Genomic DNA, 288,358 nt, shown 5'->3' on the forward strand with positions numbered 1-288,358 from the left:
CAGTCCTGCTGCTGCAGGTGAAACTTTTTACTCAAAAGAAGCCGACGAGGCGAGATAAAAGGTGCGAGATGAGAAGAAAAGGAGCGTAAAGCTGACTTATACTCCTCCAGAGTATAGGTGAAACAATTCTACAGTTTCTGCTAATTAAAGAGCTCTAAAACTAAAATAGTCTCAAACATTTACGGTTTATACAGTTTGTCACATTACAAACTAAAATGAGAAGAAGAAACCTGCAAAAACCTGTAAACTTAAGCTTTGAAAAGATGCTAAAAAGAAAATCCAAATTAGGCAGCAAGAATTTTTTAAAAAAGGAGGAAATTTCTCCAAATTCTGCTTCCATCAATCTTACCTTGTGGGACATTTCAAATGTTTCAGAAGAGCCTGAATGGATGCAGAAGCAGAGTTAAAAGGGAAAGCAGCCGGCTTTGCTTCACAGGTTTCACTTTATGGGACAAACGAACATTTTGCTGAAAGATTTCACAGATTATTTTGATGCCGTTGCTACGTATTCGGCCCCATCGTCGTTGGTACTAAACTAAGAAACTCGATCGGTTCCATGAACTTATGCACAGCCGACAGCGTTCAGCAGCATCTACAGTTCTTAAAATGTGCCGACACTGGTCTCTTCAGGACATTTCATTCGTCTTTAACTACACTTTATTCACCCTTTTCATTTCGGTCTCCTCAAAAGATGCTCGATTTATCCAACATTCTTCCTCTGGCATAAACCGAAAGCCTGCTTTCTGTGTAGTTACAGTGGATACTGGACACATCAGGCCCTTTAACCCTTATACAGTAGATTACACTCAAATCAAAGTGGGAACGTATGACTCGAGCTCACTCAGTCCAAACCTCTTGTTAGAGGTCCCAAACCGGTGCTTACACCCCACAAAATGTAGGTGTAAAAGACAAAAAGAGGTGATCAAAGCGTGTCTTCTTTAGCAGTGAAAAGGCTTTCTCAGAAGCTGAACTTTTCTTTCTTGTTTTCCGATGTGGGCGGCTGAGAGATGCATGCACCTCGAGCTCAAAGCTGAAGCGCATCCCCCCACCTGACTGCGGTTTTACTTTCCACTCACTTTGTCCTCTGCTACTGTCACACTTCATGGTGCTAAACAAACCAGCTATTTGCACTGAATCTGATCAAGTGGGAAAGCAAAACTACGGCCACCGAGTCACTGTTTTAAGTGCTCAAAGTTTCCTAAATTCCTTCAACGCTCCACGTTCACGTGTGAGAGACTGAACAGGCTCGGGTTAGAGAAAGCACGGCTCTGTACGGTAAATTATGTGGCACTCTGTCTAAATCTTATGCAACTCATTCAGCCTGGGTGACAGCTGAACTACTGTTATGCCTTAAGGAGGAAGATTACAGCAAACAGAGGGAGCAAGAGAGACACTGGAGAGTGCATCTGTCATAAAAGTTTACTGGCTGCTGGAGAGATGGAGGGCGTGTGTGTGCTCAAGAGGACACGCAGCAGGCAAGTCTTTGCACATGTTAGGAAAGGTAAGAGCCGGACCTGCAGGCGTGCATGAGTGCCCACGGTCACAGATGCATGTGTGTTCTTGCACACGTGTGTGTATCTGTCAGCATAATCAAGTCTTTCTCCCAGACAATGAAGCCCAACTGGAGGCCTAAGTCTAATAGCAGCACTTAACTTCAGTCCACCACAGGAAGTTGGCTCATCTGCACACGCACACACACATACACACACACACACACACACACTCACACACACACACACACACACACACACACACACACACTCACACACAGAGACACAGAGTCAGTCCGTTGCTGACAGCCAGTGGATATTTGTTGGCGACACTCTGGCTGCAAGGCTCTTTGCAGCTTAACGGCCAATTGTTGTTCACCCAGATCCACACACACACACACACACTAAGAGCTTAGAGCTTCAGTTGTTATCCTGAAAGGCAATCCTGATCCCTCTGCTACACAGTAGGACAGACACACATAAAAAGAGGAATTAGTGCGGTCTGACAGCTCACTATACCACATGGCATTTAGCGTGTGGATGTGTGCAATGGTGGTAATTATGTGTGTGTTTTGGGAAGCTGCACGCACATGTGGACGCATGTGTGTGCAATCAGGAACAGACTTTGAATTATATACAGACAGTTTACATACTGTGAGGAGAATAGCAGACATTTAGCACTTATAGCCTCAGACAAACACCGTTTGCACACATGTGAGGAGAGAAGTAGGCCGGTCCCATCAGCTGGAGACCACTTTATGTCTCTGAGATGCTCAGCTGGTTATTGTCGTAAAAAGGATCGTTTACAGGTTTTTTTTAATCATCTTAAAGTACCAAGATAGATAAATCATCCATCATTAGCATCAAGATAGCTTTTACTATCCGAATATTACTGAAACTGAAGGATAATCTATATTAAAACCATTTTAACTATTTATCTCAGCGGAATTAAATTATGCCATGAAATTAGAAAATCTTTGCTTCTTTCTCTGATGTTTACCAGTTTTCTTACGGGTAGATTTATGAGCCGGAGTTCATCAGAGTAGGATATAAAAGTGCAAAAAGAGGTTTATCACTGAGCCTCACTGATATAAACCAAAGTTCCCGTCCAGCACACAGAAGAAGCATTTTTAAAAGTTTTACTCATTCAGCTGAATTCCCAAACTTTTCTCTGTTCGTTTCTTTTATCAGACGGTGAAACGTGTCAGAAACTGTGGCTGCAAATCGGCCCATTAAGACGACGTGTCACTTCAAACACTTCCAGACGCTCTGCTCTAATAAAATCCTGATTTTTATTTGAAAAAAATCACCATTCAAGCAAATTAAAGAGAACATCTGTGCAGGGAGTAATCAAAGTGAACAGTCTGACGCCGTAAATACAAAGATAAGTTTAGCTCATACAGATTAAGACTGAAAGCAAAGCTCTGACTCTGTTAGAGTCAGAGTTGGATTGGAGTGCATTTTATACACAGTTTCTAATGGCTTTAGGAGGTTTTATTACAGGTAATAACGTTGGTCTCAGTCGATGCCAACCTTTGTTTATTTTCTCCCCACAATAGGATAACTGTCTGAAAACATGGATTCTGTACTGATACTGAACAGCTCCACATCCTTTTCCCCCGATACGAAGCAAACTGTGTCACAGCTCTATGTTTATGCATGTGGCAGACGCTCCAAAGCTGCTTACACTGGCAGGCAGGTAAGGTAAGGTAAGGGGGTCTTGCCTGAGGACCCCTGCTGGTGGTACCTTTCATGCAGGGGATCTGAACCCAATCTTCCCACACTATCACTACACCATCCTGCTCAGCTTTCTACAGAAGATAAAAGTCTGGGACATTTGCCTCCGGGTGATACATTTCCTTATCACAGTTTTTCAAAGCCAACTTCTCCTTTTCCAGGGGACACAGACATCATGTGACACTACCTGCTCAATGCTGTCACTGAGAGCCAGATAGAAACATTCAAATTAAAGGTGAAGTAAGGAAGGGGATCATTTGCAATTCAAATCTTCAAACATAACTGGCATTGTGCAAAAGACAAATATAATATATATATATAATAATATACAAATATACTGTGCTGTAAAACACGGAAATCCCCCCCCGGGGGGCAGAAAAGCTGCCGTCCTTCCTCCTAACTGGAGCTGACCATCATGTCAGTGAGGAGTTAAGAAGAAACCCACTGGGACATGACTATATATGTCTCCAATGTCTTCCGTGTGATGCAGGCTGGAGAGGTGAGGTGGGGGGGGGTGAGACCGTGTGGAACAAAGCTGTGCAAGGAAAAGATACGATCAGGCTGTGCACCTTTCAGCTCCATTAGAAACAGATTTCCTCCTGTCCTTGGCTCAAGCTCAGCGATGCGTTGGGTTTGTCATGGAGGCCAAATGACTGAAACATGTCAGGCGCATCCGATTGTGCTTGAATCTGTTCTTCCTAATAAATCCAAGACTTTGAGAGTCGGCAAATCTCTTTTCGAACGGATTTTCTCTTCTTTTGACAGTAAACCAGCCACTTTGGTCAGGATGTCACCTGCTACTTACACTCGGTAATCTTCACTGTGTTATAAGTTCTCTGCAGGCCGCAGTGTGCAATAAGCATCTGATTAACGCCGCTATGACATCATGTTTGAGGCACGCAGACTGTATGATGATACCTGAGGAACTGTAGCGAGTTTCCACTGCGACGGCCAACACAGATTCAAGGTTTTATCAGCTGATGGACTCAAACATGACTGCCCTGCTTACATATTACGTACTTCTGCACTTGTTAGTTTGCTACTCACTGCAATTCCTTCACGGTTCTTCATTAGTTTCTATGCTGTTTCTTCCCTGCTGGATCCTGCTTCCATAAATCAGCCAGATTTTGAATTCTAGCTTGAAGCTACCAGAGATTTTTAGCACAAATTATTTCGTAGCAAATAAAGCTCCGGAGCAACTGATGCCACGATCATTGAATGCAGATTTAGTCCATCTGTCCACAGCTAATCAAAGAGCTTCTATGTTTAAATAACCAACAGATTTAAGTTACCCATTTTCCCCCAAGTGCAAGCTAACCAGTGTTGTGCATTAATGTGTTAAAATGAACTGAAATGTTCATATTTTACGTGAATTTTGAACTGAGTGAATACAACTTTCTCTCGTGGTGCTGAGCGATGTTCTTGTTGACAGTGAATTTGTGCTAAATTGTGTAAATTCTTAATAAACTGCACAGCAACACTTATATCAAGGAGTTTGCCTGTTGGACGAATGTAAAAGATTTAAAGCAACAGGAGAGAAATTGGCTTTTTTTTCCCCCTGCGGCTGTGAAATTTAAATCCACCGTCATAGAAACAAACTTCTGTCTGAGCCCTGCACATGCGCAGCTAACCATACCGAGTGATGTAGCGGCACCTCACAAGATCATTTCATATACTACGACACACTTGAAAGATTCGAATGTGTAAAATCAATACATGTGCACATTGTGCACATCACAGTTCTGTGCTTTGAAAGACAGAGAACATTTAGAAAGGCTGCAAACTTCCAAGATGTTCAGTTAAACGTGTTAAATTTGCTAAAACTGATCGTAAGAATGGCCACAATCACAGCTTAAAGAATACCGAGGCAGGATTTTCACGTCTTTTATTGTCACATCAACCACACAAAAATGGCGTCCTATACATGGCGTCCATCCATTCACCGTTCCGACACGCCCACACTCCCCTGACAACCATTTCTCTTTTCCCTTTATCCACCTAATCTTACTGCTACGTACACATTTTAATACTAACAGACCATTACAATGATAAAATACCACTTGGGTGCCCCCGGAACTATAAAAACGGTGCCTGTTTCCTGGGGATGCATTTGGCCCGAACACCCTGGCGACAGAGAGACTGGTAAGTACCACTTCACACACTTTACGATCCCCAATGCACTGACACTTATTGCACAACATTTACATTAGATAGTCACATGTTAGCATTTCAGTTCCCACACAAATGCACATTAAATCTCGTGTCTTTCATGCAGGTGGAACCATGTGACCAGCACAGGCAACATTTGAACGAGGGACAAGAAATATATAAACCAATCAATAAATGATAACTATCAAGTGTGAAAACTGTCTTGAGCAAATCCAGCAAAGTGCTAATGCTTTACCAAAGTGCCTGTGCAACTATTACAGTGCATATATTACCGGTTAAGGTGCCATATTTGCTCCAACTCCAGGGAACAAAGTGCTCTTCGTGACACTGACCAAACATTTTTAAATAAGAACTACTTCCATGTTAGTCTGGAAAAGAGCTGAGGTGCTGACTGAGGCTCCATCTGAGCGGCATGAGCAGACCACACAGATATGAGGTCAGAAGAATAAAAACAACTGAAGACTCTGATCCAGGAGCGAGCAGCAAGAGCCTCAACTTAAGGGAAACAGTTTGAAATCATTCATACGACATGCAGCTGGAGTCGAATCATTTACTTCATCCTTATGTCGGAAAATGGAAAAAGCAGATGACAGATTAAACTGTAGTTTTTGCTCTAAATGACAGTAAGACTGACAGTATCAGAACTGATATGCAGTATCTGCAAAAATATCAGTGCTACAATCCTCCTTATACTGGAAATACAGCTTTTGTGATCCTATAACTTCTCCACTGAGCAGTACCTTTACTTTGCTGTGAGACTTAAATAAGGCGCCTCAGGTCCAGCCATCATTAAGCAGCAGCTTCAGCTCGCTCCTCACTTTGATTCATTCTCAGCTGTATTTATCAGCCAATGAAGGCTTTAAAGCCAAACTGCTCTGCTTATGGCTGCGGTCGGGTTTCTCTCAGGGAAGCAGGATGAATGAAAGCTTTCAGCCGGTATCAGCCAGCGGGCTCCAAAACCAAAATAGGTTTCATATCTGAAGATATGTCACGCATCCCTGGTTTAAGAACGTGGTAAAACACGTGTCAGGCATTTAGTATCATCACATGCTGACGGTAAGTCAGAGCAGGTAACAAATTCCCAGCCAGCGGCACAAGATTAACAGAGTAGATCGCCTGGAGGATGGCTGGAAACGTGCAGCAATCTGCTCAAATCTAAGCTTGGCCTGTGTTAAATAAGCCCTACAATTAAAGTGGTGGTGGACGCCATCCTCCGACTTCCTTAAAGGATGCTGTGGTCTCATACGTTTGCTTTAAAGAGCTCCAAATGACTCATTTAGAAGCGCAAACCACAACACGCTTGCATGCAGGAAATGGGCTGAGGTTGGAGGAGACCTCGGCACCGTCGGAGACACACTGGTCAGACACCATCAAATCAGTTGGTGTTTTGACGAAAACTAAAATCCGAGGCAACCCCCGTTCCCGATGGTCTCTCTCCTGGAGGAAATTGATCTCTTGAGCCTGTCAGGCAGCTATGAGAGCGCTGCGAGCCACAGGGTCTCGTTACCACTCACAGGTGCGGCATGCTGACAAGCCGATGATGACAGCCGAGCCGGGCCGGTGTCTGCCTGCGTGCGTGTGCACGTGCGCACCAGCGTGCGTTTTCCCGGCCCGAGGACAGAAATTTGTCAATGGCTGCAGAGATTGTCAACATACCTGAAATTCCTTTAGATTCCAAACAACCAGTGACAAGTTAGGAGGCTCATAACAAAGAGGGAGGCTCCCTGCCAAAGCTCCCCGCTCACAGGTGCAATATTTCACAGTATAAAGGCCCTTCTGTCTGTGAGAACACGCCGGTCTGCGGCCATGGTTTATGGAAAGGTTTGGAAGCAGCAGAGACGTAAAAACGGCAGAGACTCAGGCCTGGAAACGGCGTCTGAAATCTGAATTATGGCGTTAATTAAAGAACTATCGAAAGAAGCCTGAAGAATGACGAGATTCATTTCACCGCTCAAGCAGCAAGTGAGTCAGGATATTAGCCCAGGAAACAAAAGCACGAATAAAAAGACACAAAGACAGTCGTGGAAACGCTGCAATAAGAGGATTTCTCTCAGTTTTCCTCAAAGTTAGGGGCCATTTGCTAACTTTGGTCGATACGTTCCATGTCTACAGGCTGCTGGGAGCCACCAGACAGAGATTGCCTCATTGCTGCAACCCCAAAGTTAGAGAAAACAAGACGCACACTTAGCATGTCACTTCACAGCGAGACGTCTTAAGAAGCAGCGCTCCGGCTGGGCCGGCGCCAAAAGCAACAGAATTCCTCCTGCTTGGAATGCCTGCCTGATTAATACAGAAAACAGAGTCTCGCTTGAGCTCATTTAGTGCAGAAGTGTGGCACTTTGCTGCTAGTTAAGTTGCCTATCAAAATAACGAGGCCTGCCTACCATGAAGGGGGAAGGACCGAGCATTTTAAGATGGACCACTCAAATTCATGATGAGTACAATCAGCTTTTAATGTGGCAGCAAACCTGAGCTGCTTAACTAGTTGAAAAACTAGTCAAAGAACAACCATCGACTTGATGAATAACACACAGGCGTGTGTAAACAGGTGATGCATGTGTGTGTGTTTACCCAAAGAGGAAGTTCCTGTGGTGAGACAGTAAGCCTAACACACACACACACACCAGTGGAAAAGCCAGGCCAAACAATTTCCTGTGGTCACCTGTGCTCAATGACTCCAAAGAAAGACACCTTTCCAGAGCGAACCTCACTGTGTTTGAATCATTCACTCATTTATACGCTCACTTCACAGCATAAGTGGACTGAATAGTGGGCAGAGCTGCACAGCTGCTGCAGGATCCGGTACTCGCCTAATCTGAAGTAACAGACATCACAAAGTGTTGTTTTATGTTGAGAACATGTCCTCAACTCTCATCTCTATGTTTATTGTTCTGATGAAAGCTTAAAGTTAAAAAAAAAACTGCTCTTCAACATATTTTAGGTCCCAGGCAGAAAAGCAACTCAGCTATCCTTTTCTCAATGATAATACTCAGACACGAATGTTAGCGTCAGCAAGCGTTAGCTCGCTATGCTAGCAGTGTGCATGATGGTCCATTTCAACCCATGTCATGCCCAGCGCCATGGTCCTTGGTGGAACCGGGCACTTTACCGAGGCATTTACTGTCTTTAGGTCTCCCTGGTAGAGACGGACGACAGGGGGGTGGGCATTTAAATGCAAACACTGCTCTTTTTTGAACAGGGCAGGGACGATGCAGCCTCTAAATAAGGCATTATCTGTCTTTATTTCACCAATACTTTAAGAAGAATGAATGAATGAACGTGTGCTATAGCTCTGTTAGCTCATAGCTGCTGTTATGTGGCTACTTGCAGCTAAAGGAGAGCTAACGGAGGGATTTCTACACAGGCACTCTACTGGGACCACTTCATCCACACGCCCCCCTGCAGCACAGTTTATTCACTCCGGTAAGAACGTCCATCTTACTCAAAGTCGTCGTTCACGTTGTGAAAATCTGATAAATATCCTGCCATGTTGCACAAAACTATCAGCAGCAAACTCTGTGTGAAGTTAGCCGACTGTCACAGAGCACTAAGCTTATCATATTAAAAGGCAGAATGCAGAAGAGTCGGTTCCACGTAGGCAGAAGTGGTGAAGTACTTCCTGTTAAATGTTAGCCAGCGAGACCACTTCCACTGCTGTGGTTGCATGACTTTGGCTTGTAATAACGCCATGAAAAAGAGGTTTAAATTTCTAAATTTCAACAAACCAAGAGCACAACAGCAGAATATTGCTTGCTAGTTTTAATGCATTTCCCTCAGTTGCAAAAACTGAGTAAAAGTTGATAGTTTAGAGTTTATTTTCATCCCTTTAAATAATTCTTCTCCTTTTTTTATTTTAGTAGATCCTTATATCCAGTAATTTCTTCTAACTTTTGCTCTGAGACGACTAGTTTTGAATTTTAGCCAATTATATTTGAACATAAGACATCTGCTTCCTCCTTATTAACTTTATTTATCCATTTTTTCACCTTCAGTGTCCATCAGGGTCTGTTTCAGAACACATTTTCATCAGGAAACAGACACTTAAGTTACTGAATCTTCTAATTTACCTATAAAATCGCTCTTTAACAGGTTTTATAAGTGGACTCTTAAATTATTTCAGTGCAATTCTTCATATATTTTCGCAGTATTACACATTTAATCTTTCTTTTGTGGCACTCCTATCATTCCCTTTCCAAAGTATCACATCAAATATCGAGCCTGCAGTAAACCTGTAGCATTCAGCCTTAATATTTATCCGACTTGTTTGGGACTGAGACCGACAATGATGCGAAGACTGTGACAGAAGCGAACATAGACAGCTCTATCAAAGCACTAGCATCAGCTGACGTGGCGAACATCAATGTTTACCTTCATAACTGTGGATGGAGCTTCAGACAGAGGCAGGCTGGGTCCTACTTTTTCATCTCCCATATATGATGTTCTTCTGGGTTAACAATTTAACCGCGAGTCCTGAAGAGAGTCCTGAAGAGAGTCCTGAAGAGAGTCCTGAAGAGAGTCCTGAAGAGACTCCTGAAGCGAGTCCTGAAGCGAGTCCTGAAGAGAGTCCTGAAGAGACTCCTGAAGAGAGTCCTGAAGCGACTCCTGAAGCGAGTCCTGAAGAGAGTCCTGAAGAGACTCCTGAAGCGAGTCCTGAAGCGAGTCCTGAAGCGACTCCTGAAGCGAGTCCTGAAGAGACTCCTGAAGAGACTCCTGAAGCGACTCCTGAAGCTACTCCTGAAGCGACTCCTGAAGCGACTCCTGAAGCGACTCCTGAAGCGACTCCTGAAGAGAGTCCTGAAGAGAGTCCTGAAGAGAGTCCTGAAGCGACTCCTGAAGCGACTCCTGAAGAGAGTCCTGAAGAGAGTCCTGAAGAGAGTCCTGAAGAGAGTCCTGAAGCGACTCCTGAAGCGAGTCCTGAAGCGAGTCCTGAAGAGACTCCTGAAGCGAGTCCTGAAGCGAGTCCTGAAGAGACTCCTGAAGCGAGTCCTGAAGAGAGTCCTGAAGCGACTCCTGAAGCGACTCCTGAAGAGAGTCCTGAAGCGACTCCTGAAGAGAGTCCTGAAGAGAGTCCTGAAGCGACTCCTGAAGAGAGTCCTGAAGAGAGTCCTGAAGAGAGTCCTGAAGAGAGTCCTGAAGCGACTCCTGAAGAGAGTCCTGAAGAGAGTCCTGAAGAGAGTCCTGAAGCGAGTCCTGAAGAGAGTCCTGAAGCGACTCCTGAAGAGAGTCCTGATGAGAGTCCTGAAGCGACTCCTGAAGAGAGTCCTGAAGAGAGTCCTGAAGAGAGTCCTGAAGCGACTCCTGAAGAGAGTCCTGAAGAGAGTTCCCTACATAGACTAAAGTAGCTTTAAACAGTATTTACATGTCAAATTTCAGCAGGGTTGATGTAAAACGGTGGCCAGTCGGTGCATCTTAATGATCTTATAAGAAGGTTCCCGTCGGCTGCTTTTGGCTCACTGTTTGAACTGATCGGTTTGGCTGTGTTTGACGCTATAATTGCATCTACTTCACCTGAGGACTGCTGAACTGTGGGCTTGACAGTGGCCTCCCTCATGTTTGCTCCTACACTGCGAGCCGTTATTGTACCACCGTTATTTACTCGCTACAGTGTTAGATTTTGAGTGGTCTGAAGAGTAGAGAGTAATGATGAGGGCTGCTGAGTGGTTCTGGGGTACGCAGCCAGTACCTGTACAGAGTTGGATCTGAAGCACATCCAACAGGTGACGTGTGTGAAACTAAGAAGTTAAAAGAGAAGCCCAACAATGTCTGAGTTTGCTCTGTGAGAACAGGAGCAGCTTCTCTCTTTCCAGCCAGAAAGACGAGCAGAGACAACCTTTTGCTTCAAAAACAAAGACTTTAAAGAAACTTCATCAGAACTTTTTCCAAATATCGAGATTCAACCAATTAAACTCAAAAATGACTTTATCGGTCCTAAAATGTTGCATAAAGCAACAACAGTGACTGTTTGAGCACATTATCCTTCAAACAACCAGCTCCACTCTTCAGAAATCCTGCTTTACTCTGACATAAAAAAGTATCTCAGCTCGTAACAACCCAGATTTAGCCACCAATCTTGACAACGCCACCACATTTACTAAACATTTACTCAAATAACTGCTTGGCCAATAGAAACAAGCCATCCAGCTGGGTATGGAAAGAGAAAAGCAGGAAAAGCTGATGTTTCCCCTCAGAATTCCCCGAGTTATGCGACAGTCAGCATTCATATTAGAGGAGAGAAGTACTTTGCAATAGATATGCAACATTACCCATGAATACCGAGGGTATCCGCCCTCCACCACTGAAAGGCCCATTTCTGCACCACATAAACATTAAACCTCCTCCCCTCTCATCTTAAACCCATCAGTAAAGGTACATGAAACGTTGTTTTACACCAGACTACCATCTTTTTCTAACTGTAGCCAAACGTTTCCATAGGAACAAAGTTAGAAATAAACAGTCGAACTTGAAATTAAAAAGCAGTGGTCTTACACTGGAGCCTTGAAACGTGGCGTTAGTTGCTGGTTGGTCATGCATGCATCCACCTGGCAACACAATCCTTGGGTTGTTTGGTGGCTGGAACATAAAGGTTTGAATCAGGGAATTAATTACACTTATGTAAGAGTGATTTGGATAACTTCATATCCTACAGAAAGTTTGACAACACCGGAGAGTTTCAGTGTATTTGAGTTTCTCATCTCTCCTCATTACTGCACCTGTTCACCCTCTAATTTGGACACAGGAAGTGGCGAGCCTGACTCCGCCCCTTTGGACACCTTTCATGGTCAAGTTCCTGCAGGAATGTGCCAACTGTGGAGAATGGGCAGTTAAAGATCATATTAGCACGTTTTCCCACTGCTAACTTATCAAATGTGTGCACCGTGTAATGGATAACGTACTGCTGCATGTTAATTGATTAATTAACTGTTATTTTTGCCATTAGGAGGGAACGCTGACAATGTAAGCAGGACTTAGAGGTTCCCCTGGGGTGCTTCTGATCATATTAGGGAAGCAAACATTGTTTAGTGGAAAAGGCTCAACTTAAATGGGCTTAACTCTGTGAAGAGCTAATTCTTTTTCCCCTTAATTCTTGATTTTTCCTCAGTTTTGGCCAAGATGAGCTGCAAAAAACCACTGCTGCATGAAAATAGAGAAAAGAAAATGTACAAACGCCAAATATATTCTTAAACTGACGTCCATTAAAAACTACACCACTCTTTTTCCACACCGAGCATTGGAATTATCCAAATATTTTCACATTTTCAACTCTTTGAAAGTCCAGATTTGGACAAGCTGCACTCCAAATCTTGAACATGACGTGTAAATGATCATTTAGAGGTATCCTGGACGGCATCTGACCACCAGCAGTTCCATAGAGACATGTTTTAACCCACTGACAGCACTTACTGCTGCAGCCTTTCTCATCTCTGTGGCTCCTCAGATGTAGAAAACAGAAAAGAGAGAGACCGCATCGGGCCTCATGAGCAGCACATTCAACCACATATATGGAGAAACGATGAGTAATGTAATCTTGTTTTTGTTGGCCTCCTCATAATCGGCTCTGTGCTAAAGAGGAAGTAACTTATCAAGGATCTGGTGTACCTGTGCCAAGCTGCGCTTCATGTTACTGCCTCTTTAACCCACCCAATATCCTGCCTGTGTGTGCTTTTGTGTGTGGACGCACGTGTTTTCCGTACTTTCTTGGAAGGGGACGGCGTACGACTCCTTGGTGTTTGGAGTCGGTTGCTGTCATAGAAACACATTCACACAGGCTTCTGCTCTTTGGGGCAGCGCGGCGAGAGCAGCAAACGATCGCCATAAAGTTTGCTGTTGCCATCGACAAAGCAGCCTCTGTTCTTGGTTTTGTGCCCCCCGTCCCACCCTCCCCCATCCTCCTCCCACACATTTCATGGCTTCTCTCTCCTATATCCAGCTCGCGCCTCTCTGTTCCCCCTCTGCCTCTCTCTTTTCTGTCTATGTCAACCCCCTCTGCCCCCCCCCCCTCCACCCTCGTCCTCTCAATTCGGCTCACTTCTCTCTTCGCATTTCGGATGTAGGGCAGGAAAAAGGAAACAGCGCCGAGCTCTGTTTAACGGGGGGAGAGCAGGGGCTGCGGCACAGGGACCATTTTGAGTGTGTGTTGCTGCATGGTGAGCAGCACAAGCTGTCGAAGGAGGAGAGGAAGGAAGATGGGACAGAAATGAGGAAGAGATGCTGACCGGGTTGCAGTTCTGCTGTGACAACGTTGGCCGAGACGATACAAATCCTAAAAGCTGGGAGGTGAAATGTACATAAAAATAAACAAAAAACAGTGATTTACAAATGTTCCGTATCAACCTTTTATTCACAGCAGAACACAGAGAACATTTGAGATGTTAGAAGAGGAGAAATTTCCCCATTTAATGAATAATATGAGCTCATCTTGAGTCTGATGGCAGCAACACGTCTCAAAAAAGTTGGGACAGGAGCCACAAAAGGCTGGAAAAGTAAGTGGAACTAGAAAGAAACAGCTGGAGGAACAAGTCAGTGACATGACTGGATATAAAAAAAGAGCACCTTAGAGAGGCAGAGTCTCTCAGATGTTAAGATGAACAGAGCATTCTGCAAAAAACTGTGCCTACAAACTGTGGATCAATTTCAGAATAATGTTCCTCAGACTTTGAATATTCCATCATCTACAGAACATAATATCATCAAAGGATTCAGAGGATCTGGAGACATCTCTGAGACCTTCAGGCCCTCAGGCAGCTCTGCATTAGAAACAGACCTGATTCTGTCCTGGAAACCACTGCATGGACCCAGGAACACTCAGGAATCACTGTCTGTGAGCACAGCTCACTGTAACATCCACAGATGCAGGTTAAAGCTCCATCAGCCAGAGAAGAAGCCACATGAGAACCTGATCCAGAAACTCTGCCGTCTTCTCTGGACCGAAGCTCGTTTAAAATGGACCGAGACAAAGAGGAAAGGACAGGACTTTATTAGTAACACCCAGCATGACTGTCAAAGTAATGCGTTTCTTATTCGTCTGCATTGTTTTGCACCTTCAGCTCAGCGGATCTGTATGGGGTACATGTTTAAAAGGTGCCTTATTAAACCTCACCCACCCAGTTTTAATGCCAAAGCCTAACCACCCAGTTGTTTAAGGCCTAAACCTGACCACATAGCAGCTGAAAGAGGCAGTAAACAGCTACAAAAAAACTAAAGTTTAAAGTAAATGAAGTCTCTTATGATTTGAGCCGAAACGAAGACTAGTTTGCAATGGATTATACTCAACCACCACACCCAGCCTTCCAACAAAAGACTATTTTCACTCTCTGAAGCTAATAATCACTCACTGTGACAGTTCTATGAAAAGCTATCTGTTCATATTCATGCATGTCGTTGTTTTCCTGTCGCCATGCACAGGGTGTATGAATTTATTCCTCTTATCTGGAGACATAAATGATAAATGTGGACTTTGACATCCTGGAAAACTAACGAGCCAAAGCCTCTATGCTAACTTGTTATTTCCACACCAACATTATAGAAGACAAAGGAGGAGGTTGGTGGCACGTTTACCTCTAAAAAATAAGCAGAAGAGTCCAAACTTTGTCCTACAGATTGATAGAAATTGTGACTTTCTCTTGAGTCTGTTTTCTAAAATAACCCATTCCATAAACGTACACCAACTACGTACAATTAGATGCAAGAATGCAGTTCTCTGAGGGATTATACTGAAGGAGGAATTCACATATTAAAGCAGAGGACTGCGAGGAAAGTTTGTGGTTGGGGTGCTGAAAAGTGCTGAAGTGCTGCATATGAAAAGATGTCTGTGCAATGTGATGTGGGTCAATCAAACAGGCAAATATCACCCAATTCTCTGGTTCTGCTCAACGTTTTAGCCTCTTTTAGCTCATTGTTTTGGTTTTCGTGCATTTAATATTTAAATGTGACATCAAATTTATTTCTAACAACAGTTTCCAGAAGGTCCAAATGTGTCATTTGGCTGGAAACTGGGAGTTTTAGGACAATTACGGAGGGAAGTGAAGGAGATAAAGACGGCGGGTGAAGTCATCTGGTTCCGTGGATTAATTGATGGATCCAAGGGAAAGCAGGATGAGCAGGGGGAGATTGTAGGTCAGAATGTAAAGTTGGAATTAATTAGGGCCCATCGCAGGGCAAATGAATGGCTCATTGTTATCATGGACAGACAGCGAGGAGGAACAATCTGGGCTTTGTGCTCCGAGTTCACCTCTCTGTCTCCTTAGTTCTCTATAACTTTCTCCCTTCTGTATGCAACACAAACGAAGATAAAATCACGAAGATAAAATTATAGTAAGAAGGCTGCAACAGGTACATTTAAAAAGAAAAAAAGATGCTAAAAGAGTTAAATAAAATACTAGTATCTACACAAAGTGAATTGTTATGGAACAGTTTTATGTGCATATTAGTATGTTTTCTGCACAGCAAACACATCCGTCATGCTGGTGCTGTAAAGAGACTGGGGGCTCTGTTTGAACTCAGCAGAGGGAAGAATGGGACAAGCAGGTGGCTCTTATCTCAAAGACAACAGCATGGAGACACTCGCTGTATTGTATTCTCTTATTCCCGCTCTCTCCCTCCGTCTTACGCACACACTCCAGCACAGACTCGGCTGGCTCAGTACCAACCATCTGCTTCGGACAACAGGAGCCTTCCACTCTCCAGCGGTGATGTATGGTGTCTGGCTGCTACTTGCCACCTCACCCTGCAGTCACAAGTTCAGCACTTCATCATAGAGGCACAAGTGGGTCAGACTCCACTAATTGCTTTATGTTGCACAACAGACCTGGCCTGAAGGATTACATTTGAAAAGAAAACTAGTATTTTAAAGGACAAATCTGGCGTTGGTTTGTAAAAAGTGTGTGTGTTTGGGGGGGTGGGGGTGGGGGGGTAATACAATGATTTCATTAACTCTTTTAACTTGACACTGTTAGCATGGCTGCTAACTATATTTACACTCATTTCTGGCTTTTAATTCCCCTTATTTCATTGCTTTTATTTATTAATTTATCCTTTGTCCTAATATCAGTTGATCAATGATGCCTTAATTGTTTTCAGTTCTTTCGTTTACTGGCAGTTGCTTTTATACGTGTTTTGTGAATAAATAGACTTGAAAGTTTTCATTTTTTCCAGACATTCCTGATCACTGATGGATGAATCCGACTGACTTATTCTCCGTGGTCCTCATCACGTAAATTTCTTTGGCTAAATACTAATAACATGACATTTTAGAGCTACTTAGCTAATGCTAGCTGGCTAATTTGCTGAATTGAGAGCTCTTACACACCAAAGAACCAGCTGCAAAAAGAGGCCTGCTGGGTGTCCTCGCATCGCCGGCGTCTGAACAAACAAAATGCAAATGAAAACACTGTAGAGACTATTTTGAAATTGCTGGCCAGCATGTACAACCTACACCTGCGCAAGAACACATTGCTACCCAGTGCAGATAGGGGGTGGGAGGTATGTTATGCAGTTATCAGCATGGTGTACAAGATCTCTAAAGTATTGCACATAATAAACATTTGCCTATATCAGCATGCTAACATGCATCCATGCTAGCACTAGCATTTATAATAGTCTCAGAGATACACAATCACAGCTGAAGACAGAGATCACAATTATGTCTTAAAACAATGTGATTCAGAATATCCTGATGGCATTACAAAATCCTCCTTTTCAATAGGACCACGGCAAATATAAAATTCTTTAATCGCATGATTTCCTGTGATTAATCACGATTAATCGCATTGTTATACACAAAATCCAATAATGAATTCAAAAGTAGCATAAAAGCACTTTTATTGGAACTGTGCCGTCATATGATGGAAGTACTCTGGTGATAAGACAATTCAGCGTCACAGTGCTTACAAATAACTTTGGCTCTGTCGACTGTGCCGTCTGGAAGAACTTTTAAATGAAAATGGCCATTTAAAAGTGCCGTAACCTTCTGCATGTTTGTTTAGCCCGCTTCATCCGCCATTATTTTCTTTTCTGACTGTTTCCTGTGAGCCGCAGCAGTAAGCAACATATTCAGCTCGCTCACGATGGACTTTTTCAAAATAAAAGCCGGTGAGCAACAGACGTTTACAATGAAAATAATAAATAATAAAAACTGCGTTCATGGGAGACAAATGTCAGCGTTAATTAATTCATTAATCAATGCAAAAATAACGCCTTAATGTGCCCAGCCCTAAAAAGGACAGGAAAAGGAGTTTTTCCTATGCCTCTGTTGCTTTATACACCTTTATCAGTCATATAATTATCCACAAAGTAAGGGTTGTTATACCCCAGAACAGCAGACACTAATGAGTTTCCTCAGCCTCGTTCACATATCCGAAAAATCCTTGTTAAACTGCTGCTTTTCTTCCTTTTATTTCACACATGCTAAACAGAGGTGGATCAGCTCAGCATCACTGTGTGCTCACACACAGAAATTATATCAGCACTGATGGTTAGAGAGCAGCGTTCCATGATGTGTTTAAGCACATCAGTTATTATACGTCTCTATGTTTGCACTGAGACATATAATAACTTTTTGCCAGATAATCCCATTTTAGTGTGTCAGCGTCCCAATGTGAAGGCTCTATTCAAATGTGCTGTGTGCATTTAAACATGACCCGACTCAATCTGAACAGGCCTTTAATCGTACTCCACTTCAGCCACGTAAAGAGGAAACGCTCACTTTAGCCTCATCATCCTGTGAACGGCATGATAACTGCAATGGGTCCAATTTAACTTTGTCACGGCCTTAAAAGTCTTATTGACTTAAGTCACACATCCAATATCAACCATCTCAGGAATCAGGAATATTTGTTTATCTCCTCCACTTAATGGGAATCCATACATTAGAGAGAGTGTCAGACAGCCTCTCCTCCTCATTGACGTCTTGATAAGTGGAAAATTGAGCCTGGAAATGGAGCTGGCAAAGGTTTATGGAGTCTCTCCACCCTGCATAATTGCAGCCTCGAAGCTGGCTGTAATTAATCTTTGAGAAAACTTGTCAAATTATTAACAGGGCCTTTAAGTGATGGCCCTGAAAGGAGGCCACTGTTCAGACACGAGGTAGAGGGAGCAAGAGCCTTCGGAGGGGCTGTTTACTGTGAAAATACGAAGAGGTCGCTCTCCAGGAGTTCCACGACTCCACATGTCAAGGCTTTCTACACATGAAGGAGTTAAAGGCAATGCAGGCCTCTCCGGAAACCAGAGAGCTCACTCCGAAAACGTGAAATGTCATCAAGTATAAAGTGAGCTGCTCAGTAGACGCTGTATGGAAGATTGATTTTTGTCAACACACCAGGAGCCGTGTGGTTTTAGGAGATGTTCATATTCAGATATACATGGGAAATCTGCACAAGTATTCCAGCACATAGGCTACACTCTTTACCCTCTATGCCTCTCACCCCACCTCCTATTGCTGAACACAACAACCATTGTTCTCTCCAGCTGGTCACCGCACACCATCCCATTCTCACATTTGTATCCTTACAGGCCTTGTTTTCTATGTGAATGCATGCGGGCTGAACAAGTGTGTTCACACCTATCCCTCAGTATTTAAACGCACAACTTGGGTAATCTTCAAACATGGTGGTGAGAAATGCTTTTCTGCCTCACTGTAAATACAACTGAGAATGGTTAATGGGCTCAAATAAGCCATAAAATTCCATTTTTCCATGAGTGTGAAGCAAAAACGTGAGCTGTAAACACGACCGTCGACTAGAACAAGCTCGATATTTCTCAATTTTGTAAAAGCCTGTTTATCAACATGTTCACAGATACCAAACTAACTACCTAGTCATGCTTACTGGTGCTTTACTGTCTGATGCAAGACTCAAAACGGACGTAATTTTCAAAAAAAGGCCTTAACTCTGCTTCCTCATCCCCGTCTGTCATGCAACCCCTGCAGAGTAACCATCAGATGTGTTGTTCGTGCATAAACCCTCAGAGAGCAGACCAGGTGGCATCCACATTAGATTGTCAATATTTGCTGACGTTGAGCTCGTGCAGGTGCTCGCACGTGTGTTCGAATGCTGTTCCAGAAAAACAGAGCTGCATAGGAAGAAGGGGTAAATGATGTAGAAGTCAAACAAGGCTTAAAAAATACAAGCAAGGACGTGTGGGGGACAAAATTGGCAGGTATAGGATGTTTTGTTTGGTTAGCAATATTAGCAAGTTATTACTGGTTATTTTGGGTTAATTCCAAGCACTTTAACCTGCATAAAAAAAACATCTGGGGATTTTCACCAGCCTTGCATTGCAGGTTGCAGAAACTATCCTTTCAGGTGGAAAATCCATAGTTATCTCGACTTTTATGGAATTCCAGATGAGATGCAGAAGCCTGAATAAACCGTCCAGCTGCCTCTACGGTTTGTCACCATCAGTCGGCCGGGAAACACGTGCGTGAGAACGATGGTTAAACAGTGACAAAGCACTGAGACACAGTCTGACACGGAAAGGAACTGTTCATCAGGAGTTTGTTTTCTCATTGAATAGTTTGTCTTTCGTGTCTCCTTCCATCCACAAAGAGTCTGGCAGCTTTACTCTCTTCACATATATGCATTAAATATATATATATATATATATAAAACTAAGAACCGAACAGCAGAGCCTCGGGCATTAGGTCCTGTTTTGCATCCCGTTTAACACTCTGGTACAAATACTACTAATTATTGCCTTTTTGTCCTCTCTTTTGTGCTCGTGAAGTTTATATACATTCACCATAAGAACTCGAGAGGGTTCACAATTCACTTAAACTCATCTTAGCTCGAGGACCTCGGTATGGAAGTTTATTTAAGTTTATATATGTTCTACTGGCGCCTTGTGCATGTTCAGGACAACAAAATCAATTTTAGAGAAGTTCTGATGCAATCTGTTGGTTTTCTTAGCTCTGCAACTTTTGTTTAGTCTTAAATTTGACTAATTTGATTTGATTGGATTAGGTTTGTATTACAAAGAAGTTTAGTTTGTTAATGGTTTGAATTAGACTGCTTCTGATAGCATTTGGTACGATTTGGCGCTCCAAATCTATACAGATGTAGATAGTCATTTTTGTTTTACTTTTTCTAAAAATCAAGCTCAAAGAATCTGAAATAAACACACAAGTCCTCCCTCTCAAATATAGGTACGAACGTTCGAAGTTTCCCCACAAACGAATCTTTGAACTTCGAAGAAAAAAAAGCGACAGCCCTAAAAACTTTATGCTACATGTTCTGACCTGCTAGCTGCGCGAGCTGCATTTAAGTTAAATGATCAGTGATATATTCATATCTTACAGGAGTGTGAAACTTGTAGCTTCAGAATGAGATACAAAAACTTACTGAAACTTTTTACCAGTGGAAAAACATGTCAGATGCATCTTTAGTCACTTTCTGAATCCATTCTTCCTGTGAAATGCTCTACATAACGACTGGAAACGATTCCTGGAAAGAATTAACTCCTTTTCTCTCAGTTTACGCTCAAAGAACACTCCACACTTCGATAATACAACGTCTGATCAAAGAGTTCGGACAGACCCTCACATTCCACTGATAAATTCATCGTTAGTTTAAAGGATAACCTCTAAGTCACACGAAAGGGGTGTGAAAATGCCGAAAAAAATCGTAGAGTGTGCGAATGTATGTAAGTTTCACGGTGGTGCATCCATGTGAAATGTCACATTTCCTTGTTTGACATTTGACAGACAGTCATGTGTCCTGGAAGCCGTTCCAAAGCCTTTCTTCCTGTGAGCGCTAAAGACGCCTCAAGGCTTTGCTGTTTGTTGTGACTCCTGAATGAGGGAGGCGTGTGCGTACATGTTGATGTAGAAAGCGGAACTCGCAGCTATTCGGGTCTTCCGCAACATTGTGTTTTATGCCCACTTGAAAGCCGCACTGCCTTGTGCCAAAGGTATTACATATTTCCTCCCTGACACACTCGCACGGGGTGAGGAAGCTCTGGTCTTGTGTGGGTTACTGCTGTTCGGAGTCAACAAAGGGTTCAGTGCTGTAAATGCAGCATTCGCACAACTGTTTAAGCAGGAATATTCACCATAAAGCCTTTGGATCATAGAAACAAACGATTTTAAAAAAGCATTTAGTAACTGCTTCTTTTCTAGCTGTCAAACATATATAATTCACCATAAAGACACTTCTACATTGCAGATGATTTGGAGTTTTAGATCTATTCAGACTGGATAACTTGCCTTTTATGTCTGCATGTTAAAGCATTATATGTGGATTATACCTGCAAAATAAAATAAAAATGTCCTGAAATGGAATAATTCCATTTACTGCAAGTTGAACGCTCAGCACACAAAACCAAGTTTAACCTCTAAAACCTGTGGTTATAAAAAAAAGGTCGATAAACTTCACCAATCAGAGCACTTACTCAGCATTTGCCTCTATTTATATTTTGTTAGTTTCCCGTGTGACTTGATCAGTTAGCGATCAGACCACTAACATCTTTCCATTACCGCAGTGACCAAGAAATATTTCCACTCTGTAGCTTCTCTCCTAGATTTCAGTTTTTAATCTGATTATTTTAATCAACCAAAAGTTTTCCACTTGAAAAACAACGAAAATGAGTTACTGTGACCCAATTAAATTAATTTTGTGGCTCATCAGGGCACATTTTTGGCTATCAGAACACACCCACACACCGGAAAGCCGCTGGTTGAACTAGATACACACTTCACCGCACATCCTCACCCACGGTGTAGTAGCCAGGCAGCCGAGGCCCACGGATATGCTGCTGACAGAGATTGTCAGCAGAGTAATTTTCTCTGCATGTGTCAAGAGTTTACTTTGGGATCTGGCTGGGCCCTGACTGGGTCCCACCTGGTCGAAATGAGGGCGAGACACGCTTAGATAAGAGTACCGGAGAGCAAGAAAGGCTAAAGAGAATGAGGTCAGAGGGAGGAGAGAACCTAATAAAGGGAAACATTTGGAAACCGGAAGAGCGTTATGTAAATGAGCTGGTTATTAAGGCCCTTTAAAAGCGAGAGGCCAGATTGGGGCCGGGGGTAAGCTAGTAGCATAAATCTATGAGGTGAATAGGCTTCTCTGTTTGATGGAAGCTTTATCTTTCACTTTTTTTTTGTTGATTTAGCCAATTTAAACATTATCTTTTAAAAGTTTAGTCATTTTTTCATACAACCATAAAGTATTTACTCGACTTCCTCTCGTTCACTAGTTGTTATTCATAATTGAACTATTCACGGCTGTGGTCATGGGTAATGCGGCACTCGTCTGTTTCTGTGAATCTTTACCACAGAAAGTGTTTCTTCCTTTCTGGTAACGATCAGCAGGTTATTTGATTAACCACATGTGAACATCAGCCATCAAAGATTTTAAATGGTTTTAATGTGACAGAAATACAGGACGGAGCCACTCAGCTCGGTGACGTAGCATAAGAGAGTCAAGCTAGGACAAGTTTAATAATATGGCCATATAATTATAAGCCTGACAGTTGTTCGAGAGACCAGGAAAAAGCAAAGATTCTGAGAAATATTGTCCATCAGAGAGAAATTAACTTGTGGTGTGCTTAGCTGCGACATTAGCTAATTATTACCTACGATGTTTTCACAATACTGTAAATGTTGACATCAATTGTGAGAATTCAAAACTGCAGGTGGTGATTTACTCCTGGAGAATTCAATAGGAAACCAAACGGTTATAAGTCACATTATTAACTTTCCAAAGTAAAGCTACATTTCACCGTGCCTGCCACTGACAGAGCAGATTTATTTTTAGCTAAAAATAAATGCTAATCAGAACAGGGCCACCAAAGTAGTTCATTTTTCACCATCAAAAGCAACTCAGACCAAAAATAATTCATAGCGGTTTGAGCAGTTGCCATCTTGTGGATTTTTACACCACTTTGTCACCACCACAGCCCAGTTTGAACCGCACATTTATCAGCGCTGTTCGAAACTTTTAACTTAAAACTTTACCGTACCGTGCACAACAAACTCTTCACGTGGTATATTAGAAGTACTGCATAAACGTCATGGAACACGGTAGAAATAGACAAACTTGCACTGTACTCTGGTGGAGTATGCTAACGCTAGCTACTGCTAACTGGTGCTAACGTAAAAAATACTCCCGAGACGTCTTAAGTATGAAGACATTCGTGTTATTTTCCACCTGAGACACAGGATTAAAGAAATGATTAATCATATATGTACTGGAAGAATATTTGATGATTAAGTTATTCATTATGAACAGTAAACATGTTAGGGGTGAGTTATAATACAGTTCGTTTTAGAATATTTGGACGTTAGCTACGATTGATCAGCCGTGGCTCTGATAGTATTCTTCTCTTTCATTATTAGTATCTACAATAAAACAGTTTGAGTTGTTTTAGATGGTGAAAAAAAACGTTATAAATAGCCTGTTTAAGATTAACAGCAACATAAAATCAACAAACTCTGAAAATGCTCCGTGATATATCGTGTTTTGTACCTTTGTGGAGTAACACGTTGCTGTTACTTGCTCACATCACTGTTGTCAGCAACATGACAGGCACAGAGGAAGTGAGAAGCCGAAGGGGAACAACGTGCCGTGTCTAATGCGACACCTATCAAAACCTGGTGTATAATTTACACAGGAAGGGAAGAGCAACACCTGAACCTTGTCTGTCAGGAGGCAGGAGATGGCTTGTAGCTTCAAGGACTTCACAGCTCACAGGCGGATGTGGTCTGGCAGCCTCTTCTCACAGAAAGGATTGTGCTCTTGTCAAGCCTTGGCCTGGTGAAAAGCCATTCTTAAAATGTCTTCTTTTCCTTCCTGAATGATAAAAGAAATGTTTAGTGGGTAAAAGAGGTGCGCAGTTTGGCATTTTGTCAGTAAAACTGCAACAAGATTATGTCCATGTCTTCAAAGGAATGATGAGGGAATGGTGGAAATTGGACGCTTTTCCATGAATATTGTTTTCCATGGATACACAATTAAACAGTAGTCTTAATTCTTACTGCAGCACTCTTAACTTAAGTATTTCACTGAAGTCAAGCCTCATCACCAAGTCTGTGCTTGTACTGACAGAGGTGGTGAAAACGTGTGTAGACTGCGCTCCCTTGTGGTACAAAGAAGAAATAACATCCCCAGGTTTCAGAGAAAGTTGAAATATAGGTATTTATATATGTATTATATATCATTAATATGCCATTTAGGAGTCACAAGCCAGAACAGATGGGTTACTATTAAAATATCCAGAGGAACGGTCAGTGACAGTGAAGCCATTTCACATGATTTTGAGACATTTCATAACCTGGTTCAACCACTTTGAGCCAAATAAAAACATAACGTTTGAGTTGGTTTAGCCCTAAATGTTGCTTGTGTATCCAGATTCCTCAGTAGATGAGTCCTGATCCGTAAACTTTTAGTTGATATCGGTGGTCATCATCCTCACTGATATTTAAAAACAGTTGAAGTAGCTTTTAAAACGAGTAAAATGTTCTTTTTTTTAAAAAAAAATTGTGATTTATGATAAACATTTGAAATTGTTAAATGTTACCATGGTAACGTGCTAAAATCTTTTACGTCATAAAAACTATAGCTGCTTCACACGTTAGCACCCTAAAGGTTTTGTGCCTTGAAGCTGATGCAGCTTTTTACTGATGAACAGATTTTTCTGCCTCCTTACCAGTGGCCATCTTCACACAAACAACCAAGCTTTTAGATGTTTACAGGGCTGCTGTGTAGGGAGAGCCAGCCTTGTTAATAACCCGAGGCGCTGGGGCGTGAGGACATATTGAACTAACAGAGATCGAAAGCACTCCCAGAGCGGCCCTAAAGAACCACCAGCTTATATTTGCGAAGCGTATTTGACTAGGAAGGCTGAAGTGTGATCAGTGGTTAGGTCACACCACCATTTACACTTCAATGAAATTATAAGAGGAAAATGGGTCGCTAATCTCCACTGGACCATGGCTGACAAGCTATCAGGACATGAGTTAAACTATCATTCAGAAAAACGGAAAGTCAATGTTTTATAATACTTCCGTTGTTAGATTAGATCGTAAAGATGTCAACCATTAACCTTTGATAGTCCTGCATTGGCTTACTGAAGCAGTATTAATGACACCGTCCCCTTTGCCTGAAAACTCAATAGAGATTTATGATGAAAAGAGGCTATTTAGATTTTCTCTCATCTTAAATTGTGCCATTTCAAGCTATAGATGTTCTGAGTGCCTTTAAGTGATTTCACACATAAGAGACACGTTTCAATTGGAGGGAGGTTTTAGAAAGAGGAGTTAACTTTGACTCGAAATGACTAAAGCAGCAGATTAACATTAATCAAAGGCCATATTTAGCTCCATCTAGTGGTGAAGAAAATTTTTTAATTCGCCTAAAATATAAATATTGATGTGCCTGGAAAGAAATAAGTCGATTTTTAGTAGTCCAACATTAAAACTAGTGACATATTCAGATAAAGACATTGATTAACTATGTCAGGTGTTTTCAGTGTGCTCTGGTTAATACCTACCACAACCAGTGACCTGGCAACAGGGTCGTGGAAACGGAGTTCCTGTCCTTGTGGTACAAACTGCTGCAAAACCTTAAAATGTGCTCAAAGTGGCGTTATGTTGTCTTACCTGCAGGAGACGGCGGTTCAAAACCGTCAGCTTCGAGATTCAGGTGAAGCTAACTACTGTTGAAACATGGACAGAAGAGAACATCTGCACCAACAAAACTCAAACTTGAAGCAGTTCAACTGAATCTTTTCACCATTTAACTTTGCCATCAAACGGCTGCTTTCTTTGGCACCAATTGGGGCCGATGGAAATATCAATTACTTAAATTTTCCCTTTAATGCCGCAGAAACATCATGAAAACAGCTTTAATGTATGCTAGCTCATACGGCCTGCTGACTACAACTAGCCATCTACAGTCATAAGTTCAACACCAGCCGATAAAAACGTCGAGCCAATATATGTTCACGTCTCTGCAATATTTTCCTCAACTGCTATCAATGAAAACAGAGAAAACGTGAAGCCTTTTATCTCAAAATACAATTGTGAATGAATATTTCTCATTTGCTCTGAGAAACAAATAAAAACTTCCCACAGAGGTCAGATCTTCGAACACCCACTCCGTATTTTTTCGTACGAACTGCCAAAACCGGTTACAAACAGGAAGCCAACACAGGTAACCCCGTTGAAAATAGAAGAACCACAGAGACAGACACAACAATCAAATTAAACCCTATATCCTATAAGTTATTTCTCTTAAAGGTGCTCAATGCAGTGGAAACAAAGGAACCGGTTTGGCAGATTTCGTATTAGATGTTAACGTTATGTACGTATCGAAGGCGAGAGCCATCTCACAACTCTCAAAAATCAAAGAAAATATCAAGTTTTTCCACTTGAAAAAACAATTAAAATGAGTTACTGTGACCCAATTAAAACTTTAGACAAATGAATGTTTTGATCAAATGAAAAATGAAGGACAAACATGAACTCTGGCTTCAAAGGCCCACAGTCGGCTTATAGTGCCGACAGATGTGAGTTACGAACTTTAACGGCATCGGAAAATATCAGCCAGTAAACACTCTTTGTTTGAGGGCTTCATACACAATCCATCATAAAGTGTCAGTGGAAGGCTTTTGAACTTTATTGGCATATTTGCAAGATTTGTCATTTTAATTCCAGTTACAATAAATGCAAACCATCTGCTTCGTGTTATGAGAAGTTTCCTGGACCAGAAAAAAAAAGCTAAAACTTTGGCTGCTGCCTCATGTCCCCCCCACCCTGCTTGTTTATATACAAAGACAAAGATGTATTTGCAGTAGATTAATCCTAACATTAGCCCACTCGGGGTTAAATCGTGCAGCAGAGCTTTAATTCACTTGAAAGATATTGCTGAGATGAACTTTAGTGGGATATGACCAACAGATTAAAAAAAATAATCATTTCAAAAGACAGAAAATAGGGTTTGGCAATACTCAAACTGTCACAGTTTAGGTTAAAAGCAATTAAACAAGACACACACTAACAATATTATTATTTTGAGAAACAAAAGTGCAAAAGGCAGATCCATTTGGGATGATTAAGAATTCCAGTTAAAAAACTTGACTAAGATAACTTCTCTTTTTCTACCCCCACATCAAGTTTAGCAGATTCACAAATCTTACTGTACAGAAGTTCTTCAAAGTGCAAATATTATCAATTGGCATAAGCTTGTATATACATTTAATTTTCTAAAAGACATTTTCTTCTTTTTTCCCCCGTCCTTTCTCATCCAGTCAGACTGGAAACAAGATTTCTCAGGCTCCATTCAAACCAAACAGCATCCGGACTTCATCGCCTTCACGCTCACCAGAAAAAGCAACATCAAACCCGATTTTGTTGCTCTTCTTCTTCAAATAACAATAATAGTAATCAAAGGAGCCATTTCATATCACCACGAGGTTCTCACCCCCCCCTCAAAAAAAAAAAGGAACAAAGAAGAAGAAATATTTAAACCTAATAAAAGCTGAAACCCCAGAGAGAGATCCATGAGTTGAAGTCATGCAGAACATGCAGAACACGTCGTCTTTTACTTGGTGTTACAGTATTTTCCTCCACTTTACTGGGAGGTAAAATAAAGCTGGAAGGTGTGCACTTCATTCTGAACACAACAGGTCGTAACTTGGATCTCAGTCTGTGATGATTTAACTATTAAACTACGTCTATTTCATTACCACAGGACCTTTGATCCACTATAACTGTAGCTATAACAGATAAGTAAATTGCATAAGACTCTCGTTGTCCTCGTACGTTTCTGTATTGCATGTAAAATGCTTATAATCCCCCAGCACCGAAACAGGACGTGTCCGGTTTTAAGCCGCTTTCCACGGGCAAAAAACACCGTTTTTTTTCGTGTTAGCTCCACAGTAACTTTCAGGAAGTGAGTGTGAGAAAGCAGAAGCTTTACGGCTGAATGTGTCGAGATGAACTTGGCATGTGGGGTCGAATCTGTTCAGAATACAAACGGTTTTGGTTTAACACAATTAAACTATTGTTGGAAGCGTTCTTTTCATTTTTCTTTGATTCAAACAGGAGAAAATGAGGACCAGCACAGCTGTTAGCGTAGCCTTCAGAACCCGATGCTCAATAAACCTGTGCCCAAGCTAAGAGGGAGCAGCGGGTTTTAACGGGTCGAAAACTAGCACAATAATCTAAACCAGAGACGGAGAAAGCGGGAGCGTTTACCCGTCCTGGTTTGTCTTTGAAATGACCACAAAACTCCTGGTTTGAAACCAGTTTGTGTTAGCAAAGGTCATGTAGAGATGAACCCAGGTGTTTGGATGAAAAACAAATCATAGGGGTTCTCAGCAACAAAAGCCATCGACAGTCTCGCCTCGTACTGTTTCAGTTGCTGCTGTTTTTAGGGAGGAGGCTGAGATTTTTACCTGTGAACATTAAACATCACAGCCACGGAAATCGCACCTCAAACTGTTTGGGATAAGTTGTGTTGTGCCACAGTTCAGACAGAAATGTGAGAAACTTCGAAGCTAAAGAGGCCGACTGAACACTACAGGCTCAGAAAAAAGGCTCGCTGAACATTTAGGACTTAAAATAGCAAAGTTACTTGATAGTCACGGAGGTTTTACTGTTAACTCGGGAGAAGCAATTCATTCGTATGGATTTTCCACGCCGATTGAAGCCGTTTCGTTGTGCTTTGTGGGGAAATGCATTAGCTTTGAATCAAAGGAAAATGAAAAACAGAGAGAACCTGGGAAGAGATCTGCGGCTCGGCTCAGAAGAAGAAGCTTCAGAGCGAGTCGCGCTTTGCTATTTATGACACTGGTAACACTTTCTCCCCACTTCTTTCCGTCGTTCTTCCCCCGGTCTCCTCTCTTCGCTGTCGGGCTTCTCAGTCAGGTCATTCGAGGGGGAGGGAAGGAACTTCACATTGGAAAGGAACGCTGATGGCATGGAAACCTGGAGACAAACACATCCACCGATTAGGGCAAGGAGCAACCAACCAAAGTGTTTGTCTCTTTTTCTTTCTAGTTCACCTTTAGTAGAGGAAGAAGAGGCGTGTTCTGTGGGACGTGGCCATGTTCTCCGACATGTTGCGGACTTTAAGGTAGTTCACGAAACCCCTGAAGAACAGCAGGAGACCTGCAGAGGGACAATTATTCACTCACTTCACAACGAAAGGCCTTGGCTTTTATGGCAAGAGAAAACGATGCTGGTTCAGAGGCTGCAGTGCACTCACCGAGCAGCAGGAAGATCCACCACAGCCAGTACTGGCCGTTGAAGTATCCAGTGAAGTAGTCGGAAAACTGAACACAAAGCAAGAAACATGTCACCTAATGGAGGGAAAGTCTTTTGAGCTGATCTTTGAGGCATATTTTAAAAGAGAACATACCCTCACAATGAGAATCCACTTTATGAGGGAAAGGCCGAAGCCGCAGATGGCCCCGTAGCGCCCTGCGATGGTGTTGGTCAGACAGAAGGACAGACAGAACCCGATCCAGTTGAACAGGAAGGCCACTAAAGGGCAAACGCACGGACAAATTCATTTTAATGGGAACCGTGTCCGTTCATGGATAAGCTCAGAAGGTTTGAGACCTTAAAATGTGGAATCAGCTGAAGGAAAAACACTTGTACCGCTTTTAAAACCCGACATTTGCTGGAAAACTAGCTCGCCACTCGACCACAAATCATAAAATCTTTTTCTCTTAAGGGTTTAAATCAGGCCAAAAGAGGGCTTTGATTGAGAATGCTTAACCAGGGTTTAATAAATAGCTTTCTGAAATACCTGGACCACAGCCATCTTTCATCACAATATTTCATAGATAAAAACCACTGAAGATGAACAGCACACATCAGCTGTGGGATCAAAGAAAAGGAAACAAAGTCCTGCAGTTTAGTCACATCAGCAGCTCGGCTGGAGAGCATTTCATTTGAGGAAGAATAGAAAAATAAACCCCAGGGCTCCAGACCAACGTTTTGCACTGGTTGCAACAGCACAAAAGTTAGGTTTACAGGTTCAATCTTTTTTTTAAATAGCTGCCTGTATTTTAGGCAATATTGACTGGTAAATGATTAACTAACAATCTGGTCAACATAAAGTTCTTTATTTCGTTTTTTTTCTTGACTGAAAAGTGCTTCACTGAGCTGAAATTTAAACGTAAAACATCTCGAGATAAATTAAATTTAAAACATCTAAAAATCTCCAGCCAGTTACGACACTGCTCACCAAGAGCAGCAAATGCTTCATCTGAGGCAGCATAAACTCCTAAAACAAATAAAAAGATAATACCAGCCACTACAGATCAAGAGTTTATAATGCAATCTGCTTTTTAACCTGGTCGGCTCGCAGGAATGGGGCTCATTCATTAATATTATTATTGTTGTCATTAATAACTGCTCTGCTCAGACTCATGGGGGCCCTGCTTGTTTCCTGTCGTTTCCATAGCGATAGCTGCGTTACAAAAGACCGAAAAGCATGGCAGTCGCACTCAATGTGCGAGACTGGTAAGCCCTGGTTGTGACTTTCAGACGAATCAGGCCTTAATTTAACATTCTTCACGAAGAAGTTGTCAAACGTTCTTTTCATCTTATCATCCGCAGCCATTTCCACTCTAAAGCTGATGGGCCGAGGCCCCTCGCCTCCCCCCAGCTGACCGCAGCACGCGCATTTTCAAACGTACACATGTACAGGAATATCTGGACCACAGCCAATCAGAGGGGACTCCCGCCCTTCGCTATCTCTGATTGGTTTAGACCACAAATGGGCCTAATGTGGGTCTGTTGTTGAACCAAATGGAGGTTTTCAGACACTATTTTTCACCGGTGCGACCTTGGATTTCTTTTTAGTCACATCATTGAGAAATTAGGTCGCATGTGCAACCAAATTGGTCGCAATCTAGAGCCCAAACCCCCCAAAACAAGAAATAAACAGAAACCCAAGAAGAGGAACTACTAATAAGAGGTTTTACAGACAGGAAACCAGCTTCAGATGAAGAACCACTCACACGGTTTGCTTCTCATTTAATGTGCAGTTATTTTAATCATCCTCATGAGCTGCTTTTGTTTCAGAGAGAAAAGTCACCTGAAGTTTTCCGTGCAGTCGTTCCTGGATGTCTCAGGTGTTTATTTAATAAACTGACACCATATAAGTGCGTGTTTCTCTGTGAAAGGTGCCACAAACAGACAAAACGATGCCGACCGTCCTGTTTTAGTAACAGGAAATCGAAAACCATCAGATCACTACAGTGGTTCACTTCTGTAAACAAGGACTTTGTCTTTCTGGTGGCGATTGTCGATTTTCATCAACAAAGTCCAACTAATCCGCGTTTCTTCTTTAGGAAACTACAACAATCTCCGGTTAGGACTTATATCAGTTAATCCGGGGCTTAGTCTCAGAGTATTTTACACCATGACCGAGAAAAAGCAGATTTCCGTTAGTCTGCATTAAAAGGACATTTAAATCTGGGACAAGCTTTCATCTTTGTCCTGGAAACCACTCCTTGAAGCAGTACTTTGAAATAAATCCTCCTGAAATACATTCCTTTGAAGCAATTAAAGGGTTGTGGTGAAGTGGCGCTCTGAGTTAGGGGCACTGGTGGAAAAAGTTAGAGTGTCCTCCTGGCTGGCGGCTAACATTGTGTCACTCTTTGTTTAAACAGCCTCTGACCCGCTCTTCTGATTGCAAACAGAGATATTTGAGGGTGAATGAGACAGACTCACTGAAAAAGGCCAACATGAAGATTCCATCGTTTCCTACTCGAAGCTGATCGGCGTCGCTGAAATCGTCTCTGGGAGGGAACTCGTCATCCTTGGAAAAGGAGAAGCACATGAAAAATATATAAATAAGTTTAAAAAAGGACCAGAAGCACCAACTGTGCAAAGAAAAAAATCAATACTGGGGTTTGCAAAACACGTCTGACCTTCCTTATTCACTTCCAGCTTTTGTTTTGTTCAGACGTTTAAACCCAACCCAAGTGACTCACATTTCAAACAATACCGGCCACTTAGCTAACAAAAGCACAGGGCAGGAACACTGAAGAAGAGGCTCGTGAGTGGGCGTGTCTTCTTACCCGGGGCAGCACCTCCACTCTGGAGGCAGCCATGGCGGCAGCTTTGGCCTTCTCTGCTTCATCATATGTGGGTAGTGAGGTGGCGACGCTGTAGGGTGGAGGAACTGGAAAGTCGCCTTGGAAACTCGTCTCTGTGGAAACAACGTGGCGGAGAAGCCTTGGTTACAGAGAACACAGAGGGAACCGCACGCTGTTTCTGAGCAGAGCAAAGTCAGCTGCCAATAATGTGGTGATGTTGTCATGGAACTCAGCATGACTCATGGGTACAAACACAAAAATGAAGCCTTGCTGCTATTTCTGGGAGCTACAAACCGCACGCTGAGAACATCTCAAGGAGTTAGAATGCAAAGCAATACCAGGTGCTGCAGCCGCTGCACCCAGGTCAATGGAGGCGTAAGGAGGCGGCGGGGCCTCCGCCTCCCCTGGAGTCCTGGCGCCTGATGTCTCCCCTGCTGCCGGGGAAGGGGCCGGGCTGCCTTGGGCCTGGTTCGGCTCCTGTCGAGACGCTCTGGCCTGGGCTGTGGCAGAGGTGCACGGCTGCTGCTCGCTGTCGGCGGCGGCCTCCGAGGAGTCGTCCTCGTTGTGCAACTGAAAGAAGTGGAGACAGCGCCGTCAGCACAGCAGTTAGCCAAAACACGGGGCTGCTGGAGGGGGAAGGCGCACACTGTAACACTTATTATCACTCTCTGAGATTAGCTGCCACTGAAAACAACCAGCAAATAAAACAGTAATTAAGTTTCAGTTCACTTTTAACGAGGACATAATTAACAAGGTGAATCCCAAGGATATACTTTCAGATAAAGAAAGTAGGGGTGGTTTAGGACTTTTGAATGAACAGAACAGAACAATTCCTATATTATTAAGGAGCAAAAAGAGATTTTTAACATGAATGCCGGTTAATCCTGTCGATAAAAAGTATGTGTAGGAGGAGAATGACTGGCTGTGTTTGTCTGCTGTGAGCAGCACCGTTTGCCCTCAGCAGAATGTTTGGCCACGTGGGCAAGTCTCTGGAAAAAGGATCCGCAGGCACGTAATCAGTGAATGAGAGTCCCTGCCATATCCACGAGAGCCACCCACAGACTTAAGAAGATTAATTTTTGCCCGAGCTGAGCGCCAAACGCCTTCTGAAATTACAGAGGGGCGATGGAGACGTGATGCCCACAGAGGGGCTGGAAGGGCAAAGAAAAAGAGCAGCTCCTGCTGACCGTCCGAGGAGAGTTTATCATTTAATCAAGATTTATTAATACATTTATTTGATTAAGATTTAGGATCAGATGTATTGTCATGCTTTTAACCCATCCAGGTTGGCACCTGTTGAACACACACATGCACAGGGTCACACACTCAGAGACAGATGCCATACACTGGAGCAGCAGACAGCCATTCACAGCTCACGGGGAGCATGGGGGTACGGTGCCTTGCTCAAGGGCACCTTGTCCGTGACAAGGAGGTGGACTGACACCCCTCCAGCTGTCAGAGTGGGACTCGAACCCAGTAACCGGTTATTGAACGAACCACTGAGCCACGGTCGCTGCAGCTGCCTTTTATTCCAAAATAACAACACTGACACCAACTTTGTTCAAACAGGAAACTGAAGGAAAAAAATGCCCCGTTTTCTCAGACAAGACTGCGATTTCATGGTTGATTAACATGCATCTCACCCAAAGAACGAGCTGTTAAAAAACTACTGATAATCAAGCTCGATGCTGTTAATATAAACCAAAGATTTACTAGAAGGACACTCAGAGAGCAGAGTCCTCTGCGAAGGCTGATGAGGTTCTTCCTTCACCCCCCCTTAAGGTTTCATTGCACATGCTTGTGTGTTATCCTGCAGACACACACAGAGAAGTGAAAACACGCCACCTTCTTCTCGCGGTGGAGGAATGACAGAAATATCAAGGCGGTTGAACCAGTTCAGCTTGTTCTTAAAACAAATTTCTGAAGCGATGCTCTGCCTCTGACGCCTCCGCTGAGCTTGCACTTTGCACGATGTGGTCAGCTAATTATCAGAATTAAAAAATTATGTGTTTAAAAAGCTAACTGCAGACTTTTTCCTTGCTGTACCGGGAACTTTCTGGCTGTGGTTTAACACGACTGCAAACAGGGAAAACACCCATTATTAATTCATAACGTGTGAGTAATAAAGGGAGAAACTTTGTTTTTTTCTTTTTAAAAGACACAAGTTTGCTCTTCACCAAGTAGATAAACTTATCAGGGGAAGGGAGCGAGTAAATAAGTGGGTGACGACTGGCTCTGAATCAAGGACAAAGCAGAGGGGGTTACATAAGATATTAACAACATAGCCACAAGCGTCCTCATGTTTCCAAATATACTCGAAACCCATGCAGGCCTGCAAAGAACAGGAAATCTGAGTATTATGTGGAGACGAAGCAAAGTAATAGAAAGATGTGATGAGGAGACACAAACCACAGCTGTGCTGACCCTAGAAAAACCCTAAGAACACATATCAACTCCTACTGTGTTATTCTTGGTATCTGGAGTGTTATTGGCTCACACTGAATCCTGCGGGATTATTTGTCAAAACCACATCCACAGGAATCTGAGCACAAAGTGGGGATTTCTCTCGCCAGGATTAGGTGCGATTTCAAAACATCTCAGCCAGTTTTGTTACTGTATAAGCCCGTGAAGTTGTTAGGCGTGTCATGTGGAACATTTAACGGAATTATAGAAATAACAAAACACATGATCAGGTCAGAAAAGGCAAATCTTACTCACTTATTTAGGAATAACTGGCAAAAACCACTCGCTTGTTGTCTGCCTTCCCCGCCCTGTTAAAACTCGGCTAGCTTACTTTTTACAACAACAAAAAAAGACCACATAAATAACTGCTAATTAATAAATTCGCTTAAGGTTATTGGCGTCTGTGTTAACCTTCAAAAAGCTGTATCGTTTAACCTGCGAGGTGTAAACACAACTCGAACAACGTGCTTTAATGTCACAACTATTAGCAATCGAGTTAAACTTCAAAGGCCTACGAGCCTTAGCTTTGGCTAGGCTAGGCTAACGTTAGCTAGGCTAAGGGGGAAGTAGCTCGTGAGATGCTAATTGTCAAAACAAAGACTTTAAAGGAACATTAAAGACGAAATATAACGACGGTAAATGCCCAAAATGTGTTATATAATGCGTTTGTTATCGTCGCATTATAGTTAATAGAAAACAAATAGCGCTGGTTCGTTGTTTTGAACCGAGGCCCCGTTTCCTGTGACCGGCAGGCCGAGCTGTTAAACGGTGTTTTGAGCTCTGCTCGTCAGGCTGTACTCACCACTTGGTATCGGCTTGCTGGGTCCATCTCGACGAGATGCAGCTGGCTAAAAAAAAGCCAGCCGAGAGGGGAAAATAAAGAAAAAAGATGGAGGGAAATCTAACTTGCGTTTACTCCGAGGCTTCCGTCACGGACCAGACCCACTTCTGTCTCTGAAGGACCCTGACAAAAGGAGTGAAAGCAACTAAAGAAATGGCTGAAACGTCGGCGCACTCGCCTACAAAACACCGTTGTCGATGAAACAAACGTTAACCAAAAGAGTCACGTCTCTGTTTAATGTACGGACTTCCGGTTTAAAATTTCAAAATAAAACGGATAGCGCCAAAATAAGAACAAATGTCAGCTAAAGGCACTTCAATGATACAATCAAATTCAAGTAAATTAGAGTCCTACTCATTGTAATCACAATCCAATCAAATCCAATTAATTAAATTCAAAATTAGTCCATTTTCCAATTTCCTTGCTAAGGAAACCAACAGATTGCACTTCTCTTTGGTCCAGTTTCCCGTCCTGAGGGTGCACACGGCGACTGTGGAGAGAAACAAAGAGGAAGAAACCGCCATCAGAACCAGAACCAGGACGGGTGGCCATCCTCCTCGACCAGCTGGGGTGTGAGAAGACAGAAAAGAGGGGACAACAAACACCGTAACACCATTCAAAGGATACCTGCTGAGACAGAGAAACACAAGTTAATGATAACAATAATGCCAAAGTTACATGATGTCATTTGAGGAAATAAGAGGGGGAAAAAGAGAGTAAAGTGAGGAAAGGTGTGACAGATGAGGCCCCCCAGCAGTCTGGGCATATAGCAGCTTAACTATGGGATGTTTCAAGACCGTCTGAGCCATCCCTTAACAAAAAGGAAAGTTTAAAGCCTCATCTTAAATCTTATTTCTACATTTATTTATCCTTTCAGGCCCCAGCATTCAAACCAGAAGCCCACTTCCTGTGAGGCCGTATCATTTGAATTATTTGTGCCACCTCTATTAGTCCAAATCACCTCAAAAACCATGATCTAAGTACAGCACACGTAAATTAAGCTGCAATTAAGTATATTTACACTTAGTCTTACCCTGTTCAAAGTTCATGACTCCGTTGTATGTTCTTTTCAAATATAACAGGCATTACTGCTGTTATCCACCAATATTCATGTATCTCATGTTAATATGCACCTTGATACTCTATTTAGTCTTTGTCACTGATATGCACTCATATCTCAGTGCCAGTGTCGACTGTTTTTTAATTTATTTATCACCGCTTACTTTGTGTCCTATTTTTCGTGTACATTTTTCTTTTAATCGCACTACTCGTCTCAGAAAAGGTGTTTTACTTTAATTTAACCGTAAATGTTTTATTTTGAAGGCAGAAAACCCTGATTTCCGATTTAATTCTGACTCTAGCTACCTTGATCATGGTGGTTACTCACGGATTTCCACGGATTGAGAAATCGCGATGACGTCAAGACACGCTGAAAATTTCGATTTTTTCCACCACTAGAGGGAGCCAACGTCACGTAATTATCGCTGAACCAGCAGGACCATTTTTTTCTTTCTTTTCCATGATAAGTGGAAAGAAAGTCAAGAATCTTATATTCTTCAGTCTTTCAAAAGCATCCAAACGCATTCAAAATGATCCCAGAGTATTTCAGAATATTTAGAGTAACTTTTCTTTCATTGTTTAAAGCAGCAACAGAGCAGTCTGAGGTGAATATTTCCAGCTTGAGCAAGACTCCAGATCATAGTGTACTTATTCTGAAATAAATCATGGCCTTGAATGCACAGGATACATGAAAAGGAAAATTCTGACCCTGAAAGAAACCACTAATGAGTCACTCATAAACATTATGACTCTATTGGACCACTGGCTTTTAATCTTGAAGTTATGAGCCAACAGCTTCCCCTTTCATTTGATTAAAAAAGTCTCAGGAGGTAAATTCATCAGAGTCCAGTGAAAATGTTCTAATTTCTTAGCATTTCAGCTGACACCCACAGAAACAAGTAAGTCCTGGGCTCAGCTGGCCAAACACCTGCAGAGAATAACCTCTGAATCTGTAATATCTGGCCAGCATTAACGATTTCCAGCCTGTCCTATAGAGCAGCTCTGTCCTTTGGACAATCGGATTAAAATGCAAGAAATATCCTAAATGTGTGAGCATATGAGCGTGATTTGGAGGAAGTTTACCCAGCCATGTGTTCCTGGCTCTGGGATAATCCTGGATCAGCATTGCAGTGGATCAGTGCATAACGGGCCCTTATGAACACAAACGTTGGCATTTCAAGGATCGAGCACAAAGAGGTTCAGAACCATTACGGGTTGACTTTAAAGGGTGTTTGTACAAGCCTGTTTAACCAGGAAGCACTTGAAGAGTAACAGCAACTCAGTGCATGAAGGACGCGCTGAAGGCTCTTCAACACATCGAATTCATTTCTTAGATGCTGTTTTTCCCACACACACCTATCTTTTCTAACCCCAGTGAGTCACTCTGCTGCACTGCTGATAAATTCTCCCTCTAAAACAGACACTTTCTGAAAGAGCCCCACTCCTATCTGCCCTATCCATCGCATTAATGCACCTACCCTTCCTACAGTCTGTCAAACGCTGGCTAAAGCCACCCCAAACAGAGTGAACAATGATTGCACAGCGAGGTATTGATAAAAGGCTCTTCTTGAATTAAATATTAATCCCATTGGCTAAGAAGGGGATTACTGTAGTACATGTATCAGTTAAGCAGCTAATGCTGAGAGGGAAGGGCAAGGAGGAAGGGATGAATGTGGGAAAAGACACGAGGTGTGATGCCAAAAAAAAGGAAGAGAAAGAAAGAAAGCAGCAGCAATGTCGTGCATCATGAAGTGTTTTGACCTGCACACAGCGGCAGGGACAAGAAGCACCGAGGATTACAAGTTTCCATCTGAACCTGCAGCAGAACTGCAGCACAGTGGAAAAGACCTGAAGTCATTTGCCCAGATGCTGCTGGAACCTGATTTTTACAGCCAATAATGGCACCTCAGGACATCCATCAATGGCACCACATGCACACGCTTGCCTACACACACACACAATTGGGAAGCTGTTACTTGGCAACATCATTTCAAGGTAAATAGGTGCTATAAAAAGGTGTTATATAAAGAAACAGTGGGTGTCTCTGTCAGATGCTGCAGCGTTTCAGACTCATTCTTGTGCTGTTCAAGCTTGCTATTTGACTGGAGGTGACAGGTTTGTCGGAGGCTGATGGAGTCGGGTTTAACGAGAGACGACTTCTGTTGGTTTCACAAGGATGCAACAAGCAGGTTAATTTCATTAAACATTTAATGTGTGGGGGGAAATTGCAAAAGTGGAAGGCTTCAGTTTAATTCCAAAAAGACAATATATGATCTGACATCATTTGGTCTTCACCCCACACTGGATCTGTTTGGATATCAGTGATTAAAGCATGACCCCCATCCCCACAGCCTGTCCCACCTCAGGTAGAATGAAAATGCCTTATGCAAAGCTGCACAGCTGTTTGAGCGCCTGTACATTTTCCCCATTGAGTTTATTTGTCGACACACAGCTGGATTTCGTCCACTGGGAGAGTCTCAAATGTGGAAGCCTACAAACGTAGTATCACCTAAACTACAACACCCAGAATGCATTTCAGGAAGAAACATCCAGCCATCAAGCTCAAAGTCCACTTGTGCTCAGAAGTTTTGGTGCATGAGTTTTCAGGAGGAAAAAAAACAAAACAAACAATGAAAAGGTGGAAGGTGGAACAAAACTTCAAATCCAACATGGCTACTCCATGCATAAAAAATTAGAATTGCAGTATCAGCATGTCTGTCTCCTTAAAACCTCCATCAGCGAACACGTTGCTACTCTGACTCGACACATGGATATTGTGGAAAGACACGCCATGACAACAACGCCATTTTATAGTCTAAAAGCGCAAAAATGAGCAAATCTTACTGGTTTTCCAACAGGCATCCATGGCTACTAAATGAATAAATAAATAAATGTCCTGAAATAAAAACAAACTATTCATCAAGTTAATGACTCTGGAAGTGAAGGAAAATAGTCGACAATGTAATTTCATTTGTTTACGGCAGAGAGCGCGGTTTACATTTAGGTTGGGTTCAAAATCTAAAGTTTTTTGGTTAAGTTTTTAACCAAGAGACAAAATCTAAATATTCCATCAAAGGTGGTACAAAAGAGTACATACAGAGACATTCTGGATGCTAACTACACTGCAAAGGTGTCACTGATGGAAAAGAGAAAAAGCCTAAAACTGTCTTTTTTTTTCCAACAGTCCAAAAATTGGCGACAAGCTTCAGCTTCACATTATCAAACAAGCCGGCTTCATCGAGCCTGAAGTTCAGCTGACAAACTTCTGCTCACATTTCAGTTCATTTGTTCAATGAGTGGCCCTTTCATTAGTTTAACCAAGTCAGTATTTACTGAAATCTCAGGATCTTTGTGACCAAGACATTCATGTCAAAATAAATGCAAAGTGATTACAAATCATTGCTGTAAACCTAAACGACTGCTACATAAAAGGGATATTTTTGTAATTTGGGTTCCCTAAAGTAGGTGGGACAGATTCCAGCCTATAGGAGGAGTGCAACTGAGAGGAGAAACTGGTAATAGGCTTCAGTCTCTGGTGTTTTTAAGCCCATGTCGTGCTTTTTCTCCACTATAACGGAGTGGAAATGTGGGTTTCGGTGCCCAAAGACACAAGGACTGCGAAGCCAGACCCACTGAAAACTGAGAAATGACTTAGAAACTAAGCCAAAGGATGTTACTTATAGTATTATCTCTATCATGGCTTCATTATATCCAGTAATAAAGTTTAAATCTAGACGTCTATTTTGCGGATATTCCCTAAAATTGACTTGAATGACACAAAGAATGAAAGCGCCCTCCACCTCTCAAACTATAGCTGAATAAGAGGCACAAAGCTATAAGAGGAAAGTGCAAACAAGCAGAAACTCCTGTCCATGAAATTGGCCCCTGCACAGCACAAACTGCAAACATGGAGTAATTAAACGTATAATTACGCCGTCTATGGCTCTATCGACACGGGCTAAATGAAATGTCTTTTAAATAACCGTCACTGTGCGATACAGGCAGCCGCTAATTAGGAGGAATTGTGAAAAATCAGAGCAGTAATCGTGCACACGGTGCACACTCCTCGCTGTCTGCTGATGAGCAGGAAGGAGGGTGGGAGAGGGAAACCGTGCAAGTACTCAGCTTGTCCAGCAGAGTGCAGAAAAAGACAAGGCTGATCTTTTTCCCACATCATCCTGTGAAAACACACCATGCAGCACTTCTTTGTTAGAATTAATCTTAGAATAGAAATCAAAATGGAGTTTGATCAGATGACTGAAATGAAGTCTGAACAGATGGTTGAATGAGTAAGAAAAACACGAATATGTATCAAATCTGTACAAAAGAGCATCTTTTTTTGTGTGCTTTTGGCCGATATTTCACAAGCATGACGATAAAACAGACTTGTTAACCTTTTGGTGACATTTCTCTGGCAGTCGGAGCTCACTCTGTCCTGATGATTATGAATCTATGGCGCAGAAGTGCTCTTGTCATTTGGAGGGAGGTTTGAGGGCTGAGGCTCTCACATGAATGGACTGGCTGATGGTGCCAAAGCAGAATAATGAACAGCAGCATAACCCCAGCAGATTTCAATTCTTAAAGTCTTAAAATCTGGAAGAAATATTTCACGGAACATGTCAAATGATTCTGAGGGAGGAAACGCCACAAGAGACCGATGGATTGACTGCTTCAGCTGCAGCTGGAGTGGCGTTAGAGTTAAAGTGTGGATACTTGGAATAAATAAAGCTGTTTGTGTCGTAATAGATGTTTTCTCACTCAGATGAAGATCCAAACAGCTAAAGTCATGTGAAGAGGAAGGAACTCCTCTTTCAGCTTTATTCTGATGTTTATTATAATGTGTCATTTCTATCATCTGCATATATTTTGTGCCAAAACTGAACCAAAAATACAGAAAACATTCCCCTGGCCACAGGTGTTTCCTCATTTTAAAGAAAATGAGCAACAAATGACACATTATCCACATTAAGTGGAGTCATTGTCATGCAGAAGGTGCTCTGCAATAAGCAAACGTGCACGTCAGAGATCTGCGATATATGACCGCTTTTATGTTTTATCCGCCTGTTGTAGACCAAAACATTCAGTCTGTGGGCTGTAAATTCATCTTATTACTGTAATATCATCTTTTATTGGACTCTTTTTGTTGAGCTGCGTCCACCCAGGCTCGGTCTGATCGCCACAAAGGTTTCATCATTGCACTCAAAAGCCAAATGTTTGCTGGTTTTTGACCAGCATAAAAAGGACTTGAGCGGCCTCTTTTCCATATTCCCCAGAAAGCAGCGCGTCATACTGAAATGTTAACAGTAGAGGCTTCAAAGTAAATGTCACTTACTGTCTGTCAATTGTTTGAAACGTGAACCTGAATAAAAACAGCAGCAGCTATTTGGTCCCATGATAATGACAACATTCCAGTTTATCACATCTATTTAAACCATTCCTAAAAGGCAGCTGTTATAAAACTTGCATGTGTTGCTTTGCAAGTTATGTTTAATTCAATTAGTTCAACAACTACTGATGCAGCGATGCAGTCATGTTCAATTACACCTAACATTAATCAGGCTTGCACCGCCGCCACTAATGTGCTGCAAAACCTTCCTCCCTGTTTTGACAAAGCAAAACAGCATTATGATAATCACGACCAGAACAAGTCGGTATTCTCTTTAATCGGTCTCTAAAGAGCCTGTTTTTTTCTTAATAATTACTGCAGTGAGGAGATGCGACTCATGATACGAGCGAGTCGTTTCTGGGTCATATATAATAGGATGTGTTATTCTCTGCGGTATCGAACACTTGGGGAATAGCCCTTTAAATGTTTAATGACTTAGGGATAGACACTGGTCTCTTCAAGAAAAGTTTATCGTCGGGGGAGTTGCTGAAGCGTCGCTGCAGGACGGATGAGGCATCAAAATGTGGTCGTGCACAGTGCCTGGCAGGTAAAACGCAGGCTTGAGTTGAAATAATGAGCAACAGAGTGGATTAAGATGAGCGATACCGAGAAGTGGACTAATACACTGCTGCTGTTTATCATTGAGTTCATAAAACAGAAAGGCATCATCAAAAAGCACATAGAAGAGTCAATGTATTCCCCCAAGTCTCAGAGACAGCCTTTTGATGCTGAAACAGACTTTCTTTCTCTCTCCAACCATCCCTTCTCCTTCCTCCTCTCTCCCTCCATCTCTCGCCATGCTGCCGATGAATTAAAGAAAGTGTGTCAGTTTGCAGGCGGGGGTATAGGAAAAAAGACATCAGAAAGAATTCATTCAGCGAGTTGGTTTCTCAACAAGAAACACGGGGCTGGGGCTGCTCCGCCTCGTGAGTTTTCAGGGTTGAAGGCAGTTATTTGGGTCAGACGTTACAGCTGAGGGCCCACCTGCGCCTCAGTAAGCTGCCTCTTACTCATTTCACATCAACCTGCCTCGGCGGCCACGGGTGGCCTCGTCTTTAACAAGCAGAACACAACAGATCTGGCGCGTGTGCAGGAAGATGCTGTTGCCATGCAACCGGCGACGGCCCGTGCAGCGCAGCTTTTAGAAAAGTTGGAAAGTTTTGATAAGCGCGACAACACAGGAAGCTCTGAACACGTCCTGATGCTGGCAAGTGTTTTAAAGCAGCATTAAAAAGATGTGAAGCAGGTAAATGCACCCAGCACGACTGCTGCTTTGGAGCAGAGAACAGACTCGAGTTCCAAAGCACTTTATAAAGTCAAGTTATTCACACCCAGACAAGAAAAACGGCCCTGGAATCACAGCTTTTTAACAGGAAAGACGCTTCTATTCGGTTTAAAGTCACTCACACTTGTTTCATGGACACATGCGGGCTGTTTCAGAAGGTTAAAGTGGTCATGGTCCGTGAGTTTTTGTGTCTTTCTGCTTTATTTTACCTCATCACACCTGGTTTCCGTTGCAGATTGGTTCATCTTCTCCCTCAGTTTATAATCTCTTGGTTTTCCTTTGCCGGTTTATTGATGTTTGCTGCCTCTATTTCCACCTCGTCTGACAGCCCGTTTCATTATAAAGTTATTTTACTTTATGTCTTTGGTTTACATCATTTCTTTGCAGAGCCTTTAGTTTATTCAAATAAAACCTTCGTCTTCACCTCCTCCCTCAGAAAGTCCTGCATTTAACCTTTATCCTGATATAAAAGTCAAAACAATGTGAAAACAGCTTGTTAGCAGGTTAGCTTATCTTCACTCATTTATGGTCTAAAATCCACTGCTTCTCAGATCCTTTTAAAAAGGAAAAAGAACAGTTCTAAGTTTAATTAGCTTACATCAAAAGATCTACACTGAAAAAACTGAAATCTAGAAAAGATTAAATGCATTTAATCAAAGCCACATGTGCTGTTAAATAAAATCCTTCTGCTGCTCTTATGTGAGAAACACATTGCATTGATTGAATCATTGCACTGAGAAAAACACATACCCCATTTTTTTAAAAACGCAAAAAAAGGGGGATTTTTTACTCCCAACAGAACACAGATTTGACTTGCTAATAACTTTTATAATAAGTTAAATTTCTTGGTGCAAAGTGCAATGCTTTAACATAAATATGCTAGCTTGTTTTAGCTTGTGTCATAACAACGTAGTTTGTATAAAATTAGCTTATTTTTAAGTCAAGCTGATGCCGGAGAGCCCTCTGCTGAACCAAAAGGCCGACAACGTCTGACAGTCTGGATGCAAACATCCGTCCTGCACGTGGTCTGAAGCACAACAGATGACTCGAGTTTGAAGTTTCCTCCTGTTCCAAGAGGAAGTGGAGGCTCCAGTGAGGCACGAGCCATTAGCATGTGGTCAAAGGGACTTGCAATGCATCCACAGACTGGCTAAGTAACAGCTTTACTTTTAGAAGAGGCCAAATCAACAGTTTGGTACATTTAGAGAAAGAGACTCCTCCAGACGGCTCTCCTGTCAGCGTAGAGAACCAAGCCGTGGAGATAGTTTAACTATGAATACCTCGGCCCTAACAAGCTGCCCTTTGAGCTTCATGATGTGTAACACGGCTCATCAGCCTCTTAGTTTTAATGTTGACAGCACTTTCATGAAAATGTTTTACAGAATCCCTTTTATTTGTTGGTACGGTTCCCTTTCTCTTAAAAAGGAGACCAGATTGCAGGGGATTGTAAAGCAGTGTGGGGGAAAACTGCAGGGATGAATCCGGATGATCTCTCTACCCTGTATGGAACCGGAGGCCTTTGCAAGGCCCGTTGGATCCTGACGGATCAGAGCCGCCCTTTGGCTCTGGAGTTTCTGCTGCTTCTGAGGTACATCCTGCCAAAAAGCAGGACAAATAGATACAAACAGGCTCTCATCCCTGCTGCCATTGCTCTGCAAAATAAGAAGCTTTACTGTGTTTTCAGTCATTATTGTCCCCTGCTGCTATTTTATTTACTTTTTGTTGTTTTTGCAAGACTGAATGACTGCTTGCTGCAAAGCAAATTACCCCACGAGGATAATAAAGAACGATTAAACACACCGATCCGCTTCGGGAAACAAAAGATGTGGAAGATGTCACCGGTAGTATTTCCATGGTAGAGAGAGACCTCCTTTACAAGTAAAGCAAATCTGCCAAACAGAGAAGAGTGTGCGCTCAACCCCGGGAATAAGAGGTGGTCGGTTCAGCTTTATCTGGGATTCAAAGCTTCAGATTTGTGTCACTCTGCTGTCCTTCTCTGTCACAGGAAGGGTCCAAACTCTCAGATCAGCGCCCTGAGACAGTCACTGGAAGCTTTTAACCCAAACCAGACGCCACCTGGAGCGTTGTCTGTTTCGGACTGTGAACAGGGGGCTATCAGCTCGGATTCAGCCAAATGCTAAACGAGTAGTCCAATAAAAACAAGCATATAGGTTGTCTGTTCATACAGTTAAAGACGGCCCATAAAGGCATTCTGTGACATACAAGCTAAATCCATCAATCTACAAGTAGGAAGAGGGAAATATGACCAATATGAGCATTTCCACACAGGAGCAGACATTCTTTCCTTTAAATAAAGCTGCATAATCCTCACAAGGTGGAGAAGGTGGGTCAGATGGCACGTTATGCTTTTTAATCATTCACGGACAGCTTTTTGACAGCAGTGTGTTGGTTGCACTTAAACACAACATGTTACAACTACATGTGTCACAGCTTCAAAGGTAAAAAGGTTTATTGTTAGTGTGACGCTCAGCTGAAGATGAACCCAGACACCGGAGGATTCTGCAGAAGGAGGGAGAGGGTTGGAACGGTCCTCAGGGATGTGAGGAGAATAAGACAAAAGGGAGTAAATAGTCCTTACTTATGTGAGAGATGAAGTCTGTAATGGAGGGGAGGGCTTGGGATCCGAGTCGAAGGTGAGGCGAGCAGGTAGGTGTGGATATGGCTGGATGGGATGTCCAGGATACGGTGAAGCAGGATGTAGGAAGAGCAGGAGAGGCAGGTAGGTGCTCGATGTACAAGGAGCTGCCAAAGACAGTAGGAGCCCGATCTGGATAAACAGACAGTGAGCTGATCTGGTGAAGAAGTCTTAATGAGCACCGATGAGGAACAGGTGTGGCAGCAGGAGCAAACCAGGCTCCACCCAAGGCTCTTCAGGAACACCTGCTCAGACCAACGAAGACTCAGACCCAGGGTTTGGATGGATGGATGGATGGATGGATGGATGGATGGATGGATGGATGGATGGATAGATAGATAGATAGATAGATAGATAGATAGATAGATAGATAGATAGATAGATAGATAGATAGATAGATAGATAGATAGATAGATAGATAGATAGATAGATAGATGGATGGATGGATGGATGGATGGATGGATGGATGGATGGATGGATGGATGGATAGATGGATAGATAGATAGATAGATAGATAGATAGATAGATAGATAGATAGATGGATAGATGGATGGATGGATGGATGGATGGATGGATGGATGGATGGATGGATGGATAGATGGATAGATAGATAGATAGATAGATTGATAGATAGATAGATGGATGGATGGATGGATGGATGGATGGATGGATGGATGGATGGATGGATGGATGGATGGATGGATAGATGGATAGATAGATAGATAGATAGATAGATAGATAGATAGATAGATAGATAGATAGATAGATAGATAGATAGATAGATAGATAGATTCGCTGCTTTCATGAAAGCAAGAAGTAAATAAGCAGCTCTTGGAACTTTCACAGCTTTTTAAAGTCTTCATCATTTCAGTGACACAGGCCCAGAATATCTGAGCTCTGTCATAGTTTTTTAAGCAATTATACAGAAACGGATCCTTTGTGTTGTCAGCTGATGATGCTTTAAATCAGCTTGTTTCTCTTTAAAGCATCGAGATCCGGCCCGAGTAGATAAGATCAGAGGCAGTCGTGTCGGGGCAGAGACAGAGAGAGACGATGCTTGTGAAAATCATTTTTATTTTGTCTCTGTAACCTTTGCTTGACTTTTAGTTTATTGCCTTCACGAGTGCTTTTTATCATTGTCTTGGCATCTCGATTTCCAGAAGCCGTAAATCACAACATCACCATCAGCCTCTCACCAACCACCATGCTCCTGAGATCTATCAGCCAGCTCTGGGATGAGCTGGAACCCGTCATTTATCTGGAATGATGGTTGAAGATGTTAGGGGGAGCTGTCATGATGGCAGAGATGTTCTACTGTACAGCAGACAGCTTGACAGCCGGAGAAGATTCTTACACATCTGTACTTTGGTTTCTTTCGGTGAGAACTGCATGTGCTGTGAGTGTGACGTCAGGTGGGATAAACGAACAAATCCACTGGATTTTCTACATTTGAGGAGACCGGCGTAACTTTCATCACGATCTGACCCTCCAACCAGCCTGAATTTGCTGTCTTTGGCCTCTTGTTTCCCTTTGAATTGCTCCCAAGTCACCTCTCTGTAAAGCAGAACACTGAATATGCCTTTGCTATCAATAAAGGCTGCAATCACATGCCGCCCTCAAACTGCTGAACACTGAAATTTTCTTTTATGATTAGCTTAATAATAAACTGCGAGGTTAGAACCCTTATATACATTACAAAGGTTTAAAAGATTTAAAAATCTATCAGGCGTACCCCAGGGGGCTCGTATGCTGTTGAGATGCAGGAGGAAAGTGGAAGAAATTCAAGCTCAGCAGTTTCTCAAGTCATTATGCATAAATAGAGGGAAATAGCCAATGAACAGGAGAAGAGGTGATCGTGATGCCATCAAAACTTCTCATGCTCAGAGCGCATTGCACTGAATTACTTTCATGTAAACTGGCCCAATACTTCATGACTATATGAGTCTATATATATATATCAACATATTTCAGAGTCATGTTTCCCACTTTTTAATGCTTTTGGAACTGAGGAGTTGCAGTTTTTCAGAGGATTCCCAGGTTTCAGCTGCTCGACAGGCCCTGGTTGCTGTTGTCTGGTTCTCCTCTTCATGATGCTCCAACATCTGCAGCAGGAGACAGATGTGGACAGATGTGTGCAGGCAGGACAGTCCAGCACACACACTCTGAGTGTATGAAGCTGCTGGAGGTCCTGCAGAATGAGGCCCGACATCGACCTGCTGAAATAACCACGAACCTCCCGGGTAAAGACGCCACCTTCATGGCAGCATCTCTCTCCAAGCCTCCAACATCCAGCTCTGCATCAGTGCTACCTTCACACAGATGAAGCCATCCACACCATCACAGACGCTGGCTTTAAACCTTTCTCTGAGAACAGCCTGGATGCTCTTTCTCATCAGTTTTTCCCAGAAGCAGCTGAAACTTGGACTCATCTGACCTCAGAACACGAGTCCACCGTCTCTCTGTCCATCTGAGATGAGCTCAGGTGTTGAACCATGGCTTCCTCTTTGTGTGACACATTTTTCAAATAGGATTCAAACCGGGGCAAATTTAGAGGTAATGTGAAGCCATTGAGCTTAAATACATTAAGTCGTCTGATCTGTGCCTGAGCATCAAACTCTGCTTTCTGAAGCAAGGACAACAAAGAGGGGGAAGAACTGCACCCTAAGCTTACTGCAACAGTGAACCACTGTGTAATTTGATCTTGTCTGTTGGGAAAATTGGTGGCATGCCCCTTATCTTTAATGTACTTAGCCCTTAAATCTGGCCTATAGCGCACAGACACCCAGTGCACCAACACTCCTTAAATTATGCAGAAACAATTAGGAGGCCTTGAAACTGGAGCACCTTGAGGGAATGCAGTCTTTGCCCAGTGTCATTATTATTACCTGTGCTTTTCTTGCTGCAAAATTAATTTGGTTTGTTCTCAGTGACAATATTTACTGTTGGATTTTTATCTCGGAGCTCTCTATTCAGCAGAAAACTCACACGTTTGAGGAAAACTCAACACTTCTGCTTCCTGTTTGATCTTTTTGCAGCCACTCTCACACAGATAGAGATCTGCACAATATTAGACATGTGCATTCGTGATATTATGAAAGAAAATAATGTTATAATGTTCTCTGCTACCCGGACAAGACCTAGCACCCTAAACAATATGAAAACATGTTATTTTGATCCACATTAAACACAAGAGTGCAGTTGTGGAGTGACAAAATCAAAAATAAGCCCGACCTCCTTCTAATGGCCTAATTATAATCATTAGCTTTCCTTTGTAAACACACATTAACCTCTCCAGTCATCGCATGCTAGCTTAGCTCCTTTTATGCCTCCTGTTCGAGTCTGGGCCCGACTGGCTTTCTCTCTCAGCAGTGACACTGACTTGAACAACTTTAACCAGCATCATTCAGTAAAATAGCATCTTGTTTTCAGCTGGAATACACCTGCTGATCCACAACACATGATTTCACCCAGCTGAACCTGATATTAAAGCTTCAACATCCCGACAAAGTCACTATGCACTGTGGTCAGCACTGCGTTATATTTCGAATACACATGAGCAAATTAAACCTAGCTTATAGATTTACATAACCTTAATGTCTTTACCTTATTGTTTAAAGATAAGATATTTTCCATTATGCCATTTGCTAAATCTTTGTTTGATCTGCTAAAATCTGACTAGTTAAAGGGGAACTCTGGTATTTTTATACCTGGACCTTATTTCTGGCATGAAATACGTTCATCTACTCACAGAGAACAGTTTGGTGAAAGTCGGCGTCCTTCAGAAGATATTTAGATAACTGGAGATCCATATAACGGAGAGAACGGGGCTTAGAGGATGCAGCCTCTAAATAAGGCATTATCTGTCTTTATTTCACCAATACTTTAAGAAGAATGAATGAATGAACGTGTGCTATAGCTCTGTTAGCTCATAGCTGCTGTGTTGTTGTTATTGGCGGCTATCGGGGGGCTTATAGAGGCTTTCTACACACTCGTCTACTGGGATGACGTCATCGACGCCCGCCGCTGCAGCACAGCTCATTCACTCCGGTAAGAACGTCCATCTTACTCAAAGTCGGCGTTCAAGCTGTCAAAATCTGATAAATATCCTGCCATGTTGCACAAAACTATCAGCAGCAAACTCTGTGTGAAGTTAGCCGACTGTCACAGAGCACGGAGTGAATAAACTGTGCTGCAGCAATACCCTCTCAGGTATTGGGTGGGGCCTCTGCCGGAGGGTTTGGGGGCGCTCGGGCTCCTGGGGCCCGGTGCCATGTGGATTGCACACACACACATTCATTAGCCCTGTAGCATGTTCGCTAAGCAGTTGATGCGTTATGCTGTGGTTTCAGGTCATCTATTTCCACAGTTGTGTTGTCTGCGATTGCTGCTACTTGTGCTTGTTTGTTTGTGTTTGTTTGTGTTTGTTTGTTTTTTCTCTGCTTGTCTGCTTTCAGGAGCTCCTGGTGGCTCTCAGGCTGGATTCCCCTCAGAGGCTGAGGATTGTCTTCTGTTTTGTTTTTACAGGTGTAGCAGCAGCATTTCTGTTCTGTTTCTTCTTCTTTGCTCTTCCTCTTTCCTTGTCCGGTTCGGCACTATTACATGTGAAATATTGTAACAAAAATAAATAAATGAGCAGTTGGTGGGCAGCACCAAGGGGAGCTTTACATTCATCTGTTTCACATAAAAGGTATTCAGATTACAATTCTGCTGTCATAAAGCTGGACAGGACAAGGGGGAAGGAAAAAAAAAGAATTTAATGAGTATAATTTAAGTTGGACCAACATGTTTACATGCATTTTAAAAGTCCAGTTTTGGTTGGAATAACAGAATTTTTTCTTCTTAAATTGTTGGTCTGCTGGCAGTTTCTGACTCACCGCAGTGTCCCTGCTCTGATAGAGAGGCGGTTGCGTTGTATGAAGCGGTAACACCAATATTCATCTCCTCAGTAAGTACCAGGGCGTAGGTGCACCGTTCACAAGTACGTTGTTCAATCACCCACCTGTAGACTCGTTCCTCCAGCTGTGGCACAGCTTGCTTTCAGCTCACAGTTAGCTTTCTTTGTTAGCATAAAGTTATCACAAGCCTAGAGTGTGGATAGCAATGTTTACTCTTTGGTTCATGTCAGTCAGTGTGAATTTTACATTTAAAAACACATTAAATTATATATATATTTTGAAATATAAGTCGCAGGACTAGCCAAACTCTTAAAAAAGAGCGAATTATACTCTTCAGATATCTGGTTCTGCCGCACAGTCTGCAGATCGTTAATGGTGCGTCACACAAGCTCGCGATACCAAGTACACGGGTACAATGTATAGCATTTATTCGATGGTTTAACATGGTACTCTATTGAAAAAGGAAGAGAAACATACAGCGATATACAGTATAAATCTAAGCCTAAATACATTTTGTGGCAGCACAGAACATTTCACATTCCATTATGGGACCAAGGCCATACAACACCTGAAGTCTTTGATGACTGTTTTTTGTATTTTTTTGTTGCTTTTTTCTTTTTAACATAGGCTCACATGGCATAGATTCATCTCTAAAATGAGCAGTTGGCAGTTTTTTCGTAAATGAGTTTGCAAAAGGTCTTCATTAAATCCCTCCGAGTCAAGAACTGCTGCATGCATGATAAACAAGTATCTAGAGTTTGTAACGGTCGCCATCTCCACCTTCTCAGCTCCACTTTTTTTAAGTTGGTCATTTAAAAGAAAAAACACGCATACTTTACTTTTAAATCTCATCACATGACCCAAAAGTATTAGTTTAAATCAAAGCTGACCAGGAAGAGCTTTAAAACAGTTATATTTTTAGGTTCAGCCTTATTTACAACACACTGAAACCTCCTCAACATTTCATAGGTACAACTATTATCCTCCAAACTACACAAAGCAGCAGCTCGACATGTCTTTGGAGAGACCGGCTCCATGGCTTCAATAACCTTCAATGCAGCAGATCACCAAACGCTTTGTGCTGAAAAAACAATGTCAAAGCATCTCCTCTAACGTGTTCAGACGAAACTAATCGAATTTTAGACATAAACTGTTTTCCCACAAGTCAATGGAAAGATTTTACCCAAGGAAATGAGATTATACGGTATCCCCATGGCCACTCCAGCCACATATTTGTGTGTATCCCAGAGTTTGGATGAAGGTTTATTAGCAAAAATGGATCTTATCAAATTGGCTTGAAGAATAAAAAGCTCCTTCTGCTTTATGTTTAGATTATTCTATCGGTGCCTTATGCTTTCCTCTTTCTTGGACCCAGATCTCACTTGCATTCAGCCCCATCTACACAGTAGAAAACGACACTTTGGGCCACTCGAACATGGAATCTAACCAGAGTCCAGTCCAGGATGAGGTTATCCCCGCCTCCGGAAAGCAAACTGCGTTTGTGCTGCGACAATCCGAGTGCAATACATTCAGTTCTTTGTCAAATATCAGACTGTACACGTTAATCTGCTCCCAAACCCAGTGTCACCAAGCAGAAAATACTTGTCTCCATGTATTCTTGAACATGCACAAACAGCGGATGTGTTTCGCGTGTCAGTGACTGACCGAGAGTGCTGTGAACGACCGGGTTTTACCTCAGGTGGACTGTTCGCCAAAAGACTTGTACAGGAGAGTTATTCTTATCCACAAAACTATTACACGTTGACATTTGTCCATGGTTGAGCAAGCAGCACAGAAAATAAATGGTCTACCAACGCCCTTCAAATTTCAGTGACCTTATCCATTTCCCATCACACACATGCACATGCACACATTGGTAAAACACCATCACTTCCCCCTTTGTCTCTATTTCTACTCACTGCTTGCAACGTAATAGTGGGTGTGTTACATTCTAATGGAGAAATGATGACCATGGCTCATTATCCTCTCCCTGAAGAATGGATCTGATACATTCAATGCTAGTATGTGCTTATAATTACTCGACAGACTGGTTATCGTGCTCCATCTCCGGACTCTGTGAAATCCATTTGCATCACTTTGCTGCTGTACGGGGGGGGGGGGACACAGAGCTCAACATACGTCACCATGGTCGGCTGTTTGAGTAGGAATGTATTCAGAGTGCCCCAGAAATGCTCAAAAATGGATTTGATGCTTGAAATTGACCTGGTATTGTTTTCACTAAATATTCTGACAATTTATAGGCAGAATAACAATCACAAAATGATCATTTTCATGTTTGGGTTGTACACACAGTATATATATATATCTATAGATATTTTTATAGATATATATATTGTGTATACACACACACCTATGTTGTTATGTACAAAAAACATTGTAATTCCTTCATACTATCACCACAGAAGAATTGGTGTTGAGCAAAAACTAAATAAAATAGGTTAGGAAATCAAATTAATACCTGAAGACACAGAGTACAAAAATATCATAATATTTCATGGGTTAAGAAGGAATTGTGTCGCCCAAAAGGCCCTTGGCAGTTACTTTAAATCAAAGAAAATACAGTTTATAGAGAAAGTTTCAGAAATTTGAGTGCAATTCTGTCATGCAGTTAATGTGAATCTCTGCTGCTCGAAGGTAGAAGTGGAAAAAAGTGGCAGTTTAATTCGTAAGTTGTGCTTATTTTCTCGTAGTTTCTCCTCCACGTAAAACGTCCGGAAAGAATACGTCAGCATTTCTTTGAGTCAAAGATCACCCTGAACGGAAGGGGGATGATCCTCGGCTTTAAATGATTGTGTTTGGGACACGGTTCACCAGATCAATGCACGAAGGAGTGCAGCGAGTAGCAGGAATATCACTGATATTATCAACGAATGTTGTGCCGTAGCTCAAGGCGAAAAAGTTCCTCATTACATGCATTAACAGTGCATAGGGTACCAGTGTTAAATGGATTCTTATATATATATATATATATATATATATATATATTGCCTGCACTCATCTGATCTCCAGTGTTGTACAAGATTTTCTGGATTTTTTTATCTTTTTTGTGGTTAAAAAAATCTTTGCTTTGTCTGTTCTTTGTTGTTTTTCTGCAAATACTGTATCAATTTATAATTTGCTGGCTTTGTATCTCACTATTTACACATTACCGAGAGGGCAAATGTTGGGAAATGACTGTCACAAGTCCCAATTACAGTACATACTTTCAAAAAATAAAAACACCGCGGTGCTAAGGTTCAAAGACTGCAATATAAAAACAATTTAGATGAGAACTCGGTCCAGAACTCTTTAGTCTTTTTGAAGTTTCATTTGTCTCGCAGTGTTGCAGTCTTTGACTCGACAGATTTCATCACGTATAAAAGCAACAGAAAAAAGGAGGACAAACAAACAAAATGAAAACAAAAAAAAGTTGAACAACCAAACAAACAAACAACAAAACAGTCCAATCAGACGTAGTACAACCAGTAGACGAGGTTAAACAGCGAGAACACTGACGGGAAGATGATGCGTGACCAGCGGTCAATGGCATTCACATCCGTCAGGTCTGGGATTTTGATTTTGAGCTGAGAGGATCGTCTCCGCAGGCGGTTGCGTTTCATCTGGGCAGCTCGGTCCAAGGAGTGGCGGCTGGTGGAGCGGGGCCCAATCCCACCGCTCTGCTTGCGGTACTGGATGTGCGACGAGGCGGTGCTGTCCAACTGCACCATGGACTGAGAGTTCCTGATATCTGCCACACTGGTGGTGATCTCCCCTCCTCCTACCTCGTTATGGATCTCCAGGGTGGTCAGGAGGATGTTCCCGTGTCCATGCGGCTCCGCCTGAACGGATAAAGAAGCAAAAAACAATCATTTGTTCATAAATGGAACGGCTGCAGAGGAAAATACCCGAAGTCTTAAGACCCTTGTTCTGCGCTGATAGTGCATCAAAACAGATAACTAAAAGAATACATAAATAATGACAATTTACGCAGGCTATGTTCTGTATTTGTGAATGTTTTTGGCATGGTATGTACTCGGGGTGTGACGATATTTCGTGCCACGAGATCTCGCGAGATTTGTGAGCTATCCACACTTCTATTTGTGACCTGTGGGGGCAGTAATGCGCCTTTGCTACATCAAGCCTGCCAGAACCTAAAGAAGGAGAAGGAAAAGAAGAAGAAGAGGAGAAGGAGAGGAAGCAGCCAGAATGACTACGGAAAATACCGGTATAACCGTTGAAGATGCCCCCGCCACTTTCGAATCGTTTGTTTGGCAGCATTTTGGGGACCCGGCGGAAATGATGAATGGCAGCAGAGTGACTGATAAGTTGTCAGTGATATACTTGGTCAGGCTCTGTTTGCTCTGTATTGACAGAGTAGAATTTAATTTGGTTTTGCACATAATATTGTTTGCACTTGGAAAAAAAAGAAAGATTTTATTTAATTTATTTTAACTTTTATAAATTTTAGTTTTAGTTCAATTTGTGGAAGAAGAAGAAGTTTATTAAAAGCTCTGTTATTATAAAACCTTTCAAAACACATGTGCAACTCGGTTAAATAAAAGTCAGTTGGTCCAGTCATTTATTATGTACCTGTTTGTCATGCTGTAGCTAACCCAGCTGCACGACCTTTGCTGGATTATACCCAACAGAGGTATATTCACCAACTTTGTGTCTATTAAATGCGGTTATAAGTGCCACCAGTCACTCAATAAACCCCACCTAGTGTTAGAAAAGTGTTAATATCAATTAGCATCTGGTGTCGTTACACTTTTCTGACGACAGGTGGCGCTTGAGATCAGGCATAGTTGGTTTTTTACACTATTTTACACATGTGATTGATTAAGGTTATTTTAAAATGGAGGTTTCAGGCTGACAAGCTTGCAGTCACCCTTTTGAGAGGTTGTGAGGTCACGTGCGTGTCACCGGCCCACCTGTGGGTTGTTTGGGGCGTCGTTCAGCTTAAAGGTGTGAATGCACAGTAAGTGTTAGGTAGGTGATAGCTGTGGAAGTGGCCTCAGGTATCACCTACCTTACACTTACAGAGCAACAATGTCTCAGTTTCACACGAGTCTGGTGATAAAACGCCTCGTGTTGATCTGCTGAAAACAAACTGGATCAGAAAGGTGCCCTTGTTATGTGCTAATGGGTGAAAAACATTAAAATTCATCGGCTGAAGACGGAGATCATAATTATAAGCCACCCGGTGTTATACTGTTCTACTAATCATGAACCACGACCCCTCTGTGTGCCATATAAATATAACCGAACAGAAAATCTTTGAAATGTAAGATTTTCCCTGCTGAGTCTAAGCTCTAGTCTAATCGAGGTTAGTTTAGATGAAAACTGTTTATTTCCTGCTGCCGTCTCCCCTCCTTTGTGTTGGATGTGATGCATTTTTGTCAAAAGCTTTAATTCCAGGACCATCAGAATTTGTTCTTTTCTACGTTTTCAACACTAAACAGCAATAGTGTCCCAGCACAGGTTGCTTTGAAGTCTCTTAGTCTGAGTTTGGTCTCCGTTTGCTTGGCCTGTGCCAGTTGTGACATCTGTGAATGTGCCCATAAGGAGTATGAAATTGTCATTTAATCACTGCTCACGAAGCTGCCTCAGTGAAGAGCAACTCCTGTGCTTCTTTCAAACTAATTGCTATTTTATAGCTCATCCTATAAGCACGCTTCAGTGGCCAAAGCTGGGAGAAAATTAGTTTAACGTTCCCCAAACACTTCCGAGTTTCCAAATGTTTAAGTCAAAACAAAGGCAGCAGAGACGGACTTTCTTTCCTGCCCTAATGTGGACATCCTCTGTAACTGAGGGTAACATTTACCGATAACATAATCAGTGATAACATCTTGATAATGAGTAGCTGTTTCTTCTCTGACGTCATGTGTCACGCTCATAGTAGAGTTTATGTGTGCCGTGGTTAAACATTTTAGTAGGTTTTATGAGGATTTACCATGTTTATGTCAAATAATCACGTTATTCTTTCAAATATTGTAAATATTACTGAGTATTTCTGTCTCATTTACTGTTCTAGGACATGAGAACATACAAATGAGCTCCTCCTCTCGCAATATTAAGACAGACACTGCTAAAGCTCACCCAAATTATCCGTTTTCTCTGGCTAAACACACAAAATATCTTGTAAAAACTGAACCATGGGATGGGACAGCTGAGCACATGGTCCCATATCTGATTCTTATTGGCTCCACTGAGCGGAAGCTTCCCATGATTGGGCACCGAATTGGTCCAAAGTGGACGGTTCATTCAGTCAGAACAATTACAAATATTTGGGCTGTGCGAAGCCCTGACTTAGCATTTTAATTTGTCAGTGGTGCCCCAAAAAACCAACTGATCCATGGGGTCAAAATTAAAATCGAACGCATTTTATTTGATGAGCAAATACATTCAGCCGCAGCTAGAATTTGTGTTTAGTTCTTCTGAGTGATGTTTAGCATGCTTCCTGAGTGGGGATACATTGTAAAATGGCATCACTACTGTGTTATTTTCAAGAAATACTCTAAAAATACGTATAAAAGTGGGATTTCTATGGTCTAATGAGGATTTTTCTTCCTCTTCTGAAGCCTTCCACTTGTTCAGAGGGAAGTGATGCTACATCTCCAGTGAATGTTGGCTCAAGATCTGAGATTCAAGAATTATTGGACCTGACCAAACGGCTTTAAAAGAAGATTTATGGGCACATGCATGTGTGTAAGTGCTGTTGTATGTTAGCAGCTTTAATATTTAAAGCATAATCATTACCTCTTCAACCATAAAGAGAACAGGAAGCTGCCCGTCTCACCTTACAACACACCAAGCATCGTCAGTAAGAATGGGAAATGAAATTTTCCAACTGAGAAAATAGGAAAATATCAACATTTCAGCCTTCAGTAAACGCGAGTGTGGCGCAGCAGCTGGCAGCAGCGTGTCAGCTTTTAGCTTGTGTGACCAAAATACCTCGATGAAACAAGTTGAAAACTGTAATCCTGTTGAATTGTTTGACCATTACACGGCAAAACGTTTCCAATAATATCCCATGTATCCAAAAGGCAGAAAAGCCCTTTTGAGCTCTTTCAGGGATTATTTCAGTCATTTCATGATCATAATCATAACAGTTTAATCATACACAGGAGATACAAGAGATAATCCATGCTTATGATGAGTGCGTCACAAAACAGATCAACAGAAATGCCAAGTGCAAATTGATTTGTTCATGCAAATGGAGCAACTGGTGAAGTCCCACATTTAGCTCTTTAAAGGTGCAGATTTGAGCCTCCGTCCCAATAGGATGCGTTTAAATAATATATCACGTGCTTATAAGCTGTGTATGTGTAGCTGATGTAATGATGGACTCTGTTTTTATTCTGTTTTATGCAATTATGACGTATTGATAATCATTTAGTGTCACAAAAGTGAAGAAACATCTCTTAAAAAATGGCTTTTAAGGAACTGGCTCGTGGTGCTACCGTATTTGATGTAATGAATAAGCTTGAATTTACAACCTCAGTTACAAAAAAGTTGGGTCACTGTAAAAAAAATGTAAATTAAAAACAGAGGAAGTGAGACATTTTACTATTAAATGAATAATATGAGCTCATTTTGAATTTGATGCCAGCAACAAGTCTCAAAAAAGTTGGAACAGGAGCAACAAAAGGCTGGAAAAGTAGGTGGAACTAAACATGTAACTAATTAGGTTATTGAACAACAGGTCAGTAGCGTGATTGGGTATAAAAAGAGCACCTCAGAGAGGCAGAGTCTCTCAGAAGACAAGATTAACAGCGATCTGCAGGTAATATTTTGCAGATATAGCCTGAATCCTCCATCAGACAAGAACAGCATTCCTCTTCCAGAGGTGCAGCAGCTGGTCTCCTCAGTCCCCAGATGTTTATAGACGTGTTGCTGCCATCAGGTTCAGGATGACCTGATATTTTTCAGGAAATTTCTAAAATTTCAAAATGGCTGCACTTTATTTTCTTTTTTTCTTTATACACAGCGTCCCAAAAGTTTTGGAAGTGAGGTTAGAAGAAAACGTACGTCAGCTTTTACCTTAGAGGCAGCAATTGGTTTGTTTTTGCCTTGTATTCTTTGGATATACTGACAACTATCACTGATTTTCCATTTAACAATCAATAAGGAACCCGATTCTGAGGAATTCCAGTTCATTTATGCAATGAATTCCAATGTTCTTCATGATTAAATCAAATCGGAGACATAGATTGGCCCATAAAGCCGTCTCCTCAGGTGTCTCCTGTAGTGTCGCTTATTTAAACTGTAAAGACATCGCTTGGGGGGGGGGGACCTCTGCAGTGACTACCCTCTGGAAGTCGGACTGGTTCACCACATCCTGACATGCACCATGAAAAGAAATGACTTTATTGATGAGGCAACACAAACAGCATGCATTACAAGAATGAGCTCTGAGAAGAAGAAACGGCATCGTATCCGACACCAGTTCCCACAATGCATCACTTCCAAACAGGCGATGTCATGGAGATGTCTGTTGCTGCTTCAGTCGTTACATGGATGGAGGGATATTTCTCATCAAGGCAAAAAGAAAAATTAACCACATCCATGTTGGCTGATGGCGATGTCACTAAAAAACCAAACGAAACTCACCGAGCGTGAGTGGCGAAGGCCTTTAACTTGATTGGACCGTTTTAGGGATGCGGTCCTACTACCTGCCTCCTGAGGAGATGAAAATATTCAGCCACATGTGGGGAACAAACGTGTTTGCGTGTGTTTTCACCAACATATTAAACACAGTTAAAAGATTTGCAACAGCTCCTTTCGTTGCTGTCAGACACTTTTCTATGTGTGGAAATAAAATGGAGCAGCACCCCCCCCGAATACTTCGATCCGAGTCCGGTTCAAACCTACCCTCGCCGCGTCGTACTTGGCCGTCCTCTCGTTGTTGGCCTTCTCTGCCTTCTCCGCCAGCTTCTTCTGCATCTGAGGGCCCCTCCCGAAGAAGATGTAGTTGACGAAGGCGTACTCCAGCAGGGCGAGGAAGACCATGACGAAGCAGCCCATCAGGTACATGTCAATGGCCTTGACGTAGGGGATCTTGGGGAGCGTCTCTCTCAGGTGGGTGTTGATGGTGGTCATGGTCAGCACCGTGGTGATCCCTGTGGTTAAAGGGAAAAACTGCTTTATTCTTTAATCCCATTTTGGACCGTTAATTTAGCAGTACAGGAAATTCTACCCATTTTAGAACATTTAGCTGAATTATTTGATGATAAAATATGAAAATACCCAAGTAAATGCTTTTGGAAATCAGTCTAGGACAGTTTTCTTGATGATACATAATACAGCACTTTGTCTTTATGGACCACTGCATCGTTCCTAGCAGAAGACATAAGGTCACAATGAAGAAATCCCCAATAAACGTTGAAGGCGTCACAACAGAAACAGGAATATTCACAGAAATAACTATTTGTTCTGCAGCTGTCGGACCCGGTGCTCTGGGACCGCCTTCCTGAGATGCTTCAGAACAATGCAAAGCAAACGCTGCCTTTCTTTTACTCCCATAGAGCAATTTGTTTGGCTTGTTTTCGTGTTTGATCTTATTTGACCTGCATGAACACAACGGAGGTGGGCGCATAACCTCTGCTTCATTAAAATTCAAAGGTCTACCTCAAAACATCCAGCTTCCCCTTTAGTCATCAAGCAGAAATAACTCATTAGAATAGAGCTGCATGTGTATCTGTATCTGGCTCCCAGCTCTTGCTAACCTTATCCTCTCGGGAGTAACCAATGGCTCTCTCCCTGCACAAGGCACCTTGCATGGGACAAAGAGAAAGAGATGCTGAGACAGAAGAATTACAAACACTAACTTCATGTTGCCATGTGTGCTGAACTCAAGCTTTGTTGGCTTCCACCAAGGTAAATGTTTCCTGTAAAAACTCATTAGGAGCTAGAATTAAAACGGATCAATTTAGATATTTACACAGTGATCACCAGCAAATCTGAACCAGGAATTTGGGGAAAAATGTATGAACTTAACATTTCATATGAGAAATTGATGGTTTTTAAACGGGAGTTGGAGTCTCCTGGAGACACATTACTTTGAAAATTAAAAATAAAAGGTTTTGGTGCAGTTTCATATGAGAAATTGATGGTTTTTAAACGGGAGTTGGAGTCTACGGGAGACACAATGCTTTGAAAATAAATTAAAAAAGAGGTTTTGGTGCAGTTTTATATGAGAAATTGATGGTTTTTAAACGGGAGTTGGAGTCTACTGGAGACACATTGCTTTGAAAATAAATAAAAAAGAGGTTTTGGTGCAGTTTTATATGAGAAATTGATGGTTTTTAAACGGGAGTTGGAGTCTACTGGAGACACATTGCTTTGAAAATAAATTAAAAAAGAGGTTTTGGTGCAGTTTTATATGAGAAATTGATGGTTTTTAAACGGGAGTTGGAGTCTACGGGAGACACATTGCTTTGAAAATAAATTAAAAAAGAGGTTTTGGTGCAGTTTTATATGAGAAATTGATGGTTTTTAAACGGGAGTTGGAGTCTACGGGAGACACATTGCTTTGAAAATAAATTAAAAAAGAGGTTTTGGTGCAGTTTCATATGAGAAATTGATGGTTTTTAAACGGGAGTTGGAGTCTACGGGAGACACAATGCTTTGAAAATAAATTAAAAAAGAGGTTTTGGTGCAGTTTCATGTGAGAAATTGATGGTTTTTAAACGGGAGTTGGAGTCTCCTGGAGACACATTGCTTTGAAAATAAATTAAAAAAGAGGTTTTGGTGCAGTTTCATATGAGAAATTGATGGTTTTTAAACGGGAGTTGGAGTCTCCTGGAGACACATTGCTTTGAAAATAAATTAAAAAAGAGGTTTTGGTGCAGTTTCATATGAGAAATTGATGGTTTTTAAACGGGAGTTGGAGTCTACTGGAGACACATTGCTTTGAAAATTAAAAATAAAAGGTTTTGGTGCAGTTTCATATGAGAAATTGATGGTTTTTAAACGGGAGTTGGAGTCTACGGGAGACACAATGCTTTGAAAATAAATTAAAAAAGAGGTTTTGGTGCAGTTTCATATGAGAAATTGATGGTTTTTAAACGGGAGTTGGAGTCTACGGGAGACACAATGCTTTGAAAATAAATTAAAAAAGAGGTTTTGGTGCAGTTTCATATGAGAAATTGATGGTTTTTAAACGGGAGTTGGAGTCTACGGGAGACACAATGCTTTAAAAATAAATTAAAAAAGAGGTTTTGGTGCAGTTTCATATGAGAAATTGATGGTTTTTAAACGGAGTTGGAGTCTACTGGAGACACAATGCTTTGAAAATAAAAAATAAAAGGTTTTGGTGCAGTTTCATGTGAGAAATTGATGGTTTTTAAACGGAGTTGGAGTCTACGGGAGACACATTGCTTTGAAAACAAAAATAAAAAGTTTTGGTGCAGTTTCGTATGAGAAATTGATGGTTTTTAAATGGGAGTTGGAGTCTCCTGGAGACACATTGCTTTGAAAACAAAAATAAAAAGTTTTGGTGCAGTTTCGTATGAGAAATTGATGGTTTTTAAACGGGAGTTGGAGTCTCCTGGAGACACATTGCTTTGAAAATAAATTAAAAAAGAGGTTTTGGTGCAGTTTTATATGAGAAATTGATGGTTTTTAAACGAGAGTTGGAGTCTACGGGAGACACATTGCTTTGAAAATAAATTAAAAAAGAGGTTTTGGTGCAGTTTTATATGAGAAATTGATGGTTTTTAAACGGGAGTTGGAGTCTACGGGAGACACAATGCTTTGAAAATAAATTAAAAAAGAGGTTTTGGTGCAGTTTCATATGAGAAATTGATGGTTTTTAAACGGGAGTTGGAGTCTACGGGAGACACAATGCTTTGAAAATAAATTAAAAAAGAGGTTTTGGTGCAGTTTCATGTGAGAAATTGATGGTTTTTAAACGGGAGTTGGAGTCTACGGGAGACACAATGCTTTGAAAATAAAAAAAAAAAGTTTTGGTGCAGTTTCATATGAGAAATTGATGGTTTTTAAACGGGAGTTGGAGTCTCCTGGAGACACAATGCTTTGAAAATAAATTAAAAAAGAGGTTTTGGTGCAGTTTCATATGAGAAATTGATGGTTTTTAAACGGGAGTTGGAGTCTCCTGGAGACACATTGCTTTGAAAATAAATTAAAAAAGAGGTTTTGGTGCAGTTTCATATGAGAAATTGATGGTTTTTAAACGGGAGTTGGAGTCTCCTGGAGACACATTGCTTTGAAAATAAATTAAAAAAGAGGTTTTGGTGCAGTTTCATATGAGAAATTGATGGTTTTTAAACGGGAGTTGGAGTCTACTGGAGACACATTGCTTTGAAAATAAATTAAAAAAGAGGTTTTGGTGCAGTTTCATATGAGAAATTGATGGTTTTTAAACGGGAGTTGGAGTCTACTGGAGACACATTGCTTTGAAAATTAAAAATAAAAGGTTTTGGTGCAGTTTCATATGAGAAATTGATGGTTTCTAAACGGGAGTTGGAGTCTCCTGGAGACACATTGCTTTGAAAATAAATTAAAAAAGAGGTTTTGGTGCAGTTTTATATGAGAAATTGATGGTTTTTAAACGGGAGTTGGAGTCTCCTGGAGACACATTGCTTTGAAAATAAATTAAAAAAGAGGTTTTGGTGCAGTTTTATATGAGAAATTGATGGTTTTTAAACGGGAGTTGGAGTCTACGGGAGACACAATGCTTTGAAAATAAATAAAAAAGAGGTTTTGGTGCAGTACGTGGTTGTGTTACCACGCAGGTGCCATCAGTCTTTTCACATGCTGCACCACGTAAACACACATCTCACCCATATTCATGCCAAACCCTGACCTTCTGCAATGCAGTAACTGCGTCTTATTTCATTTCTCTGCTGCTGTATGTAGTTGCGTTGGAAATAAATGGAGCCCATCAGCAGCAAAGCTCTCGTGTAACACACACAGACATGGCATTTGGTGCACGTTCGTCATAAAGTACAGTGAAGAGACAAGAAACAGTCACGGGGTTGGGAGGAGGGAGCAGGATAGCTAAGGTCAGCCCGGCCCTCGGTGTGATTTATTGGCACATTACAAGGTTAGCACCACTCATGGATGTGTGTGCACATGCTCCATGTCTCGGCCACTATTGGGTGGTACTTTTTTTTTGTGCTTAACGTCAGCCATGTTCTTTATAGGTGTTCTTTTAGCCGTGCCATTACTCTCCGTCCTTCACTCCCTCCCCGTTAGGACAATTTAATCAACGGGCCAAGCGCCCACGGGCCTCCCTCCTTTTTCATCACGCTGCTGCGCTCTTCAGGGAGAAATAGTTTCACAGGGTTCCTCTTACGTCTTTTTCAGTCTTCCTCACCCACATTGTACAGTTGCTCCCTGCTCCTTCCTCTTATCCCTTTATCTGTCTCTCCCTCGTCATTTATCCACCGGATCTTGCAATCATTTAGTGGTGGCTGTTCACACTCTGGGTCTTTCTGTACCCTCCTTTTCCCTTGTTTTATGTCCCCAAGTCTCTTCTCCACCTTCACAGCTTGAACAAAGGCAAACAGCAATCAAATCTATTCCAATCAAAAGGCCATTATGCAGCAGGGCTCGAAATTATACGAAGAAAGTGTCATGTAGGAGCAATAAAACGAGATTAGACGAGAGTCGGTTACAGTCGAACACTTGCAGACATGAACTGTAAAAGCTTTGGCCATTTTGTGAATAAACAGCTGACAAAAATATGTTTTAAAAGGTCTAAAACCTGTCTGCCATTCCACTAAAAGTGCTCCTGTGCAAGCCCACACCTTGAATGTTCGTGTAATATGATTAAGAACGAGGTGCATGACTCTGGGAAATGGGCTGCAACCAGATTAGGGTTCGAGCGGGTAATTTGTAACTTTGCAATCCTTGGAAATTGCTCAGGAAAATGAGATTCTCCTTCAAACAATTCAATTGTTTGCCTTCTGCCTCCTTGAATTGATTTCCCCCTGATCATTACACTGCTCTTACTGGTAGGTTGGCACACACAAAAGAATAGCCCGCAGATACCTGCTGAAAGCTCACAATGGGCCATCAGAGAAGTGAATGGACCTCCGGTTGTCTCTCAGTTGCTGAGGTGCACACCGGATATTGGAGCTATCCATTTGCTCACAAACACACAAAATCAGACAAACACTCCAAGGCATACAATAATGACCGGATATTGCATGCATGCCTAAACGAAAGGGAGAGAGAACCGAGCAGCACGAAAGATAAAGGAATGCTCCTCGATAACAACCGAACAGGGAGATGGGAGCTGCAGCAAGGAAATGGGAAACAGTATGTTTTCCAAAAAGTTAAAGGAGAACTCTGGTATTTTTAAACCTCAACCTTATTTCTGGCATGAAATACGTTCATCTACTCACTGAGAACAGTTTGGTGAAAGTCGGCGTCCTTCTGAAGATATTTAGATAACTGGAGATCCATATAACGGAGTGAACAGGGCTTAGAGGATGCAGCCTCTAAATAAGGCATTATCTGTCTTTATTTCACCAATACTTTAAGAAGAATGAATGAATGAACGTGTGCTATAGCTCTGTTAGCTCATAGCTGCTGTTATGTGGCTACTTGCAGCTATAGGAGAGCTAACGGAGGGATTTCTACACAGGCACTCTACTGGGACCACTTCATCCACACGCCCCCCTGCAGCACAGTTTATTCACTCCGTGCTCTGTGACAGTCGGCTAACTTCACACAGAGTTTGCTGCTGATAGTTTTGTGCAACATGGCAGGATATTTATCAGATATTTAGCTATAGGAGAGCTAACGGAGGGATTTCTACACTCTACTCTGTTCTCCTTGACTCGCATTATTGTAAACTGGATATTTTTAGATCTTGGATAAGCAATCTCAAGAAGTAACCCTGGATTTTAGCAATTAATTGAGATCATTGGCAAGAGCCACATGTGGCAGCTTTGTTTTTTGTCATATAATATGACAATAGCCAAGTTTCCTTCAGAAACTTTCATCTTCCAGAAGATGTCATAAAGAAAAGATGAATGGCAAAAGTGGAAATAGCTTCCACAAACAGTGATAGTTTTGGCTGTTTGGAAGAAGAATTTGCACATTCGAGGGAATAGAAACAACTTTTCGGATCTCATCTGACCCATGAAATATTAAAATGACGTGACTCACCAGCTGTTTCCAGTCCAAGCTGGCAAGCAATGAACTCGTGACTAACGGGCATCTTCCCAGATATGATATCATATCCCAGATAATCTCTGACATGAAAGCACTTTCTGAAGAAGTTCCAACTCCATTTTCCTCTTGTAGATGTCCACCACAGTTGTTGTTTTTCTCCTTCATGTTTCAGGCTATGACAACTACTTCTTCTACTGAATTACAACCACTAGAAATGGAGTCTCTACCGCCACCTTCTGGCAACACCACGCAGCCCCTTTTATTCACTCAAAGCAACATTTCTAAAAACACCAGCTCCACTTCTGAGATCATGACGCTTTCCGCACTTTTGAGTAAAATATTCTGTTTTGTTCCCATTTCGGTGTCGTGTTTACTGAAATGTTGTTTTCCATTTTCCAGTGTTTTCCACTTTGTGTTTTGTCCAGTGTTACAAATATACCGAAGAAGGCCTGAAGCCATCAGATGAGACCATAAATGTGTTTTCAGACAATCGTCCCCCTGCTGGACATGTGAGGTAATGCAGGTTGACCGAACTTTCCTTTCCATCTTCAAATTATTATGACGATGGTAAAAAAATCAGAACAGCTTGATTTAAGGTTGACACAAATTGATCTCTCTCATCTTGGAGGAAGATTTCGCTTGTTAAAATGATAATTCTCTTGTAGCTAGCTTGCTAGATAATGAATATTAGCTCCATGCTTGAGTTTGGGAAGCTTGAGTTTGGATTTGTTTTAGTGTAAAATTCTCCAAGCCCAGAGATGAACAAAGTTGCAAACATTAACCAAAACATTAGCCAAAACTCTCACAAATTAATACTCGACTTAACACTGGAAGTAGTAAGCGTGTTCACCAGAAATATAAACAAATGCAGCTTACATTAATGCAATATCTAACATATATCATTGCTCAAATGTGTCTGGCTTTGCAGAGACTACAAAAAAGGCACCAGCCACTAACCAAGAGAAGGTGGTAAAATATCTTTTCACACTCCGTTTGGACCAGAACATTCAGCACTCTTTGTTCACAACTCCTGCCGGGAGTCTACTGTCTAAATTGCATTTTTAGATATTACCTTGACGGCTTTCATATTATGATAATTACTCCTGCTTCGTGTGTCATTGAGTGAACATTAAACACAGTCAAAACCATGCTGCAGCCTCCTGTGAGGAATTATAATGATGACAAACCAACTACCTGCTACTTCCATTTGTACTTTGTTAACTGCTCACAGTTCAGGGCCCTGTGGTGAGTGTTTCTTTACGCCTACACAAGCAGTCTTCAATAAGAGGGAAAATTATGCTCATTTGAAGTAGGGTATGACTGTGGACCAAAGCAACTACACAAAACGTGACCTAGTTTAGCCTGGCAAGGCATAGAAAAAAGAAAATATATTATTTTCTTTACAATAGACGCAAAGGTAGCACTTTGGGGAATCTGAGAGGGATGAAGGTGGCGTGTGGTTAGTGTTGGTCCCTGAACTCATCACGGAAAGTCAAATAGGAGCCACTGCTTCTTACCCAGAGCCACTCTGGCTGCCGACGCATCGTAGTTTATCCAGAAGGAGACCCAGGAGAGGATGGTAATCAGGATCGATGGCATGTACGTCTGCAAGATGAAGTAGCCGATGTTCCTCTTCAGCTTGAAGCTCAGCGACAGTCGAGGGTAGGCACCTAAGGAGGAAGGATACAGAAGGAGCTCTGAAATCTTTCAGCTTGAAAATAGAATATATGGGAAAGTCTAAAGGCCTCCGGTGCGCCAATAATTTACAGTAAAATTGACATCTAACTCTGCCTTTTTGAGGACCCTGCAGGAACACCTTGTGTTTTTGTTTCAGTCTCCATGACAACGCCGACAGCATGGGTAGGATTTATCGCCATGGTAACAAGTATCCCCTTCACAAGCATCAACTCTCCCTTACACACACACACACACACAAAATTACAACCCTATTTCGAGATGATGCGTCACGATATTCAGCAGGAAAATTTCACCACTTTTTTTTTTATTTGTCATTTTTCCACATTACTCACACGATGAGTCTGAGGGATTCAACGCTACTACAGAATATCAGCTCTGTAAATGCATATGAAGCAGTGCCTTTGATGCTGCATGAGACAGGAATTTACATTTAGAGCCTGTCATGATCTGCTGAGAGAGACTTCTGTCATTAATTCCTCCATGACCTGGAATATAAACAGTGTCTGTGTGTGCGTGCATCAGCATTAAACGCTGATATAAAAGACGGCGAGTGATTTCTCATTAGTCTCTCAGCGCTACGTCTCTCTGTAGACTGCATCTATGGCTCGTTACTCCCACTATTCTTAGCCATTTTTCCATTTTTGTTTCATATTGGCGGAGAAGTGGAGCCCATTATGGTGTAATTTCCACTCTGTGGCTTTCAGCCAAAGCTACTTATGGCAAGCGTGGGTCCAACCAACTACACACTTTCATGTACTGTTGGATGGAGACTCACTTTGGATTGGAGGACAGAAAGCATCCATTTCCATTAAGATTCACTCCCTGTTGTGCATTAAAGTGCAATAAAAATGGTTCCATGTTATTTCAGAAACACTGTCTACTCTTACGGCTACTGACTGACATGATATTCCAGGACAGGAATCCATCCATCCATTTTCTATACCGTCAATCCGTCGGTCGGGTAGCGGGGGGGCTGGAGCCTATCCCAGCAGTCATTGGGTGAAAGGCGGGGTTCACCCTGGACGGGTCGCCAGTCCATCACAGGGCCACACAGACACAAACGAGACAAACAACCACACACACTCACTGCTACGGACAATTTAGAGTCACCAATTAACCTGACATGCATGTTTTTGGATGGTGGAAGGAAGCCGGAGTACCCGGAGAGTACCGGGGAGAACATGCAAACTCCACACAGAAAGGCCCCAGGCAGGGATCGAACCTGGAACCCTCTCGCTGTGATCAGGGGCTTCCTTTTAATTGCTAATTACCACCATTTTTAACAAGTAAAATAAAGTAAAAAGTCTAGTACCTGATGTTATAACATGAGCACGTTCAGTCCAGTCCTGGTGGCATCTTATTGTGTTATTTTAGGACCCATCGCTTCACTCAGACACATATAAGGAAACCTTTCATGTTATAGGTTAATATAGACCAGGAATACGTTTGTTGGCAGCTTTGGTAAAAAACGCACCTTGTGCTTATCTCAAAGCAACACGGGACTTTGACGTTCAGTCCAGTCTCCCTCTGGTGGCATCTTATTGTGTTTTTTTAGGACCCATCGCTCCATCTGAGACACATAAAGGCAGGGATCGAACCTGGAACCCCCTTGCTGTGAGGTGACGGTGCTTCCATGACAGGAATCATTAAAATCAATTCATTGATTTTTGTATTTATCAGCCTCAATGGACTTGGACTCCAACAATAAGTTCTGACGTGAACATTAAAGCTTTTAGCCATCTTAGCTGGGTATTAAAGCAGTGTTGTCCTATCATTTCAACATCAAGGTTGGAATATCCGACCCAAAAAAAACCCCAAAAACTTACATCACTGTATATCACTTTGGATGATCCTCCTCTATTTGGCTCTTGAGTCACAGCTCTGGCACCACTGAACAAAGTCGACACATGCTTAACATATATTACAGTGTGAAAATGGGAACAGACTGTGGCACCTCTTTAAATAGCCCATTCACTCCCTCCAGACTAAATCAGAACAGAGTATCTCCACAGAAACAGATGTGGAGGTGGCTTAAGAAAGAGAAGACTGAGATACACCAGCATGTAGGTGTAGAAACTGTTACAACAAACATCATCTGCGAGTGGGAGGAAGACCGTGTGTGAGGCCATGAAGAAGGAGAAAGAAAGAAAAGACAAGATCAGTTGAGCTGATCATGACAGAAACACAATAGAGTCTGGGAGGATGGCTGGGGAGATAATAGGAGAACTACCGTCTCTTTTTAGGTCTCTTTTGTCACTCCAATGGCAGAGGTTTTGCAGTCAAGGTTTACATGCAACACAAGACCACTTAAAGCTTGGATATAACAATTAAATGTGTGATTAACAGGTTCATAGAGCCAATGCATGCCAGTTCGATACTAAAAGTTCAGTTAGTTTAGTTGAAGAGTAAAAGGAGGGGATTCTGTAGTCTTTGACAACAACAAAAGATGCTAATGCTAGTTCGTTAGCATTGTGAACGGAGTTTTCTCGTGTTGCTTGAAATAAAAATCGATCCGTCTACACAGCACAACGTGTTTTACTTGCACAGCGTGCCTGTAAATGGAAGTAAAGGCGTATCTTTACAACTTCAGATGATTGAGTTGTGACCTCCATGTGCAGCTCCCCCTGCTGAACTGCAGCAAACGCGGTACTTTCAGTGCACATGGTGCCATTCTTCAAGCTTATCGATCAAACAAACGCGATTCCAAGACCTCTTTCCCTTGTTTTGATTCGTCAACTTGAGCCACAAGAGGGTTACTGTTTCCACCAAGTGCAATTACTTGAATTAGCCGTTAGCTTTATTAGGCAGTTGGTCTTGTGGCCAGCAAAACTTGCTACGCTCGTGTACTGTGGCCCCCTGTGATTAGCAGGGGGAAGTTGAACCTTGACAAAAATCAAGTGGAATGCAGTCAGTTAATGTCTGAGGCCAGAAACGAGTTAATAAAGTTGAAGGTATGTGAAATATCAGGCAAGTGGAGCAGCTATTGATTAGCAGATTATCATCATGGGTGGGAAAAAATCACTGTTGTCAAGCTCCTTTAAAGCAAAGTCAAACTGTTTGCCACTGCGGGGAGAAGTTAAAGGGTTGTTTTCTGACTGCCCTCATATTAAAGGAGCAGTTCCTGTGCTTTGAATAATTTTTATGTGGCTCCACATCAGTCCTAAACCCAGGTACAACATACGTTACCAAGGCTACTCATCATTGTCGACTTGGATGGCTACAAAGCTCTCATAAAACAGCTGGCAGAGGGCTTTTCACTTCAGCATTTTTACATATTTCCCCCCAAAAAGTCCCATCTGCTTTGACTGATTCCATTTTGCTCCATATTAGCTCTGCTGACATCTTGAAATTTAAAAGAAAACAACTTCATCATCAACAGTTCCAACACTGCAAGACACCTTTTTTATTGTTGGTCCAAATGCTGGTGTCAAGGTGCCAAACACATGCAGACATTTAAACGTAAAGCTTGAGTTCACGGGGGGGTTAAAATCAGGCTCTACTGACTATTCAAAGAAATTTTGAACCATGACAAGAATGGAGAAGAATGAAGGCAATGTCTGAAGTTGTGTCGGATATCTGTTCGTGATCGAGGTCCATCGTTTCAAAAAGTAAGAACTAAGACTTCTCACTGGTCAGAATCATTTTAATCTGCCTATTCTGAAGTAGAAAGACACCTTCATATATGCAACACTTTCCTGAACTTCAAAATCGAGCTTCTTCATCACAATTCCTCTAATGTTGCTGCTTTCCAAATACGGGAGGGATTTCCTCCAGAAAACAAAGTATTTATCTTTGCGTGAAGAGGGAAAAAGACTGTGGAGGCGTATTAATAACACATTCATTAAAAATTCAGACTTTCGGGGCTAGTTTCTCAAAAGCTGTTAACGAAGCATTCCATGTTTCCTTAAACACAAACTTGAAGAACAACTCAAGGCCCCCGGTGTCACATTATGCAAAATAATCAAAGTTAGATGGTTTTGAATATTTAAAGCTGTTATTATTGCAGCTGACTTTACAAGGTGAAGATATAATGGCAGCGATAAAGCTGATGATGTTGATGTATAAACACACACTTAAATGTCAGTAAACACAGAGACGTGGGCCGCTCATGCATGTATGCACACCAACAGTCATGGTCGAGTAGTCGTGTGTTTACAGGAGAATAATTGATGTTGTCGGGCCTCTTTCCACATGGATACGTGATGCCCCGAATTCTGGTCTGTTTTTCTGTCAGAGAGCCGGAAAACTGGCATCCAAACACACCTTTTACAAGCACGGGGAAAGACAAACGGAGGAGAGTTGAAAAGGAAAAAAGGCAGAGATGAGACAGAAAAGAGGGATAGCTGGAGAGGGAAAGGGGGAGGGAACTAAAAGCCAACTTGTCGGACATGTAATGGAGGAAACCTGATCATTAGCCAGCCGTGCAGGCAGTCTTTGATGTGCTTCACACATCCTGCCAAGAGCAAGGGAGCAGCCCACTGGACACTGAACTTCAATAGTCTCCACCCGCAGGGGACACGCTGCTTCTCACAAACAAGCGCGCTCTGGTGCGTCCGGCTCGGCTCGTTCACATGTGATTCTCACACGAAGGCACAGACGCCCCGTAATGGTAAATGTTAAGCAGCACATGTGCTACTTTTATAGATAAAGGCAAACGTACTGTGAAAATGAGGGCAAGGGGAGAGGATTCAGCAGCTTGATCAGCAACTCAGAGAGACGTTTGTGGGAAGGCTGAGGGGAGGAAAAGAGAAATCACAGCCTGGCTGCCACAGAGATGCCGAAAATACCCAAAAAGCAAACAAAAGAGTGATTTACTGTCCCTTTCAGAGCAGATGTGGCTCGTCCTCTCGAGACTAGCTTCTGCGAGAAATTATTATTACTAAATGTCACACAGCTTTTACTTCAGCTCTGGGGAGCTGCATCACTCAGTGGTTAGCGAGCAACTGTCAATAAAGCTCTGCTGTACAGCTGAGTTAAAATGTACACATTAAACTCAGGCTAATTTAGGACCCGCTCCCTTGTATATTTCCCAAAACCCTCCCTGGGGATTGTTGAACAACTGCTCTTCCCTGCTCCGACACATTTTAATTACAACACGAGATGTTATTTGCTGAATTTTTCGCATGCAGTAACTTGACAAATTGCCTTAATGTGCCACCCTGTCTACTAATTACTTGCCCCAAGAGATGAAGAAAATTTTGATCTTACAAACAACACTTGATTGATGTGTTTTGCAGCAGCAGTAAATGAAAGATTCAAAAGATTTCAAGGGCACGTACTTCTAAAAAGTAAAAGGTAGAGAGCCAAATGGATGGATCCAGGCTCAGAGATGCAGATTTGATATTAAATCTTTAATTTATCATCTGTGCAACTGTAGTGTTTTCTGGTATTTACTGTGGATGAGGGTGAGACGTTAACTGGCCATGACAATATTCTGCAAACCAAAACTTCAAAGAAGGGGTCATTTTAAGTTAGTAGAGTTGAAGGTATGTCAAATATCGGGCAAATAGAGCAGCTATTGATCTGCAAATCGTCATCGTAGGTGGAAAAAAATCGCTGTTGTCAACCTCTTTTAAAGCAAAGTCAAACGTCTCTCCAGTGTTAGAAATCTAAGGGTGGTTAACTTCCATAAAAAAAGCTCATTAAAAGCAGAAAAAGAGGAAAAAGTGCGCCCTCGAAACATTTTAACTGTCTTACAAAGTTTGCTCGGATGTCAGCAGAGCAAAAACTTTGTTCAGCCAAAATATCCATTGGGGTCCTCGTCTCTTTAATTTCTCTGCTTTGATGTGTGACCAGGCTGCTTCTGTGCCTTCAGACCGTGTTTCGTGAACTTTCCTGAGGTGCATATAACTTTAATCTAAGGAGGTATTCATGTTTTGCTACTCGGCGGGTGTGTCTCGATCTAAAAGAGATGTTTTCTTCTTTTGATAGCAGCTTATCTAACAAGGACGGAGTATTACTTGAGCTTAAAGCCAAGGTTTCTAATTGGATTGGCTCACTGTACTGACTGGCAACTTCAGCTACGTTTTCCCCACCGTCAGCACAATAATCGAGCCATTCATTCCATCAAAAGTCGCCTCACAGGGTCAAGAACTACCTGATGTGGGCATCATTCGCTCCCTGATTTACGCCATGTTTTGGTAAAGTGCCACTCCAGCATGCTCGCATCAACTGGAGCTACTTGAGGGATACTTCAAAGGAAGCTTATTTCCTCATTTCAACCCAATTAGAAGCACTGACAAACACAACTGTGGCTCTGAGGATTTAAGATCAGCGATCAAGCTTTGGCACAGATACGTCTGCAACACAAACTGATTAAATAATCAGCTTTGAAGCAGGCCAACGCTTGATATGTACAATATCATCGAAAACACGGCGACCACGTGACCGCCGTGCAGAGGGAGTTCGGTTTGTGGATGCACCAGAGTCCAGAGTTACCTGTGGAAAACACCACGTTTCTGGACACCAGTTTGTAGTCGACAATGGAGAACTGCGGCAGCTCGATGCGCGTCACCCCCGTCACAGCCGTGTCGCCTCCTTTCCAGTAGAACTCGATGTCATCTGTGGTGTAGCCATCTGTAGAAGAAGGAGCACACACACACCAAGGTGTAACCATCTGTCAAAGCCTCACTGGAGACCGAGATATGCAGTGCTGCCGATCATCCAACTGGGCTGTCATTTGGGAAGAGGAGAAAGACGCGTTTGAAGTTGTTTCCAAGAGCCAGACATCATCTCACACCTTTACAGACCAATACAAAAACATCCAGAACACGCTCCATTCCTCCACTCTTTTATCTTTCTTTATGCATAAATAATTTAATTATTGGCCTTCTTCACTCCAAAGATATCTGTAGCAATCATAAACGTTCAAGTTGGAAACTAATAACACGAGTGCTGTAATGGAAAAATGGAAAATCTCAGACTTAAGATTCACAATCAATCAGACAATTACATGTCGTGGAATGAGGATTACTCATTAAAACAAACCCAACCTTGAAGTTCCTCTCACCTCCATTTATAGATTAATGTTTCTGGTATAGCCGCAGGTTTTAAGTGGAGCTCATTTAGATGCTTACAGTCAGGTTCAGAGGCCAGGGAGCAAACCACGAAGCCTCTGCCTCAGATTCCCACCCAGTCCACACAAGACTGGACGCTTAGGGTGCCTCCTGCGGTCCCACGTAGCTTTATGTGTCCGGTCAAACTCTACGGATCACCAGGTGTTTCCAGGCCTGGCTCCAGGATGAAGCCCCAGTCTTTGTAGGTTTTGTTCATGAGTAGCGGTAGAATAGAGCGGCAGAACAACAAGTGGACTGGGGCACTGATGTGGATGCTGTGTCGCTACGTTGTGGTTCAGAAAGAGCGAACCGGAAAGGTGAAGCTGTCAGTTTACCAGTCGATCTAAATTAACTTCCTCCAGCGGATGTTCGTCCACACGACAACGGTTGAGGTGGTTCGGGCATCTGGTCAGGCTGCTTGTCAGGAGGAGGCCTCAGGGCGAAGTCTTAAGCTACCCCTCATTTCTTAATTTATTGGACTGAAAATGAGTGAAAAAAGCAGCCAATGTCCTTGAAAGCCTGGAGAACTATTGTTTTAGGACCTTTAAAAGATTAGATTAAAGTCTGGCTGCTTGGAAGCAAAATTTAAAGAAATCAGGATTATTATTGGCTGGTTGGGACACGGAAATCCCAGGTAACCAAAGGAAAGTGGATGGATGGATTATTTCAGTTCGATGGCTCGGTGTATCTAAGAGGTTCTCATCTTAGTGAAATAACGGTGGAGTTTTCTGTGCTGCTTTCATCAACAGAAAATCTTTGGATAAAGGCCAACACTATTTTTACTCGACTCTTACGAGGGGCTGTTCTCCAGCAGCTGCTACATCGTAAACCTGCAGAACCAGAACCAGCGAGCAACCAGGGACACGTGAATGATGGACGGTGAATTTATGAGAGGGCAAACTCTCCGAGAGGGCATTTGTATGAAGTCTTTTGGTGCTACCAGGGGAGCTCTCAAAAGTCTGACAAAACCAATCTTTGAGTTCTCTCATACTGGGCTGTGAGTCAACAAATTAATATGAGAAAAAGCTTAAGTAATAAACTGAGAATCTCAGTATTTGGTCCTTATAAAAACTGCCTTTTTACATTTCTGGAACAAATCTGCACAACATAAAAGGAAAGAACAACCAGGTCTAATATTGCTTCATTCATTTCACACATGAGAAGGTAGTGAACAGCGGGCCCGGGAGGCGTTAGGCCCCCCCACTCACAGCTCTCGATCTCCAGAGTGCAGTTCTGTTCATCCAGGGGATACCTCCTGAGATCCATCATACATGCAGCTGTTGTAGTGATCCTGAAAAAGAAGACACAGATGGAGGAAGAGCATTCAGTACAGATAGATCAGGAGGGAGAAAGGGAGTTCGGCACGGCTCATTTTTAATGTTATGAAAGCAGCAATGCAGGTAAGCAGTTATCTAAATCTAATTGTATTCCCACATTCCTTTATGCTCTTAAAGCATTAGGGTGAAAGCCCCTGACGTCGTCCATCATCTTTAAAGGAAACTAAATGTCCATTTGTCTTCTCCCCCCAACTTCCACGGTTGGTTTCATATAACAAGAGACTATCGGCATTGTCATCTTATAATAAGATTACTGTGCTCCCTTCACATAAAAATGCTGACTGTGTAACTGGATACAAAAGTAAACTCAAGGTCCCTGACAGACGAGTAGTCCAAACTTCAGTTTTAAAATCAGTTCATGTCCCCTTTCCCCTCCACCCTGTTAGCAGATGAAAATGTGTGCAAATGAAATCACTGCAACACATATTGGCAGAAGTTAGTCTCAGCTGATCTCAGCTGGGTCACAAAGAAGAATCCCTTTATTTATCAGATGTGCGACCTCCAACGGCTGATAATCAGGCAGTTAAAATAAGCAGCAAGTGAAATGCAAATTCAAAATGATTTAGGCTAAGTCTGGCCTGATTAAAAGCCGGCTGCTTGGCAGTTAGCCACTGGATGTCTTCCTTCTGTTAAGACTCAGAGGAGGCTGTGGAAAGGCATTAGCTGATAATATTATACAGCTAAAATTACTGCAACATATGGGGTTTCAGAACACAAATGTATTGTAATTATTGTGACACACAGCATATTATGCAGGAGATTATACAGATAACTTTACCAAGCCAGAAAACTGAAAATAAGAAGTAGATGTAGACATGGAGACATGATCTGCTGCTTTGTGAAATAAAGTTTAGAAGCTCATAGTTTGGTATTTTGCCACAGCCACTTTGGAGCTATAAATGATCACATATTGGCTCGACGCATTGCAGGAGAGATGTAATTGAGACCTCAATTTGAGGACCTTCAGTTTAAGATTTAGGAGCTTGCATTTCATCACTAACACACTTCAAGGCTAATAACAGCTCCTCCCCTTCCTTCCATTAATTTACACCTCTATTCAAGAGATGACTCTTTTGAGATCTGCAGTACTAAATAAATCGTGGAGTAAGTCATGATGGTACGAGAAAGAATACAATAAATAGCCTCAGAGCTAACAAACTCTCTTTCTGTTTCTCTGTGATTTGTTTTTAGCAGCAATCATTGAGAGCTGTTGCTCATATGGTCAGTATTTCATCAATGTTTGTACTGAGCATGTAATGACAAATGAGAAACTGGAACTTCTGCCATTCTTTTTCAGAAAAGAACGGCAATTAGAAGTCAAATTTCCTTGTCGGGACATAAAACATTCAACAAAGTACATGTAGAGCATAGCAGGCTCATATATTTACGAAAGTAATTAAACCATATAGCTAATAATGAGATTTTATATTGATAGCAAAGCTAAAAATAATAGAGTAAGGACTCCAGCTTCCCACTTCTAAGGTAAAACAAATGCATAATGATCAGAAGATGAAGCTAGATGGGTATAATAAGAAAATGGGCTGGGCTAATCTTTAAAAGTGACTTAAGTTTACCCTGCAACTCACTGAATGACACATTTTCAAATATATGGGGCCCAAAACAAAATGCTAGTGTTGAGTTTTTGAGCTGGTGGTTTTCCATGTTTTTCCATGATATGTTCCCTTTGAGCAACCTTGTGCAACAATATCTACAAAAATAGCTAGTTAGCTCCTGTTAGCTGAAGCTACAACAATGCCAAAGTCATTCTCAATTAGCCAAAAACCAATAAATAGACTGACTATTGTATGTGACTATCAACTTAAAGCGATGTTCTCCAACTACAACAAATATAGGACAGAGAGACTCTAATAGTACCTAGCTTACTGAGGTTTAACATGCTCGCTAACTAGCTAGGCTGAAGTGTTAGCATTACTATTCTACATAAAAGGAAAGTAAATGGCAGCAGCTACCATTGCCAGCTAAATTCTGATTTAGGTCAGCTGTGTTCAGACTTGAAATATTGTTGAAAGAAACACTTAGGACTCAGCAAAAAGCTAGAAAATGTGTCTATACTGTCGCTAACTGAAGCTAGCTAGCAGTGAGCTAACTACATGCTGTTTTCTACACCTCTAACAAGGGTTAGAAAACTTGTTACAATTTCACAGTCATGAAAAGTATAATAAAAGAGACTTTTTAAAAGGGGCATTTTGCAATTTAGGGTACTGTGGTAAAATAAAACTCCTACTATACAAACAGCTTTGAGTGAATTCCTTATTTCCATGATAGCAATCTGTTTTCAGCCTAATTCTCAGCTTTACCTGAGATTAATTTATAAAACAGCTCATATCACAAACACCTCACAGTCACACGTTTGCCTCTCTCTTTGATCTACTCTGCGAGGTCTAAAAGTAGCCCACGAGGCTAAATGCTGTGAACTCCACTTGCATAATCATGCCTAGCTGTTTGACTTTCAGATATGAACACTGACAGATGCAAATGCACGTATGCAAGATCACATCCAAACAAAGACACACAAAACACACACTTTTTGGCTTACACTGAAATTCAAAGCTTGCATCCATATTTATAGGTCATGCAAACTCCTCTGAGCCTGCCTGTCGAAAAGATCAATGGAGCATTCAAAACAAGGCCTTCCTGAAACAAAGCTGAAGTTCGCATTGTGTATCATGTCTAACCCGTTCTTGCTTTTAATGCCAACATGCCCTTGAGCGTGATACATCGTCATCTAGCAGTTCAGTGGGCAGGAGCGGAGAACTGCCAGTTTCCCAGGTTGCCATAATAGGGTTTTAAACACACAGAATTACCTGAAACATCTGAGAACATTTTGACCCTGAGACCCACTTTGTTGCCTGTTGTGAGAGGCGTTGAGTATTTGCACAGCGCAGAAAGTACACATAATAACTCTAATAATGCACCACAAATGATTACATCTTGACGCAATTTTGAGGGTCTATTATTTAAAGAAAAAGGCCAGTGTCCCTATGTATTTTCAACAAATATAACCACTGAAGACCAAACAGGCATCAGTGTGCCTTTCATTACTTTTAGGCTGACTTAGTTGTGAAAGTTTGACCCGAATGTCTACTTTTGATCAAAGTATTTAACCTGAAAAAGTTGGGCACAATATATTACTTATTGGAGGCGGTTTCTGCAGCCAGATTGAGAGGTAATCTCAGTTTTTTTGGGTGTTTTCCCTTTCCATAAGTGCGTGATATAGCCTTTTGTGCTCATAAAATAGTTATTCTCCCCCTAGACTAGTTGAGAATCTTCATTTGTAATCCATACTTTACTTCCTTTACTTAATGAAAGCACCGATGTCTGTCCAGTGGATAGAGAACAAGCAGCTGTCTTGCATTCAGTCATTTCTGATCAATTAACTAAGCAATCAGAGTACAACTGGCTGAACTGGAAGGAGCTTTAAAGACACAGAAGCTCATTCTAATCTTTAATTAATTTATTTTCCTCTTTAAACAAAAAAAAAAAACAGCTACTGAACCACAAAATCTAATCATAAAGCTTTGAATTAACATAACTTTACCATTTCATAAAACATTTTGGCTCATCTTGAATTTGATGGCGATCTGATTTTACATTTTTTTACATTTCACACAGCATCCCAACCTTGGCTTTACTTTTTTAGAGTGATTTATGACTGAAATGTACTCGAGTGAATGGGATAAAAGCCAACTTTCCAATAGCTAAATATAAAGCTGTTCGATAACATGAAGTGTTGCACCGTTAAGTCTTAACTACCCTTAAAAGTAGCCTGTAAATAACTACTTAGAAGTACCACTAAACATTGTTATTGATTCAGGATGCTGACACAACATAATGAACAAGAAGGCAGAGAAGCCAAGAGAACAATCTGTTCGGTGCTGAAACATACCGGAGTCCGTAGAGAACGGTTCCGTCTGGATGGAGGCGGATCATGCGGTTTTTGACCGTGACTCCGTGGACGAAAGACTTCTTGTCATTGAGGAAGTAGGTGTCAGGGACCCAGAGCTGGTCAGCGACCCTGTTATCCAGGGTCAAGTTAAGCGGGATTCCTAGGTAGGCGAGACGCTTGTCCCTCCAGTACTGCTGGAAATACATGGTCAGTGTGTAGTCCTGTGGAGATAAATAGAGAAAAATATGTTACAAGGCATCCATCCTTCTTCTATACCCACTTAATCCAACTGTAGGGTCACATGGGGGGGGGCTGGAGCCTATCGCAGCCTTCATTAGGCAAGAGGGCCACACACTCACTCCTAGGGACAATTTAGTGCAGTGTTTCTCAATTCCGGTCCTCATGACCCACCGGCCTGCATGTTTTCAATGTTTCCCTCCTCCAACACACCTGATTCAAATGATCAGCTCACCATCAAGCTCTGCTGTGGCCTGATAAGGAGCCATTCATTTGAATCAGGTGTGGTGGAGGAGGGAAACATTGAAAACATGCAGGGCGGTGGGTCATGAGGACCGGAATTGAGAAACACTGATTTAGAGTCAATTAACCTAACATGCAGGCTTTTGGACGGTGGGAGGAAGCCAGAGTGTCTAATTTCATACGATTTCAGCGTGTTAACATGCATTTTAAGTCTGATTTAGGCTGGACTAACACAATAATTTGTCCTTTTCTAGTGTCATAAAATGATGATGCAAGACAAAAAGATGCAACAGGAAGCATTAAATCATTTAGAGATTAATTATAATCCAATCAAACCAAGAGGTCAACACATCTCCAGTTTGCAAATGTTTATGTGAGATTCAAATGTTTCTTGAATCTCTTTTTATGTAAAAGCCTCTTTCACAAATGTCTTTTCAAGCTGATCAGCTCACCATCAAGCTCTGCAGTGGCCTGATAAGGAGCCATTCATTTGAATCAGGTGTGGTGGAGGAGGGAAACATTGAAAACATGCAGGGCGGTGGGTCACGAGGACCGGAATTGAGAAACACTGATTTAGAGTCAATTAACCTAACATGCAGGCTTTTGGACGGTGGGAGGAAGCCAGAGTGTCTGGAGAGAACCGACGCAGACATGGGAACCAATGGGAAAAACATGCAAACTCCACACAGAAGGGCCCCAGCTGGGAATTGAACCCTCCTGCTATGAGGCAACTGCGGTAACCACCACACCACCGTGCAGCCCCATGTTACATTTATATCAAACAGAGAGATACTTGTGTTAATCCTACATTAAAAGTCAGACTTTAAAAAGCAACATTAAAGGCTGCCGTTAGTGCTCCTAATATTCATTTGATGTGACACAGCATCCTACAAGCTGGAGGGAGTGAGGGCCAACTGGTTCACACGCTGAAGCCAAACTCTCTGAAGGCCCGCTGCCCTCACTCTTGGAATACAGTAACCCGTGAAGTAATGCGGCACTGCATGTCAACATGTGGGAAGGCTGACTCATCCAGCCGCAGCTTCAGAGGAAAATGTTCACAGAAAGTTGCACCTGATACTCAATGAATTACTTTAGCTCTTTTAAGATTTCCAGTGATTCACAAAGTTTAACTGTAAGCTTTCTAAACCTTTCATTTGATTTAAAAGGGCTGAACGTGTCAGCTCTGCTCCAAAGTTTTAACGCCGTTTTACTGAATGCTGCTGTTGTTTCCTCTCCATTAGGGATAGAGGGAAAGTGTTTGCTTTAAATAACAATTCAAAGTACAATTCTCATAGATCAAATGTAATTTGTTAATCCAAAAAGGGGTTTTGGGCTTTCCACCCGAGACATTTTCCCCTCAGACTTTGATGCGTCAGCACATTTTAATTTTAAAGTAATTTTTCGGAACCTTAAAAAACGAGACTTGCACCTGCGTAATCTTTCAAATTAAATACTCAAAAGCATTTAAATGCAGCCATGTTCAAACAAATCCATCAGCCAGTCAAAGCTCTCGTCTTTAGACCCTGACCTGGCCTGATGAGACCTGGATCTGACGGCTGTTAGCTCTATAGTTGTTGTTTTTAGTTGTAGTGACACAGTATGGTATGTTTTGCTTGAGTATTCAACCTCTGGATAATCCCTTTATTTAGTATTATCTTTCATTTGTTTGGGGTTTGAATACTGCTGATGTTAGGCTTCATTTTTCAGTTAATGTTTGACATGTTTAGTCCAATTTCTGATTTGCAGGGAAAATCGAATGTGGGCTTTTGAGCCCAGAACATAAACAAATGGCACATTTGTCATTGATTTAGTATGCTAACATTAGTTCACATACTAATGCTTTTACATAACATCTGGAACCTCTGATTCCTGATTAATCAGCCAGGACTTAACAAGGTCCTGTCAGCTTTGCCCTCCAACGCTGGGAGAGAAGGAAAGACTCTCCAAATCTTTGGCAGCTTTGATAGCAAAGGATCTGTGGACTTATTAAGTCGTGGAGAACCACAGGTTTCACAAACTGTTAAAGCAGACGAATCTGATCTGTAACATAACAACAAAAACGGCTATAACTGTGCTCCACAGCCAAAGGTAAGTGACTCAGTGGGTAAAATTAGCTGAAAAGTGTGTGACTTCACTGATTCATATGTGAACTTGGCCATTTAAATGGATCACCATGGAACAGTATACATGCAAAGGAGCAGAATTATGTGAGAAAATGTCCAAAATATTCTGCTGCTTCCAGATTCCTCTGTGGGAGATCATGGTGCATGTAAGTACGGCTCAATTCACTGCACAGGCGTTGTCTTTAAGTTCCTTAACGGCGATTTTGTTGTGAAAAATCTGGATTTTTATTACAGCAGAGCGACAGTCTGGACTGTGACGGTGATGCATGATCTTAATGGGCTTTAATCTCCAACAACATTATCTGGGAGGCTTAATTTCATACGATTTCAGCATGTTAACATGCATTTTAAGTCTGATTTAGGCTGGACTAACACAATAATTTGTCCTTTTCTAGTGTCATAAAATGATGATGCAAGACAAAAAGATGCAACAGGAAGCATTAAATCATTTAGAGATTAATTATAATCCAATCAAACCAAGAGGTCAACACATCTCCAGTTTGCAAATGTTTATGTGAGATTCAAATGTTTCTTGAATCTCTTTTTATGTAAAAGCCTCTTTCACAAATGTCTTTTCAAGCTGGGACGGATGTGCCTTCGTGGTGCAGTCTGTTATGTGTGAAAGTACCACTGCCAGCTGAGAGCCGCATATGTGGCAAAGGAGGAAGTAACGGAGGCAAAATGGTCCCGCCTCTTGTGTGCTGACACGTCATGAGTGACGGATGTCTGTGAGGACACAACAATGCGGGGCTGAGCCGCCTCAGCTGGGCATGTGTGAATCACGGAGATGATTAGCAGCAGGTTAACGAGGACACCCATTTTTCTCTTAAAAAGCACAGCAGATGTGTGAAAGAGGCTTAACGAATCCTTGGCACCAGACTCCACCCAAGTCCAGCCATGAGGATACTGATAGTCTGGTTGTGGAAATAAATGTTTTTGTTTTACATCGATTCAAGTAATATTTGATAAGAGCAGAAGCAGCACCAGAGGACAAAGGCCCCCCCTCTTCCTTTCCACATCACATAATCCACTTACTCAAGCCATCCTCTATTTCTGCTTCTCTCGGTCTGCACCTCTCTCTCTCTCTCACTCTTTCTCTTTTTCTCTCGGGGCAATGCCATGATCTTTCCTCTGCCCGCTGTGGTGTTGAAATGAAACCAGCCTGCACCAAGCTGGTGCCGGTGAAGGCACACATGTCCCCGTGGTGCTGCAGTATTCAGGTGCGCACCCAAAGGAAACCAAAGAAAGAGATTAAAATGGCCACTGCGCTGCTTCCCAAAAATGTCCATGTGTGACAGAGCTGTTACATAACTGAAGTAGTTATTTGTCTCTTTGCACAGCCTGAAACACTAATGCTTACAGAACACAAGAGGTTTTGCATTTTTATGAGGAAAAAAACAACAAATAGACCAACATAAAATAATGCTAATTCATGCAACCTGCTGAATATTAAACCATTTCTCCCATACATCCCATTGAATTGATATTTTGTTGAGCACACAGAGCTCAGAAGTGGAAGATCTTAGTCAGCACAGGATACAGATTGGTCACACAGCATGCTCACTGGCACTAATCCATGAATGTATAGTGATGGAAGCATTGGCGTGTTTGGTAGCCTGCAGCCTCCATAACCTGCCCAACGGTGGTAATTATGAATCATATGAGAGGAAATGTTATCACTTCTGGATGCTTTAAACAAAGCTTTTCCTTTTAAAAAAATCCAACTGAGGGATTTGTTGGTAGTTCATACTTCATCCTTAAAGTTAGCTCAACGCAAAAAATGTAAATATGCCTGTACGTTACAGTCAAGTTAATTGAATTATACAGATTAATATATTATCAAATGTCCAATCTGTGTTTTATAAGCTGTACTGACAAGATATATATCATGTAAAATGGATCAGCAGCTGAATTACATGTTAGTTTTAGAGTAATGTCCCAAACCAATGGTGGATTAACCCTTTTAATAGATTAAAATGTTTTTTTTCAACATTGGGTCATCAGGTATGACGATATGATGACTGAAATGGCAACATTTAGCTGTCAACTTGATTTTATTGTCGTATTTAGCCATTTTTCCAAACAGCATCTCGTATGAAATAGCAGCTAACAACTGGGAACTTGGTTGTATGAATAAAAGAGTATAAGAAGGCATCATAAGGGCATCTGAAAGGCTAACAGATGTGGTGTAAATGCGATCCCTCCCTGAATTCGACAGAAAAACGTTGTTTCAGTGGTGACCCAAGTCATTTTTAAATGTGTTTTAATAGAAAAATACTTGCTGGGGGGAGTTGATCCTTCTCCAATTACTTTATGTGACAGAAGAATAAATCCTTATCAATTTCATTAAGAATTTGTGACAAAAAGGATAATTAATTTTAGCAGTCCTGACCCATTAAAGTAGTGTCTGTGGATTGATCTCAGCGTATGAATCAGTGCCGTAGCCTTGCCCATCCCTCTCTCCCCTCCATTACCACGGTAACTTCACCCTCCATCATTTCCTACCAATGACTAATGTCTTTCACGCTGCCTCGTTTTGACCCTGACTTCACATTCCCTCCCTCCTCCCTCCCCTGAAGCCCTGGCTCCTCACCGCCTCCCCTCAAGCGCTTTCACGCCCCAGGTTTCCATCTCCCATCAGCAGGTGGGCAGCTCGGCGAGCGCCTCATAATACATAAATGATTTAAATCAACTGTGTAGCCTGTGTAAACACACGGCCAAGGAACCCTCATCAATCTTGCATGCAGACAATCAAAATGAATTTCAGATGAAGACGAGTACAGCTTGGCGATACCTGCCCTGGAACTGTTTTTCTTTTTTTATCCGAGGAGTAAGCTGCGATTTCCTATGAACTAGGACTCTACATTATCAATTATTGACAACTCCCCCGATTCCCGCAACACTCGGCTTTACCGCTGTTGTTTGTTTATTAGCATATGTTATCAGCAATAATAATGACAGTGACCAGTGGAAATGATTTCCTATGAGCCTCAATTATTCAATTAACTGGAGGGGATAATCACTTCCACTCAGGGTATGTGAGAATTCAGATAAGCAGAGTTTTGGCTGTGAACTGACCCACATTCAATTTAATCTCTGACTCTCTGCAGTGCTAGCATAGCGACTGCTATGTCAGGACACCATTATCAGGAAAATATCCTGTTTGTCCAACAAGAGTACAGCACAAACTGTGTGAATACGGGGAAAAGGACCGGACTCGGTGTCATACAGAGGACTCGGTACCATGTCTGACCCGTATCAAAGTCGTTCTTCATGAAAAAATAAGTGGCTGCAGCTCTTCGAGCTCTTACCGCGGTTTAACTTTACATTTTGGTGCAGAAGAAGATATATAATCGCCGTGTACTCTGTATGAACCCCGGTTCAGTAAAGCAATTTGAGTCACTACAATATAATTTTGGAGCTCTCCCTCGGGATGGCCTTGAGGTGGTATATCACCGCAGTGCGGGGGAATCCCTCCGTGAGTTCCTATCCCCTCCTTCTGCTGCTATAGAACGGTAAAAATAGAAGTGTGCCTTCGTGAGAGCAAACACGGGAGGTGATTGAATTGGCCATTTTCCTCTAAACGACAGTGTTGTACGTAGGCTAATATCCTCACTGTCTAATATTGTATGTTGTATTGCTTCATAAAAAGGGAAGAGAGATGGGGAACAAATAATTTACAAACCTTTTTCTCTCCTTTGAACAGCCCTTATGGCTCTGCGGCACACATAACTGTGTCCAATCTGCTCCAGCTTTATTCATCGTATTAAATTCTTCCTCTTGATGAATTCTTAAAAAGAATCTGCGATGTCAGAGATTACTTGCACCGATTTTGGCTTGGCCAGTACATCCAAATATATGGGTGAAAAGCAAGATGCTTTTTTCTAATTAGGTCCCAGAAGTGTGTCATAAGCTTAAATAACAGATGCTGTTTGAAAAGGCAGCAAACAAGGGGCAAAAAAACGTGTTTTCAGCTGCCAAAGATTGGGTTTAGTGTAACCCAGACCTGAAAAGACAAGGCAGGAACTTGTGATTACCTGTTGGTTAAGACGACTCATAAAGAGAAGGGAAAAAACACCTTGTGTGGGTAAAACTACTGCCACGAACATACGTTAGCATGTTCTGTTAGCGTAAGTAGCACCAACTAGCTCTTTGAAGCCAGAAGTGGTGTTCAGGGAGCTTTATTTTTCGGAACATTCTCGCTCCAAAGATGGCTGGATCAGGACACTCGGGTCGGCCAGACTTATCTACCTTTTATAAATAAGAAGCATTAAGCACTGGTGGCCACAGTGTTTAATACATGGATGCATTTAGCCACACTCAGACAGCCTGGTTCTGCAAGATTTGTCTCTTAATTTTCTGGTGTTCCTTTATTTCATATCTGCAGGGGTTTTAACTCCCTGCTTTAAACCTAATGGTTGCTGTATCCATTACAGTAAGTACAATGAGACTGTTGACTGATGACCTTTACAATAAGCACCACCATAAACTCAGTTTGTAGTTTACCTGATTGTTTTCACTCGCTACATTAAGGCTGCCTGCACGGCACAGCCGAGGGAAATGAGGCCAGCTTATATCAGCTTTAGATTCCCCATGACAACACGTGTAGCCCCTTAAAGGTGGATGAAACCACCATCAAATCACGCCTTTTCAATGGACTGGCACTATAAACCAGGAAGTGCCCACTCTGCTCAGTCTAAATCTTCGTGATCATCACTTCATCCTACAGCGTGCTCCCTCCCGAGGCCAATTACATTCCATCAGGCAGGAAGCCGGATGTCGGATAAAAGACACGGGGCATATTAAGCCACACCATGAGCACACAGAAAAGATATGCTCTTTCTGCATAGCTGGAAGACCCATGCAAGATAATTAGGGTGGCACAGTTAGTGCTCCGGCAACATTGGATTCCAGGATGCATGGCTGTGATCACCGTAACATTCAGAGAACTCTTAAATCTAGATGAACACTTACATTAACTACTTTTATAGTTCAAATCTATGAACAGAAAGCAGGCTTTATTTCATTCTATCTTTTTGTGTGACTGGTGCAAAATCCTGAAAAGAATACCAGGCAGCAGGAACATTTGGAGATAGAGAGATGGAGATCTTTTCACCTCACCATAACGGCAGGTTTTTTTTCTCTTTTCGACACCCACACACAGCCGTGGGTGTATGGATGACTGGCTTGTTCAGCCTGTTACTGTGACTACACTCACCATGCAGATTGTGACCACTTCTGTGTGTGTCGCACGCTCTACCTTCATCGTGCTGTAACTTAACTCCCTGAAACTGCGATGACTTTCATAAAGCCCAGATAACGGTAAGGAAAAAAGGCCTCGTTAGCTCCCACAGCGACACAGACTCACATCTGGATGTCCACTGCTGCAAGAGAGGTGCGCTTTCAACTAATCTGCCTTAATAACAGTGTTTAAATGCAGGCAAGCGCTATACTTATTTCATTTCCACATCCAAACCTGCCATTAAACCATCTGTCCGGTGCCAAATTAAAAAGCAAACCCTCCTTTTACTGATTAAAACTGCAAAACTAGCACTGACGAGTGACACATTTTCAAATGATTCCTCCTTAAGTGCACAACTAGTTTCCGACCACGGCCTCAGCACAGACAGAATCTATTTTTTCGTCGCTCTGATCTTGTCCTACTATGTGTTTCTCATCAAGCGAGGCCCCCGGCACACCACAAACAAACCTCAGAGGTAATTAGTGCGCCTTTCTCAGGCTTTTCAGCATCTGCCAGTGCAGGAGCTCGCGCTCCGCCAAGGCGTCGGAAAGTTAGAGACTGACTTCCTCGACCTGCCCTGCCAGGTGGGGTTTTTTGGATGAGCCAGATGCCATTTTCACAGCCTGTGGGGTATTTCAATTTTGACTCCTTCCTCTTGTTTTGCTCGCATTTTCGATCCTTGGCTTTCTCTGCTTTTTTCTGCTTGGCTTCAATAAATCCTTTAACTGTTCCACTGTAACCCTCCTCTCTTTGCCTGACACGCCGATGGTCTGAGTGTTGTGCCCAGTGAAAATCGCCGGGGATGACAGCACTGCAAACACCGCCTTGGACTCTGGCTGCACACCAAATGAAACCAGAACAGTATTCAGTATTTAGCACTGAGTTGGAACAAAAAGTTCTGCCATCATTAAAAACTGACAGAGGCAAAGCAGTCAAAGTTGTTAAGGGTGTTATGTAAAAACATATCGAAGGGGAAATGATCTAACACTGCAGTCTGGTTAGAAGTGCAGCGAGTACGATGCACATTAAACGGATGGTAGAGGTAGAGGAGGTCATCCAATTAGTCAGAAAGTTGCTGGTTCAAGTGTCTCAGGGCAAAATACTGAACTTCACAATTGGCTGAGATGTGCCAATCAGTCAGTATGTTTACATACAGTTAAACTGAACTGAAGTTACAGCTCAAATCATTCAATCCACTGGACTAATCTTTGTTCCAGCGCACTTTCACAGGAGGCGAATCGAGGTTTTCTCTGATGCTGTGACACCGTAGACTGTGAGACTTTCTGCCGCTTCTTACTTTCTCTGTGGGAGATCATCAGGACCACTTAAGTACAGCTGAGTTCACTGCACAGACGTTGGCTTTAAATTTTTATCAGATGAGGCGGTTATAAAAATCAGGATTTTATTAGAGCAGAGCGACAGCCTGGAAATGCTTAAAGGTCTGATTTTCAGTCACAATTCTGTCAAATTCAGCCATCTTCGAAAAGAAAGAGACAACAGCAGCAATAGAGTCTGTTAGCTTAGGAAAAATCAAGGCTATTGTCAACTATTGCAGTCAAGATGCATTGTGGGTAATGTAGGCTCCATATTTGAACAAGAATAAAAAATTGAATGAAAACACAATTAATCACGACACAGTGCTCAATATTGCTGGAACGTTGCAATTAAACACAAACTATAAAGACGTTTATTACAGTTTATATCAGTATTTTTGTTTGTTTGTTCCCTGAAAAATTATATATTGGTGTCAAAGTCACAAGCTGGAGCTTTGTTTATAAGTGATGAAGGGGATGACTTACATTACAGCTTTGGCACCACAGAAATCTCTGTATTTGTTCTTCTTAGCTTAAGTAGTTATCTCAAGATGCTTTTATGTCTCTTTCCAGCCTTTTATTTAATACACATTCAATAGCCTGTAGCAACCGTGGATGCCTTACCCCCCCTGCTCCCTAAAACTCTCTGACCTCAACATGAAACCTCAGTTCAACCTGTGAAAACAACCTTTTCCACAGGCTTCAGCTGGGACATCTTAGATCTCACACGCCCACATTCAAGCTGCACCAAGAGGGCTCGCAATCTGCCAAAATCTTTGCATATTTGTGTTTGACGGCTCTTGGATTTATTGTTTCCTTTTTCATTTTTTAAATCCATCCTTCGCACAGAGCACTCCAATTAGTATCCACAGCAAGCAGTGTTTGAACTTTGAACACTAGATGGGTCACTCTGTTAGGCTGGTGGAGCTGAATTAGCTGCTGAAATGCTGCTGAAATGAATTCAGAGTGGAGTTTTGATGGTTTGGAAATGATCTCTTTCTTCCACAAAGCAAAACATTTATCTGGGCTGTGAAAAAAGCGCTCGTTATCCGTCTCCCTGTGATAAATGCATCCCCACAGACGGTCCCAGCACTGGACCAATCGCTGAAAACAACAAACATCTTCACCGCTCTTGTTTCAGCTTCAGCTCTATTACAGCCAGTATTTGTCCGTTTAGCAAGCACAGATGCACAGCTGCAGAAGTGCGGTCCCTCTTGGCGACAGTGAGACTCGGACCTAATTAATTATCAGTTTAAGTGTGATCTCAGCTCTCTGATTCCCTGGATGATCAGCTGCCTTCATCTGCTCTGTGGAGAATCGCCTGCTTGGCCAGAAAGCTCCCGTTAGCAGCTAAACTGTTAGCAATAAAGTCTTTTAGCGCTGATCAGGGAATGTATCAGACCATTTCTTGACTTCAAATCCCATAATAATAACAACGCACACTCCGAGAAATAATGTTTTTCATCGTCCTAATTTGCAGCAGGAAGTAGGGCAGGGACTGCTTCACCTCTTTCAACCTTTGAAACTCTTCTGGTGCCCCATCTTTAACAGCCCAGTCCAACAGAGCAGCTCAGATTAGACTCTGCTAATAATCAGCCCGACCCAAAGGTCTCATTTTAAGATAGTTTTAAAGAAAAATGAAGCTTTTAACTACCTCCTCAACTAAGGAGAAGCTGAAAAAAGCACTTCTAAATGACGTCCTGCTTAAAAGTAGGTCTGTGTTTAAAGTCTGACATCTCTTGGTCAAACTTGGACCAAATTAAACAAGTAGAATCCATTAAGTATTTAAAATGGAACCTTTGTTTTGCTTATAAAAACAGAAAAAAGGCTAATATGGCTGCCTCTCTCCCCATTAGGACATAATCTAGCTAAAAAAAAACAACCACTACAAGCAGCAGAGAGAAATCTGGGCTTTAAGAACAGAGTTCTGCTCAATGTGTTTGTGTTTTAGCCTGAAAACTACAACCGTGCCACTCTGACGTCATCTGGTCTCTGAGCCTTGTTTGCGCTGCCAGCTGTTGTTCAGATCCGTTTGCTCTCAGCGAAAGACGAGAATGTCAAAGTTATTTTCCAGGACAACTCGGAAGTTTTCAGGACATTTCGCTGTTTCGTGCTGTGAAATTAAGCTGTTCCAGTGATTAGGACTGCTACAGTTAATTAAATCAGATGGCCAGACAGCTGAAATGATCCAGACTTTCAGCTTTTCAAACTCCAAGATGAATCAGAAGTGAGGCTCACATCAAACTTAACGGGATCCAATCACCAAGTGTGGCTGGGAGGTGGTGCATTCAACATAAAACCAAAGATTGCTTAAGATGGAAAGCAGAAAATGAATCAAAAAGACCATCAAAAGTCGAATTTCCCGCTATGCTAAGACTTCTCTACCCCAGATTTCCATATTTGATGTAATTCCCAGCAGCAGCTGACAGCTCAGAAAACTAAAGCTTCCCTGCAAAAGTTAAAACAATCCATCAACGTTGCCTGAGAATGCATCAGTGTGTCCTCATTCCCTCAAAGCAGGCATTTGAATAAATAACACCTAAAAAAGCACTTAAAGTTGGATATTATAGCCTCTTTTTGCTAGCCTACGGAAGCCTGCAACTGTCTATTTTGATGCAATTATCTCAAGATCACACAGAGATTATTCAGTTTGTCTCGTTTTCTATGTTCAGATCAGCAGGAGCAGGTTGAGTAGATCCAGAGTATCTTCAGGTTATCTGGTTTAACGAACTGTTTAATTACTAAGCCGATGGGTTGCTCTGTCAGACTTTAACTCTTTGTCTAAAACACTTTAGACATCAACCGATGCGATCCGATACGCTGCATCTCATAGAAAGTTTGAGGAACTAGGCGAGGAAATCTGTTACATTTACAGTGAGCTCATTACATTAAAGTTATTCATGTTAGTTTCTAAATCTTTAAAAGTCAGCAGAAACACGCTTTAAAGTAATAAATCTCCATTTCAGGCTAAAGAAGCATGACAAACGTCCCTGATAAAGATGCGTCAGGCAGCAGAATCAATGTTTGATTCCAGAAGAAGTTTCTCTTTCCTGAGAGGAGTGATTGGTCAGGAGGCGGGGCTAAAACCTAACCTGCACCTGGACAGGTGGCCCTTAACACCTCATTTCATTCACTGTGTCTGTCGTTGCATTCGGAGAGGATCTATGACATTAAATCAAGGTATGCAGGTGAAATTCTGTCTGTTTGATGCGAGTTTGAAAGTGAAACTGCGGCGTTTGTGGGCGTAGATGAGAGTTTAAGCACCTCTGTGGGGCCGCCAGCTGTTCACCAGGTCGAACTAACAACCTGTAACCTGCAGAAAACAAGCCTCGTTATCTCATGATAACGACATAAATCCATCCGTCACCACAACAAAACAGTGCTCGTTATCTTGAGATATTACAGAAACATCTGAAGCCTGGCCTCCTCGCACACTTTGTGCACTGAATGCACAAACAAAGGCTCCAACTTCCCATCAATGGGAAGGATGGGGTGCTTTGCAGCCCGTTTGGAAGGCTCTGGGAATAAAAATCTGCTGCTTTTAAGACAAGCCTCGATCCAAATGTTCTTTCTCACCACAGGCCACGTGTCCAAAATGTTGGAAAAGGTTGTTTTTAATCAACTTCAGACAGTTTGTGAAGTCAAATGACTCGAGACGACACTTATAAGAGTTTTTAATGATCTTCCTTTAATTGCTGACTCAGTTTGCTCTGCTGTTTTAGTTCTTTTGGATTTAATTGCCGCCTTTACAGTCGATCACCACAATCTTGGTGACTTGAACATGTTGTTGGTCTTAAAAGCACAGTTTTATGATGGTTTAAATCTCATTTATAAGAGTTTTTTTCTGTATCCTTGGGGAAATACTCCTCCTTCTGTCACATTGAGAGTTTGTTTGGAGAAAGGCCAAACAAGCCCAGATCATCAGCCCTCCACCACCGTGCTTGACAGCTGGTATGAGGTGTTTGTGCTGATATGCTGTGTTTGGTTTCCTCCAAACGTGCTGCTGTGCATTAGGACCAAACATCTCCACTTTGCTCTGGTCTGTCCAAAGGACATTGTTCCAGAAGTCTTGAGCTTTGTTCAGATGCAGCTTTGCAAACCTAAGCTGTGCTGCCATGTTCTTTTTAGAGAGAAGAGGCTTTCTCCTGCAGCCCTTCCAAACAAGCCATCCTTCCAGTCTTTTTCTAATTGTGCTGTCATGACCTTTAACCTTTAACATGCTAACTGAGGCCTGTGGAGTCTGAGATGTAGATAGTTTGTAAATGGAATAATTTTGTCCTGATTTTTTTTAATACATCCAATGTTGTTGTTCCTCATTTTAAGACCTGGTCGGGACACGATTATGTGTGTTTTTTTTTAATAGATTCTGACACTTAAAACCTTTTAAATGAACCAGGGTGTTGTTTCTTTTTAGCATGATTGCATTTGCTGTACATGTGAAGAGTTTCTTGGATAAATAAGTACACAGAGAACCAGCACAGGCTGAAAAATCAATTGTCAAAGCCCGGAGTCACCTGGTGAAGTAATCATTGAGTCATTAGTATTGATCCACACCCTCCCACACACATAAACACAGCTCCCACAAGATAAAGGAGATGTTCTCATACTGTACAGTAGGAGTCAAATTCACAATAAAATCTAGCTGTCTCCTGCTTTAGTAGAACAACGATAAAAGCTGTCAGAAGACTTTGACTGCAGCTCATGTTCGTGTTGTTGCAAACACTCGTGTCCAGCAGCCATCGTCTCTAATGGAAGCCGTAACGACGGCACCTGGGCAGGTAGCAGCCTGTAGAAAGTGTGAGCAGGAGCTGATGTGAAACCAGTGACGGCTACTTTAAAAAGCCCATGTCTGCAATTTCAATCCAGTGCTGGAGTCTTAAAAATCTGCAAAGGGCAGGAAAACGTAGCCACTGGCGGGCGACGTGGCGCCACTCATTCCTCGCTGCAATTTGGGTCATCGTCAACTGATATTTTAAGATACAATAGCCTGAAGTTACCTTCCTGATAGCGGGTCCACGTGGCAACATTAAAAAAGAAGCGTTTAGCTCAGGAAACAGCTAATCCAATCAGGCCTCCCTGATATCTGTCTGCTCAGACGAGCCTCCGGGGAGGACACAGTTACTGTAACCGGCAACGGAGGCTAACAGGCAGATCAAAGGCAGTTCTGTACAGGAAAAAAGGTTTGAATGGGGAGCTCTCCGCTGCGTGTGGATTGTATTGACAGTAAAAGCATGGCTGCAGCTTTAATCTATCCTTTAATTGAGGCTGGTGTCTGAGGATGAGCGCTGTGGGAGACGGGAGCAGGAGGCTGGTTCTTCAGGCTTCTTCAGATGCAAGATGCTGGCAGTGTGTGAGATAAAGATACAGCAAACCCAGCCCAACCACATGACCAGCCAGGAAATTGCATTAAACACACGTAAATCCACTCACCATGTTGACTTCTGACACCATGTCTATGCTGGCAACGTCTATGCTCATGCCGACTGCAACAGGGGCGCCTGGAAGAGGTTAAAATCATTTGATTATGCATGCAGGCCCACTCCTCTACACCTGACCACAACACTGCGAATGGCGCCAAAAATAAAGCAGGGGATTAGAGATGGAGGCTGGGTTAGGGGGGTGCTGGTAGCGCGGCGCATACCTCCAAAGTCTGGTCTCAGTCGGATGTCGTATCCCTTCAGTAGTTTATCCACCGTCTCCTTCACGAAAGACATGTTGCCCGGTTCATTGACGCTGAAATAAGAGCGCAGAGATGAGAGAAAAAACATCACCCTGGCTCCTGTGCCATCCAGCCCGAGCTATAACCTTGACTCCTCATTAGGGAAACGCAAAAACACTCACCTTTTTGCGCAGCACACGATCGAACCGATGACCAGCGCGGACAAGACGCGAAACTGACGAACCCTCTCCAAAGCAAACATCCTCCTTTTCTCTAATTTGATTTGATTTATGATTAAATTCCCGCTGCTAACGGCCACAACAACAGCAAAGAGCCTCCCTCCAATCAACAGTCTCTCCTCAAATCCAGAGTAAATCCATTGATCGCCAAACCCCCTTCAATATTAAAAAAAAAAAAAAGTGGACTGAGGCGCGAGGAAAAAGTCAGCAGCTCGCAGTGAGAGGAGGCAAGTGTGAAATATGGGCTGACATCGCCTCCCTGGCAGAAACACCGTCACCGCGCGACTTGTGCGAGGGGCTCTTACATTCAGGAGCTGAAGCGCATATTGATGAGGAGGGGACGCACAGGGGATGCTGCTGCCGCTGCCGCTGCTGGTGATGAAGGCACGCGGCTCGTTCAAACGAAAGCCTAACACTCTGTAAAACAAAAAACCCACCTAAACCCACCAGTAACTGCAGTGAAGTACGATAACGCAAGTTACCAAGAGGCGAATAAACCGAGAAGCGTTCAAACGGTTTGATTTAAGGCAAATTGACTGCTTTGAAGACATTAAGTGCTACTCAGTCACCTTATTTCTGCTATTAGCCTCTTTGGATTGCTTCCACCACTATATATTAATAGAGTTGTGTTAAAAAATGCCATTCTGGTTGTTTTAGCATCAATTTTCAAATAAAATTACGAGTTAAACTGTAATATATCAGTAAGTGAACCAAAGCGCGTGGAGCCTACAATTCCCACAATGCAACTCAACAGCTTGGCCAACTAAGAGTCGTTGGTGTTCTTCCAAAAAAGGTAAATGCACCTCGGCATGGGTCAAATTCACAATAAAAGTAATCTCAGGGCACTTTAATCAAAAATTAGTTCATTTTAAGTCTAATTAATTACGGCCCAATTCAATCAGAATCCAAATCAATTAAAATCCAATTCAATACAGTTCGAATCATTCAAATTTGATTCAATACAGTTCAGTTTGTTTTTGTATTTATAAAATATTGGTTTGTAAAAAAGTCTCAAGCAAGGAAACTTAATTTCGATTAATTTCAATTCAAAACCCATCCTGAACGTGGCCAAAAACTGTGTAAAGAGTTCTTTTAATGTTTCATTTTCTCAGCTTCAGGACTGAATTACATCATATTTTTTATCATGTTTCTGTTTCTTACTTTCAAATGTATACTTCTCACCATTTAAAACAGCTAACTTTACGTTTTTCAAGTAATTTCTTAATATTTTCCTATTTTTTCAGATTGTGCAAACTTCAGCAGAAAACCATCACAATCTCCCTTGTTCAAACAGACATTTTTTACAGCACCCCCAACACCATCAGCGCCAATTCCCTTCCCCTCGTGTTTCCAATAAAAATGGCGGGACCGAAGCATTATCGATTGGAGCCAGGCTTCCATTTATCAACCTATTAATCGATGCTTCTGCTGATTAGCCCGTTAATCGTCCATTAATGGCCTCTTTTTGGTTCAGATTTTTAAGTGTTGAGTTGCACTATGAATTACTCAGCTTGAGCAAAGTGACGTGGATATTTCTTTTTGCAAAGGGGTGGCGTGCGTGTACGCGAGCGCGACCCGCGGATTCAGAGTGAGCGTGGAAGGAATTGGTGTTTTTGTGCCATTTTCCTACCTTGTGTCATAGATGGCGAACAACTTCTTGTTTCCCTCAACAGCATTCCTGAAAGAGAAAGGAGGGGTGACATCATTGATATTGATTAAAACTCGAGATAGCTGTCACCTCCATCTGCACGAGAGTTTGGTGATATGTTTTACTTTTAGATACCTTCAAGGCGTAATGATTTTGTCACTTTATATGTCATAACTTTATTATGCTTGCAGTTACGCACGAGCGTAACAGTGGAGTGCTGGCAGGGCAAATGCTGAAAGAAAGTCGATTTCCTTTAGGGGACACCCTCCACCCTGCACTGTAATCATCTTATCCACATGTGCGCGCGCGCGCGCCTCTGGCCCTTTTTGTTTCTTTCTCTCCTCCTCGGTTTTCCACGTGGTCATCACTCTGCGGGAGCTGTCCGCACCAGACGTGGTGCTGAAATCAGACTCCCGCGGGCGCAGACTGGTGCTGTTTCTTTATATCTCATGACCGCAGCTCCCGTCTACAGACTGCGCCTCCAGACGGATTAAAGGCAGCGGAAGGAGGTTAAACATCACAGACTAATTAGTGTCTCCGAAATATGGAACTCGGCTACCCTCTTATGGCAACCGTCAGGATAATAACCCTGTTTAATGACAACAGTCGGCTTGGTTTTCAGTATTTCAGGAAATGTTTCACTCCCTGTCTCAGTATATAAACTTTTAAACCCAACAAACACAATCTATTCCACCGCATTTGAATAGGAGGACCCAATTATCAAATTGTGCGCACAAATCACGTCCTCCTCCCGCAGGGGGTCTGGTGCTAAATTCTAACTCCTCCTGTGGAGTTCAAACCACTTACACAGAAAGTCTATACTTAATGGTTCGCTTTATTTTTCAGGTGATTGAGAGCCCAAGGTTTGGAATCGATGTGATACTTTAAATGCCCTGGCAAGGAGACTTTTAAAATACCAAATCTATTTAGGTTTATGGAATGCGTAGATTGAGCTTGAGTCCCATAGTAATGATTAACTGAGGTGTTAAATTTCAAGTTCTTCAGTCAGTTATATTAATATTCTCTTCTTTAGATGAACGCAACTTAATTAACAAAACAGGGATTTACGATTCATTATTTATCTTTTGTTAGGGGTTAGGGCTAGGACTCAGGTAGCCACCAGTTAATTGTAAAACACATAAAGCTAGCATGCTAGCAGAGAAGACGCTAACGATGCTAGTTAGCTAAGAGTTACAGTTACGCTAATTAACAGTTTAGCATAACAGCATACTGTGTTATTAAAAGAAACTTAATGAATGAACATTTGACATGTTTGCTAAAATTAATAAAGGTTAGACATAAATTAAATGTAACGTATATCAACTAACAGTTCAAATTTGATGTAACTGCTGACAAAGTACTTAGCTTTAATGCTAAGTCCTGTCGCTTGAAAGCTAAGCTACAGGACTTATTTGAACAGTCAGCTAAGCATTTACACTAGTTAAGTAACAGCTACTACAGTGTGATAAAGGTAACTTAATGTATGAACCTTTTAAATGTTCGCTAATAGTGATGAAGAGATTATATAATCAACTACTGCTGAAATAACAGTTTTAATAGCAACATAACTGTAAGCAAAGTAACTAGCTAGTGGCTATTTAGTGGCTCACCATTGGTTAACAATTAAAGATTGAAAGCTAACGGTACTTAGCATTAATGCTTAGTGTGTTGAAAGTAAACTTAGCATTAATGTACTTAATTAGCATTTATACTAAATGGAATGAAAGCTAAATAATGTAGTTAATGTACTGGATATACTTTTGTAAATGTTTACTATGAGCAGTGAACTAAAGATGAAACGGTTTTAAACCGTAAAACTGACACTTGAAAGACAATCTTTTTAACTAAATGTAAGAGATGGGCGGTTGAAATGTATCTCGGATTATTGATAAAATGGCAAAGCTACTAATTGTGCTGACGGGGAAATACGTGTTTAACAGGTTACATAGTGTAAGATGGTGTCTAAAAGAGTAGTTCAACAGGAATAGAAAAAGACTCGAGAGTCACGGTTGTTTTTCTAATTGAAAATGCTTGATATTGGATTGAACCGTAGGGTTAAAAAAAACCCGCACCCGATTTTGTTCTCATCAGCTGCGCTGCCAGGGCGCCTCCTTCCACTCACAACCCACCAATGGGGATGACTTATTTTAAAAATTATTAGCCGCTGCCGCAGCACTTGTGTATTTTCTTGCACCGGCTGGAGGCGGTACAGCAAAAAAGACGGAAAAATGTGGAGTGAATCCAGTCTCCTCCGAGGCAGGCGGACCTGACAGAGGAGGCAGCTCTTGTGATGCTGCTGCAACACCTCTGGAGGCGATGCGGGAGACGCGGTGCAGCAGTCGCTGAAGAAGCAAAGCGGTGAAGCCTATAGGAGGAGAGGAGCAGACAGACTACTACAACACCTCCTGATTGACAGAGAAAGAGACAGAGAGCAGAAATAGCCCATGGTGGAGAAGCTAAAGAGGAGGGGGAGGTGAGACGACCGACAAGCACGGGGATTAGGTGATTGTCCAGTTCAGTTTCAGCGCTGCAGACGGAAACCCCCCCCAGCCGCTGTTCCTCTGGGGGAAAAAATCTAAAGCTTGGCTGTGATGGATTTGCGTCCAGGTAGCCCCTTTTTATATTCTAGCCTTTTTTCATAATTATCAGCACAGGAATTAGATTCAGCTTCATGTTTCTGGTGATGGAGAGAATCAAAAAAGGTGATGCTGGAGGAGAGGAGAGGGGGTAGGGGGAAAGGAAGGGGGTAGCCCGTCTGAATTGTAATGCGCTGGTTTCAAACGCAGTGGAAGCTTCACACAAATAAAAAGCCTTTTTTCACCAGGCTTTCGCTTATTTCTTTGTAAACTCCCAGTCAGTGTACAGATTGTGAGGTTTTAGACGATGCCCAGACTGCCCTGCTGGTGATGCTTTTGCTGTCTTAATTGGATTTTCATAACTCTACAGTTTATTATCTGTTATTCGTCCATTTTTAATGCATTTCTGCGTGTGGATGTGTGTTACAGCTCCCAACAACAACGTGAACAGAATTCCAGCCATGGCAAGGCTCGTCCTGTCACTCCTGGTCCTGTGCGGAAGCCATAAAAGGTAAAACAAGAAATAAAACGCACACGAAACAATCGTTCCACTGCTCTGAATTTGATTTATCAACTTATTAAAGCTGCTTAAAGTGCACAGCCTTAAGCCTGCGAGAGCATACTGTCTCACAACTTCGATTTTCTGTTGCATATGCTCAGTTCTGACTGTGCTATTTGCTCTTTGGCAAATGCCGGTCCTGTAGTTTCTCACATCTCTTGCTGCAGATTCCTGCCAGCTCTGTCTCCCTTTCAAGGATTGATGGCATATCTGAGCTGCCCTCTGCTACAGCACTGCTTAAGCGGCTGTCTTGCACTCAAAGAAAGCAGAAAAGAAAGAGCTCTTGTCAGTATTAAGGCAAAGCCGGCAGTAGATCTAAATTCACTGGCATATTTCACCCTCATCTGAGTCGATCAGTGACTTGATGTGTTCAAATCCAGTTGTGAGTTACTTCATTGTCGCAGTTCCTTCTAATCTTCCTAATGCAGAAACTCACAAAGAAAATGCTGGTCTTTGACACAAAATGCCTTGTTTGTTGCCATATTTAGAGGGAGAGCTGGCTTTGTTTGCATTTGGATCACATATGTAACCGTTATTTATCTCTACTGGTAGTTATGTTTAATAGTGAATCACGTCCTTGATGCGGCAGGCTAATTAATCACAATAACCACGTCGCGTTTGACGTCCTGCACTTGAGCTAACGCCAGGATGTTTTCTCTCCTCACCCTTCCCAGCCTCGGCCAGTCTTCCTCAGAGGCTCAGAAGGAGACGGGCGCCAACGACAACAGCACCGTCTTCACCAGGATCCTGGACGGGCTGCTGGACGGTTACGACAACAGGCTCCGGCCGGGGCTCGGAGGTTCTGTTCTCCCCCAACATAACAGCATTCTTACGTTGTAGTTGTTGGGGTTCCAGCCTCGTAGCACGCTAACCCGATAAGACAAAGTCTGCAGTGGGAGGCTCTGACTCCTGCTGTGATAGCATGCTTTGATTGGTGGGGAACTGGCAGATACCGGGGTGGGGATGCTACCGCTCCAGCAGATGTGCAGCGGTGAGGAAGGCCCACACATGTTGGTGTCACGGGCTGCGTGTCATTCCCAACCGGGGGAGGTTCTTGAATGCATCTTTCCTCATAAGTAGGCAGAGCAAATCATCTGAGCCACCCTCGTAACAACCACAATGCAGCTCTCTGTGGGCTTTTATTCACGCTCCTCACCGTGGCAACAGGAGATAACCTTGAGAGCCAACAAACTCCCATTCAGATTTCTTTTTTCTTAAACAAAAGCTTTTCATTTTCTCCTCTAATATCTCAGCACTTACTGCGTTTTCCCTCTAAATGCCTGCAAGACGTTTACTTTGGCCTCGTGACACGGCTTTGTGTCCACCATCCCATAACAGGAAGAAACGAGGCCTGATGTGTCATGGCAGAAGCACGCTCTCGCATCTTGGTAACGGTTGCTACCCCTCGACTAGAGGGCCTATAAATACATACCAGAAAAACACGGAGCTGCTGTGAAACAGAACGAGCCAACCGTAGCTGCTCCAGGATGAAGATTTCCACTTATGATCGTACAGATTTCACGCAGAAATGGTGGATTCTATTTCATTGGCACGCTTATATCGATGTTGATCACAGACATTTGATTGATCAGGACCCTGAGCAACCGATGCTTCCTTTAGTACCTTCAGTACACCTTTAGTACACCTTCAGTACACCTTTAGTACACCTTTAGTACACCTTTAGTACACCTTTAGTACACCTTTAGTACACCTTTAGTACACCTTTAGTACCTCATATGATCGAGATCACAGGCTCAGACCGTCGGTGTTCCTAAGTTTGGGCTGTGGAAGACTCAAATGTGGGCAATTAAATCGCTAAATGTTGACACAAAATGTCATTTATTCAAGTTTTGTCGAAGGTGTAAAGCTGGCTTTCCATGTGAATGTGGTCTGGAGCGTTGAAGGCGTGCACAATGATCCACTCGCACAGTTTTTCCTTCAAACAGGACCTACTTTTCACCCAATGAGTGACTTTGCACGAGTAATCTAGATGAAAGTGTCCGCTTTTGTGTTCTTCCGCCCGTTTCGAGTTGGACGTAGTCCTCAGATCGGCTTCCTGAGGTGACGAAAACAGAAACCGTTTAATCTGGCTGGCTTTAACGTGTCTGTTTTCGAGTGACTTACTAACTTACTCCCTTTACACCTCCAACAGAGAACGTCACGGAGATCAAGACGAACATTTTCGTCACCAGCTTCGGCCCCGTGTCCGACACAGAGATGGTGAGTTTGTCCACAGCAAACACCGGACAAACACTCACACATCTGAAGCCCAGCCAGGCTGCTGCGGGTATTTTTAGACTGAAACATATATTTACATTTCATGAGACTGGTACCGCTGCTCATGTCCTAGTTTTGTCTTTGAAGATTGGCTTTTTTTTTTTTTTTTTTTTTCTTTGGCTGCTTGCAAATGAGCTGAAATTCATGTGGTTGAGTTAAACTTTTTAAATTTAATCCAATGTGGCCGGCCCATTCCAACTTTGTTCCAAATGATTCACTCCTTTATTAAGCCCGTCTCCCATGAACAATAAAGTTCTACCTGGGTAGCAAAATTCATTAAATCTGCTTTTTCATTAAATCTTCCATTACCTTCTGCCGTATCCTTGGCAAACTTTGCCATAATCGACTTGAAAAGGGTCCTGTCAGAGAAGCATGGCTGATTAATGGATTGTGGCAGGAGACCTGAACGTTTCTTCGGTCCAAAAGAGCCGATGTGTCAGTCAGCTAACGGTGTCATTATTCTGTTGGGTGGTGTTTGGAGTTTTTCAGAGCTTGAGGCGAGTCAATATTTCCCACTTGAGCAAATTTGTGATGGATTTATAGACCTCAGTGTCCTGTTTCTGTATTTCTACAACCTGAGATGACTTATGAAGACACCGGAGGCCCAACTGTGTTAAAGTAGAAAATAAAACTAATTTCAACACCGTTTAACTCTTCATCGGACAGATAAAAACCACAGATTGTGCTTTGGCATCCCTTCAGCTTCTTATTTGTTATGTTATGTTTGTTTTTATGCATTTAGCAGACGCTTTTATCCAAAGCGGGTAAGCATGTAGGGTAGGGGGTCTTGCCTAAGGAGCCCCACTGGAGGCAGTGCCTTTCATACAGGGGATTTGAACTCATCACACCACTACACTATCCAGTCCCAGTCCAGATTTGACACATTACACAGGTCCAAGCTCCAAAATGTTCACACCTCACAGCCATTTCCCACCACAAGCGCCCAATTAAACACACAGAAAGTGTCCAAACATCTTTCTTTCCATGACTGTGTGCCTCAGGAATACACCATAGACGTGTTCTTCCGTCAGAGCTGGAAGGATGAGCGCCTGTGCTTCAAAGGGCCCATGGAGATGCTGCCGTTAAACAACCTGCTGGCCAGCAACATCTGGACCCCCGACACCTTCTTCCTTAACGGGAAGAAGTCTATCGCTCACAACATGACCACGCCCAACAAACTGCTCAGGCTGCAGGACGACGGCACTTTGCTTTACACCATGAGGTAGGCCACAACAAACAGAATCGGGTGTATTTCCTGCATAATGTAACACGAACTGCAACCAAAGGTTGGCAGCATTTTTAATGCATTTGTGTACCAAATATTCACAGAGAAGCATCTAAATGTTCAAAATACAGATGAAGAATGCAGTCAGCAGGGCAGAGGAAAACAATCCAGCTCTGATTGTACAGAGAAAATACTGAAAGAAGCTTTAATGTGGCTCAGACTGCAGGAGAATGGCGACACCCAGTGGTCTGTTGGGTGTATTGCAGTCAACTTTGGAAAATCCGTGGAGGAGGAAGTGAATGTAGCGCAAATATAGAGTGAGCGCTTCTTTAAATTCATTTGATTTATGTTTCTAACTCAAATTAGGACACTTAGTCTGACACGAAGCAGAGTAAAGTGTGTCACAAAGAAAGGCAGCAGAGGGACATCATACATTATTAAAAGCAGCCTCGTTGTGAACTGTCATTTCTGGCAGTAATTTAGGGGTGAATTAGAGCAACCAGACAAAAAGAAGCTGAAACTTTAACGACTACACTAACCGTGATTCACCCGAACCCTGACCTGGATCCCGGGAAGCAAATTCAATTCAATTCAGTTCATTCATCAAGCACCAAATCACAACAAATTTAATCTCAAGGCGCTTTAAAGACGCAGTCCAATTCGAGATAATTATAATCCAATTCACTGTAATCCGGTTGTAATTGGGGCTGATGGTTTAAACGAGGTCAGTTTTCACACCGGAAAAGTGTTTCTATGGGGACACGATACATTTCCAAGCACAGCGAACACCAAACAGCGTCAGCTTGAAAAACCTGAGGGACAATTATCTGAAATCAGCCCTTTGGCTGACAGTTTAGTTTTTTATTTTCTGTTTCTCTGGCACAAAAACAGCCGGGCCGGTCACAAACCTGTTCCATTTATCTGGGTTTACTTTGTTTAAAACTGCAACACAGGACTCTGGCGTCAGTGGAGAGGAGCTTCCCCTGAGTCAGCTTGGAGCAAAGCCTCTGAGCGACCTTTGAACCACAGAATTGGAATAATTCTGGGCTTATCCTCGTGGCTCACGAGCTGCAGGAGCTGTGCTGCAGACGAGCAGAATAATACTGGATGTGGGGTAGATTATTTCCATGCAATAACCTTTACATATAAACATTCACAGCCAGGGAGGAGTGGATTTTATCGGCTGCACACTTTAACAAACACTCTGCAGATGTCCAGCAGTGTTTTCTGCTTTAATCAGTCGTCGTAACACTGACCTTTGACCTTAAGGCTTAACCAGTCAGGGACTGTGCAAGTGTGCACATTTTTACACGTGGAACCTTCTGGAAATGTACGTTTACGTGTATCTGGAAGTAAAACTGTGCGTCGGCTCAGAGTAAAAAAGGCATCAGACTCTTTGGCCGCAGCAGCAGTCGGCTGTTTTTAATCGTCTGATTGTCACACTACTGCGCTCGACATTACCAGCAGAGCTTAACCACGGGCGGCACGCCGTTTCCAGCACCAAACACGCACGCTGACACACACACACACGCTGACCATCTGGGTACTTTAAGGTTACAACAAGCAGTACCAGCACATGTCCACTGTGTACCGGAAACTCACATCAGATATGAGCAAAGTTCTCGTTTTCTGCTTCTATCTTTGTACAAAATGATCCTTTTTCTCTCTTTTCCTTAAAAAAATAAATAAACTGCTCCCACACAGCATCAAACCTGATGTGACAACAGGTCCAGACGGACTGAAACATGTCACCGTGTTCACAAGAAGTCTCCTAAAACTGGATATTACCGGCGAAGCCTGGACTGAATACTTTAAAGCCCCGGCTGTTGCTATGGTAACCCATGTCAAAAATCAATATTTCTGTGTGTTTGTGCTTTCTGGAGTTGGACTTTATGAGTTTCCAGTGGAAAGAGAATGACCCGAGCCTCAGAAAGTCAGAGAAAACCTCAGCAGATCCCACATGGGACGGTCCAGTCTCCATCAGGAAATGTGTGGCTCGGGTACAGCAGTGTAACGTGGTCACTTACGAAGAAAATGGACCTCATAATGGCCCATAAAAGAAGAACTGATGGTCCAACATTATTCATAGGTTAGCATCATGTCCCCTGAATGCTTTCTGATACAAAACAACAGGCGATGAAAGACGGAGACGCCCCGTTTCTAACTGGAATCAGATCAGATTTACAGTCTCTGTGATGAACCACGGAGCAGAGCTAGCTGTGTGGCGTCCACTGTATCCTTACCGCCCTGAAACACGTTAACCATAACCGCCGTCCGAGTCTCATTTATGCTTGTTGTGCGACCTCTGCAAGGTCGGACCTGTTGTTAAGTTAAGGTTTCTTATCAGTGCGAGAGCCCTTTGTGGGCTTTTTGCTCTCTGATGAATGTTCTTAGGGTCACCTACAGAGATTTAGAGCCTTTTTTGCCTCCAAACAGCCAGACTAATCCTTTTAAAGTGGTCTTTATCAATAGTTTTCCAGACTTTCTGGAGGTGTTTCAAAGTTTTGGCTGCTTTTTCACTCATTTTCAGTCAAATGCTTTTGGTGCTTTTGCTTGTTTAAGCCACTTAACACTGACCTATGACTCATAACATAACAGACAACTCAGCAAATAACCAATTTTAAATAGCAGCTTTTGACTATTTTCCCATTTCTTTAGTTGCATCTATGAAAAACAGCAAAGAAAACACAGTTTGACAGACAGAAAATAGGATTTCTGCAGCAACAAGGTGATTCCCAAAGAGCTATTAGCTGAAAACTTGGCATATCTCAGCATGGTGTGCAGTGTGTCCTTAAAACATTTGAGGAAACTGGACAAGTGGAGGACAAAAGAAGAAGTGTCAGGCCTAAAAAACTATCTACAGCAGATGAACAGGATCTGAAAGTGATGTCCTTAAGAAAGAGGAAAAAATCCAGCTGTGACCTGACAGGACCTGAGAGATGCATCTGGACCTTCAGCTGATCCATCTACTGTTGGCCCAAGCCTCATCAGAAATGGTCTCCATGGAAGGGTGGCTGTCAAGAAGCCGTTCTTAAGGAAGGGAAACAGGGAGAAAAGGCTGAGCTGTGCCAAATGACACAAGAAGTGGACTGAAAATCAGTGGCAACAGGTCTTATGGAGGGATGAATCCTCCCCAGAGCCCGGACCTCAACATTACTGAAGCAGTGTGGGATCATCTGACAGAGAACGGAACAAAAGGCAGCCCACATCCAAAGAAGAGCTTTGGGATGTCCTTCAAGAAGCCTGGAGAACTATTCCTGAAGACTCCTTAAAGAAAGGACAGAAAGCTTGTCTCAGAGGGTTCAGGCTGAGCTGGAGAATAAAGGAGCTCAGACCAGATATTCACTTTAAAGCTGCTGAGAACTGATAAAAAACTCTGTTTTAACCTCAAATAAAGTGTATTTACATTCATGTCCGTTTCAGTAAATCAGTCGTTTCCTGTTTCAATCACAAGATACAAAGAAATGAGGGCCAGCTCAACACATTTCTGCTCCCTTCACACTCATCCCGTTAATGGGGCAAGGCTACATGAATAATTAGAACGTGGAATGATTGCCGACGGCCCTGTTCTCATTTATTTATCCCAAAGACACCCGTTCCTCTCCTCGAGATGTGTCCACACAGTCCCTCAGTCTGGCTGATACTTCACTGATGTGAATCCTTGTCTCCATGGTAACCAGAAGTGGCTTATTGTCCCGCTTTGTTATGCTTCGTTCGCCTTATTGATTTAATTGGGGAAGCTCTTGCAGAATGTACATGCTGTACACCCAGGAGGTATCAGAGCAGAAAGAAACACGTCTCAGGTGGATTTTGTGTCAAACCTGGCAACACAGTCGTAATTAAAGCTATGTGTCGTTCAGTAAAAGGGAGAAAAAAAAGGTGTTACGCTGTAACTAATGTCGAGGTATGCCTTAATGGTGAAAGCAGCAAATAAAACCTTTAATATAATGAGTTTTCGTGCACCGGTTTCTATTCCAGCTAATTCTCTGCCACCCAGCCCATTAGCCTCAGTGAACCCACATCTATAACAGCGCATTACTATTCATCATCACGTAAAGAGCGGAAATACCCACAGGGATTTGATCCAATCTGGGACAGATAGCTGGGAAAAAAGCTGAAAGAATTATGAGGTGTGTATGGCTGATGTGTGCTCATGATTTATTAAATCTCGCTGTTCTTGCAGGACGCCGAGAGGCGTTTGAACGACTGTAAACAGGAAATGAAAAGTGAGAAGCTCAAGCTGTGTTTGGGGTGGGAAACACAACTTTCAAGCAATTAAAACACATTTCATTGTGAGACATAGGTTTTAATTTATGCTTAACATCCTAAACTGAAGCTTCTGTGTGTTTTCTGGGGAGGGAAAGTAGCAGAGACACCATCTGGCCACTAGATGGTGCTATTATCACTTCAGCTCTAAGAACCGGTTCATTTGTAAAGTGATGAAACGATCAAACTTTCCTTGAAATTCCTTCATGATCTAATTATTTTGTTTGGGAATCGCAGCTGTGCCTGTAATCGTGAGTTCGAGTCGCTGCTCCAAGGCTGAAAAGCTTGTCTAACCAAGACATTTCTGTATTTTGATGTGTTTCGTCGCAGATTGACCATCTCAGCAGAATGCCCCATGCAGCTGGAGGACTTCCCCATGGACGCTCACGCCTGCCCGCTCAAGTTCGGCAGCTGTGAGTACACCCCCTGCTGTGCACGTCTCACAGCAGCCACTCATCCCTGCTGCTGTTACACCATGGCATCACATAGGTTTAATCTAAATTTAGAGACCAACAGGACTATATTTGAGGCGAATAATGCGTCTCTTCTTTAGGTGACTTGGCTGAAAAGTCATTATCAAGACTGCTGAGTCTGCTTCCTTCACTTTAATGTTAATTACTTCCTGATTGTCGTTTGAAAGCAACGAGGAAACTTTTCCTGCTCTGCAGCCGCTGTGGCTACAGGTGAGAGTTAAGGTGCAAAGCGACACGCTGCAGCAGAACGTGTTGGAATGAAGCTACTCCGCTAATTTTAACTTTCTCCATCAGTGTTTGTGGTGCCTCCTCACAACAAGCAATGAAATCCCGATGAGAACGGATTACCGCAGCTCTTTTACACCTAATTAGGCTATCGGCGGGGCGGGTTGTCCCTGTGTGGTATTTAAAGACAGCTCTGGCCAAATGCCACGTCTCAAGAGCCTGTTGGGCAAAAAGGACGAGGCTCTTATCCTCAGATTTTAGTGAGATGTCGCCCCCCCCCACCCTCACGATGTCAGATTACACATTTGAGCACAATCCAATTACAGTGCAAGGAAGTGCGGGGCCTTCCCGTCGCCTACGGTAACCCAGTCATCCCAGCTGAACTCTGCAGCTTAAAGGTGGAAACGCACATGGAATAATACGTGAATGGAAACCCTGATCATGATTTGCAGGAGGGGATCTGGAGCATCTCATCTTTCATCTTTCATGTCTGCGCTCTCGTATCTCGGTGCAGATGAATGAAGGAGGTCAGGTCTGCGGTCAGCTCAGGTGAAGGGCCTCTAATCCCTGCTTCTTCCCTTCCTGCTTACACTCATGAGAAGGGGAATCAAACCCTCGTTCAGTTCTAAGACGTTACGTATCGAGACATAAATAACAGAAATAACCTGGTTTTCCTCAGGTCCTAAAATGAGGTGAATGAGTGTTTTAAGTTGCTTCAGCTCTCTGAAGGTCCCACCACAGCTTTTGTTGGAAACAAAAACCACAATTTTCCCAGAGAAGATCTCTTTCTTTTCCATGTGTCTGTAACAGTTGGCCTGGACGTCTCAAATCTACAAACTTACAGACTGAGTTTGTAACTTCTCTGAAACGGTGAGCAGCTCCATAAGAAGCCGTATTTTCAGGTTAAAAAGAAGCAGAAAGACATTAAAGTGCAGCCATTATTCCAAAGTTTGAAGGACGTTTGCAAAGCTGATGTTGGTGGTGCGGAAGGTGTTTTGGAAGAGCTTGCTTCCTGGAATCAGCACACAAAGATGCAGATGATGCTCTGAAGTGCAGCCAGCGCGGCCCCTCGAGCAATCGGGCTGCTGCAGAGCATCGCTTCTCCTTCTTGGATCTTTTTACGTTCTAAAGCAGGAAAATCTGACTCTAAATCCTTCGTTTCACTTCTTTAGCGACAGTCGAGCATCACTTCATGATTTCTAAGTTCAACGCGTGGAATGAAAGTGTTTGACAGACCAACTTTCTGCCAAATACGAATCCGTTCACACTGAATATTCATGACCACGACCCTTGCTCCATTTGAACTCTTAAATATCCCAGACAGCCGAACTTGATGAGTTTGGCATTGCAAGCAGGAGCGGCAAAGCAGCAAAGCATTAAGCGTGAAGAGTTGAGAAGTTGGCAAAGGTGCGCTGTCTGGCCTGCCAAAGTCTTTAGCTGTTCGTTAGCATAATGAAATCCACAGATAATCCCTTTTTGCAATCTAACCTCCAATTAAGGTCTGGCCTTCAGCCTGTCTGCGGCTAAATTTAAACACTGCAGCATCCAGCCGCCAAGTGAGCACCCAGAAAGGAAACAGCCAGGTTAATATGCGATCTACAGGCCAGAAATAAACAGCCCTGTCACATAAGGACAAGTCAACATGAAGCGTTTGGGACACCTTCCAGTTGCCCTGTGAAGATGACCCTGTGGGTCCCCCATATGAAGCATGTAGGAAACATCCCAAATCAGAAAAAAACACTTATTTTCCCCAAATATCCCTTCCCTCGTCTGCTCTAAATGTTTAACTAATACTCTTGGGATGTAAATCAAACTATTTCGTCCTGTTTTCATCCTTAAATTGCTTGTGCATGTGTTTGGAAACAGGTATTTGCAACCAGCAGCGGACAAATGACTCAAAGGAAATGATCCTCTTTTCTCATAAACGGTGGATTAAAATTGACCCGACAGGTCACAAACTTCCAATTTCAGATCAGAAACTAATTCAGAGATGAAAAACCTCCCTTTTCCCCGATTTCAGCGCGAGCGTCGGGGAAATATTCAGCACGAACACATGAAATACACAAAGAGGGCTCGAGGTGTGTGATGCAACACATTTTTGGTTAATCTGACACAGCCTGGCTCCTGCCGACAGGGGACTTCACCTCTGACGCAGAGCAGCGGTAGAAACACAAACAAACTCAACACATATCGACACATCCTGCTAAACTTCTGCTCCTGGCTTCAGCTTGGAATCGTAATGAGTGATTTCTGGGCCGAAGCTAACTCGAATGCAGCAGCTCATGTGGTAAAATAAAATGGTTTCTGCCTCTGTCTGCCTGTCTCTCAGATGCCTATCCGGTGTCAGAGGTGGTTTACACTTGGACTCAGGGCGCTGCCAAGTCTGTGGTGGTGGCAGAGGACGGCTCCAGGCTCAACCAGTACCACCTTATCGGGCAAACCGCCGGCAAGGAGGACATACACACAAGCAGAGGTGCGTGGTTGGTGATGCTTTAAAAGAACACATTTTTGCTTCGTGTGCTTGCTTCCCACCTGTTTTATGTCTGGCTGATCGAGTCAGTCTGGGAGCAGAGTTCCAGCTGGGATCCCTTGTGTTTTCCATGTAAACGTGTGATTTGGGAAACCAATGGGCAAATATCAATGATATTCAAGGACCTTACATGGACACAACGCAAGGAATCAAGGCACGAAAGCTGGTGGCAAAGGACACAGATCTGCAGAGATCTGGTGCTGATCAGTGGGGTTCAAGGCTGGACTCTGGGGCCACTCCAGCTGCTTTCACCACAGGTTTAAATGATCCCTAAGAACAGTGATTTAAGATGTCATTTCTACCTCAAACATGACGGTTTAGATCAGGGATGTCAAACTCCGGTCCTCGAGGGCCGCTGTGCTGCAGGTTTTAGTTGCTTCCCTGCTTCAACACACCTGATTCAGACTAAATGGATCTCTAAGAATGATTGTTAAGTTCTGCTAATGATGCATTGATCTGATTCAGGTGTGTTGAAGCAGGGAAGCATCTAAAACCTGCAGGACAGCGGCCCTCGAGGACCGGAGTTTGACATCCCTGTAGAGTTTAGATCATGCGCTGAACAGGTCTTAGTCCAGATTTTAGTCATTTTATTTATGCACGAATAATTTAACCCTCCTGAAACAGAGACAACAGACACGGTTGTTAAAGGAATGATCAGCGAGGGATTAATAACCCGCAGGCTCTTATCTGTGGGGACTTTTGTTGGCCAGAAGTGTATTTTTCTACAGTATAAAGCAGCAGGAATCAGCTTCAGGAGGGCAAAAATCACAATTTTAGGTCTGCTTGTACACAAGGACATCAATAAGGTCAGTAATATTCTAACACTGCTGACATAATGTTGTGTAATGACCTCGATTCATCAGTCAGGCTGATGCACTGCAGGTGCAAATTTTTGGGAATCATATTCCTTGAAAGACACTCTTTGACCAAATATCTTGTCAATCATTTCAACAAGCCTCACGAAGCCTTGTAGTGGCCTTCTTCACTGCAATCTGGGGCTTCAGAACGACCCACAAGCTCTTAATAGGATGGAAGTCATCCTGAGAAAGGGGTCAAACCAGAAAACAGTCGTCTTTCAGGCCTCTTTCAGGCCTTTTCTGTTTGGCCGAGGGCCGTCCTGCACGATGGCTTCATTGATCGCAGCTAACTACTAAACAGGCAGCAGGTAGCACCTTCAGTCTTAAAAGCTAACTAGCAATTAGCTTATAATTAAGGACAGCAGCCCATCCTCTAGTAATGATCCGCTCTAACCCCTAAAATTCACTTCATCTGTCCAGAAAACCTTTGAAAAGTCCACAAATATCTACTGCCTGAGCAAATTCACACAGGATGTTATTCTCGATAAGTGTAATAGCGCGTAATGCGATGTAACTAATTCTAGATCAGATAAGATGCATGCGAGATGGGCGCGATGGGCGGAGACTAAATGCAGGAAACATTACCAGGAGATCAGAGTCAATGAGTGGAAGCCAGTGGAGGAGAGTAGCCTATCCGTCACACAACCAGCTGTCTACAGGCCCAGGCAGCCCTGTCAAACAACACTTATCCCTGCATGAGCCCCACACACACAGCTCAGGAGTCCTGAGACTCAGGGTTAATCCACCCGCCCCATCCAACCACCCATCAGCTTTTGCATAAGCAGATGACATCACAGATCAGTGGAGGATTGGTTGGGTGGCTGTCTCTGAGTGGATCTGCACTGGTAAATTTGTCTTTGTGAACGCCGCATGTCCTCACAATGATGGCACAAAGGTTCAAAACAATAAGCACAATAAACCCGGAGTCAGTTCAGGGCCATCGTTAAGAAGGGGGAACATTTGTTGCTATTCATCCATAATTAGAGACATTTCATTCTCAAGGTTACGGTGAGGGAAATAGTTGGACTTAAATTTAGGTTAGGTCCTCACAAAGCTGGAAGGAGAGGTGTTTGTGTGTTTCTGTATGTTGGGATTGGACAGCCTCGCTCTGGCATGTGGACGCGGAGGTGGGGGAGCTGAAAGGCATCTGTTTAATACTCTTATGTAAAGCAGAACTGTAATACACTTCCCTTTAGTTCCTAGTAGAGTTGTTACTAAAAGTCTGGATTTCCCGTTGTTTTTCGGTTGTTTTGTTGAAACTTTGTGTTTTTAACTGAAGGATAGACGCTTAACTTGTGGAAAGACGGCAGTTTCCCACTTAGATGGCGTGCTGATGGCAATTTGAGTACAAGTGAAAAACAACAATGCCAAAACTCCAACTCAGAGATGAAAAAGAAGCAGATGGAATCAAATGTGCTGAAAAAATGGTTCTTTTGGAGGATAAATGTATTTTAGCCCAAAGTATGATCGTTTTCTAACCATAACCAGGTAGTTTTACTGGTGACACCCAACCAGCAGGTGACCAAAGTGTTTCAGTGAAGCCTTCTTAACTCAGAGGATGGTCTCATTGTCTTGTGAAGCGCAGTCCTTCCTCATGATAAAGATTTGATTTCTTCCTGAATTAAACACTTGACGCCTGCTCCGAAGCGGAAACATTACTTTGTTGGGGCGAAACAACAGAGGACGCTCTTATGAGTCGTATTCACTGGGATGAACACAGTTTTGCTTGCTTGTCTAAAGGGATAAAACACTTACAAAGATGCTAATCCTGTCATTAATTGTGTTAATCTCTTCATTTCTTTGTGTATCACCAACTCAAACGTTGCTTCATAGCTAAAATCACCACATGCTACCTTTAAATGTGCTCACAGTATTCCCGTGGCTATGCTTTAGCATACGTAGCATTAGCATCTTTACATCCTCCTTTTTCTGGACCAGATTTGACACTTTTTACCCAAGTGCTCAGACCCTTTTACTGTATTTACCCCCAACAGATTGGGTCAAACGACGTGACTCGTGGTTCTGGACCGTGTTCAGAGTCGTCGTATTTGTGTCTCGCCGCTAAGTCGACCCTGTTAGTCCTAATCATGGAACCACCATCTGGTGTCGTGACAACAAAACGCTGAAAATGATCTGAGAATGAGATACTTAGCAGGACTAAAAGACAGGAAATCATCATTTATGCAGCCCAAAGCCTCTGTCTGGAAATCATCCAAATCAGTGGTGGATGTTGCTGATGGGTTTGAGCTCTCGGGTCAAATTCAGTCCAGTAGGCTAATTCACTTTGTGCTTTTTTTGCCAATAACTTTTACAGACCAAATATGGCATTTTCAGATCTGCCAGTTCTTCCTGTCGCTGTGCCATAAATGGAATATTTCCACCTTGAGGGGTCGTTGGAGTCTGCTTCTGGAGGCCTGTTCAGGACCTCGGATCCAGTTCCTTCCTAATCGAGCATCTGGAGGAGGGAGAATCTCCACCAACAGCCTTTCGTCTCACTTTAACCTGAAGCGCGACATTTGAAAGTTTAGTGTGTGAAGACCAGACTCTGGAACCAGCTGCCTTCATCGAGCATTAATCGAAGCAATCAAGAATCTATATTCAGTGAAATGAAGGCACCCTGCAGTGGAGTCCAGTGGCTTCCCTCTGAAAAAAGGCAGACTTTTGACTTTTCAGCCGTTTCTCGGCTTAATTAAAAGAAGCTTGCTGTTTTAAACAGTTTTATTCGGTCTGGAAAGTAATGAAGCGCTCGCCTGCATGTGAGTCAGAGCAGCAGTGAACTGAGGATTGTCTTTCCTCTGCTCCTCCTGACTCTCGCTGCACAAACCGAGAACATACGTTATATCTGCCAAACTGGAAACTTTATCTCTCCTCCTCACACGCTTTGCTTTAGGATCTCCAAAGATTCAAACTCCTACGGTGCTGATCTCTGCTCTGGATTGACGCTGAACATGGATCTTGCGCCCTGGTTTGTTGAGGTTCTAAGCTCTGAAGCTCTGAAGCTGTGAAGGTGTTAGTCCTTATTTAGGACATCTAATTTTAGCCAAGACTCCTTTTCAGGGACACGAAAGAGAGGATAAGTCTGAGTTTTTCTTGAGCTACTTGACACGCCAAATGACAAGACCTCTGCCTGAAATAGCAATATCTTTCCTTAAATAGCCGTCTCACTCTAAAAGAAGATCAGAATCACTACACAGCAGTTACACCGTCTGCAGGGGCTAAGAAGAACAGCATGCCAGGGATACTTTAACTTTCAGAGGATAATTACTTGCTTGAACCTCTTTGTGAGCCTCCAAAGCCAACAGGTGTGACAAATAAAGCAAGAAGAGTTCCTCTGAGACTCACCAGTTGACCAGCATAGCAGCATCGTTCCCAGATATAAAAGGAAGTTCCCCTTGGACGATGTGAAATACAAATCCTTGAGAAAAAAGTAGAAAGATCCACCAGAGGAGCATGTTCCCCCTGTAGGGATCCATGCATCAAGGGTGAAGGAGTCCCAGGTCAGCAGCACCTGGATGGGTCCGAACGTCTCCCACAGCAGCAGCAATCGGCAGGGCGGTCGGGGGGGGGCAGGGGGCCTGCGGTCATGAGGGCGTCAGAGGGCCCAGGTGACGGCGCTGGGGATGTCCTGATGGAGTCATCGCAGAGCCAGAGACGCTGATAAATGATTAACTTCCCCTCGCATGCCAGCCAGTCCCATCAAGAACCTTTGACCATTATTCCACAAGCAGCTTCTGAATGAAAAGCAAAAGAAACAGAAAAAGACGGCCAGCCCCCCTCCATCCCACCAGTGATCAGCAGCAGCCACCGTCCTCCCGCTCCGTGTGCCGAGGTGTGTGTCAGCTGCTGGGAATCATGCTTCATGTGTGTTTCACTGCGAGTACGTGAGCCTCGGCCGGCGGGCTGGAGTGGGCGGGGCCTGAGTGAGGATCCCGGGACAGGAAGCCCCCCCCCCCTCCTCCCTCTCTTTCTCTCACTGATGGCATGATGCAGATTGTAACCAGGGATTAGGGAGGTTCAGAAATCGGATTTTGCTGAGAGAAAGCCTTGTGTGTTGCGCTGTGTGTGAGCGTGCACGTGTGTGTGTGCGTGCACGTGTGTGTGAGCGTGCACGTGTGTGTGAGTTAGTTTACCAGCGCCTGCAGCTGCAAACTGCTGCTGGCGAGAGGATTTTTTTAAAGCCTCAAATGCAATCTTTGGTAGTTTTACTGAATGCCGCGTCCTTTCTCTTCTTCCTGCTCTTTGTGCTTCTCTGGATTTATCTCAGACCGTCAAGGCCCAGATATAAACCGCATCGTGACGTACCGCCGCTTTCTCACAGCAGTTAGCGCCACTCATTTGTCTGATTTCACTGCCATGTTCCCCTGAATATAAACTGTCCTCTTTACCCCTGCTTCTTTCAGCGTTTTCACCTCACAGCTTTCTATCCGCAGTCTCCATCACTTCTCATTTCCCTCCTGGAAAACGAGGAATCGCCCTTTCCATCCAGTAACTGAGCACCATCAGAGCAGCATAGATACTCTTGGACATGTCTTTTTTTTGGTAAACAAACCACCGGTGCCTTTTGCACTTTAAGGAGGTCAAGCTGCACATGAGTACTTGCTCTATGATGAAATAACCCCGGTGCGACCCAAATGTCTGACTTTATCCCCTCTTTCCTGTCTCTCCTCCCTCTCAGGACAGTACACAGTGATGATGGCCCACTTCTACCTGAAGAGGAAGATCGGATACTTTGTCATTCAGACATACATGCCGTGTTTCATGACCGTAATCCTGTCCCAGGTGTCATTTTGGCTCAACAGAGAGTCGGTTCCTGCGAGGACCGTCTTTGGTGAGCATTACACAACAGCTCCTTCCTACTTTAGTAAAACTATTCAACATGCAGGTCACTCAGGAGATTTCTGCTGTAAGTTTAGGTGCTTCTGACTTTTATTGAGCCTTTTTTTTTTAGCTCTTCGGGCAGAAGCAGAGATTTTGCTGCACGGTTAATGAGTTCCACAGTAAGCACAATGTTTAGGGTTACTTATCCACATTCTACTTTCAATCTTTACACTAACTTCTTGCAGCTCTTTAAATATTTCTGCAAAGGTTTCATCATCTCAAGGTCTTTTGAACATTTTTCAGCAAATTAAAGGTAATTTATTCAGCAATCAGCGTTCACTCCTCTGTTTCGCAGGAACAGCATCTTCTAGGTACCGATTTTTCCTTGTGCTTTCTTTTATGCCTAATATCCCTGCACGTTCACACCTGTGAGAATAATAAAAGTCGCTCTCTGAGCAGCAGCACTGCAGTCGGTGCCAGTTCGGGGTTATTAAAGGGCTCACCTTTGGTGAGCAGGGGGGCGACTATTGCTTTTTTCCAGTCAGGCTGTAAAAAACTCAATTTAAAGTTGTCACGACTGCCTTTGTTTGCACCTAGGGGTGACCACAGTGCTGACTATGACCACCCTCAGCATCAGTGCCAGGAACTCACTCCCCAAAGTGGCCTATGCGACAGCCATGGACTGGTTCATTGCCGTCTGCTACGCCTTCGTCTTTTCGGCCCTCATCGAGTTTGCCACAGTGAACTACTTCACCAAGAGGAGCTGGGCCTGGGATGGAAAGAAAGCTCTGGAAGCACAGCACCCTAAGGTACAACTTGCTTGCTTTTATTTCCCTCGTTACGACCTGAACAGGATATTTTACTGATCGCTTCATCAGAATTTTTTGCACCTCCTGGCCTGACCACAGCAAGGACTCGGGAGCTTTCATTGGTACTAAAAGACATAAATTTGCTTTCCTTTTTAAAAATTGTACCATTTGTTAGTTTTTGCCATCCTGTGATGATTTTCTCTGATCATTCTCCATCCAATCAGTGGTCCGCTGAGTGGTGCTGAGTCACTGTCTAATAATGGCTCCATTTGCTTGAAACTTGAAACATCCCACCTTTATCGTACCGTAACACCATAACTTACAGATTTAGGAACAAAACATCTTCAGGTACGACACATGTAAGGTTTCCATAGTCATTTTAGGTCCACTTTAATAATGATAATGTAGACAATTTGGGGAATACAGCCTTCTGCTTGCTGATTTGAATAAGGCAGAGGCCAGAAAAACTGAGTGGCTGAACATCTGTAAGCTGTAAATCTACATACTACCATATTTGATAATGGTAAGTAAGCAAAGTGCAGGCAGCAGGGAAAATTGAAGACCTGACTGAGGAGCTTAAACAAACATTCAAGGTATAACAAAGAAATACAAAGCAGGGCAAGACAGAGAATGGAACTGGACTGAAAAGTGGAAAACAGCAATGATTATCTTGCTGTGAACAAAGGAAACCTGGTCGTATATATATATATATACTAAGAGGATGAGGTGGGAAGCAATTAGTATGTGAACTAAACCAGAAGAACAAAAGCTAACAGAAGAAAGCATAGACCATGACACATACATATTACCGTCATCATCTATTAAAACACCACCAGTGGAGATAATGCTCCTACCTGAGAAAACAGTGAGAATAGGCTGTAACCAGCCCTCTTTACACCCATTATCTGTTTCCAGACAGAATGAAACTAATCTAAAAGAGCACATCATGAACCCCGAAAACTAATCCAGTTCCTGATGTAATCTGTCCCGCTTTAGAAACGAGACCCCATGGTGCTGTCGAAGAAGCCCAACAACGTTTGCTCGGCAGGCGTCAACTACACCCCCAACCTCACCAAGGACGTGTCCATCTCCACCATCTCCAACACCACGTCGCTGCAGCTGCGAGCCTCCGAGAGCAAAATGGTCGACCCCAAGAAGACCTACAACAGCGTCAGCAAGATAGACAAGATGTCGCGGATAGTGTTCCCCGTCCTCTTCGGTACCTTCAACCTGGTCTACTGGGCGACTTACCTGAACAGAGAACCGGTTGTGAAAGGAGTTGTCACTTCGACATAATAACTCTTGCTTTGCTGAGGCGGGGAGTGGGTGGACTAAAAGGAAGAGGGGGTCGTTGGGAGCTCTCTGCTTTAGAAAAAAGATGTAAAAAACAAATATCTGCGCTTGAAGAACAAAAACTATATTCAGCTATCGAGTTCAAGCACTTTGACTGGACGCAAGGCTGCAACAGAATCCCTTTGTTGTTTTTCATGGCCTAATAAAACTGCTTGATGATGAGGAAACTGCTTCAGAGACTACTGTGATAGGGGAGCGCCTGCTTTGCTTCTTTCTCGTCTATCTCGCTGCAGTTTGCATGACGTTCTCCTTAACAGGAAACCACAGACTCCTGTTTGTCTTGAATACCGACCATGTATGTGTCAATCATTGTTTGAAGTGCAGGGCTAAACTTTGTTTGCATTTGAATCTGAAAAACTGATTTAAAAAGGTATCTAACTCCAGACGTGGAGGGAAAGTGTCGTGATTAATGCTGCAAGTGTATTAATAATTTGGTTTTATGTCTCTTGTTTAAAACATTTCCATTTTCCCTTTCATTTCCAGTTAATTATTGTTGTACAGCTTTATGATTCAAAGCCCTTTGCTGCAGGCCTGGTTTCCCAAAAGCACTGGAAGAGAGAATCTCAAAGAAAAATAATGGGAAAAAAAACAAGTGTTGATTTATCAGATTATTACTAAAGAAGGTTCAAGATAAACATCTTTAGCACAGGATGACTGCAGTGAATAATGTGTAAGCGTTCATTTTAATGAGGCAACAGGGGTTTAATTTGCCATTTAGGCAATCCACCATCCTGCTCATGTATTTTTGAGCAAAACACCAGCACTACCATTCCCAGGAGCTAGTTTTACAAAAAAAATCCTGACTGCAGTAGTGCAGACTGATGGCCAAACCTAATATATACATCTCTATCCATCCTTTGCTCAAAGTCTCTTCATTCTTTATCATAAGTAGGACAAATTTGCCTTAAATTCTCTGTAAACAGCCTTTCAAATTCAAAAGCCTGATGAGCTCCGAAAATGGTCAGGAAACTACAATCAGTGACTCAATGAAGGATAATAATTACATAGTTTCTGCCTTTAAGTTTTGTGTCAGTAAAAAGTAAGCTCAGCAAGCTTAGTGTAACAGCCAGGTCTTTGCTAAATATCCCTCGCTAACCACCTGAGAACATGCTAGCACTAGATGTTAGCACACAAAAATGTCTTGTTTCCTCTGTACACAGCTGTTGATTCTTTTTTGGCAATTTGTTCTTGGGGCTGTACATGACTAAATTCCATGAAAAGTTTTTTTTAAAGAGCTTGAAAATTAACAACAAAAAGTTTCCCGAAGAGCTTGCTAGCTGGCCAGCTAGCTAGCGCGTTAGCTCAGTTGCTAACAGGCCAACAAAAATCTTTTGAGAGGTTATTAATGCCTAACTTTTCAGAAACCTCTTATTATTTAGTACTTTATTCTCTGACAAATGTTAATATAAGTGAACAACACAGTTAATAAGGTTCTGATATATTGGGTTCTCTGGTTTTCCATTGCCCAGATCTCACTCCTCTTCAGACAGCTTGTTATTGGTTGCACATTTGTGGGGCACCAGAACTGAACTCCACACACATTGTTTGTATGGATTTCAATTCGTGCCCCAAGTGAACCCACTTTCACTGGAACTCATTGATTTTTCTGGGAACTCTTGAACGATGGTGAGATATAACCTTGAAACTGCATAGATTTTGGGAAATTAGGCCAAAGTGTCTTAAGGGAGTCGTGTAAATAGTCTTATTTTCAGCTCTTTTCTTTTACAGAAAATAAGAACATTTAGGTTCTCACATTTCCATTTTTAAGCCCTTTTGAAGAAGAAATTGCCAAAGTCTAACATTGACTTTCAGTTTATTAAGAGTGTGTCCATGTCTTGGATATCTTTTCCTGACTTTCTGTGTACTTGTGTGGAATTATTTTGCTGCCGTTGCTTGTAGAACAAAGAGATCACATCCAACCAATGTTGATCTTTGAGCTGAAGCTGATCTGTATTTTATTTCCACACTAACTTGATGAAACGAGAAGCTGTGAGCACATGCTGTGGCGTGACGGCTGGGGATCGCACAGCGTGCCTGACTTGTTGGTCTACGGTGAGACATACTCAGGAACAAAAGGATCCGTGTTCTCAGCAGAAGAAGAGTTTCAGCACTTCTTTAATATATCTGATGTCGGACACTGAAGTTGCCTCTCATCTGCTGCTGGGGGCGTTAACATAACAAATGTTGTTTTACTGTTCTAGCTTGGTGATGACGTCAGCTGCTCCTTTATGTGCTTTGCATTGCAAACTTAAAGTGGACCTAAAAGATTTACCTTCAGCATAGCTGTCTGAAATTCTTTCCAAAGCACTCTTATTTGGACTTTGTGTGACATGAGATGCTGCAGTGTTTTTGTGAAGCACCGACTGGTATCCAGGCAGCAGCTTTTGGAAAAAACAAGGTGCTGCCATATGTCAACTGAGGTGATGTTTGGGTGCTAGTTAGAGCACAGCAACAGTGTAAGAAATACAAGTAGAATCCAATTTGAAAGTCGATTATTCATCCGATTGTCCAGAAATGCCAGCCAAGTGCAGATTAGCAGACCAGATATCTTCCTGATAACAATCTCCAACTGTGTGCCTGTACATGCACTCCACTGTTCGCTGCCAATTCTGCTGCGTGTGCTCATTATTGAGTCCTTTTATGCATCTGAGATCATTTGCTGAGTTGAATTGTTCCAGCACCCCTTTATTCAATGAAATTGACGTATAATAAGCACTTTCTCTGTGGAAAGCAGTGCTTATCAGGCTGAAATATCTCCAAATCTTCCCGTTATTTTACTAAATGTGTGAATATAGCTCCCTTGAAAAGTAAAACTTCACATGATTAAATGCTGAAAAGACATGAAGCTGCCTTTTAAAAGCTGAGAGTTCATCCACAAAAGCTACAGCAGGTCAGAGGATCCCCACACAGTTAAAACTGGGAAAACCGCATCCAAGATCATCAAACATCTACCGATCCATCCAACCAAAAAATCTTTCTATTGCCAGCCAAGAAATGACTGCCTACACCTCCCCCTCCTTCAGCCACTGTGACAGACTCATCTGCCATACATCTGTCAGAAAGGGGATTTAGTTCCGCTTAAGTTGCTTTCACCCAGTCAGGGGGGCCCCTTACAGCAAAGCACTCCCCACCAGTTTAAGCCCCGCCTGGCCCGGCCCGATAACAAACACTTGTTTTTCTCAGTGTGGGGTCTGGCCAGCTGCGGCTGGGGAGTGTTACGGACAAATTTACGATTGATTGTGTGTGCTTTATCCAAAGCTAGCTCATGGGCAGCGAAGCAGATTTCAGTTTCGTGCTCTCGGCTGGGGAATGTAACGCACATCCAGCAGCCAGCTCAGAGACACCTGATGAGATAAGATGGCAACAGTTGCATGAAATTCTCGTTTTTAGTTCATCAAACAGGAACTTTATTTATTTCCTAAGAAGGAAACATTAAACTAAGACTTTTGCTTACCTTTTTGCAAAAATACAGCAACTCCATTGTAGCTGGTTTTGTGCCACTCATTAACTGTTTTGTGTACTATATTTGTATCGTGTATCACACTTAAAATGACCAAATAAAAAGGTTCAACAAAGATGCTGCGTATCACATCGCTTATATCACGCACTGCTGGTGCTCAAGTGTGGCTTATTTATGTCACAATCTGTACTTTCAAAGCTTTTTATTACGATAAAATCATTACATGCAACATGTTAGAGCTACTGCTACTTAATATTTCAGAGGAATCATGTATTTTCTTCTACATTAACCTCACTGCTTAACTTTTTAAATGAATATTTTACTAATACATCACATCACATGTTCTAATAGACCACTTGTTCCCAAATCCCCTTTACTACTCGTGTTTAGGACATTAAATTATACATTTACCGTACATTTTATACATAAAGTAGCCCACAGTATGTTGCAGCTGATGATACTTAACACTAATAAGGAGGCAGTTATTCCTCCAGGTCAGTGCAGGTAGTTCCCAAATCCTCTGAACTACTCGTTTTGAGGTTAAAAGGTGCACATTTACCATATGTTTTGCAGTAAAAGGACCCTATATATATACCCTACACCAACAGGATTTTTTTGTTCCTTATAGTTTTATGTTAAATAGCAACCTTGATAGTAACAGAGATACTGCAATAAACTGGTTGTTCCCAAAAGGTGCTCATTTACCAAACATTTTGCATCAAAAATATATTTGGCTCACGGTTCTCAATATCTGACTATATATATAAATATAAATGTATACATATTTATGAGGTAAATAGCAGCTCTGACTGTCATTCCTCCATATTAATGCTGCTATAGTACCGGTAGTACTGATACTGTAGCAAATTGATAGTTTCCGAATCCTCTAAACAAATAATTTTGTGGTCAGATGATCTAATTCTGCATATCTAAGACTGTATTACAGCATATAAAAGGAAATTCTGGTCTTAGGCCACAAGAACGTGAGCATTTCTTCTAAAGAAACAGTGCATTTGCCATATATTTTGTACTTGATGTACTGTATATAAGACTGATGGTAATCAATCAAATTGAAATACCAAGAAATTCATCTTTTTTTTTAGTTGAATCAGTGCAGATTAAAAAATAGGGTAAGTTAGGTTAAAAGTGTCCAGATTGATTGAACATAATCACAACTGCTCAGACTGGCCCTCTGACCCTTTCCACAGCTTTAACAATTGAAACGTAGAGCAGTAAAATCATGGTCACAGGCCACACTGTTGCATCTGTGATCAAGTTAAATATTCACCACTGAGAGGGAGCTTTCCCTCAGCTCACATTTACCGCACATTTTGTAAGACAAGTACTGCAAGCTATATTTGGCTGCTGATATTTAACAGCGAACAAAAAAAATAAATCATCGCTGTGTTCCTTTGTGTTAAATGTCAGCTAAATTATTCCAGCGGGTCAAGAAGTTAATCCTCTGGCTGCGGCACAACCGAGAGGAATCTGCTGCTCCTTGCTGTAAACGCTTGGCGCTCTCCGGCCGCCAGGGGGCAGCAGAGCGCCTCAGCCCTCACGCGGGGATGCTGCTGCTGAGGGGATCAGAAATCTGGCAGCTCTGTAGGCTGAACGCTGGGACTGCCCTACTGAGCCGTGCGCCTATTCACAAATGACTTATTTTGAGTGCGGAGGAGGGCTCGCTGCGACTCTGTGGCACATAAACGGCTGTGTAAAGTCTAAATATGACTTCCAGTTGAGATAATCATCAAGCAAACCTCAAACACCAACACTAAAAAATACCACACATCCAATTAGACTCCTCTCCGTGAGTTTCTTATATTTCATAGCCTACTTTTAAACGGGGGCACAGTGCAGCATTACTGTAAAACACAAAGCAGATCTAGTTTAAATGGGTTTCACTTGTTCTGTTTCACTGTCAGGCCAAACAGATGCAGACTGGGGGGCAATTTGAATAATTCCTTTGAGAATTTGAGTAATCCCTTGAATTTCCCTCGGGATTAATATAGTATCTATCTATCTATCTATCTATCTATCTATCTATCTATCTATCTATCTATCTATCTATCTATCTATCTATCTATCTATCTATCTATCTATCTATCTATTGAGGTGTTTCCATGTGCGGGAGGTGAAGCTGATCATGACGCAGCCTGCAAATAAAAAGGATGGCGTGTGCGCTTTTCAGTTTAACAATGTCACACAGTTATGATCCAGGTAGAGTGCACAGTGCATGAGTCACGCTCATCTTCTGAAGGTTCAGCACCTTCACCAGCAGCAGACAGCGGCAACCAACCAGTCTGTTGCCCACACAGGCGCTCTGGAGGAGGGAGGAGGGAGGCGCCGCTGGATCCCGTCGATTCAACTCCCACTCCTCCCTCTTCCCACCCCATCGGCTGGACTCATCACCCTGATTGATCGCCGGGTGCTCTCCCGGAGGAAGCCCTCCTGCGAGGAGCGAGTTGGACCGAGTCGGTGGAGTCGGTGGGGTGGGGGGGCGTAGAGACCGCTGTTGTGCGGCCGCACATGACGCGCAGAAGAAAGTGCGTGGGCGGATGAGGAAGTTCAGATCTGGGATTGATGGGTACACACCTACTGTACTGGTACTTGATCGCAGCAGCGGCAGCAGCACACGCCGGGGTCTCCGCGCACCAGTTTCTGTGATGAGAGGTGATCCGCGAGTGGGAAAATGACAATCAAGTTTGTGGTCATCCTCTTCACACTTCTGCTCGCCCAGTGTGCTCGGTGAGTCGGATCCGCACCTTTTATTACTAATTTGCATGCTCAACAGCTGGGAGGTGTTTCTTTGGAGCTTTCAAAGTTGGGAATATGACGACAAAGACTCTGATAATAAGGCATGCAGTGTGGGTTTTTTTTTTGTGGTTATCTTTAGGGATTTCCCCACACAAATACACCATCCTGTAGAAGGAAAAAAACAGACACAGCTGCGCCCAAATCAACAGTCTGGGCTCCAACACTGAGCATTTACAGTGGGGTTCAAGACAAATATGAGCCGCACGCACCACTGCTTGCCATGTTTAGCTGCTGCGACAAAGTTTTCATGACAAAGAAAAAGAGGAAAGCCTGAATAACGCGCCTCCACCTCTGTTGTTTTCCTTTCCAGCTCTGATTTACTGGAATATGGCGACGACGATGAAGATCTCCACGACACCACTGTCAATCAAATGCTGGTGCCCCGGTCGCACCAGGAGGATGCCACACTGATACTGAACAATTTGCTGAAGGAATACGACAAGACGCTGCGGCCCGACATCGGAGGTGAGGCTAAAAACGGGGACCTGAGCGCTCGCGGGTGACTTGGGAGCTTGTTTCTAATAGCAGGGAAACTTTAGAGGAGATCGGCGTCTGTGGCGCTGAAAACCTGAACCTAGTGACGCTGCTTTGGGAAGAAAGAAATGCCCGTCGCCCCCCCCTCCCCCAGCTTGGCTTTATCATCTTAACACTACCTTCGATTCAAACGCCTAGTTGTTTTTAATGGTTTTACGCACCGTTGATTTCTCGATTTTACGCACAACAAAAACACTATTACCGTTACTATTATCCAAGGTTAAAATCTATCATCTGCCACAAGTGCAGAAATGTTGGGAGTGTCGTTCATTAATGATGAAGAATGGCAGAAAATCCCCACAGTTGACGAGCTGACACCACAGACAGCAGACAGAAGCAGTTCCAGATTAATATTCTGCGAATTTACAGGCTGATTGGCCGTCAAGTTTCGGGAGGAGTCGTTTTTACGTCAGCTGTCCGCAGACAGCACAATGCAATCAGTGTTCCTTTTAAGGGAAAACTGCTCAAAAAAACAACCCAGAGTCCACCAAAAAGTACTGTAACGCTGCGGGGGAGCAGGACAGAACGCTGCCAGCTCAACTGAGCCCAGATTTATTCGTCTTGCCACAGTACAGCTAACGTGAGGTTGAGGTGTCCCCGGAAAACAACAACTGCCGCTAACTCTCTGAATAACTGACACTTTCCGCCCGGTCCCCCCCAAACTCTCTCCCTCTGGAAACGTTTTCATAACAACACACACTTCAACCCTCTCTGAACACTGAATAAGTCCCCTGCAGCCACGGTGGACACCTCCCTCTATAACCCACATCAGCCAGCCCCCCCCAGCCTTACAGCAGCTTAACACAGGGATGCACAGCTTATGGTGAACTTCCAAAACTGAAACTAGCATTCAGATGCAAGTCAGAACTGTTTGATTCTTCGCTGAGGTGTTCGTTTTGAATACTAACGCACAATCGCTTAGTCTCCACTGAAAAACCTGCTGAGGGGTTTGAAACCCTGCAGGTGTTCCTCTCAGGCAGCAGGTACAAGCACCAATCAGCAGAGGAGCAGTAGCTGCTACCTTTAGTCTTAAAGATGAAATCCAGCAGCAGAGAAAGGCAGTAAATCGCCTTCTTGGGAAGCTAAAATTGATGATGAAAGGCCCGTTTTGGCAGGTGAAACATGGCGATTCTTTCATTTCAAAGAGTAAATAGGCCTGAAACCTTTAAACGGAGAGTCTGATGCTTGTTTGGGAAAGGATGGAATTCAATTTGACTATTTTCTACGTCTGGAAAGAAGAACAGAGCACAGAAGGGCTTTCAGACCATTTTCAGCTCATAGATTAAAAGGCAAAATATTAGAAATGAATTGATTAAACAAGCAGGATGTGTTTCATAAATAAAACCTCAAACTTACCTCTTGGAAGCCTCAAGCTTAGTGGGTTTATCCATACAGCTGTGTGAGCACCACTGGATCTCCATGGTCCAGGATGGGTTGGCAGCTCGTTGCTTAGTTTGAGGTTCAGTCAAGCTGATAATTTGATGATTTGTATAATAGGCTCTTCTGGATGTTCTGGATCTGGAGATTTGAATGTGAAAAGCACTTTTTTTTTTTTTAAATGCTGCTTGTTCCTGTCAAATGGAGCAAATGGAGCATAGATGAGATGATATTTAAATGTACTTTTATTGCCTGAGAAAATGTACACTTCTTAAACGAATCCATTTAAAAACTGCTGAATAATCTGGAAAACGTGTCATGACAGAGCTGAAAACTGACACCTGACAGTGACCACATCTTCTATCCATTTTTGCCACCAACCACTGGGGGCCATCTTACCCCCAAAATAGAAAAGCCGAGTTGCGTTCAGGTGCCCTCGGTGAATCTGAAACACTCTCAACGGGTTTGTTCCGTGTGAGAGGGAGAGGTGCAGTGTGGGAGTTGGAGTTCAAATCCTTCCTCTGATTGCACCGACAGCTTTTCTGCAATCACAGCTTCTCGGAGGCTAAGATTTCTGCTCAAGGCCTCTAATCAACGCTCTGGTTTGACACCCGGGAGTGTTCTCCTTGGTGGGCTGCTGCCTGGAAAAGTCCCCTGTGATGAGCGGGTGTCCTGGTTCTTGTTGCTGAGTCATTTTGTTGAAATCAAAGCAGTTTGTCCTGGTGGATGACTGAGTGCTGAGTGCAGGGTGTGGTTATTCCTGAGATGATTGTGATAACTGAGGGTTATTTATGACTCTCGATCCTGATGCTTATTCTAAACATGGAGGCTGACGTGACCTCGATAGTTTCTGCTGCGGTCCTGCTTTTATATTTGTTATCTGGCTCTACACCTGTCCTGCTTTTATTCCTCCCTCATTATTTCATATTTGCTACCAGCAACACAATCTGATACGTGGAAACCATTTGGGAGCTGCTTATGCACATTGTTTTGGGTTGTTTTGCTTCCGTCAGTTTGCTGCGATGATGCTGAAGTTAAATAAACAGATTTCATGGCTATTACCCCTGAAAATACAGGGTTTTCCTTTATCTTTTCCCACAGGAGAGTAAAAGACATTGAGGACAAACAGTAAACAAAGCTATATTCAGAAAGCTTTCTGTATGTATTTAATATGTACTTAAAGTGTCCAAAGTACTTGTTCTACTTTTAATTGTATGCAGAGAGCATTTGTATTCAAACAGATCAGCAGTACTTTAGCATAACTAAATAAAGTGAGGTAAAAAGAGAACGTTTCCTTCTGAAATGCTGTGAAGCAGAAGTATAAAGTAGCATTAAATGGAAATACTTAAAGGGGAGGACAATAAAACCAAATCCCTTCTTCTGTGCTTGAGAGCGAACATTTAACTGGGTTTTAATCAAAAAGTAGAAACCTGCATCTTATTTAGTTAGCACCAAATTCTCACCAGCAGTTCTATAGTTTATATGAGAAAGAAATGATCTAATGAAGCTCAAAAGAAACGTGTAAAAGGGGGTTGATTCGGTTGCTCGCCTCTCACCCTTAAAACCAGCTGCTGTGAACAGAGCTGTAAAGACATGGCTGAAAATGGAGCTGTTGTACTGTTTCCCTGCGACATTTTGACCAAAGCATGTGACAAACCGCAGGCAATTTAGTCAACTTGTGATAAACGGACATGTTATCTGCAGGATGCTGCAAATGTTGATCCATGTAACTGTGGGGGGTGGAGGTAGTGCTGCTTTAAATATACTGTATGTATTCATATATATTAAACATTTAATCATTCCCTTTTTACATAATCCTGTTTCCAAGCTGCAAAGGCAACATACAACATGCTGGAACATGCTTATTTCTCAACATTTATATATGCATCAGCGTGGAGAAAGCCACGTTCACAGCTGTGTTGCATCACCTCTGTGTGTTTTCCAGCTGCTCAACTGGTCTTGATCTCCTTTGTTGTCTTTGAATACACCAATTGTTTGGGTGTCAGGTCTGTACTGCAGGGAGGACAGCTTAGCAACCAGTTTTTATCTACTTCTTTCTATTTTTTTATTTTTTTTTTACAATAGAGCCAAGCAGTTGTGGTATTTAAAAAAAATGGTTTGAGACTTTGTGCTAAAAGAAAGAAGAGCTTTCTAGAAAAGAACATCGTCTGGATGGTTGTATCTTGCTGTAAAACCTTCACATATCATTCAGCATTAATGGTGCCTTCAGGGATGAGCAAATTACTCATGCCACATGCACTGATGCACCTACATATCACCATGGATTCTTGTTTTTTGAACTATGTGCTGATAACATGTCAGACTGTCCTTCTCTTTTCAGCCTGGAGGACAGGATGCTAAACAATTTCAATGCTAGCATTTTAAAGGAGAAACGGTGGGAAAAGGGGAGAAATGTTTCTGGATCTTGCTTCAGCAGTAGCTATGTTTTTTTCCTCTAAATATTAGGAAATTCTCACATTTCTTGATGCAGCCCTGATGCATCTTCAACATCTTCACTTTTCAGAGGTGTTCCTGATTCTGTGAATTTATTCTAATCACAGGAACGCGTCAGTTTTAAATGTACGACTTTCCAGACTTGTTGATTTCTCAAATGTGCGACCGGATTATCTTTTTGTAAAAAGAAAACAGCATGTACCTTTTTTTTAGTCTTTTGTTGATGGGAAGTTTGTGTTCTAACGAGAACATTTATCTCCTTATGGTTGTTTGTGTGTCTTGGGATATTAAAATGAACAAGCAGCAGCTTTCACCCGATGAGAATCTCACTTTTCTTCTCGCCAATGCAGGCAGCCTTGCAGGGGGGGAATTTCCCTCCAGCTCTGCTTTTGTAATTAAGAGTAAAATTTTGATGAGATCCAGTTGACAAACCTTGGTGTCGCCCATGAAATGTTAATGTCTGTGCAGGATAATGCGCGGCGACGGAAACTCTTGTGTGTGTATGGGGAAAAAATAGATAAAAAAATGCACAGACGAACACAGTTGGAGATGACGCTGAGTCAAAGACAGATCTGGGACATTAAAGTCATTGTAAAAAAAAAAAAGAGTGGGTTTAGTTGAGAACAAATGCAGAGAAACACACACACAGAATAATAAGTACACTCACTTATACAGGCAGCTACTGAAGTCACAAAAGAATGGCTCACTTCCCTGATACACCTGGATTCGTTCTAAATTAATCATTCTCTACCAACACAGAAACACACATTGATTTAAGCTTAAATCAAACAATCCTTTTCTGTTGGCCTTTTTTTAAATGAATTTGAACAACTTCCTCTGCTTGTTTGTGAGCTGCTGGCTGTGGTAGCAGAGTACATGTTGTCTGGAGAACCTCTAATGTCTTTCTGTATCAACTGACCTTGTTTTTGTAGCTCACACTGAAGCTAACTGCCGGGCTAACTTCACATAGCTGAGGTGGGGGTGGGTGGGGGTGGGGGGTGGATGTACCATTGAGTTTAACAACTAATTCAACATTTCAATCAAATCCACTTCCACAAAATGTTCAGTAGATTGAGGAAATAGACATAGATGCTTCGGACATTATCAAGCTAATCATGGTTAGCTTAGCTTAACTTAGCATAATAGTTTGAGGAGCTTGCTTGTTTGGGAAAATTACATGTGCTATGTCTTAGCCGTGTGCTGTAACTTCAGCAGCTACAAAGCAAATAAGTACAGGGTTTTTCCACTTATTTCTTTACATACCAAGAAAATAACATCTTTACTCAGAGACAGGCTAGCTGTTTTCCCCTTCTTCCAGTCATTAAGCTAAGCTAAGTAAAGCCCCTGCTAGCTTGTGCAGTTCAGTTACAGACTTCATTCTTCCCATCTAATATCCACAAAAAAGCACATTTCTCGACAAATTCAAATGTTACCAACGTTTAAATATGTATTTTATTAGCATATACCGAAGGTGCACTGTTCTCTTACTGCAATGAAAATATATTAGATTGTCTTTTGGGAGCTAGAGAATGTTTTCTAGTGCAAAAGTATAAAAACTGAAGGTGAAGGGGATTATTAATTTAAAAACAATTTTAGCAGTAGCATATTCTCAATAATATTCTCAATAATATATATATATATTTAGTCTGACTGATAAGGAACTAATGAATAATTCAGTTATTAGTCAAATGTAAAACAAATTTTAGATGACAAAATTGACAGAAAGTGTGGTCCAATCCATGACTTTAAGTTTGATTTCTTCAGCAATAGTCTTATTATTTATTATTTTTATACCTTCTATGTAATCGTGGAGTTATTAGTACAAAATAGTGAAGCCTAGCAGCAGTGACGTGAAGCCTAGAAAGATGGGAATCCAAAATACTACAGCCTGACAGGGTTATTATCTTATTGCCCTGGTTTGTTTCCCTCTTGTCTCTTCCAGACTTATGAAGTCAGCTATGAGCCTAATCTTCATATTAAGTGGGTGACTGGTCCGTTTGATGAGAAAAAAAATAAAAATCAACCCACATGTCCCCCTGAGCAGAACAAGTGTTGAGCCTCACCTTAACCGATAAGAAGCAGTGCGTCTTAGAGGAAGATGAGATGCTTTTGTGTCCCTATTGTGTCACTTTCCTTTTGGGTTCAGAGTGTGATCACTGTGTGAGATCTGGGTGATCCTGGTGTACTCTGCTGAGATGTGCACGGGTGTATGTGTCAATGTTTGCATGTGCGCTCACTGCTTTATCGAGGACAAAGTGGGCTGGAGTGGAAAGCATTGTGCAGAAACACACATTCAGAGTTTGGAAGACAGAATGATTCAAAGAGTTTAATTAGTGTTTGGTCCGAGTGTGAATTAATTAGAATAAAAAAAATTTAAAGATACGTTTAAGGCAAATTTAAGCTTTTGTGTCCATGAAAACTGAGCCCATGGAAAAGCATCTACAGGAAGAAACCCTCAGCATATGCACAACCTCCTTTTGTTTGAGCAACATTTGCCAACAACGAGAGTTTGCAGCTGATTTAGAAAACTTATTTTTGAAAGTAATGTCTAATATTTTTGCCATTTTTTGTTAAATTATATATATATTGAGATACAAATCGCAGGACCAGCCAAACTATGAAAAAAAGTGTAACTTATACTCAGGAAAATACGGTAAATAGAAAAAAAAGAACTAACCAAATTAACATTGGTCCTTTTTTCACTTTTGGGAACTTGAAGACCAATGAAATGAACTGTGAGAGAGGGTTAGCTTTCCCCTCCACACCCCTGCAGGCATCAAGCTTTAATGATTCCCTTCTTTAGCTTGACCATGTGAGTAACTGGACCAAAATAAGGCGTTAAGTTACAATAATGGCCTTTTGTCCAATCAGAACTATGGCATCAGATGGAGAAATCCAAAGACTGCTTTAACTGTGTGATTGTGTAATAACTGGCCTGCAGTTTTCCCACTTCAACAAACATAAACATAATGGATGGTCCATTTGGCACAAGTGCACCAAGAAGTCAGGACTGATCTCAAGAGAAATTACCACCAAAACAGTATAATCGTAGTCCTGATTTCACATGGAGAGGTTTCTCCTGAAGGGACCGTCCCTTTTGCTGCTTTTCACTCTTGCATTAGGAATATTTTCCGCTAACCTGACAGCTGCTCAGTAGAGACCCAATCCAGTTGCTTCTTGTGTGTGATCGTAGGCAGCGACTGAAGGCTGTAATTGTCCGTGACTAACAAGCTATTGATCTCCACTGACTGACCGGGTCTCTGCAATCATATGTCATTATCGGCTTCAGAAATATGTCTGGCATTAACAATTAAGTCTGAGTGGAGAGAGAAAGATCCTATGTGCATATGAATAAGGGGGTTGATTTGTATGTTTGGGATTGGAACCAGTCTTTAATCGTGCTCTGCTTTTGTGCATCTATATCTATTAATTTGTGGTCACAGATGTGGGTTTTTACACACGTGCATGAGCTGGATGTGTGTGTGTGTCACTAAAAAGGAGGACTTCAGAAGGATTCAGATGAAAGCCAGGTGTGTGTCAGAAATAGAAACCAAATCTGCTCAGACATTGTTGGTTTGCAGCTGTTTCCTGTCTCCATCTGTTTCTCATTCAGTCACCTCCATCTTTTGCCCCATCCTTCTCTCCCTTCTTCCGTCCTTTAAACCTTCCCCTGCTTGCTATCAGTTTCTGCGTCATAATTTATGTACATATTATCACTTGCGAATTTCCAGTGTTTGGAATGGAGTGAAAGTTTGACCCACTTTTTGATCACATATTAAAATCTCATACATCCAGTTCAGAAGCCATGTTGGATTCAGTCACTCGGGCCTGGAGAACAAAAACAGAGGATGGATGTAGTCACTGTAACTTTTGGTGAATTCAGCTGATGTTGCTGTGCATTAAACAGTCTGTAAGCTGCCATTTGTGTTCATGGCTTCAGTTTATCCTCTGATCAACTAGCAGATCAGATTAGTGCAAACATTATCTATTTAGGATGATGATGCTGCTGTTCTGAGGTTAAAGAGTACTTTTAAACTCAGAAACATCAGCTACTGCAGGTGTTTAAATGTGTAAAAGAACTCTGCAAGTTAATTGGTCCACCGGTTTTTATTAAATCAAATCTCTCAGCAGCCGCGAGATATGGTTGACCTATGATATTTATCTGCACCATCAACATTAGTTGATGCGCAACACAGAAGCAGCCGGTGACTATTGACCAGAAACTCCTCATTTTTCGACCATTTTTGGATACAATCCGATGACATTTTGCAGGTTGGTGTCGACAGTGGAGATTTAAAAGGGACAAATGATAGAAAATCACTTTTTTACTCTGTTTGTGAACATAAATGTTGGTGTCTGACGTCACTACTAACTCAAAAATCTCATTATTAGTTATTTCGTTTACTTAACTGCAGCAATAGATTAGCTAATAATGCTAGCAGTTCTTTAATATTTTAAATCCCATCAAGGAAATCTGACTTTTTACTTTTTACAACACCATAGCAGCCATTTCAGAAACAATAATAAGTTACAAAATGCCAATATAAGCCACAGTCTTTCATTATAGCGGCTAAAAACTTAAACAAACCACAGGGGAATGGAGCGAGAATTTAGTCCAGAGATTATGAAGCCGATATGTGACGAAGTTGAGTTTTCAACGATGTTGTTAAGAAGCTAGCAGCCGTCATATTTCAGTATTTGTTGTGTGGTCTGAACTCTCAGGATCTTTACTCTGATCTTTTACACTGTGATAATGTGCTATAACAGTTATTAAGTACACCAGATCTAAACAGAGGCAGACTCTGAGGAAGAGAGTGGCGAAGTGGAGTTCATTGGGTCAATTTAGTCCATAAAATGATCCGTTTGAATCGAGGTTTAGATAATGGAAGAGAAAGGAGCTGCTGTGTCTGTGTCTTTTTGACCAAAGGAAATTGTGTTGGCTTCTGGGAAAGTACATCTCCTTTAATGTGAGCCTGCCCCATAGTCATCTGCCTTTGTCCATCCAGTTAATGGTCTATTATTCTCTCATTTCACCCAAACCTCTCAACTGACGGTTCATTTTTTAAAAAGAACGAGCGTTTAGACCTGAGGTGTGACTGTCCCGAATGAATAAAGAGGACGAGATGTGGAATCAGGAGGCATAGATCTCCTCCTCCCGACGTGAAATGGTCTGCTCGGGTTAAAAGGAGAGATGTAATTGATGTACTGCTTTGCCGTGGCCCAACATGGAGATAACTAGCTCGCTGACCCGGCCACAAACTTAAAACAGGAGACATTTGCCAAAGTAATGGCGTGATGCATCAACTCTGCAGGAGGAAGGGAGGAAAAAAGTTATGGGCGAAGTGAGCTGGTAGCTGTACCATAAGAAACCAGAGTCGTGAACTGCGGTATCTCAGCCACCAGGGCAGTTTCAGACCCCAGGATGTGCAAAACAAGTCAGAGGAACGTAGTTTTTAGGTTCAAGACGTCTCTACTGTTGCTTTAAAGTTGACTGAAGCGACAGCCTTCTTTTTTGTGCTGGTGTTCCTACTCTGTTAGAATCCCTAGTGCTGCTCAGGAAAAAGCTACAGTTTTCATGCTTTATAATGCTTAGAATATGTATGTTTTCATCATACTGCACAGTACCACATTACCTGAGAGGCTCAGTCTTCTCCGATTCATCAGAAATCAGAGAAGAAGAAAAGATCGGGTTCAATACAGCTGCTCAACCATTGAAAGAAAAATGACCTCCTGTTGTACTTTTGTAAGAATTTCCCTGAACCTTATTGAAAAAGGACATGAGATTGAGTGAAGACAGCAGGTGGAGTCTTTTATGAAAAGAATCCCACCAGATTTACACTGAACTGTGAAAAATAAATCAATAGTTTATCCACAAAAAGAGACTTTGCTTCACACAGCCTTTCCATGCAGTTTCATGGAGGTTTTATCTTGTAAATTAGTCTTATTTAGACTGCTGTGCAGTGGAGACACAGATGACTTGCACCACTGAGTTCTTATCATTTAACATTTAATCCGTGTAAACACACGTTTTATCTCAAGAGTGATCCTCAAGCAGCGTGCAGCAGTTCTAAGACGCACGTGTGCACGAGAAGGTTGAAAACCCAATCACAAACACAGATGGATGTTTGAATTGAGTTGGCCCGGACTCACCGGCGATATGATCAACAAATTGCAAAAGGCAGATTCAATTAGCCCCGAGAAGCAGCAGGAAACCTCATTATAGACGTAAACGCACACAACTGATTACCAATTTTACGATTGAAATACCTTTGTAGCTTCTTGCATTCAAATGATTACAGAGAGTTAACGAACTGGCTTCCTGTTTGTCTGACATGACGTCGTCTTCATCGTTGTGACAATCCAACCGGATCAAAAGCAGCTCGAATAAACTCGTAGTTATATTGATTAATAGTGAATGAAACTGGGAGGCTTTTGCCTGGAAGGACCTCATGTTTACGAACCTTAACCTAGACCTGATGATGGTTAAATTACCCACGATGCCCTCGCCCTGACTGTGATATTTACAGTCAAATTAAAACAGCACCTGCTTATTATGGAGAGTAAACGCACCTGAGGGTTTCCTTGAATAAAACATGGACTGGCTGCATTCAGCCATTACCTGCAGCCACCTGAAGCTTTGCAGACTGTCGTGTTCTCGTTTCTTCTCTGTTCTTCGCCATTACCCCCCCTCACCGACTCCCTGAGTCTGGCTCTGCTGGACGTTGGCTCCTCAGTTTTCCTGCAGACTGACCTGAATGAAAGATTTGATTAGATTAGATCTATTGGCGAGACAACTTTTTATGAATTGGCAATTTAGTAAGTATTACATTTGATTAAACTGGTCTGAATTGGATTATAATGATTTGGATTATAATAGATTGAGTTAAATTACAGCGTTTCATTAAATTGAACTGGACTAAATTGGATTGCATTGGTTTGTAATACATTCAAATTAATCGGATTGTAATGAACTAGATGAAAGTTGATAAAATGAATTGGAAACAATTACAAAGTTGATTATAATGAATTGGAAAAAAATACAAATTAAAGATTTAGATCAAATTGGATTAAAAAGAGTTATAAAAAGAGGTATGATTAGATTATAATGAATATGTTTAAACTATTTAACATTTGGTTGAACTTGATTGAATTAGATTATAATGATTAAGATTGAATTGTGGTATAAATATTTTGATTGAAATAGATCAATTAATTTGGATTAAATTGGATAATTCACTTGATCGATTGGGCAGATTTGGATTATAATTGGGTTAAATTACAGCGTTTCATTAAATTGAACTGGACTAAATTGGATTGCATTGGTTTGTAATACATTCAAATGAATCTGAATTTAATGAACTAGATGAAAGTTGATAAAATGAATTGGAAAAAATTACAAATTAAAGATTTAGATCAAATTGGATTAAAAAGAGTTAGCTATGATTAGATTATAATTAATTTGTTTAAACTATTTAACATTTGACTGAACTGGACTGAACTTGACTGAATTAGATTATAATGATTCAGATTGAATTGTGGTATAATTATTTTGATTGAAATAGATCAATGAATTTGATTGAATTGGATAATTCACTTGATTGAATTGGGCAGATTTGGATAATAATAGATTGGGTTAAATTACAGCGTTTCATTAAATTGAACTGGACTGAATTGGATTACATTTGTTGATAACGCATTAAATTAATATAGATTGTATTGAACGAGACAAAAGTTGATCATAATGAATTGGATTAAAATAGTTGGCTTTGATTAGATTATAATGAATTTGTTTAAACTTTTTAACATTTGACTGAACTGGACTGAACTTGATTGAATTAGATTATAATGATTAGGATTGAATTGTGGTATAATTATTTTGATTGAATTGGATAATTAACTTGATCAAATTGGATTATAATGGATTGGGTTAATTTACAGTTTTCATTAAATTGCATTGGTTTATAATCTGTTCCATTGAATTCGATTGTAATGAACTGGACCAAAGTTGACTGTAATTAACTGATTTTAATTATAAAAAGAGGATTTGGATTGAATTGGATTATAAATACTTGAATTTAATTCATTTTGATTAATTTGTTTAAACTAATGAATGTTGGATTGAATTGAATTTGATTTAAATTATTTGAATAGGACTATAAATATTATATTGATTTAGTTGAATAATAATGAATCGTTCTGAACTGGTTTGCAGTGAATTGGACTGAATTAAAAAATGAATTGGGTTTAGTTCGGTCCTAAATTGGACTGAATTGGATTATAAATACTTGAATTTAATTAATTTTAATTAATTTGTTTAAACTAGTGAACGTTGGATTGAATTGAATTTGATTTAAATTATTTGAATCGATCTATAAATATACTGATTTAGTTGAATAATAATGAATCGTTCTGAACTGGTTTGCAGTGAATTGGACTGAATTTTAAAAAATTAATTGGGTTTAGTTCGGTCCTAATTTGGACTGAATTGGATTATAAATACTTGAATTTAATTAATTTTAATTAATTTGTTTAAACTAATTTACATTGGATTGAATTGAATCTGATTTTAATTATTTGAATCGGACTATAAATATTATATTGATTTAGTTGAATAATAATGAATCGTTCTGAACTGGTTTGGACTGAATTAAAAAAATGAATTGGGTTTAGTTCGGTCCTAATTTGGACTGAATTGGGTTATAATTATCTAAATTGAATTGGATTGTGAGTATGTTTGTTATCGAGTTGAATCGTATTGAATTGGACTTCTTCGCTCTCTTTGTGAAGTACTCTGTGATGACTTTTGTTTGAATTGTCGTGACATGACTGAGCTGGATTTAATTGAATCGTATGTTGGTGTATATTCAATAACTGGATTATGGACTAACTGGCGTTGGAGTTAAATAGCTGTTGTTTTCACCTCCGGCTCAGGTCTTTAGTGGTTTTCAGACGACCCTGAACTTCCCGGAGCTGACATTTGGCACAGCTCTGACACCTCACCGGCCAAAAAAAACAATCCTCACACGAGCCTCCTCAACATTTCAAGTCCTGTGACATTTTATTAGACGAGGAGCAGTTTGGAGTCCTGGCAAATGCTTCTCCTCACATCTTAGGTGTCCAGGTTAGCCGAGCCGACAGTCACCCGCAGGCGGGAGCTTCACGCACAGCCACGTGCACACGAGGTGCACGTGCACAGCAAAAACATGAAGCGACACACACACAAGCTGGATAATGTAACCTTTTATGAGCTCTATGATGCAAATGTCTCCTCAGCAGTGTGTGTTTTTGTTGAGGGGCTTTAATTTGAATAAACCCTGAAAGAGTACTCCGCTTATTTAACATTCAGCCCTCCAACACTGTCAGCCGATGGTGGAAACACTAAAATCCTTGTTTCTTATCGAACCCTTAGTCCTGCGTTACCCACAATGCAACTCGATTGCTGACAGTTGGGTAAAGGAGATGATGGTAACAACTCTAAGTTTCACCTTGCAGACTAAAGGAAAAGGAGAACAGCAGCTGGTTTGTAACAAAGTGGACATTAGTAATTCAGGGCATGTGTTTGGGTGAAGTAGTGCAAGTATGGGGGGGGGGGGGGGGGGGGGGGGGATACCAAGGTCCTGATTCCTCTGATTGGCCTGGCTTAAGCAGTTAAGAAGATGGATTGTGACACATTGGAGTTTCAGACTCTATTCAAGACATTTAGAAGTGTCCGATTACAGAGGAAAAATGGCAAATTTTTTATAAAACTGAACTAACATAATTAAAGGGGAACTCCGGTATTTTTGAAACCTCGACCTTATTTCTGGCATGAAATACGTTCATCTACTCACCGAGAACAGTTTGGTGAAACATAGAAAATACAGCCTCTAAATATCTAAATAAGGCATTATCTGTCTTTATTTCACCAATACCAGGCACTCTACTGGGACCACTTCATCCACACGCCCCCCTGCAGCACAGCTTATTCACTCCGTGCTCTGTGACAGTCGGCTAACTTCACACAGAGTTTGCTGCTGATAGTTTTGTGCAACATGGCAGGATATTTATCAGATTTTGACAATGTGAACGACGACTTTGAGTAAGACGGACCTTCTTACCGGAGTGAATAAACTGTGCTGCAGGGGGGCGTGTGAATGAAGTGGTCCCAGTAGAGTGCCTGTGTAGAAATCCCTCCGTTAGCTCTCCTATAGCTGCAAGTAGCCACATAACAGCAGCTATGAGCTAACAGAGCTATAGCACACGTTCATTCATTCATTCTTCTTAAAGTATTGGTGAAATAAAGACAGATAATGCCTTATTTAGAGGCTGCATCGTCTAAGCCCCGTTCACTCCGTTATATGGATCTCCAGTTATCTAAATATCTTCTGAAGGACGCCGACTTTCACCAAACTGTTCTCGGTGAGTAGATGAACGTATTTCATGCCAGAAATGAGGTGCTTAAAGATACTGGAGTTCTCCTTTAACAGACTGGAAGTTATTATAAAAGAAAAATAATTTTCCCTTTTTTAGACGTAATGGAATCAAACTTTACCTGAATGTTAGTGTTTGATGAATCTTCTCCACCCAACGTCAGGGTTAAACTTGCCTGTAAAAGCAGATGGAATTAGACAACTTTTTCACTTGGAAAAGATAAACTTTCACTCAGAATTTGGTTACGTTTAGGCTTTAAAAGCACGTAGTTTGGCTTATGAAAATATAAATCTCCTTAAATGCTCATGTCATCAAAAGTTACAAATATCATTGGCTTTCTGGGTCACGAGTTTCACCCACAAACAGCCACAAACCAAGACCAAAACCACCGTTTGAATGAAATCTGTCACGCTTCGTGGCCAATTCAGTGAGCTTGAATACGGCTACCATGAGTCTGGGTTGAAAACGAGCACATTCGGGGTGATATGGGCTCTTACAGGGGAAGCTCCTGTTTAGAAAATGTTTATTTTAAGCGAAATGAACCCACCAGACGGCCGGGTTTCAGTTGCTTTGTTCCTTTTCACCACGTAAAAGTCGACCAGTGAAGGAACTCCTCTTTGGCGCTTTTGACGGCGCTGCAAATTGAGTGCAGGACACATTTTTCATGTTGCTACCCACATCGTGTTGTTCATTGTCACTGCATATGGGACATTATGTTGCCATGGTGATCTCTTCCGGTGTGTTGGCAGGCATTGTGATCATAATAACTCGTACTTACAGATAAGATGATCTCATTACATTGTGGAGCATCTAACTGCATAAATTACCAAAGTAATGAGAAGGTTTTTAAGAACTTCTGTGGCTCTTTAAAGAGTAAAAATGGATAACTACCTGCTAAATGACCACAAGCACGACGTCATAAATGGCTGCAAATGAATGCAGCTTCCTGTGCTGTTATTTTAATAAACACGCAGTGTGCGAGGAGGCAAGCAGCAGGCTTTGACCAAGAATTTAGCTTTAATTCATCTCCAAAGGAAGGTCGTCGCGCCTGGGAAACCCTCGCCTTTCATTCCTTCAGCGTATGCGTTAATGAGAAACCACAAAGGAATGGCCAGGCAATCATGTAGAGCTTTAAAGCAGCGCGCTGATACCAAAATGAAGTGCATTAGGTGGTAATAACACCAAGCTGGGCCTGGATCATGGCTGACACATTTCCCATCCTTGTGAGCTCTGACCATTAAATCGATTTCCATCTGTGGATCCCGTGTCCGCTCCACTCCGGCCAAAGTGCTGCTGGTTCGCCAGGGGTTTGGGAGGCGATGATGGACTCCAAAAAGACGATTTAAAGAAAGGAGGGACGGCTTTCACCTGTGTCGTTTGTATTTCTGATTCAGCCTGGTTAGCTGGTGGTGCTGCTGTGGGGAAGAAATAAAAAGGACAATTTTCTCTCTCATTTGTCTGGTTTCATATGTCTACAATAAATCTGAAATGGCTAATAAAGAGACATGGATTTATATTGCAGTCGTGCAGTTAAATTGGATACCTGTGACACATGTTTGTCTTACTTTATGAGCCAATAATAAACTTTATGTGAGAAAGCAACTTCAGAGCAAAGATTAAGAGATTAGAGCTGGCAGTATTTATTAATCCACCACAAAAAGCAATGAAAGTATCAGCTAAATACAGCTATGTGGAAAGGTCATGAGCAACAACGCATTTCTTCATAAACTGCCATAAAAACAGTACTTTATTGCAGTGATTTATGAAAAGATGTGCAAACATAAATGGAAATGCACTGAGCTTTAAAGTGAATATCTGGTCTGAGCTCCTTTATTCTCCAACTCAGCCTGAACCCTCTGAGACCAGCTTTCTGTCATTTCTTTAAGGAGTCTTCAGGAATAGTTCTCCAGGCTTCTTGAAGGACATCCCAAAGCTCTTCTTTGGATGTGGGCTGCCTTTTGTTCCGTTCTCTGTCAGATGATCCCACACTGCTTCAATAATGTTGAGGTCCGGGCTCTGGGGAGGATTCATCCCTCCATAAGACCTGTTGCCACTGATTTTCAGTCCACTTCTTGTGTCATTTGGCACAGCTCAGCCTTTTCTCCCTGTTTCCCTTCCTTAAGAACGGCTTCTTGACAGCCACCCTTCCATGGAGACCATTTCTGATGAGGCTTGGGCCAACAGTAGATGGATCAGCTGAAGGTCCAGATGCATCTCTCAGGTCCTGTCAGGTCACAGCTGGATTTTTTCCTCTTTCTTAAGGACATCACTTTCAGATCCTGTTCATCTGCTGGAGATAGTTTTTTAGGCCTGACACTTCTTCTTTTGTCCTCCACTTGTCCAGTTTCCTCAAATGTTTTAAGGACACACTGCACACCATGCTGAGATATGCCAAGTTTTCAGCTAATAGCTCTTTGGGAATCACCTTGTTGCTGCAGAAATCCTATTTTCTGTCTGTCAAACTGTGTTTTCTTTGCTGTTTTTCATAGATGCAGCTAAAGAAATGGGAACAAATGATGTGTCTTTGTGACAAAGTGCTTAAAGATCCAATTTGAAACAGGTTTTTTGCTAAGTTGTCTGTTATGTGTCGATACAACACTGGTTCATCCCTTGAGTTTCCTCAATGATTTACATATGACTAAACTAACTAACTGTTTATGTTTATATATTTAGCAGACGCTTTTATCCAAAGCGACTTACAGGTAGGCATGTAGGGTAAGGGGGTCTTGCATGAGGACCCCTAAATAGACTGAAAAGGAGTGAAAAAACAGCCAGTGTCCAAATAAAAAACTATAACTCATTAAGAGCTCACAGTCTGGCTGCTCAGAAGACAAATACAAATGAGGACTGGATCAAGACTTGTATAACACTCAACTAACTGAGCATAAACTGATTATAAATGGGGTTTTTTCACGGCTGTTCAAGTGGTTTCGCTTCACGCTGGATGTCTTTCAGCTCCCACCTCTTCTGTTACAATCATGTGACCTTACAGGGTCTACTTATCTAGTCTTTGGCTTTATTTGTGATTCACATTTCTCAACTTTTTAAACCGCAACTACGCTCCTGCTTTAGAGCTTAAAGCTACTTAAATCGCAGTAATTAAACAGGTAACACATGATGCGCCCTCACCAGCTCTTGAACGGACAGGAGCTTGAAATACGAGGCGAGAGCAGACAAATTCTGCACCAAAGCACAGGAAAGTGATGTAATGAGCTGTATTCTGAGTTGGATTTTTGAATCAGTTGCACAAAGACGGGTTAAAAGAAAGTAACCGATGATCTGAGCTGCATTACTGCTATAGTGTGGAAACAAATCAACCTGTGAAAGTCTGAAACGCTGTTTGGGATCAGCCAGTTTCCATTGTTGGAGCAAAAGAATGCATAATTCATTGTTTACCTGATGGACACAGAGTCTAATTAAGTCTGCACAGCATCTCCAGCTGTGACTGGAGTCTCAGGGTTCTGCTTCTTTGCATACAAGTGACAGAAATGTCTGTGGGAAAGTCACAATGCAGCTCACCCAATTCACCAAGTCTTAGGTCAGTTAATCAACATCCTATAATGATGTTTTCTGGACCAAATGTGATACTCTGCCTCTCCTCATTAGTTGGACTGTAGCATTAAGATCCAGTGTGGCTCATATTTAAGCACAACTGGCATAATTATGAGTCCTTTGTTTGGACTATTGTGGTTCTTTGCACAATATTGTGGGATGGAAATGGAGTCGAGCGATAATATCCTGATGTTGATTCATAAAGAGCTGGATCCTCTTTGCTTGGTTGTTATTAAACCTCTGAAGGAGGAGAAATACTTCCCTTTTCCCAGAACTGTTACACTGGTTCACAGCGGTGAACACAGTCTGGTACAGCATGTCCCTGCTTAGTCCCCCACACACACCTACGTGCACACACCTACGTGCACAGATACACGAGCACTTTTTACACCCCTACAAAGCCAGTCAATAACTGTCTGTCGGGGAAATCTCTTCAGTAGGATTTGCATCACTTTTTGTTTATTTCGGTGCTCATAAAGGGAATATATGAGTTCTTACCAACACCTGATGTCATCTTTTATCTGTGGAGAATCAAATGAGCAAGTGTTTCTGAAACAAATTTGCTTGCTCGGTCTCATAAAACCCAGCCTGCAGGGTCACGCTGCAAAGCTGGAAATTATTACTGGTTAGACATGAAAGACTGGTGACAATAATGCACCTCTCTAAAGTCATTCTTGTGTGTGCACAGCCCACGGTTTTGTTGGATCTCTTTGCTCAAAGGCAATAGGAAATGCTTTGTTTTTGCTTGAAATGTTCATTGGATTTATTTTATTTGAGCATATGAGCATAAAAAGCAGTTTAAAATTAAGCACAGGCAGAGATTCAGCTCATTTAGCCGGTTGCTGTTTGACTTCTCTGTTGATGTTACCTTTCATATCGTTCCTTTTTGAAGGGGAAAGCAGCTATTATTGCAACAGTTTCACACCATCCAGTAGCCGTAAAACAGCTGTTACAAGCTACAGCTGCAGAAATCTCTCCCAGGAACCAGTCTTTTACGGGGGTTTGATTGCAGGAACTAAACAGTTCCCGGGTAGAAATTTCAGCCCCAATTCAAACAATCTTAGCAGCATTTTGGGTGGAGTTTGCAGCACTGAATTGGTGCATTTCCAATGTTTTATCTTTGGTTTAATATCCTCAATAGCATGATAAACTGTATTAACTTCACATTGTAACACAGGAATAGTTGTTACTGGTTTAAAACTCAATGTGCAAACTTACAGATATGTTGGACATGGAGCTCAGATTGTGATAAGAAAGCCTGACACTGCAACATTTGCAGTGATTTTGTGCTAAGGCACAAATATCAACGCCTAAAACCCTGTAAAAATGTGCTATTGCTCTGACTGTGATAACGGTGAAATCGGAGCATTAAAGGTGTACGCTCAAAGTTAGAAATAAACACCTAAAACTTCAACTCGGAGGGTGACGTGAGCAAATTTTGAGTAAACACAACTGGTGCCGGTTTCCTTGTTTATAGGTCGGTCTGATCCGTGGGCAGAGCTCTGTGTCCCCAGAGGCAGGTGCAGTCATAAAATTAGAGTAATAAAAAGTTAATCTCTTACTGTTTCACTGCGGTTGTGCTCTCAGGCACAAATAAAGATGCCCAACACCCTGCAGAAGTGTGTAAAACAGGCAGATTTTGAGTTAATACAGCTAAAGCGAACTTTCTGGTTTGCAGACTGCTCGCTGGAGCAGGGAACCGTTTTCTCCATCTTAGACGGCCAAAACAGCAGCTGTTGTGGTATAATGTTGTCATTTAGAGCAAAAAAATACTAATCTTAGATTATTTCACAATATTTAAGGCGCCCCAAATAAACGTTTTTTCCATTTTAGACGACCAAAACAGCAGCAGTTGTGGTATAATGTTGTCATTTAGAGCAAAAAAACACTTATTTCACAATATTTAAGACGGCCCAAATACCACCGAAGTGTCAAACATGGACAGATTTGGAGACTTCTTTTGTTTTAATGTCTATCTGGGCTCAGCGTGGCAGCACAGATGGGGTGAAGCAACACACTTAATTCGCCTCATCTACCCTGACCTTCAGACCTCTGTGGCGATGCAGCTGACCCAAGGCTGAGATAATCTTTTATCCCTGGTGCTATTGGTCAAAATACAGCTCTGCTAGCAAATATTACAGCGCATTTAGATCAAGTGCAAGATATTTCTTCCATTAGTATTTGGAGTTAATCTGTCAGAGCGCTCAAATTTTAGCTGAGAATTGGTCAAAAGTTTGCCTCACGTGTAAATAAGCTAACGGGCTTCACGTCTCTCAGTGGGTCCACATGATGAGATTAACTGGATTATAGCTACAGTTGGGTTCTGCTCCTTATCTGAGGGTAATTATCCTTGGATATATGGCGGTGAATGAATGGAATCACTGGCACAAAGCATGTCAGACCCCGGTACGATAGGTGGCGCTGTCCCCATTTCAGCTATCGCTAATAGAGCCACTTCCTGTTGACGTCTTCACCGCCAACAACAACAAACTCAGGCATTCAGAAAGATGGCGAACGCAGAGCGAGATGAAGCTGCGTCCCTCTCCATCTGTGATGAGCTGGTTATGGCACAGACGATGCACAACGGCGCATTCTCCATCGCGTTGTTCGTTTCTTTCTGACAACAACAGGAATATCGTCTCCTTCGACTTCCGGGTGACGATCGAGGGAAAAAATCTGGAGCATTAGCAGAACGCTTGATCCGATCCACTGTCGTCTACGTGCACGTTCAGTGCACGTTTGGATTGAGTTATCTCGAGGTCTTAATCCGATCCCATCTTTTTGTCAGATTAAGGTGTCTACATGAACTGAATAACTCAATCTTATCGTAATTTGTTATGTTTATGTTATGTTTATGTATTTATCAGACGCTTTTATCCAAAGCGACTTACAAATGAAGATATAACAGCTCTATAAAAAGCTAACAATAAGCTCCATAGAAGGAACCCAGGAGTCCGACTCTGTCAGAGGGGACAGAGTAGAGATAGGGTGCAGGCATAGAAGGAAGAGCAGAAAGATAAAGAGCAGAGATAGAGGGGGGAGGGAAGTACAAGGTAAGTGCTGGGATAGGAGATGCTCTCTGAAGAGCTGGGTTTTCAGGAGCTTCTTGAAGATAGACAGGGACGCCCCTGTTCTGGTAGCGCTCGGTAGCTCATTCCACCATCGTGGGACGACACATGAACAGAGTTTGGATTGTCTTAGGCGTGGTGTAGGAGCTGCTGGACGACAATCCTGGGACCAACGGAGGGACCCAGTTGGGACAGAAGCCTTTGCAAGAGCATTCAAGTAGATGGAGCCGTTCCATTAAGCTCTTTGTAGCTAACATCAGGGACTTGGATCTGATGCTAAGGGCAGCCAGAGGAGCTCAATGAACAGAGGGGGGGCGTGTTCTTTTAGGCTGATCCAAGACCAGACGCACCGCAGCGTTCTGGACCATCTGCAGAGGTTTCACAGGCTGGAGACCAGTTAGGAAACCAGTTAGGAAACCAGTTAGGAGACCAGTTAGGAGACCAGTTAGGAGACCAGTTAGGAGACCAGTTAGGAAACCAGTTAGGAGACCAGTTAGGAGACCAGTTAGGAGAGCGTTGCAGGAGTCAAGGTGGGAGATGACCATGGCCTGCAGCAGGAGCTGGGGGGCATGTTGGGTCAGGTATGGTCTGATCTTTCTTATGTTTAACAATCCAAAGCGGCACGAACGAGCAACCGAGGATAGGAGATGCTCTCTGAAGAGCTGGGTTTTCAGGAGCTTCTTGAAGATAGACAGGGACGCCCCTGTTCTGGTAGCGCTCGGTAGGTCATTCCACCATCGTGGGACGACACATGAACAGAGTTTGGATTGTCTTAGGCGTGGTGTAGGAGCTGCTAGACGACAATCCTGGGACCAACGGAGGGACCCAGTTGGGACAGAAGCCTTTGAAGAGCATTCAAGTAGATGGAGCCGTTCCATTAAGCTCTTTGTAGCTAACAGCAGGGACTTGAATCTGATGCGGGCGGCTAAGGGCAGCCAGAGGAGCTCAATTTAGCCATTAATCCGATCCGATGGCCCTCAGGTTACCCCACTGACTCAGCCTGGTTGAATTGAGCTACAGTCACAGCCTGACTTGGGTCATTTAACTGGACCACCGTCCATGTCTCAGTATACATGTGCAGGAAATCAAGTTAGCAAGTTTGACGGCACAACGCTGTGATGTGTGAGAAAACAGTCAAGATATTCCACTGCTTCCAACTTTCTCAGTGGGAAACAGCTCAGGGAGAGCTGGATTCAACCCATGGTCCTGTTTGTGTCCTCAGAGAATTGGTTTGGGGTTATCCTGGAACGTCTTCCTGAAACTAAAAGCGAGCTTTACATGGCGTCGAATACTGGATGTTCTGAGGGCGCCTTTAACGGAGGGACCAGTGATGTTTTTTTGCATTTACTTGGGTTTAAATGACTTTGTAAATTACCATCTGAAGGCAGCAGTTGCTAAATTTATGATGTGTCTGATGACAGCTGGAAACCGGAATTGAAGTTCAGATTTTCAGAACAAACCGCCGTAAATCCAATTTTCTGCTTGTTAACTACTTGATTTCTCATCCCTGACTCTTTGGTCTTATAAGTAGTTGAAGGAAATGCACCTTTTGACCGTCTACATGTCTGCTGGTGGGTGTTTGTTGGAAAGGCACAAAGAAAACATGGAGATTTGTTCTCCCGCTTAGCAGATGGAAGTTGAAAATACTGACTTAAGTTCCAGCTCTCCATCAGTGAGGTCCAAAGACTGTCCTCAGCTTGAGTGGCTAATGCTAAGCTGAGGGAACCAGCTGTCTGCTCTTCTCCCTTCGATATCAGCCGGAAAGAAAAATATGTTTACTTTACCAAACGACAAAATATTCCTTTAAGCATTTCAAACCCTTTCAAGCCTAAATCTGAGTTTTCACTCCCAAGTTCTGCCACTTTACAGTAATTTTCCTTTTCACGCAGTGCAATGAAAATCAGCTGAAATAGCACATGTGGGAATACCTAAGCACTGATGTTTCATTTTAAATTGGATGCTGCAGTGATTTGTTGAGCTTTCCTCATCTATAAAAATAGCTCTAACTCAATACAAATTTTATGATGCTGAAACACAGCAGATAGAACTTCTCTGCGGAGCATCACATGCATCTCGCCTCCCTTTTTGTTTGTGAGAACATGAAACTGAGTCGTAACTGAGCAGTAGTTCCCCCGTAGTCGGGCGATTGCATCTAATGTCCCTCTCAGCAGTGCAGATGGCCGGTTGCTGCTTGTCCATCCAGTGAGGAGCTCCTGAAATGTTACAGATGTGGGTCAAATAGCATTTGGAAATGCCTCTGCTTCATCCTGCTTAGCACAACCAGATGGCTGCCGTCTTTTTCAGTGATTCAAACGTTTTCTTGGATGCAGAGGTGGCCTCACTGGTTGCGTCCCAGTGAAATTAACTAATTCCATCACATCCGAATCCATCCTCTGGAACTGGAACTGCGGACTTTGTGGTTGCAATTTAAATCCTTTTGGAAATAATAATAAAAAAAATATGTTAATTTAACTTTAGATCTCGCCTTATAATGTTCAAAGTCTTATTCGTTCCCTCAGTATCACAGTAACCCAGGTGGCTGCTGTCTGTTTCCATGGTTACACTGGGAGCAGGACAGCTACTGGAGGCAGCATCATGATGCAGATTTGCCAAAATGAGGATAGATTACTAGCTAAAACACGAAGGTGGAGTAACTTTTCATCGGTTTTCCTTTTGCTGTTAACTGTTGCTCAAACTTACTTTCACCTCACGATCAAATGTTCTTTTTCTTTATCCGAATTCAGCTGGAAAACTAAGCAACTGAAGTTTGAAACTGTCTTCAAAGTGTCTTTTCGATGGCTTTGTAGTCTCTTTCACACTGTAAGAAACAGCATTTTCACCACATTTAGACCCACGAGTCGTCTTTTGACGCAGCTTTTTTACACCAATTTAATTTTATTAATCTTAAATGATCACTCAAAAAAAGATACTGGATTACTCTCCTTGCTGCATCGTATTTCGCAATGAGCCAGTTATATTTACCTCCATTTACAGAGAAGGATATTAAACCAACATCAGTTGAGTCTCTGCAAACTGTGTGCTTGTGTTTTAAAGCATTACTCAATCTTTGATGCCAAAATGGACGCCAGAAAAAGGACTACACTCAAAAAAATGACATGTCATGGGACAGATTTTCACACAATTATAAGGTTTTCGATTCAATATATATAGATTAGAGGAACATAATTAGGTGTAAGTAAAGCCTACACTGGTTCATTCAGCATTTAATATGAAATTACATCAACTCTGCCAATTAAATTAGAGATCCAGCCCCTGTAAATAAATGTAATCAACCCTAACAGATTACGTTGACCTGACTTCATCATATTAATGTGACAGAACAGAATTACTTAATGCTGGAAGAAAACCATAAAAATGTGTTAAATTTAGTTCTTTTTCTTCTAAATGTTCGTTCAACAAGTTATTTTGTTCCTTTGCTTTAAAAAGTACACTTTCCTAAAGTCCTTTAAGGCTACCCTCCTTTAAGAATAATTGCCAGAGCTTGTGTCTGCCATGATCCAGTCAAACATAATTGGGATCATTGATTGGAAGCCAGTTAAGGATAAGGTCTGTACTGTAAGGACGACTGGTTTTTGTAGCTAATATTTGCTCCTATATTTCTCAGGCTAATATGATTTTCATTTTGTTGACAGGAAACTAAAGCATCATTTTGATTAGAAGTAAACATTATTTTAAAAATTGCTTATTTTCTATTTATGTCTACATGCAAGATCTGAAATTACTCATAAAACTGCAACTTTTTACCGGAAAGATCAGAGCTGACCTCCTCTTTTCCTCTGGTTCCATTCTTTTTAATGCTAAAGATGCTATCTTGTAGCTTTTAGTTTTTTTTTTACTGACAAATATGAGTGTAGCAGGATATATTTTCCCAAATTTGAACAAAAATGGTAGGAATACTCTTCATGACCTTGATGTGTACAATAACTCCACATGATTTAACTCTTTATTCCAAAGTCTGTGTTGCGAAGTCAGTCAAAGCTTCTTGGATTAAAAAGTACCTCCTTTAATATCACTGTTGTCTATGTTAATTTGATCTAGAAAAATTAATATAATTAGAGTTTGGGATGTAGTTAAATTGCAGGCATTCGTTCGAAAACTATTCAGAAGCCGGTAAGTCACTTGTAATTGTGGCAGAAACAGCTTCCCTATGCTAACTCACACTAAAGCCAGTGTAGCCCGTGAGGCGTCACACATACTAACAAGGGACCGGGGAGGTCATGCATGACATGATGTGTGAGCACTATATATGACATGGGCTGTCCCGGGGCAGCAGAGTATGGAGTGAGAGATTACAATGTGTACTGGCTACACTCTCGAGGATCTGTAAACGACTTGAACTGCCTGACCCACAACTGTGATGTGAAGATATAGATTAAGGGGCTGCAGACTTTACTTTCTCCACTTGAATAATCTTAATTAAGTATTGATTCGGAATACTGCAGGTTTCTGGAGTTTGTTTGGTTTGAATTTGCATGACTAAATGCTCCACAGAGCTAACTAACCAGATTTAGGGAAAGAGGAGAATTGAAATAGGCCATCGTATTTGTCATAATTACAATTTAAACTTAGAAATGAGGCTAAGTAGCAGTCATCACTTAAAGAATCTGACTTTTGGCTTGAAACAGACATGGTTAGGGTAGGGTTAGGGGTTACCTAACTTTGTCTTACCTTGAGAAGGGTGGGATGGGGTGAGGAACCTGGCCATCAGGGAGGGGCTTAAAGGGAAATCGCTGCTCCTCGGCATCGGAAGGTATCCGTTGAGGTGGGTTTGGCTTTGAGTAAAGATTTCCTTCCCCGATGTCTCCCAGGGAAGAGGCTTCGAAGACATATCGGGAGAATAGCGGGCTTAGGACAACCGAGGATCCTGATGGAGAGATTTTAATCTTTGTTTTCTTTTCCTTGGTGTCAATCCTGGATAAATGTCAGAAAATGGAGGGATAGGATGGATGGCCAATGTTTTCTTGACATTGTAGCTCTACTACAACTTGAGGTGCTTTCAGATTGCAGGAACTTCCCATAAATTTCTTACAACTATTGATGGAAGTGCCCCATATTTCTCTCTATATGTACCAGAGGAACTATGTAGAATTGTAGTTCATAGAAATCCATTTGTGTGGCAGTTCAGGGCTTTCGGACCAAACAGTTTTGAGGAGCTTGCTGAGGTTAACCAGGACTGGGAAGTTCCCAGAAGGACAGCCGACCGAGGGCTTTTCTTGGTATATTTTCAGAAGTTGTCATTGATTAATGGGAGGTTCCTTTGCTGTGTTCACCTGTTTCACATATTCTTCTACACTTATTACACTGTTGAGACCATCTGCTGTACTTTCACAACACAAATGGTTCTCTGAGGTCGACCTGGACCCCCCACACCTCCAAAAAATCCTAACTACACGTTAACGCAGACTGCAAAGGCTGTGATTGGTCCAGAGCGTAATTTCCGGAAGTTGCTTTTTCCGATCTTAATGTCTGAAGAAGTTCGTCAACTCGGCCCGTTGACATTCAAAAGTATCTCAAGTGTATTTGTTCATCCTGGTCCCTCAGTGGGTGAACCAGGGTTGTAAATTCACCCGTTCAGCCTCGGCCGGTCATACAGAAAACCTCCACAAACGTCTTCTCTGTCGCCTGCGCTTCAGCATTTGCAATATAAGCATTTGTTCTTCAATACTGATGAGCTCCAGCTGCAAATACAGCTGCTCCACCATCGTTTACTGTTGTTAACTGTGACCGGAAGAAAAAGCGAGGATTTGTCTATAACCCCTGAAAACCACACAAACACACAGCCACAGAGCTTCCCTCAACGCAGACCTTTGAATGCTCAATGACAGAAACATAAACTAGGCTTAAGACTTTAAACACAGAAGAATGGACCGCCATCACAGCCTCGTGTTTATCGAATCCCAACATCATTTTGACTCATATATCAAGCGCCATGTGTGGCTGTTGTGTCACTAGCAGAGAAAGAAACCTTGAAAGTACAGTCCTCAGCTCTGTTGTATAGTAATTGTTAGAGCCTCCAGAGGGCCCAGTTATAATAAAAAGTAAACATTCGTTGGCACAATTAAAGGTTTTTGTCAATTCAACATGTTCTGATGGACAGCAGCAAACAGCTCGAGGACACTGCACTGCAGATGACTCCTAGTTAAGGGAGCAGTAATTAATTGTTTTCCAGCACATTTATTTCGAAGGTGTGACTGAAGATATGAGGCTTCCCCTTAGAGGATCTGATAGCCTGCTGAGGCCTTCATATTCCCAGTGCAGTGCTCCTTGGAAATTGAACATATGGGAGTTGAGTGGTCAGCTGGGATATGTGCATCTGCATGTACACACGAGTGTTGGCTGGGGTTGACAATGCGTAATGCATTCGTCATGCCAACCAGGCCAAGCAGGCATAAAAGCCCTTTCTTCTTAATCGAGCCCCACTGGGTAATTCGATAATACAGATGGGAGCTGTCATGCTTTTCTGAAAAACAAGATGGGGAGGAGGAGGAGGAGGATGAGCAACACACGGAGGATGAAGAAGAAATCATCTGGCCTCCGTGGATCATCATTTCTCCATCAGGAGTGGAAAATTGAGGTTAATAGAAAGTCGGATAGGTGGCTGTTTCATTGTCTTTCCATATAGATTACAGGTTGATATCCTTTGAATTTTATTATTCCCTTTTAGAGGTAAAAAAAAAGAAACAAGGACTCAGAGTTAATGAAATATTTCCATGATTTTCCATGCTTTATATGAACAAACAAAGCCTGATATGTTGTCTGTAAAAAGACTCGTTTCAAGGGGATATAAAAGACTGAAGGGAGGCTGGAAACTGGACGGTGGTCCCTTACCACCTGATGGTGTTTGACACATTGTGGAGATTAGTGATGTCATCATCACCACTGATAAACCACTATGTTGTGAATCAGGGACAGTTCCCTTCAGGTTGTCCTGGTTTTGATGTGTCGCGGGCCTGTTCAGCCGTAACAGATGAGCTTTGCACCACATGGTTCCACTTCTGCACCATTTCAATTTTTCCTATTGTAAATGGGTCCCACGGGAGGCCCAGTCACAATCACCCAGGTTTTCTCCAGGTGTTTCTGCTCCACAGTACAAAAAAAAAAGCATGATAAAATAATGGGCCCTCAGCCTACTCTCCCCAAAATGTGTGAATTTTGTCTGACAGATAGGGACCGGCAGCATGTCCTGGGGTTTCCCAGCACAGGCTTAAATACGCTCGACTTATCCTAAAGGTACAATGAATGCATGCTGTGTATGTCTTCATAATTGGTACATTGTAATTATGCATTGTCCTGTACGCTTCCAATGCCAGGTTCCTCCAAATGGACAATAAAGATTTGATTCTGAGTCCAAACATGGGCTTGATGCCAAGAAATGGTGCCAGATCGGGCTCAGGACCAGGTTAGAGATGCAAACCGGCGGCCAGATGCTTCCCAACAGGAGACTGTAGGGACTTTAATACAGAAATCAGCTGAGCTGCTTCTCCTCCATGAACTAGTATCTGTTAGGTTAGACGTCATATCGTCTAACAAATGCATCAGGTTTGATTTCGAGGTAGCAAAGCTTCCTGTTTGGTCACACTTTTGATTTAAATCCACCAAGATGTGTTTGCTAATAGGAAGCCAGTGAGCCTTAGCGCCTTAGTGAACTTCAACCTCCATGGTGGCTCATCAGTGACCAAAAACTGGCCAAATACAAGAATAAAAGGCTAAAAATCAGCAGGTTCAGTGCTGCAGTAGTTCAGGTATATATCACATGAATGCTTGTCCCGTCTTTATTGGTATCTCCACTGATATTCTCCAGTTAAGCTGATAAATACCGCTAACGCTAAGCTGCTAACATTTGGTGCTAATTAGCGATGGCATTGGGGAGCTTATTAGTTTTTCAGGTACTTTGAGCATTTGTGATATTTCAGCATCATTTAACACACTTTTTGGAACAGGATACTGTAGTTCTGAGGAAATGGAGTTTAATGTAAAGATGCTGCTATCTTGTTATCCCTCATTGTTTAGTTAGTGGAGCAGAAGAACTCCTCCGGCAGGCCTTTATCGACCAAATCTGTCGGCATCGGTACAGCGGGACCCGCAGATGTTGCACATACGAACTCACCTGCAAGCATTTCAACTTTGCTACTTGTAACATAGCGAAGATTAAATGAGTAAAGATGCTGATGATTTAGCAATTCAGAAAGCCTGTAGCATCAGTCGCTCATACACGACAATTTAAATGAATGATTAAGGATTCATTAAGTAGCTCCTTCTGCGACGTGAGAATATTAGATAACATGCAGTTAAGTATTCTCTACTCTGCCCTCATTTTAATCATCTGAAGGGTTTTATCTTGGAATATTTGCTCTTTCTCAGCCTCGACCTTCTAAAGATACGTGGAGTATGGCTCGGATGTTCACACCTGGAGGCAGAGCGGTAAAACAGTGGGACAGTGAGCAGGATGTGAGTTCAAACACTGCTACACTGAGGATGGGACTTAAGATGTGGAAATATACTAAGATTAAAGCAATAAATTTAGCCGTAATGAGGCAAAAAGTGTCAGAATTAAAAGGGTTAGATGTTATGTGATAAGTGGTCATTTTATGAATGCCCACGAGCCACAAAATAAGTTGAAATATCTTCATATAAATGTATTATTGATGAACATCACACCATTTCAGGGGAGCCTTATCGAGCTGCTATATCCCAGTGCTGACAGCGCAATGTATTAAAAGTCCTATATTTAAAGTAAGATACAAGTGCTTTGCAGTAGATTACATCTTACTTTGGTGCTTCAAGTGGAGCTGCTACTTTATGTCCAGCTGGGTGAGTTTTACCCGACTTTCTCTGGCAGCTGGATTCTTTGAAGACGGTGGCTCTTAAAGAGGCTATAGGATGGCACATCAGAGGGTTTCTTCACTAAATGAAGGGCAAAGAAAGATGTTTATTAAGTAAAAACATGTTTCCCCTCTTCTCTCCCAGCTGGTTTTGCCAAGAGTTTGACTTTAGCGACTGGCTCGCCTCTGTTGATTTGGTTGAAGCTAACCTGTAATCGACATGATGGATGATTCATCCAGGTGCCAGCCAAGCAAACATTTTTCAAAGACACTTTTACAGATGGTGACTGTACAAAACCATCTGCTCATGAGATCAAGCTTTAACCTTTGCACCTCATAAGCTGTTCAAAAGAGGCTATTTAGAGGGTTTAGAAGGGAAATGTTTGTTTTTCATGGATTTTGGTCGATATCTCTCTGGTTCTGCGACAGAGCAGCAGCAGACCGGGACTTTGTTGTTCTTCTCAGTTAAATTAACATAATCCTGAAAGTCCCTCTCAATCTGCTTTGGGTTTAGCTTCTCTGCTCATTCGTTCGGTCCCTGCAGCCGGTTTGTCTCACCGTTCTTCTCAAAGCAGAATATCAGGCTGAGTAAGTGAGCTGTACTCACAAGATCACCAGTTAAAAGTCACAGCTGTAAGCGTTTAGCATCTAAACAGACCAAGCTCACCCCTGTTGACATTATATTTTTGATTTGGGCCACTTAGAGCGTTCATTAAATTATTAATTAATTAAAGTGGAACTCTATTTCTATTAAGCTGAGGCACTTGGAATCTCTTCCTTTGCCTCATACAGCCAAACAGATGATGTCCAGACCACATAAACTGCTATTTTATTCACAATTTAATATGTAAAACACATTAAAAGGTTGAAAGTGAGACATTTTACTGTTTAACTAAAAATATTTAACTCATTAATGGCAGCAATATGTCTCGAAATGTTGGGAAAAGGGACATAAAAGGCTGGAAATGTCAATAGCTTGAGGAACAAGTTGCAACTAATTAGGTTGATCAGCAGTGTTGGGAAAGTTCAATTTCAACATGAACTAGTTCAAAGTTCAGTTCACAAATTTTAAAATGAACCAGTTCAGTTCATAATTCAACATTTTGAACTTAGTTCACAGTTTAAAAAATGAACTAGTTCAGTTAAGTTCATAATTAAAAAATTTGAACTATGTTCACAGTTTAAAATTAACTAGTTCATAGTTTTTCTTTGTTTTTACCATCAGAATACTGGCATTTTCCCCCATTGTTGCCACCCATTCAGTCCCCACAGTATATTCTCAAAAACATGAGGAAAAACTTTTTTTAATGAGGAGTTATTAAACAATCTGAGGTAGGAAACAAAGGGTGCACCTCAAAGTGCAAAACATTTAAACATTATTCATCTCCGGAGTTGCTTCTTGAGACCCGGCGGGCAAAGTCCTCACAAAAAGGTACGATTTTTACCTCCTGGATCACATCACTGACCTTTTAAACATTATTTTAGGTGATCATAAGAAGATGTCGTGTTAATCATTGAAGCAGAGTCTGAGGTAGTGCTGCTGCCTTCATTTGATTTTGCCTCCATGCTTTGCAATTTGATGACGCATGCGCAGTGTGACTGTGGTGGCTAGTGTTGCCAGATTTGGTGTTTTCCCCCCATTAAGACCCCTTTACGGTGTCTTTCAGCTGGAATTTTGCCTGGTATGCTCCATGGAAATCTGGCACACTTGAACAAAGCTAAACTGTGAGAGAGCGCCGTTCACAAACACCAAAATGAGCGCTCTCAGTAATGTTCAACAGGCAGAAATACAGCACATTCAGCTCAAGTTCACTCAAAATATGAACGAGTTCATGAACGATCGTACAATGAACTCGTTCAGGAACAAAACTGTTGATCAGCAACCAGTTAGTAACATTATTGTGTTTAAAAAAAGCACCTTAGAGAGGTAGAGTCTCTCAAAGTCTGCAAATAACAGTATAAGCTAATTGTGGAGGAATTTCAGAATAAATACTTTGAATATTCCATCATCTACTAAACAAAATATCAAAAGAGTTGGAGAATCTGGAGACGATCTCTGTGCACAGCTGTAAATCTGTACTGGATATATACGATGCTGAATATTTACCAATATGAAGGTCCTTTAAACACATGCAAACCTTTTATGAACCATTTTTTTTACTTTAGTAGTGCAGATTCCAACGAATATGCAATTAAAACAAGATTTATCACATAAAAAAAGATACTCAAATATCACAAAATATGTGAATTTCAGACATTCTCAAACTGTACAAGTTAAAATAAAAGATATCTGGTGTAGTTACTCCACCAAGGATAAATAGAATTTGTTTTATAACCACTATAAGGGTAAAAGCTCTTATTTGGACGCACAAAAGAACATTGATTTTTCCATCCAGACCACAGGTTCCTGAGATATTAGATGTGCTGGTCACAGAGCTGTAAAATGATACAAACCAGCCATTACACCATCGCATAAGAGCTCTCTGTGCTTAACCTCATATGTGTTGTGACCAAAGCCGTCCCCACTGCATTTACACTGTTATATGAAAGATGATGTGCAGACGTTGCACTTCACAGCACTCAAAAAAGGAAAAAAAAATGTATGCATCCTGTCGATCTGCCATCACAGAAGTGAAAAAGCTGTAGTTGGGCTGAGAAAAATGGGAAAATGGAAATATTTTCAAGCCTTTGTCAGACAGCTGATTGGTCTTTTTGTGAGGTTGTTGTTTTGTGGACCCATTACAGGATCAGTTTTCTCTTTTTTTTCCTAAGGTCTGCCTTAAATAAAATGGATTTTACACTCAATAAGAAGCATAGATTTTGTTTCCCACCTTCAATATACTAGAAATAGAAAATGAGGTCTTTGCAGCCAGTAAGCACCATTTTGAGAGCTTTTCAAAGCATGAGGGCATGTGATTATGATATTAAATAAGGCTTAAGAAACAACTGTTGGACCATCTGCTACATATCCCTTTGACTCAAGGGTTCCCAAAGTGTGGTTGGTCCAGAAAAGAGATGATTTCAATTATATCAATAAATGGAAAAATAGGAAATTAGACAATTGACTCTATTCTGTCCATCAGTTGAACTCTTCTGCGTTCTGTGTTGTAATATCTGTCATGAGATGTTGTTACAGGTAAATTTCCACGTGTGAAAGTGGAAAAAGAGGAAAAAATGATGGTAAAGCAAGAAAAGAGGGCTTGATAATATGTCCGAAATGGTGTTTGTCAGAGTCGAGAAGGGATCCTAAGTGACTGCGTTCCAGGTGAGGACATTTTGAATGAATTGGTCTATAATTGGCTTGAATTGGGCTGTATCTTTTTAAGTGTCTTGAGCTGACATTTGTTGTGATTTGGTGCTTTATAAATTAAACCTGAAGTACTGAATAACTGTCGAAAGACTGCCATTTTGTGAAGTTTCTATGATTCTTCTGTCTATTCTCAGACAAAAGATGAACCAAAGTTGGTGCATTATTGATTTGAATTGGTCTGTTTTCTGTTTGTCGGCATTAAATAGTTTATGGAGGTAAGGTGGCAGCTGTTAAACAGCCAAATCAGCGTCTCGGGTGCTTTTGACGCAGGGATTGTTGTCGTGACCCCAGCCCACTTATGGGTTTCATTAAGTGTTTTCCAAATGCAATGAAAGGAGTCTTTCCTTTCCAAAGAAGGCAGCATCCTTGACTTTGAGAAGCACCTTGTTTTTATCTAATACTTGATTGGTGGAACACTGAGAAGGGAGAATGTTTAAGAAGCCCTGATTAAAGTTACAGAAATTGATATTTACATGTTCAATAGCACTTTGGCCACATTTGTGATCAGTATTTTCACCCAGGGTGAATGAATAGGGTCTAATGACATGCCAGCTAAATGCTAATGTTGCCTTGCTAGCATGCTAGGCTCCAGTGAGTTCAGTATATTAGCCGTTAGCGAGTTCACTGTGAAATGTTTTAATAAAAGCTATTCTTCTCTGGTAAAATCTGATGCCTGAAACATTCACAGGATTGCTTCGGACTGGCTAACGTAACCGCTAGCTTCTTTTTAAAACATGAAAACATTCCCTGTGAGCAGGCTGATGTGTGAAAATTGGTGACATTTTTCTTATTTAAACTACAAAGTCAGTGTTACAACAACAACGCCGGGATGATTTATCACATGGCAGAAAAAGTGTAATCTGTATATGTGAATACTAGCCTCGAGTGTGTGTGTTTGTGTCTGTTTGGGTGTGTTCCTTTGAGATTTCATGAGAAAGTGAGCACATATCCACCAGCTCACTGTGTGACAGAAACAGAGGAAATCTGATCATCTTGGCAGCTGACCTGGTCACACCAGACGAAGGACATTCAGTGAATCTGCACTGCCTGTAAAACGAGTCCTGAGAACACAGATGTGTTCACTGTGGGGAATTGTCCCCTAAAACATGAAACATGGCGTTAACTAGTTTTCCTGCAAGCATCCTCATATGCAGTCAGATTTAGTTCTGCTTCCTCTATATTTCTCAAGTTTTTACTTGATAGAAACGGCTCGAATGTTATTACCCAGGAAGCACCTCCGAGCTTTTCTGATTTCAGAAGTGTAAATCTTTCTTCTCCGCGTGGATTGATGGCTCTGCCTTCATCCAAAAGGAAACAAATCAATTTTATATTTGCCAAGGTGACACTTTGAATGATGAAAAGCATTCTTTTTAACTTGATTATTCACTTGATTTTTGGGGGTAGAGATGGAAACCCAAACTAAATCTCCGGTGTGCCACCTATATGTGCATCGAGTGCTCACCTTTCTTCTCTCTGGCTCTTGCAGAGAAACCGACCGTCATCGATGTGGGCATCTATGTCAACAGCATCGGGCCCGTGTCATCCATCGACATGGTGAGTAAGGGAATTATCCCTCTTCCTGTGATCTCCTCCATCCTCATGCTCTCACATTTGTCCCATTATCCGACATGAGTGTCATCAGACAGGAGCGGTGTCATTTCACATGCTGGATTTGGAGGTCATTTGGACCGCCGCAGCTGTTTTTGTGGCAGTGGAAGCCAAAAAAAGCAGGTGTGGACACTTTTTGTCGGCTGGGTGTAAGCCAGTGAGTGAGTATAATTTAAAAAATCAAAACAAAGCACAGAGAAGCACCGAATCTGTGCTTTAAAAGTTCCTGTCAGATTCGGAGGGGCCTCATTTTTGTTCACTTTTGTGTATTTATCAACTGGATATTTTGCAAGGAAGGAAACAAGGATGTGGCTTAAAGCATATTTCCTTAAAGAGAACCTGTCCATGATCAATAAAGCGTATGAACAGCTGAAACTTAGAGCTTGATAAGCAGCTATGTTTGCTTGAGGTAGATTAAATGCATGCAGCCTTATACAAAATGTCTGTTCAGCCGCTGTCAAAATAAGACTTATTTTCCTCCATGAAAATTTCCCCTCACAGCATAACAGACATTGGTTTGCCAACATTAGCTGAGCTAGACATGATAATAAAAGGATTTTTATCTCCGAAAAGACCAGACCACCAGATGTTGAGCTGTAGCTGTTGCTTGGCAGCATAAATAATTGCCAGACATTGAAGAAATGTGGCTTTTTTTTCTTATTTTGTTGTTTTTAATACTGGATAATAACTCCAGAGATTAGATATTCCCCTTCAGAAGTAAATTATCAAAATATTTACACATGTACAACCTCATCCAGCTCTAAGGTTTGACGTATTGGGACATATTTAGAAAAATCATCTTGTCATAATCAGGTCCTAAAATGAGGCAAATTCAACCTCAAATGAACAAAAGTTGCTATGTTTCACTATGTCATCATTAATTTAACAAGAAATAAGCCAAAAACGCAGAAGCAGTGTGTGTAAATCTAAGTAATTAGGATAATTAGCTTGTTCTGCAGCCACAGGACCTGGGCACCTTGCAGTCATTGAGTCCACCATGAACTCCTCTGGATACCAAAGTATTCTAGAGTCAAATGTGAGGCCATCTGTCCCACAGCTAAAGCTGGGCTGAAACTGGCTCATCAACAGGACAAAGATCCCAAACACAGCAGCAGATCTACAGCAGAACTGTTCATCTGAGATCTTATTTAACTCATTTTAAGACCTCATAACATACAGATGCTTTTTAAAAGATAAAAAACTCAATTAAATATCATTCTACTACATTATTTTAAGTATTGTTCCGATGTGATGTTCTCATTAATGTTTATCGCTGACTTTAATCAAATTAAGGATAAACATTTGGATATAGAGTTAGTTCAAAGGAGTTGTTCATGTTGATTATACGGAGCTCATGCTGTCGAGGGACATTTAGGCCCCCGACCAAAGTTAATTCAATTCAGGACACAAAGTGGTGCAGTGGAACTCACCGTTTGTTAACTTGAGCTTCTACTTTTGGCTCTCACTGGGTTTCCTTTGTGAGGTAGCAGTGCAGCTAAATAACAGTGACAATAATAATATTAATAAGACTGATAGTAAACCTTTGATATCACATATGAAGCTGCTGCAGTCTCATTTTACAGCATACCAACATACCCGACCCAACACCCAGCTCCTGGTGCAGGCCATGGTCGCCTTGACTACTAGAGCTTGACTTCAGAGCGTATTTTTGTTCAACCAGCTTCTCACTCTGTTCCACCCCCCTTGTCCAAATATGGTCACATTCTGGCATATATGGCAACAGTCAAGATAAAATACCTCTAAAGGAGAATTTGCAGAGCAGTCTGTGCTGCCTTGTTGCCAACAGCCACATCCTTTGTCTTTTTTAACGCCTGCCCCAGGTGGCCATTTGAGGAAATGCACTTTTTGGCACTTTCATTCACAGGCTTTGGTAAAGACAGAGAAAAATAAACACTTTCTTTAAATCTCGCATGCATTTGTAGCCAATTGGAAGCAGCCTAGCAACGTAGGAAGTAAAAAAGTCTTAAAGGGGAACTTCTGTATTTTTAAACCTTGACCTTATTTCTGGCATGAAATACGTTCATCTGCTCACTGAGAACAGTTTGGTGAAAGTCGGCGTCCTTCGGAAGATATTTAGATAACTGGAGATCCATATAACGGAGTGAACGGGGCTTAGAGGATGCAGCCTCTAAATAAGGCATTATCTGTCTTTATTTCACCAATACTTTAAGAAGAATGAATGAATGAACGTGTGCTATAGCTCTGTTAGCTCATAGCTCTGTTAGCTCATAGCTGCTGTTATGTGGCTACTTGCAGCTAAAGGAGAGCTAACAGAGGGATTTCTACACACACCTCTACTAGTACACATTCGTTCATTCATAAGGCTAAAAGTATTGGTGAAATAAAGACAGATAACACCTTATTTAGATATTTAGAGGCTGTATGACCGGTGTCAGAGTTTGGTCCACATTGCCGGCAGTAAGTCGGATACGTTTCCGGTGAGAGTTGGACTCCGTCAGGGCTGCCCTTTGTCACGATTCTGTTCATAACTTTTATGGACAGAATTTCTAGGTGCAGCCAGGTCGTTTAGGGTGTCCGATTTCGCGACCTCTGCTCGGCGGTCTCTGCTTTTTGCGGATGATGTGGTTCTGTTAGCGTCGTCAGACCTTCAGCTCTCACTGGAGAGATTCGCAGCCGAGTGTGAAGCAGCTGGGATGAGAATCAGCGCCTCCAAACCCGAGACTATGGTTCTCAGAGGAAAACGGTGGAATGCTCTCTCCGGGTTGGGAATGAGATCCTTCCCCAAGTGGAGGAGTTCAAGTATCTCGGGGTCTTGTTCACAGTGAGGGACGAATGGAGCGTGAGATTGACGGTGGATCGGTGCAGCGTCTGCAGTGTTGCTGCACCGACCCGTCGCTGTGAAGAAGGAGCTGAGCCAGAAGGCGAAGCTCTCTACTTACTGGTCAATCTACGTTCCCATCCTCACCTATGGTCACGAGCTGTGGGGAGAGACCGAAAGAACGAGATCGTGAATACAAGCGGCCGAAATGGGTGTCTGGGCCTCCCTTAGAGATAGGGTGAGAAGCTCAGTCATCCGGGAGGAGCTCGGAGTAGAACCGCTGCTCCTCCGCATTGAGAGGAGTCAGATGAGGTGGCATCTGGTTAGGATGCCCCCTGGGCGCCTCCCTGGGGAGGTGTTCTGGGCCCGTTCCACTGGGAGGAGACCCGGGGGAGACCCAGGACACGTTGGAGAGACTATGTCTCTCGGCTGGCCTGGGAACACCTCGGGGTCCCCCCGGAAGAGCTGGAGGAAGTGGCCGGGGACAGGGACATCTGGGTTTCTCTGTTTAAGCTGCTGCCCCCGCGACCCTCGGATAAGCGGCAGATAATGGATGGAGGCTGTGTTGTCTTTGTCCTGCTCTTTCCCCTGATATGGATATACACGATCTCCAGTTATCTAAATATCTTCCGAAGGACGCGGACATTCGCCAAACTGTTTTCGGTGAGTAGATGAAGGTATTTCATGCCAGAAATAAGGTTTAAAAATACCGGAGTTCCCCTTTAAAGGCTGAGCCTGTAAAACGAAGCTTCCTGTTTACATACCGAGCGAGAAGAAGCGTCGCCTTTCTAACAAGTCTTATCATCATATTAATGATGCTTTTAATGATCCATATAATGAACTCATCCAACAAGGACTAGTCAATGTAGAGGAGACATCAGAGACTGCACCCGCCTCCAGACTCTCAAATTTCTGCTGCAGAGCTCTTGTATTCGATTGTTCTACTCTGTCCACTCTGCCACAATGCTGTGATTTCCACAGTAAAAGGATAATGAACAGCAACCTGGTCATTACTCCAGCTGAAGCCCCTGTAGGGTGATACAGCAGTAAATCGGAAGCTCTTGACAACAATGAAGGGGCTTATTTTACCATGATGTCCTTTTTCCTGCAGGAACCTGCTTATTATCACATAGCTGTTAACAAAAGACATCAATCAACACTACGGACAAAAACCACTAAAATGCTTCGTGCTGTGGTGAGATGGATCAACTGCACATATAGCTCATGCATAAATGTGATGTTTGGAATATCTATAGCTGACCTTCATTTGTTTAGTTACTTATAGAGACTTATAACACTGCACTGGAGCAAAATCTGTTATATGTCACTGCATTTGGCATCTTGTCTCTGTAAAATTAAATTATAATACACAGATTATGCATAACTACGCCTCCTTTCTTGATATTTTGCTTCCAAGCAGCCAGAGTTACACGTAATTGTTGAAAGTGGTCTTCACTGAGAGTTCTCCAGACTTTTTTGAAGGTCTTTTAAACTTTTTGTTTGAACACTGGCTGCTTTTTCACTCATTTTCAGTCCAATATGAATCATTCAGGCATAAAAAGGCTCCTAACTCAAGGGATGAACCAGTGTTGTGTCGACACAGAACAGACAAGTTAGCAAAGAATCAGTTTTAAATTGGATCTTTAGGCACTTTGTTGCCAGCAGCCTGTCACAAAGACACATCATTTGTTCCCATTTCTTTAGTTGCATCTATGAAAAACAGCAAAGAAAACACAGTTTGACAGACAGAAAATAGGATTTCTGCAGCAACAAGGTGATTCCCAAAGAGCTATTAGCTGAAAACTTGGCATATCTCAGCATGGTGTGCAGTGTGTCCTTAAAACATTTGAGGAAACTGGACAAGTGGAGGACAAAAGAAGAAGTGTCAGGCCTAAAAAACTATCTCCAGCAGATGAACAGGATCTGAAAGTGATGTCCTTAAGAAAGAGGAAAAAATCCAGCTGTGACCTGACAGGACCTGAGAGATGCATCTGGACCTTCAGCTGATCCATCTACTGTTGGCCCAAGCCTCATCAGAAATGGTCTCCATGGAAGGGTGGCTGTCAAGAAGCCGTTCTTAAGGAAGGGAAACAGGGAGAAAAGGCTGAGCTGTGCCAAATGACACAAGAAGTGGACTGAAAATCAGTGGCAACAGGTCTTATGGAGGGATGAATCCTCCCCAGAGCCCGGACCTCAACATTATTGAAGCAGTGTGGGATCATCTGACAGAGAACGGAACAAAAGGCAGCCCACATCCAAAGAAGAGCTTTGGGATGTCCTTCAAGAAGCCTGGAGAACTATTCCTGAAGACTCCTTAAAGAAATGACAGAAAGCTGGTCTCAGAGGGTTCAGGCTGTGTTGGAGAATAAAGGAGCTCAGACCAGATATTCACTTCAAAGCTTGTTAGTTTTCCATTTCTGCTTTTCTCACAGTATGTAATACGTTTCTGCATTGTTGACATTTTAATGTGTGCAAAATAACATATTAAACTGCTGTACTTCCATCAAACCCACCCAGTGTCTCCAGCCGTTGTTGCAGAACCATATCATCAAAACATTGTAGTTTCTGGGTTTGCTTGCTGCAAGTCATCAAGGTCTTTTTTCCTATTTGATCTCATATAATATATATATATATTTAATATATGTTTTCTCATGATTACAAACTGACGAAGACGCTCCTGAGCCTCACGATGAAGAAATAGTTTGTGCCATTCATGAGTCGGAGCACTTAGAAGGGGACACGACTTACTGATGCGACATAACCTTGATATCTGGGAGATCCCATCAACATTTTTTCTCCTGGAAAAGATGATGTGGCTTTGTATGACTGCATTCTTTAGTGTGACTCGACAGAGCTGAAAACCACCACATTTTCCAGTGTTAAACAACTATGAGCCCGATTCCAGGGCTGACTGATTTGGTTTTGGCAGTTGGCACTATTACATTTAATTTCATATTTATTTACATAGAGACAGAAGCAATTTACATGGAGAATTAAAGCCCAATTAACCGGTGCATCGTGTCATTTTAGCTGCAGTTTGGACACCGCCTGTCCTCAGAACAGCTTTAAAACACAAAAACGCGTGAAGTTTTAATTCCCAGCTGTTGTTTTCAATTATCAGCCAAAACTTTGTGACAGTTTTTGGGTTAAACTTCAGCATGTTGGGCCCAAAGGAAGGAATTTAAGCAGGGATTACATTTGGATAATTTAATTCTGACTCATTTACATGCATTTTGATGATGTCCCCACTTTATTTTGGGGTGTGCACTTCTGTTTTTGCATTTTTTGACTCTTAACTGTCCATCTTTAGGCTCTTTGAATCTCATGTACCTTGTTTATAAGATGCAACACCTGCAGCCTGCAGCAGGTCCCTGCGTTCAGCTCACGGTGGGAGCCCAGACTTTCTGTTTCTGTGGGGAACGAGATACGACTGCGACATTCCAGTGACTTTCCTGAAGTCTGAACAGCTAAACCCTGTCATGGTCGACTGGACTCGTCCCTCTTTGTCTGCATGTTTATTTGCAGATAGGGTAAAGGTAGTACCTTTCATGCAGTGTGAAACCAGGTCTCCCACACTAAAGGTGGCAATCATACCACTACAGATAGATCCACTACACTATCCAGTCCTTGTTTAACATGTTCAATCACTCCTTTTGTCTGAATATGCGACTTCCACATGAAAAACCAGGTCAAAACTCTGGGGGGGGGTATTAGATTCATGATCTGAATTGATAAAACGCATGCAAACACACACCCGGCCACCTCCAGTGGTTCAGTCCTGGAGACGGCCTTGTATTCGACGTATTCAAACTCCTGGAAGCTTCTCATCTGCCTTTGAACAAAGCACATTATCTTTCCTCATTTGCTGCGATGATAATGGGCACTGGCTGGGACGATGCAACGCCAAATGAAGCAGATAGAAATTTAGGACATGCAGAGATGAATGCTTGAGTGATTAACCAGCATTAGCAGCTTTAAAGTCGTGCAAAAGTGCTGGGTTTTTCTCGCTGGTGCTGTGAGAGTCAGTGAATTACCCGACAGAGATGGACACACTTTGACATCAACGCTGTGTTCTTGTCCTCTGTGCTCGAGCCAGTGAGTGGGTGGCATTGGCACTCTGCAGCTGAGCGAAGCCAGTATGTCTCAGCCGAGCGTAGAAATTATTACGACTACATGTTCTGTGCATGAAACCGAGAGAGAGAGGTACAGTTTGATATATAACTCGAACCAAACTTCTTCTGCAGCTGTCCAATCAGATGTAAAAACAGCCCTGAAAACAGAACAAACGGGCCTCTAACTTTAACTTTACTGTTAATTCAGGGTTTACTTTAACTTATTATCAGTTATAGAGTCAGACTTATATCAAAGAAACAAAACAAGAACTGATTAACAACCTTAAAAACACAAAAATATGAAGTACAGCCGTTCACAAGTCAACGTTACTGTGCACATCCTCTGCTTTTTTCCTGCTGCAGTGCTAATGCTGGCCAGATTTAATGAAAACTCAAGTAAACTAAGGAGCAACTTGTCATTTAGCGACACAAGTGACCTGGAAATGTACCTCCTGAAAGTGTAGAAATGAGAGTATTTAGATGTGGAGGAGTTTAAACATGGATGCACATGACAGAAAGCAGCGTTTTACGGTGTCGGAGATGCTGAACTCACAGTTCTGGCACCTTTGTACAGAGTTGCTTTGGCACACCAACAGTGCTGTGACCAGAGGATCTGGTGGCTGCACAGATGATGGAAATCAAACGTATGAACAGGTCCATGATCAGCAGGTAGAAGCAGGCGAGTGAAGTCCATCTCTTCATCTACCTCAGTTTGATTTGTAAAGCTGTAAACAACCAAATAATGTTGCACACAGTGGTGAAACTGTGACGTAGAATGACACGGCGCAACAAAAAGACATTTTCAGGTCTTATTTTTGTCTCATAAATTCCATTAAATTGATCAGTAACACATTTCCTCACAAGTTGCTCTTTGATGTGAGTTTCCTTCCACTTTCTCATGCCAGACGCCATTAAAGTTGCAGTAAGAAGATGATTTAATAACCTCAGAAGCCTTAAGTGCTGGAGAACGTGATGGAAATATGACATCGGTTTGGTCTGCTGATCAGTAATACCTGCACTACAGTCTTTGGCCGTCAGCCAGAGAGGAGCTGCTTCTTTTAAACTCCGGTGAAAGCTCTGCGCCGCTCACATCTGAGTGAAATGTCAGAGACAATTTTCATCTCTTTGGAAGTGGAGGGCAGCTATTAAAACTGCCACATTAACAGCTGGGTCACAGTTTGGCTTTTTGCAACACTCAGTGGAAACAAACACATCTCTTCCGATGGATGCTAGAAATCACTCAAGATTGCTCAATGTTAAATTGGCCATGATTTTACCATTAAACTCAACCTGAAAACAGTGCTCCACTCAAGCGGCAAATGAAGGGTTTAATAATGTAAAACTGTGATGATGACCCCTCCATCTAAAGGGTGAAATGGATTGTAAGGCCACAGTTGTTGAGGTAAACTGAAAAGCTGAAAATATCAGACTGAGGAATGACACCATTTTCTATAGGCTGTGAAAGTTATTAGAGGACAGTTAAACAGATACAATGGAGAGGCTGATTTCATGTTCTAGATGTTTTTACCACACTCGCCTGTTCGTGCTGCAGGTCGTCAATCCCATCAGCTGTTTTCTGTAAATCTGAACAGATATTTAGTTTATGTGACTCTGGTATTTTTAAACCTTGACCTCATCTCTGGCATGAAATACGTTCATCTACTCACCGAGAACAGTTTGGTGAAAGTCGGCGTCCTTCAGAAGATATTTAGATAACTGGAGATCCATATAACGGAGTGAACGGGGCTTAGAGGATGCAGCCTCTAAATAAGGCATTATCTGTCTTTATTTCACCAATACTTTAAGAAGAATGAGTGAATGAACGTGTGCTATAGCTCTGTTAGCTCATAGCTGCTGTTATGTGGCTACTTGCAGCTATAGGAGAGCTAACGGAGGGATTTCTACACAGGCACTCTACTGGGACCACTTCATCCACACGCCCCCCTGCAGCACAGTTTATTCACTCCGGTAAGAACGTCCATCTTACTCAAAGACATCGTTCACGTCGTCAGAATCTGATAAATATCCTGCCATGTTGCACAAAACTATCAGCAGCAAACTCTGTGTGAAGTTAGCCGACTGTCACAGAGCACGGAGTGAATAAGCTGTGCTGCAGGGGGGCGTGTGGATGAAGTGGTCCCAGTAGAGTGCCTGTGTAGAAATCCCTCCGTTAGCTCTCCTATAGCCGCAAGTAGCCACATAACAGCAGCTATGAGCTAACAGAGCTATAGCACACGTTCATTCATTCGGCTTAATGTATTGGTGAAATAAAGACAGATAATGCCTTATTTAGATATTTAGAGGCTGTATTTTCTATGCCTTGCTCTTTCCCGTTATATGGATCTCAAGGGATCTAAATATCTTCTGAAGGACGCCGACTTTCACCAAACTGTTCTCGGTGAGTAGATGAACGTGTTTCATGCCAGAAATAAGGTTGAGGTTTAAAAATACCGGAGTTCCCCTTTAAGAGGCTGACAAAGACACCTCTCAAAGGCACCAAATGTGTAAAGAGGGTAATGTTACAGGACCTAACGAGAATAAGACTGAATATTTTTCTTATACTCTGATATATGTGATAATAAAGCATGGTTTCTAAAAGACAAAATGCAGAAATTAAATGTTCTGAGGTGCTAACTGAGGCTTCCTCAGAGGCAGAGATAATGTTCAGGTCATAATTACGTTTCAATTTCTGTTGGAAAACACAACACGCATTAACATGTTGATGTTGTAAGGTTGCTTGTTTCCTGTTCGTCATGATGCAGAGCGAATGTCAGGAGAGTATAAACATGTTTAATGAGTTTTATTACTGGAAGCTTCAACCTCCTCCGATTTACAGCCGACACAGAATTCAATTTAAATTCTTTTCATCAATTTAAAACCTGCACGCCGGCATCTTCACCGACAGAGCAAAGCAAAGGCAACACAACAAGAGAGCTGATCAGCTATTACTCATAGCAACAAAGAAGCTAACTCTGCATCCATCATCCTGCTGTTCTGAGCTCTCTCCAGCAGTAAAATCTAATCTGATGTTTATTCTTGTGCATACACTTCATCTTTGTCCTCACTCCTGCAGTGTTGCTGCACCTTTTTACTTTTCAATGTGTTCTTATCTAGTTGCTGGTGCGTTACTTGGTGCCATAAAGCAAAATAACGTCATGTGACAGGCTGGAAGCCAAAGGTGTGAACCGCGGTAGTTCAGCCTCCCGGCACTCCAGGGCAGTTTCAGACCCTGGAATGTGAATAATAAAGGTAGATGTGCAGCAAAACGAGTCCGAAGCTCATACTTTTCAGGTTTAAACTTCTCTAGTGCTGCTTTAATGTAGAAGTGCCTCAGTTTAAGATGCGCTAATGTTAGCGTTCAACTGCTGACCGAAGCAAGCAGTCGTGGAGGAAGAATTAAAGGCTTTACACTACAAAATTTTAAGCATTCTTCTTTCTATTAACTTCATGTCTTTTGCATCCAAAAACCTAATTTTTCAAGTAAATGAATAAAACATAAAATGAGATTAAAATAAAACACAAAAGAAAGTTAATGTGTGTTCATATGGTGCCAATTTACGACAAGTTATCCCAAAAGCACTTTAAAGAGGAAGTAAATAAACAAGTTTAACATAAGTCCAGTTAGATACACTCCAATCCAATTCAGTCCATTTATTATAATTGTATTCATATGATCCCAACTCCTAAAAAATTGACTAGTTAAACTCAAATGAATCTTATTTATGCCAACGTTTGTGTTCTGTTGAATTTAAATGGAAATTATACATCTCCTTTGATAACAGTTTTATTTGTTTTGCACTTTTCTTAATGATGTTTTGGCTGGAAATGAAATGAATGAACTGACAGAAATGCATAAAGATGTTTTCGTCAACCGTTGGTTTGACGTTTTCTGCAGAATGTCTGTTATTTTCCTCCAAAATCGTAACACGGTCCCCTTTTCCAAAGATTGCTTAAGATTGTTCACCACAATGTTGTCCAGGAAGTTCTAGTACCAACATTTCAACTCAATCAGACACGTCACAAGTCTTTTAATCATCAATTCTGTGGCCCGCTGAGACAAAAAAAGGTGTTTTTTGCTTGGTAAAAGAAAAGAGGAGGCTGCAGTAAAACCTGGCCTTCTGCAGCTCTGGACCCTTTAAAACAATTTAATTAAATAAAAAAAAGCCATTAAAGCAAAAGTGCTGAAGAAAAGAAAATAACCAGTTTGTGGTGGTGCAGTCCGAAGTGATGGAAACCTGGAAAACCAGAGGCCAGAAAGATGTGAGGGTTTCAAAGACAAATGTTAATAGGCGTTCTTGTGGCTAGATTTTATGGTTCTCTTTTATGTGTCTCAGTCTTGGTGAAGTGGGCACATTTCACTCCATTTTCAGCCTCCAATGGTTGCAGTCCCTCCCCTAATTGGTCATTTGCATATAAAAACAACACAAGTATGGGCTTAAATGAGAATAAATGAAGATCAAGGTTGTTTTGGTAAAAGAAAACTAAGAAATGACACAAAGAAACTAACTAAAGTGACTTTTTGAACATTTGTTAAAAGTATCTGATTTGAAAAGCTCAATTTTATTCGATTTCGGTCGGACTAACATGTTTGTTTACATTTTAAAAGTCCAGTTTTGGTTGAACTGACAATGATTAGTTGTTTCTTGTTCTATCTCATCTAAATGTGAATTTTGATCTAATTTACTCTCCTTTTAGCCCACATACAACTAAAAGGACAGTGAAAGCAACAAGGAAGAAGCACATGTCACAGACTCACCGGCCACTTTGATAGTATTCGGGTTGGACCTCCTTTTGCCTTCAGAACAGCCTTCATTCTTCGTGGCATAGATTCAACAAGGTGTTGGAAACATTTCTCAGAGATTTTGGTCCATATTGACATGATCGCTGCAGATTTGTCGGCTGCACATCTATGATGCGAATCCATCCATCCCAAAGCTGCTCTGTTGGATTGAGATCTGGTGACTGGAGGCCATTGCAGTGCAGGGAACTCATCGCCATGTTCAAGAAACCAGTTTGAGATGAGCTCTGTGCCATGGTGCATTATCCTGCTGGAAGTAGCCATCAGAAGATGGTGCACTGTGCTCATAAAGGGATGGACATGGTCAGCAGCAACACTCAGATGGGCTGTGGCGTATAAACGATGCTCAAAGATGAGCATTCACCACCAGCAGCCTGAACCGTTGCTGAAATCAAGACCAATCAGACCAGGCAACGTTTTTCCAGTCATCTTTTCTCCAGATCCTGAACGAACTGTAGCCTCAGTTTCCTGTTGTTTGCTGACAGGAGTGGCACCCGGTGTGGTCTTCTGCTGCTGTAGCTCATCTGTTGTGCGTTCAGAGATGGTGTCCTGCACAGCTTGGTTGTAACGAGTGGTGATTGGAGCTCTCTGACATCAAGAAGGCATTTTTGTCCACACAACTGGATATTTTCTCTTTTTTTTTGGACCAATCTGTTAACCTGAGAGATGGAAAAACCCAGTAGATCACCAGATCAGGCACCAACACCCACATCACGTTCAAAGTCACTTAAAGCAAAACTAGCGCCAGAATTAAACTTAATGTATTAAACCTTAAATATTCCTCTGAAAAGCAAAATTACGATGGAAGTGCCATTTGTGAGATCAAGCATATACGTTTTTGGGGTGCAATTGCCTTTTTAAAGGGACATTTTCGGTCAAACTCGCTACTTTTAAAACACTCGGAGGCTCAACACAACACCAAACTTTCCCCGTATGTAAAGACCTGGGTCTCTACACGTGAACCCAAAGGTGGGGAACATTTTTGTGTACAAGAAGTCTATTAAAATAAAGGTTTTAAACAACTCACTTCTTTCCGGTCTCCGCCATCTTTGTAGTCCAAAACAGTCGATCGCCGAATGAATGGACTCCAATGCAGGAAATCCCATTAAGTTGCTGTTGCAATTAAACAGATGACAGCTTAGCCTTTTGTGGCATTATCTATTCAAATAACTGTTTTGTGGTCAGTGAAAAACAATATTATCCTTGTATTTGAGCCTCATCAAACGATACTAAAATCAAAAGCCGGAAAATCGACTGTTTTGGACTACAAAGATGGCGGAGAGCGGAAACTCCCGACAGCGAGAAGTGAGTTGTTTAAAACCTTTAATTTAATAGACTTCTTGTACACAAAATAGTTCCCCACGTTTGGGTTCACGTGTAGAGACCCAGGTCTTTACATACGGGGAAAGTTTCGTCTGGGTGGAGCCTCCGAGTGTTTTAAAAGTAGCGAGTTTGACGCAACACTTGGGAGTGCCCTTCAATGTCCCATTAAAAAGGCAATTGCACCCCAAAAAACGTGCTCGGTTTGAATTTAATTAAGTCGTCTTCACCACCTCCAAATGTCTGAATGCATCGAGTTGCTGCCATGTGATTGGCTGATTAGCTGTTTCTGTTAACAGGCAATTGAACAGATGTGCCTAAAAAAAGTGGCGTGAGTGCACGTGTCCCATTTCTAGCAAGACGAAACCTATCGGTCACCTTAAAATTGAACATAAATTAAGTTAATTGGCTTCAATTTGAATCAACTATAAACAGAATTTAACAAGCTCTGGCTGTTACTCGATGGCAGTGTCGGATGTGCGTTTAAAGAAGCGTTCACACGCCTCTGCACGTATTGGATCGGGCCGAGTACAGGCGCGTGCCCAAGAGTAAAGGACTCGGACTGGGATCAGAGCCAGGACATAACTGGTAATTAATCCTCATCACTCGATGAACCGCACGTGTCCTCTTGCAGTGAAACAGGTGCAACTGCCAATGAGTGGATAAATTAGTCAATGTGTGAGTTTGCTTTAAGTTAGAAAACAAACATTTAAAAAGAAATCAATGTGAAGGTAGTTTTTTTTCTGAGGTTGTTTGTTTCCTGACCGACGGATCCATACGATTAACCCTCGATGAGCTGCTGTCTTACTCATCTAAATTGTCATCCACTCACATTGTCGAAGTTGTGACTCCATTTTCTTTGTCATTTCACAGACGAGTGGAGAGAGACTGGTTCGTCTAACACAGGCAGCTGTCTACATTAGTCCAGATAAATCTGTGTACATGAATAATCTGAAGAGCTGTCTCTGCCCCTGTTTGACAGATGCAGCATTTCAGAGTGTGTTTGCACTGTTGGAGACAAAAAGCAGCGTGCACGCTCCTCACGTGCGTGGCTGTGAACATCTTTAGGCTTCAGACTGATAAACCCACCGAAGGACAAGTCGTCTGCGGGTGATTCCAGACTTTTTCTGCCTCTTTTCCCCCCGCTTTGATCACATCTGCTCATCGAGATCCTTCCCTTTTTGTTCCACTTCCACTCGGTGCCGTCGGCCGAGGCTTCAGAGCTCATTTTCATCTCCCGCTTTTGCAAATCCTCGCCGGTCCAGGTTTGACATCAAGGTCGTCCTTTGCAAGGATGAACCAACCGACATTTTGAGTCCTTGACATTATCGACGATGAACACATCTATCATTTCGTAATTAAAAGAAAAAGAGAGACAAAGAAGAAGGGACAGTGACTCAGATGGAGAGGACAGATTATTATTCTCACTGGCACGCCATCAATCTCTCACAGCTCTCAGTCATCTTGGCACAGAGATCCTGCATCCATTAGTCAGCACGAGCGTACCCAAGATGTTATTACTGACCCAAAACAGAAAGCAGGTCACAGCGATTCAGAGCAGCCCGGTTTTAATTTATGATCGCTCACGTTCTTATTTTGTTTACAGATTTCTGGGAGCGGGCAATCAGCGCCGTAATCATTGTTTCAGTGGGACGTGCGGATTGGGTCGGCACGGAAACGGCCTGGTTTGGGTTTTTAATTCTGGGATGATGAAAAAGGTGCCGGGTCACCAATTCATCCACGAAGCCCATTTCCAGAACAGTTGGTGAAGGAGATCTGTCATTGGTTCCCGTTTGAAGCTTTGTGAGACAGATACATGTCCAAAGAACCGTTTTTTAATGAGGATACTGATCGCTGCAGTTTTTCAGAGGAATCCCAGGTTCCAGCTGCTCGACAGGCCCTGGTTGCTGTTGTCTGGTTCTCCTCTTCATGATGCTCCAAACATCTGCAGCAGGAGACAGATGTGGACAGATGTGTGCAGGCAGGACAGTCCAGCACACACACTCTGAGTGTATGAAGCTGCTGGAGGTCCTGCAGAATGAGGCCCGACATCGACCTGCTGAAATAACCACGAACCTCCCGGGTAAAGACGCTACCTTCATGGTAGCATCTGTCTCTCCAAACCTCCAACATCCAGCTCTGCATCAGTGCTACCTTCACACAGATGAAGCCCTCCACACCATCACAGACGCTGGCTTTACACCTTTCTCTGAGAACAGCCTGGATGCTCTTTCTCATCAGTTTTTCCCAGAAGCAGCTCAAACATGGACTCATCTGACCTCAGAACACGAGTCCACTGTCTTTCTGTCCATCTGAGATGAGCTCATGTGTTGAAACATGGCTTCCTCTTTGTCTGAAACAGCTTCAGGTCACATTAAAGGATGCAGAGGTGGACTGTGATGAGTTAAAATGGTTTTCCAAGTCCCTCCTGAGCCCGTGTGGCTGTATTGATCACGGTGGCGTCCAACAGTGGTTTCTCTCTTTGAACTTTACAGGCTGAGGTCTTTTTCCAATAATCTGCTCTGCAGACGATAAATTAACAAAGTTCTTTGTACTTATTGATGATTCTCCTTCTCCCCATGATGTCTTTTTAAATATATATTAATCTTAAGGCCTAAATGAATAATTGCTGCACAATCGGCCAATTATCAAAAAGAACATAATCGTGTGACAGGGACATGGAATTCATGGAAATGTGTCATTTAAAGACAATCATAAGAAGCTTTTGTGAAACTCAATCCACTGTGACAGTTAAACACTCGAATTAATCAACAATGGTTTCTTATCTTATCACGTTTCTTCTCTAAAAGGATACATTTCCTCCTGGATCTAATTTTGGCAGCTAGTTTGAGCTCCTTAAATCTCAATCAGAGGTGATGGGATGTTTTATATCCTGCAGCTCCACTTAGGTGATCAAGGCTGATAAAACAGGTGTGTTTTTGCATAAAAGCTCGCTTCGTGCATGCAAATGACGAATCAGCCAAGAAACCTCCATGTCCCTTTTGAATTATGGATGTAAAGTATGAATGGGCGAGGGAGGAAAAAGAGTAAGTGCACGCTGGACCTTGGACATTTTGATTCATCCCCCATAACTTCAGCTCCACAACAAACCTGCGTTTGCACTTAAATCTCGTTTCTGAATGAGAGAAATGAAGAGTGCATCCCGGACCCTCTGAATAATTGAGTCCATACATCTTGAAGGACTTCTTCACCCTCCAAAAACAGGGAAGCAGCTATTTTTGTGGCAGGGACTCTTTACTTACGACCAACGCAAACCGGCACAGGCCAACAGATTCACTCACATGCACATATTTGAATATAGCTATCCATCTGTCAATGATAAACACTCACATGCAGGGAATAAACATCAAAGGCTCGGTGCCTTTTAGGGGGAGACTCTTAAAGCTTAAAAAGAACATTGCGTTTCATTCCCTCGGCCCCGTTTCTGTTGATGTGTCCTGCTCATTTTATCCACCCCAACTATCTTAGAAAATGTATTTTTTGGGCCATTTTATTGAATTAAACTGTAATTTATCAAGAAAGTATTTTTTCCTCAAGTGAGGACAATGTTATAAATAGACGGTTGTAGTTGGCTGGATAATAAAACGTTGAACTGCCTTTGCTCCAACAATGCTTTGAAAAGGCAGTAAAATGAATTATAAACAGTTGAATTAGTATTTGCTGATGCTCCTACTTTTGTGTTCAAATGATTTAAATTCATAACTTTTTATTGGAGCTTACAGTGACTAATTGGTGCATAATTAAAGCAGTGTTTAAAAATGTCATGCATACTTAAACCATTCTCATATTCATTTGCCATATATAATGACTCTAAACGTTTCAGCCTGTTTGAATTAAATGTGCCAACAGCCTTAGAGCCTGTGACTGCATCATATCAGGGCAGTTATCTTTATGATATTAATTATGGGCATTAGCCAGAGGAATTTGAAGCCTTGAAATGCCTCCTGCATCTCGATGAGAAGGAGTATTTTATGATGTTTTGTTAATAAATCCCCATAATACTCTCATCCTTTGCTCTGGTTTTCTCAAGTTGACTGTAAATCAGCACAGGCCTTCTCCTGCCTGCACCTTGGTTGTAAATTGCTGTTGCATCAGTGCTGAGTAGAGCACCGTGGAAACGGGAAGGAGGGACCCGGTGGCAGACAGCAAGCGGGAAAGCATGTAGCAGCAGGTTGCAGGACTGGGACTGAGCAGGTTGATGGATGGCAAAAGCTCGCCACCACCAGGAGCAGGAATGATGAACGATGTGACAGATGGCTGGGAAAACATGAGTGCTGCATGTACAGAGCTGTGGCAGCACACAAGAAGTTGCTCAAACTCACAACCAGAAGGCAGGGTGGAGCTGTGCAGCACAAACAGGAGGGTGGAGGTGGTTTCTCACCACAAAACATGCAACACTTACATTTGTCTTCTTTTAAAACATGCTGTGGTGTTACAATCTATAGTTTTTAAGTTGTTAGACGCTGACAGAGGCCGAGACGGTTGTTTTCAGTCGGGTAGCATTAAGATGTCCGACTCTTAACCACATCCCCATGGGCCGTTTGACAAATGTGCGACCTCTAGTGGGTGTGAGAGTCACTGCATGTCGTAAAATGAATGTATTGCAGCTTTAACCATCGTTTTATAACCCTAACCAAGTCGACTAATCGATTAATCGGAAAGGAGCACAAAGTCGACTACTTTTTGTTTGGGGTCGTAGAGACGTGGAACTAATGTTGCAACGGTACAGGTAACCCACGGTCGTACCTCGGTTTTTAGGCCATGGTTTCGGTTCAGTTTCGGTACATGTTTTGTGCGTAAAGAGAACAATTTTTCTCCCAGAATTCTCTCTTTATTTTGCTTGTCAGCAAAAACTGTAAACATACCAGTTTTACGGGTCTACTGAACAATATAACATTTTTCTTTCAAGTTAACAGTTACTAAACACAACCTTCAAATGGTAAAATTAAAATTCTGACTCGGAGTTCAGAAATTCCGACATTCGTGTACAACTTGAACGCACCATTAGTCGCAGCACACAAACGCCGCCTTCTCAATGCGCTGCAATGTAAATTAGTCTAACAAACGCTGTTAGACTCTGTGAGCCCAGCCCTCCAGACCAGAGACCAGCCCCCACTAGGCGGCCCACCGACCATCGGCAATCAGGCCACCGGAAAATGTCCTGGTGCTCCCGATGGATAGTCCACCGCTGCTCTCAAGTGCTGGCCATAAACTCACATCTCGCGGGGAGGGCTTTTCACCTGCCTGCACACACGGTGGACTGATCAGCAATAAGCGCGAAATGAATCCGTAAACCCGCGGTCCATCATGGTGTATTGTCCCGTGCAGGGTGGACCGAACAGTTCAATATTTTACCGAGTACCGTTGCATCCCTAATGCTTACGGCGCCGTTTCTGCCACAGTTTGTGTAGCGTGGTACAAAGTGAAGTTGTCCTCGACTACACATTTGATTCGAAAAAGTCTCATATATATCGTCTTATATATTATTTATCAACGTTACGCCACACACATCTTCACACTCAGGTGTGTGTTGTCGTTCTCACAGCGTATTCTCGCGAGACTTCCCTTGTCGCTGTACACAAAGTAGCAAACGCGCCCTCTGCTGGTGAGATTTAGACACTGCATCACCACATCTGTCAAACAATAAACGAACCTTTCCCGATCAGACAACACACAGACAATTTAACACACTCATGACCTATACTTAATGCAAGTGATATTAAACCTATAAATAATAACAATGTGTGTATATCACTGATGGCTCTGTGTGCCACATTTGAGCCAACAGCGGAGCAACAAAAATGTAAGAATTGGATTACAACACGAATGCATCGGTAAAAGTCAGAATTCCTTGTTGCGTCAGTGGTGACGAGCTTTCCTGGCCCAGACCATGATGCCACCGCTGCCGTGTTTCATATGAAGTTCCGGCACTTAAATTCAGCGTTTTTATCCATCTCATTTAAGCCAAACAGCCCTGTTTTTGTCCATATTACAACATCTCATTAGAGAACGAGGACCAGGTGCTGTGGCTGTGGGATACGGGGAGAGACAGCTTAGGAGTCCAAGTCTGAACTAAACTAACTTTCACATTTCTTATGGTCAAATTTCAGCCCAAGCAATAAATCACAAAGCCCATTAATTTCAGGGCGTACATGTAGAAGTCAGAAGCATCGCCACCAGCTGTAAAAAAGAAGCACAGCCCACTCTGAACACTTTGTGAACCCGTCTGCCTCAAGAGTCCCGACATTGAGAATTAATTAGTTCAAGACGCACTGAAAAGGTGTTTTCAAGACGAGTGCGAGGCCCTGCATTTCTTTGATGATACTTTACATGCTCGGGGGTCTCTTGAGGAGCCCTTAATTCTTCTTTTTGTTTCCCTAAATCTATAAGGGCTTAATAATGCTGCTGTTTATGGAAAATTAAGTGAGTTGCCTACTCTGAAATGCTTTTGAATGCAGTCTGAGTGTGTATGTGAGTTTATTTAGTCTTTGTGTAGGTTTGTGGCTTTTCTGTTGCTTTTCCATGTTCGACCTTCAGTGATGTGACTCATTTAGGTAATGGTGGAGTGAGGCTGTACCCTCATGAGAAAAGGTCACCTGATTGCTGCAGAGAAGGTCACCATCCTGCTCTTTCTGGACCAAGAAAGCAGCAAGACTGTGGTCATAGGTTAATACAGAAAAGGGGATTGTGTTGAGTGTGATTAACAACATTCTCTTGAGTTGTTGGAGAAACTCCCGTGGCAACACTTACATTTGAATTAAATATCCTTTTTTTACCTCACATATGTGACCTTTTGAAAATAAGCCACTGAAGTTAAGGGGAGCCCGGGGGCACATATTTCCCCACTTGCTAAAGCTGTTTTCTGAGCTTGTCACTGAGCATTTTAATTAAATCTCCCTCTTAAATTGTTAGGTTGCAAACACTCAATGAAAGCTAAAGTGAAAACTCAAAATGCTCAAAGTGGTAAAGGTGGAAATTTATGAGGCTGCTGGTTAATGCTGAGAAATTACCTTATGATCCAGAAAGTAGCCTACTTTAACAATTTGCATGCATAATGAGTATATATTTGGTTTATTTCACACAATAAAAGGGCTTATTTGCCCTCTACAGCTTCTCTTCTACTAAACTATTCTTCTGTTTTCACTTCATCTGCATAATTAACCTTTTAGTTTTTTATAAACTGAGCGAAAAAAGACTAAATCTATCATATTGTCCTGAACTTTTACGCTTCAAACAGTGTTTCCACGTGTTTTCCACGAGCTCTAACAAAGGGAATCAGTGAAGAAGTTGGCTGAAGGTTTAAGTACCTTCATTTTCATCGAAGAGCAGGACCACCAGGCTGAGGAACAGCTTCTACCTGGAAGCTGTGAGACTGTTGAACTCTGGAGGACCCCTGTAGTCTTTGCTGCCCCCCCGCCGCCACTATGGGCTTTGATACCTGAACATAACGATACAGTGTTGTTTGGTGGGATTTGTAGAGCTCTCTGTTGACAGGGAATATCGCATTTTACAAGAAAGAAGAATGTATGTCGTAATAAAACCTGCCGTTGCTGCTAAAACTCTATTTTGAGCAAAACATGTCGACATAACTTTATGCAAAAAGTCACTTATCTGAGAGGCAGTTCATCTTGTAAATCTATTCTTCTGCGTCTAATATTGGAAACGTGTCAAAAGACCTAGAATAAAAACACCCAAGACGGTTATAGACATGCTTTGTCATTTTTTATTCTCTTCTTAAACTGTGTTGTTTGCAGTTGCCAAAAAGTGGTGGAAATACAGCTGTAAGACAGGCTCGGTACTCTTAAGGAGGAGAGATACTGAGTCTGCAGAACTCACCGGTCGTATGGTTTTATGCTGGAAGACGACATCATGTGAGCATGAAATTCTGAGGGTTAATGCGGTGTTTTGATTGTAGGGACTTGCTTAAACGTGACTCAGCAGATATTGATTCACTGACACAGCTACACAAAATAATTTTGCATTTGCAGTTTCTTCCTCCTGCTCGAGCTTACATCTTTCAAACCACACTAATGCCCCTCATTACTTTCCTGCACTGTATTTGATTTCACTGCCTCCTGCTGTGTCACCCCCCCACTCCTCTCTTTCTGTTTCTGTCTTTCACTCAAAATTAATACATCCAGGAATTTAGTATTTGATGCAAATTAATTAAGCTGTTTGTGAACGTGGGACTCTTTCTTAAGCCTGAAAAAAAATCCCCTCATTGCCGGATGTGGGTGACTCTGGTGAAGAAGATGCTATTATTTTGGCAAATTTATCTTATTGAGGCGTCTGTTGGATACAAAGGTATATATGCATGTCCTTGAATGAGACTAAATCTAATTAGTTATACTGCTGGCATCATCAGAAGCTGCACATTTTATTTATCTGTCTAAAATAACCAAAATGATCTTAAATAATCCGTGTATCATTCGTTCTTTCTTTTTCCAAATAAAACCAAAAATAAGTAAACTCTTTTTCTCAGTATTCGTTTCCAAAACTAAAATGAAAAAACGGATAACGACTCGTTTTTTCACTTCATTTTATGGTCAAACGACTAATGGAAAAAACAGATAACAACTGTTTCCTGTTTCATCCAATTTTGACTTTTCCATAAGCCCCTCCCACAAATGGCTTCTGTCCAATCCTACGTTAGCAACCGTAACTATGCAAAAGAGGCCAGTCAAGCTTTCCGCAGAAAGCAATATGCCGAAGCGGTGTGCATACAGGACTTGCAACTCCAACAGTCTATATCCAGTCTATATGCCTTCCCCAAGCCCAAGACGCAACAAGAAAGATACTAGGTGTGTATAAATCAGTGTGGAAGACCACACGAACAGCTGAATCCCTCCAAAATCACTAAAAGCACCTACGTTTCTTCTAACTTGAAGTGCTAGCTAACGTTAGCTAACCATAGCTTTGTGTGATAACGTTAACAAAGACGTCCCCGTTAAACCTTGAGCCAACTGTGTGACATTTAAGCAAAACAAATACTAACAGATAGAGACAAGTTCTGACTTACTGATATCTTTCAGCATTTGTGAAGGGACGCCCTGCTTCCTCTGGAGCAGCAATCTACGGGTCTCCCCTTGCGATCACGCTATATCGAACTCCATGTGTCTCGCTCCAGGAGGCAAAGCTTAACTGGCGTAGCAACAGTAACCAAGGGGGGCGGGGCTTAGCGAAGGGTCAGATCAAAATTGGATGAAACAGGAAACGGTCGTTGTCTGTTTTTAGGGGTCCAGCAGCGAAGCTGCAGAACCCTATTGTTTTAGTAGCTTTTCTTATTATTCTTCTACTTTCCGCTGCAATTGAAGTCTATGGCAGCCCCATTAACGCAATGGTAAAAAGTTGTGAAATTTGGCCCATATTTTTAGGACATTCCCATTAGCAAACTCAACAAATTTGGTGCCCAAAATCTAAACTCTCTAGCGCCACCAACATGTCAAAGTTTGAAGCACATTCAGCTAAATAACTTTTGACATCATTTTCCGTCTGACTAGATTTTCCGCCATCTTGGATTTTGTAGAAAACCTTCAAAAGGATTCTTCGTTCACACATTTTGACCGATTCTCATGAAAATTGGCACATAGTATCTTTGGACCAATCCGCACAAAAGGTAGGAAGCGGATTTTTCAATTTCGACTTTGTTCACCCACTATAACCAATCAAAGTTAGCGGCGACGACGCCAAAAAGGACGTGAGGCCATATCTCAGCAACCGGTTGGTCTTATGACATCAAACTTATAACACAGACTCATGACTGCTATTTTAAGAGGCCCAAGAATTTTGGTGACCTTTGACCTTTAGGTGGCGCTATATTTAGCAAAAATGCATTTTTGCTCATATCTTTGGACCCGTTTGTTCAAATTTCACAAATAAGGTACCGTTGTAATCCCTGGATATATCCGAGTTCAACGAACCCTATGACGTCATTCGCGCCATCTTGGATTTTCCGCCATTTTGAATTATGTCAAAAACCTTCAAAACGCATTACAGGTCACCCAGATTGTCTGATTTCCACGGGACTTGACACATAGAATCGTCAGACCAAGCCTCAGAAGAGCTATCATGTGGAATTTTTATATTCGCTTCCGTTTGCCCGTAGCAGCCAATCAAACTCAGCGATGACGCGCCAAACAGGACGTGAGGCCGTATCTCAGCAACCATTTAATCTTTTGACATCAAACTTATAACACAGACTCATGACCAAGTCTGTAAGAGGCCCAAGAAGTCTGGTGAACGTCCACCCAGTGGGGGCGCTATAAGTAGAAAACCTTTATTTTACTCATAGCTTTGGAGCCGTTGGTTCAAATTGGACAAATGAGGTACCGTTGGAATCCCTGGATGAAGACGATTTCATCTCAAACACCAAACTTGGTCTATGGACTCATGATGCCCTCCTGAGCAGCCGCAGGCTTACCTGCTGTTCTGCTAGACCCCGCAATCGCTGCTTGCAGCTATATTTTTCATTTTAGTTTTGGAAACGAATACTGAGAAAAATAGTTGTTTTGTTTTCTTATTTTTGTTTTTATTTGGAAAAACGAAGGAACGAATAATGCACGGATTATTTAAGAGCATATTGGATATTTTAGACGGATAAATAAAATGTGCAGCTTCTGATGATGCCAGCAGTATAACTAATTAGATTTAGTCCCATTCAATAACATGCATACATACTTTTGTGTCCAACAGTTGCCTCAATTAGATAAATTTGCCAAAATATTAGCATCTTCTTCACCAGAGTTACCCACAAGTCCTGCAGCTTTTAGACGTTTCCCTGCTTCAACACACCTGATGTGGGTATTCCTGCTATACGCTATGGTGTTGTAGCCAACCACGAATTAGAAAATTACAGAATAAATCTAGAATTAAGATAAATACATAAAATAGAACCTGGATTATTAAGATTCTGGAGGTGTGGGATGTATCCTCCTCTCAACTCATAACATACTAATGCAGAGTCATGACTCAGTTCTGCTGGCTTTGAATGCAGAGGGTACCCACAAAGCATCACTTTTGGATGCATAGGGTTTCCTGAGCTGGAAATGTGACCAACTCGAGATGCGTTGCCATAGTTACGTAGCTGCAGCAGTTCCCTGTGCATTGGAGAGTGACAGTAAAGGGGAAGTTTAAAACTGTCCTGACATGAGAGTCAAAACTTCCTGCTGCAGCGCCCATGATATCTGGTACTCCCTTCCTGTATTAAAAGGCCATACCCAAGTAAATAATTTGTCTGAGGAAAAGAAAGCCTCTTGATGACTGGACCCGAGGCAAGATGTTCAGTGAAGCACAGCCAGCCGTCTGCATCATTTTTTCATTTTGCTTCCTATCCTCTCAAACAGACTTTGAGCAAGAAGCCAGGTATGCAAATGACTGTCTTTTGTTTCTCTCAAAGGTCTTTCTGTTTGCTTCTTAGGAAGGAACAAGACAAAAGCATGTTGATGAAATAAGCTTCACACTCACACACAAGCAGACTTCAAAATACCACTCCTATCCGCCGGTGCTGCACAGTTTTGTTTGTTACACGTGTGACGGAAGTTCATCATCACCCTTAAGCAGTGGTTGAATGGCTTTGTTTACCTTTATTTCTGCCCGTCACACCGGAGGAGCATCACTGCGGAGTTTCTGGTGGGACGCAACTGCAGCAATGCATTCTGGGTGATGAAAACTGTGAGAGTTAAACTGTATATTCAGATATAATTCATGGTGATAATGTGGAGTCACAGCCGTGGAAGTAAACACATGACTTGGAGAAAATCAAAGGCTCCTCATGTTTATCTTTTCGCTTTTCTAGCGGGGTTTAAAATGTAGACCAGCGACTAATTTCCCAGGGTCTGGGAGATATAAATAATTCACTAATAAATATTCATACTTACTGTGCAGCATTGGTTTTGCCTAGAGAAATCCATTAGTCAGTGATCTGCGCTAAATTTGAAATTCCCCTCTACAAAGCATGATGTGATGAAGTGTGAGACGGTATTCTGGTTCTCACTGGATTCCACTTGAGTTCTTTAAGAAAAGTATTTACGGCTGCATGAACTGAATTTTTGGGAAGTTCCTGTGAAAATCAGCCGAAGAGAAGCGAGCTCAGAGCTACAAAAGCCAAGACCCTCTCCTGTGGTTGATATTCCACATTGTAAAAGTACTAATTAGAGGCAAAGATCTAACTAAAGATGTCTGAAGTGAAAGCAGTAATCAAGCAGTGAGTCATAATTATCAGATTTATTAAAGAGTTGACAACATGTAATCATATTACACTTACCATTCAGATAGCTTATCACGGAGTTTCAGCCAAACTATTGGAAGGTTTTTCCTTCAAGTTCATTATGTTGGAGGTGCAAACCCATGGGCTCCTCACAGAAATGTGCATTTGTAATGAAATGTATCACTTTAAAGGAGCAGTGTGTAAAAATTAAGGTGATTTATTAACAGAAATTGAATATAATACATTCGCTATGTAGTCACCCTATGAAACGAGTCGTTACGTTTGTATTACTTTAGATTTCACCTTTTTATTTACATTTACCGGTTCGCTCTACACAAAGGCTTAGCTTATATTGCGTCACCATATTGATTACAGTGGCCTAGAAGGGACAAACGGTGGCAAAAGCGCGATTTGCCGCCACTTTGCAGACGATCAGCTGATCTGATTAAACAAACGTAACGTTTTCTCCGTATCCCTGTTGAAAACTGTTGATTCACGTGAGTTTATGCACCAAAACTACTAAGAAGCTTTGTTAGCTGGACAGAAATTACTCGGCGTCATGTTACGGAGATCAGCTGATTTCAATCAAAGTGTAACGTGATAAAAGAGGCTTTGAAGATAACGTGTTGCCTGCTGATGCTATCCCTCCATCAGACTGAATACAAACAGCCTTTAGCCTTACGTAGCTAATATTAGCTTCTATTAGCACGCAGGTAGCTACCTGGGGTCCATAAAACACTAACATAATGCAGAAAAACTAAGTGACATTCACTGTAAGTTATCTTTTCATAGCATATCTAACCAAATGTAACATTTATAATTTATATCTCTAAAAGTTACCTCAGAACTTGAGAAGGTGGTTTCACTTGATGGAGAAGACATCGTGACACATTTGAGTGATGGATGTGTTGTTTAGTGTGTGCAGCCTTAGTTTCTCTGAAGCATGGAGTGTTGCGTTCAAGGCGCAATCGGAAATGACAGAATCTGACGAACAGCAGATTATTACACAATCCTATGACTCCATACTTTTGGTTTTTGCATTTCCAAACAATTCTTTCGCCCTCAGTTTTGTCTTTTTAAGCTGAGTACCGAAATCTTCCTACTGGAGGTTGGTACTCCATGTCTGAACTTGGCTTTAAAGGAGGAAATTTAGCATCCTCTCAGGTCAATTCCACATGTACAACTGAGCTTTTTCTTCCTCATAAACATGTTTAAAAAGAGCACACAAATCCCATTTTGGTGGGATTTAGTGCTGTGCCATAGTACGTAGTCATCTGTGATTAAAGGAATAAAGGAAGCTGTGCAAAGCCCCCTGACTGATGCCGGGTGGTACACACGAGAAAGAGGAAATTATATTGACCTGTTTCAACTGAACTTTCTTTGTGGAAATGACCCATCAAACGAAAATAATCAGTCATTTGAAGATACAAGTGTAATGATGGGCTAAAATACTGTTTCTCTGCAATACTTTTTTTGGTTTCACTGATATTAAAGCGAGAAAAAAATGGCAAAAACAATCAGCATTGATATCATCCCACAATTTAGTCACCAGTTATGAATATTTATGAATTTACTCGTGCCGTCACACCCAATCTGCGATCGAAATAACGAGGCACAGGGTGGTCGAGGTGGACCAAAATTTCAATATAGACACGTTTTGTCCACTTTTATTTCATGCTCTCTCCCTTCTAATTTCCATTCCCACCATGAACCAGTTAATGACTGAACAAACAAGTGATAAACAATGGCTGAGTCACTGTAATTACTCAGCTAAAAATGCTAATCATGAGAACCCTGTCACAGCCGATCTGGACACTTCTTTTTTCCCCCTGAAAGTTTCAATGAAAAAGCCTCTCTGGCTCAGGGAGCTTTCAATCACCATGAAACAGCCACAGAGGGTCTATGTTCCCTCTCGGGAAATGTGTTTTGGTGTGTGAACGTGAAGGATGTGGATGGAAGACATCTGTAATTGGTGAGGAGTGAGCCTCCTCGGTGCTAAATGATGAGGCAGGATAAGGAGGAAGCTATTTGTTCCGACGCCAACGTTAAAGTCAAACTAATTAATTTCAGTCTGTCGTGCTTTGTTGTGAACAGCCTCTGGCTTTAATAATGAATTTCACTTTATCAGATTCTGACTAGTATTTGCATTCTTGATGGGGCCAAATTTGTTGAGGTTTATTTGCTGATGTCCGAGATGGAAACGAGATCTTTTAGGGAGTGTTTCTTCCAAAAGTTTGGTGTCGTATGCAGAACATATTGCAGGGAAGATCGTTATTTACACCTTTTTTCACTGAACTCACACGAGAATCAGTTCATCTTTGGCACTTTTTGTACTGGCATCATAACTTATTATTTGTAAAATATTTGTACCCCAAATGATGAACTTGAGACTCATGGTCTATGAAACAGAGAATGAATATAGTTCAGTGCAAAAGAGCCACATTAAAATGTCTTAATTTATTACAAGGAAAAAGTGAATATCTGGTCTGAGCTCCTTTATCCTCCAACTCAGCCTGAACCCTCTCAGACAAGCTTTCTGTCATTTCTTTAAGGAGTCTTCAGGAATAGTCCTCCAGGCTTCTTGAAGGACATCCCAAAGCTCTTCTTTGGATGTTGGCTGCCTTTTGTTCCGTTCTCTGTCAGATGATCCCACACTGCTTCAATAATGTTGAGGTCCGGGCTCTGGGGAGGATTCATCCCTCCATCAGACCTGTTGCCACTGATTTTCAGTCCACTTCTTGTGTCATTTGGCACAGCTCAGCCTTTTCTCCCTGTTTCCCTTCCTTAAGAACGGCTTCTTGACAGCCACCCTTCCATGGAGACCATTTCTGATGAGGCTTGGGCCAACAGTAGATGGATCAGCTGAAGGTCCAGATGCATCTCTCAGGTCCTGTCAGGTCACAGCTGGATTTTTTCCTCTTTCTTAAGGACATCACTTTCAGATCCTGTTCATCTGCTGGAGATAGTTTTTTAGGCCTGACACTTCTTCTTTTGTCCTCCACTTGTCCAGTTTCCTCAAATGTTTTAAGGACACACTGCACACCATGCTGAGATATGCCAAGTTTTCAGCTAATAGCTCTTTAGGAATCACCTTGTTGCTGCAGAAATCCTATTTTATGTCTGTCAAACTGTGTTTTCTTTGCTGTTTTTCATAGGTGCAACTAAAGAAATGGGAACAAATGATGTGTCTTTGTGACAAAGTGCCTAAAGATCCTATTCAAAACTGATTCTTTGCTAAGTTGTCTGTTCTGTGTTGACACAACACTGGTTCATCCCTTGAGTTAGGAGCCTTTTTTTCTGCCTGAATGATTCATATGTGGCTAAACGAACCAAAGAACTGGACCCGGAAAGGAGTGAAAAAGCAGCCAATGTCCAAAGAAAGTTTGATAGACCTTCAGAAAGTCTGGAGAACTATCGATCAAGACCACTTTAAAAGATTACAATAAAGTCTGGCTGCTTGGACGGAAAGTACAAAGAATACTATTGAACTCTCTAGTCTTTGCTTCATCCATTTATCTGCCGTCAGTGATCATAAGTAATAAACCTCTTTAGCATCTTTGTTTTCTTTGAAATGGACCCCAGGGGTAGGAGTAATCGATGTCAACCTACCTGGTTAAATATCTTCGGATCCTCCTCTAATTATCTATAAATAATGGATATTATGCTAAAGTCTCTTTTCTTGTATCCCCCCCAAAGACTCAGTTGAAGCAGAAAACCTTATTTGGGGACTGCCGCGAGTTCATCCCCATCAAAGCATGACACTTGCAGGTTGGCGGTCAGCGTCTCCGGTGGTAAATTATGGGCGCGTCATCAACAGCGTGGCGTCTCCCTATCATTATCCCCCAAATGTCACCCAGGGCAACGGTAACAATAGGGATTCTGGCAGCAGATGTACTAATAAGGTCAGGTCACATCTTTCTGTTTTTGAAAAAGGTCAGAAAGTGAGTGATGCTGTGCAGGAAACTGTGACGTTTTGGGTGCTTTTGTGCAGGTTTTGTGCAGCCATTTAAACGTGCGTGTATCAGCCCGGCCTGTGTTGGGTCTCTGTAACTTTTGGTGAAGACGGAACTTTAATATTCAGAAAATCCATTAACTGTAATAACCCCTAAAGTCTCGATTGGCTTGTCACCAAATAGGGTGACTCAGACATTTCTATCGCAGTTCTTCGTCTCTGACCTTAACTCTGAGGTGTACGCCTTGTTTACGTTCTCTAACAGACTTCCAGCTGATGCTCTGACCTTCTGGTTGCCAGGTTGGAGACCCTCAGCTCCTGAACAACAGGAGGCTGCGAACAGCTGGTGGGGTGTCTTAGCTGTTTGACATCAGACTAATAAGATTGTTTCATCTTTGGGCAATTTCTGCCCGATCCAACTCTGTTCAGGCTTTTCAAGTCTATTTTGCTTTAGTTCATACTGAACTTTAATATAATGTGACTCCCACGTCCTATATTACAATTTTGTGGAAAGTGACAAGGTCAGAGCCCACAATTATGCCCCCGGTCTGTCAGCTCCTCTCCAAAATAAAGTGGGGAGTCATAATAAGTCTTCCCAGCAGGGACAAAAAGCCCTGTAGGCAGAGCCCATGGAGGAGGGGGGGGGGGGGGGTATGAACCATGCACTGGTACTGGGGCAGTACCAGTGCTGGAAAATGTTGTGCATGATGAGACTTGGACGAGCGATCTTTTGCAGTGTGGTCTGGTGACTTCACCCCCGCAGAGTTAGTGTGGGGACCGTGGGAGTTGGACCATCCAACCATGTGTTGTCTTTCAGTTAACTGCTCCACCTGTGGTCACCGATCTGGGTGGTAACCCAAAGAAGGAGGTCGTGGATGCAGGCGGCTGAAATGAGTTTCCTTCAGCCTCAGAGCTCAGGGTGGAGCTGCTGCTCCGCCACATAGAAAGGAGTCAGCTGCGGCGGTTCATCTGGTTTGGATGCCTCCTGGTCACCTCCCTTTGGAGGTTTTCTGGGCACCAACCGGCAGACCCCCTGGGTTTCCCTCCTGGACCTGTTTCCTCTGCTAAACGGAAGATAATGGATGGATGGATGGACTTAAACCCTCCACCAGCCCCTCCCTCCTCCCTGTATGCATGTATATTTATGGCCAAACGAGCACAAGTGAGACATGAAAAATGGACGTCATCACATCAGAAAAATCTAAACAAAATGGCGACTGTGTGCTTTCCTGACTCTGCTGTCCTCTACAAACACCAGAGGAGACGGTCCTCATCATGAGCCTCCCTGGGTTAATGTGCAGGAGGTCGTTGGTACGTCTCCGGTTGGTGGATATTATCTTCTAACATTTCTCTGCTCCATACAAACGAAGGCGTGTATTTATCGACTATGAGCTGAATGAGAAAGTTGACGTTCCACGTTCTCACAGTAAAACATTTCATAATTAGAGGAGGGGGGGGGGTCACATCTGAGGTTAAGAAAAAGTGCTGCAGTAAACAGTTTGAGAGATGCTCTTATTTCATTTCCATATCAAAAGCATCATGTGTATTTCCAGTGAGTGCCGCGCCGCTCCTGTATTTCCTTTCATGTGGACGTTGGGGCTCTAACAAACACATCAGCTCCTCCAGAAGGATTAAGCTGCTCAGCACAGACTTCCTCCTGTACATCTCTTTTTGTCTGTGTACATCTTTAAAAAGGCTTGTCGGATCAGTGTATTGACTCTGGTTTTCTCTTCCCAGGAGTACCAGATCGATATCATCTTCGCCCAGACTTGGGTGGACACCCGCCTGCGGTACAACAGCAGCAGCATGCGGATTCTAACCCTCAACAGGTACTTTGGATTGATCAGGATTTACTGCAGATATACAGAGAGCATGACGTGTAAACTCTGAAATGTGTCAGCTGCTGTGTCTTTGTCTTTCCACTGTAGCCACGATTATTTTTCAACCTTTCAATGCCAGGAAAATATCTCATTTCAGAGCAATATTCCTCTCTCTCTCTCTCAGGGATTGGCCTGTAATTAATGGAACAAATTGATTGATGTGCTTTGTTTTCTTCAAGTCACTCGGGTATTTTATTATCCTCTTATTGGAAGGAGAGAAGCCTCGTCAGGAAGTCAGAAGAAAGTCCACAGTGATGGCTTCTTACCTTCTGCTCTTTCTTTCCGTCTGCTTCTTTATAAACCAGCAATATGGTCGGCCTGATCTGGCTGCCCGACACCATCTTTCGCAATTCCAAGAACGCCGATTCGCACTGGATAACGACGCCCAATCAGCTGCTTCGCATCTGGAACAACGGAAAGATACTTTACACACTGAGGTAAAAAGCTCCCAGAACACACACGGTACAGTGAGCCGTCATGGAGGTGTTGGAAATAAATGCACGTGAGATTGTTGAAGGCCGTGACTTTGAGTTTCAGAGCTGAAACATACAGTCCAGTCAAGGTTTTAAATGAATCACATGAAGAAGAACACACGACATGTTACACTGTGTCATTATTTATTGAACTAAAACTGAGAGAAAACACAGCAGCAGTGTGTGGAAAACTAAGTGAACCCCTGATCCAGCAGCTTCAGCAGCAGTGAGCTGCAGTGATGGTTTCCTGTGGGACGTTATCAGTCTCTCTCCTGGTTCTGGAGGAATCTCGGCCCTCTTCTCTCCAGCGGTGCTTCAGCTCATTGAGGTTTGCAGCTTTGGTTTCTGCACAGCTCTCTTAAGGTCCCACCACAGCATTTCAGTCAGGCTGAGGTCTGGACTCTGACTGGACCATTGCAACACCTTGATTCTTTTCTTTTTCACACATTCTGCTGTAGATCTGCTGCTGTGTTTGGGATCTTTGTCCTGTTGATGAGCCAGTTTCAGCCCAGCTTTAGCTGTGGGACAGATGGCCTCACATTTGACTCTAGAATACTTTGGTATCCAGAGGAGTTCATGGTGGACTTAATGACTGCAAGGTGCCCAGGTCCTGTGGCTGCAGAACCAGCCCAGATCATCAGCCCTCCACCACCGTGCTTGACAGCTGGTATGAGGTGTTTGTGCTGATATGCTGTGTTTGGTTTCCTCCAAACGTGCTGCTGTGCATTAGGACCAAACATCTCCACTTTGCTCTGGTCTGTCCAAAGGACATTGTTCCAGAAGTCTTGTGCTTTGTTCAGATGCAGCTTTGCAAACCTAAGCTGTGCTGCCATGTTCTTTTTAGAGAGAAGAGGCTTTCTCCTGCAGTCCTTCCAAACAAGCCATCCTTGTTCAGTCTTTTTCTAGCTGTGCTGTCATGACCTTTAACCTTTAACATGCTAACTGAGGCCTGTAGAGTCTGAGATGTAGCTCTGGGCTTTTTCAACGTTTCTCTGAACATTGATGTTGTATTTACCTCATTTTATGACCCGGTAACATTCATTTTGGTTGTTTTACAGTCTGCTGTTTGCTCAGTAGATACTGAAAATATCAAACCGAGATTTAGGCAGCAAAGGGAAAGTTAAAGAGTTAAAGAGTTATTACATGTACATCAGCAACATTGCACCCCAACAGTGAGTATTCAAACACACTCACCGGATACATCTGGTTAAAACTAAAGCAGTTTAATCGTCTCCTTTACGGAAATGTAACATTAATGGCTTCATCAATCTGTGTCATTCTAACGAGCCAACAGGGATATTAATTATATATTCTTTTATTAATATTTACCATTTACATGGGCTTTCAAGTCAGAAAAATAAATGACCGTATTCAGTTAATAACCCAAATAAAACCTTTTCCCTCGGTCATACATAAATATTAAAAACACCTAAAACTTTAATAAAAACCATATTCAGCCTTTTAAGAAACTGAAGCTCCCTATAATCACAGATCATGAATGATCTCCTCATCTGTCGGCTTGTGTTTGTCGTTATAATTCCCTTTACAGACTTTATTTAAGGCGCTTTTCAGTGCAGCGGTCTAAAGAATTTGTTTTTAAGTTTTGGGTCAAATTTAAGCGACTTACAAAGGAGGAAATAACATTACAGCTAACGTCAAAGCTCTGGTGTGAGAGTTCAGGCATAGAGGGAAGCACACAGGGGGGGAAGCAGAAGGATTAAAAGAGGCCCACAGAGGCCCTAATAACATTATAATACTGACAAAAAAGTTATAAACCAACTTATAATAACAAATATATACAAACTATTTGTTTTGGAAACATATTTCTGATTAAAACTCTGGATTTTTACATTTCACTGCTGTTTTAGTTCAATAATTAATGCAGTCAAACGTTCAGCAAGCAGTTCATATCCAATCAGTTGACGTCGCCTCTGTCAAAATGAAACGACACATCAAGTCAGTCACCCCCCCGACTCCACCTGCCCCTGAAACAGCCCCAGTGCCCCCACACGAGGAAGGAGGTGGGCAGCTGTGTGTTGAATTAATAATAATGATAAACTTTAGTTATAGTCTCAAATGTCAGATGAGAACAAAAAATGATTCACACAAAAGATATGAAAAAATCTATTATTATGGAAAAGATTCATTAAAATAAATTAAATAAAAATCGTTCTGAACTATTTTAATGCTTTAAAAAGCATATTTATATATATATATATTTATTAGGGCTGTCATAGTTGACGAGTTATTTAAGGTTGAGATTATTTTAAAAAATAATGCGTTTTTTTTTGATCGTGGTTAATCGCGGACTTAGCAATTGGCTTAATAAATAGGAGAAAAGTCACAAAGAGCTCAGAGTTCTGAATTAATTTAAACTGTCATTAGGCCCTACTACCTAAGAAATAAAAGAAAAAACACTTTTTCTTTGTGTTTATTTGATTCTAACTTTATAATTTTAATATAGAGATAAATTGTGAGTTAATTATGGGGAAAATGCGATTAATCGCGATTAAAAAAATCATTTGACATTTGATATAAACTTTATTTTGTTAAAATTCAGCCATCACTGAAATAGAAGAAGTGCAGTAGGAACAGAGGAGAAAAGTTGTGTGCAGCAGAAACTCGATCCAATCAGAGAAGTTTACATGTTCAAGAAATCATCAGATTAAATAGATTAACGACCACATCGCCTCATATATGCATTTTTTCAAATCCAATGCCACCAGCTTTAAGTAAAAGAAAATGGTGGGAGGCCACCTGAAACTGTGACTATGCTATTTCAAATAGTTACCGCATTTTCTGCACCATAAGGCGCCCCTAAAAGCCTTGAATTTTCACAAAAATCTGGTGCGTTTTACTTGTGCACTGGATTCCAAAATCTGTCACGGATACCGCCATTTTGAATTAACCGCGGGGAGCGCTGAGCTTTCATCGGGGCATTAAGCCCCCTCCGCATCACTCACCGCTCTCCCTTCGCGCCGCTCATCGTCACGTTCACTTTAGCCACGCCTCTTCGCTCTGTACATTGGAAAAGAACGGCAACTGGCCACTTCCATCGCTAGCTTTGCTTCGGTGTGAATCCAGGGTCAGGCGGATCTCAGCCATTCACTCTGAATGGAGAGAAGATTGTACGTAGCTGTACTCAGCGACTGAATCGTGTCATTAAAGCTTCTGCCCATGTCCCAGTGAGAGTCTGTTCTTCAGTCTGAGACGGGTGAAGCAGACCAATGTGCAGTTTATAAGTTTATAAAGTGTAAAAACCACCATCGGACCATTTCCCTCTGACACAGGGAGGTAAAACATGCACGACGTGTGCTGGCATCGATAAACCAATCAGAGAGCATTAGGTAATACGTACGCCTTATAATCAGGTGAGTCTTATAATCAGGTGAGCCTCATGCATGGGTTAAGGACAGAAATGGACCCCATAACTGAGGGTGCGCCTTATAATCAGGTGAGTCTTATAGTGCGGAAAATACGGTATATTATAGGAAATACTATTGAACTTATGTATGCCACGTCCACAGATCCAGGTCCACGATGCTCTTCAAGTTTGTCAGGGAGGAATGTTGAAGTGGAGGAAGATGATTCAGATGATGCATTTATGTAAAATTGCATCACAAATTTTCGGCCTCCTGTGGCAGCCCAGTAAAAATTATTTTCATGGGGACCAAAATCCCTTGCGGCGCCCCTGGAAGTACAGGGTCAGTGCTCGGGTGGGAGATGCTTCTTGAAGATAGACAGGGACGCTGTTCTGGTAGCCCTCGGTAGGTCATTCCACCATCGTGGAACAACACATGAACAGAGTTTGGATTGTCTTAGGCGTGGTGTAGGAGCTGCTAGACGACCGGAGGGACCGAGTTGTGACGTAAGCCTTTGCCAGAGCATTCAAGTAGATGGGAGCCGTTCCATTAAGCTCTTTGTAGCTAACATCAGGGACTTGAATTTGATGCGGGCGGCTAAGAGCTGCCAGTGGAGCTCAGTGAACAGAGGAGTGATTAAAGACCAGACGCGCCGCCGCGTTCTGGATCATCTGCAGAGGTTTCGCGACAGGCTGAGACCAGTTAGGAGAGCATAGCCTGCACCAGGAGCTGGGTGGCGTGCTGGGTTAGGTACAGCCTGATCTTTCTTATGTTCAGCAATGCGAAGCGGCACGATCGAGCTACGAAGGCAACAAAACAAACAAAACAAATAGTCATAAAGTCTGTTTTGTCTCCCCGACTAACAGCAGACATAATAAAGTCTCAAACATCTCACCTGAGGCGAGACGCTGCAGCTGGACCCGGAACATTCAGCAGAGTTTATTCTCATTCAGGCACATAAACATGACATGAAACTGGAGGAAATGCTTTGAAAGGTGGTTGCACAAAGAATGGAAACCATAAACAATAGATGACTGCCTGAAGCAGCTCCACTCTGTCGTATTTATTCCTCATGAAGCCAGGTGAGACAGGCAGTGGTGTCTCTCAGTGCTGTTGCAGGTCTGGTGTGAACTAATTGAATCATTTTTACTGGTTTCTAACATAATAAAAACGGGACAAATACAGAATAAGTGGCCATGCACATGGGCAGTTTGTGAAGCATCTTTTTTTTGAGCTATTAGTGTCTGTCACATCATAATCTCATGAAGTAGAGCATGTTTTTCTTCTTGAATCGAACTTCTTTGACATGACGTCCAACGTTTCTTTCACTGATAACCGTAGTTAGTGGAGGTCAGACACCTGTTGTTCCTCAACCAAAAACCACCTTTTTAGTCTCAAAAGTCTGGGTGTTAGAGTGTATATAAATGTTTTCAGTGTGTGTTAGATGAGGAATATCCTGAACAAACCCTAAAAGCATCGATGTCTCAAGAATTAAGTCAAATTTTGGGGTTTTTATTGCAAATCGTGACACAATTGGCTGGATTGTCACCCTCTGATCCTCGTAAAACTTTAATATCTTAGCTTTTGTTCTCTTTATTTGGAAATAAGTAAGTTACAAACTCCTCTTCCAGCTTGTTGAATGTCGTACGTTTCGCTCTTTTCCTTCTAAATCGGTGTTGTGGTCTCATGACCTCCAACATGCCTACGGCTACAAAGGAAATCTGATCGGCATTGGGGTTTATTATTACCCTTTAGGATTAATTTTACTCGCATATTGAGGATTTGATGATGATGAACCTGGACCAAACAGCAAAGGCCTGCATGAGTGGTCATTTGTAGGACCAGATGCACGGATCCTGCTGCGTTTAGGTGCTGTCGTGAACTGAAAATCCAACGATTCTCGCCTTTTATTGTTTGCTTTGCTAGAAAAATGTCAGTCGTCTCCGAGTTTTTCTTAGTTCTTTGTTAAAATATTAAGACAAGAGCAAAGCGGCTTTTTAAACATCCAGCTTCCATTTCTAAATTTAGGAGGGGAAAGGCCTGGCTTAAAACCCTGTAATTGTCTCAGATCTAACCCACGATTGTAGGGGAATAATTTCAGATGTTGTAGAGGTTAATCACACTGTGATCATGGGCTTTTAAATTGAGCTATAAATATGCTTGTTATCAGCAGGGTTCAATGGTTCAAGACTAAAATGTTCAGCTTTAAAACTGCAACAAGTTAAAAGCTGTGTTAATCTCCTCTTTTTCTTTTCATGAACAATGGACCATGCAGTGATTATGTGAGATGTGAAAGGGGTCACCCACAGTGACAGAATTATCACCCAATGCAGCTGTTCCCTCGGCTCTACGGAGCATTTAGTGTCAGTTCAGCTCATTGTTTTAGTTTTTTTCATCAACTCACTTGCAGCTGGATCAGATAAACCGACTTGGTTCTTAAGCAGAGTGAATATCTGACGGAGAGAGTAGGTTTTTAATGTATTCTTAGGCTCACAGGACTGTGTTGTTGCTGTCATTTATCTCATTTCCTGATGTTAGCAGCTGGCTTTTCAACACCAGCAAGTTAAAAATAATCGAACAAAACAGTATTTAAAGCTTTCATCACACTATCTTTGAAAAAAATGTGTCGACCAACCTTTTGCATGTGAAAAATAACAGTTTCTAAAGCCCTTTAAGTATCTGATATCAAATTAGGCCACCACCGAGTTGATATCTGCTGAATCTGCAGGCTAATCCGGTCAGTTTCAGGGCAAAGTCAATGCGACGTACGTTAAAAACATCGATTAATGTCGTCCCATTGACAGACTGTGCACTCATAGTATTGATTGATTCCAGTCCAGACCATTTTTGGGTCCTCGGAACATGGTAAAGTCATGAAAAAACGTCTAATTGAATTTTTCAAAGGCTAATTTGCCTTTTAGAAAGTTAAGTGAAAGAGAAAGAAAGAAAGAAATAAGAACAACTGCAAATAATCTTCACAAAAGCAATATTAGATATTTTTCTGATATTGCAAATGTAGAGTGCTGTCAGAAAGAAAGCAGAATTATTCGTATGTATGAATGATTAATGATGATTTAACCTCGACTTGACTTCATATAAATAGGACAAAGAAGACAGTTTTCATGTCAGAAACACATTAAAAAGGTTGCAAAATACACACACCTTTATTCAAAGCAGCAGCTCTGAAATGTACCTTCAGGAGAAAGATAAATAGATTAAGTTTGAAGGACATTTGCATTCACTTGCGATTTCAAATATAATAACAGCATAATAGTCTAACTTGCACTTGACAGCCTCTTTCTGGCAGCACTTCCATACGATCCACTGCAGAAGTTTGAACTTTTTCCAACCTAATTAAAATAAAACTTCTGGAGGTCCCAAAACAACAGAAGTTCTGCACCTATCTGAGCTTCCAGCTTTGCATAGGAGGCTCTTTTGTTTACGTGCACCGTTCCAGGCTCTACTTTGAGGCACTGAAAAAGATTAAAAGTCACACCAATAACTGCGAGACAGAACTAAAGGCCCGACTCTATTCCGATCTCATTGTTTCATTTGGGACTCTTTGCCCTCTTAAGACGTCTGGTACATATTAATTAGCTTTTTTGCAGCTTGGTGGAGGCTGCAGCTCGTGAAATACATGACTTTGAATGAAAAATGCACATTTCAGGCCTGTCACCTCAGTTCTGATTGCTGTTTTCTGCCATTTCTGAAAGAAATTAAGCTACTTTAGATCTCTACACACACAAAAAAAGAGTATTTTGTGTAAACTGAGATATAATTTGATATTTTGGTGGTTTTAAACAGCATTCAGTAGCTCAGACTACAGCTGCTAACAGGGAGGAAACTTCTGAGCTTGTGTTTTAACATCTAATTTCAGAAGCTATGGTTGCTTTTCCCTCACATTCAGCTCTCCTGACTGTGAGGGAAAGCGAACATGTGTGCAAATAATCTGCAATTTGTTCACCTCCGAACAAGCAGAGCGAGGCGGCCCTCGTTCAGCTTTGACTCAGGCTCCTCTTTTGTGTTGCAAGTCTCGCAATTATTTAGAAATTGTATCAATGACAAAGAAGCAATGATGCAGAGCAAGTCAGTCAGTTTTCCCGATCTCGTCTTCGTAACTCTCATTATATCCAGAGAAAGTAAAGCTCTGGAATACTGAGGCAGCGTAGACTCAGAAACATCTGGTGTGTTGACTTGTCCAGTGATCACAGCAAAGTAAGCCTGATTTCAGAGGCGAACAGGCCTCAGGGCCCCGACCTGGCTGATTTAACACTGATGATGAAACTTGTCGTTTTGAGGGATTTCACACATCAGCCGTCTAATCAAGTGTGATCCCGAACCATCTGGTTTAAAGCCAGCGCTTCATATACTGTGGAGCACAAAGCTACATCGTGTTGTATCCGGTCACCACTTGCTTCACGCTCTGAGAAACTGAAGAAGCTGTTTGAGCACTTCGAATGTCTTTGTTTAAACCTGTCGTTTTCCTGCTCCAGGATGACCATCAACGCAGAATGCCAGCTGCAGCTCCATAATTTCCCGATGGACGAACACTCCTGTCCTCTCGTCTTCTCCAGCTGTGAGTACTGGCAGTAGCACGCATGAAAAATGCACACATACACCTGAAGCCATAAGAGCAGAGATCCAACAGATGTGCTGAGCTACAAGTAAAAACTATTTGATTTTAATGGCAAAATGGGAAACAAAACCTCACCACAGGCAGGTTTCGTGAGTCTTAATCTGTTTTCTGGATCCTGAGAGATGTAGACATTTGACAGGCGGCAGGGAGCAGCATGAGCAGGGAAGTCCCAGATTCAGAGGGAATCACTGATCAGCTGCATACAGAGTGGGATATTTAATAAGGCCATCATGTATTACTGTCAGCATGCAGCCAGACTTCCATTTCACTGGGAGAAAATCTCCATTCAGTCCAACATGTAGAGATCTGCTGCACCTCAACTGTGATGCTCACTAAATGACTCATTTATGATTGGCAAGTATTTAATGGTATTAAAAAAGGACAAAAATCATGACAAAGTAAATGTGGTTGAATTTGCAAAATTATAGAAAATACTCCCTTTATTTCTACGGTTTCTGAACAGAAGATAATCAGTAAATACCATCTTCAGCAGTAATGGTTTCACTTCACCACAGAAGTAATCTGAAGGCACTTCTGTTAGATTCAACTTTGTCATCGCAAAAGTACCGAAACGCAAACCGTCTGTCTATCGACGTCTACATTTCTAGACTTACTTCTAGAATTCCTTCCTACACATCTAGCAAGAAATCAAGCCGTCTATCTGTCTATAGACGTCTAGATTTCTTTCTAGATTTGTTTGAAGGCTAGAAGTATGTTTCGACGGCGATAGACTTCGATAGAAAAGGTCTAGCTGTATACTGTATACTTATATATTTCTAGATGTCTTGGAAAGAAATCTAGAAGCAAGTCTAGACGTTGATTGACTTCTAGATTTCTTTCTAGATGTCTTGGAAGCAAATCTAGAAGCAAGTCTAGACGTTGATTGACTTCTAGATTTCTTTCTAGATGTCTTGGAAACAAATCTAGAAGCAAGTCTAGACGTTGATTGACTTCTAGATTTCTTTCTAGATGTCTTGGAAAATCTAGAATCTAGAAGCGGGTCTTGACATCGATATACTTCTAGATTTCTTTCTAGACTTCTTTTTTGAATATCTAGAAAGACATCTAGAAGCAAGTCTAAACATTGATTGACTTCTAAACTCCTTTCTAGATGTCTTGGAAACAAATCTAAGAAGCAAGAAGCAAGTCTTGACGTCGATAGACTTCTTTTTTAAATTTTCTAGATGTCTTGGAAACAAATATAGAAGCAAGTCTAAACATCGGTTGACTTCTAGACTTCTTTCTAGATGTCTTGGAAAATCTAGAATCTAGAAGCAGGTCTTGACATCGATAGACTTCTACATTTCCTTCTAGACTTCTTTTTTAAATTTTCTAGATGTCTTGGAAACAAATCTGGAAGCAAGTCTTGATGTCGATAGACTTCTAGATTTCTTTCCGAGACATCTGAGGTGGTAAACATGGCTCCTGGTCGCCTCCCTTTGGAGATTTTCCAGCCACATCCTACTGGGAGGAGGCCCAGGACCGGTTATGTCTCTTCTGGAAACGCCTCTGGATCTCCCAGGAGGAGCTGGAGAGGAATGTCTGGGTTTCTCTATCGGACCCGTTGCCTCCGCCACCAAGGATAAGCAGATGAAAATGGTTTTAAATGACATCATTCTGCGTGATATGATCTAATTTATCATCATTAACTGATGGGCGATATTTGTTGCTGCTAATTATCGGGCCCCCACTCAGCATTTGGTTTGGATAAGCCATTAAATTAAGCCTCTTCTTGTGTGCTTTTTTTCCCCCAGTCAACAGGGTTTAATGATGCTTCAGAGCAGAACATTGTTCTTAAAAATGTCTCTTTACTTTGTATTTTTGAACGTCATATATGACTCAGCTCTTTCAGAAAATGTGAGGCTTCTCCATTTGTCTCCGATAAGCTGTTCATCCATTAGGAGCCTCCATAGAAGCCATTTTAATCTTAACGATATAAACTAACTGAGCAGCAATTGTTCTTCTTGGGTCGTCTGTCATTTGTGCATCAGTGTGCTGCCAGCCTACAAATGGCAGACATGCACTCCACAGCAGATGGTTTGAGGCTCTGCTGTGGAGGAGGAGAGAGTGACGGAGTTCACCAGGACAACATCTGATAATTATCCCTCACTTACAGCCACTGTTTAAACAATTCTTACGGGCTGTAACATCCACCTCATCCCTCCTCCCACTCAGGGCGTAGTATTAGAATCCTCTGAAAACCTAATGTTTCTCTTCATAACGAATCAAATCACAAGCTTCCCCATTACAGTGTGATTTCATTTATTCAGATGGAACATTATGAAACTAGTGGCTGTGTTGATGGCCTCACTTATCAATCCTGGGCATTTTTTGTAACCAGATGCTTTCCTAACAGATATGATACAAGTAATCCGACACTTGCCAATATGTTTTTAAGCCATGGCCATAAATACTTGGAGCCCTTCATACTTTGGTATGCTGTCGTCTCATGTAGAGTAAAAGCAGAACCATACAGCATAGGTGTCAAACTCTGGCCCGCAGTGTAATTATATTTGGCCCGCGAGGCAATTTCAAATTAATATTAGAGCTGGCCCGCCAGTATTATACGGCGGCAGCGCTGTAACACCGCATTCACCGCTTATACTACAAATCCCATAATGCTCTGCTGTTGTTTTGGCGCGTCAATTAGGACAGAGGCAGATACGCCCCCTCCTCTGTGTCAGTAGCATCTATGCTAGCGGTCTTCTTGTGCACTCCTTCGTCTGAAAGCCCCGTGCCTCTCCCCCAGACCACACTTCGACCTCAAACCACAGCTGTCACTCTACCAAAAAATGGCCAAAAGAAAGGCAGAAAATAGAACTTTTCTGGACAGGTGGGAGACAGAATATCTGTTTATGTAAAAGACAAACCTGTTTGTCTTGTTTGTGGAGCCAACAGGTCAGTAACTAAGGAGTAACTAAGGAGTAACTAAGGAGTAACTAAGGACAATGTTAGACAACACTATGAAACTAAACACCTGGACAAATATAAGGACCTGGAGCCAGAAAGTAAAGGAGATGAAAAGAGGTTTATGTTATTTTATTTTAAAATGTATTAGCCTGTGTAAGAAGCTAATTTTGACATAAATCAGAAGGCTGCAAACAGAAAGGAGGCATTACATTTTTATTTAAATTTAATTTAATATGCCATTGATATGGTTTTATTATTATTATTAGCAACTCAATTTTGCACCCTTGGACTTTAAAGTTATATAAGCCTTGCTTGTTCAGTATTCATTGTTAAATCAAAACTTGTTGGGTTCCATATTAAAAGGTTAATTCGTTCAACCTTGGCCCGCGGCTTTGTTCAATTTAAAATTTCGGCCCGCTGTGTATTTGAGTTTGACCCCCCTGCCATACAGCGATTCAACACTAAACCCCAGAATTAGAATTACTGACAGGTAAACTGAGCAAAACTGCTCATCTTAGCACTAATATACTTGGAAACTTGCCACAGACCAGTTCAACTTGATCTCTCGACAGAAAGGGTTCACAGTGCTGGGGTTTACTTCTGAGGAGGTTGGAGAGGAAGGCAGAAAGTCCATTTTTAAACCAGCCGTCCCTTCATCATCAGTTCAAAACTCATTCTGTGCAATGTTTCTGTTGTGCTGAAGTCCATGAAGGATTAGAGCTCAAACCAAAGCTTAATCAGGACTTGCCATTCCCCTTTTGCCACATGAACGCTGCCCAACAGAAGACAAGAGCCTAGAGATACATTGACATATAGTTTCCAACTAAGGTTCGGGCTTAAGTGTGACCTGTTACCAGGACACCTAAGGTCAAAGGTCGATGATCGACTTTGTAATTATATCTGTGACAGTCGGCTAACTTCACACAGAGTTTGCTACTGATAGTTTTGTGCTAAATAGCAGGATATTTATCAGATTTTGACGACATGGAAGACGACTTTGAGTAAGATGGACGTTCTTACCGGAGTGAATGAGCTGTGCTGCAGTGGCGGGCACTGATGACATCATCCCAGTGTGTAGAAATCCCTCCGTTAGCTCTCCTTTAGCTGCAAGTAGCCACATAACAGCAGCTATGTGCTAACAGGCTGCATCCTCTAAGCCCCGTTCACTCCGTTATATGGATCTCCAGTTATCTAAATATCTTCTGAAGGACGCCGACTTTCACCAAACTGTTCTCGGTGAGTAGATGAACGTATTTCATGCCAGAAATAAGGTCCAGGTTTAAAAACACCGGAGTTCCCCTTTAACAGCACTGTGGAAATCAAATAACCCCCAAAATATTAATTTTAATTCCAGATTATAAGGAGTTGAATACTTTTGCGAGCCACTTTATGGTCCCACCCAAAATCGTCTTGACAACGATCTACGAATCTCGGCCTTCCGGCTGAGGTGCTCGACATGAGCTTCTTCTCAGGGAAAGTCATAAAAACAAGCTTGAAGTATGGGTAAAACAAAAGAAGAATCAAGAGACTCGTGGACTGTAAGAAGCTATATTCTCTGTTCTGATTAAATCAAGACTGAAGTGTTTTGCCTCAGAGTGAGTGTCATCCTTATTACAGGAAACCAAACACCACTCATTCATGCCAATGAAACAGGGAGACTGATCAGATCCGTCATATTTCCCAGGATTTATCTTCCAACATTACAGCGATTCTTATATAAGTCACAGTGTTTGTCTTACAGTCTATGCCTGCTGTGATTTAAGGAGATTCCCTTTGAGCTAAATGCTAATTAGCACTACAACAGAAAGTACAGCTCATCAGTTTGTACTATAGTCCGATTTGTGATTATATAGCGACAAATAGAATTTTAATCTCTTGATAGACTCTTGATACCATGCATATCCGAGTCTGACATCAAAGAGTTATTACAATATTCCAGAAAAAGGTTTAGTTAAAGGACAATCAGGGGATCCCTAAAGTCAAGAGTCACAAATATCTGCTCAGATGTGTCAGTATTAACCAAAATAGTGGACTTAATCAGCCAATAGATTGATGTCAAGTGCATCAAGCAACGTAATCACATGATAGATCCTAAAATACACATATTGGTCCATGAAAAAGGGCATTTCCCCGGTTGTCCTGATGTGGTGATGTTCACGGTTTCCCCTCGATTGTTAGGGGGAGGGAGGGTTAAACCGGTGACCTTTTAAAAGAGACAGCTGCTTCAAGTCCTGTCCTGCACCCTCTTAATTAGCCTGCACCCATTAATAGTTAGAAAACTACACATCAAACAAAACATCGTCCCTTTTCCAACCGTGCTATCCTGCATCTTGGGTTTTAAATAGCTACAGCTGCATGATTATTGTTGGAATAAAGGGCATCGTTTTCTTCATGGTGTTCATAACACGAAAAATGCTCAAACATCATCCAAATGTCACATTATCTGGAGTTGTTTACAGAAAAAGAAATACCCCCACGTCTTCTTTGGAGGATAAACGGGGAGGATATTAGAATGAAGGCCTCAGAAGAATGTAATTTATAACATCGTGAAAGAACATGTTGCTTCGGGGGGCTTTTTAAAGTATGAAACATTCTGTAGCTGTGAAGAAACACGGGTACCACAATGTTAATACTGTCTGCAGCAAAGATAATTGTACAAACACACCAAGAGAAATATGACGGCAATAATGTCTGCCAACTATATTAATGTTAAAAAAAAGAAAACCTCTTTCGCATCATTGTGATTTCTCCTCTTGGTTATTGATGGTTATCGTCTAAATGAGAACATTTACATAATTAGTCTGGTTGCCACTGCGGGGCAGAACCAAGCCTGCTACTCGCTCATTTCTGCAGTCACTCAGCTTTGTGTTTAACGCATGAGTTTTCACATGAGATTTCATTTCCAACATGCTGAAACGTCTGCCTCCAGTGAGGATCTGTGCGTTACACACTGTTGTTTTGATGTTAAATAGAAACAAAATGCAACGATTTGCTTATTTCAGACCCGTAACTTGTTGTCAACGTGTGTTTAAAGTGAGACAGTTTGATGGCAGCAACACGTCTCAGAAAAGCCTGGAAAAGTGAAAAAAAGAAACAGCAACAGGTCTGGATCATGATCAGGTAGAAAAAGAGCACCTTAGAGAGGCAGAGTCTCTCAGAAGTAAAGATGAACAGAGGTTTAACAGTCTGCAAAAGACTGTGGATCAATTTCAGAATAATGTTCCTCAGACTTTGAATATTCCATCATCTACAGAACATAATATCAAAGGATTCAGAGGATCTGGAGACATCTCTGTGGCCTTCAGGCTCTCAGGCAGCTCTGCATTAGAAACAGACCTGATTCTGTCCTGGAAATCACTGCATGGACCCAGGAACACTTCCAGGAATCACTGTCTGTGAGCACAGCTCACTGTAACATCCACAGATGCAGGTTAAAGCTCCATCAGCCAGAGAAGAAGCCACATGTGACCTGATCCAGAAACACTGCCGTCTTCTCTGGACCAAAGCTCGTTTAAAATGGACCGAGACAAAGAGGAAAACTGTTCTGTGGTCAGAGGGATCAAAAACATGGAGGCTGCATCCTCCAGAATAAAGAGGAGAGGGACCATCCAGCTTCTTATCAGCTGTTAGTCCATCAATGCTGAAAGGTAGAAACAGGTTTCAGAGCAACATCTGCTCCCTTCTTCAGGGAAGGCCTTGCATATTTCAGCAGGACAAAGCTGAACCACATCCTGCATCTATTCCAGCTGCAGGGCTTCATGGTAGAAGAGTCCAGCTGCTGCACTGACCTGCCTGCAGTCCAGATGTTTCACCACCTGAAAACATTTAGACTCAGGACTGCTGAGCAGCAGGAATCCTCCATCAGACAGGAGTGGGACAACATTCATCTCCCAAAGGTCCAGCAGCTGGTCTCCTCAGTCCCAGATGTTTACAGATGTTGTTAGAAGAAGAGGGGATGCCACACAGTGGGAAACATGGAGCTGACGAGTTTCTGCCATCAAATTCAAGATGAGATGATATTTTTCATGAAACAGTCTCACTTTCAGCATTTAATGAGATCATTTTTATTTACATTTTGCACAGCGTCCCACCTTTTCTGGAACTGGGGGGGGGTGGTCAGACTCAGCAGAACCAATCTGTGGCTGCGTTTAACACCAAAGTTTATTTTTGACTTTTCCTGCCTATGATCTAAAGCTCAGGTTTGTCCCATTTGATTTGATTTACTCAAAGTGGAAGCAGGTGAGGTTACGCCTATTTGTTTGCTGCAGACACATCTCAGTGGGTGTGTCGTCCACTTAATTTCCTTTGAAGACTTACCGTATAAATTAGTATAAATCATGCATACAACAAAACTGCACTGCTGCATGAATCCTTCCTGCCTTAACTTTTGTTTCTGCCCTTTTCTTTTCCTTTCTCACGCCGAACCCACTCTCCGTTTGGCCTCCAGACGGCTACCCACGAGATGAGATTGTGTACAAGTGGAAGAGAAACTCAGTGGAGACGTCGGACCAGAAATACTGGAGGCTTTACCAATTTGACTTCATGGGGCTCCGCAACACAACAGATGTGCTCACAACCACAGCAGGTAAGGAAAACGCCAAGAAAGGGATGCGGAAAGGTCACCAAAGCCGGCTCTCCACTCACAAACACGTGTGAAACTTTCAGATTTGATGCTTTGATGAAAAACTGTCGCCTCCCGCAGAGTTATGCTTTCTTTTTGCTCCCTGCAAAGAGAGGTCAGCTGTCAGGAGATCAGAGTTTAGAAGCCTTCATCCCCTGCAGCTGCACAGGTGAACATTAGCACCATGCCCTTAAATGCAATCATATCACTACAGTCTCAAAGCTCATAAGTATTCCCCTCGGGTGTGAGGGCAAATAGGTTTTTTTCACTGACATTAATCACCAGGATTAAAGATTAAAAAGGAAGTTTAATTATTCACCTCTCCTCCCCTGCTCCTCTCCTCCTGTGCAGCTGTTAGGACATGCGTATTTTGACATTTCAATGCAAGCAGTTTGGGAGGAGAGGGTCAGAGTGTACATGTAGCTTCACCCACAAGTTTCTGATACATTTTTAATGCTAAAAGCAGGTTCTGATGGCTTAAAAAGTGAGGTATGATTCAGGAAGGAAACAGACAAAAGCGCAGCGACGGTTAACCCCTCTTAACCTTGTTTGTGAGTTGCACATTTCTATTAATTTATGCCATACAGTCTTTGGAGAGAAGTGCTCAGATCTGCATAATGTGACCTGATTCAGCTTTCCAACAGCTGAACCTCAGGTCATGAATATTCGAGGAACAGGAGTATGATTAGGAGAGGGATAACAGGGAGTGGCATCAAATTATTAAAAAGGAAATTAGTTGAACTGACGCGAGATCCTGGATGTCTCTTTTTAGATCAAAACAATCTGCAGCAAACAACTTGTTTTTGTTTGTTTTACCACATCACTGATAAGGGCATCCTGTTTCTGTCTAATGGGAAACTATCACTGCATCTTTCCGACTCCGAACGCAAAGAAGAAGGTGAGTGATGAGCGCTCTCATCCCGAGGCACATCGGCAGCCTTATAAATTATACGTTTTCCTGAACTCCCGCTGTATCGTCAAAACGCAGCCAAACTCATTTTCTGCTGAGATGCTCAAAAGTAGCTGCAAACCTACACATCTACCTCATGCTGTTCAAGAAAATTGGCCACTTTCTCATTTATTACCCAGTTTCTTTTTCCTGTTGCACTCGCAGAAGCTCGTCTCCACACACGATGATGAGGTCCCTGGGTAAAAATACCTATTGTTAATTTATGTCGTAAAAAAATTAGAGTGTTGCATTTCTGCTCATCTCACCCCCCCCCCCCCCCCGTCTGAAATCAGTCGTCATTATCAGTTCAAGCTCCAAAGCCTCTCTGATGCCATTTCCTGTGGTTACATTAGATAAATGCTAAAGGATGAATCGATGCAGGATGCGGTTTAGCGCTATTAAAATACGAAAGGCCTTTGCTTCAGTTTGTTCTGCACATGATGGAACATTCTTCTGAAATGGTTCCACAGTTTTTTGCAGATTCTCTGGACCTCTGCCTCTCTAAGGTGCTCTTTTTTCCAGCCGATCATATCACTGACCTGTTGTTAATTAACCTAATTAGTTACAGCACGTTCCTCCAGCTGTTTCCTCTGAGTTTCACTCACTTTTCCAGCCTTTTGGAGATATTTTGCTGCCATCAGACTCGAGATGAGCTCATATTTTTAATGAAATAGACACTAAATAAAATTGTATTTCACACAGGGTCTCGTCTTTTGTGGAATTAAGGTTGTTTCAACTTTCCCTCTATAAAAGTACCATGAGATGACTTTTGTTTAAATACTGAAGAGTGAAACTATAAGATAGCTAAAAGCTAACATCTAAATATAATGGATGTGTTTCTGTAAAGAGGAAAATCCACAGCTGGCTCATCACCACAGAGTGTCTTTATGCCATTTTCCTGTGGGAGGGTTGATTTAAAAGAATCGGGCAGTTTTAACTCTGTGTGCTCCAGGCATCGATTTAATGTTTTATAAATGGTTATCACTAACATTGGGCTTTCTCTGTGGTGCACACGGGCCATAATGTTGTTGACCCAGATCACAGTGGGCTGCCTGTTTAGTTGAGGTAAATAAATGAAGAGGCTCGTCTCAGTTCTCATCGCTCACAGCAAAAAATGTTGCAGGATGTCTCTGGTGCTAAAATGCACCCGGAGGTGGAAGGGTGGAGGACAGAGGAGGCTATCAGCGAAGGATCCAACAGGGTTATACTTTGCAGTAGTTAATTTCGCACGTTAGCAGCGTGGCACGTTTATTCCACCACTTTTCCCTCATGGGAGGGACTCAGACACAATTAGAGGGGTTGAGTGGAGGCTATAAATGTTGCCGTCTTCCTCAGACACCAAAACTTGAATCACGACAGAGAATTTAGTGAAGCAAATCATTATAAACCTCCACGACAATTCATACCCCCCCACTGGGTCTGGCTTAATGAACCGTTAGCTGGCATTTCAGGCCAAAAAATTGATGGTCACCAACTAATTAAGCAAAAAAAAACCTAGCCTTTCCCTGTCACATTTCAATACCAGCATCTAAAGTTAGCCTCCAGAAAAGGGCACGTCCTGTTTCATCGCCAAGTCCAACAGTCAAATTGATGAGCTTTGGGTCAGAATAAACCTTGGTGGGGAGAGTAAGAGCAGTGCTTCCCCTCAAATAACGGAGACGAGGACTAAAAACTGCCGAGGCACTGGGAAGCTGTTCAGACTCCTCCAACACGACAGTCTTCACCATATAGACAGTAAATAGGGGATGAGGCAGTGTTTCATACTCCTACTCAGCGCAGCTAGGATACGTTTGCGTCATCAACATCTCTCGACACAACAGCAACATTAAACTTTAACACATAACTTTTTAAATAAACTGCATCCACCTACACAAACATTAACTGCAGCTGTAACCTTATGATAACCTTATGAACATAAATAATTACCCGTGTGAAGCAGTCAAATCCGCTACTTTCTGCAGAGTCGATGACTCCAGACCTCCAGACGTCACGTGGCCTTCAGATCGGCTCACGAATAGTGCGTAGAGAGCTTCATGGAATGGGTTTCCATGGTAACTGCATCCAAGCCATACGTCACCAAGTTCAACGCAAAGTGTCGGATGCAGCGGTGTAAAGCTGCCGCCACTGGACTCTGAAGCAGTGGAGACGCGTTCTCTGGAGGGACGAATCACACTTCTCCATCTGATGGATGAGTCTGGGTTTGGGGGTTGCCAGGGGAACAGTGCTTGTCTGACTGCATCGTGTAAAGTTGGGTGGAGGGAGGATTATGGTGCGGGACTGTTAATCCGGAGCCGGGTTTGGCCCCTTAGATCCAGTGAAAGGAACTCTAAACGCTTCAGTATATCAAGAGATTTTGGACTATTTCATGCTCCCAACTCTGTGGAACCAGTTTGGGGATGGCCCCTTCCTGCTCCAACATGACTGCGCATCAGAGCACAAAGCAAGGCCCATAAAGACATGGATGAGCCAGTCTGGTGTGGAGGAACCTGACTGGCCTGCAGAGTCCTGACCTCAGCCCGATAAAACACCTTTGGGATGAATCAGAGCAGAGACTGAGAGCCAGGCTGACCTCACAAATGAGCTTCTGGAAGAATGGTCAAAACGTCCCATAAACACACTCCTAAAGCTTGTGGAAAGCTTGCCCAGAAGAGTTGAAGCTGTTTTAGCTGCAAAGGGTGGGCCGACGTCATATTAAACCCTCTGGAGTAAGAATGGGATGTGATTTAAGTTCATATGTGTGGAAAAGCAGACGAGGGAATACTTTTGGCAACATAGTGTTTGTCCAAACAACTGTTTTAGAGCCGCGACGGCACCTTTGTTGCAGTTCACTGGTGAATATTTCAAAGGCAAACTTACTGCCAACATGTTGATGGTTCAGACTGAACAACGGACGTTTAAAAAATGGTTCCTGTACAGTTTTGATTGCTCATCAGCAACCTCAGTATGCTACGGCTGCTTTAGTTATGAAGGACCAACACAGGCCCACATCCGGTCCTGGAGGGCCGCTGTCCTGCAGGTTTTAGATGTTTCCCTGCTCACCTGATTCAGATAAATGCATCGTCAGCAGGCTTTGTGCAGAACTTAATCTTTTGAAGAGCTCCATTTCATCTGATTCAGGTGTGTTGAAGCAGGGAAACATCTAAAACCTGCAGGACAGCGGCCCTCGAGGACCGACTTTGGACATCCCTGCTTCAAACACAACTTCCTGCTTTTAAAAACAAATTAATAGCCTATTTTTATGATTAATAATGATAGTTCTTAAAGATAACTCAACATAAAACCTACAGAGAGAGTTCAGCAGCGTTGTAATCGCCCAAAAATCAAAGATTTTTGATGTAGAAGTAGAATGAATAGAGATAAGTAGCCACTGAAACTAAATCTGCTGCTCAAATTAACATCAAACCGGTCCTTTTTCTCTACATCTGCAGTTCGAAGACCAGTGAAATATTAATTATTGTAGTTTATCAATTTAGCTAAAGGATGATTTCATACACTGGAAAAATGTAATGGAAGATAAATACTTTTAAGACCTTGTTAAACTGATATTGATGTGACTTTGACAGCAGTTTTTAAAGGAAACCCTAAATACCTGCTGAGATAAGGCCGATCAAGGTCCGTTTTTTGGGCAAACTGGTTCATTAAACCCAACCTCTCAAACAGAACCGCTCGGCCCACAACATCAGTGAGGCAAAAGGACCGATTTAGAGGCTTTTTGCCAAATAATTGGAAAGAAATCCTTCAGTTTGTTCCCGAAGTATCCCAAAGTATCAAGTGTATCATGAGTGAATGCTTTCCAAGAATCTGTGGCTGAATTATTAAAGAACGTCTCACTGTGATGCCTTTGTTTACACATATTATCCTTTGGAAACTTCAGAAAACGTTGGAGCTCAGTATGAGAAGAGAAACATGCTGAATAACAACCTTCCAGCTTCTCCTCAGCTCATTAATGAACAGTTCTATGAATTTTTCCCCGGCAGCTTCCAGACAATAAGAGCCGACCGTATGGCGCAGCAGAACTTGAACTAATAAGTGTTCTGCAGAAGTGTGTAATCAGAGGGGGAGCTGCTGTCCAAACAAAATGGAAACAGAGGCCTCGTTTGCCACAGTACACTCTTACAGCAGAAATAACCCAGCATCTGCGGGTGTGGAGACACAGTGTCTGCATATATGGAAACAATGAGCGGTTTTATTTACCTCTGTGGTTCCAGTTGTAATCAGCCTTTGGGCTGCTGTGGCAGAACCGCATCGCCAGCAAAATGGGACATAAAATCTAATGAGACGGCTTCATTTGGAAGAATAAAAAGGTCCTAAACGCGCCATTTTTTGTAACCCAAAGCAACACGTAACCACAGAAAAGAACAACCTGAAAGGTTGAGCAGTTTGCAGCCGTGTGTTTACTCTGTACATGTGATCATAAAGAGGATTTTCTCTCCAAGTCAAGGATGAGCAGAAGACAAAGAGTCCTCCTCCTCCGCCTCCTTTCAGTCATTGTTTTCATGGAGTGGCAGGAGTTCTTTAGCTTCATCCAGGTTACAGATCGAATGGCTTTTCTTTGCCAAATGTGGCTCAGTGAGCACCTTCAGACCAAGTATTAGACTAAAAAAACTGAATTTCCAGGCTCATTCTGTCCCTTCCTCCCTTAATCGTATTTGATTTCTTTTATTCTCAGCTGTTGTATCTCCTCTCTTTCCTGTCTTCTGCCAGTCCCTTTGATTATTAGGAATTATTCCCAATTCCAAACCATCACAGGAGTAACTCGTTTCTTTGGTCTTACATCACCAACATTAACAGATTTGACGACTCGTCAAGTCGATTTCCTGCAGACATCAGGTCTTAAAACAGCTTTTAATGGTCTCAGAGAACTGGCCGACATCATTCACTGAAATGGGCTCAGATAAGTTTTAGTCCTGTTACACCACATCCATTTATCCAAAGAGACTTACAATTAAGGAACACATCAGAGGGAAATATGGGGTTCATTAATTTGCTGAAGATACTTTCTATGAAGGGGACCGAACCAGAAACCTTTCAGCCATTCTACCTCCTCCTTCACTGCATTTTCTCTCCCTTTCAACAGGTGACTATGTGCTGATGACGGTTTACTTTGACCTCAGCAGAAGGATGGGCTACTTCACCATCCAGACCTACATCCCCTGTATCCTGACTGTCGTCCTGTCCTGGGTTTCATTCTGGATTAAAAGCGACGCCACACCTGCGAGGACAGCCCTAGGTATGAGCTCTTCTTTGGATGTGGGCTGCCTTTTGTTCCGTTCTCTGTCAGATGATCCCACACTGCTTCAATAATGTTGAGGTCCGGGCTCTGGGGAGGATTCATCCCTCCATAAGACCTGTTGCCACTGATTTTCAGTCCACTTCTTGTGTCATTTGGCACAGCTCAGCCTTTTCTCCCTGTTTCCCTTCCTTAAGAACAGTAGATGAATTAACTGCAGTAGCTTGATTTTTAAGCCTGACACTTCTTCTTTTGTCCTCCACTTAAAGTGTCCAAAGATACAATTTAAAACTGCTTCTTTGCTAAGTTGCCTTATGTGTGGACACAACACTGGTTCATCCCTTGAGTTAGCATCTTTTATGCCTTAATGATTCACAGATCAGTGTTAAAAAGCTGAAACAAACCAACACATCCCGCTGAAAATGGGTGAAAAAGCAGCCAGTGTCCAAAGAAAACTTTAAAGTCCTTCAGAAAGCCTGAAAAACTATTGATCAAGTCCACTTTAAAATATTACAAGTCAGTCTGGCTGCTTGGAAGCAAAATATAAAGACATCAAGACTTCGAAAAACACCGAGCCCAACATGAGTAATTTCTTGTAATGCTTTGCGGTTATTGAAGCCATGAGAATACTTGGTGGCAGGAATTTCTTCTATAGCTGTAGTCAATTTGAGAGCAAAAGGAAAAACAACATAATAACTCACTCTGGGTGCATTAGTTATTACTGGTAAAAGCTTTCATATTGCTGCCATAGCTGCCCACGTCTCAGCATAGCTCTGATGTGCACGTTTCATTTCACCAATTCACTGCAGCTTTAATCAATGTTTCATCAGTGCTGCATGTTTCTGACGTTGTTCTGGTACCGCTTTCTTTTGCATGAGTTTGGTTTTGAATTGAATTTGTCTTGAATTGTTGTCCTCTCCCACGCATGCTTACCTTGAGTTCATTTGCTTTCCTGTGGATGATGATGTGTGCAAAGGGCTGATGGTTTAAGGTAAGTTTTCATTGACTTCATAATCATTTTATCCCACTCTGTGCAGCTCCAATCATTTAGAAAGATGAAAAAACATCCAGCTGACTACAGATATTTGAGCAAAGAACAGCTGAAATCAGCTCAAGGTCACAGGTTTGATTAATTAATGTCCTGATTTGAATGTTCAGGGAGACAATCCCACAGTTTAAAGATCCGCCCCAGCATCCGGACAAGCTCCAGGAAATAAAAACAAATAACTTCATTATTATTTATTTTTTGTTTCAAGAAGTATTCCACTTCAAAAAAACATCTAAAAACAGATTCTGTAAGTTGTTGTTTTAACAATAAAGGTTAAAAAAGGGCGGTTACTTTGCTGTTCTGACTCATTTGCTTTTCTGAATATAAACAGGCAGCGACTTCTCACTATGTGACATATTTTCGATGCTATATGACGACGTTAGAGGCCACAAACACCTGTGAGGAGGTGGGAGGGACGCAAGACATCAGGCGTCCTTTCACAAGTCCACTTGTCTGGGGTTAAACATTAATAATACATGGTTAGGGGTTAAACATTAATAATACATGGTTAGGGGTTAAACATTAATAATACATGGTTAGGGGTTAAACATTAATAATACATGGTTAGGGGTTAAACATTAATAATACATGGTTAGGGGTTAAACATTAATAATACATGGTTAGGGGTTAAACAATAATAATACATGGTTAGGGGTTAAACATTAATAATACATGGTTAGGGGTTAAACATTAATAATACATGGTTAGGGGTTAAACATTAATAATACATGGTTAGGGGTTAAACATTAATAATACATGGTTAGGGGTTAAACATTAATAATACATGGTTAGGGGTTAAACATTAATAATACATGGTTAGGGGTTAAACATTAATAATACATGGTTAGGGGTTAAACATTAATAATACATGGTTAGGGGTTAAACATTAATAATACATGGTTAGGGGTTAAACATTAATAATACATGGTTAGGGGTTAAACATTAATAATACATGGTTAGGGGTTAAACAATAATAATACATGGTTAGGGGTTAAACAATAATAATACATGGTTAGGGGTTAAACATTAATAATACATGGTTAGGGGTTAAACATTAATAATACATGGTTAGGGGTTAAACATTAACAATACATGGTTAGGGGTTAAACATTAACAATACATGGTTAGGGGTTAAACATTAATAATACATGGTTAGGGGTTAAACATTAATAATACATGGTTAGGGGTTAAACATTAATAATACATGGTTAGGGGTTAAACATTAATAATACATGGTTAGGGGTTAAACATTAATAATACATGGTTAGGGGTTAAACATTAATAATACATGGTTAGGGGTTAAACATTAATAATACATGGTTAGGGGTTAAACATTAATAATACATGGTTAGGGGTTAAACATTAATAATACATGGTTAGGGGTTAAACAATAATAATACATGGTTAGGGGTTAAACAATAATAATACATGGTTAGGGGTTAAACATTAATAATACATGGTTAGGGGTTAAACATTAATAATACATGGTTAGGGGTTAAACATTAACAATACATGGTTAGGGGTTAAACATTAACAATACATGGTTAGGGGTTAAACATTAATAATACATGGTTAGGGGTTAAACATTAATAATACATGGTTAGGGGTTAAACATTAATAATACATGGTTAGGGGTTAAACATTAATAATACATGGTTAGGGGTTAAACATTAATAATACATGGTTAGGGGTTAAACATTAATAATACATGGTTAGGGGTTAAACATTAATAATACATGGTTAGGGGTTAAACATTAATAATACATGGTTAGGGGTTGAAGTCATGTCGACTGGTCATTACACGACAGAAAGTTTCCAACCATAGATATTAAACTACTTCCTACCTGTAGAGGCAGCTTTTCTATCTAAATCTGTAGAGCACCTTGACATGAACATCTGTCCACTTTCCTGATGTTTATATGTGCCTCATTAGCAGCCTTAGAGTTTTTTTTTTCAAAGAAAAATTAAGGTGACAAAGACCCGGTTTGTGTTATTCACACTTATAGAATGAAATCTGTAAGTATTGATGTGCAGCCCACAGTTAAAATGCTTTGGGAGCTCATGTTTTTTTAACCGCTGTAGAGTTTCTCGATCTATAACGTAGACATGGAACAAATCGGCCATCCATCCACTTTCATCCGCTTATCCAAGGTCGGGTCGCCAAGGCAACAGGTCCAGTAGGGAAACCCTGACATCCCTCTTCCCCAGTTGTTCACAGGCCAGAAGGGACATATAATCTCACCAGTCAGTCCCTGGGGCCTCCTCCCAGAAGGATATGCCTGGATTACCTCCAAAGGGAGGCCGCCATCCAAACCAGATGCCCGAACTGCTCCTTTCAATGCGGGGGAGCAGCGGCTCTACTCCGAGCTCTTCACCCCATCTCTAAGGCTGAGCCCATTTCAGACGCTTGTATCCACCATCTTGTGACCAAAGACGGACCAGGAAATTGAAAGCTTTGCCTCATTACTGCTGACGAAGCCCCAATCCATCTGACCATCTCGCAGTCCAACCTGCCATCACCCGTGAATAAGATACTGAAACTCCTCCGCCGGAGGCAGGGACTCATGCCCAACTCGGAGACCTATTTCTGGTTGAGGCCCATGGCCTCGGACTTGGAAGAGCTGAGCTTCACAATCTGTTTAGATTCTGGCTTAAAGAAGCCAGCGGAGCTACACCAGGTCTGTCCGGCAACATGGGCACTAAAGACCCTCAGATGAACAATGGACTCCCCAGGTGGCGCCACTCCAACCTCTGAAGTAATCTGACCTGCTACAGTCAGAACCTGCAGCCTCAGTGAGGCGACCCTCTCGCTCACCAGAGAACTCCAACATGAAGGCGCTCAGCCGGGGGCTTGTGAGCATCCCCATACCCGCCCAACGCCTCTCTCCATGGGCAACTCCAGAGTATGAGAGGGTCCAGCCCTGCTCCAGGAGTTTGGTTCCCCCCAGTCTCCGCCTTCTGCCTCACACCCGACCCATTTCCATATTTATCATTCAAACAGTCCGCAGCTATCAAAGCAGCCTGATGGCATCGCATGCATTCATTCTCTTGTACCTTTTTGAGGCAGTCTGGGGCCAGCGCTGGTAAATTGGTATTCTGTTGAGTGAAGGACACTCAGTCTTACTCAGGACTGGGAAACTAAATTCAAATAAACTTAAGAAATACTTTTAACTTAAAGAAAAGAAAAAGATTTGGTCCAACCTCTGAAGGTGCCTTGGAAGTTATTGCATTGGAAAGTTAATGCCTAATTAAACATTTCAGTTTGACTTACTGACCAATGGGACACTTCCTTTATAAACTGCCCCACTTTTCAGACCGTTAGCTGCAGCATAACCAACTGCTTCAACCCTTTGCTCTTTGACACAGCAGTAATCCTTGTTGGAGGTTGTTGCTCATTAACCTCCAACCCGCTGAACTCACCTCAGCTGTCACCGGCATCGAGGCGCTGCCCACAACGCCAGAGTTCCTCAAATCCTTTCAGTCCAACCAGCCCTTCGTCAGCCTGCATCACAGAGGGTCATCTGGAACATCTCTGCTGTAATAAAGAACTTATATTGAAGTTCTGTCCATCATCGTTCATTATCAAGTCAGAAGAAAAACTTCACAGTTGAACAATCAAGCCGCGTCATATCGCATTGAATTCAATAATAAGCGAGGGTTTATTACTCAAGGATGCGCTGGGCCAAAGGAGCCTTTCCTACTGCTAATAAAAGCTGATTATTATCAGAGATGGGGTTCGGCTCAGATTGCTTTTGCCTCTCAGTCTGACGAAGCTTTACATGAAAACAATGTGAGGCAGATTAGATCAAAAGACACATCAACACAGAGGTTTATTTCCAGAGTGCGTTTGTAAGAGTTGTCTCCTGAAATACTACTATTTTCTCAGATCTCGTCAGTTGAGAAGTATTGAAGAGGCTTGACATCGTGTCAGGTTGGTTTGGCTTTAACAGCTTTTTGTTTAATCAGAGAAAGAAAAAGGTTGTTTTTATCTTCCAGCTTTCAAGCAGCTGATATCACGCTCCTGACACGTGTCCAAGCCGTCTCCCAGTCACTCTTTTAGGCCGTCTGTCTGCCTGCTGTCTGTTTTGGTTCATGCTTACAGTATGTGGGTGATGTGAAAGCAGAAAAAGACCCGCAATATTCCAGTACAAAGCAGCAAAGCTGCCTCTGTCCTGATAAACATCCACATTCAGCTCGACAACAGAAAGTCACTTAGCCTTTCTTCTCCCGCGCACCGCCCCCGGTGTCGGCCTGAGACCTTATCCCACGGCTGAAAGGAAAGAGGAGGAAACGCTGGGACAAAGCAGGGGTGTAAAGCAAAGCTAGGGCCTCTGGCACGGAGAGGAGAAATGGGAGAAATGTCAGGAAGAAGGAGGCGGATCAGGGAGGTTCAAGTCCAAGAAAAAGGCTGCAGGTGACGCTGCTGCCCCTGAAACCCTCCACCCAGCCCCATGAAGGTAATGTGCCTTGACAAGCTGCTAACATGTTCCAGGTGGCCTTTCTAAAGAGCCGTCACTCTCCTGGTTCTCCTTCAGCAGCAGGACGTTTGGACAACAGCAGGATGGATGTCAGAGAGCTGAGCCCCGGTTGGTTCCTATTAGACCTCAATCTGTGCAGCTCAGATGGATCTCGACAGAGACACGGATGTTGTTGATGGGAAATGGAGCTACCCCGAGGCAGGCTGTGTGAAAGTAGGGGCTTCAGAGGATAAAATAGAGTGCAATGCTGGATTTAAGAGATCCCGGCTGTAACATCCATGTTCATTATCTGTGGTTTTAAATATATATGCAGCAATGCTGACCTTAGTGCCATTGGTTGACTGACAAACTCATCTTTTCCTGATTATACTCTAATGATAAATGCCAGCCTGGTGGGTTTTTTCTCAGCAGAAATCTGACCCCTCTTCCAGTATTTCATGACAACAAATACTTTGATTCGAGTAGTTTGTCCAGCCCGACCTTAACCAGTTCTATTGTAATGAATATCCTGTGAAACACAGAGTACAGGGAGACAGCTTGACCCTCCCACCTCCTAACTGAAGCCTCTTAAATCAAATCGTGACTATTTAACAGAAAGTGGTGACACCCTGAAAGCCGTGACCACAAAGCAACAGATTTAAGTTTTTGTCATGCGTAAATATTCAGTCCAACTGTCTATAAGACCTCGCACCTCCAAACTGCCGAGTTAAACAGCTCAAACAGCCAAGCTTTCATTCATTTACCCATTTATGTATTCATTTCTCTCCGGGTCAGGGAGGAGTTTTAAGTCTCATGAATGATGGACCGGGGCTCCATCAGCTGTAAAGAGGGAGTCTCGTCTGGTTTTCCCTCCTCGACCTGTTGCCCATGCAACTTGACCTCGTCATCTGACTTCACCAACAGCTCTCCATCACTTTAACAACATAACAACAGATGGTTTGCACCCGGCACATAAGGTGTAGAAAAGTGAGGACTCAGAAGGGAAGTGGCTTGATGGAAAAATGTGAGTTTTTTCCACTTTGAAGTGATGCATTTAGTCTTTGTTCAGCATGCTGGAAGTGTCTCCTGTTGCAGTTCATATGGAAGGTCATGTTCAAGTAACTATCTCTGCAGGAGCAAATGTGCAGGTTCAGGGGGAGAGACGCATCCTCTGTAGTACCCCAAATAGAGCCAATCATGGCTCAGGTTACGCATACAGACTTCTGTAGATCAGATTACTTTGAAAAGAGCAGAATATACTCTTGCAGCAGTCATGCAAAGATCCATAAGATCTATAAGAACAAGCCTGATACATATATATAACCCATAATTGAAAGATTCTATCTTGTATGAAGGGATGAAAATGGTGGTCAGCATAGTTTCATGAAACTCCAAATGCTTGTGTTGGTCCAGATTTTGTAAGAGCTGTTTCACAGCAGTTAGTGAGCAAAAAGCAGATGAAAGGACATGTTTCCCGATCGATCTACAACGAGGAAGGTTTAAAAAGATTCACATTCAAAAGCTTGACCCCAGACAGAGTAAGCCTGTATTATTACAGGTCCAGTAATAACACTCCAAAACAGACGGTACAAAGCCTTGAATTAGTTTCACTGCTGAAAGCATCACGGACGATGGTCTCTATAGCAACGTGTGAGGAGAAACCAAGTCTGTTTACAGGTGCTGCCGTGTCAGACGTGGGGAAAAAAGCCCTGTGTGGCTCCGTAGGAAACTGTGCACAATCTGAAAAAGTGCCTCCAGCATCAGCTGTGACTGAAGTCTGAAAGTTTGCAAAAGGAAAAAGAGAAACAACAGTGGGGGGGGATTGGAGGAAGTGAGTGTGGCCCACTCCTCATCCCGGTTTGAACTGCTGCTGCTTAAATCTCTGGCTGAACTGTTGGTGGTTTTAACTGCTCACAAGGAGGAAAATACCCGTTTCTTTGTCTCTGCTGAAGAGATTTTTTTTCCCATTAAAAGAAATTAGTCACAGAAGAAATACTCGTTAGGTTCACACCACATAGATTGATTGCATCCTTCAATATAAACCATGAACTAGTGCCTCAACTTGCATGTGTTTAATTTTAACAAGCCACAAAGTTCTCTTAAGGGGGGGGGGGGGGAGTTGCATGATTACACACAGCATGTTCGACCCAGATAGAGTTTGGTTCACGTAACAACAGTAAAAAAACACTCTCTGGTCGGGTCTAAGAAGCAACATCACTAGTTCAGGGTTAGAGAAGAATAATACCTTAATTAAGGCGGTTTTCCCACTTCACATGCAGTTACTTTCATGAGCTTTACGGGTCTCACCTTCTTATAATGACAACACAAAAGGTACGTCATGCGGTGTCTTTGTTGCTTGGTTAGGTTTAGTTTTGTTTGGCAATGAATTGTCAAATCTGATGGAAAAGGGAGAAATTAAATTGTGCTGCTAATTAATGAGCCGTTATTGAGCCTTTAATGGCTGATCCTACAAATTAAGTGTAGAAACACTATCCTGGAGTTAGAATTCAGTCTCTATTACAGGTAATTACTGCCTGCACATACAACGTTGTGTGTTCAAACAAGCGTTTGAAAGTGGCGTTCATGTTTTTCCGGTGAACTTTGAACTGAATGAGGTCGTCTTTAACCGACGAACATGAAGTGAGCGAAGCCACATGCCGTTCATACCATGAGTGCATGCTCCCGTGAAATGATTTCTGCATAAATACTACAAATATACAACTAATGCAGCTGCTTTAGAACAGTCAAAGGTGTGCAGATATAGACTCAGCAACAATCCCACAGCTGACAGCTATTTACAAAATGAAAAGAAGGCTCAGAAGGTGAAATAAAGGAGTGAAAAAGGATCGAGGCCTGTCAGCTTCGTCTGAAAGACGTAACAAACGACTTTACACAACAGAAAGCCAGAGGACAGCACCTGTAATGCAAGCTGTACGTTTGTTTTAGCCGTGACGCTAAAGGAGCAACGATTAAGCGTAGTTTAAACTTCTGATGGAGAGATTTTAAACTTTCTTTTCTTTTCCTTGGTGTCAATCCTGGATAAATGTCAGAAAATGGAGGGATAGGATGAATAGCCAATGTTTTCTTGACATTGTAGCTCTACTACAACTTGAGGTTTAGCTTGTTAGCGTAGCCTGCTAGCTATAAATAAGTGGAGTTGTCTTGGATTTTAACATTAAAGTGCAACATTAAAATTAATTAGAAACAGTGAAATGGCTGCGGATGAATTATCGTCCTCTCATCCAAAAGTGTTCAGGGTCTGGGAGCATTTCACCCTCAACACCCAGAAAAAATATAGATTAACTGCAAGTTTTGTAAAGCCGACCTCAAGTATCACGGGAACATGTCTGTCAGGCATGAACATTTGAAGAGGAAGCAGGTTGGAGCTCTGGTAAGATATTTAGCTTGTTAGCATAGCCTGCTAGCTATAAATAAGTGGGTTAGGGTTAGGGTTCTCTTGGATTTTAACATTAAAATTGTATTATTCAACTCCACAGTCCAAAGTTACAACCAGGCTGTATTGTTTTTCACTTTTTGGTATTGATTTGACTTGAATGTATCCTTTTTCAGTTTTAGATTGTTTTTAATTAGTAATTAACCAATTAGTCGATTAATCGTTTCAATAATCGATGACTAGTCGACGATCAAAATAGCCGTTAGTTGCAGCCCTACTTTGACGCAGACAGCTGCTCATTCATAGACTCTGTATCATATAAGGAGGATAAATCAGAGGAGATCATTAAAAAAGCGGAAAATCAGAAGAACTGGTTCAGTGTCAAAGGGGTCGTTTATGGGTGGAGACGCTTGGAAGGACGTTTGATGAGAGTTTAGCGGGTCGTGAGCAGCATTTTACAGCCTTTGCCTCTGCAGTGTGGCTTGTTTATGCAAAACTTCACAGAAAGAAAATCGCAGTTTGTTTGATTAAAATGATTTGTTCATCAGTTGATTTGGGGTTAAATCTGCGTCTGAGTGAATGTTGTAAAAACCGTCCTGTTTTCTGTGGATTTATTAAAGAAGTGTGACGGTTGCAGCTAGTTGTGGACATGGCTGCTGTCAGTAGGAAACATCCCACTTGTATCGAGCATTTAGCCCATCCATCCATCACAAACCCTTCTCTCTCTTTGTGGCTCTTTGTCAGTGTCACACCATTTCCTGCTTCGCTCCCTTTGGAAAAAGAAATCATAAAGCCTCTGGAGGATGAACATTTGTCACTTTCAGTATTTCCTAAAGCAGCTGATTCTGTCATTTTTTCTCTCGCCGTCTCATTTACTCACAAACCCTCTCTGACCAGTTTCCATCGTCATCCTCTGAACACAAACAAAAGCGGTTTGTTTGCCTCCAATAACGAGTCCCGAAGAGCGGGAATGATATGGGCGTGGCAGGCTAAAAAGAAATGACATTTAAGGAGCCGGCGTTTCTCTGTGCGAGCCGTCAGTCCCACAAACGCTTGTCAGTGCGTGCTCGGGTACAAAAGCTGACAATGTTCCTCATGGGAGCCCAACTGGGAGGGCGGTGAGGTAAAGATAGGAAACCCACAGCCATCAGTCCCTCAAACTGAGCTCTGATGAGATGGTCTAAAATCACCTAATCTGTTCACTCAGAATGCTTTCCTACCACAGCAGGCTCTTCCTCTCACCTGATGGGCTTCTGACACATCAAAACGAGGTTAGTGTCCAGGTTATACGGGTGAGCTCAAGTGTCTGAAAACAACAGGAAGTTCTGAGATTGTAATCAAAGCAGAAAATAAGCAAACACTCCAGTCCATCTGACCATTAGATAATACACAACTGAGTAAACAAATTAGAGCAGACTCGCTTCAGGCTGTTCAGTCCCAAGTGTCTCTTTTGTCAGAGGGGACTCCTGTAGGGCCATCTGACTGATTACAGGCAGCGTGGCTCAAAGTCACGGCCTCTAAAGAGTGTGTGAAACACTCTTAATCAGATTAGACTGAAGTTGCCATTGGTTGCATTTAAACCTCAATCACCAGCACATCAATCTGAAAACATCAGCATAATTGCCATAAACAAACAAGGCTCCAGATGCAGAGTGTCGGCCTCCATGTTCTCTGCATTTTCCTTCTGCCGATGTGCTGCAGAGCTTCCCAGCACAGAAGATGGAAAGCATGGACCTTTGATAATAACATACTTTTATTCCACCTCAGATATTCCAACTGCATCATTTCAATTTAACTTGTCAGAACAATTACACTCAAATCCGGGGCTGCTGTGATCTTTAATCTTTCTCCAATCATTTCTGCTACTGTAAGCATGCCTCTAATCAAGACCAATTTCATCAGGACGCAAACTGATTTGTGGGAAATGTTTTCCCCAGAAAATTAAAAAGATCTACAAAGGTTCAGCACAACTGAACTGCCATTTTGTTTCTCTCCATTTTAGCCTTTCATCCACATGCAAACGCTTGTTTTTCAGCTGAAAACACAAGGAAAAACTGAGCTACTTCTGGGATATTCCAAAGCTATATTTTGTGTTTCCACTGGTTTGCATGAAGGACTGTGAGGAAGCATCAGAAACACCTGTTTAGGTCCACTGTTATCAGGTTAGATTTTATTGGCTAAAATCAGTCAAATCTAGTGGAGACGAGAAGAGATAGAAGAAGAAAGAATGAGAAAGAAGATGGACCTGACTGGTAATAATTTAATCTAATTAACAAGCTTTTATTGGGCTGATCTGATGCTTAATAAATAAAACCAATAATGATACTTTTTACTTATCGTGAGATGTGTTTAACATCTGGTTAAGAGGATTAGAAATGGGCTGAGGTGTGATTTTAGAGGCTGATCCCACAGTTTGAGCATAGAAACGATACTGAGCAGGTATCAAAAAGGGGTCTAAAATCCAATTTTATTTTATTTAAGGCCTTAAAATGTCTAAAATTATCTTAAAATTTCATAAAATGTCTTAAAATACGATTTTGAAAGGTCTTAAAAATGTATTAACGTTACTTTTATTTAAAACAAATGCATAAACTTCAGTCTTGCTTTGAATTATTTAGATTTTTGAGGACAACAAAACTGAACTAAAGTACCTGTGCACCCCGGTCAGAATTTATCAGTAACAGTTGAACTAATATTAGTTCACAATAGAGAGGCTTCTGGTGTTTTTAGTTGGGTGAAGCATTTTGTATTCCAATGTGAAAGAAATCCTGTATTTGCTTTAATTCTGGGAGTTTCCTTCAGGCCTTTTGTACTTTTTTGCCAGTATGGTTGTGAAATGGGTCTAAAATTGTATTAATTATGGTCTTAAAAAGTCTTAAATTTGACTTGTTGAAACCTGCAGAGACCTGAAACCAGCAGAGGTGAATGGGAACTGTAAAAAACAACAACCAAGGGCATCTTGGCTAAGCAATGAACATGTGAAAAGGGGCTCAAGTGTTCGGTAGGCGATACCCGAGGCCACCTCTTTTTTTAAAAATAGTTTCTTCCTGTTTGAGGTCCTTATCTCTCAAATCCTCTGTCGTCTTTGTCCAGATTGCGGCCATAACTCCACTCCAAAGAGTCCTTGAGCTGTCGGAGGACTGCTGACTGTGACCTGAGTGTTTTGTTGTGAGAGGCTGTTGAATTTCCACAGCACAAGTCCGTATGTGCAGCTCAACTGTGAAGTGCATCCTTGATGCGTTTGGGTTCCTTCACATTTGTTGGGAGTCCAGTGTTGTAGAGACCAGATTGTGTTCTGCTGGGTGTTGAGACTTCGGTTCCTCTCAGCCTGCACTGCACAGTCCAAAATAAGCAGCTTTTTGCTTCCTCCCCCCTGAAGCTGCTGTTGACGTCCACTGTGTTGATGTTTCTTGACTTTGGATTCAGGTGTCATCCACACATCTGCACCAATGACTTGTTCCCTTGTAGGAGGCTCAGTTCTCCTATTTTAACTTCCTTCATGACTCTCAAAAGGAACCACAGCAAACCAGTATGTTTCCTACACTTTTGATCTTTTTTTAAACTCCAGGATTAAAAAAAAAACAACTTTTTGGGGTTATGGATCCACTCGCCTTTCTCAAAATGCTCCAGTTGTAAATAACTGGGTTAGCCATCTGTAACATGCTCGGAGTCCCTCATCCTTTCGGTAAACCCATTAACTCCGAGTTTACAGTCACAGTGAAACGAACGCAGCCTTGTGACTGGTCACTGATCCTCAACTGCAAGCCTTCAGTGTTATTTATAGACACCCCATTCACACCAGCTGGGGTGTTTTCCTCCAGCTGCACTCCTGGACACATAAAGGTCAGTGTCTGACGTCTGTAAATGTGTAGCACCTCTTTAACGAGAGAAACGCACATCCTTCTGTGCAAATATTGCTTTTTATTCTGCCTTGCAGCGAGCTCAGCTTCAGTGTCTTGTCTTAGGACATGTGAGCATGCCGGCCGGAGGTTCTGAGCATCGAACCCGTGACTTGTGAAGCATGTTTCTGAAAAATTCACCAGAAAATCTGTTCTTCCTTGTTGCTGTGATCACACCACTGAGGATGTCTTGCATATTTGCGTTCGTACAGGAGCTTTTCCCACTTTTTTGTGACCTTTTTATTTATTTATTTTGGCGGGTGGATGTGAGACTGTGTGGTTCAGATCGCCTTCACAGACAGGAGTCGTTGCTATGGCATCCCGCAGCAACAATTTCCACAGAATGAATTAAACCGAGCGAAGGAAACTCTTGATCTTGATTTGAAGAAGCAGCCAGTGAATGGCTTGTCATACAGGAATAAAAGGATAAAGACAAAGAAACATCAGGGCTTTCGGTTTTATTGCGAACACACCGGGGTTGGACCCGAAACGACGGTCTGAAGTATGAGTGTCGTTCATTTACCTGGTCGGGTGCTTGGATCCAGCGAGTAAGGAAAAAAGAGAAAGTCTAGACGAGCACTAGACGAGAAGAGGTAGCTTGAAATAGAAGGGAGCAACTCGTCTCTATGGAAACCACAGGCGAAAACAGTGGCACACACTGCCATGAAAGACATGTAGGGGATGAGGATAAAAGACCAAGAAAGGGACGGAGAGAAACATGATGTGTGTCACAGCAGTAAATATCAATGCTCCCATCGGGCATTTCTGTCACTCGGTTCATCCTTCTTTCAAAGAATTGATTTCATTTCACCAAATGAACACAGTGTTCTCCTTCAGAAACCCTGGGGAGTAATTTCTCCAACGATGGCTTTAATAATACGACGACACACAATTAAAAGTTATCTCTGATTATAATGGTTACTTACCACTGTGACAGGGAAATACTGACACTGAAAAGAGACACTTTCACAATTTTACAGCCATTTTAAAGCAGCGATTATCCTGCCATTAATTATGTCTGAGCTGCGCTGCCATCTAGAGGCACAATTTACAAACTGCAACAAATAAACACATAAAACCCCCAAACTAAACGACTGTTATGTTTACACAATGAAGCAGTTCAATTTCAATTTTCAATTCAATTAAATGTATTTATATAGCGCCAGATTACAACAATTGTCATCTCAAGGCACTTAAGTAATTTAGTCCAAAAGCAGTGACATGGAGATATTGTATTTCTACCAATGAATTGCCTCGTGTTACTTCCTAGACTTTGAACAGTTGTCATTTCTGTAGAGGATCACAGGCCAAAGGAAACCGTTTATCTCCACAAAAACAACCATTATGCATCGTATATGTGGAACAAACTCCCAGATAACTGCAGGTCTGCTCCAGCTCTTTCTTATTTTAAATCAAGCCTTAAGACTCTCCTTTTTATCAGTGCATTCAATTAACCGGCTTACCTGAATTGAAGGACTTGGATAACTTTCACTGCATTGAGCTGCAATGCAGAAGAAGAGCGAGCAAAGATCTCCCAAGACCAGCTCGATGAGGCTCCCAGCAATGAGGTCAAGTCTTAGCTAAATGAGCCTCGAGACCTTCAGCTGTGAAACTAAACAGGCCCTGAATGTGAACAAAGAGCTTCAGAAACCCAACGAGTTCCTCTTTACACTCGAGTTCCTCAGCAAAGAGCAGAGGCAGGGAAAGTTTCAGTTGCTGAAGGGAGAGAAGAGGGCGCTACCATCACAAAAATGAGCCTTTGAAACTCGAGGCCTAAAAAGAAGAAGAAGAAGAAGTGGCTGGATCATTTCGAGGAGGCCGAGTTGGACTTGAACGGCCTTGCAGGGGAGAAAAATGAAGCTCAAGAGTTTAGATGTTGAATAAAATGTTTCAATACATATTTGTGATGATTCTTGTCATTTCCCAAAGTCCAAAGTGAATCTACTGTAGTTCAGCCCTGAAGCTTTTCATAGAAAACATTTCAACACACATCTGATGACAGCAGCCGAGTCAGACGTCTGACATTGGTAACAATATTTGACAAAGTGTGAAAAACCTGAGACATAAACTGTCTACTGATTTTTCATTATCACATTATTGTCACTGTCAGACATCACAATGTGTTTGTTTTAAAAATAGAGAGAAAATCTGTGAAATTCAATATGAAGCTGATTACAAAAAGCCAAAAGTGTAATAAAAACCCATCTTGTACATTCCAGCTAATCATTGAACATTGTTCAACATCTATCCACATGGAGGCAAAACAGCTCTTCTAATATTCAAATATGTCGACCGTGAGTTACTGAATGGGGTCTTTGTCTAAAACGCTGCTGAGCAGCCATCTCACACTCATGTAGTCGTGCGTTTTTTACAAGCTGTTGCTGATTATTGTTGGTTGTTAATCAAAGAAAGAAACTGTAAAGTTGTTGTTTGTTCAAAATGGGGCAGAATACAGGCAGGTGAGACTGGGCTGGTATTAATATAAATGGCAACCGTTGGTCCGGTTTTAAACCACACCTGTTGAGCATAGTGCGTCTTAACTATAGCTTATTGCTGGTAACTGAGTCTTCATTTCCACATCAGAGACAGCAGTTGTTCTGAAACTTGGGCTCATCAGCTCACAGCCACATTTCCCACAATGCCACCTTCCTAAAGGGGAAGTTTATGTTTATGTTTATGCATTTGGCAGATGCTTTTATCCAAAGCGACTTACAGGTAGGCATGTAGGGTAAGGTACTGGAGGTAGTGCCTTTCATTTGAACTCAGGTCTACCACATGGAAGGTGGCAATCATACCACTACACTATCCAGTCCCTACGCCTGGCTGCATCATCCATTTGTTGGGATTAGAGGATGGGAAGGCCAACTCTGGTCTTCAAGAGCCGCTGTCCTGCAGGTTTTAGATGTTTCCCTTTCAGATCGACGCCTCATTAGCTTATTTGTGCAGAATGTAACAATCTTTTGAAGAGGTCCATTTGATCTGAATCAGGTGTGTTGAAGCAGGGAAACATCTAAAACCTGCAGGACAGCTGTTTCCCTGCTTCCATCTTAAATGGAGCTCTTCAAAAGATTGTTCTGCACAAGCCTGCCATTGACAGATTGATTAGGTGATAAGGGTGAGTGGGCGTGGCTTCGGATTGGTTAGAGGGTTAGAGTCCAACAACTTTTGTTTGGAGCATATTTGCTCAAATGAAACTCTAAAATCTGCAGCTGCATCACATTTATAAACACAACGGGACAGGACTGATGCAAACCCACATCGATCACCCAAACTGCTCAAGTATCGCTCCTTTCCTCCCTAACTTATCCCATTACCTTCCCAGGTATCACCACAGTGCTGACCATGACCACCCTGAGTACAGTTGCCAGAAACTCTCTGCCCAGAGTGTCCTACGTGACGGCCATGGACCTGTTCGTCACCGTCTGCTTCCTGTTCGTCTTTGCCGCCATGATAGAGTACGCCATGCTCAACTACTATTCCTACAGTATACGCAGACCTCCCCCCAAGGCCCAGAGAATGGTAAGCCTGTGATGGATGTTTGTCTAATAGGTTCAAACTTTAAATGAGCTCTAAATTTGCACTTTAGCCACATCCGCAACAGGCAAGGTTCTTAGTGCAGGGCTGCCTGAAACATCTTGTACAGCAAGCATCATTAATCAGAGCCTTTGATTAAATGATCTCAGTAATGCATCTCCATGGTCAGATTAGCGGGAGCTTGCTGTGACAGTTAGCATCTCTGGTTTGGATGTCAATCAGCAGACAACAGAAAGACCAAAAAAAAGAGATTTAAAACAACCACAGGGACACAAAGAGGGATTAAATGTGTTTGAGGGGGTTACATGTCTGTGTTCAGAGGCTCCTAACCGTAATAATGAGCCAAATCTGATAAATCCTGTGACTGAGGTGCCTTCCTTAGCACAACAGACTCCAGGCATCCCCAGGACCAGAACCAATGATCTGTATCGAGCTGCATATCAAGGTACAAATGTGTATCATCTTACTGCCATGGGGAGAACAGAAATGTGGGATATGAGTACAGTCGAACTTAGACTCTACCCCAGAGCAGCTAAACCTTCACAAAAGAGTTTCGATTTCATATTACGACATATTGTTATTCAAAATGACTCATTTTATCCATATGATGCCAACATATGCTTCATATATACAGCACTCTATGTCTCCCTGGGAGTCTGGCGAGTGTCTATGACCACGTGTGCAGCTGAAAACATTTGCTTTCTCGCCGCCGTCCATGATGCTGATGCTGAGCGTTCTCAAGGCTGCACCTGCCTTGCTTTAATGGCAGCGCCACACATCCACTGACACTGAGTCAGCCACTACTGCTGTCATTTCCACCTCTCCACATCCCCTCCCTATTCATTATTTCCTCCCAGTTGTAGAGGAGGTCTTCTGGATGTGTCCCAGGGCTAAGGAGACTGTCAGCTCAGGCCCAACAATTAGGTCGTGTCACATTTCTGTCGCCTCCTCTGCATTTCAGGCTCAGTTAGTTCGTCTGTGGGGAAGCCTCGCCTCCGCCTTCACAGACATCCGTGGGGACGGTTAGGACACCTACTCAGTCAACTCTCTCTTGAATACCACTCTTCCTTTCACAGGGAAGGAGAGGACTGGATAATTTAGCGATAAGTCACACCATTTAACTTGTCCCATATGTTTTCACACATCAGGGAGCGAGTCACATCAGGACATTTCTCAGGAGGCACTTCTTCAGTTCACCAAGAACTGCGCTCTGTTGTGTCAAATACTTTGTGTCCCGGGTGTTTTTATTTTCCAGGTTATAATTGGACCAAAGCAGAAAATGTCTAACAGACTTTTTTAACGAACATTAATGTCACAGTTGTACAGTTTGGACTTGTGGAGCTCTTTGGTCACATTGCCCATCTTTATTTCAGAGGCTCCGCCCTCTAAGGTGCTCTTTTTTATGCCCGATCACATCACTGACCTGTTGTTAAATCCTCCCCCCAGCTGTTTATCTTTAGTTCCACTTACTTTTCTTACAGCCTTTTGTTGGTCCTGGCACAGCTTTTTGCTGCCATCTAACTCCGTCTCTCTCTGTTTTATCCTCCAGGCCTATTCATCTTTCAATATGGACCGAAACCCTCGGTCCATGATGCCAATGGGCAACTCCCTGTTCTGGCACGACTACGACGACAACTGCCTGTACGAGTGCCTGGACGGGAAGGACTGCAAGAGCTTCTTCTGCTGCTACGAAGAGTGTAAAGAAGGCGGCTGGAGGAGAGGACGGATCCACGTCAACATCAGCGAGCTGGATTCCTACTCCCGGGTTTTCTTCCCCACGTCCTTCTTGCTCTTCAACATCGTCTACTGGGTCAGCTACCTCTACCTCTAGTCCGTTCGGGCTGTGATCCGCGGGTCCGGTTGAAACGGCTCTCGCCGTTTTGCACCGCGGCCGGTAACTGGAGGTCTTAACTGAGCGTAGTGGAGGAAATGAGGTGGTCTGTGGGGAGTGATAGCGTGAAGAACACTTAAACACTCAGCTGTGGAATAATAAGCCGCCAGCGTTAACTTGGAGAGGATCGGTCCCTCTTACGACTCAGAAACCAGACTGACTTCACACACGTTCGGGGACGGGGTTGCAGAGCTGAATCTTGGTCATCGAGATCGCGAAGCACCCATAGTGCCTTCTTTAGAAAGGGTGCGGCACAGAAGGACGCAGCTTCAGAGTTCCCTCCGTTATTACCTCAGCCATCACAACGCCGCATGCTGAGCTGTTTATTTGATGAAACAAACCCGGATCACAGTTCTCACCACTGGAGATGTTCAAAACTAACTCACTCTTCATTTTGTAGCACAATAGTTTTAGTTGTACCCTAGGATTAGTTCTCTTTTCTAAAATTGTAATGTTTTCTTGTTCTTCTTCTTATTATTATTATTAGAATTAGTTGTGCTTTCACGGCGGGTCAACCACACACACCGGTTGTTAATTGTTTAATATGGGTGAGTCGGGGCCGTGGTTGTCTGGTAAAATCTTGTTTATTGAGTCGGTGAGCTTTTGTTCATGATGCTTTTTGACCACATAATGCAGTTTACAGTAGAAGCCAAGAAGTTTTGGGTGTTTTGATCGAATGCAGGGTCACAGTTTCACCAAACGACAACATAAATACACAATAAACTCAAACTAAACATGCAGATCTCATCCCGGGGCTTATTATGTATGTTTCAGGACAGTTTCTCCCTGTGAACAGATATTTTATTTCACATTCTTTTTTATTATTCTTAAATATCATCTGTGGCTCAATCAGGCTTCAATTAAAGGTTTGACATTCTGGGAAATGTACTGACTTTATCTCCAGATACTTATTTTTAATATATTCCCTCATGTTTACCTTCTGCCTGTAAATGAGTCAGTTAGCGTCTTACCTGCACCTAGCTTAGAGAAGCTAAAGCTAACAGCTAACAGCTAAAGCTAACAGCAAACAGCTACTATACGACCCAAACCTGAAAAAAAATAGCCATCTGGAGTAGTTTTAAACTGTATCACATCTTAATCTGACATTTTTGTCACCAACATTTATCACCTACAGAAACTCCATGTAGCAACACGCCGTGACGCAGCGCTAACCGCGTTAAACGGACACAATCCGCGTAACCGAGGTGTCACTATGTGGACATGATGAAAGTTTGAGGGTCTGACTTGATGGAATAAATATCCCGTTTATAGATGATGAAAACATTTCTGTTGCAAAAGAACTCAGAGGATCTGTTGCTGTAAACTATAATAATTTGCACTCCTTTTTCAGCAACCTGCCTTTTATCTGAGAATCTACAGTTTCTTTCATTTTCTTATCTGAGAGTTTGTTCAGATTGATGCCACTTTAAACTAAACAAGACAACCTGTCCTGTAGTGAATATTTAGCAGAGAAATAGCACATTTTCTCTTCCTTTCTTTAGGTTGCAAGGATACAAAAGAATAAAAGATATATGATGGTAATTAGAGAGCTTTAGACTGAGGAAGCTTTTCCTTCCATTCACACTGCTGGAACCAGGGCCTAAACAAGAGATTTTACCTCCAAAAGGTCCCAATAAGGAGGCGAGAGCATTCTGAGCATCTCTGATTGGTCGAGTACTTCCAGCGGTTTATTTTTGCCTTTCTGCCCGACTCTTTAAAAAAATCATAGCTTGTAAAATCATTAAAGCTCAGTCATTCATGCTCAGCTGGTGAAGCTCCAGAATAAATGAGGTAAAAGCTAAAATCCGTTAAAAACACCAAGTAGTGAATAAAACATGTTAAGTTTTACTTGTATAAATATTAGTGCTGTCAAACGATTTTTTTTTTAATCGCGATTAATCTAATTTTTTTCGTAGTTAACTCACGATTAATCACGAGTTAAAATCAAATAAACAGAGAAAAAATGTCTTATTTCTTCTTTCAAATAAAGTGCATTGTAGACCCACTTGACATTTCTATTTAAAATACACAGCACATAAAACCACAACAATGTGGTCTTAAAACTAAAGAGGTCGTAGACAACAAATGACAAAGGAAAAGCTAAATGAATGAAAAACTGCATTAATTAGGCACATCCGATTCAGAACTCTGAACTATTAGTGACTTTTCTCCTATTTATAAAGCCAATTGCAAAGGCCGCGATTAACCGGGATCAAAAAAACGCACTTAAATACTTTTTTTATTAATCTTATCGCGATTAACGCTGACAGCCCTAATAAATACCAAATCATCTCAAGACTCCTCAAAGATACAGACCAAGTCAAGCCAAGTTCACTGAATTCATAAAAATCCAAATTAGTTTAATTCATGTTTTTCCCATTCATTCAATAAAGAGGGTCGCCTAATCAATATCACCGTTTATGGTCGTTTTTGCCCACTAAGAAACACTAAAAATGACATGATTGGACATGATCTTCACAGATATAATACACCAGAGTAATTCCACCACCACAGGGTTGGAACTACTTCTTCTACTGAATTACAACCACGAGCAACATTAGCCTTCATCGCCACCCTGAATGAACAGATTTGCTTTAATAGTGACCTGGTCTCTGAGGTAAAAGTCTTGTGATTTTAACCTCTTTCGTCCCTTCGTGGACTTTGTGGTCACACTTTCCAACAGAAAAACACAGCGGTTGCTCATCAAATAGCTCCAACGTGTCACAATCCCCTCGCAAGTGCCTCAAAGACGCCCGCAGCTTTGACAAATCATCCGTTTCTGAAGCTGAGAGTTTATCGTACGGAGTGGTGCTTTCTCATCGAAACACTGTTTCCCCAAATGTCAAACTGAGTTAGTGACCCCAAAGAAACGTTGCTCAACACAAAATCATGAAACCTGGAGCAGAAATAAACCCTAAAACACACAAAAACATGCACATACTGTGTTTTTTTGCATTTTTTAAATGTTTTACGGTTAAATTAGAGCCTCTGAAGACTTTTCTGGCATCTCAACGGCTCCTCGTGCACCCAGCTGGCAAAGATCACAGGTGCTGCAAACCTGGAAAATGGATGAACTCCTGTCCTCAGACATGTAAAATCGTTGCCATACGTGCGGACGCACATGACAAAACTAAAAAAAAACTAAGTATTTGAAGCATTCTGTTTTTGTTTACTGTTCTTTGGTGTTCTTTGCAGTTGTTTGGCTTCGTAGAACAATCAACCCCCTTTTCTGCCTCCCTCCCCGACAACAAAGACACAAACACTCACACACACTTTTCCCCTGGTATTTGTACGTTCAGAGAAGAGCTTTTATGTAAGATGTATCTAATTAATGTTTCTATTTTCATACAGTTATGGAATGTATGTTAGGCCAGTAGCGAGGCCGGAGTCAATCTGGTCCCAGTTCAGTCACTTTGAGCAGCTTAAATCAGTTTATATTTAGGGGTCCTACATATTCAGAACCCCTCCAGACCCATTTGTGTCCTGTCCAGAAGTTTGTGATTACAGATGAGACGGCCTCCGGTGATGCCAGGAGAAGGGTTCCTTATTCTGCTGGTTCACAGACGAGCTCATGAGACAGTATGTATATCTCTGTGTGTATCCATCTAGAACTGACCGACGTGACCAGCGCTCGGCCGGCCAACACCGCAGTAAACTCTCCTCACCTCCGGTATTTCTACTACACTTTATAAGTGTCCTAGTCTGTTGAGATACTTCAATAAAACAAAAATCACTATTTTCTACGTCTTAATGAAAATCACTTCTGTGTTTGTAAATCTCTTTGGAATCAGAGCGCTAATCCAAGATCAGCACCGGCGAGCTTAATGGCGCCCGTTAGAGTCACTTCTGTGAAAGGCACAGAGCCGGTTTGAACCCAGGTGTCAGAAAATCTCACATTACTCCTTTACTTTTTACCCCTGAAAAGCAATTTTGTTTTGATTGTCAGCGAGGGCTCTGAAGAAATGCCACTCTGATCTTGGATCAGCACTCTGAGGGGAAGAATTTTATGAAAACAGGATCTGGACTGAAAATAGGCATCAATTTTATAGTGTGTGGTATATTGCTTATATAAATAAATAATGTTTTGGTCAAGTGCTACTGTGAAGTCTTTTTGTGCAGGAATGAAACTTTGAGGGAGTCTCTTATGCCTAATTATGTTCAGTTTAAGTGAGAATGCTGCACTACTTCTGCTAAATGATGCCATAAATTACCTTTTTCAGCTCTCAAAGAGGGAAAAATAGCATTATTCTGCAGGTAAGTCCATTATTGTGTTTTATTCCTGGACTTCAGAGACTGTGATCTGATTAAGACAATAAAACTAAAGAGAAACTCAAACTAATTGTAGATTTATGATACAAGGAACAACAACTCTTTATGTTCAAACCTCATATTTTCATATTCTGCTGCCAAGCAGCCAGACTTTCTTCTAACCTTTTCTCTGAAGGTTTTTCTGTGGACATTTGCTGCTTTGCTGTCTTATTTTGTTTGTTAAGCCACTGAACTCTGAACTCTGACCCATTCAAGCATAAAAAGGCTCCTAACTCAAGGGATGAACCAGTGTTGTGTCGACACAGAACAGACAACTTAGCAAAGAATCAGTTTTAAATTAGATCTTTAGACACTTTAGTCACAAACACACATCATTTGTTCCCATTTCTTTAGTTGCATCTATGAAAAACAGCAAAGAAAACACAGTTTGACAGACAGAAAATAGGATTTCTGCAGCAACAAGATGATTCCCAAAGAGCTATTAGCTGAAAACTTGGCATATCTCAGCATGGTGTGCAGTGTGTCCTTAAAACATTTGAGGAAACTGGACAAGTGGAGGACAAAAGAAGAAGTGTCAGGCCTAAAAAACTATCTACAGCAGATGAACAGGATCTGAAAGTGATGTCCTTAAGAAAGAGGAAAAAATCCAGCTGTGACCTGACAGGACCTGAGAGATGCATCTGGACCTTCAGCTGATCCATCTACTGTTGGCCCAAGCCTCATCAGAAATGGTCTCCATGGAAGGGTGGCTGTCAAGAAGCCGTTCTTAAGGAAGGGAAACAGGGAGAAAAGGCTGAGCTGTGCCAAATGACACAAGAAGTGGACTGAAAATCAGTGGCAACAGGTCTTATGGAGGGATGAATCCTCCCCAGAGCCCGGACCTCAACATTATTGAAGCAGTGTGGGATCATCTGACAGAGAACGGAACAAAAGGCAGCCCACATCCAAAGAAGAGCTTTGGGATGTCCTTCAAGAAGCCTGGAGAACTATTCCTGAAGACTCCTTAAAGAAATGACAGAAAGCTTGGAGGGTTCAGGCTGTGTTGGAGAATGAAGGAGCTTGACTCTACGTTTACCTCATATACTGTGATTATATTCATGTTTCAGATAATCACTGGAACTATTTCCACTTTTCCTGGAGATATGTGAAGAAATTATTTAACTCTCTTCAATCACCTACTTGAATAGAGTGAAACTGGTGTTTCTAAGTTTGAAAAATATGTTTTAATGGCTCATTTTTTAATGTACTTTACATTTTTATCCCTCATCCATTATCTGTGTGAGATCCAGTCTGGGTCCGAATTAACTAATAATGTATCCAGAGGTTCAAATTTACCAGTTTTGCTCATTGAAGCACACTTGAAGTGAACTAAAACCAGAACCTGAATCTTTACAGCTTAACCCTCAACAAATATGATTCCTGGGGGCTCTGCACACTCTAATTAATACAGTGTGGATGTTTTGGTTTGATCAGCACAAAAAGGAAGAACAAGAAAAGCCAAATTCCATGTTCTAATGGAAAAGTTAACAAATGAAGCTGTCCATGAACAACAGAATGATTTACATTTGTCCCCCGGCAGTCTGGCTGCCTAATAATGATGCGACTAACATCCACTGACAGATGCATGAGCACATCACTGCTTTCCCCTCACTTTGGTGACCCAGTTTTAAGCAAGCGCAGGAACACGGTACAATGAGAGAAACGCAAATAGGAGGAGTCGGCGGGCTGGGTGCTGGAGTGTGGCGAGCCACCAGAAGCGGCTCCCGCCACCTGCAAAAAGCAGGGTGGCGGCACGCCGCTGGATCCGGAAAGAAAAGAGATGTTAGCACCGGGTCTGAGGCTCATTTATGTCGGATTTCTTGAAATCAGAGGTTCTTCAGCCAAGAAAAAGTATTCAAATAAGCTTTTTTTCCTCATACTTTAGCACATAAAGGATGAATGAAAGGCTTTGACGTGTTCAATCCCATAAAAAACAAAGAAAAGAGTCATTCCACGTCATTTTCCATCAGACTTTACAGTTAGTAAAACAGCCATAGATCCTGTTCAGATAAGCTCACATTAAACTTCTTTCTGAGCTCCACTGAATGTATATTTTAGCTGTAAATTCTTTGAAAGTTTTATGGGAAAGTCACCATACATTGTGGAAATATAAATGTTTAAACACGTTATATCGTTTCATAATTTAAAAGTTTAAAAAAAGGATTTCTTTATAGTTTTCACTTGTAATATTATATTTAGAGGCCAGTCTGACCAGAAAACACGCCAGAAGTGTCACAATAATGGTTTGTGATGTTTTTTAACTTTAGTGGAAACTCAGGAGAAGTTGTGGACTTTATAACTTTATCGCTGTTCCTCATTCTGTCCTGAGATCAGCTGCAGTTTTACTTCATTTCATCACAACAAAACTCTGAACCATCTTGACAGATCTGTCAAGCTCCCCGAGCTCTAAATTTGTTATTTTTAAGGCTGTATCTTGGTTTTTGGGCGACTCAAACAAAGTTAAAAACCACACAGAGTGACCGAGTATAGCTAGAACTCTTATAGCCATCTTTGATGATGCACAGAGCTCTAAATCTGTTGGTCTTATTCACTTCCCAGAGGTTTAAAACCAAACAATATTAGATGATTAAGCAGTAAAACGTCTACATACAAAAACTCACCATAGATTTAGATCCTCTCGTGGCATTAGGAGCTATAAAATCACCGATACGAAGCTGTAAGACTCTTGTTCCTGTTTGACTTTTGTGGCTTCTTGCATACCAAGTCGTCCACAAGGCAATTCAAAGTGCTTTAAGGCTACATAACATCATAAAAAGGCAAATAAAACCATTCCATAAAACATTTTAAACAAATTAAAAGCTTAGAGTGCAGATATAATACTTGAAGAACTGTTTTCAGCCTGGATTAAAACATTCTCAGAGTTGAGGCCTGTCTCACATCTTCTGGAGGACTGTTCCAGATTTTAGGAGCATAAAGCTGAATCGCAGCCTCAGCTTGGTTAGTCCTGACTCTGGGCAGCAGCAGGAGACGCCTCCCTGAGGCTCTCAGAGTCCCAGTTGGTTCATATGGCTCTAACATGTCAGAGATGCACTTTGGCGCTAGCAGAGCTGTTTAAAGTCTATTCTCTGAGCGACAGGAAGCCAGCGCAGAGACCTGAGCACTGGACTAATATGGTCGTATTTCCTGGTTCTGGTCAGAACTCGAGCAGCAGAGTTCTGGATGTCCTGCAGCTGTCTTACGGCCCGTTTAGAGCCCAGTGAGCAGGTCGTTACAGCAGTCTAACCTGCTGGAGACAAACGCATGGATTGGTCTTTCTAAGTCTGGTTTAGACACTATTCCTTTGATTCTGGCATTGTTTTTCAGATGGTAAAAAGCTGCTGATGTTATTGATTTAATGTGGCTGTTAAAGTTCAGGTCCGAGTCCAATATTAAGAGAAAAACATATAGACAAAAACAGAGGGAAGGTCAACTAATTCTGTAAAGCGTTGATTTGAGAAAGTTGTCCTGGTGAGGTGTGGATGTTTGAGTAATGGCAGGAAGGACTCTGCAGAGCAGAATCTGGCTGCAGCTAAGAAATACATTCTGACTGATTGGATTACTGATAATTAGCCATTAAATGTCTGCCTGGACCAAAGTTGCAGGAGAACTAAATTGTACAGAGTTTAGTGTCTCAGAAAGTGGAAATAAAGAATTAGTTGATGCAAATTTACATAATCTACACAGAGGTGATCCAGACAGTAAACTCTTTCTGTAAATATTGTGAGATTGCACTAATATGTGCTTGAGTTAACTCTGACTGCGCTTCTTATTAAGTTAATTTTCATCCCTGTAAATTTAGATGACTTAAATATCAACATGTGAGTGAAGTGAAATGTTTTTGTCCTCCTTTGACTTCCTGACACTATTCCTTTGATTCTGTTTTTCAGATGGTAAAAAGCTGCTGATGTTATTGATTTAATGTGGCTGTTAAAGTTCAGGTCTGAGTCCAATATTAACAAACAAACATATCGACAAAAACAGAGGGAAGGTCAACTAATTCTGTAAAGCGTTGATTTGAGAAAGTTGTCCTGGTGAGGTGTGGATGTTTGAGTAATGGCAGGAAGGACTCTGCAGAGCAGAATCTGGCTGCAGCTAAGAAACACATTCTGACTGATTGGATTACTGATAATTAGCCATTAAATGTCTGTCTGGACCAGGAGAACTAAATTATACAGAGTTTAGTGTCTCAGAAAGTGGAAATAAAGAGTTTGTTGATGCAAATTTACTATTGAGTTGACTTGATGTACTTTTAAGTATCGACATGTGAGTGAAGTGAAATGTTTTTGTCCTCCTTTGACTTCCTGACACTATTCCTTTGATTCTGTTTTTCAGATGGTAAAAAGCTGCTGATGTTATTGATTTAATGTGGCTGTTAAAGTTCAGGCCTGAGTCCAATATTACCCTGAGATTTCTAACCTGATTATTAGGTTTTAGAGAGAGAGTCTCAAGGTGACTGATAACACTTTCTCTTCGTTTCTGTGGTCGCAGCGAGCGGCTTCTTCCCATATTAACTGAAGGTAAGACGCTGACTGCGTTAGCAGTAAAGACAAACTAACCCTTTAATTTAAGGTGAATCCAAGCTGGCTTTCAGCTCCATCTTCAGAGTTCAACAGGATTCACAAAGTCATGAACCGACTGAAGACTTGTTCCAAAAACAGCTGGTTTTCACCGATTTTCTGACCAAAGCCAAAGCTCCATTTATTCAAACATCAGACCTGTCCATCATCTACTCCTAAAACGCACAGTTGTGCACCTTGTCTCAGTTATTTCCTGTTAATAAAGTGCTCACAGAAGTATCAGGAGGCTCATTAAGATGGGATGGTGCAGCCAAATCTCTGCTGGTAGCTAAAATTCTTGACAGCGGGATCCTCCGCGGTGATAATGGAAAAATGTACCATGGGGCATTATTAACTTTCACTGTTTCAACCATCTGATTTGAGTTGAATCACAGCAGGATCAGCAGAAAAAGCCGGAAACCCTTTTTTTCAAAATGAATAAGAATGACGCCACCAGCTTACTTTGGGATACTTCTGCTGCTCTTTCTCTCAATTATCGACAATCTGAAAGCGTGTTTTTCATGTGACTGACGTTGAACAAGTGCTAAATTATAAATCTTTGAGAGCAATCCACTTTGCTGGCTTCCTTACGCTTACGATTGTGTCTTAATCAGCGAAGGTAGAACTCACAGCTGTACTTAGAGCTGCTTTAAGACCCGCTGACATTTAACCCTTTAATGTTCACACTGAGAAAATAGCAAAGGGAAAAAGGTTTTTTTGGGGGATTTTTCCATTTCTTTGGGGCAATAACAATCAGAATCAGTGTTTTCTTTTGTGCAGTTCATGGTAAAAGGTAAGTTTTTAAAAAAGTTGACACATATATACACAGTTTTAGAGTCGTAAAGACGGTTTTTGACTGTATAGTCACTGAAAAATGTGCTCTATCAAACGATATCCCAGGATATTAACAGTTGAGAGGCTCCTCTACTTGTTGTACGAACCAAGTTTAAATTAGCTGCGATTTTAACTTCCTGCACTCCATCTTCACCCTTGTTTATGTCACAGTCTATGTTCAAGTCACAGTTTATGTTTTATTAGTCACGTTTCCAGGTTCTGGTCATGTTTTTCCCACCTAGTTTCACATCACCTGCTTTATTGTTCCCAGCTGCACCGCATTCACTGATCACTCCCTCCACAGTGTTTAGCCTCCTGGTTTCCTTTCAGTCATCGCAGAATCCTCACTAACCCTTCATGCCTTGCCACACAGATAAGTCTCGTTTTGTTCTTGCTCCTTGCCTTGTTTTTTGGAATAAACTTGTTTTTGAAGTTAAAGAGCTGCGTCTGGGTCCCACCTCTCCAGTTCTTGACAGAAGGATTCTGCCAGTATGGACCCAGCAGTTCTGAAGGAGCTCCAGAGCCGATTCGCCGCCCTGCAGAGATGCTTCACAGAGGGCGGCGACATGTTGAACCGGCGGTGGCTGTCGGGTCAGGTCCTGGAGGTGTTCTGGTGGGGACTCGGTCCGGGGACACCGCAATCCAGGCTGCCTGGGAGGCTGCCATCGACCACGAGGCACTCGTGGATGTGTTCGGCCCACACTCTCATGTCTCCCTTTGCCTCCCCAGCTCCATCTCCTGACATCGCCGTCAGCCCGCTGACATCCTGCCAGTTTCATCCACGTCTCTGCCGACCTTCTTCCTTCTTCATATTGCACCAATACAATTTCAGCTTATAATGACACAACCGTTCCCGCCTGTTTCCTGCCAGGCGGCCAGGTATTCTGTGGTTTTGTGTCTCCCCCCCCTTCCCTGTGTGTTGTGTTGTCTGCAGGGATGCTGCTCACCTGTGTGAGCAGCTGGTTGGATAATTACCACTGACCAATCACAACTGAGGAGCCACTTTAAAATGGAGGAAGTCTCGGGCCTTCGGGAGCTTCTTGACTTGTGATTTTGCTACACATGATTGCTACCAACCTCGACTCTGTTTGGTGCTCTTTCAGAGACATATTTGTTCAGGTAGGTGTGGGAGGTTTTGGGACTAGGTAAGTTGGGGTACCCTTTACATTTCTTTTGCACTCACGTAGCATTTAATTGTTATTGGTTGTGCCACCACTGTACTGTTTTGAAGGGTCTTTTGTTAGACAAGCTAGTTAGGTATTTTGTTTAATTTCTTTCTTCAGAGGTTAAGTGACTAAAAACCATCTGCTTGTCAATGTTCTCATCTACAGCCATAACCGATGCTGGGAATAGCTGCCTGCATCAGCATATTCCTCAGTCTACCAGGATTAATCGGCACTTTGCAGCAATTCTACATCAACGTGTGGCCTTTATGGGATGGCTCTGCAAGAATAAATCACGAAAAAAACACAAGACGGTTTAGAGCAGCTGATATCACAGCATCAGGAACGTCGTCAGTTTCAAAGTGACTGCGGGTACCTGGTCTGCTTATTGTGAATCATTCAACCTGTCTGCAGCTGAAATAGTCTTCAGGGAGAAAGAACATCAAAGCTGGGTTGTTGGGTGGCAGGAGCCCGAGGGTTACACAGGCAGAAAATTGCTGCTTCAAACACTCAGACTAGTTCCAACCGGGCACAGAATACTTAATTGCTAATAGAGGGTAAATGTGAAAGTAAAAGACATCACCTTAAGAAAAAAAAAAGCCATTAATGTGAGCCTGACCCAACCCCAAACCCCTCGCTGCTCAGAGGCACTTAAGAACAATCATCAGATCTTTGAGACTCAGCCGATCGTCTAGAAAAAGCTGATATTCGGTTAAACCTGAGCGTGTCAGTTTCATTACAGATCTATTACTGGATGAACACGAAGGCTTGTGCCACATCCACAAATATATCCCCAACAACCTGCAAAACATCTGGGCCTCATCTGCGGGTTTGATTAGGAGAAACTCCAGGGAAATCTGTTTGTTGGCCGGATTTGTCTGACTTTCAGCTGTATGCAGAAACGTTTCCAGTGGAGATAGCACTGAGGGGGGGGGGCTGGCTTGGTGTCTCTATGCCCACTACTGATGATTTCATTAAAGCTGCATCCTGTTACTGTTCGACTGCCCACAGAAACAAACGGGACATCAGAGGAAATCTGACCAAACGGGTTTTAGGTTTCATTAAAAACACATCTCCTTTTGTCTGGGGGAAATTTTAAGATCAAAACAGAATTCTTATTAAAAAAAGTTGCCTGTTTACAGCTTCGCCGCCACCTGATCAATGAGAGTTCAACGTCTATATTCCAATTAGCGCCGTTTTAGTCTCGACTAACAGCTGCAGTGAAATATCCGACTCTGCTTTGTTGTCTTCACTCGCTGCATCTGTCTGGTGCTGAACAGGTAAAGTGGATAATAAAGAGTTTTCCAATCAATACAACTGCTGTATCCAATGAACCAGAGATAAACTGAAGTCTGGGTGCTGAAACTAAGCCAAGTGTGCGTTTCGCCTAAATTCAAATCACTACACTTGGTCCTTTCTCTGGTCTGAACGAGGCTACATTTTCCAGTTCTTTGCTGAAGTGTCGACTCTTCAGCTGACAGACTTTAGAGTTCAGCTTGGAGAGACAATCACTGTCAAAGGCATGTGTGCGGTGTCCTAAAAGCATAAGCTGGAGTTAAATTATATGGACGTAGGCACTCACTGCCAGATATGAAGGAGAGGATGACCACTTGGCACTCGTACTGAAACATCTCTGGCTGTCAAAGACTTTCATTTAACCTCACAATATACTAATACTAATCAATACATCTTACCCACAAGACTTTCACTCCTGATCGCTCCCTCTAAAGCGCCACCTTCTCCTACAACTACGCCCACTTCTGGTTCCAAAAAGACCAAAAAGATGGAGACGCCCAAATGTTGAACTTGAGGCCTCAAAATAACATTCTCAGTTCCTACTTTCAACACTTATAAAGCTCATCAAAGCAGCAAAATAAACCATTTCTATGATATAGCATCAGAAAATATTGTGTTTTCACAGTAAGACAATGCAGTTGCATGACTGACTTTACAACACAAGCAGCCTGCTGTCACTTATGAATTTATGTTTCACGACAGGGAAAAAAAAAGGTGTGAGAAAATATGAAAACTGAGCTCAATGCGTCAGTTGGCAGCCGGTTAGCTCACGGTGGCTAACGTTAGCTAACGGTCTCACAAACAGATTCAAAGCAAAGTGATATAAACAAGTCTGAGTTTTTCCTTTAAAGGGGAACTCTGGTATTTTTAAACCTGGACCTTATTTCTGGCATGAAATACGTTCATCTACTCACCGAGAACAGTTTGGTGAAAGTCTGCGTCCTTCAGAAGATATTTAGATAACTGGAGATCCATATAACGGAGTGAACGGGGCTTAGAGGATGCAGCCTCTAAATAAGGCATTATCTGTCTTTATTTCACCAATACTTTAAGAAGAATGAATGAACGTGTGCTATAGCTCTGTTAGCTCATAGCTGCTGTTATGTGGCTACTTGCAGCTATAGGAGAGCTAACGGAGGGATTTCTACACAGGCACTCTACTGGGACCACTTCATCCACACGCCCCCCTGCAGCACAGCTCATTCACTCCGGTAAGAACGTCCATCTTACTCAAAGTCGTCGTTCACGTCGTCAAAATCTGATAAATATCCTGCCATGTTGCACAAAACTATCAGCAGCAAACTCTGTGTGAAGTTAGCCGACTGTCACAGAGCACGGAGTGAATAAGCTGTGCTGCAGGGGGGCGTGTGGATGAAGTGGTCCCAGTAGAGTGCCTGTGTAGAAATCCCTCCGTTAGCTCTCCTATAGCTGCAAGTAGCCACATAACAGCAATCCAACATTTGAAGAGGAAGCAGGTTGGAGCTCTGGTAAGATATTTAGCTTGTTAGCGTAGGCTGCTAGCTATAAATAAGCAGAGTTGTCTTGGATTTTAACATTAAAGTGCAACATTAAAATTGTATTATTCAACTTCACACACAGTCACAACCAGGCTGTATTCGTTTTCACTTCTTGGCATTAATTTGACTGTTGCTGCATTACAGCCGCACTCTTCTTAGCATTTACAGTTAATGTTAAAAGTCAAGATGAAATATGGCTTGAATGTATCCTTTTTCAGTTTTAATTAGTAATTAACCGATTAGTCGATTAATCGTTTCAATAATCGATGACTAATCGACTATCAAAATAGTCATTAGTTGCAGCCCTAATTAAAAGCAGTCTTTCTTATTTCCTGTCTCGTTAGCATTCAGTGTTAGCATGTCAACAGTGTTAAAGTAACACAACAAACTTACAGTCAAACACACAAATTTAATGTCATGGCCACAAAGACGCCATCAAAAGCCCACAAAAACAGTCTGGAGCAGGGCTTGAAGCACAGGTTGTGAACTGCGGAATATCAGGGTAGCTTCAGGCCAAGGAATGTGCAAAACGAGTCAAAAACTCCTGCTGTTACCTTCCACAAAGATAACCGAGAGTCAAAGACACTTCATTCACAACTGAGTTTGATCTCCCAACTTAATCATGTGCAAAAAACTGCAGCTCAGGAGAAATCCTTTGACCACCAGGGTTATTACAAGGAGAGCGATGAAGAGAAATGAGCAGGTGCCATCCAAACATCTGTGACAGCTCTGTTAGCCTCGGTGGAGCCTGCGAGAGGAACATGAGTCAAAGTCATCAAACACGCCAGCTGCCACCACCAGAGGATGACTCCGGGGATTATCTGAACTGTTCTTGGTGTTTTTTCAGCATTGTTTTCGCTGCTTGGCGGGTTTCTAATTATATCAACAGTACTTATTGCAACAGAAATTGTGCCCGTTTAAAGTGTTCCAAGCCGGAAAAGTTGGCAACCATCTTGTAGAATAAGTCCGGATTAAAAACATGCCCCAGTTTGCTATTCAGAGAAAGGAAGGAAACCCAAAAGCAAAAAGCGATCGCTGTCCCACTTCAGTTTGACTCGTCATCCATTCACTCACTTTATGGCAGAGAAAGTTGATCTTTGCACACGAGCTGATTTACTGTCTTTATGGATAAAAAAAGTCTCTCTGACCTCTTGGCTTCCACAGAAACGCCATCAGAAATGTCCCGTTCCTTCTCTGGTGGAAGCCCCGCTCATTCTGCGGTGCAAAAGGTCGATTTGCATTTGAAAAGGCAAACTGAAGCCCTTCTGCTACCCTGCCAGACAATCTAACAGGATACAGGAGAGGACGAGGTCAGATGCCAGAGGAAAAACCTGAGACATGAGGCACAATGTTCAGAGCAGCAGCACCTGGGCCACAGGGTTCCTTTGAGTGAAATGCACCTGGATTCTCCCCTTCTAACTGAATATTAAGACCCTTTAAATTCTCTGTGCCCAGCATTTCATCCTGTGAGATGAGCTTTTTTCCGATGAAGAGTCACATTTAGAAGAATTTAGAAATAAATATAGATATTTGGGGGCTTTGGAATGAGATCATGGGCTGAGAGAGCCAAAGACCTCTATAAAACTAAAGAAATATCTTCATGCTCTGTTACTACCAGGGCCCTTCGGGGGATGAGCCCTTTCCCCTGCACTCACTGTGAAAAAGCTCATTCACTGGAAGATGAGGTGCTTGTGGAACAAGGGACACTTTTTGAGCTTGTATCCTTACTCCCAGCGGGATGCGCTTTCAAAAGATAACACTCACCGGGATAAAGACAAAGTCGCTGAACAAGAAAATTGTCCACTGAAAGGAGATGTGGGGCTTTCTGTCGTGGCCAACAGAGCCTCTCTGCACACATACCTTTCATGATGTAAAGAGTCAACGCAGCAGACAGCTGATCCCTCGCTCGACCCCATAATCCACAGTCAGTCTGTCAAAACTCGACTTGTTCGGTTTATACTTGTGATGATGGCAATCTTACCTCTGAAAATGCCATTTTTTTCAAAATTGGATGAATTTAGAGGAGTGTTTTGGTGATTATTGCATTATTTCAGTGTTAATAGTATCATCTTTAGCTTAGAAATGTGAGACTTTGGTTCAGTATGCTGCCATGTAAACTCCACGCAAACTTATAGTCATGATCCTGAGCTTTGGTGTTATTTTAGCTGGTAGAGCATCAGTCAGATTATGTAACCGTCATATGAGTGTTGCATTATGGGAAACGAGTGGAGTTGCAGGGAAGAGAGAGTGTGAGCAGGTCTACGGACATCTGTGCACCCCCCATAAACCCAAGAAGTTGCTGCAGATTAAACAAAAACAAAGCTGAAACTCTGTAGTTACGTTCGAGGACACATGATGTACTTCCTGTTTAGGAAGAAGACTGCAGTGCTTGGTTTACGTGAGAATTTGCTTGTTAATTAACCAGCGAGAATATTTGCAGCCTCAGACTCGTAGCTTCAGTCAGAGCAGATAAACACGCATCATTTCCTTTTTCTTGGGGCAACAATTAAGGGAAAAAGCGCTTTGACTTGATTTGTGTGCACAGCTCAATCATGTTATTAAGTTTTTCCACTGGTTTCTCTCATCCAGGGCTGGGTATCAATCAAAAAATTTCCATTTTCCACAATCCCAATTTTTCGGTACCAATACTTTCACTTCAATAAGGGTTCCTGAACGATACTTTTTTCTATACCAATTTTATGATATAAATTCTTTACAGTGCAGGGAAATCGTCACTTGAAATACAAAAGCTGGTAACAGGCCATCAAACATCACTCAAAGTTCATGTGAAGTGTCAAAATGGCGTCCGTTTAGGTGACGGTTGCATGTAAAAAGATTGTTTTTTGTGTCTAAATTCAACCAGAAGGTTATGAGTGTTCCAGTAGCGCGTTGTTTTATTGGGTCAAAATAGCCCCAAAATGAAAAAAACAGCTCTTAAATCTGATGGTAATCACACTGTCTCACTCCCAAAGTGAGAAAAAACACTGCTTCCATGTGGGAAAATCAGCTCAAACGAGTCATACAGCATCACTCCTGCTGCTAGTGGGACCAGAACATTGGAAGATGCATTATGGGTCATATCTAAGGTTAGTAAAGAACAACTTAATTGGCTGCTTTGATCTGGGAACTTGTTGGGAAAACAAACAGGGAACCTAATAAACTTATTTATAACTCATTTATATGCCTAAACTATCCAATAAGAGTTGGTCTCATAAGGTCGGACTCAACCCCAGAACCAAAAACAACCCTGTAAACCTAACCCTCCACCCTGCCTATTCACTCCAAGTCCTAAATATTTATCCCAGGCATCAGTTGCAATGTTTTGCAGTATAATCTGCGTCTGTGTACGTAAACTCTATTGCATGCCATCTTGGAGTCATCAGCCCTCCTGCATGGAAGGCTGGGCTGAAAAATGACTGATCTTTGTGCTCTTTCAACGCCTTCATTCCAGGCTCACGATAATTGGACTGACGCTACAAAAACCCACATGTAGGACATGTGAAGGGTGCAATCATGTGAAGTGGAGAACCTTTAGACACACCAACTCGTTCAGAAACTGGAGCTCTTTTTTCCCCTCTTGTATCCTTTTGAGCTCGCTCGAGTCAAATAAAATATTCAGGCTTCATCCCTGCGAGCAGAAGACACTCCGGATGGAATTTTTCTGAATGCGCATCAGCCTTTCTTTCCCTCTCTGTATCACCATTTCACACACACAAACACATGCACTCTGCACCCCCGCTTCAGAGCCACAAACATACAGTGTTTGCCTGTTCTGTGTGCTACAGATAATCTTTACGAGGCAGAGACCCCATTGAGTGTATTTATAAGCCAATCAGATGGGTATTCATGCTTTCCTTCTCTTCCCACTGTTTCTGCCCTTGCTTTGGTGTGAATGTTAAAGCTTCTAAATCAACATACGTCTCACCATGGGACCGACATTAACCTGCCGTGTGAACATGCTTGCTAACGTGTGTGTGTTGCTGCAGCAGGTGGTGAAGAAATTTAATTAAAATATCATAACTTATTGCACAGCCAGCTTAGTTTGTTAGCTGCAGGGACACATGTGCATGCATGGAAGGTGAAAGAGCCGATCTGTGCCCTTCCTTCAGCTCTTTCAGCCAATAATCACAGTTGTCAAGTCAAGACTTGTAGCTCCAGATGGCAGCCTTTGAGGTGGAATCTTGTTAGTTGCATGTCATTTCCAGGAAAACTGGGCTGCAGAGCTGACATTTATTTAGTCTGCTGGATTTGACTGGAACAAGCGGGAAAGTGTGCGCCTGATCTGGGACGTTAGTATCACACCTTTCGTGAAATCTTCACCAACACACAGGGACAGCAGGTTATGAATTTTCTCAGATTGTGTTTATGCATTTGTGAGAATTGGCTGGTGACACAGGCTTGTCTCGCTCGTTTAAATACTGAGAAGTGGGTGGATGTATCCCAAGGATAGAAGTATAAACAGTGCATTTGTGCTGAATTGAAACAACTTACCGATTCTAACTGGAAGGCAACAGAAGGACGGAAATAAAGTACAGGATGAAAAAATGAGATGAGTGACTCAGGAAATGGAGCAAACGGCCCAGTGGTGTCATAATAAAGCACGAAACAACTGTTTCACCATCATAGGAACGCGAATCCAGACTTAAAGGAAACAAATTCTGCCCTTTTTCACAAGCTGGGTGGTATTTAAATCATATAAAATCTATTGTAGATCATATTACAGCTGAATTTATATACTTCTGTATACTTATCAAGTTATTGTTGCCACCTGCTGAAGGGGGGGCTGACCCTCCATCCCTGTTAGTCATGTAATGTGGAGTTTGGGCCAAGAGTGGGAACTGGGACTAAAGACGCTTTCCCACAGTAGGAACCTTTTTCAGTTCCTGGAACCTTTTCAGGAATCGGGCCGTTTTTTCACTCATTCGGACATACAGGAACTAGGAACCACGGCCCTCAGTTCCTGGAACCATTATAGCTCCTTCTCCGAGGTCTTTTCTGGTTTCCATAGCAACACATATGACGTAGGTGTTTGGTGGCTGGTAGCTCCGCCCCTTGTCTGAAATGTTTATACGACACGGACCCAACCGGCGCCTGTTTAATAAGTTAAACTTCGTCTCCTTTGTCTGCGGCGCTCTGCTCTCCTTCTTTCCTCCATGAAACGAAGAAGTATCGCCCGCTGCTGGATTCTCCGTCTCCTGACTCTCGCTGTGCGCTCTTCCAGCCTCCATCTTAGACGCCTGATGTGATCGTCCATGATTAATATCACCGTCATGCAGACCGTGAACACGGTGGCCTCCTCGCTCTCCATGTTAGCTTCTTGGTGCTGTTGCTTTGTTCTCTCCTTACTTTTCCCGGGTTTTGTTCTGTTGCTGAATGGCGCTAAAGTAACACGTCTGTCGCAGACGGCTGCGTCACATCAGTCCCTGTCGAGGTCCCCGACTCATGTGAATGCAAAATGAAACAGTTCCTCTGAGGAAGGACAGTTCTTAGAACATCTCTGTCCGGATGTAGCTTAAGTCTAAGCTGAGATCTGTGGAACACAGTAAATCGGTCTGAGAGCTTAGAATAGCTGATAGAAACGCCATTCAATGACAAATCTGGAACAGAAATTACAGAAAGACAGACAACTATAACCTAGATTTCCTCACTGGGGTATGAACCGTAAACAAAGCACTGGTCAAACACCACTGACTCATAACTGGGGGTGAGACTGTGCAGGAACATGAAAATCATCAACATCTTCCCTCTGAGGCACAGAAATTCACAGCAAATCTGAGTCTCTGATGGAGTTTCAAGCCCAAAGGATCCAAAACAAAGTGCGTTTTATGTGTTGATCGTCACTTAAGATGCAGAAATCTATGATCCCGAGCACAGAAACGGTGACAAATGGGGAAAATGTCCAATACCTCACACTATAGGCAAAATGCATTCAACGCTGAGGGAACTAATCTCTACCTGCAACTGTAAAGGTTCTGCCGTGCACAGCTGAGTGCAACGTTGGCTCTTTCATACCCATCATAATCAGCTCAGTCAGTGAGGTTCATCCTGTCTAATGTGGTCTGTGGGTTAATGTGACATTGTGTTATTTTCCTTGCACGAACCTCACAATAAATGCATTTTAAAAGCCTAAATGTACAAAACAAACCATGCAACGTGGTATTATTTTTAATCTAAATGCATGTTTTTGAGTCCAGGCACATCAAAACATGCCCAGTCTGTCTTCTTGGTGAACTTATGAGATATTTATCAAAGTGTTTTTACTTGGACAGCAGAGGGTGACGTACGTCAGCTTACTTTGGTGTAAAACAAAGATGCAAAAGGCAGTAAATACTTGATAAAACTTACTTTGGTGTAAAACAAAGATGCAAAAGGCAGTAAATACTTGATAAAACTTACTTTGGTGTAAAACAAAGATGCAAAAGGCAGTAAATACTTGATAAAACTTACTTTGGTGTAAAACAAAGATGCAAAAGGCAGTAAATACTTGATAAAACTTACTTTGGTGTAAAACAAAGATGCAAAAGGCAGTAAATACTTGATAAAACTTACTTTGGTGTAAAACAAAGATGCAAAAGGCAGTAAATACTTGATAAAACTTACTTTGGTGTAAAACAAAGATGCAAAAGGCAGTAAATACTTGATAAAACTTACTTTGGTATAAAACAAAAGGCAGTAAATACTTGATAAAACTTACTTTGGTGTAAAACAAAGATGCAAAAGGCAGTAAATACTTGATAAAACTTACTTTGGTGTAAAACAAAGATGCAAAAGGCAGTAAATACTTGATAAAACTTACTTTGGTGTAAAACAAAGATGCAAAAGGCAGTAAATACTTGATAAAACTTACTTTGGTGTAAAACAAAAGGCAGTAAATACTTGATAAAACTTACTTTGGTGTAAAACAAAGATGCAAAAGGCAGTAAATACTTGATAAAACTTACTTTGGTGTAAAACAAAGATGCAAAAGGCAGTAAATACTTGATAAAACTTACTTTGGTGTAAAACAAAGGTGCAAAAGGCAGTAAATACTTGATAAAACTTACTTTGATGTAAAACAAAGATGCAAAAGGCAGTAAATACTTGATAAAACTTACTTTGGTGTAAAACAAAGATGCAAAAGGCAGTAAATACTTGATAAAACTTACTTTGGTGTAAAACAAAGATGCAAAAGGCAGTAAATACTTGATAAAACTTACTTTGGTGTAAAACAAAGATGCAAAAGGCAGTAAATACTTGATAAAACTTACTTTGGTGTAAAACAAAGATGCAAAAGGCAGTAAATACTTGATAAAACTTACTTTGGTGTAAAACAAAGATGCAAAAGGCAGTAAATACTTGATAAAACTTACTTTGGTGTAAAACAAAGATGCAAAAGGCAGTAAATACTTGATAAAACTTACTTTGGTGTAAAACAAAGATGCGAAAGGCAGTAAATACTTGATAAAACTTACTTTGGTGTAAAACAAAAGGCAGTAAATACTTGATAAAACTTACTTTGGTGTAAAACAAAGATGCAAAAGGCAGTAAATACTTGATAAAACTTACTTTTGTGTAAAACAAAGATGCAAAAGGCAGTAAATACTTGATAAAACTTACTTTGGTGTAAAACAAAGATGCAAAAGGCAGTAAATACTTGATAAAACTTACTTTGGTGTAAAACAAAGATGCAAAAGGCAGTAAATACTTGATAAAACTTACTTTGGTGTAAAACAAAGATGCAAAAGGCAGTAAATACTTGATAAAACTTACTTTGGTGTAAAACAAAGACGCAAAAGGCAGTAAATACTTGATAAAACTTACTTTGGTGTAAAACAAAGACGCAAAAGGCAGTAAATACTTCATAAAACTTACTTTGGTGTAAAACAAAGACGCAAAAGGCAGTAAATACTTGATAAAACTTACTTTGGTGTAAAACAAAGATGCAAAAGGCAGAAAATACTTGATAAAACTTACTTTGGTGTAAAACAAAGATGCAAAAGGCAGTAAATACTTGATAAAACTTACTTTGGTGTAAAACAAAGATGCAAAAGGCAGAAAATACTTGATAAAACTTACTTTGGTGTAAAACAAAGATGCAAAAGGCAGTAAATACTTGATAAAACTTACTTTGGTGTAAAACAAAGATGCAAAAGGCAGTAAATACTTGATAAAACTTACTTTGGTGTAAAACAAAGATGCAAAAGGCAGTAAATACTTGATAAAACTTACTTTGGTGTAAAACAAAGATGCAAAAGGCAGTAAATACTTGATAAAACTTACTTTGGTGTAAAACAAAGATGCAAAAGGCAGTAAATACTTGATAAAACTTACTTTGGTGTAAAACAAAGATGCAAAAGGCAGTAAATACTTGATAAAACTTACTTTGGTGTAAAACAAAGATGCAAAAGGCAGTAAATACTTGATAAAACTTACTTTGGTGTAAAACAAAGATGCAAAAGGCAGTAAATACTTGATAAAACTTACTTTGGTGTAAAACAAAGATGCAAAAGGCAGTAAATACTTGATAAAACTTACTTTGGTGTAAAACAAAAGGCAGTAAATACTTGATAAAACTTACTTTGGTGTAAAACAAAGATGCAAAAGGCAGTAAATACTTGATAAAACTTACTTTGGTGTAAAACAAAGATGCAAAAGGCAGTAAATACTTGATAAAACTTACTTTGGTGTAAAACAAAGATGCAAAAGGCAGTAAATACTTGATAAAACTTACTTTGGTGTAAAACAAAGATGCAAAAGGCAGTAAATACTTGATAAAACTTACTTTGGTGTAAAACAAAGATGCGAAAGGCAGTAAATACTTGATAAAACTTACTTTGGTGTAAAACAAAGATGCGAAAGGCAGTAAATACTTGATAAAACTTACTTTGGTGTAAAACAAAAGGCAGTAAATACTTGATAAAACTTACTTTGGTGTAAAACAAAGATGCAAAAGGCAGTAAATACTTGATAAAACTTACTTTTGTGTAAAACAAAGATGCAAAAGGCAGTAAATACTTGATAAAACTTACTTTGGTGTAAAACAAAGATGCAAAAGGCAGTAAATACTTGATAAAACTTACTTTGGTGTAAAACAAAGATGCAAAAGGCAGTAAATACTTGATAAAACTTACTTTGGTGTAAAACAAAGATGCAAAAGGCAGTAAATACTTGATAAAACTTACTTTGGTGTAAAACAAAGATGCAAAAGGCAGTAAATACTTGATAAAACTTACTTTGGTGTAAAACAAAGATGCAAAAGGCAGTAAATACTTGATAAAACTTACTTTGGTGTAAAACAAAGATGCAAAAGGCAGTAAATACTTGATAAAACTTACTTTGGTGTAAAACAAAGATGCAAAAGGCAGTAAATACTTGATAAAACTTACTTTGGTGTAAAACAAAGACGCAAAAGGCAGTAAATACTTGATAAAACTTACTTTGGTGTAAAACAAAGACGCAAAAGGCAGTAAATACTTGATAAAACTTACTTTGGTGTAAAACAAAGATGCAAAAGGCAGAAAATACTTGATAAAACTTACTTTGGTGTAAAACAAAGATGCAAAAGGCAGTAAATACTTGATAAAACTTACTTTGGTGTAAAACAAAGATGCAAAAGGCAGTAAATACTTGATAAAACTTACTTTGGTGTAAAACAAAGATGCAAAAGGCAGTAAATACTTGATAAAACTTACTTTGGTGTAAAACAAAGATGCAAAAGGCAGTAAATACTTGATAAAACTTACTTTGATGTAAAACAAAGATGCAAAAGGCAGTAAATACTTGATAAAACTTACTTTGGTGTAAAACAAAGATGCAAAAGGCAGTAAATACTTGATAAAACTTACTTTGGTGTAAAACAAAGATGCAAAAGGCAGTAAATACTTGATAAAACTTACTTTGGTGTAAAACAAAGATGCAAAAGGCAGTAAATACTTGATAAAACTTACTTTGGTGTAAAACAAAGATGCAAAAGGCAGTAAATACTTGATAAAACTTACTTTGGTGTAAAACAAAGATGCAAAAGGCAGTAAATACTTGATAAAACTTACTTTGGTGTAAAACAAAGATGCAAAAGGCAGTAAATACTTGATAAAACTTACTTTGGTGTAAAACAAAGACGCAAAAGGCAGAAAATACTTGATAAAACTTACTTTGGTGTAAAACAAAGATGCAAAAGGCAGTAAATACTTGATAAAACTTACTTTGGTGTAAAACAAAGATGCAAAAGGCAGTAAATACTTGATAAAACTTACTTTGGTGTAAAACAAAGATGCAAAAGGCAGTAAATACTTGATAAAACTTACTTTGGTGTAAAACAAAGATGCAAAAGGCAGTAAATACTTGATAAAACTTACTTTGATGTAAAACAAAGATGCAAAATGCAGTAAATACTTGATAAAACTTACTTTGGTGTAAAACAAAGATGCAAAAGGCAGTAAATACTTGATAAAACTTACTTTGGTGTAAAACAAAGATGCAAAAGGCAGTAAATACTTGATAAAACTTACTTTGGTGTAAAACAAAGATGCAAAAGGCAGTAAATACTTGATAAAACTTACTTTGGTGTAAAACAAAGATGCAAAAGGCAGTAAATACTTGATAAAACTTACTTTGGTGTAAAACAAAGATGCAAAAGGCAGTAAATACTTGATAAAACTTACTTTGGTGTAAAACAAAGATGCAAAAGGCAGTAAATACTTGATAAAACTTACTTTGGTATAAAACAAAAGGCAGTAAATACGTGATAAAACTTACTTTGGTGTAAAACAAAGATGCAAAAGGCAGTAAATACTTGATAAAACTTACTTTGGTGTAAAACAAAGATGCAAAAGGCAGTAAATACTTGATAAAACTTACTTTGATGTAAAACAAAGATGCAAAAGGCAGTAAATACTTGATAAAACTTACTTTGGTGTAAAACAAAGATGCAAAAGGCAGTAAATACTTGATAAAACTTACTTTGGTGTAAAACAAAGATGCAAAAGGCAGTAAATACTTGATAAAACTTACTTTGGTGTAAAACAAAGATGCAAAAGGCAGTAAATACTTGATAAAACTTACTTTGGTGTAAAACAAAGATGCGAAAGGCAGTAAATACTTGATAAAACTTACTTTGGTGTAAAACAAAGATGCGAAAGGCAGTAAATACTTGATAAAACTTACTTTGGTGTAAAACAAAAGGCAGTAAATACTTGATAAAACTTACTTTGGTGTAAAACAAAGATGCAAAAGGCAGTAAATACTTGATAAAACTTACTTTTGTGTAAAACAAAGATGCAAAAGGCAGTAAATACTTGATAAAACTTACTTTGGTGTAAAACAAAGATGCAAAAGGCAGTAAATACTTGATAAAACTTACTTTGGTGTAAAACAAAGATGCAAAAGGCAGTAAATACTTGATAAAACTTACTTTGGTGTAAAACAAAGATGCAAAAGGCAGTAAATACTTGATAAAACTTACTTTGGTGTAAAACAAAGATGCAAAAGGCAGTAAATACTTGATAAAACTTACTTTGGTGTAAAACAAAGATGCAAAAGGCAGTAAATACTTGATAAAACTTACTTTGGTGTAAAACAAAGATGCAAAAGGCAGTAAATACTTGATAAAACTTACTTTGGTGTAAAACAAAGACGCAAAAGGCAGTAAATACTTGATAAAACTTACTTTGGTGTAAAACAAAGACGCAAAAGGCAGTAAATACTTGATAAAACTTACTTTGGTGTAAAACAAAGACGCAAAAGGCAGAAAATACTTGATAAAACTTACTTTGGTGTAAAACAAAGATGCAAAAGGCAGTAAATACTTGATAAAACTTACTTTGGTGTAAAACAAAGATGCAAAAGGCAGTAAATACTTGATAAAACTTACTTTGGTGTAAAACAAAGATGCAAAAGGCAGTAAATACTTGATAAAACTTACTTTGGTGTAAAACAAAGATGCAAAAGGCAGTAAATACTTGATAAAACTTACTTTGGTGTAAAACAAAGATGCAAAAGGCAGTAAATACTTGATAAAACTTACTTTGGTGTAAAACAAAGATGCAAAAGGCAGTAAATACTTGATAAAACTTACTTTGGTGTAAAACAAAGATGCAAAAGGCAGTAAATACTTGATAAAACTTACTTTGGTGTAAAACAAAGATGCAAAAGGCAGTAAATACTTGATAAAACTTACTTTGATGTAAAACAAAGATGCAAAAGGCAGTAAATACTTGATAAAACTTACTTTGGTGTAAAACAAAGATGCAAAAGGCAGTAAATACTTGATAAAACTTACTTTGGTGTAAAACAAAGATGCAAAAGGCAGTAAATACTTGATAAAACTTACTTTGGTGTAAAACAAAGATGCAAAAGGCAGTAAATACTTGATAAAACTTACTTTGGTGTAAAACAAAGATGCAAAAGGCAGTAAATACTTGATAAAACTTACTTTGGTGTAAAACAAAGATGCAAAAGGCAGTAAATACTTGATAAAACTTACTTTGGTGTAAAACAAAGATGCAAAAGGCAGTAAATACTTGATAAAACTTACTTTGGTGTAAAACAAAGACGCAAAAGGCAGAAAATACTTGATAAAACTTACTTTGGTGTAAAACAAAGATGCAAAAGGCAGTAAATACTTGATAAAACTTACTTTGGTGTAAAACAAAGATGCAAAAGGCAGTAAATACTTGATAAAACTTACTTTGATGTAAAACAAAGATGCAAAATGCAGTAAATACTTGATAAAACTTACTTTGGTGTAAAACAAAGATGCAAAAGGCAGTAAATACTTGATAAAACTTACTTTGGTGTAAAACAAAGATGCAAAAGGCAGTAAATACTTGATAAAACTTACTTTGGTGTAAAACAAAGATGCAAAAGGCAGTAAATACTTGATAAAACTTACTTTGGTGTAAAACAAAGATGCAAAAGGCAGTAAATACTTGATAAAACTTACTTTGGTGTAAAACAAAGATGCAAAAGGCAGTAAATACTTGATAAAACTTACTTTGGTGTAAAACAAAGATGCAAAAGGCAGTAAATACTTGATAAAACTTACTTTGGTATAAAACAAAAGGCAGTAAATACGTGATAAAACTTACTTTGGTGTAAAACAAAGATGCAAAAGGCAGTAAATACTTGATAAAACTTACTTTGGTGTAAAACAAAGATGCAAAAGGCAGTAAATACTTGATAAAACTTACTTTGATGTAAAACAAAGATGCAAAAGGCAGTAAATACTTGATAAAACTTACTTTGGTGTAAAACAAAGATGCAAAAGGCAGTAAATACTTGATAAAACTTACTTTGGTGTAAAACAAAGATGCAAAAGGCAGTAAATACTTGATAAAACTTACTTTGGTGTAAAACAAAGATGCAAAAGGCAGTAAATACTTGATAAAACTTACTTTGGTGTAAAACAAAGATGCGAAAGGCAGTAAATACTTGATAAAACTTACTTTGGTGTAAAACAAAGATGCGAAAGGCAGTAAATACTTGATAAAACTTACTTTGGTGTAAAACAAAAGGCAGTAAATACTTGATAAAACTTACTTTGGTGTAAAACAAAGATGCAAAAGGCAGTAAATACTTGATAAAACTTACTTTTGTGTAAAACAAAGATGCAAAAGGCAGTAAATACTTGATAAAACTTACTTTGGTGTAAAACAAAGATGCAAAAGGCAGTAAATACTTGATAAAACTTACTTTGGTGTAAAACAAAGATGCAAAAGGCAGTAAATACTTGATAAAACTTACTTTGGTGTAAAACAAAGATGCAAAAGGCAGTAAATACTTGATAAAACTTACTTTGGTGTAAAACAAAGATGCAAAAGGCAGTAAATACTTGATAAAACTTACTTTGGTGTAAAACAAAGATGCAAAAGGCAGTAAATACTTGATAAAACTTACTTTGGTGTAAAACAAAGATGCAAAAGGCAGTAAATACTTGATAAAACTTACTTTGGTGTAAAACAAAGATGCAAAAGGCAGTAAATACTTGATAAAACTTACTTTGGTGTAAAACAAAGACGCAAAAGGCAGTAAATACTTGATAAAACTTACTTTGGTGTAAAACAAAGACGCAAAAGGCAGTAAATACTTGATAAAACTTACTTTGGTGTAAAACAAAGATGCAAAAGGCAGTAAATACTTGATAAAACTTACTTTGGTGTAAAACAAAGATGCAAAAGGCAGAAAATACTTGATAAAACTTACTTTGGTGTAAAACAAAGATGCAAAAGGCAGTAAATACTTGATAAAACTTACTTTGGTGTAAAACAAAGATGCAAAAGGCAGTAAATACTTGATAAAACTTACTTTGGTGTAAAACAAAGATGCAAAAGGCAGTAAATACTTGATAAAACTTACTTTGGTGTAAAACAAAGATGCAAAAGGCAGTAAATACTTGATAAAACTTACTTTGGTGTAAAACAAAGATGCAAAAGGCAGTAAATACTTGATAAAACTTACTTTGGTGTAAAACAAAGATGCAAAAGGCAGTAAATACTTGATAAAACTTACTTTGATGTAAAACAAAGATGCAAAAGGCAGTAAATACTTGATAAAACTTACTTTGGTGTAAAACAAAGATGCAAAAGGCAGTAAATACTTGATAAAACTTACTTTGGTGTAAAACAAAGATGCAAAAGGCAGTAAATACTTGATAAAACTTACTTTGGTGTAAAACAAAGATGCAAAAGGCAGTAAATACTTGATAAAACTTACTTTGGTGTAAAACAAAGATGCAAAAGGCAGTAAATACTTGATAAAACTTACTTTGGTGTAAAACAAAGATGCAAAAGGCAGTAAATACTTGATAAAACTTACTTTGGTGTAAAACAAAGATGCAAAAGGCAGTAAATACTTGATAAAACTTACTTTGGTGTAAAACAAAGACGCAAAAGGCAGAAAATACTTGATAAAACTTACTTTGGTGTAAAACAAAGATGCAAAAGGCAGTAAATACTTGATAAAACTTACTTTGGTGTAAAACAAAGATGCAAAAGGCAGTAAATACTTGATAAAACTTACTTTGGTGTAAAACAAAGATGCAAAAGGCAGTAAATACTTGATAAAACTTACTTTGGTGTAAAACAAAGATGCAAAAGGCAGTAAATACTTGATAAAACTTACTTTGGTGTAAAACAAAGATGCAAAAGGCAGTAAATACTTGATAAAACTTACTTTGGTGTAAAACAAAAGGCAGTAAATACTTGATAAAACTTACTTTGGTGTAAAACAAAGATGCAAAAGGCAGTAAATACTTGATAAAACTTACTTTGGTGTAAAACAAAGATGCAAAAGGCAGTAAATACTTGATAAAACTTACTTTGGTGTAAAACAAAGATGCAAAAGGCAGTAAATACTTGATAAAACTTACTTTGGTGTAAAACAAAGATGCAAAAGGCAGTAAATACTTGATAAAACTTACTTTGGTGTAAAACAAAGATGCAAAAGGCAGTAAATACTTGATAAAACTTACTTTGGTGTAAAACAAAGATGCAAAAGGCAGTAAATACTTGATAAAACTTACTTTGGTGTAAAACAAAGATGCAAAAGGCAGTAAATACTTGATAAAACTTACTTTGGTGTAAAACAAAGATGCAAAAGGCAGTAAATACTTGATAAAACTTACTTTGGTGTAAAACAAAGATGCAAAAGGCAGTAAATACTTGATAAAACTTACTTTGGTGTAAAACAAAGATGCAAAAGGCAGTAAATACTTGATAAAACTTACTTTGGTGTAAAACAAAGATGCAAAAGGCAGTAAATACTTGATAAAACTTACTTTGGTGTAAAACAAAGATGCAAAAGGCAGTAAATACTTGATAAAACTTACTTTGGTGTAAAACAAAGATGCAAAAGGCAGTAAATACTTGATAAAACTTACTTTGGTGTAAAACAAAGATGCAAAAGGCAGTAAATACTTGATAAAACTTACTTTGGTGTAAAACAAAGATGCAAAAGGCAGTAAATACTTGATAAAACTTACTTTGGTGTAAAACAAAGATGCAAAAGGCAGTAAATACTTGATAAAACTTACTTTGGTGTAAAACAAAGATGCAAAAGGCAGTAAATACTTGATAAAACTTACTTTGGTGTAAAACAAAGATGCAAAAGGCAGTAAATACTTGATAAAACTTACTTTGGTGTAAAACAAAGATGCAAAAGGCAGTAAATACTTGATAAAACTTACTTTGGTATAAAACAAAAGGCAGTAAATACTTGATAAAACTTACTTTGGTGTAAAACAAAGATGCAAAAGGCAGTAAATACTTGATAAAACTTACTTTGGTGTAAAACAAAGATGCAAAAGGCAGTAAATACTTGATAAAACTTACTTTGGTGTAAAACAAAGATGCAAAAGGCAGTAAATACTTGATAAAACTTACTTTGGTGTAAAACAAAGATGCAAAAGGCAGTAAATACTTGATAAAACTTACTTTGGTATAAAACAAAAGGCAGTAAATACTTGATAAAACTTACTTTGGTGTAAAACAAAGATGCAAAAGGCAGTAAATACTTGATAAAACTTACTTTGATGTAAAACAAAGATGCAAAAGGCAGTAAATACTTGATAAAACTTACTTTGGTGTAAAACAAAGATGCAAAAGGCAGTAAATACTTGATAAAACTTACTTTGGTGTAAAACAAAGATGCAAAAGGCAGTAAATACTTGATAAAACTTACTTTGGTGTAAAACAAAGATGCAAAAGGCAGTAAATACTTGATAAAACTTACTTTGGTGTAAAACAAAGATGCAAAAGGCAGTAAATACTTGATAAAACTTACTTTGGTGTAAAACAAAGATGCAAAAGGCAGTAAATACTTGATAAAACTTACTTTGGTGTAAAACAAAGATGCAAAAGGCAGTAAATACTTGATAAAACTTACTTTGGTATAAAACAAAAGGCAGTAAATACTTGATAAAACTTACTTTGGTGTAAAACAAAGATGCAAAAGGCAGTAAATACTTGATAAAACTTACTTTGGTGTAAAACAAAGATGCAAAAGGCAGTAAATACTTGATAAAACGTACTTTGGTGTAAAACAAAGATGCAAAAGGCAGTAAATACTTGATAAAACTTACTTTGGTGTAAAACAAAGATGCAAAAGGCAGTAAATACTTGATAAAACTTACTTTGGTGTAAAACAAAGATGCAAAAGGCAGTAAATACTTGATAAAACTTACTTTGGTGTAAAACAAAGATGCAAAAGGCAGTAAATACTTGATAAAACTTACTTTGGTGTAAAACAAAGATGCAAAAGGCAGTAAATACTTGATAAAACTTACTTTGGTGTAAAACAAAGATGCAAAAGGCAGTAAATACTTGATAAAACTTACTTTGGTGTAAAACAAAGATGCAAAAGGCAGTAAATACGTGATAAAACTTACTTTGGTGTAAAACAAAGATGCAAAAGGCAGTAAATACTTGATAAAACTTACTTTGGTGTAAAACAAAAGGCAGTAAATACTTGATAAAACTTACTTTGGTGTAAAACAAAGATGCAAAAGGCAGTAAATACTTGATAAAACTTACTTTGGTGTAAAACAAAGATGCAAAAGGCAGTAAATACTTGATAAAACTTACTTTGGTGTAAAACAAAGATGCAAAAGGCAGTAAATACTTGATAAAACATACTTTGGTGTAAAACAAAGATGCAAAAGGCAGAAAATACTTGATAAAACTTACTTTGGTGTAAAACAAAAGGCAGTAAATACTTGATAAAACTTACTTTGGTGTAAAACAAAGATGCAAAAGGCAGTAAATACTTGATAAAACTTACTTTGCACCAGTCTGCCTGGGTTTTATCAAATTACATCCAAGTTCATAGCTCAAGAAGTTGAATTCACTGAGCATTTACTGGACTTTATAAAGTACCGCTGCACCAACATTATCAACACCATCATCCTGGTTCTCCCTACTTAGATAAAGATTAAATTTTAAACTTATTATTGCTAATCCGTCTGGAGCCCGCTTGCATCGCCTCTACTTACAACTGCTTAATTATTTACTCATCTTGTAAACAAGATACTGAAACAATAAAAAATAATAAACCCTCCAGCTGGGAATAATACCCAGTTATTTTTTCTAAGCAAATGAGTTGCAACCTGAGTTGTAGCTGACGAAAGTGTTGTATATTATGACTCAGAACATGCCCAAGGGCCTCGTTTTCTACACCGTTTTGCTTTGTACACAAACTGCTGTGTTATTGGGTAAATATGTAATACATTATTGGAAATAGAGACGTTTACAAAGACGCCGCATCGACTGTCTCAGCCCATTATATATACTCCTCAGCCCTCCTATACTATGGCAAGGTAGGGCTTAAATTAACACCAAGTTAGGAAGGAGGGGCCCTTTTACACCATTTACAATAAATGTGACAAAGTGTATCTTTCACAGCCAGTTTTGTTTTTATTCAAGTTTACTGTTGTGTGAAATCCATGCGGTCAAAGAACAGATTTGGTTTATTTTCCCTGGTGAATACTGAGAGAGACGTCTCCTTATGAAGTCATTCAGCCAATTTAATGTAAATCTGATGCTTGTCTACAAAAGACTACAAAAGAACTCTAAATGTCCCCACGATCTGGCTTGAATAGTGGACAGTTTGTTCCACCAAGCTGCTCCTGATCAATATTATTCACAATATAACCATCTTCTTACAGAGGCAAAGTTCCAGCCATACATTTCCTAACATTTAAATGCCATCAGATTGTGGAGGATGCAGTCTGAGCAGCAGGATCCCCAGACCTCCTCCTCCACATCTTCTGAAGGATGCCAGGTGCTCCCAAGCCAGCTGAGGTCTGCTCCAACATGACCAAAAACACCAAAACTGTGTCAAACTAATCTAAATTATGCCTCCTGATGTTTTCCTGCGTGTTCACAGCAAATATAACATTAAATCGTTATAAAGTCCACTGTTTGAAGCGCTTACAGACTGAACTAAGCCGGTCTTTGCAAACCTAAAGCAGCACCTGAGCCAATCTTGTGCCATCAAACACTCTTTTTCCCACCTGAGTGAAATCTTTCTCCACTGCAAAGCTGCCATCCAGTGATTTAAAAGCACAAACTTGTGAGATTTAAGGTATTTTTAAAAAACTAAATCGGAAACAAAATCGGTAAAAAAGCCGCACTATTCTAGTGAAACTGGCGGTTTAATTTAATGTTACATTGTGGCTTTTTGCCCAACACTTCTGCTTTATTTAAGGTTTAAATTGCTCAAAGAACTCGTGTTTTTATGCTACATTAACCCCAGACAGTCAAAGAAGTTTGGGTTTAGCTTACACTGGTGTTTGAGGATAAATTACACCCGTGGCTTCCAGATCTTTGTAAGCATTCTCAGCTGAATGGCATTTATTACAGCCTGGCCACATTTGGAAAGGCAGAACTGAAATATGCCTTCGTCTTTTAAATAAAGCCAAGGAAATGAGCTGGAGTTCAGTGATCCAGGAGTGACAAGAACCTGCAGCTGCGTCATCATGAGAAACATCCTTCACCTGAAGGGTCACTCAGTAAATGTGTGGGTGGCAGAAGGAGGAAAGCAGGGTTTATATTGTGGATAATGGCCCCATTATGACATGTTAACAGGACCAAGGGTGGGGGAAATTAATTGATAAATTCTTTTTTCCCTCACAATGAAACGACATCCCAAACCAAACAGGAAAAAAAGAAGATGACTCGCTGCTTCCTGGGTTGCAGAACCATCCTTTCTATTTAATGACAACAAAATTCAGTGTTGTTGACACACCTCGTCAACACCCTGCTGTGACCTCGCCGGCATCGAGCATCAATCAAACGCTTCAGCTCCGGCACAATCACATCCATCACTCACTTTCAAAGTTTTACATCATGTGGATCGAGGATCTGTGTTGTTGTCACACTTGGGTGTTGAATCTTTAAAATCACATGACTGTGAATGCTGTTCATCTCCTGTGCTGCAGCTTCCATCCTGTCTAAAAATGTGGCTTTCAGCGGGGTGATGAGGGACAGAGCGTACTATAAATTCTGCAATTAAAATTGAATGAAACGAGGGCATTCGGCAAAACACAGCGCCGGCTGAAGCTGGCTGCACTGCACATATTTATTAATATTTATTAATATGTGCAGCGGCGACTGTGAAGAAGTAAATGACGGAACGGGATCCCTCTTCTCCTGCTTTAAATTTAAAAGCAGACGATTGATTTCTTGACGGGGATTGTTTGAATGTTGAATATTTTAATACTCATTGCATTTCTGATGGTGCCGGACACGATGGGAGATGAAACAGATGACATATGGGCAAAGGTCAAAGCTTTCTGCTGGGACCAGGAAGCCTGTTTTGATTCCATCCTCAGTGCAACCAGCAAAAACTCCACGAGGAAATGCTTGAGGTGCAAGTTCACATTTTTCCACGTTTCTAATCATCTTTAGTGCCTCGGAAGTCCAGCAATTAATAATCCACAACAAATTCATCCATCTTACCAAAAATTGTACATAATTAATTCTTTTGCCCCCTCAAAAGAAAGTTTCAGTTGCATATAACTCATTAAATTATATGCAACTGATCCCGCCTGCCGTGTTCACTCCACTAATGCTTTATTTCTAATGTCAGGCGGTTGGAACCGAGGGGTTATTCTGAATTAAAGGAAGCTAAATTAAACAAGTGGATGTGTCATATTGGTAACATTTTCACTGTTGATAGATATGCACCAGCTGGCCGAGGAGCTGGAGCCGGTAGGTTTAGCTGTTTAAGCTAGCTGACACAGTCTGGCTAACTGTTGCTCACAGCTCATTTAACAGGTTCCTCATAACGAATGATCCCACAGGTAATAAGAATCGGTTTCTCCAGTATTTTAAGTATTATCTGGTCTGACACACATTTTTTAAACTGTAGGGGGTGGAAGTAGGAGGCAGAAAACCCAAAACATAGCAATGATGACAGAGAGGTGATGACTGATGCGTTCTTGTACAACACTTCAATAATTTAACCATTATCCAGTGACTTATTTCCATTTACCCTAATGTTTTATCAAATTCAGCTTTTCCAACTCTAGATAATCTCAAGAATTCAGGATCTTTGACCTGCTTATTCACAAAAAGTTCTGCACAATTCTGACTATTCTTTCCTTGCCGACTAATTCACTAAACCGGGTATCAGTCACGGCTCCCTTCACTGTTTCCAGTTGGTTAAAAAACACTGTAGTTGGGCTCATTAGTGGGGAAAAAAAGTCATGAACACATCACCCCTGTGCTTGCCAACCTGCACTGGCTCCCTATTAGATCTCATTAAATTTTAAATCTTACTGCTCACCTTAAAAGCCTTAAAATGGCCCCAGAACTTCTCAGACTTATAAACCTGGTATGTTCCCTTCCACATACTGAGATCTGCTTATACTGGCCTGCTAATTATTCCCAGGTCAAATGGAAATCAGGCCTTTTCCATTAAAACCCCTATTTATGGAGCTATCTGCCCACTGGACCCAATGTAAATCCACCCTTTGCCCGACAGGGTTTCCCTTCCCTCTGCTTTAACCTTTAGGATTCTGGAGTAAAAATCTATCTGCTTATAATCACTTCATATAACCTGATACTCCATGTGTTGCCATGTCAAAATGTGCAGAATAATCTAGTCTTTAATAATAATAATCGGTGCATGCACCCCAACTCCTCAGGTTAAAGAGGTGAGGAGCCCATTCTCTTGAAGGGATCAAGGAGTCATGGTCATATAGCTCTCCACGCCGTGTGCTGGCGGCCATTTAAGGACAGTAGAAGTTAAGTTTCTAGCTCCCTTTAATCCCTCTTTAAAGCTTTCCTCCTTGTGAAAGCCTGTGACATCAGACAGTTGCCTTGTGAACATCCATGTGACCCAAGTCGTCTTTTCACCCGAGTAAAGGACGGAAACTACGACTCAACTATCTGAGGAACCATCCTGCCAATTAGCATCAATACTTAATGTGTCTTTTGGCTCGTAAAAGGAGGTCACAGTGTCAGTATATAGCGACAGTATCTACATGAAATAAAGTGCCTATGAAGTGAAATTTAATCCGACTGACCAAATTAATTCAAATAAATAAGATGCCTCCAGTTACATCAGGAATCCCAGTCCATAACTCCAACACCCTGCTGATGCTGACCCACGTTCATCAGATAAAGCTCTTTTCCTTGTGTTTATTTCTTGCTGGAGTCTCTGGTGGACTTGAAGTCATTAAATGAATTCCAAAGTGGAGCGAACACTTATCACCTTGATTTAACCTGGAACCAGCTCAGCAAAGGATGCATCAGCTTGTTTCTTTCTCCCAGATAACCTGTCACTTCATTACGATGATCAGAAACGGGCCCAAAGTTTGTAGTGTCTGTTATCTTTAAGTTACTTTATATTTATATACATACATATATATTATGTTATCTGTTGTAGCAGCACTGAAACGCAGATTTTATCCACTAAGATGCACCAGGACCACGATCTGCCTTTAGAAACTACCGATTAAATATTTAAGAACAGAGCAAAATCCTTTTTGTGCCTGTCCTTATGCAGGATTCCTCACCTTTGCACAACCTGTCCAAAGCTTTGGTAAACAAAGAACAGGTTTCCATCAGACTCCTGTATCCATAATTCAAACGATCCATAATCCCAGTTGCCACCTGCCTGCTTTATACTGACAATACTGACGCTAAACGCTGTCACAGTATGTGGACCAGTCGGGTCTGAAGGGCTTTGTAATGTCAGGGCTGCGTTACACGGCTTTAGTTCTCTGGCAGAATCTTTATAAGCATTTTACAAGCAGAAGCTTCTGGATGATATGACACATTTTCATGAATAAGTACGACAGGATGAAGCGTGACCTAGATACACAGGTAAAAAATGTGTTTTCACATCTCGTTTCTTTGCTTTCCTCCATTACAATCAGGGATTCTGGGACGTTTTCACTAGTTTGTTTCTGTAAGGAACAACCTGCAGATATATGAAGATTATTCAAGACATGTTGGAGGGAGGTTAGTGATCGTAGGCTGAAATTACTGATTATTACAGTATTTTCATGACCTTTGAGAGCCTTTAATAAATGATTAATCATTTTATCTGTGACAGTCACACCGTAATATCATAAATAATTTAATTTTCTATCATCTTGAAGCCCAAAGTGAGATTTCCAAATGTTTTCCTTTGTCTCACCTCAAGCTTATCATCACATAAGCAACAGAACAGCAGCAAATTCTCACATTTAAACACTTTTCAACAGGAACGGTTTGTCCATAAGACATATTTTTCCACAGCGTTACGGTGGTTTTGACATTTCCAGACAGTTTCAGCTGCTCTGTGTGTCTCTCAGTGGGTCTACATGATGAGATTAACTGGATTACAGCTATAGTTCTGCTCCTTATCTGAGGGTAATTATCCTTGGATATATGGCGGTGAATGAATGGAATCACTGGCACAAAGCAGGTCATACCCCGGTACGATAGGTGGCGCTGTCCCCATTTCAGCTATCGCTAATAGAGCCACTTCCTGTTGGCGTCTTCACCAACAACAACAAACTCAGGCATTCAGAAAGATGGCGAACGCAGAGTGAGATGAAGCTGCGTCCCTCTCCATCTGTGATGAGCTGGTTATGGCACAGAGATGCCCAACGGCGCATTCTCCATCGCCTTGTTTCTTTATATAACAATAATATCGTTTCCTTCGACTTCCGGGTGACGACCGAGGGAAAAAATCTGGAGCATTCGCAGAAAGCGAGTTACCTTAATTCTTAATTCGATCGCGAGTAACACGATCCGATCTTTTTGTCAGATTAAGGTGTCTACATGAACTGAACAACTCAATCTTATTGTAATTTAGCCATTAATCCGATCCGATGGGACTCATGTAACCGCACTAACCGTCCAATCAGCTTAAGGCTGTGCTCCATGAGGTACCGCCGCTTTGGGGCAATTTCGGTCAAGCTGAAAATCGCCTCAACTGCTCCCATTGACTCCAATGTAAAATCGTTTTTTCCTCAGATTTCTGGCGTTACAACACAATCTCTGTGGTTTCCGGGAGGGCTCGACCCGACGTGCTTTCGTCATACGTAACGTGAAGCTAGCTAGCGTAGCTAGCATAGCTAGCGTAGCTACCACACGCTAATCCTTTTCAAGGTCAGCATGGCGAGTGTAAACAATTGAGTTACTCCATAAATAGTTTAATTAATGTAAATAGTCTGGTGGTGTCTTTAACAACAGAAATTGTAACTAATTTAATGTAAAATCAAGGCTAATATAAAGTCAAGAACTGTAAATAAATACTACTAATGTTTCCAATCTTTTTCTTAATTAATGGTGAAGCAGATCTCTCTCTCTCCATGTTCAAAGGTATCTGAAGAACTGAAGAACTGATTACCTGCTAGTATGTGGCTAAAGGGAAGATCTTTATCTTGCAATCTCGTCCTTATATACTGATTGTGACAGCTGACCTGCTACTTATTAATTTACCAATTGAACGGCTCACTTTAGTCATCATCGCTGCTTTTGCCTCCTCTGAGAAATTTGTCAGGCGCCGCCACTGCTTTTCAAAAATAAGTGACTTTAATAGTTACCATTAAATGTGATGTTGTTTACAACATGCTGCAAACAGGAATGATTTTCAATGGAAGCCAGCCTGCGTCAATTAGCCTTCAGCTGATACACAATTACGCTTTTTGTCAGCATCAACAAACCTTTCGCACAATATTTGGCACCATCAGAGCAGTCAACATATTTTTAATAGATTTAAAAGGACTTCAGGAGGGTGAATCACACCCAGTTATTGCCAAGTTCTGCAACTAAACATGAACAAGGCCATTTTTTGTCATCATTAATTTCATTTGGACTTTTTATGAACATATTCAGAATGTTTTCAGAGGAGCTTTACAATCCTGTGTTTACAGTTCAGAGGTGCCAATTATTTTCATCAACAACTTAAATAATATTCAGGTCAAATCTGGCCCCATTTTCATTTACATGAAGGAATCAGAAGCCTTAAATCTCAGCGGTCGATGCAGAGACTGAACCCTCCTCGAGGCTTATTATGCTCACAGGACCTGAGGCTTAATCTCAGCATATCTCCTCCTTTTTCACTATTATCTAATTTTCCATGGTTGTAAGGAGAATTGGCTGCTCTCCATGGGAAGAACAATAAAAAATGCTTCTTAGCTGTGGCATTTCTATATAGATTGCTGGGATCCTTGTGGGAACACAACTTTCTTGTCCTCAAAACGTTGCCAATTCAGAGGACGTGAACCACTCCCAGAATTGTTTTTTCCCCACAAACCGACTCGCGACAGCTGGTTTTAACACATAAATTGACAAACTGCAACACAATCTGTGGCTTCATGGTGCATCTTTAAACTGAGGAACCTCTAAATGCAGTCTGAGCGCTTCAGTGATCAGAGGTGAAGGTGATTCCTTACCCCAAAGCAGGGGCTAAGGAATCACCTCGATAACATTTATCGAGGAACATTATTGCTCGATAATGTGAAACGTTGCTCATCGGTGAGTCCTGAGTGGCTGATTTGGCCTCGTTAGTATTTGTATTTTCTCTATTCACTGCCAACAGAGATGGTCCTTGTTGGGAAAAACACTTTGCTTTGTCAAATAACTGTATAAAATAGGACCTAAAGGGTTGTACCCAGAAGGCTTTTTTGTCAAAACCCCCGTAATAATTTACACTCAATGTCTATCTGCAAATACCTTTTCTCAAGCAAAGCATTAAGCTCTCAGCGCAGCAATGATAAAACGTGCGATTACACTCACAACAGTGTTGATGTCAGATGGCTGAACAACTTTAGAAAACCCTTTGCCAAAGTGGCAACCCAGCTGCAAAGCTTTAAGTATGTAAAGAAGAAGCGAGAAGGTTTTTCCAATAACGTGAGCAACACTGCAGCGATGTGGATGAGAGCGACTGCATTTAAAATGTGCAGAGATGTCTCTGTTTGTACAAAAATCACAAAGCTGCAGCTTAATGAGCATAAGAGCCTATATACAGGCCAAAAAAAAAGCAAAGATCCAGCAATTCATGAGGAAAATGGCCCCCAGAGATGATCTGTTAAGTAGGTGCAGAGAGGCAGGAGGAAGAGCAGGAACCATCATGGAAGTATAAGGCTCTGCACAGCATGTACCACGGGAAGATTAAAGGAAACCGAAGTCCTATCAGTGGTTAGAAAAGGCTGGAATACAGCAGAGTCACTAATCATGACAGCTCATGAACAGATGCTGAGCAAAAGAGCAATAGTGGCCGGGGTCGACCACACCAGACTGGACTCCAGGCCCAGGCTGTGCAAAGAGGCCTCTGAGATAGTCCAGCACATAGTAGCAGGTGTAGGATGCAGGCTGGGGTTGGAAGAGTGCACAGGAACATCTGTTATGGGTATGGGCTGGAAAATGGGTTGGAGAATACCTCCAAAGATGATGGAGAAAGAGGGAGCCAAGATCCTGGTAAACAGGTGAAAATGAAAGACGTCAGCAGTGATCTTAGAGAAGCAATTGTTGCTGCCCATCAATATGGGAAAGGTTATAAGGGCATTTCCAGACTTCCAAACAAAGATTATTCACAAGTGGAAAACATTCAGCAGAGCATGTCCCAGCAACAGGTCAATTAGTTTGTCTTCGAGGTGCAGTGTGAAAGATTTTATCACCTTTCCACATAAAGCTACTGTTGTTCAGTGTTTAGGCTAAGCTAGGCTAACCAGTGGCCACTTCCTCCCGTTGTTAAGTCTTTAGGCTAAGCTAGGCTAACCAGTGGCCACTTCCTCCTGTTGTTCAGTGTTTAGGCTAAGCTAGGCTAACCAGTGGCCACTTCCTCCCGTTGTTAAGTCTTTAGGCTAAGCTAGGCTAACCAGTGGCCACTTCCTCCTGTTGTTCAGTCTTTAGGCTAAGCTAGGCTAACCAGTGGCCACTTCCTCCTGTTGTTCAGCCTTTAGGCTAAGCTAGGCTAACCAGTGGCCACTTCCTCCTGTTGTTCAGTCTTTAGGCTAAGCTAGGCTAACCAGAGGCCACTTCCTCCTGTTGTTCAGTGTTTAGGCTAAGCTAGGCAAACCAGTGGCCACTTCCTCCTGTTGTTTAGTCTTTAGGCTAAGCTAGGCTAACCAGAGGCCACTTCCTCCTGTTGTTCAGTGTTTAGGCTAAGCTAGGCTAACCAGTGGCCATTTCCTCCTGTTGTTCAGTATTTAGGCTAAGCTAGGCTAACCAGTGGCCACTTTCTCCTGTTGTTCAGTCTTTAGGCTAAGCTAGGCTAACCAGTGGCCACTTTCTCCTGTTGTTTAGTCTTTAGGCTAAGCTAGGCTAACCAGTGGCCACTTCCTCCTATTGTTCACTCTTTAGGCTAAGCTAGGCAAACCAGTGGCCACTTCCTCCTGTTGTTCAACCTTTAGGCTAAGCTAGGCTAACCAATGGCCACTTCCTCCTGTTGTTCAGTATTTATGCTAAGCTAGGCTAACCAGTGGCCACTTCCTCCTGTTGTTCAGCCTTTAGGCTAAGCTAGGCTAACCAGAGGCCACTTTCTCCTATTGTTCAGTCTTTAGGCTAAGCTACGCTAACCAGAGGCCACTTCCTCCTGTTGTTCAGTGTTTAGGCTAAGCTAGGCTATCCAGTGGCCACTTTCTCCTGTTGTTCAGTGTTTAGGCTAAGCTAGGCTAACCAGTGGCCACTTCCTCCTGTTGTTCAGTATTTAGGCTAAGCTAGGCTAACCAGTGGCCACTTTCTCCTATTGTTCAGTCTTTAGGCTAAGCTACGCTAACCAGAGGCCACTTCCTCCTGTTGTTCAGTGTTTAGGCTAAGCTAGGCTATCCAGTGGCCACTTTCTCCTGTTGTTCAGTGTTTCGGCTAAGCTAGGCTAACCAGAGGCCACTTCCTCCTGTTGTTCAGTGTTTAGGCTAAGCTAGGCTATCCAGTGGCCACTTTCTCCTGTTGTTCAGTGTTTAGGCTAAGCTAGGCTAACCAGTGGCCACTTCCTCCTGTTGTTCAGTATTTAGGCTAAGCTAGGCTAACCAGTGGCCACTTCCTCCTGTTGTTCAGTATTTAGGCTAAGCTAGGCTAACCAGTGGCCACTTTCTCCTGTTGTTTAGTCTTTAGGCTAAACTAGGCCAACCAGTGACAGGTAGCACCTTTGTTTTTAGCACACAGAGTTGCAACATCTCATCTCATGCTTCAAAATTTAGAGACCATTTAAGAAAATATCAGAGCTTATTTCCAAAAGCAGTTGGTAGTACTGTCTCTTAGTTTCTCTCTTGTTTCATATCCGTTGTATGACATGTATGACAGTTTGATTTGATTTGTGATGTGCTAATGGGACAGGTCCTCACATCCTGCTCATTTTCGATGTTTATTACAAAAGGCGAGTGATTCTGTAAAACCTAAGGGCCACAATGGCTGCTTTAAAGTATACACCCTTACAATAGAAAGTAAACCAAGCTGAGTCTGGTTATTATCTGGTATGATAAAGACACGCATTAAATCTAAATGATGAGCTATTGTTGTGTTTTTGTCTGATGAATGTTTTCCTTTGATAGACAAATCAACAGAGCACCGGATCAGATACTTCCACTGAAATTCTCTCCTTCAAACGTCAAAAATACAAGTGATGCAGCTTTTACATTTGATTGGTGGTGGCAGCATGGTGTTTCGGTAATTAATTACTGACTGTGCCAAGTCATTTACATAGAAACTGAGGATCTTTTATTATATCTCAAGAACTGGAAGATTCCTACCCAATCACTGAAATCTGGATGCCAGACTGTTCTGGAGTTAGATCAAATACTTCCTGCTGTGAGAGCAATGACTGACAGATGAAATAATGGAGATATGTTTGTGGGTTATGTAGGGAGTGGTGGGGGTTAAATGGGAGACTTAATGGGGAAATTGGGGTTAAAGTAAAAAAAAGAAAACGGCCAAAACAGGAGAGATAGAGGAGCTAGAAGACTGAAAAAGTAGCGAGGGAGACGGGAAGATTGCGAGGGCGATGGCAGAAAGAAAAAAGAAAAAGTCTTAGTGGGAGATAAGGGAGGCAGAGACGGAGGAGGGGGGGGGGGGGGGGGGTGCTGAGATGGAGAGACCAGGAAGGACAGAAAGTGAGAGATAAGGCCTGGCAGTTAACAGAGGCATCCTGCTGATGTGGATGGCTTCAGGAAAGCATGTCGAAACACAGCAACTCCCCTGCTTTGGGGTATTATTTAAAAAAAAAAACTAATCTATCCTTGAGAGTTGGTAAGAAAAAGGTACAAAACCATGGCAGTTCGCCCCCCCTCTTCCCTTCAAGTGACACTTTCAAGCCCTTGACTGGTTTTCAGTGACCTTTCCCAAACTACTGCCTCCTCTCCTATAATTTCAAATGTAGTTACTGACAGATGAAATGTGTTATCTCTGCTCAAAGGGGGTGACGCAGAAATGTGCTTCAACCATCTTGATTACCCCTTTAACACAGCACAAATCCATTCATTCGGATTGAAATGACAAAGAATATCGACGCGGGCTTAAAACTGAGCGATTCAAACTGTCTGGGTCTGATCGAGACGGAAAAGTTCTTCGGTGAAACAGAAAGAAAGTTTGAGGAAAAACAACTGGGAATAAATAAGACCAGAAACTAAACTACTTAGCAGGTAAAGAGGTGTTTTTCCCCTGATGTCTTATAATTGCTTTTTAAATTCAGTTTGACTCATTGCCTGTGGGAGCAGTAAAGATACAGTACTGCGTCTTGAGCTGCTTTGTGGTGGAAGGCAGATTATTTCTCTGCAGAAACAAGGAAATATCTTTATCATTCATTTTTACCACAGATTCTGCTAAATAATAACAATAAAGATGGCGATAAAGTGAGTGGGACGGGTGTAAAGACTCCTGGTGTTTGTTTTGTGTCCAGTTTCCATCCACAGTTTAAAGAAATGCTTGGTGACTATTGATAGTATCCAGTATTGATGACATTTGCTTGCCCTTTGACGGATAAACAACCTCGAACCTCATTGAAGCTGGGATAGGTTCCCAAAAGAAGGAGGCAGCCCCCGGACCATCTCAACATGGCCCACAACATCCTCAAATGGAATACAAAACAATCTAAATCTATAAAAACAAGCACTCTGTTCACGAATCTTGAGGCAAGGGCACAATCTCTACAGGCTTTTCACTGGATTCAAGCAAAGAGTGCTGTCTACATTTAGCTAGGACTAAAATAGCCCTCAAGTCTTCTCTGCCAGCCACAGGTCAGTAAGGCCAGCCAGACTTAGAAAGAATTCTTCAGAAAAGAGAAATGTAACTTTAACTTTAACCAAACAGTGAGCACCCAACTGTTTGGTCTTAAAGGGGAACTCTGGTATTTTTAAACCTGGACCTTATTTCTGGCATGAAATACATTTATCGACTCACCGAGAACAGTTTGGCGAAAGTCGGCGTCCTTCGAAAGTTATTTATATAACTCGCGATCGGCGTATATCCATATAATAGAGTTAATGGGGCGATGCAGCCTCTAAATAAGGCATTATCTGTCTTTATTTCACCAATACTTTAAGAAGAATGAATGAATGAACGTGTGCTATAGCTCTGTTAGCTCATAGCTGCTGTTATGTGGCTACTTGCAGCTATAGGAGAGCTAACGGAGGGATTTCTACACAGGCACTCTACTGGGACCACTTCATCCACACGCCCCCCTGCAGCACAGTTTATTTGTTTCTTTTTGTCTGGCGGTGTTGTTCCGGTTCAAAGGACAAAGCACCAGTCCAATCAGCAATAATTCATGTCAAATCACACTGTCCCTTTAAAATCTTTCAGAAAATGATGTAAGTGTATCGAATCGTGGCTGAATATCGTATATTGTATCGTAAGATTAGCCCTGGTGTCACACAGCTGTACTTTGTTTGTGGAGGTTGTGGCTCAACAGACAACGTCGAATATGCAGCATTGACTCGTTCATGTAAAGTCATATAAAGCTACGGAGCCTTATTGCTGTTCGTCATGATACCATTTATGTTGTCAAATCCATACTTCCAAACACAATTTTTCTCTTCGAATGGCTTTAGTCACTGGTATCCTTAATTAAAAAAAAATTAAAAATAGTGTATTTTACAGAGAAGTCATGCATTAGCTCAAGCTAAATGTATATCACCCAAGCTTTCCCAACGCCGAATGGATGTTTTAAGTTCAAAGAACAAGTAACAGACCCGTTTCTGACAATAACAAAGCTGGTACAAGCCTATTTTTTAGTTCACTTTACTTACAGTTACTTTAACTGCTTCAATATGGAAATAAAAAACTGCACATCACTGCTATTAAAACAAAAACAAAGTAACGAAACAGAGACGTGGTTTTATGTTTTGCTCTTCGAACAGATTAAAAATCGGAAGTACCCGATTCGGCCACTTGAGGGCAGCAAAGTTGTAAACCCGGCTTTTTACATCTAATTACGTTATAATAAATTGCTCATCATTTCCTGCCACTTGGCTTTTATCACTTTTTGCGAGAAAACATCAGATTCTACTATCCTCGGGTTTGTTTGAGTCGTCCGTCACCTCAGCCTTTGAGAAGGAGGCGCTGAGCCAGTCATCCACATCCAGGGTTTCTTTAAAGGACACACCCACTAACACCTGGGCAGCTGCAGTGGGCAGAACAGTACGATCCCACCAAGTGTCACTATATTTTACCAGAAATCAAAAGGAACCATTGCAGAAACATGTATTACTCAAAGTGGCTTAAAAAACATAAAACCCTGGTCTTAAAAAGACCAAATGTGCATTGGTTCATGACAAATCTGTGGCTTTGGCTTTATGTGCGACACCCTGCTCCTTTGAGATTGTCATGTAAGTAATTAACATCAGCGTATCAGTTGCAGGAGCTTCACTAAGAATAAGACCTGCTTGGATATTTTCTGCAGTTTCAGCCACAGCCAGCTGATAAAGGAGCACAGTGAGGAGGGCGAGAGCAGGAAAGGAAAGCACAGTTTAGACAGGAGCATTTATCATGCAGAGGTGCAATCAGGCTCAGTTTCAAAGTGGCATTGATACAAGAACACCCCCCCCAAACAAAAAAAAATAGGCTAATCAGTGGGAAAGCTCATTGTTTGTGTTTACCCGTGTGTCTGTTTGCCATTTGTGAGCACGCTGGCATCGAGGACCGTCTCTCTACAACACAGCGTATCACCAGTGAGTCATTATTTCTGTGCTACCTGCCTGATTTCTGTTCCTGTCATTTCCCCGTTGACTGTAATCTTCCCCGTACGCACCTGCTTTTTCCGAGCATCACACATTTTGCATTTATGTGGAGTGAGAGATAGCGACTGCATTAGTAACATCAACAGAAAGAGGTGCAGAAAAGTGCGAGTCAAGACTCTGAAGGAAACAGCTACTCTCAGCGTGGCCATGCAGTTCTGTGCAGAGCTATCTGCTCAATTGAAGCTGACAAGAGAGAAATTGGTACCTGTGTTTGGTCCTAGGACTGACGCCAAGCCCTGATGGTCTCACTGCAGATGTTTTTAACCATGTGGGAAATAACTTCCACAACACGGGAACAAAAGGCACCAAAGGAGCAAGACAAATCAGCAGCTAATGAGAGGCTATTCCAGGAATTTATAACTGTACTCCCATAAAGTTGAGGAAAAACAAAGAGGAATGCTCAGATCTGATCATATGTAGTTTATTCGAAAATAAGAGGGGTGATAATCAGCTGTGAGTGGGAACCCTGGGTGTCTAAATCTGGTTGGCCCGTCTTTGCCATTAAGTTGTCCAAATAAATCTTTTCACCTTTCACTTTTAGGTCAAATCTAACGTAGTTGAGACGTTTGACAAAGTAATATTTTCTGTCCTTTCGACTAAATTCAGATAAATTTGAAGAGTTCTGACTCCATCAGTTCAGTGTTACACAGATTGTGCACAAAGAGTGGTGAAACAACTAAGATTACTCAAGGAACAAAGGGTAAATGGTCTGCAAGGTCACCGTGGAATCAGAGGAAGCCTCTTTCTTGTTGGCTAATGTAGTGTCCAAGAGTCCAGCATCAGGAGAAAACTGAACGACAATGGTGTGCGAAAATGAGAAAATACAGTGTTCCTCAAAGTAAACGAACTGCTTTTCTGAAGTGAAACAGATAAACAGGAAGAAGGATGTTTGGTGGTAAATGTGAGTCCAAAAAGAACTCGCTGGTTTAAATGAGGAGAGTTATGCTTGGATGAGGGAAAACACCACATTGTAGCTTAAAAAACATGGTGGCCCTTTGAAATAAATCACAGGTATATTCACTGAAAATCCATTTGTGAGGTCAATTCAGAGAGAAAGCTCACATGTTGCTAATGTTTTGGAACGGCCAAGTCAAAGTTATGACCTTAATCCAACAGAAATGTTGAGAAAGGACCTGAAGCGAGCAGCTGGTGCGAGGAAACCCTCAACAAATGAAGCTGGGTTGTACAGAGGAATAAGCCTGTGCTCCTCTGAGCCTTTAGAACAACTGACTGAAAACATTAACACTTGATGTCCTGAGTTTTTTTCGTCTTCCGATACGATTTTATTAATGATTAGTCGCAATTATGGTAACAAACGGTAAGTTTTATTGGGTGGAAAAGACTGGGATCATTATTTTGTGCAACATCAGACTTGACTTAAACATTTCTTTCTTATCTTTTTAAAAACAAATAAACACAAATATACTGAATTACTTATTTAATAATTGTGCAAACAATCACAATAGCTTCACTAGCCTGGTTGGAAGACTTTCAAAATAAATAGCAATCAGCTCTTTGTATAGTTTAGTGCAAATGGGAATTAAACATCCATTATAAAAGGATCTGAACTAAACAATAGCTTCTCCAGCTTGATAAAAACTGAAGAAAAATGAATAAATAAATATCAGAGGTATGTTTTTCATCACTAGAAGGGGCAGAAGGCCCTTGAATAAATGCCAAAGCTGGACAGGACAAATCGGCGATATGGATCGGCCGATTCAAACCGATACCCGATCTCGATATAAATATCGGATCGGTGCATCTCCAGTTAATACTTCACAGGGAGAACACAAACCACTTTGTATTACACAGTTTTTCAGACCAAGGAACATTTCAGAGTCATATTTTCTATGACCTGTGAGTCGATACAGCATCTGCATCATCCTTCAAAGTGTTTTGAAAGCATGGATTTGTAATTAGATCCCCATAAAAGTGTCCACTGATTGCAATCCAGATGCTTAAAGGTACATTTTAGGAACAAACACATGCACATCTGCCTGGTTTGAAGCTGCCATCTGCTAATGAACAAAGCCGACACCGGATGTCACCCACAGCAAACCCAAAGCTGGTTGTTTTAGTCATTTCCTTGCATCTCTTTTGGCTGTTCTGCATGTTTTGTGTTGCTTTTAGTTTTCACCGTCTTGCTCAAGAGACGCCGGCTTAACAGGACAAAGTGATGCTCCAGCAGCAGAGAAGGGCAGACATAAAAGGAAGTACTTGTAAGTATTTTGCGGTGGGAGTATTCCTACTTTTAAAGAGTGGCCGACGATGCTCCCCCACGTAAACTGGTTTAAATAAATCATGTCTCCTCTGAAAGTCGGTGGTATTCCCCAAGCTTTAGCTGGGCACAGAAATACCTCTGTCCTCATCTTTTTCCATCCCCTTTAACAAATGTACCAACTGAATCAATGTCGCATCAGTACACCAACACAATGTCTCGCAACTGAGACAGAAGTTGGGCATTACTTCTGTCTCCTTTACCCAACTCTGTTTACTCTCCCCGGGGAGAGGAAGAGGTCAAACTAAAGCAAGCTGCCCAAAAAATTTAAAGCCTGTGAAGTCTTTTTAATGGCTGAGGCAGTTCTCACGTTGCTTTTGAAAGTTTCATGCCTTCACATTCGTCTGCTGTGTAAAAGGATGCTGTTAAACCAATTGAAGCTCCTGCTTTTAGGCCAGCAACCCACAAAAAACTGCAGATGCTGCATGTGTGCACAAGCAGAGGCTTTCAAGACAATTAACAGCCAGAAAATAAATGTTCACAAGGACTACAGAAGAAAACTATTACTAGATGTCTCATTATAGTGCATTCTTTACATTATCAGCAGATACCACACTGAGGGAGTCTGAGCATAAATACAAGCTAAGTTAAGGCAAATTAAAAATAAAATGGACTCTGGGTTTATTCCTGAATTAAGGCTCTTTCATTGGGTTTCTGACTGTCTCCATAGTTTTTTTTTGGCTGTTTTTCTGACTCCAAACACACACTTCAAAAGGAGCTCTGTTTTTGCTACCAGTTCTGCTATAATGAGGCCTTTTTAATAAATGTTAGTTCTGAAGTCCAGTGTTAAAACTGGCCCTGGCCTGGATATTTAATACACAAATACAACTCTGTTAAAGCTACATTTCCCTTCTTCAGAACCGCACTTCTTCAAAGTGAATGGCTCGGAAGAAGGATTCACACAGACATGATGCTTTAATGCTAATCAGTGGGTAATGCTAACGCTAATCAGTGGGTAATGCTAACGCTAATCAGTGGGTAATGCTAACGCTAATCAGTGGGTAATGCTAACGCTAATCAGTGGGTAATGCTAATGCCAATCAGTGGGTAATGCTAACGCTAATCAGTGGGTAATGCTAACGCTAATCAGTGGGTAATGCTAACGCTAATCAGTGGGTAATGCTAACGCTAATCAGTGGGTAATGCTAACGCTAATCAGTGGGTAATGCTAACGCTAATGCTAATCTCCTGACACAATTAGTCAGGAGATTTTGATTGGTTGGCCTCTGTTCTCAAGTTTCCATCACAAGCTACGCTAATAAAGCGAAGCAACGGACCCAGAATTACATTTTCAGCCAGCCAGCAGGTGGTTAGCTTTACGTAGCTTAGCATATAGAAGCAGTATAGACTTTGAATAGTCCATCATCTACAGAATCAAAGGATTCAGAGGATCTGGAGACATCTCTGTGACCTTCAGGCTCTCAGGCTGCTCTGCATTAGAAACAGACCTGATTCTGTCCTGGAAATCACTGCATGGACCCAGGAACACTTCCAGGAATCACTGTCTGTGAGCACAGCTCACTGTAACATCCACAGATGCAGGTTAAAGCTCCATCAGCCAGAGAAGAAGCCACATGTGAACCTGTTAAACCACATCCTGCATCGTAGAAGAAGAGTCCAGCTGCTGGACTGACCGGTCCACACCTTTCATCACCTGAAAACACTTAAAATACAACAAAGAAGACACTGTGTGTATTTTCTATGTTCTTCTATGAGCAAAATATTGGTATTTAACAGTTTAAAATCATTGTATTCTGGGTTTATTTTTGCATCATGTTGTGATTCAATTATTTTCTGCAATATGTAGCTTTTTTTTTTAAAAGAAATATACTTTTATTGATGTTCTCATCCAACTCTCACCTGAAAGTAATAAATAAATGTCAAATATTTGCCATCTGTCAGAGAAAACTCTCATAGTTACAAGTATTAATCCTACTTGTTTTCAGCAATTACAATTTACAACAAAAAAAAAACAGGCTGCATTTAGAGGGGAACAGAGTGCATTATACTGGGAGAGATGATGGGTTGCCATGGTTTCTGATTATGAAACGCTCTCTGCACTCTGGTACACACAAACAGAGACACTCCACTCCTGCCTTTCTCTGAACTCTGATTCTACGTCTTCCCCAAATTTCTTGAGACAGAGCCAGCAAATGTCTTCCTGCCACTTAGTGTCATCCATCAGCAAATGCACCGTGTTGCTGGTCTGTAACGGCAGAAGCAGGAAGAGCTGAAAGGCCTTCCAACGCTGCCTGTGTTTGTGTGCGTGTTGTGATCTGCTCGAGCCTAATTTCCTCAGTTTTGTGTCGGTAGTCTATTAAACTGTGTCAAACCTAAACAGAGAAGAGTTATCTTTCGTTATCCAACTATCCAAAAGCATGTGAGTTCGAGGGGCAGCCGGTGCAGGCACATACATGTGGGTCCACATGCTCGGATTTTTGGATTTAATGGGGCAGTATGAGGTTTGAAAATAATCACTCAGAGTCAGCGGGGATGAGAAGAGGCAGGGAAGCAGGTGTTAATTGCTTATTTTCTCAGGGCTGAGCCACAATGAGTGATTTTTCCGATGACTTCCTTGAGTAAAACATGCTTTAATTGCTCATTCTTTTTGGCTGGAGGACACATGCAAATAAATATGGCATTTGAAACCCTTTGGAGTATAACACAATGACCGGGTGCACTTCGTGCTCTCGTCATATGCTGCTTTGGTGAATACGGAGAATAAATGCCAATTAATTTAGTTTCCAGTATAATCCTGTTTGCTTTGCTGAAGCTTGGTTTTGTTCTTTTGCTTTACTCACACTGGGCATTTCAAAAGAACACTAGTCTGGGTTTAAGTAGCTCTTATATGCATCAGTTTTGAGCCAAAAACATTCTTGGATCTCATGAAACTCTGCAGTTCAAAGTATTCGGGCTGCAACTAACGACTATTTTGATCGTCGACTAGTCATCGATTATTGAAACGATTAATCGACTAATCGTTTAATTACTAATTAAAACTGAAAAAGGATACATTTAAGCCATGTTTCATCTTGACTTTTAACATTAACTGTAAATGCTAAGAAGAGTGCGGCTGTAATGCACCAACAGTCAGATCAATACCAAAAAGTGAAAAAGAATACAGCCTGGTTGTGACTTTGCTAGCAGGCTACGCTAACAAGCTAAATATCTCACCATGGTGATTCCACGTCTCCCAGAGCTCCAACCTGCTTCCTCTTCACATGTTCATGCCTGACAGACGTGTTCCTGTGATACTTGAGGTCGGCTTTACAAAACCTGCAGGTAATCTGTTTTTTCTGGGTGTTGAGGGTGAAATGCTCCCAGACCCTGAACACTTTTGGACAAGAGGATGATATTTCAGCCGCAGCCATTTCACTGTTTCTACAGGTCATCTCCTGCTATTATTTACTGTAACTCGCATGCATCTCTAAGCAAAGATGATAGGTAGAGATAGGCAGGAAGTGAGATGACTCACTCCGTATGAAAAATAATGTTCAGCTCGACAGCGTGAAAAAGACGCGTGATGACGTAACCGACAATTATCGACAATTAAATATGTTGGCGAATAATTATGTTATCGATTTTTGTCGACTAATCGTTGCACCCTTACAAAGTATATGTGGATAGTAAAGGAGGTTCTTTATGAACTAAATGACATGGAACGTGAGCGAACTGCTGATTTCATCCGTTTATTTATAGGATTCCTGCAAATTTGTGATGTCAGATTTCCAGATTTGTCAAAATATTTGATCATTTGTAACATCAGAGGACAAACATAACTAAATAAAAAAATAACTTCCAATGGCAAAAACGTACGTTACATTCTGTCCATTTATGCCATTATTTTGCCAAATTTTCAGCAGAAAACTGTAGTTTTTGGTTCTGCAGTCCATTAAAATGAGTTACCACCAAAGTATGAGTATTGGCTCTAATCAGCGAGCAACACGGAAAATCAACAAGATCTCTGCACAAAGAGGAAGTAAAAACTGAAAATCAGCCACAAAAAGGTTAAACATTACAGTCTCACTCCAGCTGTTATTGATCGTTTCTTAAATTGTACATTTTAAACAGGTCGTTTAATGTTAGTTTTTAAAGCCTCTAATATCTCTGACGAACAAACTTAATCATAAAAAGTGTTGCGTTCGAATGCTGCGTGGATTTTACAGCGCTACGTACATTTATAACATTTAATTAATTTTTTTTTTTTACAATAAACTGATCTGTCAGCAACTTTAACGAGAGACTCACGGGACAAAATAGCTAATCGATTATTGATTAATCAGAACAACAAGTGAAATAAGCTCTCATCTGTCTAGTTTTTTCTCTCCAAGCTCTCCAGCGAGTAACAGCCAATCTGAAGTTTATTCTCATTCTGCCTCTTCAATTTCTTTTCCTCACTTTGTCCAATAGGATTATGTTGGGTCTTTTCACCCCATCTGCCGTGTCGCATGTCCATTTCAGCAAAAGTGTTCTTTTTTTCCCCAAAAAATCTTGATCTGAAGATAGACGTTCATGAGAAAAGTGTCTTATTTTCGTTCCATGTGGTGCTGAAGAGCAAAAAGCACAGTATCTCAGTCCAGGACTGAGCATAATGCACCTCCAACTGAGAGAGTTTTAGAGCTCACACAATTCTCTAATATTGCTTTTAAAGGTGCTGAAATGCTCTCCGAGGAGACAAGAGGCTGTCACTGCAAGCAACTTGTTCCACAAGATGAATCCTTATAAAAATATTGTGATGTGAGTTATGTCACCATCTTCTTCTTGCCTGAGACATAAATCAATAATGACAGAGTCTATGTCTGGTTCATAAAAGCCTTCAGTCAGCGTGAGAAACTGGACTTTGTGAGTGTTTCCACGGAAAGGTTTCACAAAGTTCTGCATTTTGCATTTGTGGTTTGTTCCAAATAAATAAAACATGGAATAAAACCCGGAGCAGCCGCTGCAGACAAGTAAACAGACAAAAAAGCAGCCATATGTTCACAGTCTATATTAATTTCTGCAGTCATTTTTAAATCAGGATTTGTGTTCAGACAGAGTCTAGAAACAACAGTGGAGGTGAGAGGTTTGAGCTGCCTGCAAAGCTTGTGCAGATCACATGTACACCACCCCCCCCCCCACTGTGTTGTGGAGTCATGCAAGCGTGCCCACAGGCTCAACTGCTGAGTAAATAACAGCCGACTGTTGGGCTGCTGATGATGTGCTTACCCACCTTCTGCTGGGATTGCATCATGAAAACATCAGCTGTTACGTTTCCTTCGCCCACCAGGTTACGCCACGAGGTGCCGATCTGTAGCCAGCGAGCAGCAACACTCAGTTAATCTCAGAGGTTGATGCACAGAGAGTTATTTTTGTAGTCCTGAAAGCAAACAAAACACAATTAACCCTCTGTTTATGGCCAATGAAAGTAATAGCATTTATATTCAGTAATGTGAAAAGGAAAGTCCACCCTATTCCAGCCAGCTGCTGCTGATCAATGCACTGATTAACTGATCATCAGTCAGTGTGAGCAGCTCTATAAAAGCAGAGGTTCTGTCAGCATTCAGGTGTGTGTTAACAGAGGAGGAAAGACATCAGCAATGATCTCAGAGAAGCAACTGTTGCTGCCCATCAATCTGGGAAGGGTTATAAGGCCATTTCCAAACTATCTGGAGTCCATCATTCTACAGAGAGAAAGATTATTCACAAGTGGAAAACATTCAGGACAGCTGTCAATCTTCCCAGGAGTGGACGTCCCAGCAAGGTCACCCCAAGGTGAAGAAGCCCAGAGCTACATCTCAGACTCTACAGGCCTCAGTTAGCATGTTAAAGGTTAAAGGTCACCCCAAGGGGAAAAAGCCCAGAGCTACATCTCAGACTCTACAGGCCTCAGTTAGCATGTTAAAGGTTAAAGGTCACCCCAAGGTGAAGAAGCCCAGAGCTACATCTCAGACTCTACAGGCCTCAGTTAGCATGTTAAAGGTTAAAGGTCACCCCAAGGGGAAAAAGCCCAGAGCTACATCTCAGACTCTACAGGCCTCAGTTAGCATGTTAAAGGTTAAAGGTCACCCCAAGGTGAAGAAGCCCAGAGCTACATCTCAGACTCTCCAGGCCTCAGTTAGCATGCTAAAGGTTAAAGGTCATGACAGCACAGTTAGAAAAAGACTGAACAAGGATGGCTTGTTTGGAAGGGCTGCAGGAGAAAGCCTCTTCTCTCTAAAAAGAACATGGCAGCACAGCTTAGGTTTGCAAAGCTGCATCTGAACAAAGCTCAAGACTTCTGGAACAATGTCCTTTGGACAGACCAGAGCAAAGTGGAGATGTTTGGTCCTAATGCACAGCAGCACGTTTGGAGGAAACCAAACACAGCATATCAGCACAAACACCTCATACCAGCTGTCAAGCACGGTGGTGGAGGGCTGATGATCTGGGCTGGTTCTGCAGCCACAGGACCTGGGCACCTTGCAGTCATTGAGTCCACCATGAACTCCTCTGGATACCAAAGTATTCTAGAGTCAGATGTGAGGCCATCTGTCCCACAGCTGAAGCTGGGCTGAAACTGGCTCATCAACAGGACAAAGATCCCAAACACAGCAGCAGATCTGCAGCAGAATGTGGGAAAAAGAAAAGAATCAAGGTGTTGCAATGGTCCAGTCAGAGTCCAGACCTCAGCCTGACTGAAATGCTGTGGTGGGACCTTAAGAGAGCTGTGCAGAAACCAAAGCTGCAAACCTCAATGAGCTGAAGCAGCGCTGGAGAGAAGAGACAAAACTCTGATGTACAGAAAACCATTCCTGCTAAAGATGGTTCCACAAGCTGCTGGATCATGGGGTTCACTTACTTTTTGTTGAACGTGTGCTCTCTTTTTCATGTGAAGGTAAAGAGCTTCATATATTGTCATGTCTGGAACACCTGTTTGAAAATAAAATGTTGGCAGCGTCTGAGAAAAACTCACCTGAGCTCGCTGTCTGACCCAGAGCACACAGTGCGGTTCTCCTGTTGTCCTCTGCCTGAGCACAAAGAACACAAACTGTCAATTCTTGTCAAAAATAGCACAGGGTCTGTTATACTCTGGCAGCCAGGGAGTGGAAGAGTGCGATGCCATTTCCCAGCTCATTACAGAACAACAGTTTGCCATGCTGGTGTCAAAAAACAACACCTCTGAGCCCTCGCACCCCAAAGACTGCCTTCCTCTCAAAGTGTGCAGCACACATGTACTTTTATTCAAACGCCATGTTTGGAGAAGCCCATAACTACTGGAAGCAGCTCATCTCTGTGTGCTCGATAGCGTTGTGATAGTAGCTTCCTCAGACTGAGTTTAGACACATTTAACTGCTCCTCACATCTCATGATTCCAACTCTTTGCTGTGACACTAGAAATTAAAGGAGAACTCTGGTGTTTTTAAACCTAGACCTTATTTCTGGCATGAAATACGTTCATCTACTCACTGAGAACAGTTTGGTGAAAGTCGGCGTCCTTCAGAAGATATTTAGATTCCTCGAGATCCATATAACGGAGTGAACGGGGCTTAGAGCCTCTAAATAAGGCATTATCTGTCTTTATTTCACCAACACTTTAAGAAGAATGAATGAATGAACGTGTGCTATAGCTCTGTTAGCTCAGAGCTGCTGTTATGTGGCTACTTGCAGCTATAGGAGAGCTAACGGAGGGATTTCTACACAGGCACTCTACTGGGACCACTTCATCCACACGCCCCCCTGCAGCACAGTTTATTTACTCATATACATCCCAGTAGACGAGTGTGTAGAAAGCCTCTATAAGCCCCCCGATAGCCGCCAATAATAACAACACAGCAGCTATGAGCTAACAGAGCTATAGCACACGTTCATTCATTCATCTAAATCTAAATATCTTTCGAAGTTCGCCGACTTTCACCAAACTGTTCTCGGTGAGTAGATGAACGTATTTCATGCCAGAAATAAGGTCCAGGTTTAAAAATACCGGAGTTCCCCTTTAAAGATGTGGGAAAACATACCTATTGCACATTTTCTGGTCAGACCGGGCTCTCCAACTGCTCAAAAAGACCAGTGATGAGTCTGCAATAAGGCCACCCCTCATCTCCTTAAAGTTTCATTAAACCTGTAGCTTGCTGTGATCAGTTTGTATCGTTATGCATTGAATTTGTTTGCATAGGTTTTAAAATATTGTTCTGAATGATCCTGACATCCCAACCACAGCGCTGTTCTTCACAAAGACTTTAATTCTACAATAAAATATATAATGTGTTCCTTTGTGCCAGTCTTTACACTCATGAGTTTGAAGTTCAAACATAAACAAGCAGGAAACATCCAAAGAACAGAGAGAAAACAGTAAAACTCATCACTGGTAACATTTTGGCTGCCATCAATTGACTCAGACAGTCAGTAATCAAAATAACTCAATCTGACTCATTCTTTGCAATCAAACTTTAATATTTCTACATATTTAACAGTCAGGTAACCATCGGGTTTTAACGTTGTAGTGAAGTTAGCATTTAACCCTAATTATATACAGTATTT

General features: G+C 41.6%; 4 protein-coding genes across 6 annotated transcripts; 2 read left to right on the forward strand and 2 right to left on the reverse strand.

Moving 5' to 3' along the window:
- Positions 1-26,977: 26,977 nt before the first annotated feature.
- ndfip2 (Nedd4 family interacting protein 2) lies at positions 26,978-35,938 on the reverse strand. Its single transcript, XM_072369463.1, has 8 exons — positions 35,707-35,938; positions 32,780-33,011; positions 32,424-32,554; positions 32,074-32,161; positions 29,747-29,871; positions 29,594-29,660; positions 29,391-29,496; positions 26,978-29,313 (listed from the first exon to the last, which is right to left on the reverse strand). The coding sequence occupies exons 1-7, from the start codon at positions 35,731-35,733 to the stop codon at positions 29,393-29,395; spliced, it is 774 nt and encodes a 257-aa protein (XP_072225564.1). The 5' UTR covers positions 35,734-35,938; the 3' UTR covers positions 26,978-29,313; positions 29,391-29,392.
- A 15,491-nt stretch (positions 35,939-51,429) lies between these two features.
- Positions 51,430-115,353, reverse strand: LOC140273396 (gamma-aminobutyric acid receptor subunit beta-3-like). Of its 3 annotated transcripts, XM_072368976.1 has the most exons (11): positions 115,208-115,353; positions 96,860-96,907; positions 94,973-95,064; positions 94,762-94,829; positions 80,174-80,394; positions 76,138-76,220; positions 74,313-74,450; positions 67,694-67,846; positions 59,901-60,148; positions 59,640-59,708; positions 51,430-54,865 (listed from the first exon to the last, which is right to left on the reverse strand). In XM_072368976.1, the coding sequence occupies exons 1-11, from the start codon at positions 115,336-115,338 to the stop codon at positions 54,494-54,496; spliced, it is 1,623 nt and encodes a 540-aa protein (XP_072225077.1). In that variant the 5' UTR covers positions 115,339-115,353; the 3' UTR covers positions 51,430-54,493. The 3 variants fall into 3 exon arrangements, with proteins under 3 accessions (XP_072225077.1, XP_072225156.1, XP_072225235.1); XM_072369055.1 differs by lacking the exons at positions 96,860-96,907; positions 115,208-115,353 and adding an exon at positions 95,173-95,559; XM_072369134.1 differs by lacking the exons at positions 59,640-59,708; positions 96,860-96,907; positions 115,208-115,353 and adding an exon at positions 95,173-95,559.
- Positions 99,079-122,393, forward strand: LOC140273589 (gamma-aminobutyric acid receptor subunit alpha-5-like). The gene is made up of 10 exons (XM_072369240.1): positions 99,079-99,484; positions 99,883-99,964; positions 100,687-100,811; positions 102,165-102,232; positions 103,291-103,511; positions 108,111-108,193; positions 110,808-110,951; positions 116,541-116,693; positions 117,281-117,492; positions 118,489-122,393. Exons 1-10 carry the CDS (start codon positions 99,469-99,471, stop codon positions 118,786-118,788), a joined length of 1,404 nt encoding a protein of 467 aa, XP_072225341.1. The 5' UTR covers positions 99,079-99,468; the 3' UTR covers positions 118,789-122,393.
- A 2,362-nt stretch (positions 122,394-124,755) lies between these two features.
- LOC140273677 (gamma-aminobutyric acid receptor subunit gamma-3-like) lies at positions 124,756-235,859 on the forward strand. Its single transcript, XM_072369355.1, has 10 exons — positions 124,756-125,050; positions 125,430-125,584; positions 160,154-160,221; positions 191,221-191,312; positions 191,669-191,800; positions 199,692-199,774; positions 207,192-207,329; positions 213,392-213,544; positions 229,665-229,861; positions 231,426-235,859. The coding sequence occupies exons 1-10, from the start codon at positions 124,995-124,997 to the stop codon at positions 231,705-231,707; spliced, it is 1,356 nt and encodes a 451-aa protein (XP_072225456.1). The 5' UTR covers positions 124,756-124,994; the 3' UTR covers positions 231,708-235,859.
- The last annotated feature ends 52,499 nt before the right edge of the window (positions 235,860-288,358 follow it).

The sequence above is a fragment of the Leuresthes tenuis genome, unplaced genomic scaffold (assembly GCF_036924035.1).
Source record: "Leuresthes tenuis unplaced genomic scaffold, fLeuTen1.0.hap1 SCAF_1, whole genome shotgun sequence".
NCBI classification, from domain to species: domain Eukaryota; kingdom Metazoa; phylum Chordata; class Actinopteri; order Atheriniformes; family Atherinopsidae; genus Leuresthes; species Leuresthes tenuis.

Bases quoted from the DNA above. Each gene is read 5' to 3' on its own strand.
- ndfip2 (XM_072369463.1), bottom strand. From the start codon at position 35,733: ATGGACCCAGCAAGCCGATACCAAGTG. The intron at 33,012-35,706 runs GTGAGTACAGCC...CACTTCTTTCAG, and splicing joins CAGCAAGCCGATACCAAGTG to TTGCACAACGAGGACGACTC. The intron at 32,555-32,779 runs GTATTGCTTTGC...TTGTTTCCACAG, and splicing joins TGCAGCGGCTGCAGCACCTG to AGACGAGTTTCCAAGGCGAC.
- LOC140273589 (XM_072369240.1), top strand. The intron at 102,233-103,290 runs GTGAGTTTGTCC...TGTGTGCCTCAG, and splicing joins CCGTGTCCGACACAGAGATG to GAATACACCATAGACGTGTT. The intron at 108,194-110,807 runs GTGAGTACACCC...CCTGTCTCTCAG, and splicing joins CCCGCTCAAGTTCGGCAGCT to ATGCCTATCCGGTGTCAGAG.
- LOC140273396 (XM_072368976.1), bottom strand. From the start codon at position 115,338: ATGGATCCCTACAGGGGGAACATGCTCCTCTGGTGGATCTTTCTACTT. The intron at 96,908-115,207 runs GTGAGTCTCAGA...TTTCTCTTTCAG, and splicing joins GCTGCTATGCTGGTCAACTG to GAATGCTGTTGAGGGAAACA. The intron at 67,847-74,312 runs GTAACTCTGGAC...CTTCCTCCTTAG, and splicing joins AAACGTGGTGTTTTCCACAG to GTGCCTACCCTCGACTGTCG.
- LOC140273677 (XM_072369355.1), top strand. From the start codon at position 124,995: ATGACAATCAAGTTTGTGGTCATCCTCTTCACACTTCTGCTCGCCCAG. The intron at 125,585-160,153 runs GTGAGGCTAAAA...TGGCTCTTGCAG, and splicing joins GCTGCGGCCCGACATCGGAG to AGAAACCGACCGTCATCGAT. The intron at 199,775-207,191 runs GTGAGTACTGGC...TTTGGCCTCCAG, and splicing joins TCCTCTCGTCTTCTCCAGCT to ACGGCTACCCACGAGATGAG.